Raw genomic sequence first — 251,083 nt, 5'->3', positions numbered from 1 at the left:
AACAAAACAGATTTAATATTCCTTTCTTTGCTGACCTAAAAAAGTAAAAATCAGTAAAACCTCCCAGAGGAACAATTCTGAGTAGGGAGCATAACCTACTTGTCTTACTAAAATCCCGGCTTCTTGTTAATATTAGAGAAAATGTATGTCTAGGAGGGTCAAATGTTTACTCTTGTTCTGTAGCAACGGAAAGAACTCACCAAGGATCACCAAACTTCTCTGAGAGCCAGAAAATACAACTTAAAAATGTACATTCTCTAGGGTTTGCGGGATTGAAGGTGTGAGAACTGAGAAGACACGCATCTGTTCCCTGTGTTCCGAAGGCCTTCCCACCTCACTTGTTTGCCTGGCAAACTCCTATTCATCCAGGAAGGCCCAGTGAAACGCCACCACCTCCCTGAACCCTTGCCCCACACGCCAGGTAGTAGAGGTCATTTTCCCTCCTTTGAACCGCCTCTTCACCCTAGACTCCCCAGCTCCAATGCTCAGCAAGAGATGAAGGAATGCATTCCAGACACAAGTGAGAAATCACGGACCAATGCCTGCAGGTGGCAGCGACACCAGGAAGAGATATTGCTTGTCCATCCAGTAAGGAAGTAATCAAAACCCGATTAGCACATCGATTATTCCTAGGAAAACGAAGTGGTTGTGTACTTAATTGGTCAGTTCTTTTGTAGCTAAGCTACACTTTATTTAAACTTTCCCCCCTCTTTTTATGTTATTACCTTAGCCTGCCCCACAGAACCCTCCGTTTTTAAACTGACACCCGTGACTTTTCCAGCCTTATTTCCCTGAATGCCCCTTCACTAACCCCTACAAACTCCACTACTTGCTTCTCTCCCTCAGGCCTTCATTTCCTGCCTCTCTGTTTCAGCTCCTGATGGTTTCTCTCCTGGGACTGCCCTTACCATGTCTGCCTCTTCAAGGCCCCCTTGCCCAGCTTTTGGTGCCCTGTCCAAATATCCCCTTCCTTCAGCAGCCACCCTGAAATCAGGCTCTCCCTCAAGCCACCACTCCTGTAATCTCACCTTCTGAACTCCTATGTGGCACCTAAGTGGAGTTCTGTGTGTGCATGTGTGTCTTAGAACAGGATACCCTGATATCCCCCAGATGCCATTCATACTCAGTTCTGTCCACTTTCCCACCATCTCTCCTGTGGCCAACCTCTCAGATGGACATATAGACTCCTAACATCTCCTTGCTTTGCCATCCATTCATTCTCCACAACATGACCAAACTGATCTCTTAGAGATCACGTCAGATCACGTCATCCCCTGGTTTTAAAGCCTTCCGTGCCTTGCATTGCTCTTCGAATGCAATCCTTCCCATGTATGAGGAGGAGCCTGTGTGCTGCTCCTTCCATGCTATTTCAGCCCCTCCCAGGGCTCCGGGTGCCCTGATCTCCGTTCATGCTCTCAAAAGAGCTGGCCTGTTCCCTCTGCCTGTATGGCTCACCTTTCACTGCCTCTGATGGCCTTTCCTGTTCTATGACCTCACTGAGCTCACCCTGCTCTCTCTCCCAGCACGAGGTTCTCTCTGGGCACGGTGCTAGTGACATTTTGTAACTGTATACTCTCCGCAGATTGTTTCTGTCCCCCAGTGCAGACACAGTCATTACGACGGGCTTTGATTGCAACACTCCTGGAGAGGGTGGTAGCTGACCTTTTCAGCTGCCCTTTGCTCCCCTTCCTCCTTTCGGCAGAACCCACGTTCTGTTCAAGTCTCTACTTTCCTGAGGCCAACACCGCCTCAGGGAGTGGAGTTCTGATTGGCTTAGGCACAAACATGAGATGTAATTCGGTTAAAAAAAAAATGGGCAAAGGACCTAAATAGACACTTCTCCAAAGCAGACATACAGATGGCCAAGAGACATATGAAAAAATGCTCAAAGTCACTGATCACCAGAGAGATGCAAATTAAAATGACAATGAGGTACCACCTCACACCTGCCAGGATGGCTACCATCAACAAGTCAACAAATGACAAGTGCTGGCGAGGATGTGGGAAAAAGGGAACCCTAGTGCACTGCTGGTGGGAATGCAGACTGGTGCAGCCATTATGGAAAACAATATGGAGGTTCCTCAAAAAATTAACTATGGAACTGCCATTTGACCCAGTGATCCCACTTCTAGGAATATATCCCAAGAAAACTGAAACACCAATGTATGCATGCCTATGTTCATAGCAGTACAATTTACAATTCTACGATCTGGAAACAGCCCAAGTGCCCATCAGTTGCTAAGTGAATAAAAAAGCTGTGGTACATTTATACCATGGAATACTATGCAGCAGTAAAAAAGAAGAATCTCTTACCCTTTGAGACAGCATGGAGGGACCTGGAGAGTGTCATGCTAAGTGAAATAAGTCAGAGAAAGACAAGTATCACATGATCTCACTCATATGTGGAATCTAATTAACAAAATAAACTGATGAATGGAGTGGATCCAGAGACATGGAAGCATGGAACAGAGTGCGGAATCTTGGAGGGAAGGCAGGAGAGGGTGAGTAGATGGAAGGTGATCAACCAAAGGATGTGTATGCATATATGCATAACCCGTGGACACAGACAATAGGGTGATGAAGACCTGGGGTGGGGGGGCGGGGGCAGGCTGGAGGGGGTCAATGGGGAAAAAAGGGGACATACGTAATACTTTCAACAATAAAGATTTTAAGAAAGAAAGAAAGCAGAACACCTCAGCTCCTGCTTTGTTCCTGAGTTACACAGGGAATGAAGATGTAGACAGAGGGTGGTGAGAAAGCTGAGAGCTTCTTTAAAGAAATTCCAGTTATCATATCCATATATTAAACCCCAGGAACGAGCGATTTTGGAAGTCTGATCTCTAAAACCTTATCAATCTCTGAAGTTCCGTGAAGACTGGGAATAGATACTAGAAAGCCAGGATGCATGCGTAAGTGTGATTCTAGTTTCCTAAAGGCATGGATTCCAAAAAGGACATCAAGGATTTACCAACTCACCCTTGGGCAGGATTCTAAAATGTAGAATATTAAACAAAGGCACTTAAAAACAAAATGGAAACTGGGACCTTTGGAACGAGCATGCGTTTACTAAAATCAAGTCAGGTCAAAGCAACCACTCTTTTCCCTTTTTGAGAAGACTTTCCTGATAGGTGGACCAGGAAGGTGCCATATGCAAATACTGGAGAGCTATGTGGTCCAGGCATTCCTCAGGCAAGACGATTTAGATGATTTGGTTGGTCGAATATTTTTGATCAACCAACTTGCACTTTTAACCTTTTTCTAAATAACTTGGGTCAGATTTACACATTATTTAAAGCTTGGAGGGGGAGCGTCAAGATGTACAAAACAGAATCAGATTTAAAATATTGCCTGGTTCCTACCGATTTACCAAAACCCCAAGTGGAAATTTGATAGGGATAAATGTAAAGGTTTATTCCTCGGTGAAAAACTCAACTGCCAAAACTCAGGAAGAAGACAACTCTTAAGAACGGTGTTCTGGGAGGCGTCTACCCATTTGGGTTGACTGCAAGCTCAACAGGAGTCAACAGAATCAGGTGGTTGCCCGCATAGCTAATGCAATCAGAGGCAACCTGAACACAAATGCAACCAGCTCTGATGTCAGACGGTTCTTGACACAAGCACTCACCCAGTGACCCGGGTGATCTCTTTATTGGTCAGCGCAGGTGTCTGCCACCAACTCCCCAGCTCAGAACATGCTGGCACAAACCCTCTTCTATGCACAGGGCCGGCCGTCTGTCACCCCGGGCTCCCATCCTGACCTGGCTGGTGTTCACACCTCTTTCCCCATAACTCTTAGCTGAGACGAGAAAACACTGTCTGGAAGGCCCCACGTTCAGTCCCTGTTCTTGCCTGGTCACGATTCAACTGCCAAAGCAGACGGAGCTCAGGCATTCCTCACAAATGCTGTCTAATGGCAGATAAACACTGCCCTCGCGGGAAGCCGTCCGCATCCCTTCCAGAGGACCCTAACCTCTCCGTTTCTCGCAGGGTTCAAAGTTCGAGGCCATACACAGAGTGGGGGAGATCTGGAGTCCTGGGTTCGAATCCTGCCTCTTCTCCAGCTGGCTGTGGGTCTTACAGCCTCCTGCAGCCTCACTTTTCTTCTGTGGGAAGGTGTGTTGTGGGGAAGGAGTCATAATACTGTCAAGCACCTGCCTACTTGATCACTGGGACTGTTACAATTCAGCTATTTTGAGTGAATTTGGGGAAGAAGGAGAAGTTAGAATCTTCCGTCTGCCTAGTGCCTCTCCCTTTCGGCACTTCTCCTCCAGAAAAATATGTGTAATGGCAGCCGGAAGGGAAGCCAGATACAGTACACAATAGGGTGTGACCTGTGCGGTGACATAGGGCCGCAGGCTTGGAAGGCCTCCATGCCTGATTTACTTCCCCGCTGCCACCATCTCGAGGTTCGTAATAATTCTGAGCAAGAGGCCACCTTCTCATTTTGCACAGGGCCCTGCAGATCCTGTACCCACAAGGCCTGTATGAAGTGTCACACACACACAAGGTCTGGTCCTTCCTGCTGCCATCTCCCACAGACTGGGTCCTGCTGCTCCCGCAAGTTGCTGGGTGGAGCCCAGCCCACCGGGACCATCTTTGGAGCCTAGAACCTGGCCCCCCGTGCTGACACCTCTGTCTTGGTCCTGCCCCAGACGTCCTCCGGGGACATCATTCCCGGTGTCAAACCAGAGGAGAGCACCTGAGAGCCTTGCTCCAAGTGCCCCTAGGGCTTCTGGGAGCCTCAGCTGCTCAGAGCCAGGGTTTGGAGGTGCCTCAGTGACTTCTCCCATCCCTGCTTTTGAGTTCCGTGGATACACTTAACCATCTGTGGTCCCCTCATATCCTGTGTTTTAACCAAGAAAGCATTGTGGGGTCAGGAATCCTGGATTCAAACCCTGCCTCCGTCATGTACCCCTGAGCGAGCTTTCATAAACCACTCAGTTCTCAAGAGCCTCAGTTTCCTCATCTGCAAAATGGCTACAAGAACGGTGCCTAACTCGCTGGTGTATCCCGAGACTGAAACGAAATGTTATATAAAAGTGCTGAGCAGCTGCTGACTGCAGTGGGTGCTTTCGGATTCCAAATATGCGGGCAAATGGACAGGCAGTCTTTGTTCTCTTCGTGGGGCTCTGGCCCTCGGTTCTGGCCCTCGGTTCTGACATCCCCCCCCCCCCCCGGCTTACAGGCTGAGTTGAGCAAAAGTCTCAGTGTGGGGGGCACCCCCTCCCCAGCCAGACCCTCGGGCGCTCGATTCCACCTCTGTCCAAGCGCCAGGCGGCTTTCTCTGGGCTCCTGGTTGGTCTGCTCTCAGCTTGTAGCCACGTCCTCCTTAGAGTTCCTAGCACATGAACGTCTGCAGGATGGTTTGTTAGACTAGGGTACCATTAAAGCCACAAAATGCAGGACACCCAGTCCGGGGTTATTAAATGGTGGAAGTCCCCTTTTACACAAACACTTCCTGCTTTAGAATCTAGGGTAATGTTCCACTAACCAGAGTTTCCTACTTCCCTCTCTCCCTCTTTGGGGTTGTCTGCTTCTGGGAGCTGTAGCTAAGACGTCCCTTTCTCCCAGCCTGGGTCTCCCAGACCTGCTCCTGCTCTCCCCTTCCATCCCTGTCCACTGGGACAATGCCTTCGGGAAGGCACATGGGAAAGCAAGGTGGAGATGTGGGTCTTAGCAGAACAAGGAAACATATTAAGAAGCTATTGTGCCCGGCCGGTGTGGCTCAGTGGTTGAGCATTGACCTATACAATTTTGATTCCTGGTCACAGTTTGATTCCTGGTCAGGGCACCTGCCCAGGTTGTGGTTTGACCACCAGTGTGGGACGTACAGGAAGCAGCCAATCAATGATTCTCTCTCATCTTGATGTTTCTATCTCTCTCTCTCCCGCTCCCTATCTCTAAAAATCAGTAAAAAAAAAATTATATATATACATATATTTTTAAAAAGCTATTGCAATATTTCAGGCAAGAAATAATAATGCTAAGGCAGCCATGGGAAGAGAGAGTATGAGTAAATGCGAGATGAGGAGGTCTTACCCATGGACATAAAGGAGAGGAGAAATCAAAATGAAAGAGTCTGGTGCTCCCAGCTGGAGTGGCTCCTTGGCCTGGCCTTGAACCCCCAGCTGGAGTGGCTCCTTGGCCTGGCCTTGAACCCCCAGCTGGAGTGGCTCCTTGCACTGGCCTTGAACCCAGCAGGTTCTTTCAGAATCTTGGTCTGTTTGTAGTAACACCTGCCACTGATGAAACGTGTTCTTTCTTCTCCTTTCTGCAGTGAGCTCTAACTGCCTTCCTCCTGAACAGAACTGAGCAGCCAAATTAGACTACGTCCCCAAGTTCGGCAAACAAGCCAAGAAATGCCTGGGGTCCCAGAGCTGAGGTCAGTGTCAAGTAGCGGGGACCCCGAGTTCTTCAGAACCCGCTGCAAGCGCTTGAGGTCTGAGGCACATGATTTCCAGAGCTTTCCACATACACTTCCTCTCCTCTGGACATGAAGTTTGGATGACGGATGTGTCTCGGGCAGGGCAGCCGTGGAAGGGAATGGATGACTGCAATAAACCAGAAGAAGTCCCCCTCCAGGCCGTGTGCGAAAGTGGGAAGGGCACGGGTCCACCCACGTGCTCACTTTCTCATGGAGAAGGTTAGGGAACAGAGGAATGAAACCCATGACCAGCTGGGAGTATGGAGTTCTCAGACCTTCATCAAAGATTCGCTGAACCTGCCCAGCCCCTTCACTTACAACCTCTCCTTCTCGGTGTTACTACCTATTGGCCGTTGTGGTTCCCTAAAGATGAGCCCGTATTTTCAAGCTTCACCCTGAGGACGATTATGTATCTAATTGCTGTAGCCACAGAGATGGACATCCTTCAGGGGTCGGGGGGGTGGGGAGGCACTGGCAACTAACTCTAATTCTAACAGTTATTCTCTATGGCAGGGGTCCTCAAACTGCGGCCTGCGGGCCACATGCGGCCCACCGAAAACATTTATCCGGCCCGCCGGGTGTTTTTGCCGCCGCTGCCTGTTGCTTAGCAGCCGACTAGTTTTTTTTTTTTTTTAACTATAGTCCGGCCCTCCAACGGTCTGAGGGACAGTGAACTGGCCCCCTGTTTAAAAAGTTTGAGGACCCCTGCTCTATGGAGTTCCTACTGTGTGCTGAGGAAGCTTTAAATACCTACTGTGTACCATTTCCTCCTACAGACATCATAAATGACCAGGAGTAAACCCGTGTCTTTCTGACTCTAAAACAGCCGCCGTGGGCAAACTACGGCCCACGGGCCGGATCCGGCCTGTTTGAAATGAATAAAATTAAAAAAAAAAAAAGACCGTACCCTTTTATGTAATGATGTTTACTTTGAATTTATATTAGTTCACACAAACACTCCATCCATGCTTTTGTTCCGGCCCTCCGGTCCAGTTTAAGAACCCATTGTGGCCCTCGAGTCAAAAAGTTTTCCCACCCCTGCTAAAACATGCTCAGTAAAGAGGGAAAGCGAACTCGCCACCTCAGAAGCATTTCAACTATTCTGAATACACTTTGGCGATTTTTCCCTTTCCCTGAATCCAAAGATGTCAAAGATATTTCAGCTGTAAAACTGGTGTTTTATTTTTCTTTTTTCCTGGGAGGAGGGGAAGGGAGGGAGAAGGGAAGGCATGGGGATTTTAGGGGAGGTCCCAGGTTGGGGGGTGATCTCTATAGAACAGTGGTTCTCAACCTTGGCTGCACATTACAATCACATGGGAATCTTTTTAAAATCCCGATTTCTGGGCCTCATCCTCCGGAAATTCTGTTTCTTTGTTACTAATGATGTGGCCTCGCCCCATAACAAAAAAACAGAATTTCCAGAGGATGAGGCCCAGAAATCAGGATTTTAAAAAGATTCCCAGGTGATTCTAATGTGCAGCCACGGTTGAGAACCACTGGCCTAGAATATTCAGCCGTTTTCCAGGTGTGTCCTTTCAGGGTCGAGTCTCCTCTGTTGGATTGGTGGGCTCCCGGGCACGGGGTCATTAGTCAGTGCAGCTGGTCCTGAGGTCAGCGGTGGAGTGGCTTGTCTGGTTTCGCTGCTTTTCTGGGCCTGGAGCTGAAATACAACTGAGGCCTAGAGGTTATCTCTAGGGAGGAAAGGTAAGAGGGTCCAAACCGCATGACCAGCGATAGGCTAGGGGAGGAAGGTCACCCTGGGAGCGAGGTCCCACCCTACAATTGTCCTCTGCTAGACACCCAGGCCTTTCAGTCCTGGTGACCTTCTGCACCTGGCCCACCGTCCTTGCTCTGCTCATGTCTGTCTAACTGCCTACCACAGAAGGGGAGGCTTTTTGAAAAAATTAAAAAGCTGGCTTGTGGAATTTCCATGGCAGGGTACGAGCAAGGGGTTAGAAGGGAGACAGGACGTGTTTCGTCGGGAGCGGAGGGTGGTTGCATTCTCGTGGTGGGCTTAGCGGGCGTTTGGTTCTGGCCATCAGGCCTCCTTGGGATCGGGCTGGGGCAGTGGGGCAGCGCCAGCTCCACGGTTCTTATCTGTGTCCCTGGGACCCTGGGTCCCATCTAGGACCCTCCAGTCTATCAGAAATTGAGTCTCTCCTGGTATGAAACTCATTATGGGAGAAGCAAGCCCCCAAGAAGCAGCTGGGCTGCGGGGGCTGAGGGCAGAGGGGAGTAAGGCCGACCTCAGGAGCTGGGGAAGAGGCGGCTGGGGGTCGAGAAGGTGGGGGCTTCCCACTCAAGGGCTGCCCAGGGCACTCTGCTTGGCAACCTTGACCTCTGAACTCTTTAAAAGCTTTAATCAACTGGACATGTTTCCTCACCCCCTGACCCCAAACAAGTTCCTGTAAAGGCAAATAAATATCAACATAAATACAAAACAGCCAGCTTTTAAAGAGACATTTGGAATCTGGGACCCCCCCCCCCCCATAGTCTTTGTCAGCTGTGGTGCTTTTGCCTGCAAGGACCTGGCCCCCTGGGCTCAGCCTCCAGCACATTCACTGCAGCTGAAGGGGGCAGAGCCTACCTCCACCCATCCCCTCAGCCATCGCTCTGGGCCCAGCGCCTTCTCAGGTCCCATGGGGCCACATGACCGGCCTCAGAACTCCCCTCCGGCTCAGGCCCCAGGTGTCCTTGGGATCCTGGGCCCTGCTGGTGGGACTGGGGGTTGTGGGTGACTCCTCGCTTTCCTGAGATGCTTCGTGAAACGACAAAGTATTGCTGAGGTCATTTGTCAAAGTCAAATGGAGACAAGCTCCTAATTAGATTTTCTCTGCCTGGGGAAGAAGTAGGCGAATCCTTGCTCCCTGGGGCTTTCATTTTAATTCTGTGTCTGGAAAATCTGCTCCCACTGAGCTGTTTTCAGGCTCCAAGCGGAGACCTCAGACAAGTGCTCGCTCTGGAATCAACTCCCCGGGTCGCTATAGCAACCTGGGCACCAGCTGGAAGACCCAGAAACTCAGCGGAGTCCTGCTTGTCAGGCCTGAACGGCCACAAACAGGAAGCGTCGTTTTTTTGGGGTAAAGATTGAATTCAGAGGAATAAAAAAAAATGTGTTTAGTTGACCATAAAGTAGCTTTAAAAATCAGATGCTTGCCCAGGCAGTGTGGGTCAGTGGTTAAGCGTTAACCTATGAACCAGGAGGTCGAGATTCAATTCCCAGTCAGGGCACATGCCCTGGTTGTGGGCTCAATACCCAATGAGGGGTGTGCAGGAGGCAGCTGATCAATGATCCTCTCCCATCATTGATGTTTCTATCTCTCTCTCCCTCTCTTAAATCAATAAAAAAATGTATTTTTAGAAATCAGATGCTTTCTGACCCAGTTGGGCCTTTGTTATGTTTTGATGTCAAATGTTTATGATCTAAATTTAGCAATTCAGGGTCCAGCAATTCACTCATTTTGTTCAGGCAAAAAGTCACAAGGATGAATCTCTGAATTAACTGTCTGGTAAACCTCAGGATAATCATCTTATCAATCTGAATCTGTGTTGTTTTAACTGAGAAAAGGGAAAGGAGAACTGAAACCCAGGGTTGGTGTCAAGCTTAGTGAAGGCTTCAGATAATGACAAAGCCCCAGTCTGCATACTCCAGTGGTTTCTTACGCACAGGGGAGGTCAAGATCTTTGCCCCCAGACACTTACATGTGGTTGGAGGTGCTAAGAAGAGTTAGTGTGAACCGATCCGAACAAGACCCGGCCGTGTGAAAATCAGCTCTGCCTGTGTGGGCTGCACACCATTCCCAGCAGACGAAAAAGTCTTCTGCTTCAGCTCTGAGGACTCTGAACAAATAGATTCCAATAAAGTCTGCCTCCTTTCAGAATTAAAGTGTTCCATCAGGTCGCCTGCTCCAATGTGTCATCTTAGGTGAATTAAATGGAGACTTTTTTCGTTTTTGGCTGTCGATCAGCCAGCTGGCTTTAAATAAGATTTTCTGTGCCTCACCCTACCTGGTTTGGCTCAGTGGATAGAGCATTGGCCTGCAGACTGAAGGGTCCCAGGTTCGATTCTGGTCAAGGACATGTACCTCAGCTGCAGGCTCAGGACCCTGGCAGGGGGCATGTGGGAGACAACCAATCGATGTGTCTCTCTCCCTCTCCCTTCCACTCTCTCTCAAAAAATCAATGGAAAAAATATTCTCGAATGAGGATTAAAAAGGAATAATTAAAAAAAGATTTTCGGTGCCTCTTCTAATGCCTGAAAAAACTGCAACAACAGCTGCCTAGCTCTCAAATGACTCCTCTCCGTTAGGTTTGCTAAATCGCGAGCCAGCATTTGATTGGTTATCATTATTGCTCTTGATGTAGAAACTATTTCCCAACCACGGCAGCATCGAAGATAGGGTTTCTGCACTTCAGATTACTTCATCCTTCCGTTCACCAAGCACTCATTTGAGGAGGGAAACTGTAGAATCTTAAGCTCATTTGTTCCCCATGAACTTGGGGGAAAAAACACACCAAAACCTACCTGTTACCTTTGGCCAATTGATCCCCCAGTTCAGCTCTCAGAACGGAACCATCCATGCTCGGGGTGAACAAGAGGGACATTTCCACATATGGGGGAGCCCCAGGTTAGGCTGGGGTGTGGGGAGGGGAGACAGAAAAGGGGCCCAGGTGTCCAAGGGGTAGATCCTGGCCCGGGGAGGCCCTTATTCCTAGTTTCTCCTTTTGGCTGATCTGTAACAGGCCCCAGGCAACCTGAACCCTCGTTCACCCATCTGGTTCCTGGGTGTCCCTGCGTCACATTCGGGGATGAGGAAGTAAAATACGAAACGAGCGTCATTGCCCTGAGGTTCTCTTTCCCTAATGTGGTGCGGCCGGCCAGGGCGCAGGGGCCTGAGAAACATGTCTTTCTTGACAAAGGGGAGAGGGGGAACCTTCAATTTTCCCATTCAGTGTCTGAGCTGACACTCTGGACGAAAATCTCCAGGGGACTGGAGCTAAGCCATAACTGACCCAGTTAGAACACACATGTGATTTTAGGCTTGCAAGATGTATTTTCATGGTAAGGGTGATGCAGAGTGCAATAAAAAAATAAAAAAAAAAAACCCATCCACTCCAGAGAATTGTACTGTTGTGGCAAATATGCATTTTCCACTAATATAGATATGTGAAAATAAGTCTGTAGAGAGTTCCTCCAAACTCTCTCTTTTTAGTTCTCTGAGTTCGAGGCACATGTAAATACTTGAAGTTGAAAACTTCAAACTTTTCTGAAATCCCCAAACTTTTCCAGGGGTGTCTTTCATTTTCTTCCTCAGAGACGTGGCCCGCAGCACCTCTCCGATGAGTCCCCATCCAGCTGGTCTCTCTCCTTTATCTTCTTCTCAGGTTGAGGGGGGGTGGAGGCGGGGGGGGGGGGGCAAGCAAGGTGGTGGAGAGTGGGGAAGACTGGCTCAGCCAGCACTCCCCATCCCTGCATCCCATCCCTCAGTGTTCCCGAAGGGCCACTGCTTTTGAATTTAAAAGCTAACAATTTACTGTCTTTCTTCTCTGGCTCCACCAAGCCAAGTCACCTACATGACAAAGGGCAGCCTCCTGTTCCCCCACAGGCTTGTGGGGGGAGGTCACAAAATAACAGGGAGGGTGAGGGGGGGATCATCCATCAGTAATTCACAACATCACAGCAGCAGATGTTATTGTGGAGATGCTTGTCCCCTGTGACTCCATCCCTTGTACTGTTGACTGTCAACAATGGATGCACCATTGTTGGGCAAAGGGCTCCCGGCCAACACAGCAGCTCACTGGTACAGGCTGGAACTCGGGGCAGAAGGTCCACCGTCCCTTGTTCTCGGAGGAGAGGTGTGCGTGGGTGGGGCTGGTAGGATTTCCTATGGGACCTGCCCCCTATTGCCTCCCCCTCCCCCTCTCTCTGGAAGCGTGATTTACATGTAGTGAAGTGCACAGCTCAGTGAACGATGACCTGTGTGTACACCCATGTCATCACCACCAGAGTGCTCCCTTTTTATGGGAGATCGTGAGTACAGTTTTGTAACTGGGACCAATACAGCCTGAATCTGTGCACAAAATGGTCTGACCTTGGGTGTCAGCTGTTGATTGGGGTTTTTTGGCTCTGAGTTCTTCAGTTCCTCCTGCCCTGATTCAGGTTGCTGGGTCGGAGGGCTGCCTGCACCAAGGACCCTTCCAGCCCACAAGCCCAAGGAACCTTCTTCCCCTCCGCCTGCTTGGGAAGGAACTCTGTAAAGTCCCTGAGGGAGTGTCGGTGGGTCTGTGCCATGCTCAGCAGTCACATGAATGTCCTGCGGGCATGAGGAGTCTTGTGGGCATCTCAGCGTCTCCCTGCTGGTGGTGTGGGCTGAGCTAGTGGGCGAGGTTTCATTTCCTGTCAAGGACTGGCACAGAGACAAGAAGCAGAACCGGAACCGGAATCAGTTGAGAATTGATGGGAGGTATTTTGACTGCGGCCATGGCCTTTGACGGAGTTTTTCTTCTGCTTTGAGATGCTCCCACAATTTATAGGCTCTTGGGTCCCCTCAAAAGGCAACAAGACCAGTTTATCCAGGGACTTCACTCTGTAAAGGGCTGACTGTCAGCTTTGGAAAAGTTGAGATCGGTACAACAGTTCTGGAGAATAATAAGCTTTGATTCAGCATTCCACTTCCAGAAACCTGTTCTGCTGAAATACTCAAATTTGCAAATACCATCCTAAACACACACACACACACACTGCAGCACTCTTTATAAGAAGTTTTCTAAAAATCAAATGATTAAATAGATTATGATCTGTGTATAGGAAGAGAATGAGGTCGATCTGCATGCATGGATGTTAAAAAACGGCTAGCCTACTGTGTTAAGTAACACAACACAAAACCAAAACCTAAAGAAGAGTTTGATATCTTTTTGGTAAATGAGTAAGAATATGATAATAGCACATGTGTTGGAAGTATTGACATTGCTTATCTCTGGGAGATGGGAGGAATGCTAGGGGACTTTTATTTATGGCCTGTATGTGATGGTATTGTTGGCATTGCACAAGGAGCTTGTATTACGTTTGAACTTAGAAAACTATAGTTTTTGTTCTCCTCCCTAGTTCCAACCGATCCAGCCCACATACCTGTTCATGGAGGAGCACTGACAACTCTGATGTTCTATTTCTGACCTTGCTGGACGACAGCAGGGGGAGGGCTTGCAGGGCAGTATTTATAAAGTTCACAGTAGCGCACAGTAATATACATTTGACACTCACCAATCACTTACACACTAACTCACCCTAAGCAGCTTGCAGTCTTGCAAGTTCCATTGATAGTAAGTGCCCTATACAGGTGTCCCATTTTTAAATCTTTTATATTGTAATTTTACTGTACCTTTTCTATATTTAGATACACAAGTTTTTACCACTGTGTTACAGTTGTCTACAGTGTTCAGTACAGTAACCTGCTGTACAGGTTTGTAGCCTAGGAGTGATAGGCTAGGCCAGTGGTCGGCAAACTCATTAGTCAACAGAGCCAAATATCAACAGTACAACGATGGAAATTTCTTTGGAGGGCCAAATTTTTTAAACTTAAACTATATAGGTAGGTACATTGTTATTAACTTAATTAGGGTACTCCTAAGCTGGCCTTCGCTAAAAACGTCCTCAATCTGAGAGTCGACCTCAGCGAACGTACCCCCACTTCTTCAAAATAGACTTGCCCAGGCCGAAAACTGACTTCTGTACATGGGCCACGAAGTTTCAATCGCACTGTACGTGCGCCCGCACGTGGTATTTTGTGGAAGAGCCACACTCAAGGGGCCAAAGAGCCGCACGTGGCCTGCGAGACGCAGTTTGCCGACCACTGGCCTATGCCATCTAACTGAGATGTGTAGTAGGTATGTCACCTAGGTTTGTGTAAGTGCGCTCTCGGATGTTCATGCAATGATCAAATCACCTAATGAATCACTTTTCAGCATGTATCCCTGTCCTTAAGCAACTATTGACTGCATATGAAATACACACTTATTGTTTTGTGTCAAAAAGAATCCCCTATTTCTAAAAGCTTCTTTCCTTATGTTCCATCCACAGGGTTACACGGAAAGTTTCCATATTATTAAGTGTGGTCCACAGATGCTTGATGCAGAGGTTGGGTCTAAACTCAAGCTGAGCCAATCAGAATCGTTCCTTGGGATTCTGGACATGAAACTGAGAAAGAGTAGTCCGTCTGGTTCTGGTGCCTGAACTTCAAGACTGAAGGGGCTTCTGGTGGACATGGGACTGATGGAGGAGGAGAAGTTGGCTCATAATAAACACAAGAATGGAGCAGGCCTGCAGAGAAATGTAGGTATAAGTTTTTGGGGGGTTGGCATGTAAAGTTAAGCAGAGCTTTAGTCAATATTATGTTGTTCGGTATCAGGGAACAACATTTACTTACACTTCACTTTGAGTGGCACCCCTTAGAACATGACAGGGTGGCATGGGGTCCCCTGGAGTTGTGCTATGAGACAGTCTTATTTTCAGTTGGGAATGGGGCTGTAGATAAAGGCCAGATCCAAATAACTCAGGTATTGGATATAATTGAATGGTATGTATGCCATAACTTTACCCTTCTAAAACCCGGCCTTCTTGCTGCGCCTCACCGTGTCCTACTCAACACAGCACCCCAGAATCTCACAATCAAGCAGCATGTGTCTTGCCTAGATACTTCCTGGCCCAACATCTGTAGCATGTCACTCCTAAGTGGCTGTGTCTCAGCAGCAGATGCTGTTCCTCTGGCTAAAATAAACACTGGGTATTATAGCCGAGTTTAGGAAGCTTTTTTTTTTTTCCCGAGGACCAAGAAAAATTGAAAGCAGTGCTCGATCACTTAATGGTACCATGGTATCACTTAATTAACTTGATTTCATACCAATAAGGAACAGGATTCTGGAATGCTGACTAATTGTGTGACTTCTGATATCATGTTATTCCTTTTATCTGGCAAACTCCTATGTAGCCTTCAAAACCCAGGGAAATGGGTTTTGCAGCTTTCCCCTCACATTCAGTCTTGGAGAGGTAATTACTCCACATCTGAGAGTCTACCTGACTATTCCCTCCTCTACAACAGCTTGTTCCCTACAGAATAGCAGTTGCTGCTTGTGGGTCTGTCCCCTAGAATCTAGGTCCTGAAAGATTAGAATTGTATGTTACACACTCTTTCTAGCCCCTGGCATGTGGATATTTGATTGAATGACATTAGACTTGTACCTTAACATAGAAAACATTTTGGGTAGTTGTAGCCAAACATCTTAAGAAAAATACCCTCAAGTTCTGAGAAAAGCAGCCAAACTGGTCAATTAGGAGCTGTGTGGGACTTTTGCATGCGGGCAAACTAATCATGACTTGAACCCTAAAAGCTATAAAAAGATAAAAGTAATTATGTAAAAATAAAATAACGTTTTCTTCATAACAAAAGCCATTATAAAGTCTTAAGACCAACTTAGAGAAAATATTTGACATTTCTATTGCAAACAAAAGGCATATCCCTGTGATAAAAGGAGCTCTTACAAGTCAGAAATGAAAGGGCCATCAAATGGCCAAAGAAAATACAGAAATAAAAATATAAAAATACAGAGGAATACATATACAAAGGAAATACAGAAATACAACCAGCTCTAAACATATGAAAACATGTTATATACCTTGTTTAACCTATCAGATTTCCACAGGCAAAAATGTTTGATCACAAACGCATAGGGAAAGCAAAGAGATGGGAAAACAAGCATTCTCCTACATTGACGGAGGAAGGATAGGATAGTTGATATGACTTCTAAGGATGGCAATCTAGCAATATCTGTCAAAATGATAGATGCACGTCCTTTGACCTAAATACTTTTAGGAATTAATCTATAACTAGGCTTACAGCATTTGTGAAAAGGCTTGTGCAACGTTGTACAATGCTATTCATTTGTAGCATTGCTTGTAATTGCAAAAGATTAGAAATCACCTAAATCAACAGGGAAACGGTGAGGAAAGTTCCAGTACATTTACTTTTTACAATAGGACATTATGCATTCATAAAAAGGAATAAGGATGTTCTTTATGTACTGATAGGAAATTATTGCCAAAGCATACTGTTAATGAAATAGCAAGGCAGAAAACACTATGTATAGTATTCTGGTATTTATAGAAACAAAGGGGACAAGAATTATATAGGTATTTGTGTATAAACGCATACACAATAGCTGGGAAAAATGCCCAAGGATTTACTAATATTTGTTGATTGTTAAAAGGGAAACGGGTGGGAGGAAAAATAAAAATAAAATATTGAAGCATATGAACAAATTACTTATTTTAAAATAATGAATAAATAAATACAATTATAAAATTATATGCCCGTGAATACACTGACCTTTAACTTGGTCATCAAATTGAAGAGAACCTTAATGTAGAGGTATTTCTGAAGTCTTGGTTCAATTTTTGGATAAACAGAAAAAAAACATGATGTTATTCAGTGGCCTTGTCCATTCCTGGCATTCATTATCCTAGAATTGACATGATTAAAAACTTTTAAGTATGAATGGAGTAAAGAAAGGTGATATAAGTTCATGGATACTATTTCATGATTTTTACACTTAAGGGAAACAAAAGGTATTGGGACACATTTCTGATCTTAGAAGGTGACGCTGAATCATGAAACAATGAAAGCTGTTTGTTCCATGTAAATACCCATGATGCCACTGTCAGCCAGAGGTAAGCTGGAATTCTGTTCCTCAACTACACTCTCTGCTGACTTGCTTATAGCTACACAGTATAAAGGCTGCACATGCTACCCACGGTGGCTCTAATTTCCGCCTAAATCTGATGAATGCTCTACCTAAATGTCCACATTGAAGTGAATTGGTTTGTGACTAAACTTAATTGGATGTCAGCTTTTTGAACCCAAGTGAAATTATTTTATTCTTTGTTTAGTTTTCAATTTGTGTTTCTGATATATTGTCCTATTCAGGCATCCCAGGACCTGTGCATATAATTATTATTATGCAACCAATAGATATTTGTTGAGCATCAGCTATGTCAGGGACTGTAGAGAATGAGTAAGACACAGCTACTGTGACTTCAGGAAGGCTGTATAGTCTAGCACAGTGGTCGGCAAACCACAGCTGGCGAGCCACATGCGGCTCTTTGGCCCCTTGAGTGTGGCTCTTTCACAAAATACCACCTGCGGGCGCGCACGTACAGTGCAAAGTTGACTTAAAAGTTTAAGTAAAGTTTATTAAGTTAATTTTAGGGAACGTTGTGGAGTGAAAGAAGATGTAGTGTCGAGGATTGAGAAAGGTATGTTGAGATGGTTTGGACATATAGAGGGGATGAACGAAAGGAGATAGACGAAACAAGTATACAAGACGAGTGTGGATGGGAGAGTTGGAAGGGGTCGACCTCAGCGAATGTACCTCAATCAGATTGAGGACGTTTTTAGCAAAGGCCAGCTTAGGAGTACCCTAATTAAGTTAATAACCGTGTACCTACCTATATAGTTTAAGTTTAAAAAATTTGGCTCTCAAAAGAAATTTCAATCGTTGTACTGTTGATATTTGGCTCTGTTGACTAATGAGTTTGCCGACCACTGGTCTAGCAGAAGGGTCGAGAGGGTATGTCCTAGAGCAGGGGTCCTCAAACTTTTTAAACAGGGGGCCAGTTCACTGTCCCTCAGACCGTTGGAGGGCCGGACTATAGTTTAAAAAAAACTATGAACAAATTCCTATGCACACTGCACATATCTTATTTTGAAGTAAAAAAACAAAACGGGAACAAATACAATATTTGTATTTGCAAGTGGCCCGCGGGCCGTAGTTTCAGGACCCCTGTCCTAGAGCAAACATGTCAAACTCAAAGGCTAACACGGGCCAAATAAACAAGGCATGCGGCCCTCGGGCCACGAGTTTGACATGCTTGTCCTAGAGAGTATTAGCTCAATGCTGGGCTGAAACTTATGGGAGTCTTAGCATGCTGGACTCAGATTCAGGGGAGTCACGTACTATTCAATCTTTGTTTGATGTATATGGTCCTTACGAAACTGTTACATAGAGAAATAAGAGATGTAATCATAGACAATTTATGTTTATGATTTCTAAACATCCAAGTAACATAAATGAGGAAGGAAAACAGAACTGTAAGCCTGAACTCTGCGTCCCATGTGGTGTGGTTGGCTCGTCCATGTGGGGAAGTGGCGCCACCTTGAGGCGGATGACATGCTGTGTCTTGATGAGCACAAGAGGCACCTGCATTTCCACACACAGACCATTTCGACCCTGGGGTCCTCACATAGTCTAGCAGTGGGGTTGGGCCAAGGTGGAGAGGGGAGTGGGGGAAGGTCTATGGCAGAGCACCCCTTCCTAAACCGTTTTCGAGTCCAGTCGATTTGCTTTTTATTGGACTTGTCTTCCCAGTCCCAATCGCTTTGCCACTCTCTAGCTCTTTCTGTCTGCAAGGTGAAGTTACTGGCCAATCTAAAGGGAAGATAATGTATTTAAAAATTAGTCTGAGATTTTTGACTTATTCACTCAACCGCTAGCCAAAGCAACCCATGGAAATAAAAAACAGCATTTCTTAGTTTAGAAAGAAGCAATTTAAACATTTCGAGTCCATTGGAGAATTGTGGGAGGGCTTACCTTAAAGCAGTGGTTCTCAACCTTCCTAATGCCGCGACCCTTTAATACAGTTCCTCATGTTGTGGTGACCCCCAATTTCATTGTTACAAATTGAACATAATTAAAGCATAGTGATTAATCACAAAAACAATATGTAATTATATATGTGTTTTCCGATGGTCTTAGGTGACCCCTGTGAAAGGGTTGTTCGACCCCCAAAGGGGTCGCGACCCACAGGTTGAGAACCGCTGCCTTAAAAGAACCTGCCTGAGCAGTACATAGTTAATTAGCAGGAATGACGCTGAGTGCCTGGGCATGAGCATAAGATGAACGAAGGGGAAAACGAGGCAGGAGGAGTCGAGACAAAAAGAGGGAATGAAGGCAGCAGATGAAGGGACTGAAGAGGGAAAAAGAAAGATGAGAAGAATTAGGGAAAGGAAAGGATGCATAAGAAGTGGAAAGGGCAGAGGGGGACAACAGCAGATGAGAACCGATCCAAACCCATACAAGCCGACCACAGGCTGGCGGCACATGACGGGGCCACACACAGAGAGCACAGGTATGTGTTGTTGCATTGGTGTTTGGTGCCTTGGGTCCTTACCCACACAGGTCTATGATTTTGAACCCAATTTCTTCAAGCCCAGAGTTATCTCAGGGGTCCTGCCTTTTCTCAGGATTTCCCCTGCAAAAACTCTAATCAACTGGTTTTGAAACCAGAATGTGAGGGCACTCCAGGAGGATGGACAGAGGTAAGCTTCAGTGTGCGGTGCCTCTAAAACGAAGCCCCAGACCATTGCAGTGAAGGTGGCCAGAGTGATTCTGAGGAATTAATTATGCAAGCAATTTTCAGTTATGGCCAATAATCTGTTCAGCTTGGCTAATGAAATGAGAGATGGCAGCTCTGGTTCTTGCGAAATGGAATTATGGCGAAACTAATTAAAATAGAAGCTTGAGTTAAAATACATCATCCATGGAAACATGGGAAAACAGAGACCCTATGAAAAATATTGGGTAAAGAGCAAGACACAAGAGAAACTACATGCTTTGAGAAGCCAAACCCTCAGTCAGTTTTCCCTTTTCCAGTGGAGTTATGAATGGTATGGGTATTGACCTCTAACCTCACCACTTTAAAAATCATCAAAAGGCAAGGGAAACTCGGTGAACAAATTGCTATGCTGAGTGTGCCTCTAGTTGTTGTAGCACCTCTCCAAAGCTTTCCTCTGACTTCTACACCTTGCCTCTCGGAAGGTCTCTCAACAGCACCCTGCAAGCAGTAAGGTTTCTAGAGAAAGCCCCAACCTTCATTTGTCCCCAAGCACTGAACTTGAGAAAGAAGCGTGGTATAACCTTGGAGTCAGGCAGATGGGAGTGGAGTCAGCTCTGGGACCCATATACTGTGTGATCTTACATATATTCTCTGAGCTTCGGTTCTAAAGATAAAATATACAATGGGACTGGCATGGTGCTCAATAAAGGGTGGCCTTTGTGTTTAATTCACCTGCTCGCACTCAGAATCTTGCTTTGGAAATGAAAAGGCATATTACTACCTCATGCCGGTAACTGGCTCTGGTTGCCTGCTAATTGTGTTATATTTCATGAATCTGTGTAACTTTGGGCCACAAGGCAGGACTGTTGATGTTTCAATGTTAAAGAACGACTTTTAAGCAAACATTCTCAACACAATGGACATTTTAATAAATGATAAAAAATAGTCAAAGGATAGAATGATTCGGACCCGTTTGTTATAAGTGAGGCTCTTTATTGCTAATGTATGATGCCTTCCTTCTTATAAAATTAAATTTCCCATTCTTTTACTACTGTAAAAGGGATGAGACTAGTGACCATCAATGTGTTTCAGCTAAAAAAAGGATTTTCTATAATCCCATGACTTTCTTGAATCTCCCATAGACATACACTTTATTAAAACATGGTCTTAATAACTTTCACTGTCTAGAACTTCATGTTAAAAACATTAAAACCATAGGAAGAACAACAATTTGCTTCAACGTTGCTCTTTTTTCCCCCTGTCCACGTCAGTTGCATCCCTTCTGCCCCTCCAGGCCTAGTTCAGACTGACCCATCTCACTTTACTCCAGTCCACCCCGACTGCGCTGTTCCCCCAACACTAAAGTCAAATACTAAATTGCATGACATTAATTTAAAAACATCTTTATTGCCCTAACCGGTTTGGCTCAGTGGATAGAGCGTTGGCCTGCGGACTCAAGGGTCCCAGGTTCAATTCCGGTCAAGGGCATGTACCTTGGTTGTGGGCACATACCCAGTAGGGAGTGTGCAGGAGGCAGCTGATCGATGTTTCTCTCTCATCGATGTTTCTAACTCTCTATCCCTCTCCCTTCCTCTCTGTAAAAAATCAATAAAATATATTTTAAAATAAAAACATCTTTATTGTTGAAAGTATTACATATGTCTCCCTTTTCCCCCCATCAACCCCCTCCAGCCCACTCCCACCCCCCACCCCAGGCCCTCACCACCCCACTGCTTCCATAGGTTATGTATATATGCATACAAGGGCATGGCATTAATTTTAAAATGCTTAAATCTTCTCAATTAGGCTGAGAGCAAAGCACAGACATTATTCTTCTATCATGTCCAACATGATCCTGGGAAACACAGTAAATGCTGAGAAAGGAAGCATTTTGCTAATTTGCACAATCTACAGATTTCACTTGTGTGTTAGTGGATTTTCTTAAGACATACTTCCTATCAAGTGTGACTGTTACCTAAGTGGTGCTGTTACCTAATGATCAAAAAAGGGTGTATGTGCCATTTCTCCCTTTATTTATTTTTTGAAATATATTTTTATTGGTATCAGAGAGGAAGGGAAAGAGAGAGATACAAACATCAATGATGAAAGAGAATCATTGATCAGCTGCCCCCTGCACACTCCCCACTAGGGACTGAGCCCACAACCCGGGCATGTTCCCTTGGCTGGAGTTGAACCTGGGACTCTTCAGTCCACAGGCCGACACTCTATCCACTGAGCCAAGCCAGCCAGGGCCATTTCCTCCTTTAAAAAGCGGCAAAGACAAAACAAATAACATGGCTAACATGAAACAACAAAACCACTGAGACTCAAGTAGAAGAGAATGGGAGGTAAAGGGCCAATTTTGGGCAGAAAGTGCTCCCTAGCGTTTCTTTTTTCCACCATTCATCCTATCCCCACTCTTTCCCAGGAGTTACTGTGCCATGGTCAGTGTAACCCGGGCCATCAGATGCAGTGTGGAGCCAGTTGGTTCCAGCTTTTACTATCTTCCCCGAGTAAAGCTGATTGGTAGATTTGAATGCCCGCATTCTTGTGACCATAAAACTCTGGAATTTTCCCCAAAGTGCAGTCTGGAAAATATGGAAGAACTTTTGAAAAAGTGTTGCAAAATCACCCTTCATTTTAAAGTTTGTAAGTGGTTTGGCTATACCCACTTGACTACCTCTAATACCTATTGCTTAGCTTCTCCTAACTCACAGCCCTCTGAATTGCCTGTAAGTTTCTGAAGCTTTAAAGCAGAAATCCGGTGCATTGGGAAAGCAAACAGGTTGCTGTGAGTAGGTAAGAGTAAGAAATAGGTTTGAAGCATCAGGAACAGTTTAGAAGCTGGAAATAAATGACTGCAGCGGCTAGGCTAATTTGCACGTTATAGTCTCTCTCTTTTTTTTTTTTCCAATTGCTGACACTATTGCAGATGTCCCCCTTCCCTCCTGCCCCCCGGCCTTCACCACACTGTCGTGTCCGTGGTCTGACCTCGGTCTCTGAGCAGTAGTGATATGGTGTTCAACTGCATCGAGAGCTTTGGAATCACTCCAAAGGCTGTACTCTGAAGTCATTAATGACTCTCTTCTCTACTACCTTGTATTTGAACAAAGTAGCTTTGTTTTTATATCTTTATTGAGTTCAGAGAGGAAGAGGGAGAGAGAACATCAGTGATGAGAAAGAACCGCTGATCAGCTGCCTTCCGCACATCCCCCACTGGGGATCGAGCCTGCAACCCGAGCATGTGCCCTTGGCCAAAACTGAACCCGGAATACTTCAGTCCCCAGGCCAGTGCTCTACCCACTGAGCCAAACTGGCCAGGGCTGAACAAAGTAGTTTGAGAAACCTTCTGTACCAAACTAGTTCTTGTCAAGAGTACAATAACCTGGTGGTAAAATAGGAAATCTTTCCCTTTAAAAAACTATACATTCTTAAGTACTAAAGTAAGAGTTAGAAAAATAAATTAATCAACACTGACATTTTATTTGTTTCAACTTTATAATTTTTACAAAACAAAAGGCAGTATCAAAAACAGCAAAGAGTTTACAGGATTTCTGCACCAGTTTTCACAGAAGTCAGTGATTACGGTGTCCAATGTAAATACGAAGCGCAGGCTGATTTCCCTCTTGGTCATATGCGTTCAGGTGGCTGGATTTGGAGCTACTGAATAACAACTTTTTATAAGCACCGGTCATTTTTTTGAGAACTGATTTGGTTTGTCCAACAAGTAAACACTTTTTGCTGTGTGGCATTTTTGTCTTTTAAAAAACACTGAGCTAAAATACACAATGTATATGTGTTTGGATCTGAACCAAATCTCTTGAGATCCTAATTACCCTGAAGAACACTGAAGACATTCATAGGGCATATTAAATACTGGTTCTACAACGCATCAGGTTAAGGCAGCTACTATGATTCTAAGGAAAATAGCATTTCATTCAGAGGCTGCCCAGAGTTTGAACTACATCATAGTCTCCACGTCCTGTCTGATGTGGAGTAGTTTTCCCGAGTAGGGCCACATAACTGGAACACAAGCTTTGTGCTCTGGTATTTTATGGAACATTAGTGTCGAGCAAGACTCCTTGCTCTGGACCCTGGTGACCATAAAGAAATCGAGAGGCCATGATCGCTGGGTGCTGAGGAGGAACATACTTAAACTCACATAATCTGGAGGCAGACACCAAGCTGGAACTTGGGAGTGGTGTTCACCTACCTGTTCCAGAAACACATTTTGCTTAAATAAGGGAAGTATGGTCCAGTTTTGTAATGTTAACAGCTGCCAGTCTCTCAAACATATTTTTATGAGGATATTTCCTGGCTAGCAATGAGTTAGGAAATCAGCATCAAATTCTCATCAAATTTATCACTATTAGTCAAAAACAAAAACAAATCCCCAAAAAACAGAAAAACAAAAACCACCAGCCAACAGAGGTGGTTAAACCTGGATGTAAATTATACTATGTACAGACTGGTATACATATCACTGAAACGGTTCTGACAGCATGACACCTGTTGAAAAATTGCCTATATATTACCCCAATTTTCATGAAAGGAAAATGGATATGTAATTTTCTTCTTTACAGATATGAAAGAGGAAGCAAGAAGGCAAAGCTGAGAGAAACAGATGCTACCCAAAGGGCAGTGGTGGCATTTGGTTGTTTTGGTCTTTGTACCAGCAACTCCCACACCCACAGGAGAAGCCCAGTTCCTGCTGGACTACACGGTTCTCCGGGCAGTCAACACCCGAACAATGGACCCCACTCCTCCAGCAGCAAGTGCCTGAAAACAAACCAAATGTAAGTGTAAAGAATCAATTCTCATACTGAGTAAAACATTTTTCTTGAAGAAGGCTGAGTGCAGCTATTAATTTTGAACTCACTGATTTTCATAAATATTTCTTGAGCACCTATCATGCACCAGGCACCATTCTTGGCACTGGGGAAGAGTAATAAAACCTTTAGAGGCCCTGACCTCATGCACTTACATTCCAAAGAGATACTAATTCACATTCTAGTGCAGTGATGATGAACCTATGACACGTGTGTCAGAGGTGACACGCAAACTCATGTTTTTGGTTGATTTTTCTTTGTTCAATGCCATTTAACTATATAAAATAAATATCAAAAATATAAGTCTTTGTTTTACTATGGTTGCAAATATCAAAAAATTTCTATATGTGACACGGCACCAGAGTTAAGTTAGGGTTTTTCAAAATGCTGACATGCCGAGCTCAAAAGGTTCACCATCACTGTTCTAGCGTGTTGTTTTCAAATAACATTTGGCTCTTAAAGATCTACAGCATAATGTTCTTGCCTAAACGGGTGCTCAAATACAGATCTGCTCTTATTCTCGGCAGAATAAATGCAAACTGGAATAAACCAACTTCAGTTCTATTTAGTCAGGATTTGTCAGCTTTTTCTTCTCCCAAGCTAAGAGTTACTATTTAAGAGCTAAGAACTTCAGAACTTTGACTTCACCTTGAAGAATTGGAAGTCATGATTAAGCATTAGGAATTTGAAGCTCTAGTTTACTTGTGTTCAGAAAACACTGAGAACCTTTGTGGTTTGGGTACTGTGCTGGGGATACAAAAGTGAATAAATACAGCATCTTCTGGTCTACTTGGGAGAGACAGATATATAAGCAGATTAATATAATATAATTAGTATAATATAATATAATTAATATAATATAATAAATATAATATAATATAATATATAATTAATGTAATGTATGAGGTGACAGAGCTATGCTTTGGGTGCTACAAAAGCAGAGGAAGGCACATACCTAGCCTGAGGGTACAGAGAAATGTGGAATGGTCCGGGAAGGCTTCACGGAGAAAATGATACATGAAATGGGTAAGTAGGTGGCAGACTGACATAAAGGGTAAGGAGGCCCTCAGGCAGAGAGAAGATCATGAGCAAGGCATAGAGGTGTGAATCATTCTGGTGTGTTCAAGGAAACGGTAGGTCCTGCTGGAGCATAAGGGGAAGAATGACATGTAAGATGAGGCTGGACTGGGAACCTGGACTTTATTTTTCAGGTGACTGGCAAGGGTAGATGTGGGTTCTAGAGACTGCATTCTGGTGACTGAGTGGAGAATGGCTATGAGGGAGGCAAAACTGGTAGCTGGGAGGCCAGTCTGGGAAGCAATAGCAACAGATTGGGAGAGATGCTGTGAACAGCTGCATTGAAGATGTATCTGGGTAGATGATCTGAGAAGTATTTAGGAGATAAGCCTGGCAAAATACTGATGACTCATGTTAAGAAAAAAATGAAGCCTTACTATGTGCCTCAATGCCCTGGCCGGTTTTGCTCAATAGGTAGCGCGTCGGCCTGCGGACTGAAAGGCTCAGGGTTTGATTCTGGTCAAGGGCACATGCCCGGGTAGTGGGCTTGATCCCCAGTAGGGGGTGTGCAGGAGGCAGCTGATCAATGATTCTCTCTCATCACTGATGTTTTTCTCTCTCCCTCCCTTCCTCTTTGAAATCAATAAAAATATATTTAAAAAAATATGTGCCTCAATTTCCCCACTACTAACAGGGAATAATAATATCAAGCTTTCTCTCTGAGTATTTTTATGAGGATTAAATGAGTTATTATCTATAAAGCACTTGGCAGAGTGCTTGGATATAATAAGTGCTCAAGTAGTGTTTCTATGATCCTGAGGTGAGACTGGAATTAGGTTACTTAGGTTTTTTAAAGCTGGCTCATTTTCTCTAAACTGAGGATGATAGGATGATAAAGAGGTTTACAGACCTCGTAGAGTTGTTGTAAGGATGAAATGAAACGTAATAGTACAGTGCCTGGCAAACAGGAAGTGTTCCATGGACAGGATGACCATACAAATTATTCTCCAAATTGGTACCCAGAGTAAAGGGGAACTATTCATATTTATGCTGAAACAATAGGTATAAACTGGGGCTGTCCTGAGAAAACTGGGAGTTATGGTTACCCCATCCATACATGTTAGCACTTTTATTTGAGAGAGTATGAGAGATAAAGTGACTAGAGAGAGGCTAAGCAGCAATTTTTACTACCTATTCTTACCTTATATGTGTGTATTTTCACTCAGAAAAAAGCTTCTGAAAAACTGAGTTTTGGGAATTGTAAGATATTAGAGAATATACACCCCTATTTTTTAAAAATTGTGGTAAAATATATAACCCAAAATGTGCCACTTTTAAACATTCTTAGATTTAAAATTCAGTGGTATTAATTACATTCATAATAGTGTGCAGACATCACCACTATTTCCAATACTTTATCAGCCCAAACAGAAACTCTGTCCCCGTTAATCACTAACTCTTTATTTTGCCTTCTCCCCAACCCCTGGTAACCTCTAACCTACCTTCTGTCTCTGTGAATTTGCCTATTCTAGGTATTTCATATAAGTGGAATCACACAGTATTTGTCTTTTTGTGTTTGGATTATTTCACTTTGCATAATGTTTTCAAGGTTCATTCATGCTGTAGCATATATCAGGACTTCCCTTTTTTTGGATGAAAGCATTTCTATTTTATTCCACTGTATGCACGCACCACATTTTGTTTATCTGTTCCTCTTATTGGCTTGTTTTCACCTTCGGCCATTGTTAAATAATTCTTGATTTTTATTACTTATTTTCTTTTCAAAGATTTAATTCTGAGTTCCAAGATTATGTTTACTAAACAATAATCATTAAATAAAAGTGCTGCAAATCAGACTCTCTTAAGACCAACGCTAGTAAGCATAAATCTAAATTTTCATTTTCAGGCATTTATTTGTAATAACAGAGATATATAACCAAGAAGTCAGAATTATTTTTAGGCAAGAGGGGTTGTCATTGAAGGAATCAGTCATATGGATTTATAATTCATAACTTACCTTTTCGTGCCACTGCAATAACACAGCGCTGCTATTGTCAGAGGGGCTCTCAAAGCCTTTATAGATATACTTCATTAGGAGATCCACACCGTTCTTGTCCAGGGACTGAACTGCCTTTTCAATATCATTAGCTTTGAACGAGATGAGCACCTTCAAGACAATGCTGCCTGCCCGATCCTGAGGGTAAATAAGTAACAGAACAGTTAGACCTGTGTGTGTGGGGTTACAGTTTTGCAAAGGCCGCCCTGAGGTGACATGAAATAGGAAACCGTGGGATGTCTGAGGAAAGTATTTCAGACAAGGAAAGAACAAGTGCTGTTAGTGTGTGTTCAAGGAATAGCATGAAGACCTAAGGTGGCTGGGGCTGAGCCGTGAGAGAACAGCAGGGCAAAAAGTGAGAGAGGATGTGGGGAGACAGATGATACAAGCCCTGCAGGCTACCGTGGGGGAACTTTGTCTTCCAGTGAGGGAAATGATGTTGGGTGGTTTTGAGAAGAACACTGGTATAATCTGTCTCACATTTGAACAGGATCACTTGGCTGCCATGTTGAGAATAAGCTGGGTGGTGGTGGGGGGCTGGTTTCAGGGACAAGGCAGAAGCAGGAAGACCAGTCAGGAAGTTATTGCAGTAACATAGGCTGGTTCTGGCTAGCATGGTGGCAATGGAGGTGGTCAAAAGTGGTCAGATTCCTGACATAGTTGGAGGGAGAGCTGAAAGGATTTGCTTATAGATGTGATAATCTACCAATTTATTCTATCCAGATTTTTAAAAAAACTTTGAGCCATCCTTCTGAAATAGGTTATTAATAAAACGTATTTTAAGTTTTGTGTTTATAGGTGAGAGACTCTTGATGTAAGATATCAGCAGAGATCACTTGTCTGTGACTCACCTTCACCGCCTGACTCTTGGTGTTGATAGGGGGGTTTTTCAGGGCTGCCTGCAGGGCAGCTGTCATGTTTCCTGTGATGGAGGTTAAGGGGATAGCAGCAAAGGGTGACCCTCAGGGAAGCATTGCAACTACCAGGAACCATTTGGGTCTTAAGACTGGACTTTACGTACAGAAAGAAAAATCACTATGGTCACTATGTTCAATACTGGAAAATTCACCATTTTGTTTTCAAGTATGTCAATCAAAGATCTGATACTGAAAACAAAAAAGGACATTAGATTTGTTTTTTAATAAAGCAAAGACTTTCCTCCTTGGTTCTAATGATCAAATGAATACCTTACTAATCTCCCACCTTCTAGTAAGACACATATGGAAATATTACTCAGTGATATTTATAAAAAACTCTAAACTATGCATCAGAATTATTAGGCCCCAAAGGGAAACAGCCTAACCTCAATAAAAACATGTCCATTTTATGTGATTCTAACTGGAAAAACAAAGATCAAATTTTTTTCTAGAATTATGTTCTATATTAATTGATATGCTGGTAGAAAATGCTGGTAGATTAGCAATCTGAGTGACTTACATTAGTAATCTCTCAATAAGGATGAAAAGAGGCATTATAGAACATAGCCAATGGCCCTTGGGTGACAACTTAACTCTGGGATATTTTCTCTCATATTTCATAAAGGCTATTGAAACTGTCTCAGGCCATACCTACTAAATGTAGTCTCTCTTTGAAAGCACCCGTGAGTGAGCATGTATGAGACACGGAAGGCCAATCAGACTGTCAGAATGTACAGTCATTCCCCTAAAAGGAAAACCACACAGAGCTCACTTGTTCCTCCATCTGTGAGTGCCTGGCCAGCATTTGTGTCTTCTCTTTGTAACAAGAGCAGAAAAGACGGTGTCTTTATAAGCAGATGCACTATCTGGATAAAGCAGAACCACTTAGGGGTCATCTCCTATCATCTAAAATTAATTTCGCAAACATCATTCATTCATCACAAAGAATGTTTTTAAACAGAATGATGTTCACCACTTATTTTCCGAAGAAAGAAAACCTATGGTTGGTGGCAGTAAGCTGTTATTTTCAAGGTTTAAGCGACTTCTACATTTTTCTGAAGAAACGCTGATGCAAATGTTCAAGGTTTTGCATGTAGACTGGCTCATTTTTAAGACCCCAAACACTTAAATATTTAAATAACTCAACGTAGCAACAGCTGATTGTAAAAGTTGTGGAAATGAAAGGAACATCTGTATGTTGATACATGTTTAAGGCTGTATTTTAGGTGCCTTTAAGACCAAATGTAGTTCCTACCAAATATTGTCTCTCATCTATTTCCCCCTTGGAATTAAATAGGACATTGATGAGGAAAGAGTCTACAAAGCCTTCCTTATGAATACACCCAAGAATAACTAGAAATGAGTGGATTTAGTAATTGAGAATCTCTAAAACTACAGCTTGAGCTATTGCAACATTTACATTTTTCTGAAGAAACGCTGATGCAAATGTTCAAGGTTATGAATATTCAAATATGCAAAAATTCAAACCCAGGAACTGACAGCCAAATTTGAACTAAAATGGTAACGATTTCATGATTATAAAAATGAGCTCTGCTTTGTACAAATGGCCCATCTTCTTCTATCCCATTCACTGGGGTTTACTTGAAATATTTTTGGGGATTCTCATTCCATCTTCTTTCTATCGTCTTTGTGCAGCGGGCAAAGCCTCCAAGCTTCCTTCTCGGAGTTTTGGTTGTTGTGTATTCCTATCCCTTCCCCAGTTAACAAATTCTGTGCCAAATACCTTAAATGAAAATAAAAATATAAAAGCCCCCAGGCTGGAAGGACAGAGAGCCTCATGCAGCAACCGCCTAATCTCTGCTGGCAAGGAATAAACTCTCCTAACGCGACCAAAACAAAACCATCACAACAGACACAAAATCACGAAAGAAAGATGCCCATTGTAAATTTCTGGAGCTAACGTGACCCCAGGAAACAGCGTTCCCGGAGGGAAACGTCGCCCCGATCAGTCCCAATCAGCCCAGGTGCCCTCCCGGCGCCGCGAGGGCGCGGCCGGCAGACCCGGTGTCCGGGGGGCCGGACCCGGGCGCAACCTGAGGAATCGGGGCGCGGGGAGTGCGCGGCCAGGCAGGTGTCCGCGGGCTGGCTCCCGGGGTCTCGGGGAGCCCCGGTGAGAAACGGAGAGCCCTGCCCTCGCGGGAGGGGGACCCAGACACAGGTTCCAGCCGCAGGGGCAGCCCCGCGCCCGTGCCCCCAGGAGGGCCCGCCCCTCCACCCCGTAGCGCGGGGTCCCGGGAGAAGGGCGGGGTGGGGAGGTCGGGGAAGGCAAGGATATTGCCGCAGGCAGGAGTCCACCTCGCCCTCGTCGGGCCCGACCTGCCCGTCGCCCCCGTCTTCCTCGTCCACGAACTTGTTCTCGTCGTACTCATCCACGTCCACCTTCCGGAACCGGGCGGACGACACCGTGTTCTTCGACATCCCCGATCCCGAGCGGCGGCCAAGGCCTCCTCTAGCTGCGGTCTCTACCTCGGCGAGCCCAGCCGGCCAGGAACCCGAAGCCTGGTGCCTTCACTTCCCTCTTCCGCTCTGGGGCGTCGCCGGCAGCCCCGGCTCGGGCGGTTCTGGGCCTGCGCGCTGACCACGCGCCTTCCGCCCGGGGTTCTCGCCCAGATCGAACCTCCTACGCCTCCCGGCTCTCCCCCGGGGAGCGCGCGCGAGGGAGGGAGCGGGACTCAGTGCGCAGGCGCGGACTCTCTGCAGAGAAGGGGCGGGGCGGGGCGGGGCGGGGCGGGGCGAAGGAGGCGGGGGCGGAGGGGGCGGGGCAGGGGGAGGGCACTAGGCGGCGCCGCGGCCAGAGCTAAGAAGCAATTGGGCGTGCAACCGAGTCACGTGACCCCTCGGGGTTTCCATAGAAACGCTTCTCTGCGGTCCAGTCTCGGAGGTCTCAGGTTGGCGGCGATGGACACTGGGCGCGGGTGGCCTTGTTTTTTGCTGTCGCCGCCGCTGCCGCCAACGAGCTTCATCCGGGTCCTGCGTCAGGTCCGGCTGGGCCGGACTTGCCTGTGAGGTGGGATGGGCTGGCTGTCAGACCAAGTGCCCTGCAGTTGGCAGGAGTATGGGGCGCAGTGATGCACGCCCGGGCGCCCAGCATCCTTCTGCTTGTCGGAGACATTGCTTCGGACCTTGCGCTGCCCGCGGCTGCGTGCCTGGGCCGGGAGCCGCTTTCCCCGGGGTTGGGACTGCGCTGCGTGCCCAGCGGGAGGTACCAAGGACGGAGTCCAAAGGTCGCGTTTTATCCGTTGGTGCTGATGACAGCACCGCGGCGGCACCTGCAGAACCTGAATTAGGTATCGTATCCATTGGGAGGGAGGGGAGGTGTCTGCGCAGGGGCTGGGGTCAGGTGGCAAAACTGGGGTGAACCTGTGGTTTGTGCGGTAGGGTCGGTCACTGACATTTTAAGTAAGTAGTTATTTGGAGCGAGAATGCTAGAAAAGCAATGATATGGGCGAGTTGCGTTCTCCGGTTCTGAGGGCGAACTCAATGTGTAAGAATGAGTGGAAACCAGATCTTTAAGGTTTACATTTGTGATTTCAGATTTGTATGATCCCTTTAGGCCAGCCTTTTATTTTATTTGACATCCCCATTTCTGAGCGCAAAGCCCTTACTGAGGAGGGAAAGGCGCTAAAACTGAGGAAATGGTAAGTTGTGCTGCATGGATAACAAGGAAGTATAAATATTTTCACAACAAAATTAACTTGGACATTTGGCTGGACACTCAGGTGGCTTTATGCTTTCCTGACATCCTATCGGGTGTGGTTTCATTCCACCTCTAGCAGAAGGCCAGCTGTTGCCCTGTTCAGGATCCCCACCCTTGGTTTCCTGTACTGAGTATAATGAAAAGCACTGGGCTTAGAATTAGTAAATCTTGGCTTGAATCTTGACTCTCTCACTTGGTCGATTTGATTGAGGGACGGCGATTAAACTTCTCTCAGATTCTTCACTGGGAAAGTGGGGTTAACAATGTGTACGTAACAAGGGTTAAGCACAGGGAAGTGTTTTTGCAGCTCTGAAATTCTACATAAATATGAAATGCATGGTACCTGTGCACTGATTTTGGCACTATTCATGTAAATTGCTTTATGATACTGTGTGTTCACCTCGCCGCCTGGAAGAGATGGGAGGATACTGGAGGGCAGAGGCTGTCATATTTCTTTTGTATCTTCCTTTGGGTCTGGAAGGTACTCAATACATTCAGGTACTCAATTATTCCTTGATGAAGTGAATAAAATGTGAAAGGCATGGTAGTTTGAGAATCACACGGAGAATAATGAACCAGTAAAAAGAAAAGATGTCAATGTCAAATATTTGTTGCACATATATCCGTATATATATATATGTATGTACATATGTGTGTGTGTGTGTGTGTGTATATATATATATATATGTGTATATATATATATATATATATATATATATAGAGAGAGAGAGAGAGAGAGAGAGAGAGAGAGAGAAAGAGAGAAATAAATAGAGACAGAGACCCTTCAGGAATGCATTTTCTTTTCTAGGGAGGAATAAGTAATGTGGCCTTTTTCTTTTCCCAATTAAATTTTCTAAAAAATATTGAGGTGACAAAGCAACATTTCTTTAAATTAACGTTCAAGTTAATGAACAAACATGCTGGTAAGAACTCCCCCAATGATTGTCTTAAGACAGCAAAGGGAAATTTTCTACCTGTTGGTGATCTTTCTTTTAAAAAGTCTTGTTCCAAAGAATCAGATCATTACTATGGTGAATGACATTATATAACTTAGAATAAGTATTTTTAATATTCTTTTTTTCAGTTTCAATTTTTTGCTAACTTTAGTAAGGGCTAAGCAATATACTGGTTTGATGCTTCTAAATCAATATATTTTTGAAGAGAAAATTGAACATTAGAAGCACTATTGAGAGCAAATGGAAACAAGGGTTCAAGAGCTAATACATCCCTTCTCTTACATTTCTATTCTTTTGTGTTAGGTGTTACTTAGGAAATTTCCTTCTTATCTCATTTTAGAACTGGGGGAGAGTTGTGGAGTAGAAATCAACTTAAGGGAATAGTGAGGGTAATTTAAAAAATCGAGTTGCTCAAGGGTATAATTGTTTTTGATTGCTCAGAATTTTGCTCTGTATGTGTTAAATACAATTAATTCTCAGCCACATGATGTGTATTACATTTGAGATGTAATAATGCCAAAAAAAATGCGCTTTTCCAATGCAGTGTTTCTTATTGTCTCACACTAAATACCTTGTACATAGTAGGTACCCAACATTTCTATTTAATGAATTAATAACCTGACAAAATAATTTTGGAATCATATATAGAGATTGAGGGTTGGGTTTTTTTTTAAACCTCACCTGAGGATCCAAGGATATTTTTTCATTGATTTTTTAGAGTGTGGAAGAAAGGGAGGAGGAGGAGAGAGGGCAGGGGCGGGGAAAGAAGGGGAGGGGAAAGATTGACATCCACTGGAGAGACACACCTCAATTGGTTACCTCCCACTCGTGCTTAGGGATCGAACCTGCAACCCAGGCAAGTGCCCTTGACCTGGAATTGAACAGAACCCATCTGTTCTCAGGCCAATGCTCCAACCACAGAGCCAAACTGGCCAGGGTGAGATTGAATATTCTTTAATGAACATCTTAATTATCTCCCTAAAGCATTAAGGAAATTTCTGTGTATGTGAAGAAACCCATCTTTAATTATCTTTTCATTAGAAAACATACATTATTCCACTTCCTTGCAAATTACAAATTTCTTATGTTAATCATGGCACTTCATTCCTTGTACATAATAGTATTCTCCCTATTTTAATTTTCCAAAGAAATGCTTATCCTTGACATAAAGGATCCATGGGGCTTTAAGACATTTTTTTTATTGTGCGAATAACTTGGTTTGGTTCATTACTAAAGTAAGACTGAATCAGAATTTTGAGGTTAATGCTGCATGAGAGTATATAAGCTTTTTATTTCTGTGATGATGCAAACAGCAAAAGATCATTTTAGTTAGAGAGTATTTTGATAAAATTATCCTATAATAGGTTTTTCCTTTCATATATTTTAATCCAAGTACACTTACCTACATTGTGCTTCTTTTCCCCAGACTTGCCACTAAATACTTAAGAAACCAAGGCCTCAAATCCTGCAGCGTGGCAGGATGATTATTTGAAATGGCAGTGAACTCAATGTTAATCAAATATGTCAAACATGTGTTATAAATAGAAAATAAATAAATTTCAGTTCTGGTGATTTAATGATGATTTAACTTCATGATTCTCTAGCAACATCATTACTACAATAGATAAATACTTTTTTTTTTTTTAGCATATTACCTATAGACTATATTATGGTTTAATGACTACTTAATATCAAATGAACTGGTTCTGTGTTGAAACCACCAACCTTCAAAACATCAAGTTTTTTCTCTGTGATTAATTTTAGCTTTACATAATTTTATGACTACACATTGAGGTAGAGTAATAAGATGGACTATTTTACAGTGAGACCTTTATTTCTTTATATATCAGTACTTCAAAGACTAAAAAACAAATCTGTACTCCTGTATCAGGAAAAAATTTTAGTGCTAAATGAAAGAATAAATCGTGTGTGTTAAACATTTTTGTGAATGGGACTATATCTCTACTTTTTTTACCTGCTTATGATAATGTAAAAGGAAGCTATGGATTTAAAAATTTACTTATTCCATATTCCTTTCCGCTACTGGGCTCTGTTATTAATGCTAACAGTTGTTTTAAGCTTACATTTCTTGTCACAATATACAAGCATAATATTTGAGATAATAAGAATTTATATTTTCTTTTCCAATATTTACATCACTTTTATTTTTCTTATCTTATTGCATTAGCTAGACTCTCAAAACAGTATTAAAAAATTGGGGAACAGTGGCCTTCTCTTCTTTGTTTCTGTTGTAATGGAAATGTCTTTGGTATTTTACCCATTTATATTTTCTGTTGCTTCATGATCTTTAGGCATGATGATGGAAATTATCAAATGCTTTTTGGGAGGCTCTAATGATAAAAATCATGTCGTTTTTGATCTTTTAATTTATGAATGTAATGAATTATATTTCTATATTTTTCTGTAATGAACCATCCCCACATTTCTAGAATAAACTCTATTTGGTTACTATTTTAATTGCTTGGTAAATTCAAGTAGTATTTATTTTGTTATATGATTTCAGAATCTATATGTATAAGTCATATTGGTTCATAATTTTATTTCTTTGTGCTGTCTTTGTGCGGTTTTGATGTTAGGGTTAGTCTAGCTTTATAAGATGAATTGAGAAGATTTCCACCTTTTTTTTTTTCGGTACTCTAGAATAGTTTGAATAATAGAAAGTTTCTATGCTATTATTTCTTTGAAAGTTATAGAATGTGCTCACAAAATTATCTGGGCTTGCTAATATTTTTAGAGGTAGATCTTTGATTATATTTATCTTCTGTGATTATCAATTTTTTTGGCTTTCTTCTTCTTTTTGTCAAATTTAGAAGTTATATTTTCCTAGTAAACCATGCATTTCATCTAGATTGACAATTTATTGACAAGAAGTTGCAAAAAATATTTTCTCATAATTATTTTAGTTTCTTCCATGACCATGGGTCAATGGCCTTTCTCATTGCTACTATTAAATATTTAAGCAAAATATTAAAATCAACATTTTTTCTCCTAACCTGATTGTCACAAATTCTAGAAACATACTTTTACTTCTTATAGAAAATAGTCATCTCAGACTATATAGTTTTGATAGAATTTGAAAGATCTTACAATTCCTATCCTTTTCTATCATCCTAATAATATTTTATTAATAATAGCAACCACTTGATGAGTGTTTATTGTTTCTTAGACACTTGGTTAGCAAGCTCTTTACTGTACTTACATAATTTAATCATTTGTACCCCATAAGCAGCAGACCTTTTTAAATGAAATTCAAGATACCTTGGCGGTTAACTGGTTAATCCTCAGATTAGCTGTAGGGCCTAGGAATTAAGTGTTCCCATTTTATGAATGAGAAAATTAAGGCTCAGAGAGATTAGGTAACTCAGCCAATGATAACTAGCCAGTAGCAGACTGGTATGGGAAACAGGACAGTCAGATTTTGAAGCTTGTGTTTTTAATCACTTCATGGAACTATTGCTCTGATAAATGTCATCTTAGAGCAGGTAGAGCTGAAAGGAACCTAAAGATCTTGCTCACGTCTCTTGTTTTACAGACAAGGAAATAGAAGCTACTTGCCTAGGGCCATGTGTCTTTATGCTCTCTCGTAATAGTCTCTTGTTTAAGGCTTGACCATATTGGCTTGGACTCATGACTTGTCTAACATTCTTCTTCCTAGCCCTAGTCATATCTAATCAGTACAAGAATTTAACTGCCTGAACACTTTTCTATAGTTCTGGCAGCATTTCTCTCTTTGTTATATACCAGGTTCATATTTGAAAGACCTACCTAATAGGATGGTTGGATTAAATGAGTTATACATGTAAATACTTAGAAAAATGACATGTAGCTCTCAGTAAATGTTAGATAGTAATAATATTATTTTAAAAATTTTAATTAGTAGAGGTTACCATGCAGCTTTCCTTAAACTCTTGGAAATAAGATGAATTACATTTCATTTTGTGAGTTAAACATTTTGGTTTGCATGTACTAAGAATCAAAAAAAGAGATGTAACAACAGTTTAAAGAGAGAGGATTTGCTCCCAGGCCAGCAGGATTAAATTGTAGCTTGATGAACATTCTGGGCCCATCTACTAGTAAATACTGTCCATGGACAGGTGCCCTTGTGTATATCACACCATTTCATTTCAAGTGGCAGATGCTTAACCCTGGGAAGCAGAGACTGAAAGCACTAAACATTTGAATCACTTAATGAGCTCTTCTAACCCTCAAAGTAAACTTCTAATTATAGTAGCTCCTCATGTAGTTTATCTGCATGGTAAAGCGGCATAGGCTGGACAACATGAATATGTGGTTGCATGTCCAGTAGTAAGTCTCACTGGAAATTAGTACATTAGCTTTCTGCTTTTACGTGTCATTCTTGGGAGCTCTGTTAATCCAGGTCTGCTCCTGATTAATAAAGCCATTCTCTCTGTATTGACTAAGTGGGAGCTGAACTTACAAAACTGAGAGCCAAACCCTGGACCATGTTAGATGTACCAAGGTAATGATTCCGTCCCCCACCCTAATCAGTGTCTTAGATCTCTCAGTAACATTGTCTTCCTGATCTAACTAGTACAAGGTTTAACTGCCCCCAAGCACTTTTCTTTTCTATAGTTCTTGCAACATCTCTCCTTTTGTTATATACTTGGTATCCAGGTTCACATTTGAAATACAAATTCATCATAAATTTCAGACTGCGTTTCTAACTGAATCCTTTGTAGCTTGATTGATATTGTGGTTTTCTTCACCACTTTAGAGCTAGATTTCTGGGCAACGAATTGGATCTACTTTTTTTTTTTTGAGGAGTCCACAGATGAATAGCATTCCATTTTGTGAGTTAAACATTTTGGGCAGATCTCTCCCACGGCAACTAGCTTCAGAGCTGCTCCCGGGCCTTCCAGACTTGCTGACGCCATTAGCGGAGTCGCCCATTTGGATCTACTCTGATAGTGATCAGAGATGCTGCATTTGTCATGTTGGGGTCTTTTTTTTTTAAAACTCTACACCCCAAATTGTCGACATGGTTTTGTGATCTACTAAACTTTAAAAGTATCTCTTTAAATAACAATTAGTATATATTCAAAAAATAATTATATTCCAATAAGTCTATAAAAAATTTCAGGTTAACAATAGAAATTACTTTAAAAATTTTTTATTTATTTTAATCATAACAGACATTCCTATTTTAAACATTTTTCTTTTCTTTTAAGAGGGAAGTGAGGCAGCAAATGTGGTTTAATGCACATGCTCAGAGGGTTAGTCAAAGAGCCCTCCTAGAAGTGTGTTTTGAACAAGAGTTTGAGACAAGGTATAGATATGCACTGGTGAAAAAGAAGTGGCCAGAAAAAAAGGGAACTAGGACCAATTATGCACTGGGGCTATGTCAGAAGGAGGAGGAATGGATGCTAACAACAACAAAAAAGATGTCCATTGCAGGAGAGTTAAGTGGCCACTTGGCTGGAATGGAGAAGACATGTTGGGGAGCAGGGATTGGTAAAGTTCTGAGATGTAGATTCACAGCCTTGCTATCTCTATTTTGCCTGGGATATTGTGCTAGATCCTAAAGGGAAACTAAATAAGTGAAAGAGACAGCGCTGGACCTATAGGAATTTACAATCTTGCTGATGAGACAGGGCAACAGGAAGGTAGAGGAGTAGCTTTGGAAGCCAGTGAGAGGGGCTTGGCTGTTACATGGTGTGTGAGGGGAGGAACCTTGGAGAGTCTCATGTGTCACCTGCCTCTCTCATCCACTCAGGAGGCAGAGGTCTGGGCTGGGAAAGATCAAACCCAGCGCGTGGCTACATTTCAAAAATCAGTTTTTGTAGCGATAGCTAATCAATTAGCAAAAGAGCTTTTTCCCCACACACAGAACTATTTTGAACCACTTTAGAAAAAGAAAAGAAAAGGCTGCCTAAAATCTTCTGTCCACAATGAACAATTAATGGAAAATCACTGGTTTGCTTTTGCAAACAGTACTGAGTATCAGTAACTTCAGGCTGTTTTCCAACTTTATAGTAAATCTTTATACTAAAACCAATTTAGGAAGCTATTTGGTCCACCGGCATTTTCAGTGGAAAGATGATATGGGTAGACCGGAATAACATTTTCTTTTTTACACCAAAATATTAGCAAGGTACTCATGGCTCCACTTGGATACTGTCATTTTCAAAAATAAAGGAAAGATAATAAGTTGCTTATAGAAACATTTTGAGTTATATTTAAAATAGTGTAGCTTTATAATAGTTAAGCTGGTAAATAATTCAGGTTTTGCCTATAGTGTATCAGTTTAGCTCCATCTTGGATCATACCTAAGAGAGAAAGTTTCCAGATTCTTGCTGGCTATCTTCTAAGTCTTCTGTTAGCTGTTTGGTCTTACGTTGCAGGAATGTCCATTTTATTTCTTCCCTTTCTTTTTCTTCTTCTTGTCATCTGCCTTGCTGCTACTTCCAGACTGTTCTGTGAATTCCATCGTCTCCACGGGCATTGCCATGGGAGGCCTTCGGAGGTCCTTGGTTTCCTGGGGTGACATCTGCGGCATATTTAAATGCCTCACCACATTCCAGGGCTTATATGGGCTTTGACCCACCTGGATTGGTGGTAGGTCTCGGAAAGGCACCAGCACAAACACGACAGGAACCCTGAGGCCCGGTGTCAGACTGGGTGGTGATTGTCCACTTGCCACTGGCGGAGACTGTCCAGGAAAGGCACTGACGAAAGGGTAGCTTTCTAAAGCTGCCTGAGCTGTTACATTCGGCTCCTGCTTTGCCTGGGGCAGAACATCAGTGAAGTAAGGTTTCACTCCTGTGATGGCATGGATCTCATATGCATTGTGCCTGTCCGCCAGTGCTCTCCCAGTTAAAATGGGTTGGAAAACAGTTGATCCCAAGACACCGCTCACAAAGTTGTTGAGGAGAAAATGCCAGAGGCCACCACTTATTGGGCTCAAAGTGACCTTGGGCCAGAGACTCGCTAGGCTCCGGAGAGCTTCGCGGTTCCAGGCCGAGGCAGGAAAGTCAGGGTCAGTGTGATAGAGCTGAGAGAAGTAGATGCTAAGAGTGACGTCTGGGTACGTCGTCAGGAAATTGTACATCTTGCTGATGCAGCAGTGGTCAGCTTCATTACAGGGGGAGCGGTTGGAGTACAGAATGATGTGCCGGATGCCGTCGTTGTTGTATACGGCCCAGTCGAAATAACCGTTCGTCTCAAACAGCATCGATTCTGGATGGGTATTGTTCGTCGTGCAACTGCTCGCGTGGCCCTTTTGCACCAGGCCTCCGGTAGAAGTTTTCAGTTCATAAAACGTGAGGTGCTTTGTTTGAGGATAGGTGGGTCCGTAAGGGAATCCAAAAATCTGATAAAATTCTGTGTGGGAAACTCTTGCTTCTTCGCCTGTCCGAATATGGTAAGGACAGTTAGCGCACTCTAGAGAGAAACTTAGCCAGTAATAAGGTTTTACTATTGTCCCACGATTTGCTAGGTATTCCTCATATAATGGCTCCATTGCTAGTTTTGTCGTCTCCTAGCTGGAATCCTAAACAAGGAAGAGAGAATATATGTAAAACCAGTGCAGGAAGAACTAAAGACAGTGCATTAATTTACTGAGTCATATTTTTCTTTAAAGCAGCTGGTGTGATAACCATGGTAGCATTTTGAGTCTAAAGGATAATGATATATATCCATAGATTAGAAAGCTCAGGATTCAGCTTTATTGAGACTCCTAAGGAGGGGAGGAGGCAAAAGAGAAAGGCTTTATACATTACCTGTTTCGTAGATTCTGAGGCAGTAGAGCAAATGGGTTAACGGTACAAGTTCTAGAAACAGACTTGTTGCAAATCAGGGCCCTGCCACTTACCAGCTTAGAGATTTTTGGCAAGTTATTTAACATCCGGGAGCTTCCTTGTCTGTTAAATGAGGCTCAGAATAGTTCCTACCCCATAAGGTTATTTTGAGGATTGAATGATAGATAAAGATGCAATGCGTTATTATGGGCCCAACACATAGTAAGGTCTCGATAAACACTTAGCTCTCAATAGTAATAGTACAAGTCCTAGGGTTATCTAGATGATTCTTGTTTAGGAAAGTCCAAAGAAATAAACAGGGGTTTTGCATTTGTTTGTAATGTTCTTTGTCTCTTTTCTGAATATGATAGTGTCTAGCATATCATGCAGAGGTGCTGCATATGCTTGCGTCTCAAATCACCTATTTCTTCTAATCATCCTATATAATAAAAGGCTAATATGCAAATTGACCAGAGGGTGAAACTACCAGTCGCTATGACATGCACTGACCACCAGGGGACAGATGCTCAATGCAGGAGCTGCCCCCTGGTGGTCAGTGTGCTCCCACAGGGGGAGTGCCGCTCAGCCAGAAGCCCTGACCTGGGTTCACGTCTGGCGAGTGCAGTAGTGATGGTGGGAGCCTGTCCCGCCTCTGCGGCTCCCTAAGGATATCTGACTGCCGGCTTAGACATCCCTCGAGGGCTCCCAGACTGTGAGAGGGTGTAGGCTGGGCTGAGGGCCACCCCCCACCCCCGCAGTGTACAAATTTTGTGCACTGGGCCTCTAGTTGACAATAAGTTGGAAGTGGTTATCCTTTTGGGAATATGATCATGGAATCTATTTACTTGCTAGAGACATGTGGACCATCATGATTACACCCTTGGAAGTGCCAGGTGAGTATTTTTGGGTCATGGATATGCATTCTCAACATTTGAGAGTTTTATTTCCAGTGGGTGGGTCTTGTTAGAGCAATTTGGAAACTTTACTATTCTAAAAGCAATAGGGTTCTTAGGATATTTCAGATAGTTTCTGGGATGTTAAAACTGAACTGTTAAGATCTTTAAGTAATTATTTTGCCTTTAAAAATATTTCTTCAGTTATCATTATTCCAAAGCAACAACATAGGCATTATAATATAGTTTAAAAATATTGTAAAATAACTTTTTATTATATGAGTATTACATGTTTCTTGTAGAGTTTTTATAATACGGATGCATAAAGGAAAAATAAAAACTCATGCCAGTTTGTATCAGTTTCCATTGCCATTGACAGGTCTATTCCCCCAGTCTTTTTGGTATGTATGCTTGTTATGCCAACATAAATAAAATCATGTTTTTTGTTTTTTTTATATTTTATTGATTTTTTTACAGAGAGGAAGGGAGAGGGACAGAGAGTTAGAAACATCGATGAAAGAGAAACATCGATCAGCTGCCTCCTGCACACTCCCAACTGGGGATGTGCCCGCAACCAAGGTACATGCCCTTGACCGGAATCGGATCCAGGACCCTTGAGTCCGTAGGCCAATGCCCTACCCACTGAGCCAAACTGGTTAGGGCAAAAACCATGTTTTATATTTTGCTTTTTCACTTAGTATTGTGTCATGAACATTTTCCTATGTTATTAAAATTCTTCAAAAAGCACAGTATCCACGCCTAATTAGTGTCTTATTACATAACTATAGCATTCAGGTTCTTGTCTCTTGTTATTATAAGTAACACTTTGATGAATATTTCTTTAAATAAATCGTTCATATATCTGAATCTTTTCTTTAATGTAGATCACTAGAAGTCATATGACTAGATCAAACTCTCTCACATCACTTCCTAGGAGGAGAATTACATTCCCAGATCCCCTCAGTCAGCGCTGTATTTGATCTCCAGGCTGAAACCTGCAGAGTTCCTTGTATAATCCCATCTTGGGCAGAAAATATTTTAGGGCCTCAATCCAGCTCTAGATGGAATGTGACTTTACTCATGCCACCATCATCCTAATGGCTAGTCTCTCGGCAGTAACCCTGGGCACCACACCCGTCATACTCCGGACTCCTCCTAACGACCTAACCTCTGTCATGTCATCTTAGTCCGCAGGATTGGGGGGTTGCCTCAGTTTCCTCCTGAGCATTGCATTTCCTGCTGAAACTGAATCCCTGCCCTGAGGCTTCCTTGACTTTGCACAGCTTTCCCTCGGGGCCCTGGACTCTTTCTGCTTAACCCTTGGCAACAGGCGGACCACCTGGGACCTGACACCATGTCACCCTGATCCTGAGCGCTGTTTTCTCCCAGCATCCCTGCTCTCTCGGTCTTACCCATGGGACTGGGTCTCTCTGAATATCCAAACGTGCTGAAACCAAGCCCAAAGTCTCTCTTTCTTTTGACTCTTGTGCCCTGGATCTGGCCTGCCATTGGGTGGCACACCTGATATCCGGGTTACTACTCAAATGATAATTTCAAGTCACCCATAGAAAATTTACAGATTGATTTGGCTAAAATATTATGGACCTTTTCTGCTTTTTTTTGGGGGGGGGGGCGGTGAGTGGAGTTAACTCTATATAATGGTCCCAGAATTGCCCTTTTGGGACGCAGAGTTCTTTGTGTCTTTCGAGATGAAGGCGGCCTGGAAACCCCAGCACTCCCTCCTTTGCACTCTTCCTCTCCTGTGGCTATGCTAGCAGCGGATGGCGCATCATTACTCTCTGTGAGGAGGCCTGAGGGCTGGCGGCCTTCGGGGTAATGGAGGGAGCTCTGGAGTCTCCTTCTTGCTGATAGCCAACTCTTCGGTGTCACCTGACCCTGACTCCCTACTGGCGAGGTCTTCACTTTTTCAGTCTTCGTTTGGGATTGTTCTTTGACCTCTCTCATCTGAAGGGGAGCAGGAGAGAACTCCTGGCCCCTTTGAACTCTGGCACAATTGGTGGTTCATATCAATTAGCCATTGAGCACAGACTGTCTTGTATTGTTAACTTTTGGTGTCTGTCCTTTCATTCTGCCCTCATCAGGCAGAGACAGGCTCCGCTTAGCCCAGGTCCTACCTCAGGAACCTGGATTGGTCACAGGTGGGTTGGCTGACTTGTTTCCCAGCATCCTGTGTCCCTATCACCTAGTCCAGTGATGGCGAACCTATGACACACGTGTCAGAGGTGACACGTGAACTCATTTTTTTGGTTGATTTTCTTTGTTAAATGGCATTTAAATATATAAAATAAATATCAAAAATATAAATCTTTGTTTTACTATGGTTGCAAATATCAAAAAATTTCTATATGTGACACGGCACCAGAGTTAAGTTGGGGTTTTTCAAAATGTTGACACGCCGAGCTCAAAAGGTTCGCCATCACTGACCTAGTCCTTTTCTTTCTTTTTTTAAAAAGTAAATCTTTAGCCAGAACCGGCTTGGCTCAGTGGATAGAGCGTCGGCCTGCGGACTCAAGGGTCCCGGGTTCGATTCCGGTCAAGGGCATGTACCTTGGTTGCGGGCACATCCCCTGTGGGGGGCGTGCAGGAGGCAGCTGATCAATATTTCTCTCTCATTGATGTTTCTGGCTCTCTATCCCTCTCCCTTCCTTTCTGTAAAAAATCAATAAAATATATTTTAAAAAAAAAGTAAATCTGTATATGGAGTTGGGGGGATGAGAAGAGATAAACCAAAGGATTTATGTACTTAATATGCATAAGCCCATGAACACGGGTAATAGGGTAGTGAAGACCTGGGGTGGGTAGGGGCAGGGAGAATGGGGGTAAAGGGAGAGGGGAATGGGAGATCTCTGTAATACTATCAACAATAAAAATATATTAAAAATAAATTAAATCTTTATTGTTGAAAGTATTACATATGTTCCCCTTCCCCCCCTCCCCCTTCACCCCTTCTAGCCCGCCCCTGCCTCCTGCCCCAGGCCTTCACCACCCTATTGTCTGTGTCCATACCTGGTCCTTTTCCTTCTGGTCTGTGCTTCCAAATGCAGATCTGTGGGCAGTGAGGAGCAGAGAGCTGCATAATCAGCTCTGTCATCCGGTTGTGAGTGGCCCCTGGACTGTGGCCGTGGGAGGACGGCTTGCCTTACTTGAACATAAATGAGACAATCTGCTGTCTTGTCACCAGCTAGGATTAGCGAGTGCTGCTGAAGCACAGTTTGCACTGGAGTAATGGGAGAAGGGCGTTTGCCTTTCCCAATCTGTGCGCAATCTGTTAGCAGCTAAAAACAAACGTTAGCAATTATAATTACCGTCATTTTGCCTCCAGGCTTGGATCGCACTCCAGGTGTTCTGGGAGATGGTTCATTTTCTTCTTTTTTCCCCTCTTTAAATTCGAGGCCCCGTTTCAAATAGCTTCAGACGACGGCTGTACTGTAAAGATTCACCTTCTGTATCTCGGTTCAGGACTCTCTCACGCTGCGGGGTGTCTGTTAGTTCACTTGAACTTTGCTGTCCCAAGTTAGAAAGAGCTCGCTGAGGTGTGGCTGCTTCTAAGAACCCTGTTGAACTGGTGCCATGGCAACGTTTGCAAAGTAGCTACTGCTAGGATACAGCTCTGACACTTAGTACTTTATGTGCATTTCAAACCACCTGTTCCAAAGATGAAAATACACATGAACACACATTCCAGCCTGGATGAAAGTGTAACATTTGACTGCTTAAATGAACTGTTGGGCTCCCCCCCCCACGCCCCCAAAGCTGTTAGAGTCAAGTTCTGAGGTCATGCTGCTCAGCACCTTTGTCCTGATCTAGTATAGGTTCCAGGCTTGGTGTCTGGACAAGATTTGCTGGTTCTGTGTCCCGTGGAGGCTCCAGGGCCTCCGTAAAAGGCTTCCCCACTTCAGAGAGAGGGAGGCACCTGTGAGAGGAAGCAGAGACTTGACTTCCCCAAAGGGAGGCACTTTCTGCTAACAGTCCCCGAAGGGGGAGCTCTGTATTTTGTCCAAACCTGGGTTAGTATGCACTAGCCCAGTGATGGTGAACCTTTTGAGCTTGGCGTGTCAGCATTTTGAAAAACCCTAACTTAACTCTGGTGCCGTGTCACATATAGAAATTTTTTGATATTTGCAACCATAGTAAAACAAAGACATATTTTTGATATTTAATTTATATATTTAAATGCCATTTAACAAAGAAAAATCAACCAAAAAAATGAGTTCGCGTGTCACCTCTGACACACGTGTCATAGGTTCGCCATCACTGGCCTAGCCGTTTCCTCCCCCTTCCATGTTCCCTGGGCGGCTCTTGCTATTGATATGTGCGTGGTTCCCTCCAGTTGAAGACACAGTTGTGGCCCTTTTTCTGCGGCTGATGGGAGAGCCACTCGTCCCTGTCTGTTCTCTCCCCTGCCCCCTTCACCTCCACACCGTCTCCTAGGACACTCGACACGTGGATCGTCATGATTACACCCTTGGATATTCCCTCTTTTCTCTCCCTCAGGCCACGTGAGCGAGTGAGCGATGGTCACTACTATGTATGTATCCTGCTCTGAAAATTCCCACCCGGGTGGCGGCAGCGCCTCGAAGGCTTCCTGCAGCAGCCTCACCAAGTCTTCCTTCTCTCAGACTCCAGTCTCCACAAAAGCAACAGGCCTTCCTCCTCCAGAGGGCGCCTTCTAGCCTGGCTGTTTTATGCTGATCTCCGTGCCTTTATTTTTTTCTTTCTTTCTTGATTAAGGTATTACATATGTGGCCTTATCCCCCCACTGCCCGCCCCCCCCCCGCCCCCGATCTCCGTGCTTTTTAAGGGTCTCTAGTGTATTTGTTAACCCCTCAGCTAGTTACTTTTCGTTACGTTTTCCTTCAGGCTTTCTTTCGTACACGTTCACTCTATTGCATCCCACTCCTTCCCAACCATTTGCAGTGATCACGCCTTTACTGTTCCCACATCTTCCAATCTCATGTATCTCTTAACTCAGTTAACTTGTAAATATTAAACCAAAAGCTGATCCTCAAAGCTCACCTTTTATTTAACCTTAATAAATGATATTCCATTTAAAACTATTCACTTAAAAATAAGCCTGTATCCACTAGTATCTTTACCAATTACATTTTAGGTATAGGCAACTCCAAGTAGCCACCATTAAAAAAATAGCGCTATTAAGGTATAATTGCCAAATAAAAATTGTATATTGTTAAGGTGTACAACTACATCTTCTGATATATTTACACATAGTGAAATGATCACAACAATCATTCTAACATACCATCACCTCATAGAGTTGTCCTTTTAGGATGTGTGTGTGAACATGTAAGATCTAACCCCTTACAAATTTCAAGTATTCAATACAGTATTGTTAATGTAGTCACCATACTCTACATTAGGTCTCCAGAACGTATTCATCTTGTGTAACTGAAACTTTATACCCTTTGACCAACACCACTCCCCTCGCCCCTCCCCCAACTCCTGGCAACCACCATTCTACTCTAGGCTTCTATGAGTATGACTATTTTAAACCCCACATATAAATGAGATCATGCAGTTTTTATCTGTTACTGGTTTTTACACTTAGCATAATATTCTCCAGGTTCATCCATGTTGTTGCAAATGGCAGGATTTCCTTTTTCAGGCTGAGTAATATTCCTTGTATGTATATACCACATTTGCTTTGTCCATTCATCTGTTAGTGTCATTTTGGTTTCCATATCTTGACTGTTGTGAATAACGGTGCAATGACTATGGGAGTGCAGATATCTCTTTGAGATCCTGATTACAATTCTTTTGGGAAAATATCTGGAAGTGGGCTTGCAAAACCATATTGTAGTTCTGTTTTAAGTTTTTTGAGAAAACACCACACTGTTTTCCATAATGGCTTCACCAGTTACATCCCCACCAACAGTATACAAGGGTTTGCTTTTCCATGGCCTCAACAATACTTTTGTCTTTTTGATAATGACCACTCTTGCAGATGTGAGGTGATATCTCATGGTGGTGTTGATTTGCATCCCTCATGATTAGTGATATTGAGCACCTTTTTGTATCTCTGTAGGCCATTTGTATGTCTTCTTTTGAGCAATGTCTAATCAAGTTATTTGTTGCCCTTTTTAAAATCAGTTTTTTGTGTGTGTGCTTTCCCCCCCCCCCTATTGAGTTGTATGAGTTCCTTATATACCTTGGCTCTTACCCCTTATCAGATATGTTGTTTGCAAATATTTTCTGCCATTCTGTAGGTTGCCTTTTCACTATGGTAAGTTTCATTTGCTATGCATATATATTCCCATATATATTCTCACTTGTCTACTTTTGTTTTTGATGCCTGAGCTTTTGGTGTATATAATTCACGTAGCAGTAACAAACTAGATGAAACTGATGAAAAAGAGCAATCACAAAATAAAGACCTGCAGAGAACTCAGTAGATTTCATGAAGCTCACTAAGGACTTCGTGGGAAAGATGGGGTAAGATAAATGTTAGTGTTGAGGGGAAAGGGAGAGCTTGAAGCTTTGGGTCATAAGCCGAATGGCCACAGGGTGGCAGTACAGTCTTAACAGCAAGGACACTGGCGGATGACCCTTAGTTTGCTGAAACCACAGACTTTCCAATCTCTCCATGTTGTTTTCCCCCATTATCCTAGGGAAACGAAAACAGATGTTTAGACTCAAAGTTAACTCCTTAACTTAAGCTGAGGGAAAGTGCAGGGTGGAGGCAGCATCTTTATTCCCAAAGGTATAAATAATCTAAAAAAGGTTTCAAACGATCTGAGGGGAAGAAGCAATTTAGTTTCCAAACCACTAATTTTGTAAAATTCAATGAAGATGATTTTATAGGGTAAAAAAGCAACAAAAAATAGATAGAAAACATGAGCCCTTTAAAAAAATTAGCTCAACAGATAAATGTGTATACATTTCATAATTACATTTCAACAGTTATCTATTTTTGTGAAGCACATTGTTTAGTTCAGCTGGCTCTTTTTTTTTTTTTTATAGAAGGATTTTCTCAATGAAGGAAGCAGTGTGTTGCTTTATGTTCTGACTGAAGCTCCTTAATCTGTGAGCTATTCTAGAACCTTCTTCTATACAAGATTTAAACTCTAAGTCACATTTTCTGATATAGATCATACAGGGTCATCTCCTATTTCTATAAAAATTTTTAAATAGTTACTCTTATTTTCTGTGCTTATCTTGCTCACACTGGTAGCAAGTATGGCTGGGCCCTGGTTCACAGACTTAGCTTTGAGTGATATTGCTTTCATGTCCTTCTTCTATCCCACTTAAGTCACTATTAGAGAGTGATTTTACTTCCTAAATTAACTAAATTTTATTTATGTTAATTCCTCTAGCTAGCTTCTATACAGATGGTGAGGAACTTAAATGAGAATATCATTTGTTGAACCGCTGAACATTTACTGAATACCTACTCTGTGTCAAAAATTTTACATGCCTCACATCCCGAAGAGCCGGGTATTATTACAATTTCCATTTTACAGATAAAGAAACTGAGGTTAAGAGTTTTTAATATTCAAGATAACATAGCTAGTAACTGGTAGAGCTGGGATTTGAACCCAGAGCACGTTAAAACTCCTTTTCTTTATACTGTGATCCATCCATCACATCCTACTTTTTGAGCAAATAGAAAATAATTTCTAATTTGTGACCTAGTCTTAAGATAAATGGGAAAAATAATATTTTAAAAGTGAGACAATGATAAAATCAAGAAAGAGAAGAAAATGTAGAAAAATGATAAGATGATAAGTATGTCGGGGGAAACAGCTGAACATGTTTTTGGCAAGAGGGAAGAATTAAAACATCGACTTCAATGAGGTATAATTTACATATTATAAAATACACCCACTTTAAGCGTACAGTGTTTTCAGTTTTGACAAATGTATGTTCTCATGTTACCACCACTGCAATAAAAATGTAGAACATTTCCGTCAACCCCAGATTTCTCCTGGGTCCCTTCCTTTCCCGTTAATCACCCTCCCACATGGCCTTAGGGAAGTGCTATCTTTTTGCTGTTATTGTAGATTACATGTGTTTTTTCCAAAGTGTCACATAAGTGGAATCACAAAGTACTAGTATACTTTGGCACTTTTTGCTTATTTCTCAGGATAATGTTTTTGAGGTTCACCCATGCGACTGTATCTATCAGTTGTCTGTCCCTTTTTAATATTGAATAACACTTCATTGTATAGATGTGCTATAATTTATCTGTTCATCTGTTCATGGACTTTTGTATTGTTTCTAGTTTGGGGCCATGATGAAAAACCTGTGAACGTGTGCAAGTCTTTGTGTAGACATCTGCTTCCATTTCTCTTGGACAAATACTTCGGACTGGAATTGCTAGGTTGTATAGCAAATGCATCTCGCCTTCTAGGAACTTTTCAGGTGGTTCTGAACAGGTCTCCCTAAGCTGTGTCACTTCAGCATCTGAATTATTATTATTTTTTAAAAATATATTTTATTGATTTTTTACAGAGAGGAAGGGAGAGGGATAGAGAGTCAGAAACATCGATGAGAGAGAAACATCGATCAGCTGCCTCCTGCACACACCCCACTGGGGATGTGCCCACAACCAAGGTACATGCCCTTGACCGTAATTGAACCTGGGACCCTTGAGTCCGCAGGCCGACGCTCTATCCACTGAGCCAAACTGGTTAGGGCAGCATCTGAATTATTTTGAGCTGAAGGCGATTGAGACCCTGCGGGATCACAGGAAACTTTTTTATACCTCCCTTAAAGAACTTGAATTAGGGGCCTTTCCCATAGTAAGAATTGGGACCAGAGATAACTTCTTATGACCTTTGTAGAGGGCAGGGAACACATCTCATTCCTGAACATCTGCTCTATCGTCCTGTGAATAGCCTCCCTCCCCTCTGAAGCCCCAGGGCGCCTGACCTCATCCTTCACTCAGAATGTCATATACCCTCCTTTACCTCTGTCTCTGAACTTCTTATATATGTGGCTCTCTGACTCACTCATGTATGTCAGGTTCCCATACCTGAGTACGTAATTACATTTGGTAATTTTCTCTTGTTAATCTAATCTGTGTCATGTAGGTTTAAGTAATAGACCAGCTGAAAGAAGGGTAGAGGAACGTTTCTTCCTCCTTAACACTGCCAAATTGTTTTCAATCGTTATTTGTTATTTTATGTTTCCATTAGCAACATAAAGGTATGGAAAGATATTCCAGTTGCTCACATCCTTGCCAACACTTGGTATTGTCAGTGAAAGGTATTTATCAATTTTAGAAAAACCAGTTTCTTTCAAGCTTGTCATCTGATGGGGAAGGAGTGAACGTTGGATGGGATTCTGCAGTACTTCTGTTTCTTCATTTAGATAACTAATCCCCAATAAATGTTCAAGGTCACCACACTTATCAACAAATTTCATATTTAAGTTATCGATGCTTTCAGCTCCTTTTGTCCCAGTCTCTTTCAAATGAAGTCATTAACAGTGCTGAAATCAGTGCTGAGCTGAGTTTAGTTCAATTTTGTCCCTCAATTAAGACAGAATATGTGGAAGCTGAGAGAAAATATTATGGGCTTAGACTCAGTAGAGGATATGGTGCGCTCTGAAAATCCTCCAAGTAGAAATTGCCATTATCTCTTGAAACATTTCTCTCTTTTGAAACATCAATTAGGTATATGTTAACCCTTCTCATTTATTCTATGACTTTTTTTTTAATATAAAGTGCTAAGCACATATTTATTTATTTATTTATTTATTAAACATATTTTATTGATATTTTTACAGAGAGGAAGGGAGAGAGATAGAGAGTTAGAAACATCGATGAGAGAGAAACATCGATTAGCCGCTTCCTGCACATCTCCTACTGGGGATGTGCCCACAACCCAGGTACATGCCCCCGCCCGGAATCGAACCTGGGACCTTCCAGTCGCTCTATCCACTGAGCTAAACCGGTTTTGGCTATGACTTTTAATTTTCAAGGTCACCATGCTTACCAACAAATTTCATATTTAAGTTATCGATGCCTTCAGCTCCTGTTGTGATTCCTAGTATTCATTTAAAAAAAATACGTTTTTATTGATTTTACAGAGAGAGTAAAGGAGAGGGAGAGAGAGAAACATTGATGGTTGCCTCCTGCACGCACCCCAACAGGGGACCAAAAGCAAAACCTGGGCGTGTGCCCTGGCCGGGATTTGAACCTGCAACCTTTTGGTGCATAGGATGATGCTCAGTCAACTGACAGATGCCATTATTTAACTCTCAGTGCTGTATTCCTGGTATTTTCTCTGGGACAATCATCTTGTTCTCTACTTTCCTCTACAGATCTGTTAATCTACTCTTTAACCCACTTATTGAGTTATTGAAATCAATGAATATATTTATCCTTTATAGTTTTATTTTATGTCTGTATTCTCCTCCATTTTTATATTTTTGGTTTTTACAAAATCTTTAATTATTTCAATGTTGTCATATAGTCTGCAACAAATAATTCTATTAGCTGAAGTTCTTGGAGGCTTCACTTTCCTTTCAGTTATTCCTCCTACTCTTGCCGATGGTGGATTGCCCCTTTGGGTGCCGTAAAGTGTTGTTTTTGAAGTCATGCTTGGTGGGGATTCTGTGTGGCCTGCACAGAAGCGTGTCTCTCTAGAGTGGAGGTTCTCAGTCTTTTCTGCACATTAGAACTACCGAGTGAGCTTTTAAAAATTAGGGCGGCAGGTTGAGCCCCAGATCAATTAACTTAGATACTCCAGGTGTGAGACTGAGGCATTAGTGTTTTTAAAGCTCCAGAGTCAAGGCTGAGAATCACTGCTCTAGAGAGAATTTGCCTTTAATTTTTACAGGCACCGTGAGTGTGTTTCCTGCCCTGGATCACTTTCATAGCTATTTCTCAGGTCTGGGTTCCTGAACTACATAGGTAATATAATTTTTTTTAACAGTAAAAAAATATTTTTAATAGAGAATCGCAACAAAGCCAATTTGATTCTTTTTGTTTGTTTTTCCCGCAACATTTTTGAGGAATAATTGACAACTATAAGTGTATATAGTTAAAGTATAAAATGGGATGGTTTTATATACGTATAAATTGTGGAATGATTACTAAGAACAAGTATTTTAATGCACCCTACATATTTAACTTTTTTATTTTTATTTTTTTGTGGTGAGAATGCTTAAGATCTACTCTCAGCAACTTTCATGTATATAACAAATACACAATACCATATTAACAAATACACAATCCCATATTTTTAATAGCTGTACATTAGATCTGTAGGATTTATAAGTTTGTACCCTTTGACCACATCTTCCTATTTCTCCCTTTCCCTAACCCTCCATAACCACCACTCTATTTTGTTTCTATGAAATCAGCTTAAAAATATATATTCCACATATAAATAATACCTTGCAATATTTATCCTTCTCTGTTTGGGTTATTTCACTTGGCATAATGCCCTGCAGTTTCATCATGCTGTTTTTTATGGATGAATAGTATTCCATTATATATATGTGTATATGTAAGAGATAGATAGATAGCATTTGTTGCCTGTGCTTTGTGTATTCTTCCCCAAAAAATTATTGCTAAGACCAATGTCAAGGAGCTTTTCCTATATGTTTTCTTTTAGGAGTCTTATGGTTTCAGGTTTTATAGTGAAGTCTTTAATCTATTTGGCTTAACTTTAATGAGTTATGAAAACTAGGAGTCCAGGTTCATTGCATCTGAATATTCAGTTTTCCCAATACTATTTGTTGAAGAGACTATCCGCCCCTACTGTGAATTCCTGGTGTCCTTGTCAAAGATTAGTTGACTGTATATGCATAGGTTTATTTCTGAGCTTTCTATTCTGTCCCATTGCTCTATGTGCCAGTACCACACTCTTTTGATTACTACAGCTTTGTAATATAGCTTGAAATCAGGAAGGGTGATATCTCCAGCTTCATTTTCTTTCATGGATGGCTTTGGATATTCAGGATCTTTTTTGGTTCCATACAAATTTTAGGACAGCATTTTCTATTTCTATGAAAAATGCCATTGGAATTTTGATAGGGATTGCATTGAATTTATATATCACTTTGAGTAGTATAGACATTTTAACAATATTAATTCTTCCAATCTAACAGCATGGGATATCTTGCCACTTATTTGTGTTTTCTTCAATTTCATGCTTCAGTGTCTTACGGTTTTCCGTGCCCAGGTTTTTCAATTCCTTGGTTAAAATTTATTCCTAAATATTTCATTGTTTTTGATGGTATTGTAAATGGGATTGCTTTCTTAATTTCTTTAGAGAGTTCGTTGTTAGTGTATAGAAATGCATATGACTTGTATGTTTGTTTTTTAAATATATTTTTATTTTATTATTATTTTTTAATCCTCACCCGAGGATATTTTTCCATTGATTTTTAGAGAGAGTGGAAGAGAGGGAAAGACAGAGAAATATTGATGTGAGAGAAACACATTGATTGGTTGCCTCCTGCATGCACCCTGACCAGGACCAGGGCCTGGGAGGAGCCTGCAACCAAGATATGTGTCCTTGACAGGAATCGAACCTGGACCCTTCTGTTGGCAGGCTGATGCTCTATCTACTGAGCCAAACCAGCCAGGTCATGTATGCTGATCTTGTACTTGTAATTTTACTGAATTTATTTATTAGTTATAATAGGTTTTGGTGTAGAGTCTTTAGGTTCTTTTGTATATAGATCATAGTCATCTGCAAACAGAGGTAATTTTACTTCTTCACTTCCAATTTGGATATCTTTTACTTATTTTTCTTGCTTAATTGCTGTGTCTAGGACTTCTAGTACTATGTTGAATGGAAGTGGGGAGAGTTGGCATGCTTGTTTTGTTTCTGATCTTAGAGGAAAGGCCTTTAACTCTTCACTGTTGAGTATGATATTAGCTGAGGGCTTGTCATATATGGCCTTTATTATGTTGAGGTGCATTCTTTCTCTACCTAATTTGTTGAGAGTTTTATCATGAAAGGATGTTGAATTTTGTCAAATACTTTTTCTGCATCTATTGAAATGATCATATGATTTTTATCCTTCATTCTGTTAATATTGTGTATCACATTTATTGATCTGTGTATATTGAACCATCCTAGCATCCCAGGGATAAATCCCACTTGATCATGGTGTCAGACCTTTTTAATGTGCTCTGGAATTCCGGTTTGCTAGTATTTTGTTGAGAATTTCACATCTATGTTTATCAGGGATACTGGCCTGTAATTTTCTTTTCCTGTAGTGTCCTGGTCTGGCTTTGGTATTAAGATAATGCTGGCCTTATAAAATGAGTTTGGAAGTTCCTCTCTCTTCAATTAGGTAATGGAAATTTGAATCTTCTGCTTGGGGAGTGCTCCCCCAAACATCTATGCTGAGATAGACAGCTTCTTTGTCATCTCTTTTTACTGAGAGACTAGCCATGTGAGGGTTTATGGGGGCTGGAAGGGACTTGTTCCACGTCACATTGAGCAAACCCAAGGCTTCGTCATCTATTTCCACAGGACTATAAAATCCCGAGCTTCCTTACCAGTATCAACACAGCCTAAATGTCAGTGTCAGTGTAACATATCTGTGTTGACGTTCTTCTCCGGTTTTGGTTTTAGAATTTCCCTTACTTCCCTGTGAATCAGCTATATTTTTGAATCTTTGTTATATTTTAACCCCCCCCCCCCCCCCAATTCTAGGTTTTTCTATGTACTTAGATTACAGTATTGCTGAAAATACAAGTCTTGCCATGACTGTGAGTCTGTAGCTTCATGGCCCTGTCCTGCCCTTGAATTCATCCTCCTGTTCCCAATGTCTGCCCGAACCAAGTATGAGCTTGCTGTGTCTTTGGACATGGTGCATTGGGGTTGCAAGCATCCACCTGGCAGACAGACATCTGGAGCTAGTATGCGTTTCCCTGGACTGTGCCTGGCCTGGTCTTGGCTTCGTCTTGCTCCAGCTGGTCTGTGTTGCCAAGGTCCCAGCATACTTTGAATTCCAACCTACCTGAATTATGTCAATTTCTATTCTTTTTCTTCTGTTTCCAAGTCTCTGTCTTCTGAACTTAAGTTGCCAAACTGAAATCTGGTTTCAGTTTATTTTCTGGATTCATCTTTCCACAAAGGACTCTATCCCTGATTTGAGAATTTGTAGTGTGGTTTATAACAATGTGGGAATGGGTCCAACTCAGGATTCAGATTTCTAAGATGCCCAGATGATCTTAACAAAAATCTTCTAACTTTCCACTTCATTTAAAAGAACACTCAGTTTACTGAGTATGTGAATTTGAAAGATTTTCTATTGCATGTTGATAATATATAGTATTAATCAAGGTTAGACATTGAATTACTGATTTTGTCAAAAGGAGGAGTTTACATTGAGAATATGGTACTTTGGTTTACTTTTATTTGCTTAATTGTGAGTAGCCATCTCCCTGTATACCAAATACAACCATCTGTGTGGGTCTATTGCATGTTGATAATATATAGTATTAATCAAGGTTAGACATTGAATTACTGATTTTGTCAAAAGGAGGAGTTTACATTGAGAATATGGTACTTTGGTTTACTTTTATTTGCTTAATTGTGAGTAGCCATCTCCCTGTATACCAAATACAACCATCTGTGTGGGTCTATTGCATGTTGATAATATATAGTATTAATCAAGGTTAGACATTGAATTACTGATTTTGTCAAAAGGAGGAGTTTACAGTTGAGAATATGGTACTTTGGTTTACTTTTATTTGCTTAATTGTGAGTAGCCATCTCCCTGTATACCAAATACAACCATCTGTGTGGGATTGTGGCTGGTCTAGTCCATACACCCTTTTACTTGGAGACCTCGTAAGAAAACTGAGTTTGGTAAAAACTGTTCAGAGAACTCTTGTGAGTATCGAATGGAGCATTTATCCTAATTTTCCTGCCACCATATCATGATCGGTGAATTTAATTTTCATTGGTTTATATCAGGCTTACTTCCAAAAGGGATTTGAGGTGATATTATTGTCTGTTGACTAACAGGCAATATTAAAAAGTATTATTTCTGTATTACTGAACAGTAGGCCCTATAAAGACAGGGACCCAGCTCCTCTGTTCACCTGCTGCATTATTAGCTTCAAGGGCCATTCATGGCCTATGGCTGCAGTCACGGAATAAATGAATGAATTGCTGAATGGTAATCTCCATGCTAGCTTTACGAGATTTTTCTATATCACCTATGTTTCTTGTACTGTTGGTGAGTTGCGAAGTTATTTTGAATCTCTTTTCAAAAGAGCAAGATTCTTTAAAAAGAAGCTGTTGTAATGTTTGAAAGGGCACGATGATTTCCTAAGGCTTTTGATTTTGGAGAAGTTTTTAGCTTGGTGAGGACCCGGGCCTGACACTGGCTATTTATTGGAACAACAGCAGGAGTAGAGGAGAGCATTTGCAAGGGTGAGGCGAGAGGCCTCCTGTCACTGTCAGCCCTCCTTTACGAGCCCAAGACAGTTCCAGAAATGGCCGGGCTGGGACACTCGCCATATTGACATTTCTCGTTTTTAAGTGGAAAGACTGGGAGACTTCAGTCCCAAAGTGGACAGAAGAGCCTTTATATACAGGTCGTTAGCACATTATAGAGATGAAAGGCTAAACCCATAATTTGCCCCTGGCCCCTCCTGCCCTTAGGCTGTTAGTGGCAAGTTGCCTTAGCACAGCTGAAGACAGAGTCTTTCCTTTGGAGAACCTTGTTTCTTTCCATGTAAATTATAATTATAATCTGAAAGTATACCAATGTTTGATTTAAATATTTTTATATTTACATTTATATTTATACATAGTTTATATATTTAAAACCTCATTTCAAGAACTTGATTTAAAGCAATAACAATGGACGAAAAGTATAGAGAACACCCTAAATTGGCTGAGACTATTTAACATTTGAAATATTCAACATTTCTTCAAGAACTTTGTTAATAACAATGATTCTTTTTAAAAATTATTTATTATTTTTTATTTTTAGAGAGAAACATGGATTTGTTGTTCCACTTATTTATGCATTTATTGGTTGATTTTTTTGTGTGTTTTAATCTTTATTGTTGAGTTTATTACTCAACAAGATATCCTTCTTTTCCCCCCTCATTAACACCTCCCCCCCCATTCCTGCCCCACCCAGACCTTTGCTACCCTATTGTCTGTGTCCATAGGTAATGCATATATGCTTATAGGATCTTTGTTTAATCTCTTTCCACCACCCCCCACCCCCTTCCCTCTGAGAATCGTCAGTCTGTTCCATTTCCATGACTCTGATTCTATTTTATTCACCAGTGTATTCTGTTTATTAGATTTCTTATTCGTTTATTTGATTTTTAGATTCAATTATTGATAGGTATGTATTTGTTGCCATTTTGTTGTTCATATTTTTGATCTTTTTCTTTTTCTTCTTCCTCCTCCTCCTATTAAAGAATACCCTTCAACATTTCATATAATACTGGTTTGGTGATGATGCACTCCTTTAGCTTTTTCATATCTGTGAAACTCTTTATTTGACCTTTAATTCTAAATATTATCTCTTTGTCTTTAGCCCTTGGCATTTTAATTATCTTGTGTCTTGGTGTGGTCCTCTTTGGATTCCTCTTGTTTGGGACTCTCTGTGCTTCCTGGACTTGTAAGTCTGTTTCTTTCACCAGGTAGGGTAAGTTTTTTGTCATTATTTCTTCAAAGGGGTTTTCAATATCTTGCTTTCTCTCTTCTTTTGGCACCCTCATAATGCAAGTGTTGGTACACTTGAAGTTGTCCCAGAGGCTCCTTACACTATTTTCATATTTTTGGATTCTTTTTTCTTTTTGCTCTGCTGGTTGGGTGTTTTTTGCTTCCTTATATTTCAAGTCATTGATTTGATTCTCAGAATCCTCTACTCTACTGTTGAATTCCTCTATATTATTCTTTATTTCAGTCAGTGTATACTTAATCTCTGGTCCTTTTTTATTTTTATTTTTGGCCATTTCTAGTAGATTTTTGAGTAACCTTATAACTGTGATTTAGAACTCTATATCCATAGTAGTTTGCTTTCTTTCATTTCTTTCCTTTGTGACATGTTTCTTTGTCTCTTCATTTTTGCTGCTTTCCTGTGTTTATTTCTATGTATTGGGTAGAGTTGCTATGTCTCCTTGAGTTGGTAGAGTGGCATTGTGTAGTAGGTGTTCTATAGGGCCCAGTGGCTCAGCCTCTCCAGGCACCTGAGCTGGGAGCTCTAAGTGCACCCCTTTGTGGGCTGTGAACACAGTCTTATTGTAGTTGAGACTTGATTGCTGTTGGTGTCACTGGGAGGAATTGACTTCCAGGCCAATTGGCTGTGAGGACCAGCAGTGACTACAGTGGGAGAGCTGCTGTGTAGGAGACACCCCTATGGAGCAGGACTTGCTTCAGTGGGGCTTTGGTGCTCACTGAGTCTGCCCCTTGAGTGTGTTGTTTATGGATGTGTAGAGTTGTAATCTGGTATGGTCTGACACTGACCACTGGGTACACTGGCTCTTGGTCTCCAGGGAGTTGCAGAGTCAGCCACTGCCTGGGGCTGCCCAGTGGCAGCTATAGAGAGATCAACAGATTCCTCCTCTTTGTATCAAGTTTGGAAGTGCCCAGATGAGGCCCAGATATAAAGCAAGGCAGGCCTGTGGTGGTGCCAGATCTTGGGTCTTTTATTGATAGGTTTGGGGCTCCCTGACCCAGCTGCCACTTGCTTGAGAGATTTTAGCCTGAGCAGGGACAGGCCATTCATATGCAAAAGCCACTGCACACAGCTTGGCGGGGGTGGGGGGTTGGGGGGGTTGTAAATTGGATGAGGAAGGATCTTAGGGAATCATAAGGGCCAGAGCAAACATAAATGGCTGCCAGTCAGCCCTGTGACCAGGGAGGTTCCAGAATAATGGGACCAATAGGAACAATAATACCTGTGAACACCTCCTCTGGGAGAAAGCTGCCCTGAGTTCCTGCCCCATACCAGACAATCCAGTTCCTGCTCATGTGTGTCTGTGTTCCCCAGAGCCTCACCTTGGTGCTGGCGCTCAGAGGAAGCAGGATCTTGTAAGTTCAGTTCAGGTGCCAGCCTTTTAAGAGGAACAGCTGGGTCTCCAGCAGCCTCTGTGTCACTGAGCCCCAATCTTCACTGGTTTTTACAGCCCATAGTTCTTACTGCCCATAGGGACTTCTTTTCCTAACTCTGGAAACCTAGGCTGGGGGGTCTGGTGTGGGGCTGGGACCTCTTGCTCCTCCGGGTGGCCTCTGCAGAGATGATCTCCCTCCTGATTAAAAAAGCAGCACACATGGGTGCCAGACCAGCTCGTTTATGCCTCCACACCTCCTATCAGTCTCATTGTGCTTTCTTCTTTACTTCTATAGTTGTAGGACTTCATTCAGCCAGCTTTCCAGTGGTTCTGTATGATGGTTCTGTATTTTAGTTGTAATTTTGATGTGGTTGTGGGAGGCAGAGAGTGCAGGCGTTTACCTACACAGCCATCTTCAAAATCTCTCAGTGATTGATTCTTGTGTGTGCTCTGACCAGGGGTCGAACTCAGAACCTTGGCGTGTCGGGAGGATGCTCTAACCAACTGAGCTACCCAGCAAGGGCCAATAACATTGATTCTTAAGTTTAGTATAAAACCTGGAAAAGAAATCAACCTCTGAATATGAGTCAGCAATGCCATCTAGTGCTTACTACCTTGATTTACAATTGGAAGTGCCCACAAGGGACATGGGAGACTAAGAAATCCTACTCTATATTCAGTGACTTACATGTTAAGACTTTAGGTTTATATGATTAGAAAGGGTTTTCCTTTTAATTTAAACATGGCAAAGACTACAGTTTTCTTCAAGGCCTCCTTAGTGTTGAATTTTTAAAAACATATAGTAACATTAAAAACCACAGTTATAATTTCATAAAATTACTTGAAATCTTGTAGCAGCAGCTCTCTAATTGTTCTAATGAAACCTGGGATTATAGGTTAAATTAGGGACATCTATAACATAAATAGGGTAAGCAGATGTAAATAAGCAAAAGAATGACAAGAATATGATCAGACAATAGTTTTGTTTCCTCCATACTTATTCTATGGTAACACAGTAATTTTGTGATCCTTAATATATCTGTTACTTTAAAATGTTCTTTCCACCAGTTAACAAATACTGATGGTTTCAATCATAAAAAAGCCTATATTCTCATTAATTTTAAGCTTTTAATAGGTAAATGTATGGGATCTTTGATATTTCTAGGATATTTATATTTTAAAATCTCAGCACTTGTAAGAATATCCACTTGATTTTTATTTTACTTCACCAATACACATTAGTGTAGAGCAGCGGTTCTCAACCTGTGGGTCGTGACGACCCTTTCACAGGGTCGCCTAAGACCATCGGAAAACACATATATAATTACATATTGTTTTGTGATTAATCACTATGCTTAATTATGTTCAATTTGTAACAATGAAAATACATCCAGCATGTCAGATATTTACATTACAATTCATAACAGTAGCAAAATTACAGTTATGAAGTAGCAACAAAAATAATTTTATGGTTGGGGGTCACCACAACATGAGGAACTGAGTTAAAGGGTCACGGCATTAGGAAGGTTGAGAACCACTGGTCTAGAGGTTAGCAGTAATCATCCTCTAGGCCAGTTTGATCAGTCCTTTGGTAATTCTAAGACTCACATTGGAGCTCCTTGGAAATAGTTCACAAGTTGCTCTTTTCCCCTTATTTGTTATGTCATGCCAAATCAATATTATCTTCAGAAATTATAACTTTTTATTATATTACCCTTTTGTGTAGCTTTCTTTTTCTAATTTTTGAAAGTAATATATGCTTATGATAAAAATTTCAAATATTAATTATCCTCTATAAACCCAGCCCCTGGAAATATTCACTATTAATAGCTCAGTGGACTATTTTTAGTTGTATTTGTTCATGAAAACCTTTTTTCTTTCCAGTGGAGCAGAGGTGGGGTGCTCGATCTTAATTTTCTCCGGTGGCACTTTCTTCCAAGGAATTTGCTGGCAGTTTGTTTTCCAGCTCTGCTAAGGTAACTGGTAATTTATTACCATGGTCGGGAAATTTGCATTTTCACTTCAGTTATTTCTGTTCCTGTCTTTCTGTGATGTTTAATTTCTTAGGAGCTTGACAACAACATGTATTTGTGCAGTGCTGTGCCAATTTCCTAGCATGTCCGGATGTGTGTCAGCCTGCATAAAAAGGTTAGGAAAGGTTGAAGTTTTGCCTAAGTTAGCTAATATGTGGCACAGCTGTCCTTTGAACTCCTCTGATTACGTGTCCTAAGAAGAACTCATCTGGTCCCATGACGTCAAGTCCTACCTAAATTCTGATGATTTTCAAATTTGTATTTCCAGCCCTGACTTCTCCCTTGAGCTTCGGACTTGTATATCCTACTGTCTTTTTAAATTTATTTAAATAACATCCCTAATTCAATGGCATCCTAAACTTGACTGAGCAATAAAGAGTATGCTTGCCCAGCCTGAGAGGCTCAGTGATTGATCCCCAGTGTGGGGCGAGTAGGAGGCAGCCGATTGATGATTCTCTCTTCCTCTCCCTTCCTCTCTGAAATCAATAAAAATATATATTTTTAAAAGAGCATCCTTGATGTCCCTACCTCTATCTTGTTTCTTTCAAGCTCTTTTCCATCTTACCTAATGGCATTGGCCACTCATTTATTTACTCATGCCGAATTCTTAGAATAATTCTCAATTTCTCTCTTCCTCAAACTTGATATCAAATCCATCAGCAAGTGCTAAATCTAACTAGATTTCACCAATTTTACCTTCATCTCTTACCTGGGCTACAATAATTGCCTCCCAACTGGTTTCCCTGCTTCTACTCTGTCCCCATTTCCTTGTTTTATTTCTTTGTTATACTTAACAGTATCTGATATTATTTGTTTATGGGTTTGTTGCCTGTCTTACTTCCTTTTGAATGTAAGCTCTGTAAGGCAGAAACTTGTCCTGCTATCACCGAAACCTCAGTGTCTAGAACACTGCTGCCAACAGGGTTTCATGTTGAATGATTCATGAAGGAATGAACAAGTGAATGAATGAAAGGAAGAAATCTGGTGTTCTTCCAGAAGTCGGGGATTTGGGAAAATTACTCCTTTGCTGGTTTTCCTAGGGCTCTTTTTAGAAAGTGTCAAAAGACTTTTATGTAGTAATGTGTTCTTGAGATTGATATTAGAGTCTCATAGTCTTAAATTTATGGGATCATTCGGGCCTTGCCGCCTGCATCTTGTGCCTTCTGAGATCTTTCTGAGAAATTTTCAGTGGAAGCCTGAGGAGGAAACCAATCATCGTGTTTTCTGGCAGAGGCCGGGCCTAATAAATGAATGGGAAGGCACTTCTGCTGGTTGAGAGAGGCATTCAGTATGCACTCTCACAGTGATATAAAAGAGAAAACAGAGACGTGAATGAAAAACATCCTTATTTGCTTTGGATTGCCCTTCCGCCAATGAGGTTAACTTTGAATAGAGAGGAAATTGATATTGGGCTGATTAATACATTTTTGAAACTGGGAACTTAAAATGAAGGTCTAAGGATCCTGAAATACTGTATTTTTAAAAATCAATGACTCTATAAGAAATGCAGAATGAAATGATGGAAGGGTTGAGAGAGAGATTGATTGGTCATGCTAAATCTGGTTTAATGGAAAAAATTGTTTTTTACTAGCATGACTTGGATTTTGATTCTACTCTTGCCAATAGCTGGCCACCGGTCCTTGGGCATGTCACGCCACTCCTGGAATCTAGGTTTGTTATCTCTGTTGGAGGTGTAGGATGATCATATGAAGTGAATCCTGAGGAAGAATTCTTATAAGAATAAAGCACAACACAAATATAGTGTATTATCCTGATTATCATTATCTTACCCTTCCAGTGTGAGATCTTTATTCTCTTGCTCTTTTCAGCTTTGGGGTTCTGGGACTCCAATGGCTATGAGTATCTGAGATCTGAACTCAGAGTTTCATTGCACAACTCAAAATAGTTTTAAATGACTTTTCTGGGAAATTTTTGCTAGTTTGTTTAATTGGTTATGTATGTGTATCTGGGACCAACAACAATAAAAACACCACTTATCACCATTTATGTAGTACCATTATTGAAGCTTTATTATAAATTTTTGAGCATCTTCTTGGACCTCAGATATGAAGTTTCCTTTGGCTCTATCAGGGGAGAGAGAATGAAGGCTTTCAAGCCTTTAAAAGCAATTACAGGCTCAAGTTTCTGAGAAAATCATGCGTGCCAGGAATGGCACCTCTGCAATGATCTGTTCGTGACTTTTTTAAACTGCTTTTTTTTTTTTTAAGCCAGACTATTGATGCATTTTAATACCATTAGTATTTCTTAAGTAAAATTAGTTTAGCAGTGTTATTAATTTTTCTTCAAATGCAAGGCAGGAAAATGAGCCTGAAGCAGTATTATTGCATGTGTTTAAATAACTCTCATTTCCAGATATTAGAAGGCATGTTTTTAAGTGTTCTGGAGAAAAGTAATTTTTTCAAGTCCAAGCAGATTGATTTGTTTTAGAAATACTGAAGATGCAATATGTGAATCATATTTGGACTTTCAAGCAGGATATTAAACCTCACAGTGAAAGTGGTTCCATGGTTATTAAGGCCCAAGGAGAGGGTTGTGAAGCCAGGAGACAGAAACTGCAGCCCACTTGGAGAAGGACATGATATAGGAATGGAAACACTGAATAAATAACTTTCAAACCATTCTTTCTTGATGTTATTTTATCCCTTGAAGGCAGACAGATCATTAAAATTAAAATCGCATTTAAAATCTTCACTGTAAAAATATGTTACCTAATAAAATGAATCTTGAATCAGTCACATGTGTCTCTTTCCAAATCCAAAATACTGAATTTATTTAGAATTTGAAGTTCATCTTTTCTAGGCAATGCACTTTAGTTAATCTTTAAAAATAAATCCCTGTTACTCAGTTCAAGTAAGTAATCCTGAGATAAGCTGGCTTTGTCAAAATGAGCCTCATCCAGGGGCTGACTAGAGAAAGTGAGGAGGGAATAGAAGGGACCTGTTATTTCCATGAGTTTGTGCTTTCGCATTTGCTCTTACTCTCTGGGGATCCCTTTCCCATCCTAGCTCATCTGGTGAATCCATACTAAATCAACATCCACTTCAAGCTTCCTGTTCTCAGTGATGACTTTGCTAACATCTCTAGGTAGATAGCTGTCTACTCCAGCGATTTTCAACCTTTTTCATCTCATGGCACACATAGACTAATTCCTAAAATTCTGCAGCACACCAAAAGATATATTTTTTGCTGATCTGACAAAAAATAGGTATAGTTTTAATTCATTCACACCTACTTCTTTTCTGTTGTTGCCATATGTGAATCTCTGTTACTGCGTATAGCACAACATAAATAATTTACTTGCCTATCATTTTTCTATCTCCAGTGTCTAGCTTAGTGCCTGATATATTTGTAGGAACTTAATGTTTGCTAAATGAATGAACACAATGGCGAGTGATAACCCCTGAGATCAGCATAATCTAAATTCTGCTCAGAAAGATGTGGTTCTTGCCCTAGTTGGTTTGGCTCAGTGGACAGAGTGTCAGCCTGTGGATTGAAGGGTCCCGGGTTTGATTCCAGTCAAGGGCACATGCCCGGATTGCGTGCAGGAAGCAGCTGATCAATGATTCTCTCTCATCATTGATGTTTCTATCTCTCTCACTTTCTCCCTTCCTCTCTGAAATCAATAAAAATATATATTTTTAAAAAAAGATGTGGTTCTTGGCCCCATCCTTCCCCTTGGGCAAAGGGGCAATGGTGGGACAAATGCTAGTGGGAAGACAGTCAGATGGGAGGGTTGATCATTCAGTAAATATTCACTGGGCTTCTGGCATCCTGACAAGTGTTGTGGGGGAAACTGTGGAGATGTAAGGTATACTGTATCTGTTTTCAGGGGGTTACCAGTTAGATTTAGAGGTCTAACTTACCTGCATAAATCATTTAGAGGGAAGTTGAAAGCCAAATCATAAGACTTGGCTTTTTGTGTATCAGGAAGCCAGAAAAAGTAGAAAGCCATGTGAGTTGAAGGAGGTGGGAAGGGCTTCACAGGGGAGACACAAGTTAATTTGGGCTCCGCAGTGTTGACCAAAGGAAGGGCTGAGAAGGTGGCAAGCCTTGGGCCAGGGGAGAGTTGAATGGTTGACTGTGTGGGAATCAGCCTGTTGAGCAAGGTTTCCTCTGGGGACTACAGACGCTTTGTATTTATGGACAGTCTTAGAGGGCCTTTGAACTCCTGGAAGTCTTTGTAAAATTTTGTATGTATATGTATATGTATATGTATATGTATATGTATATGTATATGGTTTTCCATGGATATGGTTCAGCTTTTAAAGATGTAGATGTAGAATTTTAAAAGAATGCTAAATTTCATAATTTTAATCATTTCAACCATGTCTTTCTTTGAGGTCTCAAAGAGAGAGAAAGGGGAAGAATTCAAGGACCCAGAAGGTAAGGGAATGTGAGAGAGGAAGGAGATTCAGGCTAATGCTTGAAGAGGCAAAATAACAATACAGGTATTAATATATGTTAATGATATTTCCCTGAAAATATGTCATTAGCCATAAGACATCTTTAGCTGATTATCAAAAGAGGTCTTCTAAGCAATGAAGGCCAACATTCTGGGGCTAACATTACCTGTTAGAGAGAAATCAAATACTTAACTAAAAGTGAATGAAAACTTGTCCCATTGTTGCCCAAATAAAAATATAGTAGATTCAAAGGCAGACAGATTTATAGACTTGGCTGGGATTTATTTATTTGTTTATGACAGTATTTTTAATTTAATCAACTAAAGTTGGTCTTTTAAAGGATTATTATTTTTAACCTTTTGACTATAAGGATTTCTCTCTTAATGAAAAATCTGTATTTTATCATAAAAATTGAACATAATGAACTTGACTGTTTTTTTTTTTGTCAGAGATGCAGTTTCTTTTAATATTGGGTGCTCAATATACGTAGAAAACATTCAGACTCATTTTCAGCCATTGCCAACTGACTGTTTACAAAAACTAACACATCAGGGACAGGAATAATGGATTTTCACTTTCTCTTTAGTGAGCTTTTCACTGTCACAAACATACTTTGAACTGATAGCTCTATCATGTCACAGTGTGAGTTAATGAGGAAGGAAGGAGGTGCATGAAAAAAACACACCTGTTCATTTGTTCTTTGGCTTATTCCAAGAAGGATTACAATGAAGAACTGTTTTATATTATTGGCTTACTAGAGGCCCGGCGCACAAAATTCGTGTGTGGGTAAGGTCCCTAAGCCTGGCTGGTGATCAGGGCTGATCTGTGGGGTGACCGATGGGGTGACTGGGGAGCCCCCCGCTGGTACCCACCTTGGCTGGCCTGCTGCTGCCTGCTCGCTGGCCTTGCCCCTTGCCACCACCACTGGTTGGGGGCAGCTCCTGCATTGAGCGTCTGTACCCTGATGGTCAGTGCACGTCATAGCGACTGGTTTGCTGTTTGGTGGATTTGCATATTAGGGTTTTATTATATAGGATGGAATTGGTAAGAGTTCAGTAATTGAGGTGCAAAGAAGGTGAAAGTTTCTGCAAAGAAATAATGCAATGGGGATTTTTCTATAATTCTTTCTTTAGGAAATTAATTTGAGAATAAAGAAGATAGTAATGTTGAAAGGGGGACTAGATATATACACCTCAATTATAGCTCAAACACCAGTATAAGCCATATTTTTACAAGAATTCAGTTTAATTGAAAGAGCTGAGCAATTTGATGATGCTGGAAATTTGTTGAATTAGATTTAAAAACCTAAAAAAAGCATGACTGCTGTCAATTGAATAAGTGTTGAATTTTAACAGTCTTAAAGTCAAGTATTAAGAAAGATATGTTATGTAAACTCTCAGACTATATAATTTTGTAAGGAATAGATCTTTATTTAACCCGTAAAGATGCCATAGTTTTCTGGGCTGCCTGGTCCCAGGTTGATGTTGGCTGGAATTAAAGGTGCAGTTTCAGATGCATCACCTTTTCTAGTTTTATGTTTACTAACATAAATTTAATTTTAAATAAATTTTAATATGAGTTAAAATAACTGCCATAGAGGATGCTTAACTTTTAAGCTACAAACAATAGCATTTCTAGTTTTGTTGTTTGGGAACATTAATATGATCTATTTGTGAAAAGCAGATCAGTGGTTGCTGGGGTTGGAGTTACTGCAAAGGGATAGCAGAGTGCCTGGAAGTTCCTCAGTGTCATGGTACTCTTCTATATCTTGATGGTGATGGTGTTTACACACATCTATACATGTGTTTAAATTCATAGAATTGTGTGTGAAAAAAAGTCAATTTTACTGCATGATAATTTAAAAATATACAAAATAAAGAAGAAAATGCTAGCAGGGAAATAAAAAAACTCCTTTTTAAAACGTAAGAGGCAAATGATGGATCAAAGTATACAAAAACAGTCCGAGAGGGCCACGAGAGAGCAGGGGTCTTAAAAGTGTGTGGCTTATATTTCTTAGCTCTTTAGGTTGGTGGAGGACACACTTCAAAGTTGTTATATGGACTGGATTTAAGAGAGAATGGGTAGAGTGAGCCCTCTTAGGTTAGATTATATGGTGATTCATTTTTTAAGTTTCAACCCTCCCTCCCTCCCTTCCTTTTTTTTCTTAAGTTCATTCTATCTGACACAATGAAGTAGCATCCTAGAGAACATGGAAAGGCATGAAATGAAGGGGGATGAGAAGCTGGTCTAGTTCAGTTCCAATCCAAGCGTGGACAGGTGAACCAGAATAAAACAAAACTAGAGGTCCTGCTGCTCACCAGAGCACACCTATGATATCCAACCGAACCTGTAGGCCTCCCTAGGTCAGGTAGTATTAAGTACTAGAGGCCTGGTGCATGAATTCATGCACTATGGGGTTCCTCGGCCTGGCCAGCATTGGGCCAATCAGGCTGTCTCGCCCAGTCCTGATCAAGCGATCAGGGCAGCAGCGGGGAGGGACCGTGGGAGGTTGGCCAGCTGTGGGAAGTTGGCTGTGGGAGCACAGAGACCATCGGGGGGCAGCTCCTGCTTCTGCCCCCTGTTGGTCAGTGTGCATCATAATGACCGGTCATTCGGTTGTTCGGTCGCTTAGGCTTTTATATATATAGATTGTTTGGGACCTGAGCATATGGTTTGAGTTAGAATTTAGTCAGGTTCCAGAAGTTGGGTGTAGTCCAGAGGGCCCTTGGAGTAGTCCTTAAGTTGATCTTGACCTTTTAGTGTTCTTTGGGTTGGACCACCCAGGATTACTCTTGTCCAAAGTTAGCTTTTCCTCCTCTTGAAAGAATAAATTTGTATCTTGGGCCTGAACAAAATTGAAACCAGTTTTCTAGAGATTTTGAAGGTCTATTAAGGCAAGGCATGGGCAACATGGCCTCTTTCTTCACTGTTGTCTCTTTTGCTTCTCATTTCCTTGACAACCCAACTTCCGATTTTCTGAATGGGTGTTACTTTGGTCATTTGCTCAGGAAATGGCTCTGGATGAGGGAGAAGAGGAGAGTGTTTTATATCTATTGGGAAGGGAAAGGTTAATTTTTATTTCCAAGAGCACTGGCTGCATGGATTCTTGGATGCAGCAGTCCCCAGGAGAATGTGGTGTGGCTGAGCCGTGGCTAGCGCATGGAGCTCCACACAGGCAGGAGTGGGCTCAGCAGTGATGACGGTTTACAACAGCTTCCTGAGTCTGCTAATACTAGATTGAGTGAATAAAAGATTGGTTTGAAGTTTTGGACTCACATTCTTTACATTAAATATTGGTAACCATTTTTTCTTTCAGTCTTTCCTCTGAGTCTAGATTATTCTGGATTTAAAAGCTGGCTATGAGATAATGTTAACTGAATTTGTTGACATTTGCCAATCATAGCCACAACCCTTGCTTAATATTATTTCAACATAAAGCATTTGTCTTTCAGCTAGTTTGAAAATATATTGTAGTACATTGTTGGTAATAGGTTTCTTGGAGTTGAATCGTTGGCTATAGGATTTGTGATTTGAGTTCCTATGGTCATATCATAACTCAGGTTTGCAAATCTTGGTACCGTTGGGATTGTGGAGCTATTGTGTCTGACTTAATTGCCTATTTAAATGTAAGGCTAGAGCTAACGTGAAAAAAGCAGATGGATTTAGAAGAGGAGATCGTTCTGTTTTGAGGTCATGTGTAAAGCCAAGAAATTCCTGGAGCAGCTCTGACAGGGATTTCAGGAAAATAGGCTTGTAATATTTCCACTTCTCTCCGCTTGCAGTCTGGCTGAAAATGTAGAAAGATCAGCCTTTTCCCAAAGATCTTGGTGTTTCTGCAGCTGTTTTCAGAAAGCATTGAAAATGAAAAGCAAAGCAGTCCACAGAGTTGCAAGTATCCATGCCCCAGTCACCAAAGCTTTCAGATGATCTAAGTGGGAAAGAGTTGAAGCCACATAAGTGAAGGTGTGCATGACACAGTGCATGTGTGGAGGCTGCCCTTTCAGATGTGACATCATGCTGATGGCACCTGGAAGCTGCGGGGAGAGCAGTGGCTCCACAGCGAGCGTGCCAAAGGTCCTTTATAGGAGCTCTGCACGTTATGTTTCCACTTTTCTGTGATTTTAGATTCTTTTTGTTCTGTTCACTTGAGTCAGCTAGGCCATCTGTCTAGATCAGTAACATCTCACACTTTCCAGTTGGTCAGGTAGTTGAGTGTTAATATGTCACTATCACTGCTGAGGCACTGTATTTGCCAGTACTTTTAAAGCATTTTTAACGAATCCTTCTAGTATTGTCATTCTTGGTCTATATAAAAAGAAATTAGGGTTCAGAGAATTTATGTGATTTGTGCAAATCCTGTAAGTAGACCACTGGATCATAAGAACTATAGAACAGTATATTTTATATTGTTAGCTGCCAACTTTACAGTGGTTAAAGCGCCTATGTATGTAATGTGTATAAGGAAGTTTAAAACAGTAGGAATGATTAGACTGTAAGAGTGCTTTTAAAGTATTTTTGGCAAATGAAACTTATGTAAAAGCTCAATATGTTAAGCTAGAGACTCTATTTTATTATTATGAATTTATTTTACAAGTTCTATTTTCTTTTAAAAAATATTTTTATTGATTTCAGAGAGGAAGGGAGAGAGAGAGAGAAACATCAATGATGAGAGAGAATCATTGATCAGCTGCCTCCTGCAAGCCGCCAAGTGGGGATTGAGCCCACAACTCAGGCTTGTGCCCTGACAGGGAATCGAACCATGACCTCCTGGTTTATAGGTTGATGTTCCACCACTGAACCACACCAGCCAGGCGCAAGTTCCATTTTCTAATAACAGCCTACTTTCAAGTTAGCCAGTAATGCTAATACACTATTTATGATGAACACAAATATTTGAAATCTGGATTTGTGTAGTCATTTGAATCCTCAATATCTGATATATTTTTAAGTTTTGTTGATTGCCCTCATTGAAAAAAATTCTGATTAAGGTAAATTCTTGCAAATGGGTATAATTTTCTTACCATCTAAGCCTATTCAGAATGATATTCAAGCAGATTTGACCCAGAAGCTTGAAAAATAATTACTAGGAAGGTTTTGATTCAGCTTGAATCACCATGTAACTCTAACCTTAGAAGGCCCACTCTTCCCATTCTCTCTTAAATCCAGTCCAATCCCATCCAATAAAATTGCACTTGTCAAGGTCCCTAGACCTGTGTAGCCAAATGTGTTCCTAAGTCCTCCGTGTTCACCTCTGATCACTTTCTCCTTCACGTTCCTTCCAGGTCTCCACTCTCTCCTGGGGGGTGCGCTGGGGAAGGGGAAGGAGGCAGAGAAGTAGAAGACATTCATAGTTGACACCTCTGATAGCAAATAGACACTATTACAAGTCACTTTATCTACCCAGGACTACAGTTAGTCACAGGTGCAGAATGCTGCCTGGTCTTGTGTAAGTCAGTTTTCCCATCTATAAAGCCAGAATAGCAGTGCAGGTTTACTTGGCGGGGCTGTAAATTAAAGTCCCCTAATTCATGGTCATCAAATATTTTCCAAATTTGAAGAGTCATGGAAATGAGAAAAATACTTACCAAGAGACCCCCGAGGGGTTATGCTTGTTTAAGCTGTCAGCCATTCCTTGGGTAGTGGTAATTTCCTGGCAGGAACTGGCCTAGAGAGGCCTTGACAGACATTGCACAGAGCAGCTAAAGAAGGCCTGATTGACACGAAGATATTATTTTATCTTCGTAAAACAGTGTGAGGCCTGGCACAGCGGGAGGAGGCCGTGAGGTATTCACTTGACAGCCTGCCATTGTCAACTCTTAGGGGAGGGAGACGTCAGTGCCTAGAAGGACAGGTTGTGAGTGGTTCGTTTTTAGTTCAGCTGCAACAACTCCTGCTGGTGACTTAATACTGTGATTGTGGAACTCTCCATGTGTGCCCGTGTGTGTGTGTGTGTGTGTGTGTGTGTGTGTGTGTGCATCTGCATGCATTCATGTGAGCAATTCCTATTCACTCTCTGTGACTCCCCGTGGGCCACATTTTTCATGGGTTTCCGAGGCTTGCTATTAAGCAGATTGTACTAGGATGACCTGGTTTTTTGGACAAGGAAGGTAACATAGTAAGTCATATAAAAATTTAGCTTATGTCTCATTATCGTGGGTATAGGCTGGTAGCAAAGACAATAGGGGATGGTGGTCTAATTTGGACCTTAATCCCAATCCCTAAAGCAGTACGGATTTGTGGAAATCAAGTTTTCTGGTGCTACAATACAGAAATGTTTTGTGGCATTCTGATAAAAGGAACAAATTGGGAAGGACCCTGTTGAACCTTAATTTTGCCCCTCCAAATTATGAATGATCTTGGGTTCCAAGCCTGAGGATATTCATCCCCCCTCATCAAACCAACTGTGACAAGGTGGTTTTCCTCAACTGGTATTGAGCAGTCTGCAGTACAGAAGACCTATATGGCCTTTCTTTGATGATTAGATGCAATGGGATGGATGGAAGTTTTTATTTTTTTTAAGTTTTAATATTTTTATTGATTGATTTTAGAGAGAGGAAGGGAGAGAGAGACACATTGATTTGTTGTTCCACTTATTTATGCATTCATTGGTTCATTCTTTTTTGAAAAATATATTTGTATTGATTTCAGAGAGGAAGGAAGAGGAAGAGAGAGATAGAAACATCAATAATAAGAGAGAGTCATCAATCAGCTGCCTCCTACACACCCCACACTGGGGATTGAGCCCAGAAACCGGGCATGTGCCCTGACCGGAAATCGAACTGTGACCTCCTGGTTCGTAGGTCAATGCTCAACCATTGAGCCACTCCGGCCGGGCCATTGGTTGATTCTTGTATGTGCCCTGACTGGGGATTGAGCCCACAACTTGGGGTATCAGGACCATGCTCTAACCAACTGAGCTATCCAACCAGGGCTGGATTAAGATTTTTAAAAGAAGTTTTATTACTTAAAAAAAAAAAAAAGTAGTATAGTGTCCCCGTTTAAAAAAAAACACCACACCAAAACCCTTTGAATGAAACCTTATCTTATGAATTCTAGGACAAGATTGTGATTTCCATGAATGCAGGAATTTTGCATGTTTACTCATCACTGTATCCCCCAGGCCCTGGAACTTATAGAAGGTGCTCAATAAATATTTGTTTAATGACTGAATCATAATGTCATAAGTGCTAAAACCTTAAGCCACAAGAAATATGGGGTTTGTTTCTACCACAGTGATTTTCTATGAAAACACTACCCAAACTTTCTCTTCACCCCTTTCCATAAATATTTCTTGAATGAATGAATATCACGGGTGGGGAATCTTTCCTCTTTTTGGGCAGACGCCCATTTATTTTCTTGCTTCATTTATTATTTCATAAGATGTCCCCTGTGATGTTTAACTTAATTACTGGGTTTTTCATTTTATTCTTCTCTGAGTCACACTCAGCCTGTGCCAGAGAAGAATGAAACTCAGCTTCCTGATGGTCACGATCAGTGTTCGAAAGGGGCCAGTCTTCCTCTTTGTTTAAACAGAGGGCCACTTTGGTGTAAAAGATCGGATCGAGAACCTCCCACCTACTTCTGCTTTGATAGTATACAAAGAAACACTCAATGCCACAAAATCACAGAAATAAAATTAAGAAATTAAGGGAAGATGATGCTTTTGATGAGATATCAATAAACAAAGAAAATTTTAGAACCAATGATGATCTTAGCCTGATTATGCAAGTTAAGTCCCTTGGTTTATACTGAGGAAGCCAAAACCTAAAGGGGCACAGAGCAAAAAAGTATAAGAATCTGAGCTAACGCTCACTGTGCTTTCCCACAATATTGCCACAGCAAGCCACTGGGAGCTAAGGTACTTTTATTTATTTTTAAAAATAACTACTTATCAAGTGATTAAAGCCAGAAACAAGAGTACAGTTTTTATATTTGCACTATATGGCCCCCAGGCCACCCAGAGGAACTCCCTGGGCCCTCCTCAGTGCATCTTAGAAAGTGCTTGAACCACTGCTGGAAGGCTAGGGATTGGGAGACGGAAGCAGTGTGGTAGGGATGGCAGGGTGAGGAAGCTTGGGTTCTGATTTTGTTGCAGGAAAGAAATGAACATTTATTGGGCCACGGCTATGCTATATTCTTCTTATCTTGTTTAATCCTAATTACCAGGAGGATATGGTCATCTTAAGAATGAGGAAACTGAAGTTTAGAAGGGTTAGGAAACCTACAGAAATTAAGGTCATACATACTACCCAGAAGTTACTGCTCAAGTTCCGCCGAGAGGCCGCAGCTGTGAAGAGAAAGTATTTGGATGAGTCCTGAGATTCTATATTTTATCCTGTTCTCCTTACTGATGTGTAGCTTTGAAGATTTAACTTAACTCCTTTATACTCCCTCCCCCACCCACCACTGTGAACTGATACAAGGATTGTCACAGGCCCACCTCCCAGGGTAGTGTGGCGACAGATCGCTAGATACTGCAGAAGTGTTTCCTTTAGGCGTAAGCCTTGTTTCTCAGGGTGCTAGGGTCTCGCTAGCATCTTAAATAATTAGGTGGTGCGTGCTATTGACACTTTATTTTCACATTACAATATCAAAGAGCTAAGAATTGCTACTATTTTAGCAATTGGTCCATGCAACCTTTAGCCGATAGGCCAAACTATTATCTCCATATACTAGAACTATTACCTTGTCACATTTCCAGAAGGTTGAGGTGACTCAATAGACCAAAGGAAAGGAAGGGTGGCATGCTATATAAAACACTGTGTATTAGTTAGGGAAAGCTAATCGTTATAACAAATGGACTCCAATATTTATGATGGCTCAAGCGTAATAAAAGTTCATTTCTCGTTCACAAGAAGGATAGGACAAGTTAACAAGTCAGTTGAAAGAGGCCTTCCATCTTTAATGTTCAGTTTCTGAGGTCATCCTGGGGGCTGTCTCCATGCAGCCCCTTGGAAGAGAAAAGAGCGTGGAGAAGTGCGCATGGAGGGTGTTAGGAGCCGCGCTAGGAATGGCACACGTCGTTTTCATCCAATTCCTTTGCTTGGAACTCAGTCACGTGGCTGCATCTAACTGCTAGGGGCTGGGAAGTGTCATCCCTGGTAGGACAGCCCCCTTCCCAGCATGTGGCTGAGGGAACACGGTTCTCAGAGGAGAGCCAGTCTTCTGTCACACCCTGGACCAAGATCAGAAGACCTGTGTTCTGGTACTGGCCTTTTAGTACTGGCCGGTAATGTTTTCTCCTCCATAAAGTAAGAGCGTTAAGTAGTTGATATCCAAGATATCTTTTACTTTAGAATTCTGTGGCTTTTATATGACTCTTAAAGACAATCTGTTCCATGTGAAGGCAGTTAGTTCTTTGCCTGGGTGCAGTGAAAGTCCTGGGTGGGTGCAGCAAACCTTCTCCCATACTGAACTTCATCCCGGCAAAGCTAGGAGCCAAGTTCAAGGGCTCCCCTTGAGTGTGGCTCTTCCACAAAATACAGCGCGTGGGCGCGTGTGTACAGTGCGATTGAAACTTCGTGGCCCATGTGCAGAAGTCGGTACTTTGTGGAAGAGCCACACTCAAGGGGCCAAAGAGCCACATGTGGCTCGCGAGCCGCAGTTTGCCGACCACTGTTCTGTTCTGAACACTAGTGCTCCTGGCCCAGCAGTTGGTGTTCATTGATTGACAGGCCACGCAGAATGAGTGTGAACACTGGCCGAGCGGCGTGCACTGCTGCTCTTGCTCCAACTGACTGCACGTGGTCTCTTCTCTTTGTAGGTGAGGAGAGGAGCCTTGCTGAGGAGACCAGAGGGTTTTCCTTCTCTCTCTCTCTCTCTCTCTCTCTCTCTCTCTCTCTCTCTCTCTCTCTCTCTCTCTCTCTCTCTCCAGTGCACATGTCTCCCTCTCCAGAGCGTGGTGGGGTACGGGCCTGAGGAGAGAAGGCTCACCGAGGAGGAGCTGGGCTCTTTATTTCCTGATGCCCTGGAGTGGCTTTGTCTTTTCTTTCTTAAGGCCGTGTTGGCTTGTGTGACACACCCGTGGTTTAGGGGAAGAAATAAATGTCTGCAAAGGAAAGGAGAGCGCAGAGCAAGTTCACATGGTCTGGCGGAGTGAAGAGAAAGAAGCTGAATGCAGATGGCATTAGAAAAAGAGAGGATTTAGCAATACCTGAGGGAAGGCGTGAGAGGAGAAAAAGAGATGAATGCAAAGTGTGGTAGAAAACTTAGCCTTGAGAAGAAACTGAAGTGTGCCAACAGCAAAAGGAAGGCTCCAGAAGATACAGAGCAGAAGGGAAATGTGAAATGAAGTAAGGGAAAAATGCAGCTGATAAAATCACCAGGGAGACATAGCAAGGCCCTTAAAGAGCATTAATGGAAGCTTAATGCCAAAATATCAGAGTAAGAAACCGCTCGCAAGTACAGAGCTTGCCTGCGTGTGGCTTGTAAAGAACCCACAGGAGAGCCAGCTCCGTTGCCTCTGGCACCCACGCAAGCATGTGTGCCCTGAAATGAAATCTTTCATATCACTCCTGTGCTCCCACTTCACACACAAGCTTCATTGCCATTTTTAAATTTTCTTCCCACTGACCCGGAATCATATAGGGACCTGTAAGAGCTGACCCAGAGGTGCTGCCAACCTGCCGAGATCGGCATCCTCGGGCTGCCCCCTTCTGGCAAAGGATCAATTTGCCTAAGTTGTTCATTTCCCCTGTCATACTACTGACTCATCCATATTACAAGTGCTTACTTGCCAGTCTCTCTTTATTCATTTGAAGTCCCTTTCAAGTCAGGCGCTGTGGCTGTTTTGTTCATGTAATAGTCCTACTACTTAGTGTGTGGAGAATGGACTGGGTAGGGAGGGAGTAGGAGTTTATGTAGAGATAAATGGTGCTCAGAAAACTGGACAGCCATATGCAAAAGAATGAAACTGGACTATACATAAAATGAACTAAAAACTGATTAGAGTTGAATGTAAAATCTGAAACCATAAAACTCCTAGAAGAAAAACATAGGCAGTAAGCTTTTTGACATCAGTCTTGGCAATGAGTTTTTGGATCTGAAACTAACTGAAAGCAAGGCCAACAAAAGCAAAAATAAACAAGTGGAACTATATCAAACTTAAAGGCTTACTGTACAGAAAAGGAAATCATTGACAAAATGAAAAGGCAACATACTGATTGGGAGAAAATTTTTGCAAATCATATAACTGATAATTATATATAATTTTATATATAAAATATACTTATATACAATACTTATATCTATATATTATATATAATTATATAACATGTTATATTATATATAATTATATAACATGTTATATAATTATATATACTTATATGTAATTATTTCAGAATATTAAATATACTTATATAACATGTTATATATAAATTTTTATAATTATATCTCTTATATAATCATATATAATTTATATGAAATAATATATAGAAAAAATCATACAACTCAATCTACAAAAACCACTAGAGCCAGTAAGCAATTTTAGCAAACTTTCAGAATACAAAATCAATGTGCAAAAATCAATTGTATTTTTATCTGTTAGCAATAAACAAATATAAACTGGAATAAAAAAATAAGACAATATTATTTGCAATAACATCCCAAAGTATGAAATGCATAAGACCTCTATTCTGAAAACTAGGAACATTTCTATGAGAAATTAAAGACCTAAATGGATGATCTACCATGATTATAGCTTGGAAGACTCTATATTATTATAATTTCAATTCTCTTCTAATTTGATTTCTAGATTCAATGAAATCTCAATAAATTAATATTGCTATTGAATCAATATTGTTAAAATGTCACTTCTCTTCAAGTTGATATATAGATCCAATGAATCCCAATAAAAATCCCAGCAGGCTTTCTTGTAGACATTTCCAAACTTATTCTAAAATTTATATGGAAATCTAAATGCCTAGAATAGCCAAAACAATTTTGAAAAATAAGAATAGTTAGAGGACTTACAGTTACTGATTTTGAACATTATAAAGCTGCAGTAATCAGGGCAGTGTGTTATTGCATAGGGTTAGACCCATAGATCAATGAAACTCATTAGAGAGTCCAGAAATAGACTAACATGTATGGTCAATCGATTTTCAACAAAGATGCCAAGGTAATTCAATATGGAAAGGATTACTTTTTCTACAAATGCTCCAAAACAAGTTATTATCTATGTAGGAAAAAAAGGAACCTCAGTCCTTACTTTATCACACACCAAAATTAACTTGAAATGGACCATAGTACTAAATGTAAATGCTAAAATTATAAAACTTCTAGAAGAAACTTCATAATATTCAGGTAGGCAGATATCTTAGATAGGAAACAAAAAGCATGAATGTAAAATGTTTGAATTGGGTACACCAACATTTAAAACTTCTGCTCCTCGTAAGATAGCAGTAAGGAAATGAAAATGCAAAGACAAGCCTCAGACTGGGAGAAAATATTATCAATATATATCTGACAAAGACCACTTTTGAGAATATATATATAAAAAAATCTTACAATCACTAATAGAACCAATGCAAACTACAAAAATGAACAAACTTTTAACCCAAGTTATACAGAGATTGTATATCCATTAAAAGATGCTCAATATCATTTATTATTAGGGAAATGAAAGTTCAAACCACAGTGTGATATCACGACATATTCATTAGAACATTAGAGTGGCTAAATTAAAATGACCAGCAATACCAACTGTGGTGAGGGTATGATGTAACTGGAACTCTGATACACCGCTGATGGGAATATAACATTTTACAACCATTTTGGAAAAGAGTTCTGGAAGTTTCTCATAAAGTTAAATATGTACTTATCACGTGACCAAGCAATTCCACATGTAAGTATTTATCTAAGAGCAATGAAGGGATATGTCCTCACAAGAGTTGGACACAAATGTTCCTCTCACCTTTTTTAAAGTAACTCAAACTAGGAGCAACACTAATGTCCATCAGTAGGTGAATGTATAAGTTAAATATTTGGCAATGTCGATTGGCCATATGTATGTCTTCTTTGAGGAAATGTATTTTCAAGTCCTTTGCCCATTTTTGATTTGATTATTTTTTTGCTATTGAGTTGTATGAGTTTCTTATATATTTTGGAAATCATCTCCTTATTGGATATGTCATCTGTAGACATATTCTCCCATTCAGTAGGTCATTGATTTTCAACCAGTGTGCCGCAAGAATTTTGAAAACATACAATACCTGACTAGTCAGGGGCACTGACCTCTTTTCCCTTTGATTGTCAAATAAAAAAACGACAATAAGCCAGCACAATAGCCATCCAGTTTGAATAAATCAAAATTATACCTATTTTTTTGCTCTGTTTTTGAGGACAAGGTTTTGGAGACAGTGAAAGGAAACTGAATAAAGGCGTCAACAATTTCTCCATTGTATAAAGCCTTTTCCTGTATTGGGCACAGTGTCAGACAGTCCTTGTGTTTATATTGAAGCTGGGATGGGGCACAGTGGGTTAAGAAAAAAACCTGTGTAATGAGGAGGCACACTGGGTTAAGGAAAAACCTATGTAATGAGGAGGAACAGAAGATTTGACCCAGAGGAAGGTGCTTACATGGTCAGGTCCAGCTCAGAGGATCACAGAGGAGTTTAGCTCACGTCACTACCTCTTCTCCCTAAGATAATGATGGGGAAAAGGAGAGTGGGTGTTCAGTTGGCTCAGTGGCTCAAACTGGGAGGCTCATATTTAAAATGGATGTCAGTGCTGTTGTGTTGCTTTAGTGTATCCGAAGTCCTGCCTTTCTATTTCAATTTCCTTTTCGGTTATGTGACACCAGCTATGACAGCCTGTTATAAACGGAAAGCTAGCGTTGCCAGATTTTAATTTGGAGAACACAGAATTTATTTTTGACTAATTGGTCCAGTAGGAACAGGAGTAGAATCTAAACAACTTTGGAAGTCTATGGCAAGGCAACAGAGAGGGAGGAGGAATTTAATCAACCTCCACCCAGGTGGCCAGTTGGCAGATTTCTAGGCTGACTTAATCGATGTGCTTATTTCTCAGGTAGGACTCACAATTATTTGGACCTGATTTCACTGTACTTCATCCTTTTTATGATGTTATAAAATAACTAGTTTGGAATTCCTTTTCAGGCCACACCAAAGAATCCTATGTAATAAAAGGCTAAGATGCAAATCTACCTAATGGCGGAACGACCAGTTGCCATGATGCGCACTGACCATCAGGGGGCAGACGCTCAATGCAGGAGCTTCCCCTGGTGGTCATTGTGCTCCCACAGAGGGAGCACTCCTCATCCAGAAGCTGGGCTCACAGCCGGTGAGCGTAGTGGCGGGAGCCTCTCCCGTCTCCGTGGCAGTTGGACATCCCCCGAGGGCTCCCGGACTGTGAGAGGGCGCAGGCTGGGTTGAGGGATCCCCCCCCCCGCCCCGCCCCCACCCCCAGTGCACGATTTTCATGCACCAGGCCTCTGGTAAAAAAATAAAACCCCACACTTTCTTTTTGTCCAGACTGAAGTGGAGAAATGAACAGTGCCTAGAAGTTGTGATTCTGAGCTTAAGCTTCACTCGCATGTAAATCATTTTTAGACTACAATAAAGTTAGCAATTAAAACCTCTCTGGTATCCAGAATCAGTGTCAACCACAATCAAATTGGAGCAATGAACCCTAGACTACACTCACCAGAGCTGTAAATCATAAACCCATCACCCTCTGGAGCAGGGGCGAAGGGAAGAAGTCAGTGAGTACTGTAATAGGTTCCATATGCTTTTTAAAGAAAGTCTTAAAATGTACCTAGACTTACGGATCACCATACTTCTGTAGCAAAATTTTACGTATGTGAATAAGAAGTGGGAGACACTGTCAATTTTTTGCTTCTGTTTTCTCCTTTTTAAAAATAGTGGAATAATTGTTTATTTAGCTCTGGAAGGGCAGAGCTAGGGAAGTGAATATGTTCCAGGGAATGTGAAGGAGCTGGCAGAGTGGAGCCTGAGGGGAGGTGGGGAGAAGCTGACTCTGGGCTTTGGTAGCTAAGGAAGTACAGATAAGGAAGCAAAAATTTCAGATAACCCTCTTGGCCTTTCCCCTGCTACTTGACTGCAAAGAGTTAGTGTTTCTCATTAAGTATTAAAGTTACAAAGCCACAAATAAACATGGCCACGATTCTGTGGAAAATCGGGAAGGCCATGGCAGAATGGAAAAGGAAGCTTCATTCCAAACGAGACAGATCTATATTCAAAATTGGCGCCCTAACTGATTTGGCTGAGTGGATAGAGCATCAGCCTGTGGACTGAAGGGTTCCAGGTTCGATTCCAGTCAAGGGCATGTACCTTGGTTGCGGGCACATACCCAGTAGGGGTGTGCAGGAGGCAGCTGATTGATGTTTCTCTCTCATCGATGTTTCTAACTCTCTATCCCTCTCCCTTCCTCTCTGTAAAAAAAAAAAAATCAATAAAATATTTATTTTTAAAAAAATAGGCATTCTGCTGTGTGACCTTGAGCAATTAACTTCTCTGAGCTTCAGTGTTACCTGAATAACAATTTAATACCTCCCAGAGCTCTCTCCATGTAATGCCCTGTGCACATCTCTCTTCTAACACTTACCCTATCACTAAAAAATGTATCCTATAATTTTGAAATACATCTTTCTCTTCATATGTTTTCCGATGTTTCAGTGATTTGGATTAAGAGTTCCCAGTAGGTAGGCTGACTAAAGGAAGACACATACTTACACTTACTTATCTTTATTCAACTCTGCCTCACGCACACCTTGAATGATGATTACGCTATAACTAAGTGAAGTGTTAGGAACTCCCCCTGCCCTCCTGTGCATAGCATGGTGCTGGGTAAGGTTTAAACCAGTGGTTCTCAACCTTCTGGCCCTTTAAATACGGTTCCTCATGTTGTGACCCAACCACAAAATTATTTTCGTTCCTACTTCATAACTGTAATGTTGCTACTGTTATGAATCGTAAGGTAAATATCTGATATGTAGGATGGTCTTAGGCGACCCCTGTGAAAGGGTCGTTCGACCGCCAAAGTGGTCGCGACCCACAGGTTGAGAACCGCTGGTTTAAGCAATCTCATGGCCATGTCCCTGGAAGTTTGCCATCTTGCAGCAGGTCATATTGAGCCAGTGACCCCCCCCTCAGCTAAGAAGGCAGGGATGCGAAATTTGCACAATTGCTGTTGTGCTAAGAGGTCTGACTCCAAGACACAGTCTCATCAGGTTTCCACTCTGGTTTATTGCAAATAGCAAGGTCAAGCTGTGGCAATGAAAAAGAAATGGAGAAAGTGGAAAGTCCTGTAAAAGTTTCAGGAGGGAAAATTAAAAGAGAAAAGAAACTGCAACCCAGTTGGAATGAAATGGTGACACGGAATGAAATGATCCTGTTTCCCCTCAGACAGATGCTGCAATGGATTTTATACTGACTCTGAAACTCAAACCGACACCTAACCCAGTACTCAAGCCCCGCATTCCATCCACCCCTTGTGTGTTGGTATTGAAATTGAGACATTTCACAAATTTGGCTATCAAATACTGTATGTGTGTGGAAAAAGGGCAGATAAAATGGGCCAATTAGACCACAGTCACATCTGTCCAAACTCTCACCCTTAACCTTAGCGAGAACATAATCTAGGATCAAACGCAGAAACCCTGCAGATGTACACAGTCATTTCATACAGCCTTTGAAGAGGCTGCGATGGCCGGCTGGCGCTGTTCTGCAGGTCTGATGAGAAATCCAGCTTGGCCCTGCTAGGGATATTTTCAGTTTTAAAGAAAAAGGAGGTTCTAATTCAGTAACTATTTAATATATCCCAGCAAGGTTCTCCCCACAGGCTGAGTTGAAAACACTCCTGACTCTGTTGCTATGTAAAGCAGTTTTCGAATGTTTCAGAAACCTGTTTGAGATTTGAGAATATAACTTGGTTTTCAGCTGCCTTAGTTAGGCTTAAGATTTTTTGGTTCAACCCCAAAATATTGTGGGGTTCTATCTTTAATGGACCGTGGAGGGTAGATTCAATAGCTGCCTCTCATGCAACAATCCGCACGAATGCAGGACCCATTCTCTATGGTACACCCTATAGAACATGAGAGGGGGAAAAAGGAAGAAACTAGAAAAAGCAGTTGGTTTGTTCTTCTAGAGTTCGCTAATAGACTATTTGAAAACAATGGAAAATCATTAACAATAATGATTGCACCTTTTCCAATATATGTGGCACGTGACCAACATAACTGCATTCACTCAGGAAAATGTCATTATGCTATGGCAAGTTCAAGTGTTTGGGAGGGTTTCTCAGAATTCTGTAAGATATTGCTTTGATTTAAAAAATACATATATTTTTAAGAATTTAAATTAAAAAAATTTTTTTTTGTTGATTTCAGAGAGGAAGGAAGAGGGAGAGATAGATAGAGAGATGGAAAGGTCAATGATGAGAGAGAATCTTTGACCGGCTGCCTCCCACAAGCCCCTTTACTGGAAATCAAGGCCACAACCCGGGTATGTGCCCTGATGGGGAATGGAACTGTGACCTCCTGGTTCATAGGTCGATGCTCAACCACTGAGCCACACCAGCTGGGGCTACTTCTTCTTCTTCTTCTTTTTTTTAAATTTGCTGTGGGTACACAGGTCACCAGGGGATAAGCCCACGAGATTTATGTAAGAGTCAGCGTCGGGAAGCAGCATTCTAGTGGTTCCTCTTTGAATTCATTGTCTCTTAGTGTTCTTCTGTTCACATGGTGAGGGAGCTTTTGATCCCACGTGGAATGGGTTGGCCAGATTATATCACAGATGCAGATAAAAAATGCTGAGAAGCAAGTAAAAAATGTAAGGCAGTGGTAGAACTCCCCCTAACACAATGCAACACAGATCCCTCCCTCGCTCGAGCTGGATGGATATTGGACCCATTCCTGTGTCCCTAGCGCCACTTATGGGCATTTAGTCCTATTTCAGAGGTCAAGGTCAGGGAAGGGACACCATAGTTAGATGGAAACGAAGATGCTGCTCTAAATATAAAGCTTTCTGCATCTAGTTAGTCCAGCAAATTCGTGCCTGGGTATTCAGCAGTACCAACTAGATTTAATCACTACGGTGGGAAACTAATCAAGAGTCCTCCGTATGCAGCAAGATGTTACCTGACCTAATGAAAGGGATTAGAATTGAGAACACATGACATGTGTAGAAGTCATGGTTTCCTTGCTGCTTAGAGACTGAGAGAGGGGATGAGGGGTGGCCTCGTGCCAGGCCACCACACATACCTCTCCCAGAAGTGTTTTCTTGAAAGAGATTTTCCCCCAACACGACCTGCCATTATCCTAAGGCCTAGTAAAATGACTGTAATTAAATAGAATAGACTTCTGGTTTTGGTAAAGTGAAAGATTGAGAACAGACTGATCTTTAACCTGACATGTAGGAAGGTCAATCTGTTTGGAAGTTAGTTTACAATGATTTTGCGTGTTAACTGATAAACTCAACAGGTTTCCTTCCCCTGCACCATTAGGTTCTTGCATTCCTCCCATGAGAAGCCCCCTCTGAATCCTTTCAAGAGCTCAGATTCCTGGGAATTTAGATGTTGAACATGGACATGACACTATTCTCTAAGTGGAATATCGACTATGAAAGCAGAGCAGTGCGGTGTGGTGGTGAGGGCATAACTCGGGGTGATGGCTAGAGAAACACTCGAGGGCAGTGATGGCGAACCTTTTGAGCTCGGCGTGTCAGCATTTTGAAAAACCCTAACTTAACTCTGGTGCCGTGTCATATATAGAAATTTTTTGATATTTGCAACCATAGTAAAACAAAGACTTATATTTTTGATATTTATTTTATATATTTAAATGCCATTTAACAAAGAAAAATCAACCAAAAAAATGAGTTCGTGTGTCACCTCTGACACGCGTATCATAGGTTCGCCATCACTGCTCTAGGTCTTGTTCCTTAATCTCTCTTGATCTGAGCTTCTCCTGAGGCTGTTTTGAGGATGAACTGATGCTTATGAGGTGCAAGCCCAGAGCCCAGTGTGGGTGAATGCTAACTTCACTGTGGTGGGTTGGAGTGGGAAGGGAATGTTAAGGATGTTGCTGTCTTTACTGTTGGAACCTAAAGGGTGACTCTGATCTGAATCAGCTTGACTGCCTTCAACTTAAAGATAACATTTAGCCTGTGACTACTGAAGTGGATGGTGCTCCCCTAAGGGTTTTTGTATTTTGCTCTCATTCAGCCAGTTAGAGCTGGAGTCATAGAATTGTGAAACACTTGAGTTTGGGACAGTCATGTGATTTATAGTCCCATCTCACTTTAAGCTGAGCTTTTTATTGTAATAAAAATGCAGGCCATAAACTTTTTAGTTTGATGTAGTTGCATTTATTTATTTATTTTCTTTGGTTTCCCTTGCCTGAGGAGATATATCTGAAAAAATATTGCCTATGTTTTCTTCTAGGATTTTTATGGTTTCAAGTCCAACATTTAAGTCTTTAATTCATTTTAAGTTTATTCTTGTGCATGGTGTAAGGAGGAGGTCTAGTTTCATTGTTTGCATGTATCTGACCAATTTTCCCAGCACCTTTTATTGAATAGACTATCTTTACCCCATTGTATGTTCTTGTCTCCTTTGTCAAATATTGACCATAAAAGCCTGAGTTTATTTCTGGGCTCTTTATTCTGTTCCATTGATTTATATGTCTGTTGTTACGCCAGTACCATGCTGTTTTGATTACTATGGCCTTGTAGTATAGTTTGATATCAGGTAGCATGATTCATCCAATTTTGTTCTTTTTTTCTCAAGATTGCTGGGACTATTTGGGGTCTTTTGTGGTTTCATATAAATTTTTGGAATATTTGATCTAGTTCTGTGAAAGACACCATTGATAGGAATTGACAGGTACCTTGATAGGAATTGCATTGAATCTCTAGATTGCTTTGGGTACTATGGATATTTTAATGCTGCTGCTCAGATATGTGTTTATGTCTTGGCTCTCAGTTCTGTTCCGTTGGTCTGTGTGTCTGTTTTTCTGCCACTGTGATACTGTTTTGATTATTGTATCCTTTTAATACAATTTGAAATCAGGGAATGTACATCCAGAAAGCAACATATTCCTATCCATGGACACAGTATATGCTTCCATTTATTTGTATCTTCTTTAGTGTCTTACTAATTTTCCAAGTGCAGGTCTTTTACATCCTTGGTTAAGTTTATTCCTAGGTATTTTATTTTATTTTTAAAATACATTTTTATTGATTTCAGAGAGGAAGGAAAGAGGAAAGAGAGATAGAAACATCATTGATGAGAGAAAATCATTGATCAGCTGCCTCCTGCATGCCCTACACTGGAGATCAAGCCTGCAACTTGGGTATGTGCCCTGACCAGGAATCGAACCATGACCTTCTGGTTGACAGGTCGATACTCAACCACTGAGCCACACCGACCACGTGGTATTTTTTTTTGGAGGGGGGGGGATGTAATTGTAAATGGGACTGTTTTCTTATTTTCCCTTTCTGGTTGTTCATTATTGGTGTATAAAAATGCAGCTGATTTCTGGATGTTTATTTTTTATCCTGCTACTTTACTAAATTCATTTATCAGTTCTAGTAGTTTTGGGGGTTTTTTTTTGGACTCTTTAGGGCTCTCTACATACAGTATCATGTCATCTACAAATAATGACAGTGTTACTTCTTCTTTTCAAATTAGGATGCTTTTTATTTTTTCTTCTTGTCTGATTGCTGTGGTTAGGACTTTCAGTACTGTGTTGAATAAGAGTGGTGAAAGCAGATATCCCTGTCTTGTTCCCAATCTTAAGGGAAACACAGTTTTTGCCCATTGAGTAGGATGTTGGCTGTGGGTTTGTCGTATATGGCCTTTATTATGCTGAAGTTTGTAGCCTTGAGTCCCACTTTGCTGAGAATTTTTATCGTAAACGAGGGACCCAGTGCACCTTGAAAGGAACTGTGGGCCAGGAGCTGCCGTGGGCACGGGGCGGGTCTCGACACATCCTCTCTGCCCCTGCCTGGCCCCTCCCGCCGCAGCTCCCAGTCCCCTGTCCTCCCATGCACTGATGGCGCGGAACAGTTGGCGCCGGTGCAGCAGGTGCAAGTGCCAGGTGGGACTGTGGTACACGGGTGCAAAGAATTTTCAATAACCACCAGAGGCTGGCCTCGATGACAGAGACAAGTGCCCTGCCTTGGTCTGGCGCCCCCACTCACCTGCTTCACCATCCCAGCGCGGCCGATGGCCGCAATGTTCTGCGCTCTGCCACCTGCTGCCCACTCCTGACATGTTCCACGTGTGCCCCCTGGTGGTCAGTGCTCATCATAGCAACCAGTTATTTGGTTGTTCTGCTATTTAGTCTATTTGCATATTAGGATTTTATATATAGATAGGTGCTGGATTTTATCAAGTACTTTTTCTGCATATATAAATAGGATCATGTGATTTTTATCCTTCAGATTGTTTATGTGATAAAGCACATTTATTGATTTACGGGTATTGTTTCAACTTTGCATTCCCAGAATAAATTCCACTTGATCATGGTGTATGATCTTTTTAATGTATTGCTGGATCTGGTTTGCTAATATTTTGTTGAGGATTTTAGCATCCATGTTCATCAGGGATATTGGCCTACCATCAACAAAATGAAAAGACAACCCACTGAATGGGAGAACATATTCACCAATGATGCATCTGATAAGGGGCTAATATCCAAAACTTAAAAAGAACTTAATGCAATTCAACACCAAAGAAACAAACAATCAAATTAAAAAATGGGCAAAGGACCTGAATAGACACTTCTCAGAAGACGACATACAGATGGCCCATAGGTAGATAAAAAGATACTCAATGTCACTAATCATCAGAGAAATACAAATTAAACCACAATAAGATATCACCTCACACTTGTCAGAACAACTATCATCAATAAATCAACAAACAAGTGTTGGTGAGAATGTGGAAAAAAGGAAATCCTCATGCACTGTTGGTGGGAATGCAGACTGGTGCAGCCACTGTGGAAAGCAGTATAGAGTTTCCTCAAAAAATTAAAAATTAAAAATGACCCAGTAATTCCACTTCTGGGAATATATCCGAAGAAACTCAAAACACTAATTTGAAAGAGTATAGGCACCCTATGTTCAGTGCAGCATTATTTACAATAACCAAGATTTGGAAGAAGCCCAAGTGCCCATCGGTAGATGAGTGGGTAAAAAACGCTGTGGTACATTTACTCAATGGAATTCTACTTGGCCATAAAAAAGAAGGACATCTTACTTTTTGCAACAGAATGTATGGAAGTGAAGAGTATTATGCTAAGTGAAATAAGCCAGTCAGAAAAAGACAAGTACCAAATGATTTTACTTGTATGTGGAATCTAATGAACAGAATAAACTAACAAATAAAATAGAAGCAGACTCATAGATACAGAGAATAGACTGACAGCTTTAAGAGGGGAGTAGGGTTGGGGGATGGGTGAGATGAAGGGGAAGGGATTAAGTAAAAAACAAAACAAAACAAAAATTCACAGATACACACCAGATTGGTGATTAGCGGAGGAAACAAGTGGTGGTGGGAGGTAGAAGAGGGTAAAGGTGGGGGGTGGGGATAAATGGTGATGGAAGGAGATTCGATTTTGTGTGTTCAGAATAACTGAACACACAATACAATATACAGATGATGTATTATAGAATTGTATAACTGAAACCTATATAATTTTATTAATCAACTAGAAGCCCGTTGCAGGAGGATTCCTGCAAGAATAGGGCTTCCTCGAGCCGATCATGCTGCCAAGCCCCGCCACCCAGGGCCACAGACTGGGGTCCTGCCTGCCCAGGGCCGCACACGGGGTTCCCGGCTGGGCGTGGGGCTTAGGCGGCCCATTCACGCCGCCAAACCCTGCCGCCCAGGGCCACACACAGGGATCCCGGCTGGGGGCGGGGCTTAGGCAGCACACGGGGGCCCAGATGGCGGCTCGTGCTGGCCCACCCTGCCTGCATTATGCAAATTAACCTCCATATTTGTTGGTGGTTAATTTGCATATTGTGCTGATTAGCCAATGGGAGGTGTAGTGAAGGTACGGTCAATTACCATGTTTGTCTATTATTAGATAGGATGGCACCCCAATAAAAAAATGCAGGCCATAGGAAATTTAGTCCCTTAGAATTCTCTCTTTTGCTGAGGGATTCTTCCTGTTCTCAGCTTCTGATCTGTTTAGATATCCTCTCCCTCCCCCATGTCTGTTTTGCAAATTTGTTTCCAGACTGCCTGGGCTGAATGGAGACCAGGAAAGAAGCACAGCTGTTTTCCTTGTGTTGGCTCTCTGTGCTGAGCAGGAATTGCTGAGCAAAAGAGCAGCATTTCTCCAAGGAGGTTCACAAGGGTAGTACAAACCCCAGTCTGGTTTTTTTTTTTTTTTTTTTTTTTTTAGGCTTAAAAAAAATAATTTTTAAAAACTTCTGCCAAATACTATCAGTGAGGGGGGAAAAGTACACAAAGTCTGAAGTGCAGTTGGACCAGCCTTTAAAAAATATCAACTTGCATGAAGCAGGAATGTTTTACATTTCTTTAATTTTCTACATTTAACAGGAGACAGTTGCAGTCAGAGAAAGTCACTTCGGACTCTGCAGACTGTTGTGCAACCTCGCTCAGTCTTGAGTGAGACAGTACATAACTAAAACGCCTTTGAAAATGGTTGCCCAATGGTTGACATTTGTTCCAAATACATCGTAGTGGCAAATGCTTAATCTTTTATTTCAGTAAAGGTTTTATTTTTTAATGGAAATAAAATAAAATAAAAAATTTTTAAAGGCGATTGAGTTTTTTTTTTTAAATTGAAGCAATAAATGTATGTCTAGCCTTGCTCTCAAAAAGCTGGCAGTCTAGCAGGGGTGACCAGAGTAAGGTGAGGAAAGCAAATACACTAGAAGGCTGCTGAGAGTCCTAAGAGGAAGAAGCAACAAGGATCTGTTTACCTCCTAAAAGACTGACATATACAGTCACTTTAAACTCAACCAACTTCTAGTATTATGGTGAGAGGATTGGATATGCCTCCGTTCCCTGGACAAACACTGCCCAGCGCTGGGAATCTCTCTATGCCATAGCCTCCCGGAGTCCTTCCCATCCGACGTCTGTCTGTGCCCCAGTCTTTATTTCACACAGGAACCCTGGATCCCAGAGAGCTGCTTTAGCCCTGTTTTCAGGAGGAAGAGACTGGGGAGGCCGCTCTGATGCACCCCCACAAATGGGAAGGCTGTATCTTAAGACCTTCTTGGATTCCCCAGTTCGTCAACACCACAATGGCAATTATGACTATAGAAGTCAGCCACTGACCCAGGACCTGGGTGCTAAGGATTGGCAAGTGCACCAAACACCAGCTTTACAAAGCCTTAGCAAACCTACAGTTGACAAGGTGTCAGAGAATTTTGTGGTGTTCTCAAATAGTCAAAACTCAGATGATATATCCATGAATGCCAAGGGGCTATTATATTATCGTATTGTTTGTCTGACTTGAATAATGCATAATGTGGGAATAAATACACAATATGAGATAAATCACAGACTCATTTAGTAGTGTAAATCCCTCAGCTGGACCGGAAAAATAATTCAATGCATATTAGTTTTGTTTTCTACATTTGGGGGGAGGCGGATGCTTTATAAATGTAAGGGATCTCAGCAGCCTTGCAATCTATCTGTTCATAGTGAAGATGACGAAGTGAGGCTGAGAAAAATGAACTGGTTTGCCCAAGGGTAACATAGAGAATTTACTGTAGCCTCCTGATTTGAACCCAGTCTTCTGACTGGAATTTCAGTGCTTTTTGTATTATGCTATTCTGAATCTGAGTAAATGCAAAGACTGTGTTTATTTATTATTTTTAAGACAGTTTTTTTATTTTTCAATTACAGTTGACATATAATACTATGTAGATAGACTTGTAGGTGGAAGAGTCATAGGTATTAGGAGATAAGTGTAAACAAACCTGTCTTATCTGGACAGGACCTCAGGTCATTAGGAGGAAGAATGAGGATGAGAGAAGATAGGAGGAAAGAATGGACAGAAATACCGGTAATCACTGGAAGATACTGGAACGGGGCAAATGCCAGGCATTTGTAAGATTAGGATAAATCTGAGTTGATTTAAAAAATAAAAAATAAAGTTATTCAGACAGAAGCAAGAGTTTGTGTGTGTAAAAGGAATAAAGCATAAATACTGTATTATTAATTCACATGGTGGAAGGAGAAAAGCACGGTTCTAACAGATAATGCAAATACTCAGCAAAGTTCTGAGTATTAACACTTTTTCCCCCCCAAAGTATGTAAAGAAGAGAGGGAGGAGGAAAAGATAATGATTTAGGGCGATGTCTCATACATTATTTACTATCATCAGAAGGAAAGTCAAATTCAATAAAGTACATGTTGATTTAGCAAACAAAATTCAGCATGGAGATTAATACAATAAATACAGATTTCAGTGAAATTGTGCCTTAGCACTTATTATTTTAAATCCTCACCCCAGGACATGCTTATTAATTTTAGCAAGAGGGGAAGGGAGAGAAAGAGAGAGAGAGAGAGAGAGAGAGAGAGAGAGAGAGAGAGAAAGAGAAACATTGATTGGTTGCCTCCCTATGTGCCCCAACCAGGGATGGAACCTACAACCTAGGTATGTGCTCTGACTGGGAATCAAACTCACAACCATTTGGTGTATGGGACAATGCTCCATTCAACTGAGCCACACCAGCCAGGGCCCTAGCACTTATATTTAAAGCTATGGTTTAAAAATGTTCTTGTGAGTTATGGATAATTTTTATCAAATGGCAAGAACAGACACTGGTAATGTTAAAATTTTGTGCTCTTAGCTTGTCACTTAATACTTATGATTTTAAGATTAGCCCCTTAGGAGCTGCTCATTTACTTTTGGTACTTATTGATCATTTAGGATATGAAGCTGTCATGAGCCCTCTGTTATGACCATAGAAAATATGATGGCCATCATTTAATGATTATTTTCGAAGAAATGGGAGGAATGCTATTATACATGTTATATCATAAGCATAGTGTAGTAAATATTTTAAAATAAAAATACAGACCTTACAAGCACAAATTTTAAAGAAAAAAATTTATTTAAGGAAATACTTTCTCATTGATAATACTATATTTTTGCTTATTTATATAATCATAATCAAATTATTAGTTTCACTAATTTCTGTTATCAATTTCTGTAAGATAGCTATAATTTATAAATATTGATTAGAATGGTGTTTGGATTTAACCTAACTTTAAACATATTAATAAACAACCGTTCAGCTTTGGTGGACATGTTAGGGCTCTGGGGTTTGATGGCACAGTGACCTCACAAACCCTTTCATGGCTTTTCTCATCTGCAGAGTGTTTCTCAGTGTCGCGCACAAGCACCTTCCTGGTCCTTGTGTTACTTCTCATGCAGTAGAAACAGTGGATAATCACAAACCTTTTACGCTTATACAAAAACAGTTCTCTAGCAATTGTATTTTGCATTTTTGAGCAGAAGTTTGCTTCTATGTTATCTGATCAGATATGTGCCTTTATATACACACAGCTTCCTTTCTCCACTTTCCCTCCAACTGAAGGGTGATCTCACCATTCAGCCGTTTAAACAAAAGGTCTGCTATGGGCTTCAGGTGTTTTAGATTGACAGTCTTCAAAACGGATTTCCAGAAGAGCTCATAAGGCTTATGATATCTTTAGACAAATTATTGAATAGAATTGAAGATTTTGCCTTTTAGTTTTACAGTGCGTTCACCTTGCTTGTTGAATGAGCTTGGATTAGTGGTGTTTGTATGGCAGTTAGCCTGTAAGCCTTGACTGTATGTTTTAAGAAAAAAGGCAATAGGTCAGTTCTAAGTTGTGCATCATGTCAGAGGTAGAGAAGGTCTACATATTCGTCCTGCTTTATAGACTCCAGTATATAGACTTCCAGGGAAACAGATAGGAAACCTATAATGCATCTTTAACAAAGGTATGGAGTGGAACTTTCGATTTGAAGAGAGAAAAGGTAGGTAGGTGGCAGGATGGGCTATATGATATGTGGGGGCCAGTGAAAAATGAAAATGCAGGGCCATTCGTTTGAAAATTAAAAATCTCAAAACAGTGACAGTAGATCATTGAACCAAGTATGGGGCCCTTCTGAGCTCAAGGCCTGTGTGACTGCACAGGGCACGCTCACCAAGCCTGCCCTGGCCAGAAGTTGAGATGAGAGCAAAAAGAAAAAGGAGTAATCTATTTTCCCTCCCTCTTTCTATCCCACTCTTATCTGTGAACTCATCAGACTGACCATCTGTGCAGAGGGTACTGTGGGGACCATTAGCTAAGACACTGACACTTTAGTCCGTGGGGAGGGGCCGGAGAGAGGGCTTGTATTACACGGTGATGGGGATGGGGGTGGGGGCGAGGGGGTGGGGGTTGAAGGTCTCCTGAACTGACCTAGGACAGAGAGCATTATCTTGGAACCCTTACAGCTTTCTAGCAATGTATTAAAGCTACTTCTCTTCTCGGAATCTAACCTTTCATTGCTGTAAAATGGTGATAGCTACCTTGCAGAGTTATCGTAGGGATTAGAGATAATGCAGAAGGTACCCAGCATGGTGGCTGGTATGCAACGGGAGCCAATAGATATTGCATGGAGAGCCTTTGTGTGTGTGTGTGCCCGCACGCGCGAGTGAAGAGAGGTACTGAGTGAGGCTGGGTGAAGGGGCCTCAAGTCTCAGATGGGGTGGGGGATCAAAATGCTTGAAGAGCCTCATAAGAGCTGGCTGCCTCCCTGCACCCGTCCTTCATTCCCAGGTGCTTTGGGATGGTTTAAAACTCAGAGTTTCATCTTCTTCCCAAGCAGGGCGAGGAATGATCGGTGGGCGGGGTGGGGTGGGGGGAGTCAGTACACAGTGGAGTTCAGTCCAACACTGAAAATTTGCCAACGTTCACCCACGCTGCGGAGATGACACAGCAGCTGTGGGCAGACACCAGTGAGGGCGTGGGGGCGCTGGGATACATTAGGCTTAAAGATGTCCCATTGTTCACCCTGAGGTTTTGTAGTTTGTGTATTTTATCCTGTTACGTTTCCATGATATACAAAGGACACAGCCAAAACCATTTCATGTAGTTTTCCCACTTTGTTTTGATTTATTATTTGTTGTTTACGGTGTTGCCTCCAATAACAACAATGGAATTTCCTTCCCTACTTACTCATCTGGCCTGTTTCCATCTTGCCTGTTTATTTTAATTTCCTTTTTGGACTGAAATCTCCACATGACTCTGCTTTGTTTATTTCCTTGCATGTATGTGTCAGCATCATTCATTAGTATGTCCACTCAGAACAACTTTGTTCATTAATTATAAAGGTCCTGTTTCCTGGTTCCTAGTGGGAGTGTCTGAAGTGCTCCAGCCTGCTCAGGACTGTAAGGCGGCTTGGGTTAGCAGCTCCCTCATCACTGCTTTCTGCAGGCAGATGGCTTACAGATGAAACGGGAGGCAGCAAAGTAACTCCACAGCCAAAGGCCCTTTTCTCAAATCCTCTGACTTATCAACCCTGCCCGCTTATCAGTGTTGATTTCCATTTGCTTTTATGTAGGCAGTCGGCTTTGTGAGGACCTGCTTTTTGCAGCCACGCTCAATTCCTTGAGGACGGGTCCCTGAAACCTAGTCTGTTGTTAACTAATGAGCAGTTGCAGCTGGCAGTGCTAGCTGCTTTGGAGTGTACGATGAATGTTAGACTTGGCCCTTTCTTATGAAGGACTTACAGCCAATAGCAGAGTTAAAGAGGTAACTTGACTTATCCATCGGTTACCTGAATATATTACATCTGGATTCTCATGATTGACTGAATTAACCAATTCATTAAACATTTATTTAGTACTTACCCTGTTATATGACACCATATCTAGTGTCAAGATGCTTAAAAGGCTGGGAGGTAGAAATAGAATGGAAAGCAAATAAATATAATAAAGTCTTGTAGGTAACATGATGGAAATCTGTCCAGAGTATACATAAAAATTAACAAAGGAGGAGTCTTTATTCTCTTGGGGGTGGGTGGAGAGGAAGCGTCACAAACAAAGACAAAAGGTACTGGATATATTTGAGGTCCATAAGTACTTTCAAGTGTCTGAAACAGAGCGGCTGAGAAGGCAGGGGGGCATGGTGGGAGAGGCAGGTGGAGGAAGGCAGCCATAAAGGGCTTTGGATGTCACATTAAGGTGTTTGGATTTTATTCTCTGGGAAAAGTTTCGGGTAGGTGGAACATCATCATTCGATTTTCCTTTTAGAAAAATTACCCTGAGAAGGGCAGATTTGAGGGACTTGAACGGAGGTCAGAAGATGCCTTTGGACAGTATGGTGCTAAGCAGGCATGATGTGATTCTGAATAAGCCAATGGCAGATAGAAAGATATCAAAGAGTAGACTTTATAGAATAGCTATCAATTTTAAATGTTTTTTTTTTTTATAGCAACTGCCGATGAAACTGGAGCTCAAGAAAGTAACACAGCCAATAAACACAGAAGAGAATCTTCCTCTGTGCTTCCATCTGCCGTTAGGAAATACGGTTGTTGTCACACTAGCCTGTAACACTCTATACAGCGATCACTTGTATACAACCCTTTCTGCCCCGAGACACGAAGCTTCTTAAGGTTAAGATTCAAACTACTGAATTATTTGTGTATGCCCAGCGTGGAGCCTTGTATAAACAAGTGTGCAGTCGTTGTTTGACGCCATAGCCAGTGCTTCTTGCACATGCACGGCATGGCGTGCAGTATGGGGGCATCACTCAGGCTCATCTTACAGCCACCCGCTTTCATCTCTCCTCCAGGGGGGCCAGAGCAGAGGGACAAGCTGGGGATGCTCTTCACTTTGCTTTAACATTATATCACTTCATTCATCATCAAGATGTGCCTCTACCTCCAGAAGCCTGTGTTAAAATGCCAAGAACAAATATTTAAAATATAAAAAGTGGCCGTAAAAGTTGATGCTTTTGTGATACTGGGACAGCGGTCTCATTATTCACAAATCAAGCACGATAATTTGCTTCTCTGTCTCTTTTTACGTTGCTTCATGCTTTAACCTAGATCGCACTTTATTCTTCCACTCAGGTCCGTAATGCCTCCCGCCTGGCTCTTTCAAGATGGAGGGGAAACCTGTGGGAGAGCCTACTCAAGTGGTGTCTAAATTCAAACTTCCCGCCAAGGTGGAGAGCACAGGGCACTGGCTGGAGGAAGATCATGCTCGGATATGGGAAGTTTTAAAGACTGAGGAGGTAAGACAGCCCTAAATAACACGGTTGGCGCAAGGATGGATTTTCTTACCCCTGAGACCATAATGCTGAGTGTAGCCAGCACCACAGGCCAGCTGGGAAAATTATTATTTGAGGCCACAGGCACTTCATGACTGGAGAACAGTAAGTCAGGGTTATGTCCCTTGGACATTAAATGACTTCACAGGGATTCAGCCAACAGAGATAGCACTTAGGCCTTACAGTGTGTGAGTAGACATTCTTCTTGTACAATCCTACCAAATCTAATTGGGAAATAAAATCATGGGGAGAAAGTTGATAACGAAGGATCAATCATAATAAGTGGAATTATATAAATTTGTTGTTTGACAGCTACGTGATCAGTGAGGGCTCTTTGGTTGCAAGCAACAGACATGAACTCTGACTAATTTACGGGAGATGGGAAATGATTGGAGGATGGTGGAGGCTCACAGAATTGATGAGTTGTTTGGAAAACTAGGCTTGGAAATAGATCAGTAGGAACTGCTCAGGGCACTGCTGCTGGTATAAATTCCAAAGGGCTTCCCATCCTCTCCTCATTCTCACATTTCTCTGCTCAAGATGCAAAGCCATGGGAGAGAGAGGCTTACTGCCAAGCTTAGTCACATGTTTTTCTCTTCTGTAAAGAGAGAGAGATGCTGCCATGAGAAATCATTATAGCAGGTCCTCACAGCACTTGTGTTTAGAGTTCAAATCTCACTTTTTTTTACTTAACATGTTTCTAAGATTTTTAAGATTCAGCTACATTAATATATACTAGAGGCCCTGTGCACCGGTGGGGTCCCTCGGCCTGGCCTGCAGGGATCAGTGGACCTCCGCGCCACTGCAGCCCGGCCTTACCTGCCAGCTCCTCGGGCTACTGCCAGCTGTGGATCCCGCCCAGCACGAAGTAGTGTGTGAAGCGGCAGGGGGCCAGAGAGGAGCCCAAGCCTGGGCTGGGCACTGTGCCCCTTCCGCTCATCCGGCCCACTGCGCGTATTGCCTGATCATATTCCTTAAGTTCTCTTTCAAATGTATTAACTTTATTTCCTCTCTGTGTTGCATTTTGATTAAATTTAGATGCATCTTCCAATTCACTAATTATCTCTTCAGTTATATCTAACCTGCCCTTTAACTCAACCAATGAGTCCTAAATTTCAATCGTATTTTTTACTTCTAGAAGTTCTGTTTTCTTTCGAAATTTTCTACTAGTTTTTTTTTTTGTTTTTTTTTTTTTTTTGCTCCTGCTTTCTCTTCATATTTTTAATTTTTAAGACTGTCAAGAACTGTGAAGGGTCTGAGATTTTCTGATAGTTACAAGTTAGCTCGCCACAGTTGTGTATAAGTGAAGTACAATTATACTCTTGAATATAGAGGCAAAAAACTTTATTAATCACTGAAGAAGCAGTAGCTAGTGTCAACATGTTTGTTTTGGTTCCCTATATCCTAATTCCTATAGGAGTGACACAGAGAGCTACCTGCACACGAGAGGATCACTGATCTTGGGGAACTTGACAGTTTATAGTAGACAGTAAACAAGGCTATACTTTCTCCTAGTGGGAGACGTTACCCTATCCTTTAAGGTTACCTGCTGCAACACAGGCCTGAAAAATGGTCTCGGTAAAGATCAGCCAGGCCTTGATTTTTTTTTGGCACACAAAGCAAGACATGCAAGAACAAGAGAGACATATGGAGGAGTATTTCTCTACAATATTAGATACAATGGTTTTCTGATTTGTGTTGGAAATTATAATAGCTATGAGTCTTATTCTACTATATGTTCTTTGTATTGGCTCTTGCACATAGTGTTTTATTTCTTTGTGCGTTTTATGATTTTTGACTGTGGGTTCACCTTTCTTGGAATGAAGGGAGTTTTCTCCAGAGAGAATTTGCAATTACTTCTGGGAGCACTACCAGCTGGAATTCACTTTAAAGTACATTCTTAGCTTGTGGTTTTTCAGACCACTCACTGTGAATATAGGCTGGAAACCTATGGATGGGTATGCACGTTGTAATGAATTCTAAGGGGAAATGACTCCCCCCTTTCCTTCCCTGTTGCTATTCAGTACCATATTTCTAGATAAGCTACTTTCCTTCTTCCAAGTTCACCTTAATGTTGAGGGAATAACATTTTGGGGATCTAGTTTTATGCAGTGGGTATTCCCTATAGATTCTCTCTATTGAGCCAATCCTGGACTTTGTCTATTGTTCCCTGTGTCCTTTAAAGTACTAAAACCTATATTAGTTAGAGTAGCACTAATGTTGTAACAAACACATCAAAAAAGTATGTGCTTAACACAATAAATGTTTATTTCTCAATCACATAGTAGTCCAATTTAGATGAGAGTGCAGCTTTTTTCCATATAGTGATTCAGGGACTCAGACTACTGAGCAACCCAGTCAGGAACATGCCTCTTAGTTTTAATTGTACTTCACTTATAAACCCTAAAGCACGGACACAGTACTATACACAAGTTGAAATAAATACATGGTGATTGATTGATGAATCATTTTCATAGTAATTATGTAATCACATAATTATAATTTCATGGTAATATGCTGTTTCTCTAAATGATAACACCAACCAAAATATTGCCATCTCTGGGTACAAAGGTGATTCATTCGGTTCACTAGTGGATAGCACTAAGTGATGATGACTATTGCTGACTGAATTTGCATTGAGTCATCCACAATGTGCTGGACTTATCTGTGTCCAGTGTTTTCCATTTGTGAGAAGGTTGCCAAGATAAGCAATGTTCTCCATGGCCATGGAACAGAGATGTTCTCTGTGTAAAATGAAACTAGTGAATGCCTGTATGGAGATTGGACACATGACCTCTTCCTCTCTATCCAGCTCAGGAATGGGGCCTCACATTGTAACATCCCATTTTTGGAGGAGGAAATAGTAATGTGTTCATCATGCATGCTTTGGAGATTAAATCATATTCATCTGAGGCACAGGAAGAGAGCAAATTAAAAAAAACACACTGGATGACAGTTGGGACAAGCAGTGGGAGTGTATTGTATTAATCTTTGAAGAGTCAGCTCTTTGCTGAACTTAAAGGCTGTGGTTTGGTGACACTAGGGTTCTTCTTTGTGATTCTGAATGAATTTCTTTTTCTCTCTGCCACACATTTTAACATGAGGCAAAGGGATGAAAATGTCCTTCCAAGGAAGTTATTACATATAAAAACGCTTTGAAGTATTTTTACTGAGTGAGGAAAGTAGACATATCATCAGCAGTGAGAAATGGAACACTGAGACTGAATAATATCCAGTCGGGGTCTGTAAGGGAGGGAAACTATCATCTACTGAGCACGTACTCCGTGTGAAGAACTGTATGTGGCACTTTCACATTCATCAATATATTTAGTTGTCACAGCTATAGGTACATTTTTCATAAAGATTTTGAAGATTAGAGGTCAAGGCCCATGCTCAAAGATACATAGTAAGTGGCAGAGTAGGATTCAAATTCAAGTTTTTCTGTCTTCATTTTATACTCTTATCTCCTGATTAAGCTGTTACCAAAATTGTTTACATCAATTTGACTCTAAATTTGGTTTTCCCACTGAGACTTTAGCTCAGCGGTTCTCAGCCTGTGGGTGGCGACACCTTTGGGGGTTGAACAACCCTTTCACAGGGGTCGCCTAAGACCATCGGAAAACACATATATAATTACATATTGTTTTTGTGATTAATCACTATGCTTTAATTATGTTCAATTTGAAACAATAAAATTGGGGGTCACCACAATATGAGGAACTGTATTAAAGGGTCGCGGCATTAGGAAGGTTGAGAACCACTGCTTTAGCTCATTCTGTAAGGGCAGCATCCTCAGCTCATTAAATGGTACCAATCTCGCTTTCACAGAGCTTGGACCTGCAATGTCTGGTGCGTTCGAACACACTGACCAACGTGCCCGCTGAGTCATAACTTTCTTCCATTTCTCAAAGTGTTGTCCCAGTGCGTGTGACTGGCCTCCCTTCCCAATTCTCTCATATAGCATCCTAGTATCTCATGGAGACTTCACTCTGTCCTGAACTCCATTCTATTTAAAGGGAGTCTAAAACTCTGCTAGGCTCTTTGCAGCTCTCTTCTGCATAAGTGAGCTCAGTTTCATGTGCTCCAAGCTATTGATTGGGGTTCAATTGTGAACAGTCTGACTGTTTGGAACCTGGATATTTTCACCCGTTCCCTGAACTCCTGTTGCTTCCTTGGACCTTAAAGGCTGCCAGAATCACATCAGGGTATTCCTATGTCCTTGAGACACTGCTCACAGAACAGTCTGCTGTCACCATGGGACACCCACCCGTCCCCGAGAAGTCTCAAGTCTCTCTAGCTCCAGTTTACCCACTTTGTACTTCTTATTTTTTCCATTGACTCTTGGTGCCAGAGTCCCAGGTTGCCCAGTGTAAGACCATTGAGTTATGGCATGACATTTTCACTACATTTCATAGTCTAAACCAAAGGGGAATACTCTAGCTATCAAACCTTTCATTATAGTTGCATTTTAGTGTTGGCGTTAGAGGGTGCTCGCATGTGACCTCTTTAGGGAAGATATTCTTGAGCCCCTGGTCAGGGTTGGTGACCCTACAGTGTAGTTCCATAACACTTCTGCTTATCTGGCTCATAAGACTTATCATAGGAACGGTACTTGTATGCTTGTATGTCTAAATATTGCTATCTCTCAAACTAGAATGTAAGCTCCTTGAGTGAGGGCCTTTTTCATATTTATCTGTATATGTCCACAATTACAGTGTTTGGCACATAGAGGCCCTTAGTCAATTATTTATTGAATACTGAGACTTAGAATACAAACTCTAGAACAAGACTTGCTGTGTGACCTCATTACATTTCTTGATATTTCTGTATTTCAGTTTTCTCATCAACAAAAAGGGCATATTAATAGGATTGTTCTTAGAATTGAGTTATAATATGTAAAGTACTTAGAATGGTGCCTATGATATAATAAGCAATAGATGTAGACTTTTATTATTAAGTCAGTGAGTTGGGTAGAGTATTGGCCTACTAATTGTATAGTAGTTGATTTTGAACACTGCTGTCTGAATTCAAGATTTCCTCCACATTCTGGAAGTGCACCCTTACTCCCAGATCTTTTCTCTGTTTTTTGTTTTTGTTTTTAATATATTTTTATTGATTTCAGGGAGGTAGAGAGAGAGAGAGAGAGAGAGAGAGAGAGAGAGAGAGAGAGAGAGAGAGAGAGAGAGAGAAAGAGAGAGAGAGAGAAAGAGAGAAATATCAATGATGAGAATCATTGATTGGCTGCTTCCTGCATGCCTCCCACTGGAAATCGAGCCCGCAACCCAGGCATGTGCCTTGACCGGGAATCAAACCATGACCTCCTGGTTCATAGGTCGATGCTCAACCACTGAGCCACGCTAGCTAGGCTCTTTTCTCTGTTTTTAAAATGACTACAGAATTTGAACTGGTAGGCATGGCTGCCTAACTCCAAGGAGACTGCCCTTGCTAAGGTTCCTGAGGGTGATCTTTCAGGGAAGAAGACAGTCAATCCCAATCAAACAGCATGACTATGTTGAGGTACGCAAGCACTTTTGGGGGTAGGGGCGGATGCAGGTGGTTTAGAATTACTCAGCTTTACTCCCTTCCTCCTGTGTGTGCGGAGGGGTGACACTTCAGTCAGCAGCGTGTCCCTCAGGGGACAGTGTTCATGGACCAGAGGGATGGGCTGGGTTCTAAACTGCGTTATCCTGGCTGTTGATTCAGGTGGCTCAGATGACCATTGGAATAAGACAGGATTGATACGTGAAGAGTTTTCTCCTGTAAAAAATCATAGACTTTGCAAACAATTTAGCTGTGCTGTTTGAGTTCTAGAACAAACCCTGCCTTTACTTTGCATTTTGGTACAGAGAGTAAAGGAAACTCCAGGTAAATTTAGAAAAAGGAAGGAAGGAAGCAAGAAAGGAAGAACAAAAACAGATTCGTTTTATGGAGATTGCATTCACGGGGTTTTAGGTCTCTAAGAAAGACTTTGCAAAGCAGTTCTTTCAGCCCAGTGTTTTCCAAAATGTGTTCACCATAAACTCAGAGTCTCTTTATATATATATTTTAATTGATTTCAGAGAGAAAGGGAGAGGGAGAGAGAGATAGAAACATCAATGATGAGAGAGAATCATTGATCGACTACCTCCTGCACGCCTCCTACTGAGGATCAAGCCCGCAACCTGGGCATGTGCTCTTGACCGGAATCAAACCCAGGACCCTTCAGCCAACGCTCTATCCACGGAGCCAAACCAGCTAGGGCTCAGGGTCTATTTTTATTCCCTTGAAAACTTTATCATGCCAGGGCAAGATTGATGAGTCAGAAGAGGCAGGGGCTGGAGAGAGAAGAGCTTACAAACAAATCATTCCCAGGAAAGGAAAGGGAAGGGAAGTGTCTTCTGTTCTTTGGACTTAACTCTCCTTCGAGGGCAAATACAAGGAAGGGATGCCATTATTTAAAGTTTTCCTTGGAATACAAATGTAGGGTATTGGGAGAGGTTGTACTTCCTCTCATGGCAGTGGGACCTCCTTTCTCAGGGGCTGGGAAGAGGAAATAGGTGAATACCTTCACTATAAACTCTTCCCCCATGACCCGGCTTCTGCTTACTTGATGAGTGACCCTAGTCTGGGAATCTCAGGAAATTTTATAGATGAAGAAAATTTTAGAAAGGTCGAGGTTTTGGTATGTCATTGATAGGAAGAGATTAGCATTCTTTAAAAAGTTGCATTTGATAACAGTAGCCCCAGTGCTTTTGTTTTTCTCTCTGTTTAGAATGACCTTCCTTCCCCTTTTCCTAGTTAACTCCTCCTCATCCTTCAGACTCTGGGAATTTCCCCTGATCTGATCACCACAGACCATTTGTGCCCTTGTCATTTTTCTTTCTTTCTTTTTTGTTAATCCTCACTTGAGGATATTTTTCCATTGATTTTTAGAGAGAGTGGAAGGGAGGGGGAGAGACACACAGAGAGAGAGAAACATTGATGTGAGAGAGACACATGGATTGATTGCCTCCCACACAGGCCCCAACCAGGACTGGGGATCAAGCCTGCCACCAAAGTATGTGCCTTTGACTGGAATTGAACCTGGGACCCTTCAGTCGGTGGGCCAACACTCTATCCACTGAGCCAAACCAGCTAAGGCTGTCATTTTTTTCTTAACTTTGTTTTCTTTATGTATATTTATCACATTATTTGGCAATAAGTTATTTTATATTTTTTTCCAGTATACTGTGAGCTTCTACATAAGGAACTTTGCTGTCATATTCAAAGTTACATCACTACAAAGTTACATAATTACATTGTTGAGATGTTTGTCGAATGAATGAATGAATGCATGAATGAACAAACGAACAAAGGAATGGACAGATAAAGAACATCGCACATATTGGTGCTTATCCTGAGAAGAACACCCAAGTGACAGAATTTCTGGGTTCAGTAGTGTTTTCTCTGATATCATAAAAGGGCATATGTTTTATTCTGTGGATTGTACTTGCCAATAGTAGGAACCATTACAATTTTACTGGATTTCTGAGAAATCAACAACATATGTGTACAGTAAAAATACAGTGACAATAAAAGCAAATAGCCTGATGAAAAGAGTCCTCAGTAAACAATAACCTATCCATCCACTCATGTTTACCCTCAGGGTCAAAGTAACTTACTGTTGCCTCAGAACACTCTTTTTAAGTAGGATGGTTGCAATGCCAGGACAAATCTAAATTGTTTCCACAATAAAAATGTTGATCAAGGAAGAGAAAATGGCAAAGAGACTTGACACATTGTGATGGAAGAATCATGCTATGTCCGGGTGGGAGGAGAAGTTATTTGTAAGGATAATTGAGGGTGGTAGATCTGGGGAAGCAAGAACAAGCCAGGATTTCAAATGGGAGTTTAGAAGTATTATAATTTACTAAGAGAAGCCCAAACTGCTGACAGTACTGTCACAAAGAAAGTGAGTGATTCCCAAACATCCAGGACTTACCGAGAGAAATGTAGCAAGGCCCTCCATACAACGTACACGTACAAGGACACGTCATCTCTTTTGGACAGGGACCAAGGTGTCATCCATCTTCTGAAGGGAGGCCGGGACCACCAGGAAGAGGTGCAGAGGCCGACCTGTGCCAGACTCGCACTGTAGAGCCACACAGGTGCCAACCAGGCAGTCACCATAAAATTTTGAACTGAGAGCCAAGAAGACACATAGAAAAAAGAGCCAAACTATTCATCCCTAAGTTTCTTCTTTTATTTTTAAATTGTGAAAACAAAAAATATACGGCCCTGTAGAAATCATAAATGACAGCCAGTTTCTAACTATGACTCTTAAATATCTAGTCACCTTGTAAAAGCTTTTCCCACCACAGCCACAAGATTCTAGTCATGGTGGGACCAGGAGGAACTTTGGGGGCCATCTGGTATGAATGAACTCGTCGTTTGTCATCCTTGAGCCGAGAGTTTGTGTGTGGTGGGTCCATTCAGCCTATTGGTGCTATTTTCTCATTGCCTTGGTGGTTGCATGTTTCTTTTGCAGCGGAGAATGTCCGTTACATAACCACTTTAGTTCTTACTCTCCAGCTAAATTAACAAGAATGCTTGTAAATGCAGGGCCCTGGTTACCTTATTTTTCTTTGCATTCATGAGATAGCACATGGCTCATTAGTTACATTTTTAAAATGAATGAAGGAGCTCTAGCCAGTTTGGCTCAGTGGATAGAGTGTCGGCCTGCAGACTGAAGGGTGCCGAGTTCGATTCCGGTCAAGGTACCTTGGTTGCAGGCTCCCTGCTCTGGTCGGGGCATGTGGGAGGCAACCAACTGATGTGTCTCTCTCACATCGGTCTCTCTCTCTCTCTCTCTCTCTCTCCCTCTCTCTAAAAATCAATGGAAAAATATCCTCAGGTGAGGATTAAAAAAAATAAATAAAATGAATGGAGGAATTACATATATGGTTCAAAAAGTGCAAGTTCCTTCCAGACACGAGTAGGATTTGAGGATCTAGATAATAAAGAGGAAAGCCCCATGGGTTTTTTGGATTTAAATAGAATTTGGTTTAGGCATATTAGTGACATTTACCGGATGTATTTTTATCTTGGGTGGTAGTTAATCTTCTAAATGTCAGTTTCTTCATCTATAAAATGTGGAGAATAATATTCTCTTGAAGGCAATATGCGATGTATATGAGCCATTTAGGACAGTGATTGGCACAGAGCTAGTGCTCATTAATGTTTCCATTTTTCTCTCTCTAGTTAACTCAGGATCGATCACAAAACCATTTGAGTTTGGCCCTTTGAAAACAGTCTTAAATAAACTGCAAGTAATATGCACAATGTACATCTGTTAACATTTATTAATTCCAGAATGGCAGTAAAGTGAACATGATTATATATTTGTGTGTTTCTCTGTACTTTTACAATTCTATAATTAAACATGTCAAACAAGACAAAAGGTTACTAAAGTGACAGATATCATTAAATAAAGCATCTCAAATATATTAATGCCTAGTTTAGTAAATGTAGAATAGTGAATTGAGGCATTTACCCAATAAGTATTTGTGGAATAACTGCTATGAATAGGACTGATATAACCCCTGACTCATGGTTCAGTGGGAAATATAGATTCTTTTTAAAAAGGCATCATACATGTGTTCAGGGAAATTAAAAAGGAAATACAAGGTTACAAGGGAGCATGTTTGAGGCACATTTTATCTGAATCTGGGAGGTTAGGAAAAGCTAAGAGTAATTAATACATTTCAGGAATAAGTGATGATGAGGGTGGGGAAGGAAGTCCTTTGCACATGCAGAGGGAAAGGCATGTGCAAAGGTGTAGAAGCTAGAGGGAATGGGGAATGAAGTTCAATATGGATGGAAGACAGGGTTCCAAGTAGAAGGTATAGGGCAGTGATGGCGAACCTTTTGAGCTCGGTGTGTCAGCATTTTGAAAAACCCTAACTTAACTCTGGTGCCGTGTCACATATAGAAATTTTTTGATATTTGCAACCACAGTAAAACAAAGACTTATATTTTTGATATTTATTTTATATATTTAAATGCCACTTAACAAAGAAAAATCAACCAAAAAAATGAGTTCGTGTGTCACCTCTGACATGCGTGTCATAGGTTCGCCATCACTGGTATAGGGGGAGATGGGCTTGAAAGGAGGGTGGGGTTCAGATCAGGAAGGGCCATGTAAGCTTTTACCTCCTGGTAAATAGTTCATCCACCAAAGATCCTGCTGGTGGGGTCTCCATTTTTGTTCTAATGTTGTTGCTGCTCAGGAACTCAGTGCTTGAAGTTTGACAGAATAATGAGTTCTGGGAACCCTGAAGTCATGTTGCTGCTGTTTGTAGTGGACAGAAACGTACTCTTAACTCCTTCAAGTGCATAAAGTGAGTATAGAAGTTCTGTCTCTTGTACATTTTCAATCTAAGAACTTCCATAGATGGACGGAAGCTGTCCCGAGTTGAAGTGCACCCTTTCTGCTTGCCCTCAACAGGAGACTGTTAGCAGCGGCTTGTTTCATGTCCTCCTGAACTTACAGAGAAGCAGGCTTGAAGAAAGCCTTTTGGAACCTAACTCGTCAGTAGATGAGCTTTGTAATACAGGGTTAGCTTCACCATATTTTTCTTAGACCGCCGGATGTCCTCTTACATCAGATGGATCATGTTTGTGTCCCTGATTTGGAAGTTGCCAGAGTCTTTGAAACGAATAAATAATTTTACAATCTGGATGACTTTTGTTTCAACAAAACCAATGGCATTTGTCCCATGCAGCTAGGACAAATGCAGTTTGGTGTGGAGAATCTGGAACATAGTTGCACTGGGGCAGAGATGAAGGATAATTACATTCTAATGATGGTCATTCACAATATCAGGTCATGTTCAACCGCACGACCATTACACATCGTTTCATAATGGAAAATAAATGGGCCAGACCGTTCAGTATACACAAACTATCTGGTAACTTTGCCAGTGACCCCTTAGGGAGGGAGGTGATAGGAAAACTCACAATCCAAGATTCTGATTTGCCCCAAATTGCAGAATAACATCATTTGACTCGAATTCCCAACAGCTGCTCCATGCACTTGTTTTTTTTACAATTGTGTAAGATTGTCAAAGACTAAGCTTTGCAAACGCTAGTTATATGATGAAGTTCCTGGCTTCTCTCTTTTAATCTGGGAGTATACTTTATATTGTCACTTGAAGCCTTCTTGATGGCAGTCTTCCCATCCTTCACTCCCTGCCCTGCCCTGCCTCTTCCTCCCATTAGTATTGAGAAATTTAACATTAAATTTGGAAGTGGGATGTTTAAATGAACAGATCATTTTACAGTTTGCTGTACAGATCCAAGAAAATCTTTAAGCTACAACTCTGGGTAGCACTTTTCTTTTCTCCCGTTGTATTTTTTCTCTTATTTAATGTGATCAGTAGTTCAAAGCAGGGTCTATTTATCCTTGGCTCAGTTTCCTTCCCACTGGTCATGACTTTTAGATGTATATGTGGAGTCTTGTTTTCAGAGGAAGATCTAAGGAGACCCTGTTATATGTATGGGTTCACCACCACAAGCACAGCTGGTGCAAATCAGCATGATGCAGCAAGAGCTCAGGGTTATTGGCAGAGGCTGTGTTTAGAATTATACAGAAGAAGTAAAGAAGAAAAGGGGCTCTGTACTATAGGGTAGAGAAGAAGGGAAAAGCTAGGCAGGGAGAAGGGGGGATATCAAAGATAAACAGAAGAGAAAAGGCATAAAAGGAGCAGGATTTTTTTTTTTCTAGTGACTTCATAACCTAGTAGTAAGGGGGGAGGGTTATCTATACAGTTTTATTAAGTAAAATGATGGTCATATATAATCCTCCATGATTTGGAGGGATTTTTGGGCCCCTTATTTTACATACTGCCCCACTTATGGGGGCAAACAGAGGAACTGTAGGTACCTTGATAACCCATGAGGAACTGGGAGAGGTTCTTGAAAGAAGTTGGGAAGAATAGAAATACTAGGGTGGAAAGAGGGTATGGATTCCATATCCCAGTATCTCTATCCTCAGCCTGATTCAATGTGTCATCCATGGTCCAATCAACATGCTTCAGGTTTTGGGTCAAGACCTACATGATCAACATACGTCTCTCTGATTAGGGTGACACACGTTCTCAGATCATTTCCAAAATAGACTCAATATCCAGAAAATTAGCTGTATCTTTCCCTGAGGCCTGACTTCAGTGCTCTTTGAAGGCAATGAGCAGTGGTAGGTGGATCAGTTTCTGAAAGAGAAGGTCCTGTTTCAGCCCCCTGGCAGAGTTGTACACCTGACACTGTTGGATCTGGGAGCCTCCTGTAGACAGTCTTTCAAGGGACACCTGTAGGAAGGAACAGAGGAGGCAAGGTTCTCTCCTCCCCCAGAGGACAGACTCATACCAGGAAGGGAGCAGTGTAGCTGCCCATTTTCTGGGACCAGGGATTAAAAATGGTGATTCTTATTTGTAGTGTTGCAAGCTTTCATTATTTTGAGATTAGAGAGCTTTCAGTTGCACATGCGCTTAGATTTCAAGGTATGTAAGATGACCCCCCAAGGCTAATTCTAGGTCAAGAGGAGTGTGTGAGACAGTCCTCAAGGTTAATTCTAGGTTTAAAAAATATATATATATTTTTATTGATTTCAGAGAGGAAGGTAGAGGGAGAGAGATAGAAACATCAATGATGAGAAAGAATCATTGATCAGCTTGTCTCCTGAACGCACCACACTGGGGATCCAGCTTGCAACCCAGGCATATACCCTTACTGGGAATCAAACTGGGACTTCCTGGTTTATAGATCAATGCTCAACCACTGAGCCATTCAGGCTGGGCAATTTTAGGTCTTTATATGTGCGTCAGATACTGGTGCGTGTAGTATTTCAGAGATTATGTTTGTGGATTATATTTGAAACTTCAAAACCAAGAAAATAGATTGAAGTGTGAGGAAAGACAGTTTGTAAATTTGTTTCTTTGTATTAATGATGGAAAAGCATCAGTGTTGGGTTCTGCGGAATATAAAGGAGGTATTTTATGCATGGTGTGTGGGTGAAGAACATGTTTGGAGGGAAGAACTGTGAGGGGCAATTTAAAGAACTAACAGTTTATAAGAGAAAAACATCAGTATCTGATTAGCATGAAAAATACACAGATCAAGTCATGACTAAAATGCATTTAGTTTTTACATAAAATACTTAGTAATGAGCTTATGAGGGCACAGACTTTGATAGAACTCATCTTGACTGCAGTTTCCTCCCTGGGGGAACACCTGTGAACAAGTAGAACATTCTTTATGTGCTAAATGAGATAATTTTCTTTGAAGACGTATTTTATTGGAAAAATGGATTCAGAGTTAGTGTGATCGTCTCCTCCTTAAGGAGAAATGGCTGTCTGTGAATATGAGGCTATTTTTGTCTGATGACCAACCTAGCAGTGGTGCAGATTGTTGAGGTCTGCTTGATGTTATTATTCCTGATCTCTTTGGAACAAATACCAGGTGATGTAATTTTAATACTTTTGATGTGCTTTGATTCATCTTTCCTGGAGCATGTTGAGTTTGAACTAACACATCTATTTTACTTTGGACCAGTCCCTCTTGTCATCAAGGGCATCCATTTTTGAAACAGCTGTTTGGGTTGAGGGATGCAGGATGTGGTCATGAAACAAATCAAAGCTAATAGCCCTCAGGGTAAATCAGCTCATGACCTTGGCCTCCTTCTCCCTGTAACTAGCTGAAGTAACCTGCCCTGGGGGGGTGCCCACTTCCTTGAAGAAGCTCCAACATTTAGAAACTATCCAACAAGGCTTATCATGTTGTTAACCATCCTCTTCTGCCCTAGTGACGAATGATCGGATGGTGAGTGAGAAGAGGGGACAGTTCTGTGCCTGCCCTGGGAGCGCCATCAGGTAGAAAACAATGTTAAAGTCATGCTTATTCTATAGGCTTCGTATCTAGGCCTATGCCAGATAGTATTTTACTCAGATAAATTTTACTCCATTATGAAATCCATTGAGGTAGATCTTGGCCAATAGAAAGCCTCCATGTGGATCATAAACGGAAGCTGTGTGACAGGTGAGACTTGGTGGATTCTTTGGAGGCTCAGCCTTGCCTTATCTCTTCACTGGGTGGGTAAACAGTTGCCTATGCCACACCAACCTGGACCTTGAAATGGATTAATGAAACTGCAATTCAAGACTGTTTGCAAAAGCAAAAGGGTTTTTTCTTTCTTTTCTTTCCCAGGCTCAAGAAAACAAAAGAGTCCTGCTGTTCGGTAGTAACTGAGTCACCAGCAGCTCTTGAAGGTTTGTTCTCAGGGGCTGGTTCATATTCCTTATTCTTCCAGGGCCATTGCTAAGCAGCTCTGTCAACATTCCCTCTGAACACCTCTATTTTGGCCTTTCGATTGGCCAGTGGGTGAGGAAAGGATAAGAGCGCTCCTTCTGACTCTGCATAGCTAGGAAAACATTTTATTCCCTCACATTCTCCCACAAGGGCTAGTTCCTCTTATCAGAATCCCCTTTCCAAAGTAAAGTAAGTAGAAAAAATTAAATTCGATTAAAAACCCAGATGAGGCAATTATTACTCTTCTTCTTTCCACTTCCCCCTCCACCCTCAGGCGCAGTAAACACTTTTGCAGAGGCCAGCATCTTCCTCTGTGGACTGGAATACTTCCTCTTTAGCTTAGCTGCTGAGGGTATTACTGATCTCGCTGAATATCTTTTTTTTGTTCTCTCTCTGACCACATACCCAATTGAGGTTGAAGATACTAACTTAGAAAACCTTTAAAATGATAACAGAATATTATTAGTATTTTTAACAATGGGGAATGCAAATAAGAAACTTAAACTGGTCCCTGAGCTTTCTCCTAAATGCCACCCTGTTAAGTGACCCTGACGCTGTTTCTCCACCTGCTTCAAGTCCTTGACTGAAAGTCGACCACTGCCAACCATTTCTCGAGATTTTTTCGTGCATTTGCCTAAATGTCATCAAGTGACCATGCCCACAACTATGTGTGCATTTTAACATAGAAGGACTTATACTCTACACACTGTTCTGTACTGGCCTTTCCCCCTTAATGATGTGTTTTCAAAATCTTTCCATATGGGCACACACAAATCCATCTCATTCTTTTAACCAGTCCATAGTAATCCATTATATGGGTGTGCCATTTTTATTTAGCCCGACCCTGCACTGATGGACATTTTGATGTATTTTTAAAACCATGACTAATAATGCTTTGTTGGCCATTCTTGTACATATGTTTTGTTGAATATTCCATGTATATTCATAGGATAAATTCCTAGTAGTGACATTGCTTGTTCAAAGTGAATGCGTGCTTTTAATATTGATAGATACTGCCAAATTGTGCTCTAAAAAGATTATGCCCATATACACTCTCAAGATTATAAAAATCTATTTTCAGTAGAAAGAGAAATGATGTTTTCTCAGACTTATGTAGCTGGTTTCTGTTTTTATTGTTAAAGTACTCCCCATGTTTTAGCTTCTGGACATCAGATACTCTAATGAATGATACCCGAATCATCTCCTTCCACCCCCGCTGCCCTAGAGGATCCATCCAGTTCTGAAGCTAATCAATAGACTAATTCTTGTCCCAAACCTTGAAAGTTAATTTAACCCATGCTGGGCCAGAAAAGGATGTGGGTTCTAATTGAGGACTGTCCCCTGATGGCCTGCCAGGTACCTGCCACAAGGACATGGGGTCTCCAATTCAAGGCAAAGCACCTGGAAGACAGGGTTTGACCATTTCATCTCAACATGGACACATGGGATTTTGAAAGGGGCAACTCTGCTGCCCCATCAAATCTGTGGGGCCGGAGAGAATCCTCTTTGATGCTTCTAAAGGAAACACAACTCCTTCATCAGGCAAGTGGAGCTCATTGCCCAGACAGGGAAGCAGGGAGGAGCGACTGACCACTTGAAAGCACTTTGAAGCATGTTGGATCATAATTAAATGCTTCTTCCTTCAGAAAACCTGATACTTTGATGTCTGTCTAGCATCAGAGGACTTCTGACCATTGGGCCTTCAGACCTCATGGCCTTGGACTTGGCACTGTATATTGCCACTCAGATGTCTAATATTGCAGAATAATGCAGGTAGAATAGACATTATGGTGGGTGGATTATAATTATTTGATTTTTGTTGGCAATGTTTCTTGCTACTGTACAGGGATTGGTGAGATCATTGTCATATTTTTTTAAAAAGCATCTGGAGCTCCTAAGAGGAAAGCTGGAAAGGGTGTACAATCTGCTTAACTCTCCCCCATCACATCATGACATAGACTTGGCAAAATAAGAGGGCAGTGGGCCCTCCATGGCTAGATGTACTGCTGGGAACAAGAAGTTATTATACAGGATGCAAGAATGAACTTTGCCCCCCTTAATCAAAAACAGAAACACCCACTTGTCAGTCTGGTTTTCCTACCTGCGTCTTTTCAGTTACCATTGAATTGTTCAAAGATAGGCAGGGCAGGGCATCGCTGGGTTGTTCCCTGGGTCCTTGAGTTTTCTCTCAGGGAAGAAAGCTGCTGTGTCTCCTTCTATCACACTTATGGGCCCAGTAGATGCCTAAAGGAAGAAGTGGAGGGATTTCAAGGAGGTGGCAGTTCATTCCAGTTCTGTTTGGGGAGTCATAGAACTTTGGGGTGAGAGATGGGGCTCCAGACACATTCAGAAAGGGAGGGAGGAAGGAGAGATGCAAAAAAATAACTCCTAATAGAAAGGGAAGACAATAAGAAATATATATATTACCTAAGGGACTCACAGTGAATTTCCATAGTCCATCGGGACAGGGGCCCTTACCCCCCATGTTTCAGGAATGATTTGATTAAGGATGCTAAGCAGGCACTTAACAAGATGATCTTGTTCAGTTATAATCTTCGATGGACGATTACTCATGTTGTGAAATTGGGCCAAGTCTCTCTTTCCCTCTTCCCTACCTAGTTTTCTTTGCTAAGTAATCAGATATGCATTTTATTTCCAAAGTGTTTACTTACTCTAGTATATACTTAAGAGAGATAAGACATTTAAAATAAAAAGACAATAAAATCCATAATGGGAGTCCAGATAGCGAGCCACAGGACTTCAGAGGAAGGAGATGTAATTTCCAGTCAGGGTTGGGAAGAGATTTGGATTGTCATATTTTGGGGCTTATTCTTTATTAAGAATTCCTCAGTAAGTGGGGGATGGAATGGGATAAAGCCCTTTTCAGGTGAGCGGTTAACAGGAATAAATCCGAGAGGTCTGTAGGTGTGGGGCATGACTGGCAAACAACAGTGAGATTATTTTGACTGGAGTCAAGTGTTCACAAGCCTAGTGAGAAAGTGTTCCTGGTGGGTGGGGCTCTAATCTGTGGGGCATTTAATGTCAATTGTCATAGCTCAAGATACTGTTAGAAATGGCCTGGTTCCCTGCAAAAGACAGGGCAGACTGGCTAGATCTGCCCATGGGGACGGGGCAAGAGCTGCGAGGAAGTCTAGGTGGCAGACAAGGCATTAGAAATGATATGCAGAGGTCTACAGAAACAGAGGCAGGCGGTCACCAAGGCAAGTAGGATTGGTGTTTGAAGGTGGGAGACAAGTCTCCGGCTTGGAGGTGCTGGTACTGGGCAATCTAGGACAGGTGACACTGAGAAATGTAATCAGAAATAAGGGAATAAGAAAGTCAGTCAGCAGTCAGCGGGCTCCAGCCACTGAGCTCAGGTTCATGGGCAGATTTCCAAGCTCTGGAAGGAGGAAAGAAAGGAATGGAAAGCAAGAAGCAGGGCCCCCACCCCAGAGGGACCGGGCAGAGTTCCAAGCCAGGAGTTAGACCTGGAACACGGGGCCTGACTAGCAGTAGGAACGGTTGACACTACATCCCAGAGTGCTGAGCTGAGGTCTTCTCATTCCTTCTGTGTAAGGTTATGCCTGGTCTTGGACGTTGGGACGTCTCTGCAGGTGGGAGTGGAGAGAGAGGCCCAGCTGTGTGGATGGGAGGATGCAAACACTGGAGAAAAGGCTCAGCTCAATGCTGGCTGAAGAGCTTAGGCTTTATGTGGTAGGAAAAGGCAAAAGGCAAAAGACAAAAAAAAAAAAAGAAAAATTAAAGTAAGGGAGGATCTTAATCACAGGTATATTTCAGCAAGATTAGTTTGACCCTAGTTCGACCCTAGTGTGTAAAATGAACTAAAGTTCATTTATAATAAATTTCTACTATTCCCCTTCCTGAATACTTCTCCAATGTGTTCATATTTCTCTCCCTCCCTCCCTCCATTCCTCCCTCCCTCCCTCCCTCCCTCTCTCTCTCTCTCTTTCTCTCTCTCTTTCTTTCTTATGTCTGTCTGTCTCTTTTTTTTGGTTAATCTTCACCTGAAGATATTTTTCCATTGATTTTTAGAGAGAGTGGAAGGGAGGGGGAGAGACAGAGAGAGAAACATCGATGTGAGAGAGACACATCGATTGGTTGCCTCCTGCATGGATTGGGTATCGAGCCTACAACTGAAAGTGTGTGCCCTTGACTGGAATCGAACCCAGGACCCTTCATCCGCAGTCCGACGGTCAATTCACTGAGCCAAACCAGCTAGGGCTGTACCTCTTTCTAATACTGTGAGTGAAACTATATTATTAACATTGGTAATACTAGTTAACGAATAAAATGTTAATTTCATCTGTTTATTTTTACTTTTTAAATTTGGCAGCTAGAAAAGTTGACATTACATAAATGGCTCAGATTATATTCCTACGGGAGCAGTATTGCTCCCGTCCTTTCTCCATGTCACCGTCAGGTCTCTTAAAAATGCAAGTCTTCTCATGTAACTCTACATGAGACCCTTTATGGTCTCACTGCACTGGATAAAGTCCAGATTCTTTAACATGGCTCCCAACCTCTCTAATCTGACGCTTACCTCAGCTCTCCACAGCCCTTCCCACTGCACTCATCCTTCAGGCATATCAAACCATATCCAGTTCTCCCTGTGGAACTGCTTTGCTTTCTTTGACACCCATGCCTCTGCTCATGCCATTCCTTCTCCTGACCCTTTTTATTTGCTAACTTCGGCTTTCCATTAAAGTCTCAGCTGTAGACTTTCCTGACTCCTTGACTCTGGATTAGGTGCTTGTCCGCAATGCTAGGGGTCCCGCCATGTGGCTATTCCACTGAATAGTCTCACATTCTTCTAAGGGTCCTATTTACTCATGTGTCTCCTCCCTACACTGTAAGTTCTTTGACAGCTGAGGCTCTGTATTGATCCCTAGCACCTAGCACAGCACCTGAAGCATAGTGGCTGCCTACGTGATTGTATGCATGAATGAATGGAGCCATCGTGCCAGGCAATATGAACCTGTACTGGGATGATGGGAATGAAAAGGACAAGTCACTCAGGAAAGAGCCAGTATGGACTCATAATTCTTGAGTGCTGGCAACTGTGTGAATGCACCCCTGATTACAAATGGGTCTGAAGACCTCATGTACTCATAAGGTGCTTTAAGTCCTAAATAATTAAGCAACAGCAAAGATGCAAATAGATGTTCTATGGACAAAACAGCATGGTATTTGGAGTCAAAAGACTTGGGTCTAAGACCTGGCTCCTTCACATTGTCTTTGTAATCTGGAACTTTGAGCGGAGATAATAATACCTCTACTTTTGGAGCCGTTGTGAAGATTAAGGGAACTACTATATGTAGAATTACTTTGTAAAGTGACAGAAAATGTCAGTATTTACCAACACCAAAATATGCATACCTGCACATAGGTGGTAGTCAGGCTGTGGTAGCTAAATTACACATAATTCTGACCTCCCTCAAGCGGGGTGGGTAGACTTCAAACCACTCTAGTGCAGAGGAACTTGGCTAGTCTACACGGGGTGAGGTTATATATTTCCATCGATATGACTCATGGAATATCCTGGTGAAAGAGTGAGCAACAGGTACAGTGGTCTGTGTCCAGGCAGATCGTTCTCTCTGGGTGCCTGCCTTCCCTCTGCCTGGTCTGTGACGACCTCGCATTTGACCTCTATGCCTGGGCTTATGCCTTTCCCTCTGCTTGGATTGCTCTTTTCTCTTACCCAGCTTCCCTGAACCCTTCCCCATTGCCTTGAAATTCTGTTCATACTTAAGTCTCCTCCAGGTGGCTCACAGCATTTAGTATTTCTAAAATTGCTTCCCTCCCTGCCCCCTTCTCCCCCCAAAGAGATCCCACTCTCCGGTCTTCTCTCTCGTTCCCTGGTCAGGGATAGCACTAACATTGAGTATTTCCAAGGTGGGACATGAGAGAAGGCCTCCCATCCTGCCCCCAACATGTGCCAGACTCTTACCTGGGATGTGCTAGGATGGCCATTCTAAGTGGGACCAATTGTAACACTCACAATCTGGTTTGGAATTTAGAGTCTGGCTGGTTCCGTAGAAGCCCACAATAATGCTCTTCCCTCTTGCCTGCTTACTTTGTTCATTTCCTTCTTTGCCTCCCTTACTTTGGACCCAGGAACAGTATGTACCGTGCAGGTCAGTGCCTCACACATAGGATGGCTCTGTTAAAGTCATTAAAATAGTCATTTATTTATCTGAGCCTTCACAGAGGATTAGTTATGGGATAATGGGATTACATAAAACAAAACAAAAGCATACTTCATGTGTCCAAGGGACAAATATCCAGTTAGTATATTATACTATTACGACAAATTAGTACTCACAAAGTGAAGATATAGTACTAACTTCTTTTTTGGGGAAAAAACATACAGTACCAGCCTATTCCCAATTACTATGTAAGGATGTGAAAGTTGGACAATGAAGAGGCTGATAGGAAAAAAATGGATTCATATGAGATACGGTGTTGGAGGAGAGCTCTATGGATACCCTGGACCGCCAGGCAGAAGAACTAGTAGGTCCTGGAGCTAAACTGACAAAACTGAAGCTGTCCTACTTCAGACACATAAGAAGGTAGGGTTCTTTGGAAAAGACAATAATCCTGGGGAAACAGAAGGCAGTTGGAAAAGGGAAGACCAAATATGAGATGGATTGTCTCCATCGAAGAAGCGATAGGCCTGAGGCTACAGGAGCTGAGCAGGGCTGTTGAGGACAGGACATTGGGCATCTCACTCATTCACAGGGTTGCCTGGAGTCAGAGGTATGTTTGGTGAGCTAGTGGGCCATGCCCAGGAGTCTGTTCAATCTGTGATTCCTCTGAGTCCTGGGCTTTCCCCTATTCTGTTCCCTCTGCCTGGTTGCTTGCCCCTCACCCCCAACCCCTCCCTGTGCTATTTCTAATTCCATCACATCTTTCAGAACTCACTTTCAAGATTATTCTCTCTGGGAAGCATTCCTGAATCCTATGGGCTCAGCTTGTATACTCCAATAGCAACCTTTCTCTCAGCATTTATGATACTGTAATGTACATGTTTTGTCTGTTTCTCTCTCTAATCTGTTAGCACCACAACTGTCTTGTCAAAATTTATTTCCGTATTGCCTAGCACAGCGCCTGATATATATAGTGGACACTCAGCAAATATTTACTGCATATTCATTGAGTCAACAATAAGTAGGTAAAGAACTCTTTTTCAGAGCCTAGAATAATTTCAGCGTAAATTTCAGAGGTATGCTCTAGCCTTTGGCTAAAGTGACTCTCTTACCTTTACTGATTTCTGTTCCATTTAACAGATGTATTAACAGGTATATAGATTTGGCTGCATGTAACAGAGAGAGCCAATTTCACTACAATGTAAACAAGAAGGAATTCTACTTCTCTCTCTCATGAAATGGTCCAGAGACAGGCAGTCCAAGGCTGGTATATGGCAGCTTTGTTCTGTGAGATGATGGCCATGGCCAGGCTCTGTCTATCTTGCTGCTCCACCATCCAAGGACAGTATCCTTGTCCACATGGTTAACTGTCATGCCAAAATCCTAGCAGGTCTAATTTTGTTTTGAAATCTTTGGAACCTACACCCAAAGCGAATTTAATTTCTTTTTGGTACCTGGAACTGATTCTAGGGCCTTTTCGACCTCCTTAGGGCATCTTGAGTCTGCTATAAATTTATAGAACTAATCACATTGAGGGGTTTTCCACTGATTTCCCAATCCCCACTTTATCCCTAAGCCTTTTCGGGTGGGGAAGACTAAAAACTTAGCCCGAGTTGAGTACGTATGCCAAGAATACCAGCTGGTCCTCGTGCTAAGCTCGTGCAGCCTTCATTTCAACCAAGGGTGGTGTGGTTTCCTCAGGCACGGGACACATGAACGTCACAGCAGGACATCCTGGCAAGTTATAGGAGAGAAATTCCTTTGAATAATGTTAAACACATTACCTATTTGGCTATAAGAAAAAATATACTACTTATTTTGTTATAAGGTGGCCACATAACTTATGATTGCACCATCATTTCTTTACAATGCTTTTCTGTTGGGTTTATGATATTCTGGAGAGAAATCATTAGATTTTATGATTAAGGTTTGAGATGAAGACCACCCAACTCCATCAATTCTCCCCTCCCACAATGTCCTGTCCTCAACAGCCCTGCTCAGCTCCTGTAGCCTCAGGCCTATGGCTTCTTCGATGGAGTCAATCCATCTCACAATTTAAAAAAATATATCTCCCTTCCTCCCTCCTTCCCCTTGGAGGGGAAGAGCAGAAAAGCCAGGGTGGAAGTGAGATCTCTGTGTAGCTTTCCAGAGCAGCAGCTATTTGCCTAACTAGAAGAAGCTGAATAAACCAAGGTCATGACACATCCCTTCTCTAGCCCCAAACTAAACACGTTTTCATTCTACAGACCTCACTTTACATCTTAGACAAAACAGGATCAGTATGAATTCGTCTGAGTTGATTCTGCCAGTTGAACAAGAAAATCAGAAGAACCAAAGATCTGTCTAATATTGTTCCTGGCAAAGGCATTATATGAGATATTTTCTGATTTTTAAGAAGACATGATATACAACAACAATCAACTCTCTAAAGTGGTAAAGTTCACTTTTCTTTCTGTTTTGCTTGTCCCTGTGTGAATAGTTACCAATATTTGTAGCGTTTTGGTTAATTATTGTTATAGTTATATTTCCATTATATGTTTTTCTTTTCTCTCCACCTTCTCAAAACTTCTCCTTTAAGGCAGAAACTTTCCATTCATGGTTTCCTCCAAAAGACAAATATTTCTGGGAAAACACTGCATTTAAGCTATTCAGCAATTCTGGTGTTATGTAACTGACCACACTAAGGCTTTCAATTAACTTTGGTTACATTTTATTGAAGATTGTCATCGAATAGAATAACTAGCCATAATTTAAAAAAAAAACCTTTTTTATGCTTTTAAACAGGGGAAGTCCTCTTGAAGTACGTATAATTTCTTGTGATAGCAACAGAAGGTAAATCTCATCCTTTTCAGTATTCTAAAGTCCACTGACTATATCCCAAGACTGATTTTAGCGCTGGAGAACTTTTAATTGCATGAGCTTTCCTTTCCGAGCTCATTTCCACAACTCAAGCCCTCTGTGTTCTTCTCTTCCTCATGCTCTTCTCTCTCCTTAGTTTTGGTTGGTTTTCTTCATCTGTGGGTGCCTAGGGACTCCGTTTCTCTTCCCCTGAGAAGGGATCATATGATTTATGGTTTCAAACAACTTCCTTATATACATACCAACTTGCAACTAATGTTCTTCATTTCTAGTCTTTATCTTTCCTTCTGATCACTCTTCAATATTTCTGTTTTCTTTCTCCTCAGAACTGAACTTGTAATGTTTTTTTCCCCAAAACAGAAAATCCCCTCCCCCCTTTCTCTTTATTTTCATGTCTCCACTTCAATCCCAGTGTCCCAGCCTTAAAACCTTGTAGGTTTTTTTTCTTTCCCCTCCTATTTACTTGCAATATGCTGCCTATCATCAGGTTGCAACATCAATTTTTCAAAAAAAAAAATCACTGAGATTCATTTCTTTATTTCAAATATTGTCTCAACCTAGGTGTTAAATATTTGGCATGTCCACTACTCCAACAGCTTCCTGTTAGTTCACTCTACCTCTATGCTTTCTTCCCTCTAAGACAACCTATGGGACATTATTAGAATCATCTTATTCACACTCTGCTTTATCATTTCAATGTCCTCTTAAGAAAAATTCAAGAATCTCCATCAACCAACTACTTTATCCAAATCTCATTTCCTTCGAGTGTATGAGCCACTTCTCCAACCAAATATCATCCTTTGGACCTGCCATCCTCTCCCCTGGAAGACCTTCCTCTCTTCCTCCCGGTCCATATTTCTTTTTCTTTAAAGGCTGTAGCTGACACAGCCTTGTTAAAGGCTGTAATTATCTGCAAGTCCTTTAAGAGTGAGTGCCTCCTGACCAATTTTCTGTGTCCTCTCGGTGACACATTGCACAGTCTGCCGGCTTTCCTAATCTGTACTCTCTGATCTGTGGATTTGCAAAGTCCATTTTTCACTTATGCTCTTTATGCCCCTTCTCTACTTTTTAGAGTATAAGCAACTTAGAGGTGGAGACAATATTGAGTGATTCATTTATATGACTCAACAACAATCACTAAGCACTTACTGAATTTATAGCATGGCATTTATCTACATATTTAGCTGTCAATCAAATAGTTGTTGAGCATCTATTCTGTGCCAGGCACTGTGTGAGCTGCTAGAATACAGTGGTGAGAAAAAAACACACAGACATTTCCTCTGTCTTTGCAGGGTTTGGGGGAACAGACATTTACCAAATAATCATACAATTAAATGTAAAATGAAACTGTGATAGGGCTACAAAGAGAGGAACATGGTGCCATGAGAGCACATCTTAGGGTGGGAGAATGTAAAAGGGAGGGATGTCCCCAAAGGGAAGAATCACATGTGTAAAGGCTCTGTGATGGGGGGAGCCAGATATGTTCAAGGCGACGATGACGATGACTACTACTTCTAGACAACATTGAGTAGTAACCATGGTGCCAGATACTGTGCTAAGGGTTTGGTGTGGATTATCTTATTTAATTCTCACTATGAGTCAAGGTGTTTGTATCCCTATTTTTTATAGGCTTAGCGATGTTAAACACCTCATTTCAGAGAGAAGTGGTGCATCTAGGACTCAAAGCCACCATGCTTAGTCTCTAACTTATAGTGGTTCTAACTTATTTGGATTTTCAGCACCATTTTAATACCATTATTATGGAAAAAGTAGGTTCCTTAAGCCCCAAAACAACATATGATTTGGCTAATTGCCCAGTGCGTCCTTCTGTAATTTTGGTCAAAGTCTTCATGGCATCAGGTCCCTATCTTCCATTTTGCAGAATGTTTTATTATATATAACACAGACCTGGCCTCATGCCTGAGCTGACTGTTAATGTTTTCAATCAAGGGAACAGATTTCTAGCTGTCCTTTTTCTTTTACAGAAATCTATAATTAGATGAGGAATAATACTCATTAGTCCAAGTTACACATAGTATTCCAGTAACCAACTTCCTCCTCAGGGGAGCATCATCAACAATTAAAAGCAACCACCAACTATTGGTGAAATGTTTGTCATCATGACCAGGGGAGTCCCTTGCTTTCCGCCTGCCATCTGTCAGGGCTATGTTTATGTTTCCTCTGTTTCCACTTTCTACCCAGGGCAGCCTCTTCTTTAGTTGTAGTAGGTGCATCTAACATTGGCTTGTGAGTTGCTTTCTTAAATAGAACTTAATAACAGCATTGAGATTTTAATTTATACCTTATAGTATCTCTGTGATGATTAATAAAATTACTTTGGTCCCTCAGAAAATAGAAGCAACTCTCTATTGCTTAAAGAGTGTTTAAGAGGACTGTACATTTTTTTTTATCCTCACCCGAGGATATTTTTTATTGATTTGCGAGAAAAGAAGAAAAAAAGAAAGGAAGGAAGGGAGGAAGGAAGAAAGAAAGAAGGAAAGAAAGAAGGAAAGAAAGAAAGAAAAAACATTAATGTGAGAGAGAAATATTGATTGTTTGCCTCCCATACATGCCCCGACTGGGGATAGAACCCGTAACCTAGGTATGTGCCCTGATCAGAAATTGAACCTGCAGCCTCTTCGTGTATGAGACAACACTCCAGCCAACTGAGCCACCTGGCCAGGGTGAGCACTGTTCATCTTTAACCAAGCATGACTGGATCTTTGCAATGCAAGGTTGAAAACTTAAGAGTGGGTACACAGGGCAACCCCAGTCAGCATAGCTAGAAACAACTCCAGCAGGCTGCCCAGCTGATAGTGGGGAGCAGAACATGAAGTACATTGGTGAGCAACATAGCCCATAGGCCTGAAGAACAGTAGTTTGCCTTTTGACAATACTTGAATATTGTTGGATAAAGGAGTAAAAGAGCAACATTTATTTGCTTATGTCCTCCATCAAAAGTTTTTTAGGGACATACAGATAGCTGAAGGTATAGTTTCTGAATAAAATGTTGCCAAATGGCTATTATCAATTCCATTTAAAAGTGGGAAAGGTTTTCAAACTCATCACTTTAGGTAAGGCTGCAGGCATGTAGAGGAAACAGGCACTCAGCAGCCCGAAGGTGTGGAGGGGAAATCCTGACCTCTCACGTATTTAGCTTTCTTCACCTCGCTGTCGTGGCTGTTGTTATTAGTGTTATTATTATTGATCTCTTAGGACCGTTCTCCAAACTTATCATTGGGCATAGGACATTATAGTCCAGCAATGAGTTTGAGGACAGAACCTAGGCCTTCCCATTTCTTCCCATCCCATGCTGATATTGCTGTCTTCAAGACAAGTTTTTCAGCCCCAGCTGTCTTGGCTCAGTGGATAGAGTGTCAGCCCGTGGACTGAAACGTCCCGGGTTTGATTCTGGTCAAGGGCCCTGGTTGTGGGCTCTGTCCCCAGTAGGGGGCATGCAGGAGGCAGCTGATCAATCTTTCTTTTCTCATCATTGATGTCTGTCTCTCCCTTCCTCTCTGAAGTCAATAAAAAAAAAAAACCCAAAACAAGTTTTTCACCCTATATATCCAAGTACAATATCCATTATTCTTACACTGCCCATTCTTTTCTGTTATGCAGTCCAAGCTATTACCCAACATGTAAACAACCGGCAGATTGCAAACCAAGATCAGTAAATGAATACAGATTTACATTAAAAGGAAAGAATGGGAGGATGGGGGTGGGGGTGGGGGTGGGTGGGGGCAAGGAGATACGTTTCTATTCAAGGCCTCTGACGTTCCAAGTACTCTTTCAGGTGCTTTATTATTAACTATGATGTTGTACAGTAGATCTCTAGAATTTTTCCATCTTGCATAACTGAAACTTGATATGCATTGAACAGCAACTCATTTCCCCTCCCCTCCTATCCCTGGCAACTACCATTCGTTCTACTTTCTGCTTCTATGAGTTTGAATGCTATAGATACCTCATATAAATGGAATTATGCAGTTCTGTCCTGTGATTGGCTCACTTAACTTAGCATAATGTCTCAAGGTTCATCTGTGTTGTCACATATGACAGGATGCCCTTGTTTTTTGAGGCTGAATAACATTCCATTGTATGTATACTCCACATTTTTTTTAATGCAATCATCTATTGATGGAGATTTAGGCTATAAAATCAATATATAAAAAGCAATTGCATTTCTGTACACTAACAATGAAAATGAAGTTAAGAAAATCCCATTTGCAATAGCATCAAACAGAATAAAATACTTAGGAGTAACTTAACCAAGGAGAGCAAGGACTTGCACACTAAAAACTATAAGCATTATTGATCTCCTTTTAATAAGACTGGTTATCTCAGGGTCACGCTAGGTCATGGGTACACTAATCTGGTCAATAAATTCAAACTTAGTTATAAATGACTTGCTGGTTTGTCCTTCCCACATTATGACTAGGAGTATTTCACCCAAAGGTGTGTGTAAGAAGTTAACACTGACAGAGCTGCCTGCAGGTGAAATATTTAAAAATAAATATTTTAAGAATTATAAATTGCAACACTAGATTGCTCTATCTAGCATAAAACCAGCCTTTTTTTCACCCTAGCCAGTTTTGCTCAGTGGATAAAGCATCAGCCCATGGACTGAAGGGTCGCAGGTTCAATTTTGGTCAAGAGCACTGTTAGGATCTTGTCCCTGCCCCGGTGGGAGCACGTGCGGGAGGCCACCAATCGATGTGTGTCTCTCACATTGATGTTTCTCTCTCTTTGTCTCTCCCCCTCCCTTCCACTCTCTCTAAAAATCAATGGAAAAATATGCTCAGGAGAGGATTAACGATAACAAAAAACCAACAACCAGCCTTTTTCTTTTTTTATCAGCATTTGGACAAAATCACATTCTTTATCAGGTATAAATACAAGTAATTATTCTTGGGAAAACCTCTCTGAAATGATAACTTCAGCGAGAAGACATCATTTTAGATTTCCCCACATGGCATGCATACAGAACTTCAGTGAGCCTGGGAAGATACGGTTTGGGAGGAAGTACAGTAATAAGGGAATGGAACTCTTTTTGGTCACTTACCATGAGCTAGAAGGCTTGCAAACATATTTCATTTAATCCTGTTCAAACGCTATGAGGTAGATGTTGGTCCCACTTTGCAGACGAGGAAATTAAAGTTCAAGGAAGTAGAGCCAAAGTTCTGCCTTCATGTGAGTGTGGATTTGAAGCTGGGTTTGCTCTGTCCTTTCCTCTTTCCCCACCAGGTGGCCAGCCAGGGAGAAGGTGGTGAGATCTGAGTTATTGGCTTCCCTGTCCAGGAAGGCTTCCTGGAAGGGGTGAGGGCAAATGAACGACTTGATATCCTCGAAGTAGAAAATCTTCAGTCATCTTCACATTTGCAGCGATGGTGAAATTAATCCATGAGTACATCTTGTGGTCTTCAGAGTCACTGAATAGGTTCTCCAGGGGTGGCCTGGGGGCCTGAGGATGACTTCTAAAGCAGGGAGTTGGGCTTCCACATGATTTTCCTCAGGACTCTGGGGCCCTTGTCCTGGTGCTCACAGAAGGGTCTGGTCTTCCTGTCTCCACAGTTACTGAGCCCTGGAGGTTCTGGTTGGGTGAGGAGACCATGGCTGAGTGACTCCAAGATGCCCTCAAGTGTCCGAATGCCCTTTTGTTTTTCCTTGATGGACTGTGTCATTATTCTGCCTTCCTGGGAACATCAGAACACTTGATTCTCTAGCTTTTCAAACAGCTCGTGATATATTTATTATTAACCAGGGCCTACCTTATGCCTTACCATGGCAATTCATGAGAGATCTTTAAAAACAAAACAAAAGGCGATTAAACTCATTTAGGGGTGAATAGTGTAAAAGACATGAGCCCTAAAGGTTTTGTAATTGGCATGGAATTCCATAATGTGCCCAAGTCTGATTGCATTATCTTCTGGTATCGTGCTGTTGATTTATTAACATGGAGTCTAAAAATGGCCATAATCTTTTATCCTGAGAGCAGATCTTTCTGTTATGACCAAACTCCCTCTGGCACGCTCTCCATGAACGGCTTTCCCCCCTGTGGTTATTATCCTGCTGTGTCCCTACAGTACAGACAACTGGAGATGGTGACAACTCACAAAAACTCGCCCACCCACTTTCCACGCACTCAGTCCCAGCAAAACCCTTTTCTGCCTTCCCTCCCACGATGGCCAGGTACTGTGGGATGACCTATGGTTTGTAATGGGTGGTAGAGTCCAGAGTAATTGCCTGTGAGTAGAATGATGATGCAGACCAGGGTTCATACCCGGGCACAGGTTCTGGTACAGCCTCTGAGCAATTCCTTTTTCTTTTCTTTTCCTTTCTTTTCTTTCTTTCTTCCTTTCTCTCTCTCTCTTTCCCTTCCTTCCTTCTTATCCTTTCTCTCTCTCTCTCTCTCTCTCTCTCTCTCTCTCTCTCTCTCTCTCTCTCTCTCTCTCTCTCTCTCTCTCTCTCTCTCTCTCTTTCTTCCTTTTTTCTTTTTCTTTTGCCTTAATGAAAAAACTTTCTGCATTCTAGTATTGCTTCACTCACGGGGCCGCCCTGATTTAATCGGCATTCCATAGGTAACAGGCAGATAACACGTTTTTCCAGCCCTCTCCTCCCATCCTACTTGCACTCCTCCTCCTTTATTTCTTTTAGCGAAGGGAGAAGACACATTTCTGTCCCCTAGACCGCACCCGATTCTTTTTTGGCACCGGGTGACCGCCGGGGAGAAGCGGGTCACCTGCAGAGCGGGGGGGAGCATTTCCCCGCTAACTTGATCCCTGGGGCTTCAGGAGCGGAGCGTGCGCTCCCAGGCACAAACAGGAAAGCCTGACATCACGGAGTGGCGGAGTGGCGCGGGGAGGAGTCTGCGGCGCCCTCGCTGGCTGCTCGCTCGCCGCGCTCCCTTTGTGGCCGGAGTCGCGCGCACCGGCGGCGGCGGCGGGGGCAGCGCAGCGCGTGTCTGTGCTCGGAGCGCGGACCGGGGGCCGGGACCCCGCTGGCCTGGGAGCAGGGCGCACCATGCCGCGTCGCCGTACCGGAGGGAACGCTGAGAATGAAATTGCTCTGGCAAGCTAAAATGGTAACGGAACTCTGCCTCTCCCGCTTGCTCTGGGCGCTCGGGACTCCCTCGGAGTGAACCGAGCGCCCGTCCCCGCTCGGGCGCTCAGCCTTCTCGCTCCGGCCGTGTGCCTCCGGCGCCGCGGGTCTGCTCGCTTCCCGGGAGCCCCCCTTTCTCAGCTCTTGCCGGCTGTGTGGGGGGCAGATGTCTGTCCGGAGGGACAACTTTTAAGGAGAAACAGCCGGGGCGAACCGCGGAGCGCTCTGTGCCCGGAGGCTCTTTCACAAGGACTTGCAGCTCAGCCCGGGACATGGAATCCGGGGCGTCCAAGCACGCGTCTAACTAGAGGCTGCGTGATGATGTGTCGCTTCTTCTGCACTTGCCAGAGGGTTTTATGGAAATGAAAACTTTCCACCCCCCGCTGACTTGTTGGGTCCCCCGAACAATAAGAGGAGAGAAAGGCGATGGGAAGCGGTTGACTTCCAAAAGTGTCAGGACCCGTGGCATTTTAAATGCTTGTTTGTGTCTGACTTTAAAATGCAGTTCGTTCCAATAACGGAGCCACTTCTAAAAGTACAAACTTTTTTCCTACCAAGGAATTGTTTTTTCTTTCCTTTAGGGAGGAAAAGTTGATCGGGACTAAACCAGAGTTTCTTTAAGAAGAAAAAACTATCCTCCTGGGGAAGAAAGAACACAACACACCACACACCTTAAAAATTATTTAAGATATGCGAGTGAGTCTAGGAAAATAACTAAATGGAAAAGTCCGGGGATCCTGATACCACAGGAAAGGGCTGGGGGCCAAGAAAATCTCAGCGTTCCCTTTATCGCAATGTGTCTTGCATGGCTCTGATTGTAATATTTATTTTGAACAGCCTGTCTTTTGCCCTGAGTGCTGGGGTAAGCAGCAACGCAGCTGGGAGAGATTGCGGTTTGCAGAGAGGAGGGAAAAACAAAACAAAACAAAACAACCTTTTTCTTTCTCTTTCCCATCCCCTGGTAGAGCTCGATTCAGGACTGGGGTGAAGAGGTAGAGGAAGGAGCTGTCTACCATGTCACCCTGAAGCGAGTCCAGATTCAACAGGCTGCCAATAAAGGAGCAAGATGGCTCGGGGTGAGTAAAGCCGGAGAGATGTGAACTTTGGAGCTGCTGTGTCTGTTCTGTGAATCTCATTATTATTTAGCAGAGGCTGGCTTCCCCCTCTCCCCCCATTCCCTTTCCGCCTTAGAAAGAAACTGCCAATGACCAAGTATTTGCACCAGCTGTACAGGGCTGTCTGTTTTTGCACTTAATTTTTCCCAAAGCATCTTCCCCAGGTCCCTCAATAATTCAGAGCCTCTTAGAAACATCTTGAGGTATTTGGCAAATAGAGTTGGGATGGAGGAGCAGAAGGTGACACAGAAGAATAGGACCAGAAAGCAGCACTCTGATAGACAAGAACCATAAGCAGTTTTGTCCAAATGGCACCCTTTTCTCTCCTGGTCTCCCTTCTGCTGATGCTGACAGCCCCTCTCTTACTCCGAAATGGAGTACCCAGAATGCTCAGGGGACAGACCATTCCAAATCTGCTTCCTGTGGGGGGTGGCAGATGTCCCACTCTTACCGCCTTTCTACAGCCCACAAGGAGGCAGATGTATGCTCAGTGCCCGCGGCTCATGTATAGTGCACATAGACTGCTGGGCCTTTGGGGAAACACTGCCTCCATAAGCAAGATTTTTCCCACTGAGATTCTAAAATCTTGAGTGGGATCATGTGAGGTTATTCCTTATCACCTAATGGAACCTTCAACATGTCCCAAATAATTAGGGGGTGTGAGAAATGGAAAGCTTGGCGACAGGATTGCTAGTTGAGCAAGCGTCAGCATGTGGCAGAAGGAGGGAATTATTGATCTGGAACTGGAAGTAAGTCTCAGAGAGAGCAGTGAGAGGTGGCACTAAAGCCTTGAGAAAGGAAACAATGGGAGAGCCACTAGAGGGGATGAATGTGGTTTCACTGAGCCTTATTCTAGCCACACTCAGGCTTTACCGGTTATGGGCTTGAGGGCAATGAAGATTATGCACTTGCATCAATCTTTATTGACTTCAGGTCTCAGAAAATTCAGTGGTGGGCCGGCATGGCTCAATGGTTGAGCGCCGACCTATAAACCAAGAGCTCGCGGTTTAATTCCCATTCAGGGCACATGCTTAAACTGCGGGCTTGATCCCCAGGGTGGGACGTGCAGGAGGCAGCCGATCAATGATTCTCCCTCATCATTGATCTCTCCCTCTCCCTCTCCCTCTCCCTCTCCCTCTCCCCTCTCCCTCTCCCTCCCTCCCTCTCCCTCTCCCCTCCCTCTCCCTCTCCCGCTCCCTCTCCTCTCCCTCCCTCCCTCTCCCTCTCCCTCTCCCTCTCCCTCTCCCTCTCCCTCTCCCTCTCCCTCTCCCTCTCCCTCTCCCTCTCCCTCTCCCTCTCCCTCTCCCTCTCCCTCTCCCTCTCCCTCTCCCTCTCCCTCTCCCTCTCCCTCTCCCTCTCTCCTCTCCCTCTCCCTCTCCCTCTCCCTCTCCCTCTCCCTCTCCCCTCTCCCTCTCCCTCTCCCTCTCCTCTCCCTCTCCCTCTCCCTCTCCCTCTCCCTCTCCCTCTCCCTCTCCCTCTCCCTCTCCCTCTCCCTCTCCCTCTCCCTCTCCCTCTCCCTCTCCCTCTCCCTCTCCCTCTCCCTCTCCCTCTCCCTCTCCCTCTCCCTCTCCCTCTCCCTCTCCCTCTCCCTCTCTCCCTCTCCCTCTCCCTCTCCCTTCTTCTCTGAGTTCAATAAAAATATATTTAAACAAACAAACAAAAACCAAAAAAGACCAGAGGCAGCATGTGACTTGTAACTCCCAGAACTTAAGGCAGGATGGCCAGCAGCAACGATTTCCTCTGGCCCGGGCCTGCTGGTCTGCTGACCTCCTGACACAGGCCTTCATTGCTTTCAGCTTCCCCAGCTGCTTCAACTCAGGTCTTTCCTGCTCTGTACTTTGGGCTGAGGTCCCACCCACTAGGAGAGTGAACTGTTGGTGACATCTGCAGGTGTGGCCTGACTTGAGGTCTTCATTGGACAGGTCGACGGAGACTTAATCTGAATATGATTTAAAAATGAATGAGGTGCGTCACCAGTAGGCCTGCTCGGGAAAGAAGAACTGGAGTGCTGACAAGTCATCACTTTGTTTTTGGTGGTGGTGTCGATGCTTTTTGTTTAGATGTAGTGTTGATGTGGTTTGCCCTGTCTGGGTGTTGCAGAATGATTCACAGGTCCTCAACCAGCTGCCTTCAAAAGGGTCATTATATTTGCTGATGCTGGTGGTTCCTCTTCTTCTAATGAGACTGATGTTGCTTGGGTGACAGTTTTAATTTTTAGCCAAACATAGTAGGAATGAATCAGTCATGGAGAAGTGGAGGGGTTAACTGTAGCCCCAAATGCACAAAGTGTGGCCCATTGAGATGTTCACAGTGACTTAGTAGCAGTCTCACTGACTGGCCTGCACACTGGCCTCCGCTTCTCTCCCCCTCTCCCAGTGTTCCCAACTTTATACAGTGTTTAGAGTTGGTTCACCCAGACTTAGCGGTAGAGCTGAAATATTGAGAGAGAGGATGATGTAAAAAGATTGCTTCTAGTTGATGGCGGAATCTGTCCCTTCCCTCCCATTTCAACAGCGTGCTATTCGCTGTTACCACCCCAGTCCTCAAGAGCAACTTCTTAGGAACTCTCCAACTCTGATCCCACTAGCCTGTGTGTTTTGTGTGTGTGTGTGTGTGTGTGTCTGTTGGAAAGATCTGTTTTTGTCCTTGGAAATTCCAGACTTAATTAAATGTAACTCAACCAATGGAACCATAGCAATTCCAAAATCTTTCTCTTTAGGACTCAGTGGCTTCTCCATGTTTATTTTCCTATATTCTAGTAACCCTTTCAAAATTCCTTAAAGCAACTGGTTTAAAGCAAACTAGAGACTGAGGTGAGGGTATTATTGAAATAATACAACAACCTTCTGGAGAAGGTGGAATCATGATTATATCCCCCCACCCCCAATGGAAATTAATGCCCAGAGAGATTAAATTGCTTGCCAGGGTCGCACAGCTAGGAAGTGGAAGAAGAGGCTGGGTTTGAACCCAGATGGTTAGTTGCTTGCTGTCAGGAACAGCCTTAATTATAATACTGTTTCCAGAGTAGTGGAAGAGAATATTGGCTCAGAAGAGCACATATACTTCTGGTGTAATCTTAACCTAGATACTGCACACCTGGTGAAGGACTTGAGCAAGGTGGCTTCTTTTTTTATGTTTTGAATGATCACTTGAGCTACAAGTTGAGCTTTTTGTTGCGAAGATGTGTATCTTATCAATATGCTTTCCGTTTTGGATGCGTAAAGTGTGGAGCACCGAAGATACGGATGAGGCTATGTAGCACAAGAGGGTGAGCATAGCTCTCGCTTACATGCCTGTAAGACTTATTTTAAAAAGCCTAAAAGACTGAATGCAATTTTGGTATTTTCTAGTACTCAGATCTCAAAACATGATTAGATTCACTTTGGGAAGGATAGCAAAATGATTTTATTTTATTTTAATTTTATATTTTTATTGATTTCAGAGAGGAAGGTAGAGGAAGAGAGAGAGATAGAAACATCAATGATGAGAGAGAATCATTGATCAGCTGCCTCCTGCATGCTCCCCACTGGAGATCGAGCCTGCAACCCAGGCATATGCCCTGACCAGTAATCAAACCTCAACCTCCTGGTTTATAGGTCGATGCTCAACCACTGAACCATACTGGCCAGGCAATAGCAAAATAACTTTACACCCTTAGATGTGAAGTATCATACCATCCACAACATTTAGGGCATTCTTTTGTGTTAGTTAAATTTTGTGTTCAGTTAATCTTTTGAAGTAAAACCCTCTGTCTTTGGTTGTAAATCACATGACCGAGTATGGCCCAGGCTGGGTTTACTTACACATGTAGCTGCAGCTTTGCCCACTGACAGTGAGATTATGTTTGGTAACTTTGAAAAACCAAATATTATTGAAATACCAATCCAATATTTATTCTATAATAACATCATAGTCTGGGATAATTTTACTGGGCTAGAGCCCTCAAAGAAAGATGGCTCCAATTATGTCATAGAATCATAAAATCTCAGGATTGGAAGAGATTTAAAAAAGTAATTTCATCCAACTATTCAGTTAGCTTGTAGAATGTCCAGGGATTTTTGGAAAAGCAAATGGTCAAAACTGATTATTTTTCTTTGGTCCCAGCATTGTGGTTATACATTGATATGAAATGTAGAAATGATTTAAGAAAATGCTAGTATTCTTTGGAGGCAGGAAATGTACCATATTCATATGGACAGAGGAAAAGGACCCAACTGTTAGGCCCTTTGACTACTTGCTTTGACAGCAATGCCCCGTTCTGCTGTTTTTAGAATAGGACAGACACAGGGTCCAGAAAAATGTATCGAACCTCAGATCAGTTCAGAGTGGGGTGTTTGTTTCACAAGCAGGAGTGGTAGGGCTGGGTCCCCTCTGCACGGTTTGTGGGGAGTGGGATGGGCAGTGGATAGTCACCTGGCTTTTCTCAGTTCTGCGTGTCTGTGGTTGTGTGGTCCTTGTACTGGGGCCCCAGCGCTCCCCTCCCTACATCCCATGTTCATCACATTGTCTCCCACATAGGCCCTTGTTGGGTTGAGTTGAAATGCTTCATAGCTGGGATGTGGGTAAAGATAGTGAATAGGACAATTTGTGTTTAGAGAAAGCAGAAATATTTAGACATAAAGGAACTGGAAATATGTTACAGAACTTAGCATTCAGGGTGAATTGTGGCCAGTCCGTGGGTTACATGGGGGCAGTGGTAAGATAACCACATGTCACATCTGGATTCAGAAGTTGACTCTCACTTGGGTGCACTATTTAGGTTGACTCCACCTGGTGTTCTGCTGGCGTTAATATTCATATTGCCTTCAAGTGGCTTATAATGCTTCACGTTTTCAACTAATGCCACTTCCGGGAAGCTTCTCTGATCTCCCAAGTCTGGAGGAGGCATCGCTGGGGCGTGGTCCAGAGCATTCTCTGTCCCTCTGCCATGCATGTATCTCACTCTGTTGTACTTGCCTGTTTGTTCTGAGTGTCCCCACTATGCTCTCAGCTGGGTGAAGTGGGATCTGTGGCCATCCAGCTGGCAGAAACTCAGTAACAGTTTGTTGAATGAACAGATCAAGCTTCACCCCTTTTTGGGAGACGAATATTGTCTTGATAAATATGAATGGATGGTTACTCCTCATAAGGAAATCAGCACCAGGATGTTAGCTTATACAGTAGAGGAGGGGAGCATGGGAGCGAGAAAAATCAACTAGGTAATGATTATAGCTATCTTACTACATCCTTTCTGGAACAAAGCAGGGCACAGACAAAAGTAGTGACTCTTCATTTCAGCCAAAAATTCATGGCAGTGAGGTAACGAGGGAATTCTCCAGTGCCTTTTACAAGCAAGAGGTCCCAGCACTGTGATTATACATTGACATGACATGTAGACATGGTTTAAGAAAATGTCAGTATTCTTTGGAAGCAGGAAATGGACCGTATTCAAGTGGACAGAGAAGGACCCAACTCCAACTGTTAAGGTTCTTCTTTTTTTCAACCCTTGACTGGAATTGAACCTGGAGCCCTTCAGTCCGACACTCTATCCACTGAGGCACACCAGTCAGGGCCAACTGTTAAGGTTCTTAACAAGGGCCCATTCTGCTGTATTTAGAATATGACAGACACAGGGTCCAGGAAAATGTGTTTAACCTAAATTCAAATGGGGATATTTGTCTTATTGCTGAAAGTGGAAGGACGATAGGCCCTGGAAGAGTTAAAGAGTGCTGGCGAGCACTGCAGTGATGTGGTTGGACAGCTCAGGAGCAGGGTCTTAGAGCTGTAAGGGGATAAGCCCTAGAGGAGCCTTCGTTTATAGCTGGTCATCTTTGTTTTCATCTAGGAAAACTGGCCCTTGGGTTGCATTATTCTTGTCTATGGGAATGTTTAGTTTGGGCTTTAGAAAGTAAATGTCAAAAGTTAGTAACCATCTGTAAGTGAACCAGCTGGCATTATTCATTTTGACCTTGGGAACGTGTTTCTAAAATAACCCAATAACATGGTAGCCTAAACCAATAAAAAAAAAAAATACAGTAAATTTGAGTTGCCTGAGCGAGTTGGGTCATTTCACTGCTTTCCAAACCTGTTGGGATCGAGCTGTGCAAGGACTGTTTAGCCTTGTTATCAAGAATATCCATTTCAGTTCAGCCACCCAGGGGGCACCCAATTGAGTTCAAAATACATAACAGCAAATATAAAAGGCCACGGTGCATTAACTTTTTCTATTTAAACTATACATCTGTTAAATCTATAATATAAACATATTTAATTCTTATTCCCATGAAATTATAAGGAAAGAGTTTCTTGGAGTTTTCAATTTAGAAAGAGAAGGAGAGCAATTGGTATATCTCGTGCCTTTCCCGTTGTCGCTTAGCTGGCATTTGTCACTATCTTACTGTCCCCTTCCTTTAGTTTCCTTTTCCTATGACATACATATCTTTTTATGCTTCCCCTTCTAAATAATCAGAATCTTGTAATGACTGTCTTATATTCAAATGTGCAATAGTAAGCTAAAATAAATAAAACATTTGAATTTCTACTATGATACACCTTTTATAGAAAAAAGCGGTTTCTGTAAGCGAAGCCAGGAAATTGTTGGTTCAGTGAGGGAAGATACTAAATGATGTTTCACTTATTCCATTAGAGAGGCTTAGCCAGCTCGCTAGCGCCTGCTGATGGATGTGGATGTCTCCACAGAGTTGAGTTGGAGTGTGGAGTTTGGGGTAGTTTCTGGGTCGTTTGCTAGTAAGCACATCTGGTGTGACCCCCTCACTACAGTTGCATGTCTCTTTGTAGGATTCTGTCATCTGTATTTGAGTCTGCTAACCTTGCCTTTGAGAGCGCTCATTTATTCATCAAAAGCCTACTGTATACCAGACCCCATGTTAAATCTTGAGGCTCCAAAATAAAACTTAACACCCTTGTTCATAAGCAGCTGACAGGGAATGGAGAGACGGAGACCGACACTAGTTACAGTGTATTGTGGTAAGTGTGATCAGTGCCACATGAGCAAGGTCCACACTGCGTTAGGGGAACCCTGGAGGGGGGCCCTGTCAATCAGATGGGAGTGGGGGGGGTAGGCGCTTCAGGAAGGCTGTGCAGTGAAGAGTTGTCGGATGAGTAGGAGTTAAATGAGGATGAGTGTGGGGGGGACTGGGGGGCATTCTGGTCGGAGAGCACAGCATGGGGAGAGCATGGAGGCTGGGGATGAGACCGCTAAGTGGGGCCCAGCATGGGAAAGTGACAGGAAGGAGGCCAGAGAGAAAGGCGGGAGCCCTGTCCCTGAGAGCCTGGCATGCTGCGCTGTGGAATTGGCTTTGTCCTGAGTGCTCTGGCAGTCCCTCTGCTCTCAGCAGAGTGGCACGGTCATATTTGCATTTTAGAAAGATGACTGGCAGCTGAGGGGTGGATGCGCTGGAAAGGAGCCAGACTGGGGTGTGGAGAGGGGAGGAGGCTAAAGCGGTAATGAGGTGAGGAAGGGATGGGTGCTAAATGGAGGTGGCAGCAGAACAGAGAGGGCAGGAGCGGGGAGTCACAGAGCAGGGAGAGTGGTGGGTGGAGGGGGGAGTCACAGAGGAGGGAGAGTGGTGGGTGGAGCGGGGAGTCACAGAGGAGGGAGAGTGGTGGGTGGAGGGGAGAGTCACAGAGGAGGGAGAGTGGTGGGTAGAGGGGAGAGTCACAGAGGAGGGAGAGTGGTGGGTGGAGGGGAGAGTCACAGAGGAGGGAGAGTGGTGGGTGGAGGGGGGAGTCACAGAGGAGGGAGAGTGGTGGGTGGAGGGGGGAGTCACAGAGGAGGGAGAGTGGTGGGTGGAGGGGGGAGTCACAGAGGAGGGAGAGTGGTGGGTGGAGGGGAGAGTCACAGAGGAGGGAGAGTGGTGGGTGGAGGGGGGAGTCACAGAGGAGGGAGAGTGGTGGGTGGAGGGGGGAGTCACAGAGAAGGGAGAGTGGTGGGTGGAGGGGGGAGTCACAGAGGAGGGAGAGTGGTGGGTGGAGCGGGGAGTCACAGAGGAGGGAGAGTGGTGGGTGGAGGGGGGAGTCACAGAGGAGGGAGAGTGGTGGGTGGAGGGGGGAGTCACAGAGGAGGGAGAGTGGTGGGTGGAGGGGGGAGTCACAGAGGAGGGAGAGTGGTGGGTGGAGGGGAGAGTCACAGAGGAGGGAGAGTGGTGGGTGGAGCGGGGAGTCACAGAGGAGGGAGAGTGGTGGGTGGAGGGGGGAGTCACAGAGGAGGGAGAGTGGTGGGTAGAGGGGAGAGTCACAGAGGAGGGAGAGTGGTGGGTGGAGCGGGGAGTCACAGAGGAGGGAGAGTGGTGGGTGGAGGGGAGAGTCACAGAGGAGGGAGAGTGGTGGGTGGAGGGGGGAGTCACAGAGGAGGGAGAGTGGTGGAGTGGAGGGGGAAGTCACTGAGGGGGTTCAGTGGTGGGTGGAGGAGAGAATCACAGAGGAGGGAGAGTGCTGGGGTAGCGGTGCGGAGGGGGAGGAGTAGGGGGAGAGGAAGAGGAAGCCTGGCAGGCATGGATCTCAGGCTCCTGGTTTCAAGGAACAGGTCAGAGCCTTCTGGCTTTTTGGGGTCAGCGTCATCCCCTCTCATTGGGTGAAATGTCCTGGGGACCTGGAGCCAGGCCTTCCCCGTGTATACACTAGCAAAGGCCTCCCTCGCTGTCAGGGACCCTGCCAAGTGACCAGACCCGGGCCTGCCTGATGTGTCATGTCCAGAGGCGAAATCTCGGGGAGGAAATCTCGGGGAGGCTCACCGGGCACGAGGCGGCAAGCACTGCTTGGTTCTCAGGGTCCAGAGCACTTGGAGGGCTGGTGGTTTCTTTCTTTCTGTTTTTTCAGTCTTCTGTTTCTCTACAAACTAAACAAATTGAATCTGTAGGCCACGGAGAGAGAGTAAATATGGAACCCACAGGTCTATGATTACAGAGTTGTATTTTAGACAACAGTAGTTAAACTCATAATGGTGTTGTTAGGGACACAAGAAATTTTATGGTTGGGTGTCCTGGTCTTTTCCCTCGTCCTACTCAATGCCTCGGACCCTGACACTGTTTATCTTGGCTGCTGGCATCACTGTGCTTGGAGGTCACTCATTGCTAACCCCACTGGTTTCATAGAAGAAACTTTGGTAAGATCCGATGCTCCCCTAGATTACTGCAGTCCCTCCCTCCTTCCCTCCCTCCCTCCCTAAATTAAAATGTCTTTTCACATTTTATTTTTTAGGATTTGGTGCATCTTTGTAATGCCACTCCATGGCCTCTTCTATATAATTGATTAAAGCCTCCCTTCCTTCAGTTTAACAAAGAATGAAAATAGAGGATGAACAGAAGGAGGAAAGGAATGAAGGGAGGAGAGAAGGAAGGAAGGAGGGAAGGAAGGCAGGCAGGCAGGAAGGAAGGAGAGAAGGGGGAAGGAAGGAAGGAAGGAAGGAAGGGAGGCAGGAAGGAAGGAGGGAAGGAAGGAAGGTAGACAGGAAGGAAGGAAGGAGGGAAGGAAGGAAGGAGGGAAGGAAGGAAGGAGGGAAGGAAGGAAGGCAGGCAGGCAGGAAGGAAGGAAGGCAAGCAGGAAGGAAGGAGAGAAGGGGGAAGGAAGGAAGGAAGGAAGGAAGGGAGGCAGGAAGGAAGGGAGGCAGGAAGGAAGGAAGACAGGAAGGAAGGTAGACAGGAAGGAAGGAAGGAGGGAAGGAAGGAAGGAGGGAAGGAAGGAAGGCAGGCAGGCAGGCAGGCAGGAAGGAAGGCAAGCAGGAAGGAAGGAGAGAAGGGGGAAGGAAGGAAGGAAGGAAGGAAGGAAGGAAGGAAGGAAGGAAGGAAGGAGGGAAGGTCAAGCTGACAACATTAGGTAGAAGACACTGCCTTGGCGGAAGCTCAGTCAGTTTTGTGCAGACGAGTCACCAGCCATCCTGTTGGCTTATCATTGCCGAGCTCCCAGTGCCTCTTCACCGGTGTGCTGTGTGCTGCGTTCCGATGACTGGGGTTTCTGCCTGGCTTGGTTCCTCAGAGCCATCTTCTCCTCCATGTCATTCAGCACATGACCTCTAAGGGAACCACTGGTGGTGGTTGGGTGGGATGGTGTGTTGGTGGTGGTTTTATTTACTTTTTCACCCTACGTATTCTAGCATTTAAATGCTTGTGCCATCTGTGGCCCATTCATTTGAATTCATTTCCACACAGTTAATCTTCTCCCATGTACACTCCCCCACACGGTTTCTGTTTATTTGCTCTTTTCAGCAAAGAATCGAGCAATTCAACTATTTCCTTTATTTTGTTTCCTGCTGATTTAAATACCCATTTTCATCTTTTATAAAAGCGAAGCCAAGGCCGAGTCCTTCCAGTTTCATAATTCTAAAGATGATTTGAAGGCCAGAAACAAGCCTTTTCTGCTAAAAGTAGGATGTCTGTGGTCAGTCCTATCAGCCAAGGCGCTCTGCAACCCCTTCCTAGTAACTCCTTCCTACTCATGTGCCGAGTTCATGCTATAACTTCTGTCACTGCTGGTGATGGGGCTGGAATCTGGACAGATTGTAACTAAAGGACATTTAATGGTCATAGGTAAATTAAAGATAATTGAAACTGGATTAGCCCTTGGCTAAAAATAAAATGCTTTATAGTCATGACTTTTCTGATGAAAACCGGCACACTAGAAATTGTTTGCTGAGATAACTGGTATTCCTAAAGAGAAAATTCAGGAAATCAGGAGCATTTGGTTAGTTTGTGAAGTACAGGAGAAGATGTGCTGGTTTCTGTCCAAACGTGGACTCCTCCTAATTACACAACACAGCGAGCATATCTATTTAAACAATGACTTAACCAAGTGTTAGCAAGGCCCAGAGCCACCGGGCCACTGGAGACTGAGCTCATGGTTCCCGCTCTTCAGCTCGGCCTCTGCGGGAGCTGGCACCTCCCGGTCGGTCGCTCTTCCTCTGTCGGGTGTTTCCAGCAGGAGCCCTGGTTGAAGAAGGGGACCTAGTGCCGTGGCCAGGAGCCTGAGCTTTGGAACCAGACAGCCCCGGGTACAAAACTGGCCGCCACCACACCACACGTGAGCTGCGTGGGCTTGAGCTGGGGCGTTGCTTGGCCTCTCTAAGCCCGAGTCCTCACCTGTAAAGGGAGGGCAGTAGCAGTCCCTTCCAGATGAGGAGTGAAGGGGTACGAATGGAGGGTGCCGGCAGCGCCGGGGACATGGTGGCACGCACTCACGGAGTAGTGGGGCCTCATCAAGACAATCATGTGAGTTAATGTATATAAAAGTACCTTTTAACATGTAGCTTATTATACAAATATAAGGATATTCTTATTGTTATTATTTAACCTAAAGCTCCCCCCCCTCTTTCTTCACCACCTAAATGCTTGATGGGCATGTGGTTTGTTTGTTAGTCCTGCCTTTCTTCCCTCATCTCAGAAGCAATCTTTTCTATATATGATTTCTTTTCTATATGTATTGTTGCTAATTACCTAATGGTATCTTCATGCTCAGTGGGGATCAGTGTTTCTCTGCCACCACCCCTGCTGCTCCTGGTATTCCAGGCGCACTGAGTATGCGGACACGGTTTCTCTCTACAATTGGATGGGGGAAAACACCCCACACTCACAGGGTTCTAAAGACAAACACAGTGGATATCTTGCATATGAAAACTTCCTACTTTCTGTCTTTTTTCCCTTATTTTCTCCGGTCTGATGAGTTTTGAGAGAATAGCTGCTGCTTCTCTCTGAGTCTCCCTTTCTTCCTAGTACGTTTCATTTGTTGCAAAGGAGGGTGGTCTGGTTCATGCACCAGGGAATGGAAAGCGCTCCCGGCCTTCCAGAGCTGCTGGATAATCAAAGCTTGGTTTGAGGCCAAATCCTAATGTGGGACTTGAACTCATGACCTAATGCCAGAGGCAGGAATGTTACCAGCCAGCCCTCGCTGACCCTCGTAAGATGTCAGCATTTGAAATACTTCCTCTGAGTAGTGCTATTGTCGCTTCCTGGGTTTTCTTCTCGCTTTCGGCCTTTTCCTACAGCCCCCCTAGCTTCCCTGTTAGGAATACAATTTTAGTTTTAAGATCTATTTTTCTCACCGTCTTTCCATTTGCTTCTTGCAGTTGCTCCTTTTTGCTTTCCATCTCTCTCGGGTGAGTTCCGGTTTTTGTTCCTGTTCCTTCCTGTTCTTCTTCTGGAGTAAAAATAGTCTCCAGGGTCTCTGGCTGCTCGCCCATGAATCTGACCTTCCTTCTATTCATACAGGCCCCCCTCCCGCCCCCGCTACCCCAGCATCTTAAGATACTCAAACCACTTCATGCAGTCCCTGTTATTGTGCCTGTTTTCAGCTGACTCGTGGGGCTAGCTGACCCTTGCACTCAGGCTGTAACTGAAAATGAAATCTCTTGTACAGAGACGCTGAAGAAGTGATTTGCTCACCTTCAGTGTCAATGACAAACACTGTCTGCATCTGTTGACCCTGTGGGTGATGTAAAGGAGGGGGGACTTGTGCACGGACTCAGGGCACATGTTTTTTGTGTTTTTTTAAAAAAATATATTTTATTGATTATTTACAGAGAGGAAGGGAGGGGGATAGAGAGTCAGAAACATCGATGAGAGAGAAACATCGACCAGCCGCCTCCTGCACACATCCTACTGGGATGTGCCCGCAACCAAGGTACATGCCCTTGACCGGAATCGAACCCGGGACCTTTCAGTCCGCAGGCCGATGCCCTATCCACTGAGCCAGACCGGTCGGGCTCAGGGCACACATTTAACACTCATCCACGTGCAAAGCAGTGATGCTGGGATCAGCGGAGCCCCAGGAGCCAGCCTTGGTCCACCACACTGCCATGGTATCCCCAACCTTAACCCTCACCCCTCACCCTCACCCTCACCCCTTCTCCAGTGAGACCAGCTGCTGTTCTGCGCCCACAGTAGGGTTTCTGAGGGAGCTGAAGTTGATGAAAGTGTTTCTTCATGAACATTCTTTGGTTAGAGTTGGAAGAGTCTGATATTCTTTACAAAAGTGACTTTCTGCCAATGTTGCCCTCGACAGTCCACAAATGAGTGTCTGCCTGAGGGACGAAGGCTTGTAAAACTTGACATGACCTGGCGAAAAGAACTGCTGGCCGCTCTGATTTCAGCCCCAAGCCCTACCCTGAGATCTTGTTTTGCTAAGAGTTACTGCGGAAGGTGGATGGTACTTCCGTGTGGCAGAGGCTGGACAGGTTCCTCCCGTCTCTCCCTCCCACTCCCTGTGTGGTTGTGTCTCCATGGAGAGAACTAGCCTGACTCTTAGCTGGGAAGCCAGAGTTGCAGATTCAGTCACCACAGTCAGGTCCACGTTTCGCTGCCGCTCTGTCCTCGCATCACTGGTGTCCTCTGTGCCATGGTGTCGGCCTGCAGTGCTTGCTCTCCGCCGATTGATGATAAACTACTTACCTTCAAGTCCCAGCTCAAGTGTCATCTTTTCTCTTCCTGACCCTGCTTCTGGCATAATTACCCTTTTATCTGGGCCTCCTTAGCACTTTACAAAAGCTCTATTACAGCACTTACCAGGCTGTATTCTTTCTTTCTTTCTTTTTTTTTAATGTTTCTCTTTGTCCTGTTCATCTGAGTGCCTAAAGGATGGGAACTTTTCTTTATTAATCTTTGTATTCTCAACACCTGGGACCATGTCTGAGCCCTGGTTGGTACTCAGTAAGCATCTTAAGAATTGCTTGACCTCATCTCTCTCATAAAACATGTATCTTTATGACCCTTTTTGCCTTTTGGTGATGTCATAAGGCCCATTTTTTTGAAACAAAAGGGAAAACATTAAGTTAGAGTTAATTTATATTGTATATTTCAACTAATGACACACAAAAAGGGAAAATGCTGCTTTTGCCTTACTTTTGTCATCATTGCTTGATCTATACAGTTTTCATGATCTTATGAAGATTGACTTAACCGTGATGGTGACCACTACAGGTGGGGGGCATGGCATTGAGAGTTAATCCATAGGCTTCTTGGTGACATATAAGTTTGAGTCATGGGTCAAGGCTAGACCTCTGGGAACCCAAGCTCTGCTTTGAATTCCCAAGTTATTTTACATAATGGTTTTCACAAATCTTCCTATGTCTTATGTCTGAGGGCTGCAGTTCGCTTCAGGCTTGCATTAGTCCAGTACCAGGCCAATCAGCTTCGCTCCGTGTAAGAGATTTTGGTAAAGGGACCCGACACCCTCTGCGCACGATGATGAAGCTCCGTCTGAGATTTTTGCAGCAGGCTTGGTGTGTTGGCGCTTCCTGGGGGCGTGCTCTTCTTGCCAGGATTCACAGGCAAAAGGGACTTACAAATAAGCGACATAAATAATGTAATATCATCTGTATGCTTCCCTCGCTTCATATTCTAGCTTCCTTTGCTCTCAGACTTCCCTCAACTTCCCTCTGCTCTGTGGTCTTTCATTCTTTTAAAAATATATATATATATTTATTGATTTCAGAGAGGAAGGGAGAGGGAGAGACAGAAACATCAATGATGAGAGAGAACCACCGATTGGCTGCCTCCTGCACATCCCACACCGGGGACCAAGCCCACAACCCAGGCATACGATTCCCAACCAGGAATCGAACTGTGACCTCTCTGTTCATAGGTTGATGCTCAACCACTGAGCCATGCCGGCCAAGCTGGTCTTTCATTCTTAAATTTCTACTTCAGGCGAAACAAAGTGTTTGCTGGAAGTTTTCAGTTTTCTATTGTTAGGTGGTTTCTATTTTGTTAGGTGTTTTCATTCAGCCTGTGCCCATGTGATTGGCTCTGTCAGAATCAAGCTTTCTGATTGCTGCTGATCCTCCTTGCCTTTAGTCAGAGCCTGCCTTCCTTACCTCTTCCTTGGTGGATAGGGGTTCAGTGGCATCTGCGTTTGCTTTGCAAAAGAAGGAAGAACCTTTGATAAGCATGGTTATTAAAAGAGTGATGCAGCAACATTATGCATATTTTTTTAAAGAGGGGGGGAAATTACTCATAATCCTACCTCTATCACAGTTCTTTTAACTTTTGCTTTTTATCCTCCAGTCTTTGTTCACAGGCACACATTTGAACATAGTTGCCATCATGCCATTTATTCAGTTTTGTAATCAGTGAGACAGTTTTCAGAACACATTCCCTAAAAGTTACTTTCTCATTGGAATTCTTTGTGACATTTGTTATATTTCTGACATCACAGACAAAAGAATGCATTTGGACTTCATGCTTGAGGAGTTTCGTGGTTATAATGCTTCTTCTTGGTTAACAAGCCTCATTGCTGGGCTTTTTCCTTGTGAAATCTCCACCCTAGACCAGGACTCCGGAGCGTTCGTGAGCCCGATGGTATGAGATGAGGGCATATGACTGAATGTGCAAGACGACTCCACAGGAGTGGGTAGCGCCCCTTCTACTCACTGCCTGGCACCATGGGGTCCTGCTCCAATGGGGGATGTGGGACCAGAATTCTGTGGGGCTGAGCTATTCAAAACGGTAGCTACTAGCCATGTATGCCTACTGAGCACTTGAAATGTGGCTAGTCCAAATGGAAATGTTCTGTCCATATAAAATGCATACCAGATTTCGAAGACTTGGGATAGAGGGAATAATGTAAAATAGCTCAGTAATTGTCTACAGTGATCACATGACCTCCCGTGATAATATTTTGATATAATGGACTCAATGAAATATATTGTTAAAATTAATATTTTGATTTAATGGACTCAATGAAATATATTGTTAAAATTAATCTCACCTATTTCTTTTTTTACCTTTTTTAAAGTGGCTACTCGTATATTTAAAATTACATGTGTGGTGTTCTGTTTCTATTGGACAGTGTTGATCTAGGGTCTAGCATTTCAAAATGCAGAGTGTAGCTCATTAGTAGGTTATGAAATCAATTCAATAGGTCAAAAGTCAGTATTTCAAAATTGGAATGGAATGGACTAGAAAATATCAGAATGGCATTTTTGTGACTCTTTTTTGTTTTAAATATGTGCACGTGAGTACTGAGTTACATGTGAAATGTGTCTTTCCTTTTTACCTCGAATCACGGTTACAAAGTTGGACAATCACTGTTTGAGAGTAGTTTGGCTTCATCTAATGCAGGGTGGGGAACATCCGGCCCCACGAAATCATTTGGTCTGGCCCTGCCAAGGCATTAGGGGTGAGTTAATTAAATGTTTGACCAAATATAACAAGCTAATTTTTAAGTTGGTAATTTGTATGGCCCTTGAATTATGTTATAAAGGTTCAAATGGCCCTTGGCAGAAAAAAGGTTCCCCACCCCTGACCTAATGCAGTCCAGGCCCTGGTCTGCTCCGCAAGGGGGCACGTTGGTACCAGGAACACCATGTAGATGTTAGGTCTGGTTGGTGGAAGCTCTTCTGTAAAGAACTCTTCACCTAAAACAGACCCTGCATGAAAGGGAACCGGAGCATCGATGCTCATCCTAAAAGCAGTGGCTACTCAGGAGACCCCCCGAGTGAAGGTTAGCGAAGGAGGGCTGCAGTTGTGTTGACTGACGTCCGGACCTGTGTGCTCAAAACTAATGTGTCCCTTGAGCCCAGCAGAGACTTGAGTCTGATGAGCTGTATCTTGAAGACTTCTTCAGAATTATCTATTGGGTGGGGATATTTCCTAAGAAGCAAGTGTGGTTTCTTAATGACCTTGGAGTCAACCTGGGTCAGACAAGGGTTCTCTTTGATCTTTGGATCCTCTACCCACCGTGCCCTGTTGAAATCAGAAGAGGCTGCCGTCTAATCTAGGACCACATCAGTCCTCTTCCCTCCCGACAGAAGACATGTCCCTTCAGTGCTCGAGATGGAGGGGCAGTCACTGGGCTCATGCCTTTGGCTGGGTTCTAAATAAAGGACCCTTAAAGCCACACAGAGGGGGCGGAAAGGGCTTGAAAAATGAAGTTTATGGGGTTGCATGGGCCTTGTATTTATTCTGACAGTTGTAAAAATTCTTTTGAGCTGACCCATTTTTCCTTTCTTAATTAAAAAAAAAAAATCTGGCAGGCAAGAGTCAGAAATGTAAAACATGTGACCAATGCTTCAGCTTTTTCTGCTGGAGCCAGATTCTTTCAAATTATACCTTGGGCGGCTTGATGTTTAAAACAACAGTCGCCCACAAAAGCCACCAAGCATTTGTTTCTGAAACTTGCAGACTTCGATGGCATTCATTATCAGGAAAGGGCCCAAAAGCACACTACTTAGCAGTTATTGAACCGAAGTCTTCTTTGGAGATTTGGCCCCGGTGAATTAGATTACCCTAGGAACTGGCCGGGGGCCAGGCAGCCTTTCTCCTCGATTTTGCTTGAGTATTTCCAGTCCTGTTGGTAGACACCCAGAATTTTTGAGGGAGTTAGACCAAATGATCTTTAAGACCCTTGGTAGGTGAAAAGTACCAGGATTCCAACGAAGGACTGTGTTTATGTTGCCCTCTTGTTGTTCAGTACTTACAGCTAATAGTTCATTCATTCAGTCATTCATTCACTTACTCAAATTTGAGTTCCTATGTGCCAAAGGTTCTTGGCCTTTGTCAGAATTTTAGAGCATTTATCACAGTGGCTTTGAAGGCCTTCCTCCCGAGTCTAGTGTCAATCTCCCTGTCTGGTGTTATTTCCTGTGTCTTGCCTTTACACACACCCCCCTTTCACCTAACCAGGCTACTTCCCAGGCCTAGGATCTTTCTTCCCATTGTTACCTCTGTCTGAAATGTCCTCCTTTCCCCAATCTCCTCAGATTCCAGTTCACATGTCACTTCTTCCGTGAACCCACTCTGGTTTCCCAAATGGTGGCAAACTTCCCTTCCGAACTCCGAGTGCTTGGTACTTTTCTTGTGACACCACATGTAATCTGCCATTACGTTGAACTGTATGAGATGATCATATTTGTAGGTTAAAAATGATTGGCTATTGCCACGTTTATATGGTTGTTCTTAAGAGGAGGAGTGTTTATGTGTGGAACTTAAATTTGGTCTCTTTGCAAATGTATTACACTCATGATTTATGTTCAGCTAAGATTCCTTGGTCTTTTCAGTTTTTGTAATATTAATTGTTTTAAAACTAAGTCTTATTTAACCTGTACTGAGAGAGTTGATATAAAAATTAATGTAGAAAATATTTATTATTGCTAAATTTAATTTTGTTAGTCTTAGCTATTTTTTTCTAGTGTTTTTAGCATTTGAAATTCTGATTCAGCAAGTCAGTGTATTAGCTATAAATTTCAATTCCATTTAACAAGGTTCTACATAATTATCCACTTCATTTATTACAGTGATTTCATCAACATGGTCAAAGACAAAACTCTCTTACATGGCTGAAGACATCCCCACTCCTAGCAGTACCCACTGGTTAACATTGCTTCCCCTTCAGCATTCCTTGACAATTTGATTTAGATACAAATCTAGTCAACCCTACAACTATTTAACTAACTCATAGAGCTTTATTGTATCTGTAGAGATCTAAGAAGAGAGTTGGAATGGCTTTTGAATCGATGAACTTCATGTCTGTAGCATTCCACATTATTGCCAAGGATCAGAATAGGATGGAACATGCGTTTGATATGATTTCATTTTTCTCAGTGATTTCATGATAACTCCTAGTGATCATTGCATACAAACCATCCAAGATATTGGCAGCAGTGGGTGGCAGGCAGACCAGTCATCATTTTCAGTCTGTCTTAATTCCTGTCTGAAAACTGGCATGTTTTCTTGATGCGAGTCTTTCCAGTGGTTCTCAACCTTCCTAATGCCGCAACCCTTTAATACAGTTCCTCATGTTGTGGTGACCCCCGATTTCATTGTTACAAATTGAACATAATGAAAGCATAGCGATTCATCACAAAAACAGTATGTCATTATATGTGTGTTTTCCGATGGTCTTAGGCGACCCCTGTGAAAGGGTCGTTCGACCCCCAAAGGGGTCGCGACCCACAGGTTGAGAGCCGCTGCTTTAGACACATCAGTGCTTCTGTGCTTCTGTTAGGACCACATCTGCTGGGTCTTGCAATGCCCTTTCAGGTTACTTATCTGGCTCAAGAGACATGAAGTCACTTAAAGGGCTAAGTGCTTTCTTATCATCATCCCTTCACTAGCGTAGGCTCTAGTTTCCTCCTCACCATGTTGGTCCTACCCTTTCCAGTGTGAAGATCATTTTCCTTGATAGTGAAGATAGAAGCATAAGAGGGGTGAAGTGGTTCTCTTTTCTCCGTTATCAGTTACTATTGCCCCGCCTATCAGCCGCTCCCTTCCTCATTCTTGCTCTTAGTACAGCTGAAAAAAGCTTTTACTTGACTTTAACATTTTCACTATTCATGTCCCTGTTACCATGTTTTTAGATATATGCTACCCTAAGTATATAGCCTTCATTCTATTTCTAATAATTTGGAAAACCAATACAACTACCTTAATTTCTTTTATTTCATATTTGAAATATCTGTCCTACCTTTCTTGAATCCTCCCTCTCCCTCTCTTGAAGGTTTATACTAACTTCAAAAAACATTGTTTCCCTAATATTTGAGATAACATGTCTGATACTTCCAAGGAATATAATGACTTTCTTCCAAGGTTTCTCTAAATCCTAGAGCAGTCACTTTGCATTAATGATAACTCATTAGGTCTGGAGGAATAGTTGTTTTTATTTTCTCCTATCAACAGAGTAGATAAAACCTAGAAGAAAGCAAGCATGGATAGCTGTTGGTTTCTGCTCTACAGTGAGAGGGAGGAGTCACAGATGATTGCAAGACTGGATGTAGTTGAACTTAGAGAATAGTGGTTCTGGGAAGAAAGCTGCCTTGTGGTGCTGACCGGAGGGTGATGACATGATTATTTCAGTTTTAGGCATAGCATGCTGGAGTTTTCCAGTTGAGGATTTGGAATTAGATGAATACATTTGGGTAGCATTCACACACAGGTGAATGATGCAGTGAGAATGAATAATATGAAAATGGAAGAGGGTTGAGGGGCCAAGCTTGGGTAATGTCAGTGTAGGAGGCAAGAGGCAGTTAGTCTAGAAGTCGGAAAAAATGTAGGGGAGAAACAGGCTAGCTCAATGTCACAGACTATGGAGAGGCTGAAGTTTTATGATGTTTAGAGGCTTCTGTACTCTAAACAGAAACAAGTAGAGTTAATGAATCTGGACAACCAGTGGGTCTGGGCTGCCTGTCACTCACTAGAACCAATTAAGCAGACATGGTTGAATCATATATGAGTGTCTATGATGCCAACAGTATGGGAGAGCAGTAGGTCATCCCTGAAAATCTCTGCAAAGATTACATGGGAAAGTAGGCAAAAGGAACAAAAATGGGTGAAATGGTTACAGATTATAGGCAGTGTGGGCTGGGGGCTGCAAAGAGTGGGTGCTGGGACTCCATTGTTTTGGCAACAAGGTTGTTAATCTTTCCATGATGATAGGCAGTTCTCAGATAAGGAGAATGGACCGCATTCCAAGGTTAACTCCCTGGTCCCGAGGGGTACGACTCCCAGCCAGATCAGAATATGCTTTCTTTTCTGGAAGGGAGAGGGACAGAGAGTAGAAACATCAATGATGAGAGAGAATCATTGATGAGCTGCCTCTGGTTGAATGATATATGAGCGAACAAAACAATCACGGTTAACAAAGTATGATCACTATTTCTTATAACTACAGCTAGTCTGTACTACTCTAATTCTGTCCCTAACATTAACACCCTCTCACCTTTGGTTATTTCAGCTTTCCAGAGCATGTTTAAAGCTGGAAGTTAGTATATGAGTTCTCTGAGTAGCCCAGATGTCTCCTATTCCCTGGGAAAGGCCATTATTCTCAATACACACCATGTCAATTCCTAATACCTGGCAAAGTTGGTCACAATGGAGTTTTTTTGTTTATAGTTGGGAAGAAGGAGAAAATTTGGAGTGGGGGTTTAGAGGAAGACACACTCATAATAAAAACTGACAGTCCCAGTGGAAAGGCTGTGTTCAAATGTCACCTCTCTATGAGGCCTTCTCTAACCACTCACGTAAACTACAACCCACCCCAACCCAGGAGCGCCCTATCCCCTATTTCGGCTTTACTCTCTCTGCCACTAACCACTGTCTAGCACACCCTTTTGTGCGTTATTGACTGGTTTCCTGCCTCTCTCCTGCATTAGAATGCATGTTCTATGAGGACATGGGTTTTGTTGTTCTCCCCTACTGCTGTCTAGAACAGCATCTAGCAGATAGAAGACACAGTTATATTTGTTGAATAAATCGATGTAAGAAAATGATTGAAGACCAGGCATACGGCCCAGCCAGCATGGCTCAGTGGTTGAGTGTCGACCAATGAACCAGGAGATCATGGTTCGATTCCCGGTCAGGGCACTTGCCCAGGTTGCAGGCTTGACCCCTAGAAGGGGGTGTGCAGGAGGCAGCCCATCAATGATTCTCTGTCATCATTGATGTTTCCATCTCTTCTCTCCCTCTCCCTTCCTGTCTGAAATCAATAAAAATATATATTTCTAAAAAAGACCAGGCATATGAACTAGAGAAGTATAGGTATATGGGATCATTTAGTTTTGGAATAAGCACTGCTATTTATGTCAGTGTCTCTGGGGCAGATACTACAGTCTCTGGTGGCTTACTGAGCTATGAATGGAAGGTTAAATCATGCTCAGGATATTCTACTTCCAAAGACAAAAAAATAATGCATTTCAGAAACATTTCTGTTATATCAGTAAAACTTATATTGGTGTTTAAAGGGTCCCATACTGGGAAATAACTATGCTGAATGTTAAATTTCCCCGGGAAGGGTCACTGTGATGTGATTTAAATATACTGGTTTCTTAAAAGTTTGATTTTTCCTTGACCTCATTCATAGCCTGAACAACTTCCTTCCAGATCTACTGGAAGGAAATGTTAAAGGTATTGTCTCTTTCCTTCTGTCTCCAAGACCTTTGCCCGGAAGGTGTGGAACTGGTTAGATATTGGGCTGCAGAGAAATACATAGTGGCTACACTTACACATGACTGAACTAGAAACACTCCCATTGGTTTTGCTTCCATACTGACCGCTGCTTTACGTGACATCAGTGGCCTGTTTGTGCCTCTCTTGCCTTTTTGGCAAAATGAATCAATATATGCTTCTAAATGACTGCTAGCTGCCCATCAAGTCACATAAGGCAATTTGGAAAATGCTGTATTTTTTCCCCAATGAACACATAGCTACAAAGCATAGTTCTCTGGCTCCTGCCTGGCCACCTTCCACAAATTCTACCCTCTCCCACAGCTGCCTTCTAGTCCTTGAAGAAGCTTTTTTTTTTTTTTTTCTTTTCTCCCTCTTTCATGATTTACTTTGGACACAATAGCTGTGTACACAATTTCATTGGTTCGATATAATTGAAGGTTTTGAAACTTGCAAGCTATGGAAGTGACTGAGGTTAGCTTTCTGATGTGAAAGAAACGTCCTCCCACTCTAACCAGTGACAGGGCAGGATGGAGCTGTGTACTCGGTGTTCATGCGGCTCCATGTTACGTAACATAATGGTCACTCTCCACCAGATACTTACATCCGCCTCACACTCAGGACCATTGTGGCCACTTGCAGAGACAGTGCTCTCTTTGTTTGCACCAAATAAGCAGCTAATGGTTATTAGCTGAGCCATTAAGTTAAATCACATTCCTGGAAAGGGAAGTGTTGCAGTTTTTTGTTTTTCCTAATGGGAAAGAAGAATGCATTTTTGAAAATCCAAACATACAGTTACTACTGGCAACATGGCCATTATAACTCTTTGATGAGAGAAGCTTATGTTTTGTTTGATTAAGACAGTTAAAATTTCCCATAGTTCTGTGACATCTATCCTGTTAAGATAAAATCTAAATATTTGTCTTCAAATAGTTAAAAAAAATTTTTTAATTTCAGAGAGGAAGGGAGAGGGAGAGAGAGATAGAAACATCAATGATGAGAGAGAATCATTGATCGGCTGTCTCCTGCACGCCCCACACTGGGATCACCCGTAACCCAGGCATGTATCCCAACCAAGAATCGACCCATGACCTCCTGGTTCATAGGTTGATGCTCAACCACTGAACCACATCGGCCAGGCTATCTTCAAATAGTTTTGATGACATACAGCTATGTCCTAATTTGCCTACAATAGTGTCTTTTTCCTTTCAGTACCCCATAGAGGGAATTTTGACTTGCTGTTGACTCTAGAACCTGAGAGATTTTTTTTTGTTTTGTTTTGTTTTGTTTTTAATTTTTGTGAATCCTCAGCCAAGGATATTTTCCCATTGATTTTTAAACAGAGTGGATGGGGAGAGATAGAGAAAGAGAAACATCGATGTGAGAGAGACACATAGATTGGTTGCCTCCCACACAGGGATTGAGCCTGCAACTGAGTTAGGTGCCCTTGATTGAAGTTGAACTCGGGACCCTTCACTCCACGGGCCGACGCTCTAGCCACTGAGCCAAGCCAGCTAGAGCTAGAACCTGAGGGTTTTTATTCATTCACAGCACTTGACATGGAGCAGACACTCATTATTTCCCATGTGTGGAATGAAGGGTAGAGGGTAGTGCATGGGGCGCCTTCAATCAGCAAACAGGGTTCTGATCCACAGGAGCCATCTGGCACTGCTCCTTCAGTGTGGCTTTGAAACCTGAGGGGTCCTGGCTTGACTCTGGCTTCTGTCAATTACTAATAATGTGACCAGGTAAATACTTAGCTCTTTGAGGCCTTCAGTGTCCTTGTCTGTGAATTGGGATTATTGGGAGGATCAAATGAGATTGTACTAGTGTATATAAAAGAACTTTGAATATTAGAAAGGGCCACATAAACAAAAGATAACAGTATTCGCAATCTGAATGTTTCTACTCAGAATTGAATAAAACTAGTGTCACTGATGACTATGGAAGAAGAATAAAACAGGTCCCTTGCTACAGGTAAGGGAGAAGGGGGTTAGAGAGGAGAGTGGTAACACCAACATTTTAGAAGAAGGAAGTCGTGCCCAAGTACAGCAGATTATTTTACTTTAATCGTGGTTTATTTCATTTAATGATCACTGGAATTCCCTTAGCGTTGTTACTGTGCTTCTTAGTCCTTCATGTTTATTAAAATATCCTGGGACTAAATGCGGAATCCGCAGTCACAGGGATTTGGATTTAATAGGTTGGAGGTTGAGCATGAATCTGCTTTTAACAAGCACCCCAAGTGATTCCCATGCAGGAGGATCGTGGTCCACATTTTGAGAAACCCTTGCCTTTTCTCATAGTCTTCTAACTGAATCCTTTCTTATTTCCCTACAGTTCATTCTTCATGTAGACCCATGTTATCTTTGATCCTGTTTAAGATCTTTTAATGGTTTCCCACTGATATTAGTTAAAGATCAAAATTCTTCCACTGGCTAAGCTCATCACTGGCCACTCTCCTCTGCCTCACTCCCTGTGGCCATATCACCTTCTCTCTGATCTCTCTATGCTTCCTACTTCAGGGCATTTGCAGATGAAGTTCCCTCACCTGATACGTTCTCTCTCCCTTTACCTTGTTTGTTTGTGGTTTGTAAACTACACAACAACAGAGCCCTATCTGGGTTGCTCACTACTATATCTCTGAGGTTTAGAATAATGTCTCACACACAAGGAGTCTCAATAAATGTTTTTGTAAACTACACAACAACACCCCAAGTGATTCCGATGAATAAATTATGATGTCTCTGTTTTTCCTTACTGAAACCTTCCCTGATCACCAAGACAAAATCTAATGCCCTTCTCTTCTTTTTTAGCATTTTTTTAATGAAGAGCAATGATGTCTAGTGTCCTTAGATGATTAATTGTTAAATTATCTGTTTAATATTTGTCTTCTCTGCTTGCATGTTGGCTTCATGAGGCCAGGGACCATGTCTATGTTCACTTCTGTACCCGTAGTGCCTTAAAGTAGCACCTTGAACATAGTCACAGCTCAATAAATATTTCTGAATAAATAAATGAATGAAAATGGGATTTGTGGTAAAGAAACACTGTTCTAGACCCCCCCCCCCCCACCACCACCACTTGAAAGGTTTAGTGGCTGAGGTAGCAAGTTGGCCTTATCATAAGGTGGAAATCACCCTTAGAGTTCTAGAATAAGGCATTAGAGCACTTATTTATTTCCATAATAAAAACTTAATTATAAATTCAGAGACCTCAGACAATGTTCCTCGTCTTCAAGGCATGGCAGAAAGGAGAAGTTAAAAAGCTTCAAATGAAATCCTTACTTTATATGGTGACTTTCATGCAGGAAGTTCTGGAAGCTTCCTGGTAGTCCAACACCCCACAAGAAAACTTCTTGCAATGTATTTACACTTATATCATATATCTGGCTGATTAGTTGTGAGTCATGTCCTCTGATACTCCCACTTGGAGTTGTAAGAAGTCGAAACAAGTGCATATTCCCACTCTCTGTTTGCAAAGCAAGCCACTGGCTCAATGGCATTTGCATCTGATAGAACAATGAGGGCAATGTCAGCTCCAGAGAATGAGAGATCCTTGTTATGTGTAGTTTGATTCAGCATCTCAATCTTGATGGGAAAGGAATTCTGGAGGAAAAAACCCGTGATTTTTAAAATCATGATAACCAAATATGGAATTGAGATGCAAAAGCAGCTCAGAACAGTCATCTCAATAAATTCACTTCAGTTCTCGACTGCTGTGAAGTTAACTTTGTTTGCCTAAGATTTTTAGCTCAGAGGACACAGTTTTGCATTTTCAGTAGATCAGCTCAGACTTTTAAATAATGTGTAATTTAATTACAACATTTACTTGTTTTTCACTCATTACAAAAACATTGAGACTCCTTGTGTGTGAGACATTATTCTAAACCTCAGAGATATAGTAGTGAGCAACCAGGATAGGGCTCTGTTGCTGTGTAGTTTACAAACAACAAACAAACAAGTCAGTTTTCTAAAGAAGTTAACCTAGATAAGGTGATCTGGCCTGGGAGGTGGGGGTGAGTAGTGTGACACCAGAAGGATGGCCAGGGGAGGGGGGTTATCAGAGGAGACACCACCTGATCAAAAGAAGTGAATGGGAGGAAGGATCTACCCTGAGAAGATCAGGCTGAGCAGCCTTTTAGGCAGAAGGAACAGATGCAAAGACCCATGTAGTGTGAATGAGCTTGGCATGTTTTAAGAACTGACCACCCTTGCCCGGCTGGCGTGGCTCAATGGTTGAACATCAACCTGTGAACCAGGAGGTCACGGTTCAATTCCCGGTCAAGGCACAAGCCCTGATTGTGGACTCGATCCCCAGTTGGGCATGTAGGAGGCAGCGATCAATAGTTGTCTCTCATCATTGATGTTTTATCGCTCTCTCCCTCTTCTTTCCTCTCTGAAGTCAATAAAAATGTATTTTAAAAATAAATAAATAAAATAAGAACTGACCACCTTTGTGGTTGGGGCTTACAGATGGAGATGGTTTTTGGTGGCGAGGTCAAGAAGGTAAGCAGGAAGGACCTTGCAGACTCTCGTAGAAGTTTGCACATTATTCCAAGAGTTATGGGAAGCCAGTGGGATTTCTAAGAAGAGGAGTAACACTGATTTGTGTTTTTAAAAGACCACTGTGGATGCCATAAGCACAGTTTAAAAGGCACTTACTTTAGCCGTCCAGCTAAGAGTGGTGATCAAGCATTGCATGCTTTTATTGTATGTGTACACAGTTTTCTTATTGACATGTTCAGATTTTTTAATTTGACTGAATTTGGAAGAAGCAAGTAAAGGTTTTATAGGGAACATAATGCCATTAGGTAGATTTGTTAGATAAAAAACCAATTTTTATCTTAAAAACATATATTTAACCAATAGTCATGAAGTGCTTGTTAAGGTGGGTTTAGGCTAATTTTCTGGAGATGTGAACATAAATACGAATAGTGTTTGCCTTGACAGATTTCACAGGCTGGTGGAGGATGCCTGTAAGTAAACAGATGTTTACAACATACTATGGAGAGTGTGTGGCTATTCCGAGTAAAACTGCAGTAAATGTTTCTGTCTGTGTCTTTTGGCGGACCTACACATGCATATCTTTTAGGAATGGAATTGCTGAGTCATAGGATAGACATGCTTATTTTTTGTAGATACTTGGATTTTGTTCTGAAAGTAGGATTTCTGCTTTAGAAAGATCATTTTGGCGAGATTAAGTGCTTACTATACATGCCCATTAAAAAATGAGATCTAAATTAAGGCAAGACAGAGGGGTTGGGGAAGAAGAACAGAATGGAGAGGTTATTTGGGGAATCACTCAGGTTAGATTTTGGAAGTGAGGGGGAGATAACATGGGGATAAGGATGACTTGCAAATTTGTGACTTAGACCATTAACCAAATCAGAGGTTAGAGAAGGGGTGAGATTTTAGAGGAATAAAATTAGTTTCTTTTTATACATGTTGGATTAGAGTTCCATATGGATTATCCAGGTGGATGTGTGGTAATTGGGAATTCAGGTCTAGAATTTAGAAGAAAAGTTAAGAGCTGGAGACAAAGATTTGGCAGTTAATATAATATTTGTGTTGGGTAGGGATAATACTATGTTCAGAAAAGTTCCTAAAGTTTTAGTTATAGTGGTTTGAGTTTTTGAACATAAAATATTTTAAGATTGTTTTTGTGAAAATTGTCACTAAAAACAATGTACATTTTGGAATTTACTTGTGTCCTTGAATACACTAAGCAGTTTTCAATAGAATTGTCTGGGGTGCTGGGGTAAAACCACTGATTCCTAAGCCCATATTCCAGAGATTCTGATCAGTAGAGTAAAGCCGGGGATCTACATTTTTTTGTTGTTGTTAATCCTCACCTGAGGAGATTATATATATATTTTCAACCTGAGGATATTTTTTCCATTGCTCTTCGGAGGGAGGGGGGGAGGGAGGGATAGATAGATAGAGATCTGGGGGCCAGGGATCAAATCTACAACCCAGGTACGTACGTACGTGCCCCTGACCAGGAATGGAACTCGAAACCCTTCAGCACTCATGCCAACTCTCCAACCACTGAGCAATACTGGCCAGGGCAGGGATCTGTATTTTAACCAGCATCCCAGGTGATTCTAAATTCAGAAGTTCCACTGATTTCCCTTTGAGAAATACTGTACTTGACCATCTACAAACAAAGACGTGTAAGGTTTATTAAAGGGATAAAAGAGAAGATGATTAAGTAATACTATAAGCTTAGAAAAGCTGTGTGGCCTCCAGTAGTCTTAGTTTCCTCATCTGTAAACTGGGAATAGTATTACCTTTACCTTCCTTAACTCACCTTGATGTTGTGAGGATGATTTAAAAAAAATGTGCTTTGAACTGCTTGCGATAAAAGGACTTTATAATAAACTAAGGTATTATTAGCATTCGTTCCAGTGACCTGTGATGCTTTCAAGCAAACCACATGACCTTTGCTGTGTGTAGTCTATGAAATTCAGTGGCCTTCTTGCAAGAAGGGAAGCTGTTATGACTAGTGTGCAGAGTGTATTTCAGCCCTCATCACTCTTCCCCCGGATTGCCAATCTTACAGAAATGCGTCAACACTTGCCTTCTGTGGTATCCCTGCAACTCTCTGCCCCTTTTGCTACGAACATCATCTTTTCAAGAATTAAATAATGTTAAGCAGCTTTGGTGTATCCATGACAACTGTATACAGGGTGGGACAAAAGTAGGTTTACAGTTGTGAGTACACAGAGTTTATTCTTATATTATTATTTATTAATTATTTTATTATTTTCCATGCAAACAATTGTAAACCCACTTTTGCCCTACCCTGTATTTGTTGAATGAATAAATCCACTCAAATGTATTTAGCAATGAATGAGAACAACCAATTAAAAAGAGTGATTCTGGCCCACTGCTGAGATACACAGCAGGTACTAACAGGTACACAATGACTAATTGAACTACCCTTTTTTTCCCTGCCTGCCTTCCTTATCACTGAATCTCAGTGTTGCAAAAGGTCTTTATCCCCCTTGGTTCTGCATCGTTTTCTCTGTGAGGCCCCTGCGTTTATTTATTTATTTATTTATTTATTTATTTTTTCCCCCTGCGTTTATTTATTAATATGCACTTGTATTAAACTCTATCCACCTCTTTCTCCCATGCCAGTAAATGGAAAAATGCACTTTCACATTATAATCTCTACTATTAGGCTTTTAAAGAGTATAAATCCTTCATTTCCTTTATAGATTCCCTTAGCAACTCATTTGGGGTCTTGGGACAATGGAAGCTCTTTTACTGTTGTGCTTTACTGACTGACATCAAGAGTGGGTCATGAGCCATGGGAATGATGAACATATTATTAGAAGGATAAATATTTTCTTTGTAACCGACCTGCCTATGTTTTTACACATATTTTTTGACACATTAAAATCTAGTCAACAAAATGTGTTTTTTTTTCGTTTATGTGCATTTGGAGAAGTTGGATCTTTTTTTAAAAAAATTGCCAGCTATCAGTCCTTTCTATAGCCTACCTTGTCCTTTATTTATTTTTGTTACGTGTCAGCATTTACAAACCTGCCACTTTGGCGATTCCATAATCAATTATGGCTGTTTTGCTTTCATTTCCATTTCTTTCTAAACATAGAAGGCAATTATCTCTTGACTAGAGAGATTTCTAAATTTAGCGGGTAGGAAAATTAAATAATAATCAGGAAACCAGAGCAGAACATGCGTGCTCCACATGGGCCCTACACTCTATAATCCAGTAGCTTCTCCTGTGGCTCCCGACATGGTTTTCCTGGCTTACCGTGCACCCTTGGGTGAAGTCATTCATTTTTTCACTTAACTTACTCATTTTAGAAACTAATAATGAGGGGATTTTTTTTTGTTTTGTTTTCTTCCAAAGAGGGTGTTTAGCATTAAAACAACATTTGTCACCTGTAGGTGTTGAGATTTCAGTCAGTGTCAGGAGGTGGGAAGCATAGTACCGAGAGCATTTGCTGTAAGAACTTTGGGTGAAAGTAATCGGGGTAAGGGGAAGAAAGTGAAAAGAGAAGGATTTAGTGTTACCTACAATATTTGCTTTTATCTGTAGAATCCCGAATAGTTCTTGTCACCGTTTAACATGCCTTCAGATCTGTTATCTAATTTTATCTCTTTCTTACTACAATCCTGTGAAGTATGGAGATTCTGGGCTCTTGAGTTCTGTGAAGTAATGAGAGTCTTGGGTGTACAGACATGGAGATTGAATACCCAACACAGTCACTTTGTGCTTTAACACACACACTGTAATAGGAAGGCAGGGCTGGTTCTATATCCTGACCTGGTCAGTTGTGCTGATTGGCTGGGTGACTTCGGGTCAGATCCCTCACTTCTCCGAAACTCAGTTTCTTCAAGGAACGTGAAAATAATTCCTATACCAGAGGGTTGTTGTGTAGGTCGAGGTTCTGACCCTAAAGTGCTCAATAAATATGTTAACCCTCTCTTCCTTTTTCTTTAGGGCATAGGGGGTTTTCTTAGAAGTAATTCACAGCTTATTGAAGAGGAAAACCCGTGAAGAGAAAAAGTCAGTTTAAGTCATTGTATCACTCACAGAGACTGTGGAACAAATATTTTAACCACCACAGCTGAAAGTCTGTTTAAAAGAAAGGTTTATTGAGCCATTGGAGGCAAGGAAAAGGACCTGGGGCATGAAGGCAACCATAGCAGCCTTGCCCCCTGGATTGAAGTGTTTTTGTACATCAAGGAGCCGGGGGAAGGATGGAAGTTGTTCTGGAAGAATTTCCATTGGCTCTAGACAAAGGGTGGGGGAAGGTGAAGTGTGGCTGCTAGGCAGGGAGCTCCTAAGGAAGTATTTGCTGCTCCAGATTAGGGGTGGGCCATGGTCCAGAAAGTTCACGTGTACACAAGCTGTGACTCCTGGGGTTCAGCGGCCTTGGCTCTCCTTTCTTTTAGATAATCGCAGAAATAGCCACATGGAAGTTAATTCAGAGTTCCAGCATACACTCAGGAATGCGGGCAGGCTTGCTGGCTGACCCCCCAGCTATTGGCCTAACTGCTCCCTCTCTCCTTCTCCAGCCATTTTTTTTAGAACATCTCAGATTTTTCTTTTTCCTGTCAAGGTGTACTCAAACTAAGTAGTTCTTCCTACTCTGTCCTAGATTTGATTACCTGATAATATGTTTGAAAGCTACTTGCTTGCTCTGTAGGTAGTCAGTTCTACAAGCCCACGATCTAGGAATAGTACCTGTGCCAGATGTCTTGCTGAGGGATAGAGTACTCGTCAGAGGCCCCCTGTCCCGGACTCGGTGGGAAATACCAAGTTAAATTTTACATTTGAATTTACAAGTCCACATTGACTGGAAAGATTTAGTTTGGGAGGGAAAAGACACAATCTGACAGTCATTACTGGAATTCTGAAATCCTGGGAAGTAATGATTTTACTGGCATTTTGGTAATGGAGCTTTGATTTTTATGCTTAATCATTATAATAATAGGTGGTGATAATAGGGGGAAGTAAATGTTTACTTTGTTTATAACCAAGCCAATCCCAGAGGAAAATGGGAGGAGAAGAGATCCAGTAATGTGGTATGCAGAGTAATAATCAAACTGAAGATTAAGTCTGGAAACATGCGGCAGTCGCCACCCCCTGCCTTCCCTCTCTGCACCTCCCCTTGACTCCCCAGGGACTGGTGAAGGAACTCTGGAAATCTCAGCGGGAGATAAAGGCCCACGAACTGTCTGTGGGATTTATGGCCGGCTGGGAAAGCTCCTGGGCCGAGGGGGAGCCTTCCATTCATAGCAGGCTTCATTCACCAGGAATATGAGGTCACACAGAAGCGCACTCCCCCCTGCTGACCTTTTCAGACAGAGGTTGGCTGGGCTGCACCAAAACAGAACAGATTCCAGAAAGCCAGGGCACCTGCTAGCCTGGGCCCTCAGGATATGAAGATCTTGGGCATTTCAGGCAGAGAGAGAGAGAGAAAGAGAGAGAGAGAGAGAGGAGAGAGAGAGAGAGAGAGAGAGATTGGTAAATTTACGAGGTCACTCTGGATACCAAACTGCATGCGAGGATTTGTGATGTTATTTGCCAAATGCAACAGTGACTATTTTAGTTCAAACCTTTCCCCTCATGTAACTCTAAATCCTTGAACTTTTCAGAATACCACGTGATTTCTTCATTTTATAAAGTCAATGTCCAAGACATTGAAACTTGAAGTTAATGCCCTAGGTCCCATAGTCAGTCAGTCTCAGAAGTGGAAGTGGGACCCAGGTTAATTCATAACATCTTAATCATTAGCATTCTGAGTTTCAAGCAGAAAAGTAGCATATAAAAGTGAAATTGTTTTATTTGAAAAGTGTAGTCAGTAAACTCCCTGAAATCCACTTAATTTTGGAATCTGCTTCCTTAAAGACTTTGGAATCCTTAAAGGAGGAACAGAATGTCAGAAATAGGGATTTGTGTCCGAGAAGGTTGAGTCTGTTAAGGATTACATTGGGCTGAGCAGATTCACAGCCAGGAGGACTACTATTTTTTAGGAGATGGAAAACACAACTTCCTGTTTCCCTGGGGAGAGTGTCTGGATTCTGTGGGGTGATCTGGGAAACCCTGCTGAGACAGGATGGTGGGGGGCTGGGATTGCTGTGTGATAAAACACTGGCTGTGATTTGTTATTACAGCCCCTTTAGCGTTTTCCTGAGGATGAAGAAGGATATTCTTCATAGAAACCTGACCACGTTCTAACATGTGGCTTCAAGCAAAGTCAACTCTTGGGGCTCTTGTAATGGTTTTTTTTTTTTTTTAAATTTCTTTATTGGTTAATTTCTTTATTTCTTTATTGGTTAATTACAAATGTGTCCTCATTCCCCCATTAACCCCCAGCCTCTTGTAATGTTTTTAGAGCACATTCATTTGTATGCATATGCTCCTGTACCTCTCCCTCCATCACATATCTACTGTTCTCTTAGCTCAGAGACATACTTTTCTGTTTCCTATAAGATCAGTATCATAGTGACAGTGCAAATCCCTTCACTTGCAGTATACACGGAATGAGAAAAGTGTTCAACCAGAATGAAGTTCTTTCTTGCATTTACCGTTGACATAATCTGAGAGGGTCCCCTGGGCAGTGTGTGCTGAGAAATCAGCTGTCCAGAGCAGAAGTCCTGATTTATAGCCCATTTGCCGATTTCCGTGGTGTAATTCTACCATGGCTGAATTCAAGATACCAACATGATGTCACTGAACATGGAAGCGAGACAGAGTGTGTGCAGTTGGGTCTTGCAAGCAGTACCAGCTGGCTCCAGCACACCGCTGGCGAGACCTTGATATGTTTGCACAATGAGTTGGAAGGTCCATATGTTGGCATATATATGAATCTGGTGTGAAGATTTCTTCTGGGTTCTCTGCCCAGAGATGCCGCCACAAATCAGGTGATGTGTGAATTTGCCACATGCACAGGTGCTTCTTCTGGTGCTTGACATCTTTACTCTCGGAACCCCCTTGATTTTGGTCTTCCAGGTGCCACCCTGTTCTACACATGCTGCCCGGGAGAGCACAGCCATTTTCATTGATGTAACTTCTGCCTATTTCCATCTTAGATCCCTCTCCCCACCTTTTAGATTATAACTGCCTATTGGACTGTCGCTTGGAAAATCCCAAAGGTGCTCCAACACTTCCAGAGTGGAATTTAGTACCTCTGCCCCACAAAAATCTGCCGCCCCCTTTCTGGGTGATTCCATTATCTCTCCAATCATCCACAACTTGGAAATTAGGTCAAGATTGTGAATTTTTTTATTTCCCTTCATCTTCACCCTCTTAATCACTGAGTCTTGCCAATTCCTGAATATTCCCTAAATATGCCCCCCTCCCCTCCCCCCCGCTCTATCCCATTGCACAGGTTAAGGCCTATCTGGAGTTGCTCATCTGGAGTATCAACAACTTTCCTGCTGACTCTCAATTTTAAAGCCTCCCGTCCAATCTGTCCACACTGTGGTTCCTCTGACCATGTTTACACCTACAGAAAATGGAGTCTAGCTCCCTGGGATTTGCTCCGATGCCTTCATCAGGTGGTACCTTGCTGACGCTGTAACCAAGCTGACATTCCCTCTGTCACACTGCTCCTGCAGTCAGGATTCCCCCCTTCACACCTCTTTTCCTCTTAATGCCTTCGTGCTGGTCTCTCTGCCTGCTGTGCCCTCCCAACATATTAACTCCCACATGTTAACTCCCACTCTGACTTAAAATCCGATGCAATCATCACCTACTCAGGAAGCCTTTTCTGATGCAGCCTCTATCCTGGGTCCCTCCTGGTTCTTCCATGGTATCTGCCTATCTCTCTGCCATGTTACTCACATTGCATTTTAATGGTATCTTTGTGTCCTTTTCTTCCATCATACGGAACAACTTGGGTGTCAGAACTACATTCTGTTTCCTTTATATCTGTACTGCCTTGCACAGTGCCTGGCGCATAGCACTGCCAAGCTAATGTGTGGTTGAGTAAGTAGATGAATACATGAATGAGAGATCCATTGTGAACCCTTTATATGCACTTAGCATAGGGTTGCCGGACCAAATAAAAATACAGAATGCCAAGCTAAACGAAATATGAAATTCAGATAAACAACAAAAAAACTTTGTGTGAGTAGGTCCTAAATACTGCTTGGGAACATACTTATATCCCCAAATTATTTAATCATTTGTTATTTACCTGAAACTAAAATTTAGGAGCCCTGTGTCTGACATCTCTGAATGGTCCATGTGTAAATATCTCACTGTGTTCAGATGCACTGGCTTAGCCATGACATGCTGTGTGCCATTATGTACATGTACTGTTGCTTTGCCTGGCAAGCTCATTTATTCTGTACATATTTGGGTGCTATGGATAGATGACCAGAGTTTTAGAGTCACCTCATGGCATTTCCTGTACTATCTGTGGTTCCTTGGTGTTCTTAGTGGTGGTTGCAGGTATCCGAAAAGGGAGTATACACGTACCTGTGTTGCTCTGAGGTGAATGGAGAGGTGCAGCGTGTACCTTCCTAAAGCCTATGACACCTTGGGGCTGGGTGTTGGGTTTTCTTAGGGAGTCGGTCGTGACTGGAACAGTACTCACGCCTCTGCTCAGGCAGGATGCCTGGGAGCTGATGTGTTGCAGACGGCGCATGACCCGGAGAGGGACTTCACACTGCCTCCAGGCTAGCGGGCTGTTTGTTTAGCAGCTGCTGATAGAGGATCAGATAACTGATGTATTATTTTGATTGAAGGACACTTGTTTTTTTTCAAATTGGAAACACCCAACTTGTTAACAGTTTATGTTTTAGACAATGAAAGAGTATGTTTCTCCATGACTGGAAACGGAGTTGAAATATGGCACATTTCATCTCCCACATCCTCTTTCTCCTGTCTCCCTCATGCCAAAATTGATAATTATGAAAATTCCGTGGCAGAATTTTAGATATTTATCCCTTAGGAGTCAGACATATTCTCTTAGGGAGAACTGAATTCTAATGGCGGAAAGACTGGCCAAAAATACAGTCATGAAACATTTTTGTGGCCTCAGTATCATGATCTTGTCAGTAAAGCGATGGTCTCTGATTAAATCCAGATTGAGCTGTTTCCTGTTAGCGTGCTAACCAGAGGGCAGGCTCAGCCCTCCACATCTTGCCTCGAAGTCTGGGTTATTAAACACTTGTCTGCCAAGCCCCTTCCCCCTTCCCCTCTCTTTTAAACTAGAATTCAAAGGTACTGAGATATTACAAACAAAAAGATCCTAAAGTCTCTTAAAAGGATTATGTAGCTCTAAAGTCTCTTAAAAGGTTATGAATATTTTGCTCCAAAAATGAAACCAAAATTTTAGTTTCTCCAGTCTGACCATAAGGCAGAGCATATATTTTCTTTTGTGTTTCACTTTTGTATGATTTTATTTTAAAATAATTTCAATAATGAGCGGATAGATCATTTTTAAGTTTTTGTCCTCCATTTTGAAAATGTACTTTATTTGAACGTTGGTAAATTAGGACCCATCTTCAAACACCTCATCTTCCCCTTGCTGTAGCAAGTAAATATTAGGGTGCTGAGCAGATGTGCAAAAGGTGACATTGGGCAAGTGCCCTGATGCCCTAACATGCATTGTTAATTTGGGGGAGAGTAAGTTTAGCACTAGAGCAATTCCTGTACTTCGCTTCATACATTGTCATTGATGCTCACTCATCGCCCTTAGAGAAGGATTTAAAAAATATATATCTTTTTATTGATTTCAGAGAGGAAGGGAGAGAGAGAGAAAAACATCAATGATGAGAGAGAATCATTGATTGGCTGCCTCCTGCACGCTCCCTCCAGGGGATGGAGTCTGCAACCTGGGCATGTGCCCTGACCAGGAATCTGATTCATAGGTTGACACTCAACCACTGAGCACACCGGCCGGGCTAGAGAAGGGTTTTTTTTTTTTTTTTGTATCATTTTTTTTATTATTATTAGTTAAGGTATTACAAATGTGTCCTCATCCCCCCCATTAACCCCCAACCTCCCCCCCACACACACTCATGCTCCCATCCCCCTGTTGTCCATGTCCATTGGTATGGCTTATATACATGTATACAAGTCCTTCGGTTGATCTCTTCCCCTTACCCCCGCCCTCCCCTACTTTCCTTCAAAATCAAAATTTTCGAAGTATTTGATTAGCCATCCTGTTAGCCCAAACAGGGTTCTTCCTAATTTACAGATGCAAACACTGAGGAGCAAAAACCTTTAAAGGGACTTATGGGGATCCAGCATGCACATTGACATATTTTTTCAGAGGAAAAGGCGGACTGAAAGGAAGCGACTGGGTTAATGAGCGCCATGATTTCATTCCCAAGGGAGAACGTGGCTTCCTGCCAAGTCCGCTTTCTGGCAGGAAAAGGGACCCACTTCATCAGGTCCTCTGACAAGCATTTTTCTCTGTGTTTGAGTTTTTGGCCACATCAATGCTCAGTGAAAACTTTGTTCTGTTAAATAGTTATTACTTTCAATAAGGAAGGATTTAGTTTTAAATTGGAATTTGCGTTGTGAGTAAAATAAGAATCATCAAATTACAGAGCTGTTTGGTAAGGGAAGCCTGACATTGTCACAAGGTAAGGAAGTGTGATGTAGAATTAAAGCGTGAATATTCCCGCAGACTGAGAAGCTCTTCCTTTTCTTGTTGTTAACATCTGACTCTGAAGTGTATTCTTTGACTGTCACTTTTTAGTATTATCAGGCTGGTAAGTATTTTGACCAGGCCTTTCAAAATGACTAAGTAAAACATGCAAAGTATCCCTAAATTTTGGTATTAAGAGGGGTCAAAGAACTATAGATGTTTTTATAGAAGATAAAAATTAACGTTATATTTGGTCTTCATTTTTCTCATTTTTAAATGAGAAGTGACAAATGTGAATTAAGTTTTAAATGCATCCCAGTGACTTACTAAGCTAACATTTTCCCTAACTTTGTTCATTCTAACATTCTACAAGATGCTGTGAGAATAACGGGAAGTTCACTTGTAAATGTGTGTCATATACCTTATCCTTCTCTTGGAGTTTTATAACATATTAGCATATGAAAGACATTAAGAGATTCTAAAATAAAGCCATGTACTTGACTTTAACTCTACAGCTCCCAGACTTGACCTCAGCCCCATTTGACTTGGAATGAGTATTTTATAGTATACACATAGGGCACCACTGTACCAAGTAGTTAAAAATGTAATTAGGCTTTGAAACCTATATCTTTTTCATTTATTGCTTCTGGATAAAGTTAATTGATGCTCCTGGGAGACAGATAGGAAATATTAGGCCTGCTCTGAAAGTATACACAGAGTGATCAAGAACAGTTACTAGGCCATGATCTGAGTCACAGGCCTAAGGAAACATTTGGTATTTTGCTTGAATCAGACCCCCCTTTTTAGTATCTTCCAAAATTAAATACAGAAATAGTCACCAGCCCATAAGCTGGAGTGCTCCTATTAATCCCTGTTGGCAGTTAGACGTGGTGACACTTAGCTATTCTAACGCCTCGGGCGGAGATGGCCGCCACTTTGGTTTTACAGAAAGCAATGTCGCCTGCTGGCTTCGTTCCAGTGCTTTAGCTTCTGACAGGCCAGATGAAGAAAAAGCAAGCATGCTGCATAGTAAGCACATGTCACTATTTAGAGATTCAGTTTTCCGTCTTTAATTTTCACATGTCTGATTATTTCAATTGAGAAGAATTTGATATAAAACCATTCAAACTTACAATTCAGAGAAATTGGCTCGTGAGTCTTTGCATCACTTGGAATGATTACCTGCTTTAGAAACAGATTCTTGGGTAGGTCATCTTCCCCAGCACCTGTGCCCTCTCGCAATCTGGGACTCCTCGGGGGATGTTGGAGAGCCGGTTTCAGCCAGATCCTGCAGGCCACTCCCCTTGGGAAGGCACCAGATGCAGAGCTCATGGCTGGAGAGCGCTGCTGCGGCAGCAGGAGCCTCTCCCGATTGGGACTGATTGGGCAGAAGCCTGTGGCAGGCACAGTGAGGCCAGGATGAGCAGGAGTGGCAGGTGGGAGCTGCAGGCGGCGTTGGACTGTGGGTTTTGGCTTGATCCGTGCAGGCCAACCAGAGGGACCCCACCCGTGCGTGAATTCGTGCACCGGGCCTCTAGTATTGTAATAACTACGCATGGTTTCAGGTGGTCACTTGCATTGTTGGAGGGAACACTTTGTACACATGAAACGAATACAAAATAGCATTGAATGCAAACTGCAATAAAAAAAAATTTTATAGCCCAGCCAGCATGGCTCAGTGGTTGAGTGTCAACTTATGAACTAGGAGTTCATGGTTTGATTCCTGGTCAGGGCACATGCCCAGGTTGCTGGCTCTATTCTCATTGTGGGGCATGCAGGAGGCAGCCAATCAATGATTCTCCCTCATCATTGATGTTTCTATCTCCCTCTCCTTCTCCTTTCCTCTCTGAAATCAATAGAAATATATTAATTTTTCTTTTCAAAGGATGAGTTTGAAAACTTACCATGGAACAATACAAAGGAGATGATTGATACCATTTACTAAATTTGCTCCTGGGGTTATTGAGAACATCCTTGATAAAATATGTCAGTCACCTAGTTCTTGATAGGATAGTAAATAGAAGCAAATGTAACCATGATGAAGTAATACCTCTACTTCTAGAGAGGAAGGAAACACACAGCACCAACACCAACACCAACCCCCTACTCCACTGCACCCACAGGTGAGGGATGGCCTTTCATGGCTTGTAGGGAAATTAAATCAGAGCAAGGGGAAAGCATGACTGGCTCTGATTCAGCTATTTCAGTGTTTTCAGTTTTCCTTTGCAGTGTTATTTCTCCAACTCACAACCCTGCATTTATTGTACAGGTGGAAGGGGACCAGCTCCCTCCAGGACATACCGTCAGCCAGTATGAGACCTGTAAGATCAGAACGATAAAAGCCGGCACCTTGGAGAAGCTGGTGGAGAACCTGCTGACGGCTTTCGGGGACAATGACTTCACCTATATCAGCATCTTCCTGTCAACGTACAGAGGCTTTGCCTCCACCAAAGAAGTGTTGGAACTACTGCTGGACAGGTAAGAATCGGAAGGCAGGTGAGAGGGGAGGGAAATGTAGGACTGTGCAGAGCGAGGGATGGGTTCTGAATCACCTGCAGTTGGTGCCGAGTGACATGTATGAGAAAGGATTAACTGGAAGGGGTGGAGCAAATGGCATGGAGATTATTCAGGAGCCACTTTACGGTCTATTTCTGATGAGGATATCTCATAAAAAATCTGTGAGTTAGGAGTACATGCTGTGAATCTAGCCTTGATTGTTTATAGAGTTCACTTACTATTTGGCACCCTAAAATTTTGTCCATGTTTTTATAATTTCATATAATTCCAGTAAGTCACTGGAAGTTTTATTGGGTTGTGAGATTTAAATATGCTAATATGTGTGAAGTATGGAGTTCAGTGTTAAATCTATAGGAAGCAGCTCATGAATGGTGGCTGTAAAAATGATGATGATAATAACTTCCAGCAACCACTGTGCATTGGCTGCTTTATGGACATGCACATAAATGTCATCCCTGATTTATGTTAAGTCACACGTCACATATAGTAGAGCAGTGTACATTGTAACTCACACACTGATGATTGTATTTCTCCCTTTATTTCTAATTAAACTTTGTCTTTTAAAAAATAAGCCAGACAATTGGTTTAGAATCATGAGAGTTCTCATCCAGACCCTTATATTCTAGGGTTTCCTGTATCAGAAAGGAAATGAGATAGGATGTTTTTGTTGGAGTTGTTGAATACTGATTTTTAACTAGGTTTAAAAAGTTGACAATAATATGTCCTCATGTTAAACGTTCTTATACTGTAGGAAGGTATAGAAAACACACACAAATATTTCCTCGTGGCTACCTTTTCCCAAATAACTTCCATCGCTTTTGTATTCTTCCCAAATTTTGGAGCGGTGTATGTACATTTATAGATTTGTACATTTATATAGATATGTGTCATGCATGTGATATTACATATAGATAATACACTTAAATATGATGTAAATAGAATCACAATACTCAGTCTGTTTTGAAATATTTTTTTTCACTATTGTATCTTGGAGATTTCTTTGTTCATTAAGGGAATTAACATAAGTAAAGGGCTTATTGAAACAGGGCTGACATTTTGAAAGCTCAAATAAACTGTTATTTCAAAATCAGCACATGTAGGTAGATTTACCATATTCTTTTTATTGAATTGACTTTTCTATGGATAGACAGTTAAGCTCTCTCCAGTTTTTAAATTTTTTTAAAAAAATTTTTAAACAATACTGTAAAGAGTGTCTTTGTATATATCTTCCGAGTATCTGTTTGAGAATGCCATAGGGTAAGTTCATGGAAGAGTGATTGATAGGTCAGAATGTTTTAGCACTTGAAAATGTGAAAGGTATTGCTAGATTGCCCTCCGGACGGCTGCACGAGCCACACTCCTGCCCACAGCGGAGGGTGCCCCTTCCCTCACTTTCCCCACACCCTTGCCAACTCTGCCATCGAAACTGTCTCTATCATGATCTGTCCACTGACAAATAACTCATTGTTTTTAAATGTATGTTTCTTACACTTATGAGTGAGGTTTAGCATTCTTTAAAATGCTTAATGGGGCCTTTGTGTTTTCTGTGAACTGTCTTTGCATATTCTTTACTTATTTTTATTTTGGACTCTTGTCATCTAATTATTGATCGGCTAATTACAACTATTTGTATATTAACAAAATTGGTGCTTTGTTTATCATATGTTGGAAATATTTTTCCTAATTTGTCCCTTGGGTTCAAAAGTTATTTATTCATATTCTTTTTATGAAGACATTTAAATATTTTTCTGCAATTGTATCTATCAGTCTTAGGAAAGGCCTTTTAATAATCAAGTTCTATTCCAATGGAAATAAGATTATTGATAACAGTGAGCTTTTCTCAAGATATTTTCCTCATAGATGCATACAGAGTGAAATCATTAGGATCGTATGTTCTGTGTATTCAGGAGCATTCACAAGATCTCTCTCCTTATCATGCATTGATCTGGTTATGGTAACTCTGGACTTAGAAAGTCCTGTAGATTTTTGCATAGCAGTAACTTCAAATACTAAGCCTGCAGTGTAAACCTGGGGGATTAGTGAGTCATTTTTTTCATAGTTTGTTTGCTTGTATAATACCTCTCACCTATAAATAGAACCTGAAGAATTATGCGAGTTTTCTCTTTGCTATTCTATTTTTAAAAAAAGGCTGCAGTATGCTAACTGTTGGCAGGCAGTAGGAGGAAATAGGTCAGCCCCTCAGAACTCCTGAAAGAGTTTCAGGAATGGGTGACATCTTCTACTTCTGGGGTATCTTTATTGATTCGAGGCTATAGATGGCCACAGTCAGTAAGGGCGCGCGCGCGTGAATTCCAGCTGCTCACCACAAACAGTGGACAGACACACAGGAACTAGAGTGTTTAGTCTATGACTCGTGGACATCCAGCTTTTATTTGATGATTTTAAAAAATCTTCTCTTTGTTCTCCTATTGTAGACATTTTTGGATTTTTAAAATATTAACTAGATGACAATGATTAAATAATGGAATCAATATGAATTCAGATTCCATGTAATTCAAACAGTCATTTAAGGTATAACTGAATGAAGAGTTAAGGTTTATCTTGAACCATTTGGATGGGCCATGGCCTGGCCTTGAATTTAATCTCATAGTATGTTTTTCCTTGCGTCTGAGGTGAGTGGAATCATCACGTACCGAATGCCCGTGAAATGCCCAGGGCTGCAGGACACCATGGGCGAAACGTATATATAAGGCTTGGTTGGTTCTCACTTTGGTGGTGAATTTGCTGAGAAGCTGCATGTACTTACCCTCCAAAGACCCTCAGTTGCAACCCCCTCTACATAACTTATATTCATAATTTTGTATTCTTTTTTCTTTGAGAGGACCCCTCAGATTACATATGCTGACCCTGCAAAACCTGGATCCACCCTGAGAACTTAATATTTACTGCAGAAGATAAAGTTTACATTTATGAAACAAGTAGACAACCACTTAAGATGGTATAAAAATTTCCCTAGCCGGTTTGGCTCAGTGGATAGAGCGTCATCCTGGGAACTGAAAGGTCCCAGGTTCGATTCCGGTCAAGGGCACATGCCTAGGTTGTGGGCTCGATCCCCAGTGAAAACTTGCAGGAGGCAGCCAATCCATGATTCTCTCTCATCATGGATGTTTCTATCTCTCTCGCTCTCTTCCTTCCTCTCTGAAATCAATAAAATATATTTTTTAATAAAGCTTTATAAAAAAAAAGATGGTATAAAAATGAAACCAGCATGCTCTGAAGAAGTTCAGAGAAATAAACCCCATTTATTTTGCTTCCTCTGCAGAAATTTGAAGTTGTCCAGATATGTACAAACTTGAACATGAGTATTTCTTCCTCACTCCATTTCCTACTCACATGTAGATCTTGTGGCCAGATATTAATCTTTGTTTCATTTTAATCAAAATTCAGATTCTGTACAACACTGGGTTCTTAAATTTATTTTGGGGGACTTTAATGTCTATAATTGGGAGGTAAGCAATTAAGTTGCATGAGTTTACCTTTTCTGAATGTTTTTATTTATTTTAGAGAGAGAGGAAAGGAGAGGTGGGGGAGAGAGAGAAACATTGATCTGCTGCCTCACCTTCTACAGGGCATGTGCCCGGACCAGAAATGGAACCGGTGACCTTTCTGTCCATGGGACATTCAACCAACTGAGCCACTCCAGCCAGGCAATATACTATTTTCTTGTTAGGAAATTATAGTAGACTTGTTTGTGAGTCTCTGGTGTAATTTTAAAAATAATTTCTCTTGGTTTCATAATAATATATTGCTTATCTTTTGTGAAATCGACACTGAAAAGCTATTGTAGAATGTGCTAATCCTAACCAGCCAAAAATGGATTGAAGGCAGATGCTGCAGTATTTATTTACCTCCAGAGAAAAGCTTATTTGAAGTCAAGCTTTGATTTTCCTTAAGACTTCCAATCACATGGCTTTTCTTCTATGCTTTCTGTGATTTAAAAAAAACACCTTTTTATAATTTTTTTTTTTATTCTGTTAATATGAGCCTTTGTGTTTGACCAGTAGACAGTGGTTTAAAGTCCCCCATGGCTAATTCCATGTGTCTGCGTTACCCTGTGCTTGGGGTGATCAGCAATTCACAAGGAATCCTGCGTTCTGTGCTTCTCACCATGGCTCAGAGTTAATTCTAGGGCTCACTGGCTTCCTTTCAGTCTGAGAGAAAGTTTTTGAATTGTGGTTTAGTTGTTTGTATTGGGGCTTTGAGATTTTATCTTCTCTAACTTTAAACATACATTCCACTTAAAAATATATTCTTCCCACCACACCATTAAAAAACGTAAGGGAGAAAGTTTCCTCTGAAAATACCCAATGTCAAGTGCAGGGAGAAACCTAACTCAGCTAGGGATCCTCACTGAGAGCCAAGAAGAGTTTGTACAAACATCTAGGTTTTTCTTCAGACAGCTGTCACATTAGCTACTTTTGGGATATTTATTAATCATTCTCTTTTTCTGCATCTCTCATAGCAGAAGTAAGCAAGATGCTAAGAGCAGGCAGAATAGGGGTGGACGAGGTCCCCAGAAACTTCTGCTAAGTTACTTGTGGCACTCAGGCCGCAGTTTGGAAAGGACTGAGCAGGAGCCTGAGTTAGCCCTTCATTTCAAGTGCATTCTCCAACGGAGGACTTCCAGAGGGGACTAAGGTTGCAGCCACCCTTAACATGACGCTTTAAGGCCAACGTGGCTTGAATTTGCTTACTTAGGTCACAGAGAGGAGACTAACTCAGTGGGTTTTTGAACTTATTTCTTCTTCCCATGTTTGCTTGCCCTGAGTTTTCATAGACGTTATCTCATTTAATTCATCTGTCATTACATTACTCCCATGTTTACAGATGCAAATGTTGAGGCATAGAAACATTCAGTCAGTAAGTGGCGGAGCTGGAATTAAGACCTCCATCTTTCTGACCTGGAAGCTCTTTCTGATTTTATTTTATTTATTTATTTTAAATCTTTATTGTTGAAAGTATTACATATGTCCCCCCCTTTCCTTTCCCCATTGCCTCTTCTAGCCTGCCCTGCCCTCTCACCCCAGGCCTTCACCACACTATTGTCTGTGTGTGTGTGTGGGGGGGGGGGGGGCTCTTTTCAAGCGCAGCATGTCACCTCTCGAGATCTGTCACTGCTGGGTCTGTGTATCTGGAGTGTTTCTGTTTATTTGATGTGCCCAGGCCAAATCCCCTGGCCTGAATCTGCTCTTTTCAAAAGAGGACCCTTCTTGGAGGCTAGGGATAGCAAATGAGAAAGCTTGGGAGGATTTACACAAATATTTTACCCCTAAGGGGATGGTAATCTTAAATCCATACTCATGACACCTGGCGAGGGGATACCTTCATATGGAAAGATGATGCACCAGTGGCCAGCAGGAGGGGGGGGCTGCCCTTGCTGGTGAAGCCAGTTCCTCTGTGGCTTAGAGAAGAGTTGATCAAATATAAAAGGAAAACATTTTATTTTTCCCATAGTCTGTCATACGTGCCAAACATGCTTCCTTTTCCTTTCAGAGCTTTAGGATACTCCTGGGGAAAGCAGTTTTCCTGTCTTTCTTCAAGTCATGAGATTTATGGGCAACACAGGAGTGTAATGGCTACGAACATGGGCTTGGGAGTCAGAAAATGAATTTGACTCCAGTTTTGTGCCCCTCACACGCCCTGCAACATTGGGCAAGCTACTTTATTTTTCCAGCTTCCGTTTCCTTATCTATAAAATGAGAATGAAAAATAAGCCTTATCTATAGAGTTATTCTGAATTTTAAGCTTGATAATATAAAGTTTTCAGTATAGTGGTTGGCAAATATTAAGTGCATAAGAGATTACCATTAGAATTTCTTTCTTCACAACACTGACCACTCTTTGAAATTACCTTTCTTATTTATCCTGCTGTTTCCTGACCTGCCTCCTACTCAGAATCATGTCTGTCTTGGTCATTGCTGCGCCCTTGGAGAGGAATTCTGTTTGGCAGTAGGTGCTTACAAATGATTTGTCTAAAAAAATAAATAATGGTTATTATTCAAGCCTGTGTAAGCACTTGCATTGGAAGATACAGCAGTGAATGTGGCCCAGCCTCTGGCCACTTTTTGTGTAAGAGACAGATACAACTAGAGGCTTGTACCATTATTGTCAAGGCAGTGAGGGCTCAATGAATACTTTAAAATTTTTTTTATTTTTTAGAGAATTTTTAGGCTCACAGCAAAATTGAATGGAAAGTACAGAGAATTCTCATATACCTCCTGCCCCCACACATCCCCCCACTATCAGTACCCCCACCAGAGCAGTACATTTGTAACAATCATTATCACCCAAAGTCCATAGTTTACCCTAGGGTTCACTCTTGATGTACATGCTATGGGTTTGGACAAATATGTAATGATATGTATGCTTTATTATTATAGTATTATACAGGGTGTTTCCATTGCCCTAAAAATCTTTCGTGCTCTCCCTGTAATCTCTCTCTTCCCCCACCCCAGTCCTTGGCGATCACTGATCTTTTTACTGTCTCCATAGTTTTGCCTTTTTCCAGAACCTTATATAGTTGGAATCTTACAGCATGTAGTCTTTTAAGATTGGCTTCTTTTTAAAAACATGTATTTTTATTGATTTCAGAGAGGAAGGGAGAGTGAGAGTGAGAGAGAGAAACATCAGTGATGAGAGAGACTCATTGATCAGCTGCCTTCTGCATACCCCACACTGGGGATTGAGCCTGCAACCTAGGCATGTGTCCTGACTGGGAATTGAACTGTGACCTTGTGGTTCATAGGTTGACGCTCAACCACTGAGCCACACAGGCCAGGCTAAGATTGGCTTCTTTCACTTAGTAACATGCAATTAAAGCTTCTCCATGTCTTTTCATGGCTTGATAGCTCATTTCTTGTTACTGCTGAGTAAGGTTCCATTGTCTGAGTGTAGCACAGTTTGTTTGTACCTACTGGGGATATGTTGGCTGCTTTCAGGTTTTGGCAATTATGGATAAAGGTGCTGTAAACATCATGTATAGGTTTTTGTGTAGACATAAATTTTCAGCTCTGTTGGGTAAATGCCAATGAGCAAGATTGCTGGGTTAAATGAGACGAGTATGTTTAGTTTTGTAGGAAACTGCAAAAGGGCCATATCACTTTGCATTTATTGCTCCATATCCTTGCCAGTCTTTGATATTGTCTTTGTTTTGGATTTTGGCTGTTCCAATAGGTGTATAGTGGTATCTCATTGTATTTTTAGTTTGCAGTTTCCAGTAGGCACATGACAGTGTACATCTCTTCATGGGCTTCCTTGTCATCTGTGTATCTTCTTTTTTTTTAAAAAAAAATATATTTTATTGATTTTTCACAGAGAGGAAGGGAGAGGGATAGAGAGTTAGAAACATCAATGAGAGAGAAACATCGATCAGCTGCTTCCTGCACACCCCCTACTGGGGATGTGCCCGCAACCAAGGTACATGCCCTTGACCAGAATCGAACCCGGGACCCTTCAGTCCGCAGTCTAATGCTCCATCCACTGAGCCAAACCAGTCAGGGCTGTGTATTTTCTTTGGTGAAGTGTCTGTTGCAGTCTTCTGCCCATTTTTAAATCGTGGTGTTTGTTTTCTTATTGTTGTTTTAAGAGGGTTTATTTTTTTTATTATTTTTTTTTTAATATATTTTATTGATTTCTTACAGAGAAGAAGGGTGAGGAATAGAGAGTTAGAAACATCAATGAGAGAGAAACATCAATCAGCTGCCTCCTGCACACTCCCTACTGGGTATGTGCCAGCAACCAAGGTACATGCCCTTGACTGGAATCGAACCTGGGACCCTTCAGTCCACAGGCCCATGCTCTATCCACTGAGCCAAACCAGTCAGGGCAAGAGGGTTTATTTTTATGTGTTTTGGGTAACAGCCTTTTAGCAGATGCATCTTTCCCAAATATTTGCTCCGTGGGCTTGTCTTCTTACTATCCTGATACGGTCTTTTGCAGAGCAGCTTTTAATTTTAACAAAGTCCAGCTTATCAATTTTTTCCCCCCATGATGTGTGCCTTCGGGGTTATGTCTAAAAGGTCCTTGTCATGCCCGAGGTCACGTAGGTTTTTTCCTATGTTATCTTCTAGAAGTTTTATAGTTTTAGATTTTACATTAGGCCTGTGAGCCATTCTGGGTTAACTTTTGTGAAGGGTGCAAAGTCTGTGTGTAGCTTCCTCGCCCATCATGTGGAAGACCAGTTGACTCGCTGTTGCGCTGCAGTCCTATGATCAGGTGTGAGTCTTAAGACAGCCTGGGCCCCTGGACTGTGACCTTTACCGGTGCTTCCTCAGGGAAAGGATGGCTAGGGGGACCTGGAGATGGGGATTTCCTTTAGGGAGGTGAGGCTCTGATAAAACCCAGCCAGTTAGGCTCTGGGTAACTAGTTTCCCCCGAGAGCAGGTCTAGTGAAGAAGAACTTAAGGAGCACGGAGAGCTCTGGTATTTCAAAATGGCTCCCTTGCCCAGCCCTTTGCTGGAAGCAGGAGGAGATTTTTTCTCTGATATTCACTGTGAGAACCTGGTCAATCTTCTATAGACAACCTGGTGGCTTCATCTATAGTTTTTATCTTTCAGATGTGTCCACGCTGAGCTCTAGCAACTCACCAGTGACAGTTTAGGTTTTCATACATTGGCACTGGTTCCCGTGGGGATTCTCTGTCTGTGTCCCCAGCTTTGGGGACAGTGGTTTGCCCTCTGACCTCACGTCTCTGAGGGACCTAAGAAGAGCTGTTGATTTTTCAGTTTGCTCAGCTTTTTCCTTGTTACTAGGACAGAGTGGCTACTTCTAAGCTCCTTCCCTGCTAAACTGGACAATGGAAGTCCTCTTTTGCCCATTTTTCAATTGGGTTGTTTGTTTTCTTGTTGTTGAGGTTTAAGCTGTAGCTGATCTTCTCATTTTCTTGACTGAATGTGCACTTTTAAGAAAAACCTTTCTTCCACTGGGAGCCATGAGGTGGTCGTAGTAAACCTCCTTTCAGTAGCTCATAGCACACATCCATCCGGCTCTCCAATGCTTTTTTAGCATGAGAAGCTGGGTAAGCATTTTTGAGATGCGTACAATATGTTCCAAATTACTTTTTGTAAAACCTCACTTAAAACTAATTAAGTTTTTTTTTTACTTAATTCTAGAATTAGACTGGGCACTTGCCAAATATTCCAATTCATGCTGGCATGCAGTGCTCATGAGACCCCCTTCCTTCCTTCTCTTTTAGCAGGAGGCAAGGCTTCTAATATCTTCCCTCACCTCTTCCACGTCCAAAGAGAGGGGGGTTATGAGCGGAGAGCACTGTGGGGAGCAGATACTGGAATTTGACCTGCTCCAAGGGTCGCACAGCAACTTACACTGGTGACTACAGTACCTTCAGGTGCTGGTCTCTTACAACAGTAACACTTACTAGTATATTAAATGTTATAATTAAACTCATAATATTACTTTTCCTACACTTTTGTTTCCTCTAAGAGTCACTTATGTCTAATTTCTCTCACTTATATGGGAAAGTTTTTCAAAATAATGCTATACCATTTTCTTAATTTGTTTATTTTATTTCCACCCCCTTTCTCTCCCCCCAAAATGTGGAAATAGAATCTTTTGTCCCACGGTGCATGAAAACGCTGAGGTTTATTTGTCGGTTGGCTCCAGGATGCTCATCCCACTCATAGAGTGGAAAAACTTTCAGGAAATCCTAACATTGCCTTGTTTCCTTTTCTAGCTCAAAATACAGACATATTGCATATCCTGACTAGAGGGAGAATTTCTTAGAAAACGAAGGCCATTTCTTAAGATTTTTGTTATAACAGATGAGTTTAAGTAGATTTTCTCTAGGTTTGAGTGTTTATGATTCCATAGTCAAGAAACCCTCTGATGGTATATATGTTGTGGTTAAAAATAAAAGCAGATTGCTGAAAGATAAATTGGATTCAGATCACATTTCCTGTGACTATTAGGAAGATGAAAGTATTTGCTGATGGGAAAGAAAAGAGGATTATAATAAGGGCTATGAGAATCTGTGAGTATTGAAATGCTTCTAACATCAAAAAGAACATTGAAAACTTGTATAGGGCACGCAATTCATGAAAGGTCCCATGCTCTTGTTGGTTCATGCCTTATCAGGTGGAGAAAAGCAGTTTAGATAATAAAACTATAGAAAATATAGCATTTATGGTAATTTACATACCATCTGTGGTGGGCACAATAATGGCCCCCAAACACATCTAGTCTTAATCCCTGGAACCTATGATTATGTTGGATTCCATGGCAAAGCAGAATTGAAGTTGCAGATGGAACTAAGGTTACTAATCAGCTGCCTTTAAAATAAACAGATTATTTTAGATTATCTGGGTGGGCCCAGTGTTGTCACAAGGGTCCTGGAATGTGAAAGGTGGAGGTAAAGAAGGCCAGAGGGAAAAAATGTGAGGATGGAAACAGGATAAGAGAGACCAGGAATTCTTGTTCAGGGACGTAGTAGTGCTCATGGGCTCAAGGAAGCAAAAGGTCAGTTGTTGGTTGACCTTCACCGTTGTTCTGTTCAGGACATCACACCCTGTTCAGCCGTGGCCCACACACTCAGCTTGTGGAAGCGTGATTGGAAGCAGAGCGAGGGGGCTCAGCCTCAGCATGACTAAGGCTTTGTTACTCTTTGCTCCCTGTAGCTACACCACTGCGTTGGGGAACCGGAAAGCTTAATTTGGTTGTTTTAGAATTACCTCCAACTACAAGCACACAAAGGAGAATGGAAATAAGTTCTCTTCCCTGCCGGGCTGCTTGTCTTTGGTAAATCTGTCTTTATTTTTGCCAAGTGGACCCTGCTGTCACCCCGCAGCATGGTGGGTCCTCCGTGGGAGCCTGTGTGACTGCAGGGCCCCAGCCTGACAAGGTGGCAGTGAGGGTTCTGTTCAAGCAGACACTGTTGGGTGTGTCAGGCTTCCCCATGGACCAGAGCCAGGCTAGCTTTCATTTCTTCAAATGAGAGAAATATGTTTCTGTGAAGTGGTTGTGTGTGTGTGTGTGTGTGTGTGTGTGTGTGTGTGTTTCATTTGGCAAAGGGAGGCAGGACATACAGTTACCCTTTTTTTAGAAAAGAATACCAAATTTCTCAGCAGGTTTAAAAAATGTGCTGCTGTTTGGGAACTAATCCCCCTCCCCCCCCCCCAAAAAAAAAGAAACCAAAAAAACTGATGGCACACTGAGAGGCAAGGTTCATAGATCCCGAGTGGTAACCGGCCACTTTTAAACTTAGTTTTGATAATCCAAAACACTATTGTTTTTACTATTTTCTAGCAGTTGGTGGGAGGGATTGATCACCAATCCCTGTGCCAATTTGCTAAAAACTATGGACCCTCTCTATAGAAAAAAAGCTCATCACTAAATGTTGCGTGCTGTTTAGAGATTCCAAGACTTCCATGAGTTCATCCATAAGGGGCTCCGCTGTGACCCCTCTCACCCCTCTGCAAAGCCTTCTTCCGTGACAAGGGGCATGGAGATGGCTATTATGCCATTATGAGAAGGGCACTGCTCCCAGCTTATATTGTGATGGGGCAAATATCCTGAGTATAGTTCTGAAAAAGAAATTCATTAATTCCATTAAAGTCATTTCATGGTTTAAAAAAGTATATCTCTGAATCACAGTTACTTTTTTTTTTTTTTAAATCACTTTTCTCTCACCTGACATTTCATTTTTAACCTTTTGGGGTTGTGTGTGTGAACTTAACCAATGAGAATGACATCAGGCCCCTTGTCCTGGGAAATAATTCTTTTGCCTTTGGTCTCTGCTAAAGTTGCCAGTAAGCTCCAGTTTAGATAAAGTGATGCTTTGTTGAGTCTTCTTAAGCATGGAAGTAACTCGTCCTTGCAATGACGGGTACCATGATCTAACCTGAGATGCAGTGCATGTGATTTTGCATAGCTTATTTCACAGGGCTCTTGAAGAGCTGTTCATTAGCAGCTTTTTGTGGCTGGGGAAAACCGAGCCACAGGCTTGACTGATTTGATAATAATGCATTAATTCATCTTAAACCTGAGAAGAATTCTGACTTGTTAACATTCTGTGATTGTCAGCGTGTTGCCTGCCCCCTGGCCCCCAGTCCTACCTAACCTGTGTCTCCTGCTGTCTTTCCCTGTGACCCCACAAAGTGCTGCAGCGTGCTAACAAGGCGAAATGGCAGTTGACTGTTTAGTGTTGGTATGAACTGCAGTGCAGGGAGGGGTACTGATGAGCCACCATGCTCTGGGGGCAGAAGTCCAGCCAGAGAAGAGAAATGGATGACAAAGGCTTATGGAAACTAGAAGAAACCTTACAGCAAAGGTGTGGAGGCCATCATACCTAAGAAATAACCTTAAATTTGAATGAGAAATAAGTTACAGCAAGAGACACCTTTTTTTGTTTTCTTTCTCTGGATGAATGGTCATTATAAAGTCTTTATCTTGTTTTGGTCTCCTCTTTAGGCGGCTGTGGGTTGTGGCTGGGTGAAGGTCGTATTCGCAAGGAACATTTTATAGCATTTTTGTAACTGTCAAGTGAAACTGAAACAACAGGTGCTTTTTTGCTGTTAATGCTGCCTTAACTTGCAGGGACTTCTGTGGAGATAATCTGTAGAATTATCTCGAAGGGCAGGGAAGATGGAGGGCCCTTCACGACAAAGGCCCCGAGGGGAGGAGGGCAGCTCTTTCTGGGTCTTCCAACTTTCTAACCATGGGCCACCTTTGCCTAGAGAACAAGGTCTTATGAGCAGAAGGCACCCCGTGGGGTTCTCTGCTCAGTGTCGCTCGCCCCTCCTTTCTTGCAAGAGAACAAGGAGTTTTTGCCTTGCTGCCTTTGACCTTTGCCTTCTTGAATAACCAACTCCTTAGTGGTAGCAAGACCTTTCCAAGATAGGTTTGGTGGCCACACCCAGTTCTAAGGTCAGACTTGGGTGGAGAGGTGCCTGCCATGGAGGCTCTTTCTCAGAGGGATTAAAAACAGCCCCTCACGCCCTGGCTGGTTTGGCTCAATGGATAGAGCGTCGGCCTGTGGACTGAAGGGTCCTGGGTTCGATTCCAGTCAAGGGCACATGCCTGGGTTGCGGGCTCTATCCCCAGTTAGGGATGGGCAGGAGGCAGCCTATCAATGATTCTTTCTCTTCATTGTTGTTTCTATCTCTCCCTCTTCCTTCCTCTCTGAAATAAATAAAAATATATTTAAATAAATAAAAAACAGCAACAACAGCCCCTCACTGATCTGTGGGACGCAGATGCGTCTCAGTCGAGGCTTGGTTTCCAAACATCTGCAGGCTATTTCAACCGTGTCATTTTCCTGAGTCAGGGTCAGCTTCTGAACATTTTTCTCATACCTGACCTGTGTTCTTGCAGGTCAGGTAAAGAAAAATGTCTCAGATGTTCACAGGCTGGGGCTTGTTAGGAAAGCAAAGACTCCCAGAGGTCCTTGAGTCAGCAGCTTCCTGTGAGGTCTCTCTCCTGGACTTCCTCCTCTCTGTTCTCTCATCTTCCCCAGTAAGTAGCTTCTTCCCTTCTCTTCCCTCCCCAGCCTTTTTTTTATTCATGGTAAGAGAGGATATCAATTCATTAATTTAGCAAATGTTAACTGAGTGTCTTCTAGTCCAGGCTCAGGGGTTATAGCAGTAAGCAAGATAAAAGAGTAAAACCCAAGTCCTTACCGTGACCTACTAGGCCCTCATGATCTGTCCCTGTCACCTCCACGCTCACCTTATCCCCCTTCACTTACTCTGTCTCTCCTTGCCCATTGGCCTTCTTGCCACTAGGACACTCAGCCAGGCCCTTGCACTGCCTCTCCCTTCCTCGAGGATCTCTGGAGCCCACTCCTTCACCGTCTGGAGCATTTTACTTAATTTTCTCATTCACATTGGATCTTCGCTGAATACCTCCTATGAAGCAGCCACCTCTGACCCTCCAATCATGTCCAATCCTTACCAGTTTTCTTTTTCTCCACTGCACCTTTTCCTGTCTGACTGAGCATATGTCAACTAATTACATACACGAACATTTATCATTTATCTCCCTCCACTACAATGTACGCGCCATGAAAATAGGGGGCCTTGGTTTGTTCGCCGCTGTATTTCCAGTGCCCAGAATAGTACCTGGACATGGGTCTTAGGAAATATTCATTGGCTGAGGATGAAATGAGTGAAAGAATAAATAACTGAGTGAATGAATAAAAAGCTCAATGTTTCTAACCGCAAAGAATTTATAATCTGGTGGGGGGAGACATAGAATAAACAAACACAATAACCACAGCTCTCTGGTTGGGCAGTGACTCAGATGCTGGTAAGTCTGGCTATCCCGGTTCAAATCCCTGCCCCACTTACTCGCTGTATTTTCAAGGGCAAATTACTTCAGCTCTCTGGGCTTCCTTTTCTCATCTACTAAATCGGAAGAATAATAATACCACCCTAGAAGATTCCTGTGAAAATTAAATGGAAAAAAATTATAGAAAGTGCTCAGCACAGTGCCTGGCATATAATAAGCTCTTGACAATTATGAACTGCTATTATCATTAGATGACTTGCCAGAATCAAGTGGAGCCTGGAAAGTTCTTCAGGACTTTGCCCATCCTGGTGTAGTGTTACCAAGATGTTTCTGTTTGGGGGCCAAGGTTGGAAAGGTCCCCTCCCAGAAAGATTGTCCCTGGCCAGTGTTGTATCTTAGGGATTCTTTGAACCACAAATATCCCTGGTCCTCCCTCCAAACACATATTAAACATTTCATCCGCCCAGATGGGCTCTAAACAATACATCCATCCCCTCTGGAAAAAAACTGTTTCCTGTTTATATATTAGCAATCAGTTAAACATTATGTTGGCTTTTTCTTTTTCTAGTAATTTTTAGGCTGCAGTAATAATTGCTGAAGGCTGTACTTTAGGAGATACTTGTAAATCTATCTTTCACCTTGTGATACAGAGAAAACCATGTCAAAAGTCGTTCTGACCATTTGTGTTTTAATTTGTTTTATGAGTTACCATTTAAAAAAGGGCAGTTTCTCGTTGGTAAGCCTTCTTAAGAGGTTGGAGCTTTGATCTCAGATCCTAGGGAGGCTTTGCAGAAATTGGAGGCGACATTGTTGGCGGTTTGTCTGTAGCTATTCTACTGCCATTAATTAAACACACGCATTGACACGCCCTTTATTTACTCCCCTGGAGTCAATGAATTGAACTTGACTTTGGTTTTTGCTGGGAAGCTGTGAGAGGGTCCAGGAAACATCAAAGGAATGCCCTTAATCTAGTAAAACTGACTCTCAAATACCCTAAAGAGTTCTTGATCCCAAAGCTGGTCCAGCTTCTTTACTGTAAAGCATTAATTCTCCTTAATGATAAGGAAAGTTCAGGGGCAAATAATCCCCAGTCCATGAAGTCCCAGGCACTTTAATTTTATTTCACTTCTAAAGGTCTCTTTTGTAAAATTGTATGTATATATTGCTCCGTGTTTTTTTGTTTGTTTTTGCATTTTCATATTGCTTACACCTTCATGAACTCAACTTAAAGATCTTAAAACTTTATTTCTTTTGTATTTTAATTTTATATTTTTGGAAGAGTTGCAGCTATCCTAAAGCTTTTTTATGCTCCTAAACCTTTAGAAATGAAGGCACAGATAGGCTAAGACACTTGTGTAAGCAGATGGTGCCTTTGCAGAACCTAGTAGCTAGAAAGCCCATTGTCATGTCTGCTTAGGGAACCCCATGGAACCACTCATTTGCTCCCAAGAAATAGCCATCACCAGGCCTGCTGGGTGTTTTGTTTTTTTTTAATCCTCACCCAAGAATATTTTTCCATTGATTTTTAGAGAGAGAGTGGAAGGAGGGGGAGAGACAGAGAGAGAAATATGTACGCAAGAGAGACACATTGATTAGTTGCCTCCTGCACGTGCCCTGACCAGGGCCAGGGATCGAGCCTGCAACCTAGGTACGTGCCTGGGACCCTTCAGTCCCCAGGCCGACATGCTCTAGCCACTGAGCCAAACAGGCTAGGGCATGAATGCCTGCTTTAAGTTCTAAAGAGTAGTGAGCGGAAGAGACAAAAATCCTGCTCTCGTGGAGTTATGTTGTAATGGACGATGAACCCAAAGAGTAAATTATCACACATGTTAGCAGGTGTTAAAGGTGGTGGTGTTCGAGTTGGTTTGTGTTTTCAATAGGGTGGTCAGGGAAGGCCTCCCTGATGAAGTGACATTTGAGGAGAGATCTGAAGGACCTGAGGGAGTGTGCCGTTGGCAGAGGTGTGGGACGAGGCAGTGGGGAGTGCAAGGTTCTGAGGCTGGAGGATGCCTGGCGGTGGGTGGAGCAGCCAGGAGGCCAGTGAGGCTGAGGAAGAGTGAGTGCAGGAGACATGGTCAGAGACAATCAGGAGCAGGTAGTTTAGGGCCTGGTGGGACAGGTAAGACGCTGGCCTTTTCTCAGAGCGAGATGGGAGCCGAAATGATCTAGTTTACACTGACTGGGATCATGTGGCTGCTGCTCAGAAGCCAGGAGACTAGTTAGGTGGCTGTTGCCTTGCTCTAGGGCAGAGATGCTGGTAGGCTGAGCCGGCTGGAAGTGATGAGAAGGGTTTAGATTCAGAACATGTTATACAGGCGGCGTCAAAAGGATATCCTGGCGGATTGGGGAGAGAAGAGTTAATAATGTCCGCAAACTCCAAGACTGAGCACCCAGACCACGGGGAGTATTTCTCCTCTGCCACACGTGCATTATTGTTGCTGGTTCTTACTGGCCTCCAAGGTATTATGACAGTCAATCTGGTCCCGATTATGAATCTGCAGACACACTGGTGGCCGGGAGGGCTATCTGTATCATCATCTAGGTCAGTGATGGTGAACCTATGTCACCTCTGACACGCGAACTCATTTTTTTGGTTGATTTTTCTTTGTTAAATGGCATTTAAATATATAAAATAAATATCAAAAATATAAGTCTTTGTTTTACTATGGTTGCAAATATCAAAAAATTTCTGTAGGTGACACGGCACCAGAGTTAAGTTAGGGTTTTTCAAAATGCTGACACGCCGAGCTCAAAAGGTTCGCCATCACTGGTCTAGGCCCACATTCTGAGAAAATGGTCCTCACGTAATTCGTGAGAGAGCTTAGCTCACCAGGGAAGGTTGCTTAGTCCTTCTCCACACATCTGACTGCACCTGGGGCTCGTCCCTCTGGGAGCGGAGCTGTGGTAGGTGTGGGTGTCCTCCCAGCCAGCATCTCAGCTCTGAGCCCGGAAAATGCAGAGAAAGAGCGGCAGAGCTGGAGAAGCTCAAGTAAAGAAGGAGTAGGAAGATCAGGAAACTGTTAGCACAAACAGCTCTGAAGAGGAAATCACAGGAGCAGTGAAATGTGCGTCTTTTTTTTGGAAGAGTTTTTCCTTCTTCCTTCTCTCACTCATGGCTCCCCGTTGGAAGGGAAAAGATGCAATATTTCTAAAATAACCAGGGAGAGGATTAATGGAGGTTGGGCAAGAAGAGCTCTCAGAGCCTCACTGCACCCTGCACCCTGCCCCACAGCCTTCCTACTTAAGTCAACCCCAAAGCCTATTGTGAGAGAACAGGAGGACTCAGTTCACTATGGTGGTGGCCAAGGAGAGAGCCAAAAATCCCACTCTGTTTATTGACTAGGAATCTATCCCTGCATTGCTCACATGGGGTGGAGTAAATCTTAATCTGACTGAGTTGTTGTCTCTGGAAAAGCAAAGGGTAGCCCTGGAAGCCCTCTACGTAGCAGGTGCAGGGCAGCATGAGGAGGAGCAGGGAGGGCGGAGGCCAGTGGAAAATATTTCAGGGAGGCCAAGAAGTCCATAAGGCTGACGAGCTCGAAAAAGGAGCAGGTGGATGGGAGGGGGCAGTTAATGCCTAAGGGCACAGACTGGAACCTACCGGGATAGGGGATAAGGAGACCGACCAGACAGACTGGCATTCGGTCAAACCAGATGGTGGATTTTTATTTTTAAAAGGATTTTAAATCCTAGAAACCAGGAGCCATAAGGGTGGTGGGGCCTTTAATCCCATTAGTAGAAGATAAAAGTGTGCTCTTTAAAAATGTAAAGCCACCAGTTATAGAATTTCTATCATCCAAACTTTGGCACAGACTGTCAGCTTGGGAAATTCCAAGGAATCTCTGAATTCGTCATTGATGGGAAGATGAACTACAGAAATAGTCTAAGCATTATAAGTGAATGTAAAGACGCCTGAATAATTCAAAGTAAACTTACTACATGTACATTCTGAACCAAATAAAACATGATCTATTTGTATGAAATAGACTTGCTTACATACAGAGTTGGAAGAATAGCTAACCAGGGACTGATCAGTTATTTAGTAAATTTTGAGTACGTACTGAGCCAAATTTTAACATTTAAGCACCTGTTGCTTCCTAAAATATTGTGCCCCAGTGCCCCCTTCCCTAGTTGCTGTGTCTAGGTCAGCCCAGCCTCAATGTACCCACAGCTGCTCTCCTGAGATATAACAATTCTGCTCTTTGGTCCTTGTCTCTATCTCAGCCATCACTTGAGGGTCCAGAATTATTTCCATAATCCTTTTCGAACAGGACTTATCCTCGAAGAGACCACAGTCAGTGTGGGGTTGTCACTTTGTGCTCACTTGTGGCACGTGTGAAAGCTGTGTCAGCAGGGCCGTGGCTGGTGGACGCAGTAGAGGGCTAGGGGTGTTGAGTCATGTGCTCAAGAGTTCACGAAGGGCCCTAGCCAGTTTGGCTCAGTGGATAGAGTGTCAGTCTGCGGACTGAAGGGTCCAGGGTTTGATTCCAGTCAAGGGCACATACCTCAGTTACAAGCTCGATCCCTGGCCCTGGTTGGGGTGCATGCAGGAGGCAACCAATTGATGTGTCTCTCTCACATCAATGTTTCTCTCTCAATATGTGTCTCCCCCTCCATTCCATTCTCTAAAAATCAATGGAAAAATATTCTCGGGTGAGAATTAATAACAACAAAAAAAGGTTCACAAAGGGTCATGTAGCATCTGATTATTCTGCTGAGAGGAAAAGCCTAATTTCACTTTTTAAAAATTCAAAGAAATGTTAACTTCCAAGAGAAAGTTTAAGTAGGGTGATTCATTGTCACTTTTTTATTTAGAATAGGCCAATAGACCCATTAAGTAAATATCAGTAATCCAATATCATTTTTTATGCTATTTCATAAATATTTCTTTCCTGAATTATTCCTGAAAGAATGTTCTTTCATGGTTGAAATTGAGTAGAGTGGCTTCCAACACCATTGACTGGGTTTTGTTTGTTTGCACCCATAAAGGTATGGAAACCTGACAAGCCCAAACTGTGAAGAAGATGGGAGCCAGAATTCACCGGAGTCCAGGACAGTGATCCGGAAGTGAGTGTCTTTTCTCTGCATTACAGGCTCTTAGTCAAGACTTATTGTCTGAATGAATATGGTTTAGTAGGGTTTTCTAAAAATTCCTTTGGAATATTGCCATTTTTTCCCCATAATGTATAAGCACATAGCATTATTTTTTGACTTGCTAATGACATTCATTTATTCATCCTGTAAAAATGTATTGAGCACCTACTGTTTGCCAGGCCCTGTGTTAAGGAATACAGCCCTGAACAAAATAAGTAAGGCCCAGTTCTATGAAGTTTATATTTTAGCAGAGACAGACAAAGAATCCACGCTAAAAGGGAGGAAGGAGGTAAGGGGTCTAGATCTTGGTGGAATCTGACTCACACTAAACCAGGAATGCGCTTTCTGGTCTGGGGACTTTGGATTAGAGTCCTCAGTGTGGTGCAGGCTGGGCTTTGTGACTATCCAGGCAGAGAATCTGGAAAAAGCTATGAGGCAGGAACACTGTTCAAGAAACAGTGGGGAGGGGAGTGAGGCTGGAGCAGAGTGTTTGAAGGGGCAGTTGCTAGGGGATAAGATTTGTAAGGTAGGAGCAGCCCCGGGTCATGTGGGGACTCAAAGGCCTTAGGAAGGACATTGAGTTTTATTCTGAAGAAGATGTGTATTTAGAGGTTTTAAGAAGACTAGTGCTGTGTCCTGATTTGGGTTTTTAAAGGTTTACTCTGGCTCTGACATGACAGTGGGAGCAAGAATGCCAGCAAGGAGCCTTTTAAGGGTCCAGGCAAAGGATGATGGTAGGTGGACTTGAGGTGACAGCCGAGGAACTCAGCTTCTGTAGTGTTGACGGTGTTGCTGACAGGATGTGCTGGTGGAGAGGATGGGGCCTATGAGATAAGAAGAGGAGGCCAGACGCCTCCAGGGTTGTGGTGTGGGCAACTATAGCACAGAACCTCAGCTTTACCAGACAGGACGGACTGGTGGGGAGTGTGTGTCAGTAACTTCTCTTAGACATGTTCATTTTGAGGTCATCGAAGTCTAGATTTCAGGGAAAAGTCTGGACTGGAAGTATAAATTTGAGCATCCTTAGTTTCTCCATGGTATTTAAAGCTGTGGGACTGCACGTGACCTCCTGGGGACGAAGGGTAGCTAGAGAAGAGAGAAGTGCAAATGAGTTAGGTTAGGGGGCGAGATCCTGAGGAGGTGTTTGATTCAGCTAGGGCACCAGAACGCGCTTCTGACCCAGCGATGTTGAATCAGAGCCTTGGTTCCCTTCAGTGTTTAGAGTTAGGAAAGGAGAGGGTCCAGCAGAGGAGCCTGGAACAGAGCAGCTGGGGGAAGGAGAAGAAAGATGTTAGGTTCCAGAAGACAAGCAAAGAAAGGGTTTCAGGGTGAGGAGTGACCAGCTGTGTCTGACGCTGCCCATAGATCAAGTGAGAGGAGTCTGGGAAGTTGACTATTGCTTTTGCAATGCTTTGATCTTTTGTTTGATTAGCACAGATGTGGTTTAAGAGAGGATGGAAGGGGAGGGAGAGGGGATGGTGAATTTGACAACTTTTTGGAGTTTGTTATAAAGGGGTGGAGAATCATCTAGGGGCAAGGGAGGGTGTTTTCATTGTGTATATGTTTTGTTTTGTTTTTATAATGGGAGATGGTTTATGCTGATGATCTTGGAGACAACCTGGAAAAATCCACGATGCAGGGGTGGGGGCTACCACTATCGCAGTGATACTCTCGAGTAGATGGGATATATCTCAGAGGGCCTGGAACACTGGTAGTATATTCTCATTTTGGGGCCAAAAAATCCTATGGAATTTTTATCTCAGAGGATTAACCCATGGACTCCTTTCTTCTTCAGGAGCCAGGGATGTGAAGGTTAGAAACTGTCTTTTAAACCCCCAAATTAGACTCCAGGTAGTTTTATACTTTTCTTGGATGGGCTATAACTTTCCAGAAAATAGGACATACCAGTGTAGATATTTTAATGCCAAGTGCAAGATGTGGCGAGTGGAATGCCTTATTCTTAGAGGGCTTGGGGAATGCTTCTTGGAGGTGACATTTGACTTAGGTCCTAAGAGGGGAGGGTGAAGATTTTGGTGATAGAGCCATCCAGGCAGAGGGAACCGTGGGGCCATACCAGGGACATGCAGTGGGCATGACATTTTAGGTAACAACATAGAATTAATTGGTGTGGCTGCTTCAGAGTACATAGGGTTAGGGGAAGGGAGTTAGTGGAGCTGAAGGTAAATTGGGGTTATATCATGAAGAGCTTCAATTCGTCATAAGAGGATTTGTACAGGAGGGAAATACTATGAGATAGAAGATTTTGGAGAATGGATTACACTCCGTGCCTTCTTACTCAAAGTGTGGTCCTCAGACCACCAGCCATATGAGCACCGGCTGGGAGCTTGATAGCAATGCAGAATCTCTAGCCTCACTCCACCTAGATTAAAATCTGCATTTTAACAACATCCTCAGGTGAGTCCTCTGCACTTTAAAGTTTGAGAATCATAGGATTAGAGGGTTTTTTGTTGTTGTCGTTCATTTTGTTTATCCATGAAAACGAACTGCAATAGTAATTTTTTTTAGAAGAACCTTTCTCTGATGTGTCTTTTTAAGCATATACAGAAGAAGAGGTACTGTAAGAATTGAGTGGTCAGCTTGTCAAATGTTACCTTGACCAGAGTCAGAAATGAGTGTGTTGCTATCCACGCTCATTTGGAATTGAGTCCGATCTAGAGCTTCCATTCAACCAGCCACGGGAGCTCTCCAAGATCAACAATCTGTACAGTGCCCAGAGCCTTGCTGTTTCCCAGGGGGTGTTCGAGATTCAATAGGTTTCTGGGAAGTAGTAGTTAAAGAAATTGATTTGTACTTTGGTTGTGAAGAGTCACCCTCGGTGTTTTAAAGGCTTGTTATTATAAAACGAAAGCGTCATTCAGCTTCATTGTGTACCAGGAACAGTGAGGTGGGTGAAACTCCAGGGTAGGCTGTCTTAAAGGGCTTCGGTCTTAAGCATTCAGGGCCTTTACAAAGCGCTTCACATAGGACTCCCCCAGGCCCGTCATCTGGCCACAATGGTCCTTTCCTAAAGCCTCACAATGAATTGCTGGGAAGTTCTTGGCCCTTTTTCTCAGACTGAGTTGCCTTTTTAGAAAATTAGGCCTGATGAAATATGCCCCTTTCTCTTTTAACGGGTTGCTCTGTCCTGCAAGCACTCTGAAACCCCTCTGTCTGCTGACCTCTCTCTTCCTTCCACTTCACTTTCCGCTGTTTCTTACTGTTCTTCTTCCTTCCATTTCTCCTTTTATTATTTTTACCTCATTTCACCCTTACCATTTTGCTCTCTTTTTCTAAACGTACTCTGTCCTGATCATTCTGTGACTGGATGGGGTCACTGCTCTGTCTTTCTGAGAGGAAGTCAAGGGCCTGCCCTCGCCATCCATAGGTTGCATACTGAAAGCGTCTGCATCACCCAGAGCTCCGGCATCTGAAGACCAAAGGTTTCCTTGGTGGCTGATGGGTGTGCAGGAACTAGGACAATGTGGGAGTTCTCAATGGGCAATTTTGTCCTCAGAGGACATTGGCAATATCTGGAGAAATTTTGGTTTCAGGTCCATGGGGAGCCACTATTGGCATCTTGTGGGTAGAGGCCAGTAATGCTAGGGAACATTCTACACTGCACTAGTGAATTATGTGACCCTTTGTGTCCAAAGTGCCTAGGGAAGAAATCCTGCTATATGGTGATGAGGCTACCATCTTGAGTATATAAATCTATGTAAAATTAGGACCATGCTTATTTGGCAATTTGTTTGTTCATATCCCTTCTTGTAATTGGGAGAATCAAATGCTGAGGTGGCCCAGGTGCCAGCCTCAAGGAAGGTGGAAGGTTAGGGGCCCTGGCTAAGGAGCCTGGAGAACTCAGACTTGAGCTCCCTGCACCCCGCTTTCCCCCCAATCACTCTGTCAGTGACCAGCCATGTGACCTGGTCCCTTTACCTCTCTCAGTTTCAGTTCTTTACCTGAAACATGAGTGCTTGGAATATGTGAGCTCTGAGGTCCTTTCAGGTTTAATGATAGCTAGGATCAAATTTATTTAGCTTTCTCTTTATCTTTCTTAAAATTAAAATGAATATCAGAAACAGAGATGTGGTTCAAATAGTATATTGAATGTTTTTAAAATATATATTTTTTATTGATTTAAGAGAGGAAGGGAGAAGGAGAGAGAGATAGAAACATCAATGATGAGAGAGAATCATTGATTGCCTGCCTCCTGCACGCCCCCCAACTGGGAACCGAGCCCACAACCCAGGCATATGCCCTTGACCAGAATCGAACCCGCAGCCTTTCAGTCCACAGGCCGACACTCTATCCACTGAGCCAAGCCGGCTAGAGCAGTACATTGAATTTTTGAGAGGTACCCTTAACTGCTTCTCTCTGTTGAGAAGACCATGCAACCAGTTTTGATAAAATAGGAAGAAAAAATAAACAGCATCCTTGATTGGCTTGTTATTTATCGTGGCATCACAACTACTCACTGTGGTTATTAATAAAGAGCTGAGCTAAAGCGTGGCATTGTGGGTAAGACAAGGAGTGGCAAAATGCCCATTGTTTTCCTTTGCTGGGAATCTGTCTTGTGATTTCAGGTGGGAAACAGACACAGGAAGAAGTAAACATCCTGCTTTAGGGCAGTTTCCCTCAGTCTTGGAGAGTTTTAGGGATGGGGAATCACTGCTGGGTTTAACCATGAACAGAAAAGTGTTCAATCATTGTTTGGTTTTCCATTTTTTGCTGGAAAGCATGGAGCTAGGCTTTCATTTTATGCAGGCTCCTAAGTCCCAAGATAACACTCTTTCCTGTGTTTCTAAATATGGATCTAATCAACCTCCCAGAGGATAAAAGAATTAAAAGAAGGAAAATGAGGAAGTACAGATGAAACAGTCAGGATGAAAGATTGGTTTCTGGTGTCTTGGACCACAAGTGACTAGTGTTCTTCATGCACATCAGAAAGACTCAGATTGTGCCAACTCCCACCTGTAATCCCAGCCCCGAGTGTGCCCAGTTCGGCTTCGTGCAATACCGGAAGCCTTTGAAGTTATCTGGCCAAAACAAGCATCCCTTCCATTGCAAAGGAATTCATCTTCCAAGGCTTCTAGACATTGGGATCTTTGCCACCCATTGATTTCTAACGTTTGCGTTGAACTGATGATCTAATACCTACTGTGTTTATTTCTACATTCCCCGAGTTGCCACTATTTGGAAGTCAGGAAACTCACTTTCTGTGGCAGAAGGAAACCTCTGCCCACACTCATTCTACCTGTGCCCTTTCCCTCCTTCCTGCTGACAGTTTACGTGATAACGTGCTGTCTATGTAGAATACTATCATCAAGCCCATGGGAAAAGGAAACTCCCTAGTGCAGACTCCTTGCAGTTATCGAATTCAGGAGTGAAGAGACTGTAAAGAGGGGTGTTCTCCATGCAGAGCCGGACACCCCTCACCTTCACGCTCTGAAATGGAGTTGAGATTAGACTATATATAGCCATAACTTCATTCAGAGAGGTTTAAACCGCCTCGGGAAATGAGGCTATCTTCTTCCCTTTCTTTAACAACCACTGTTGAAGTCGCTTCTGTGTCCTCTTTGATGGACTCTCCTCACCTCCCTCTGGACCGCCATGTTTTGTTTTCCCAAGCTCTTCACCGTAGCAGATCCTAACACTGTTGAAATCGTGCTGCTCTCATCTCCACACGTCCAGATGATGTGATGGGAATGTCATTCCTCTTATCTTTTCCCAGCATCGGTAAACAGTGACACCAGAGTTTAGTCACTGGTAAAGAATCACATAAATAGTAGTTATCCAAGACATTGGAGACGCTTTAAAGTAAGATGAGCTAAAGAAAGTTGGCCGTGATTCTTTAACTCCTGGGAAACTTTGCAGTGGAAAGTATTTAAAAATCTTCCCAATATTCATTCCAGCAAATTCGCATACCCTGAGAAGGCAATTGAAATTAATCTGAGGAGTTGTAACAAAAATGAGGAAAAGAAAGAGGGGTGAATTACAGAGCAAAAAGAAGATGTAAAACTCAAAATTTAGAGAAATTAAAGGCTATAATGTGAAAGAAATACTTTTTAAAAATAAAAGTTAAAAAACAAAAACAAAAAAAGAAATGGAGAAGTAATATGCCACATAAAAGAGCCTGGTATTGTCTTTCAAACGTCCATACTGGAAAAAAAACACATAGAAATTAAAGTTTTAAAAGTCATTGAAATCTTGAATCAGAATTGTGCATTTAAGGGAAGAGAGTGGGCTTCTAAGTAGTATTTACTTTTTGAACAAATAAAGAATATGACAACATTGATAATGTGTGATACAAAAAGACGGCAAAACAGTCGTCTGAGAATCTCCTAGGGTTTCCTACAGGTTACAGAAAGGTCAACAGACCTCACAGCCAGTCTGTCACTTGGTTCCCCCTCCAGCCTCCTAGATGAGGGGAGCGATGGTAACCACATCCCCATGCTGGCCACTGCCGCAGGCTAGTCTGCTGTGCTCACTCCCGAGGGCATTCCGCTGGGCCCTTGTCCTCTCCACTATCAGAGGTAGGCTGTGCAATACTGTCCTCATCTCCCAGGGTGGAAACTGAGGCTTCAGAAAAGTTATGTGCTTGGACTAAGGTCAAGCAGCTGGTTCAGAGAGAGGTCTGGTGTTTGGACTCAGGTCCAGCTGACTCCAAGACCTGGGCTTCTCACCATTTAGCTCTGGGGCTTGCCATTCGAAAAAGAGCATTGGGATCTCAAGTGCTCAACACTCCCCCCGCCCACCCCTCTCTTCCCCCCCACCCCGTTTGCCTGTTTCATAGTAATAGGGCCACAGGCAGAAGTGCATGAAGAACTAGGTTACAGTATCACTATTGTGACTAATGTTTTAGCTTGGCATTCAGAGATCTTTCCATTTGGGATTATTTCCTTTCCTCTCTGTCATTTTGCTGGGCTTCATTATTGAATGGACACCCTGAGAAAGGACTCCAAACAGCTGTTAGGAATGTGGAAGTTAGGCTTGTTTCCTGGGGAGGAGATGGGTTGCAGGATGTGAGGAAAAAAGAAGGAAGCCCAGGTTGGTCAGGCCATCAGTCCGAGTGCCTGCTTCCTGTTCCTGGTGCCGGTAGCATCTGTCATTGCCAATGGAAATTCCATTCTAATGTGAAAACTATAGAAGGCCTCAGCAAGTTTTTCATTAGAGGCCTATACACAACATAAAAACCCCCTTCTCAGACTGTGCAGAATTGGAGAATAGTGAGTTATTGAGATCCCAGAAAAATAATTTTGGTGAGTTGGCAATATCCCTTTCTAATAATAATAGCTAGAGTTCATAGGCTACTTAGTAGGAATAGTCGCTCTGTTAAGTTCTGTATATCCTTTAATAGTCCCATCATAACTCTATGTATATATTAATAGTCCCATTTTACAGACGAGGAGTCTGAGATATAGAGAGTTTAAGGAGCACATACGTCGAAGGTCATACAGTGAATACGTGAAAGATCTGGGATTTAACCCAGGCCTTAACCTCTATGCTCTGTGGCCTCTACTTCTTTCCCTGTGGTGAAAATGGGAATATCTCTCGTAAGTATGTAGGTTGGACCCTCTTGTTCATCCATTTATTTAAATTAAGACGTTGTTGTTTTTTACAACAGATTTATATAAAATTTGGGCAGATAGCACTGTTCCCATATGCCTCCCTGACAGTTTCCCCTGTTGTTCTTACGTTAGTATAGTTTGTTTATTATAATAAGTGAACCAATATTGACACATGATTAGCTACAGCCCATATTTGATTCAGATTTCCTTACTTTTTACTGAATGTCCTTTTCCTGTTCCCAGATCCCACCCAGACACCACATTACATTTAGTCGTCATGTCTCCCTAAGCCAGTGATGGCGAACCCTTTGAGCTCGGCATGTCAGCATTTTGAAAAACCCTAACTTAACTCTGGTGCCGTGTCACATATAGAAATTTTTTGATATTTGCAACCATAGTAAAACAAAGACTTATATTTTTTATATTTATTTTATATATTTAAATGCCATTTAACAAAGAAAAATCAACCAAAAAAATGAGTTCGCGTGTCACCTCTGACATGAGTGTTATAGGTTCGCCATCACTGCCCTAGGTTCTTCTTGGCCCTGATAGTTTCTCAGCCTTTCTTGTTTTTGATGACCTAATGTTCCTGATAAGCACTGGTCAAGTGGATTATAGAATGCCTCTTTGTTTTCTTGTTATCACACTTAGATTGACAATTTTCTCATAACTAGACTGAGTTTATGAGGCTTTGAAAGAAATAACAGAGATAAAATGCTGTTCTCATCACAAGATATCAAGCATACAGGCTATCATCATGATTTTTTTAAGAGTTTCAAAAACAAGTTCTGTGTATTTTGACACAATACTTAAATAAAGCATGGGGAGTATCATATTGCTTTTTACAAATATTCCAGCTCTCTTCTTCCTCCAGGCATACGTCAGATTACAATTCCCCATGCCACTGGAGATCGGCGTGGCCACGGGGCTATCAGCATGATTTATGACTGCTGATGTTGGCCTTGATCACCTGGTTGAAGTAGTATTTTTCAAATTTCTCTACGGAAAACATCTTCTTTTTCCCGTCCTTTCCATACTATATGGTTTGGAAGGAAGCCACTGTGCACAACCCACATTTAAAGAGTAGGGAGTTGTACTTCCTCTTTTAGGGCAAAGTGTATAATTTATTCGGAAAACTTCTGCATGGGAGGTTTGTCTTCCCCATTTATTAATTTATTCAATCATTTATTTAAATCCGTGTGGACTCGTAGATATTTATTTTATATTTGGGTTATAATACAATGCTGCTTTATTCATTTTGTTGCTCAGATTGTTCCAGCTTTAGCTCTTAGATAAGCATTCAAACCGGCCGCAAGAGGTCTTCGGTTGAGTCCTGTGTTGCTTTGAAATGCTCCTGTCGTTGTGGGTTCCTTTACTCTGTTATTTTGCTGGGCTTCATGAAAGCTATTTCATGTGTTTTTGAGTCCTTCCTCCCTTTATGGCACTGCAATATGCTCTAGGCTCATCTTATATTTTTTCTACCCCAGGCCTGGGATTAGCCATTTCTTCAAGGAGACCTAGTTGCTTTGATTGGAGACTGGTATTAGAAGCCATGATCTGGCCCTGGCTGGTGTGGCTCAGTTGGTTGGGCATGGTCCCATCACGCAAAGGTTGCCAGTTTGAATCCATGGTCCCATGGCCGGGTTGCAGGCTCAGTTCCTGGTAGGGGGTGTGCAGGAGGCAGTCGATCAATGTCTCACTCTCACATTGATGTTTCTCTCTATCGCCTTCTCCCTTCCTCTCTCTCTGAGAATCAATAAAAAAGTCTTAAAAAAAAAGAAATAAGAAACCACAATCTGGGTGCTCTGTGCGCTCATTGCTACTAGGGTGTCACGTGTTTTAGGCCCTCGCAGCTGACAGGGCTAGGGGATATATGTGTGTACTAATTATGTAAATACACATATTATCAATATTTCTGTGTGCAGCCATCAGCATCCATATTCTGTTAAACATGAGCTCTTACTCGTGTCTCTGACTCCAGTCCATGACCACATGGCTTATTCTAGCTTCCTCCCCTTCCTTATTTGTAAATTCCCTCTCCAACAGTGAGAAAGCTGGCTTCTCCTATCTGCCATTCATTTATTTAACTGTTCAAATCCCCGTATACATACCCAGCAGTATCAGAGTTGTTAACTCATGCAGTAGGAAACAGCTTTCATCAACTATAGGTGGTGCATGTGTGTAGTTCCTTTTGCCTTTAGTCCTAGTCTTACAGACTTCACTTCTTGTTTAAAGTAATACATATAGCTAATATTTTTTGAGTACTCACTATGTCCTAGGGACTAGTCTAAACACTTCACATGTATTGTATCTTCTAGGCCTCACAACAACTCTGTGAGGAGGGATCTGTTATTATCCCATTTTACACATTAGGAAGCTGAGACACAGAGAGGTTAGTTAGGTTACAGCTAGTAAGCCTTGGAACCAGGATTCCAGCCATTCTCACTCCAGAGACTTAGCTGTGTTTAGCTGCTCATGAAAAGTGGGCATTAGGAGCCCGGTTAGCTTTCTTCCTTTTCTAATGGAATGCAGTCACTCACTGACACAGTGCATAGGGTTTGGTGATGTAGGGTTAAGTCTATGCACAGCAATTTTCTTCAGTTTCTGTAAATTTACCTCCAGATGCCAGGGCCTACACATGTAGTTTGGGAATGAACGACAGGTGGGTAAACACCCTTGACTTTGGGTAGCTGGCTTTGGGCTCACCTCCTCCTCTTCTCCGCCCTTTCCACTCTACTTACTGGTATTTCTGCATGTCCTTCCCATCACCACCCTCGTCTCCCTTCTTCTTGCCCTGGAACTTTGTCTCTTCAACTGCCCACAGCCTCTCACTGGCTTTGCACCCTGTACTTGCCTTCTGGTGCTTAGCTCTCCCTCTGGCTTTGTTTGCATTTATTTCTCTGGGACCTCTCTTAATTCCTCTTTCACTTTCCTTCCCAGTATTCTAATCCCTACTCACCACCAGTACCAAAATGAACCATGGAAAGTACAAGAAGGCGTTGCAAAACGACCTTGACAAGTTCAGATAATAATGTTTCCATCCACTCCAGGCTTTTTCAGAAAAAAGAAAAAATAAATAAAATCTCTGTCCCTTCCCTTGTTCTTTCTCATCAGAAAACTGTCTAGCTGGGGTCTCAGAGGCAGCCTCTATCTGGCAACACCCCTGAAACCCAAAGACTGTTCTGTGACTAGGAGAACAAGGCGGAAGGTCCCACTCAGAGTAGTCTCAAGGTTACTTTGCTCTTTTCCCCTGACGGGCCAAGTGCATTGGCTCCCACCCTCAGGGCTTGGCAGGGTCGCATGCCCTGTAGATCTTCTTACCTCTTCACTATCAACATTAGGAAAAGGTCTAGTTCTGGGAGAATGTCCTAAAATAGAAAAACATTGTGCTGCTTTTGAAAAATAGTTTCATGTCTTATCTTCTGCTGATGATTAAGTAACAATAAATTATTATCTTAAACAGATTTCTGGGGAGAGAAAAGAGCTCTAAATAGACAGTTATTCCTTTTGTGTGGTAATCCCATTTCTTGGCTTGGAGGTTACATACAAATCATGAGAGAGATGACTTCATTTCTAAAAAAGTTTTTATTAAACATTTTACCAATTTTAGAGTATTTTACTACTGATGGGATTTTTAATATGATTTAACACATTTACCTAAAAATAATCTCTATGCATTAAAAATCTATGGTTTGGGCATAATAGCAGCCTAAATGCTCACCTCAGCTCCATTACTCTGCAGTGAAGACCCCTGGATGTGGCTAAAATTTTGTACTATTTCCTTGCAACGCTCAGCTAAGTCATCTCTTAGCTTCCAACCATCAATTACTAAATGTGATTGATGTCTGTTTGGCTAAGAAATCAAATAAGTATAGCAAATCTCATTGTGATTCATACTTCCCCTCTATTTCTTTTTAAAAAAAATACTTTTATTGATTTCAGAGAGGAAGGGAGAGAGAGAGAAAGAAAGAGGGAGAGAGAGAGAGAGAGAGAGAGAGAGAGAGAGAAAGAAAGAAAGAAAGAAAGAAAGAAAGAAAGAAAGAAAGAAAGAGAGAGAAAGAAAGAAAGATCAATGATGAGAAAGAATCATTGATCAGCTGCCTCCTGCACACCTCCTACTGGGGATCAAGCCAGGCATGTGCCCTGACTGAGAATCGAACCATGACCTCCGGTTCATAGGTCGATGCTCAACCACTGAGCCATGCCAGCTGGGCCCTCTCCTCTGTTTCTATTCTTTTATGTCCCTTCAGAATATTTTGCTCTCTCTCACCTCAGGGCCCTTGCTTAGCTGCTGTCCCAGTCTTCACCCTTCCTTATCTTTACTATCTGACCTTTAACATTATATCCTCAGGGAAGTCCTCCTGAAGCCCTAGTTAGATTAGATCTTTCTGAAGTTAAATCCTTCGGTGGGACCCTAAGGCTCTGCTATTGTGACACACTCATCGCATAACTAGTTTTTGTGAATATGGAAAACAAGGATCACTCATAAGTATCACTTTAATTTGTGAGTTAATTCTCCCCAGAGGTCTGTTTCTTAGAAGGAAGTATCTCAGAACAGCATCAGTCAGTTGCACACATTGACGTATGAGCGTCTTCCTTCTACAGAAATTTGCAGTCAGTTACAAAATGTTCACGTACTGCCAACGTTTTGCACGTTGCCAAGAATGCTTGAGGCAGAAAAAGCAATCCTGTTGTCCCTTCAGCTCTCAAGTTTGGCCCCCTGCCCCTGGCCCATACCCAGCATGCTTACTCACATGTACGTGCCCCCTTGGGACTGGGGAGTTTTGTTCTGTGACCCACCAAAGGTGGCTTTGGAAAAGAAGCCATGTAGTGGCTTTTGTCCCTTCTGAGTTTAGATTATGTCACAGTCTTAATCTCTCCATTTGGTTTCAGAAATTCCTCCTTCAGTTTCCACCAGTCATTTAAGAGTCATGTCCTGCAATTTGTATCGCTGCCTGATGTGCCCCAGGTGATAAGTCCTGAGGAGGCTGCCCCAGGGGTGTGGGTGTGGGTGTGGGTGTGGGTAGGATGGTTTGTATGTTTGTCATTCTTTCTGGGACAGGCGGCAAATTCTTTCTGTTGATTTCCATGAGTGCTGACTTCACTGAGCCATTTTACCTTTTTCAGTACCTTCCTTTCTTGGCTTGTGGCGAGTAGTTTTAGGACTGCCTTCTCCCCGCCGCCCCCGATAGCTCCCAATGTCCTTACTGATATCATGTCATCTGGAATCCTGTGTGGCCACGGCCAGGTAGAGGAAAGCAGGTATTACCAGGTCTCTGCTCCAGATCGGGGCAACGGAGTTCCGTGACCTGCCCACCTCCCTGAGGGCACAGGCGTTCCTTCCCCAGTGTCCTCTCTTATTCTGTGTCCAGAGCCCAGTGGCTTCCCTGGTTTAACAGTCACACTTTCCTGTGAGTTTGTAGTTAGGGCTCAGGAGCTGAACCAAGGATGGGAAGACAGAAAAGCCACTGGCCACTAACCCTGGGGTAGCTCATGACTGTGATGTGGCTTTCCTATTTGAAACCTTACAAGTTGCACATTTTATCTGCTTGTCCGTCCATCAAGAACGGAAAGTTTCTTCTCAGAACGGGCAGGCACAGAGCTGCTGTGAGCTTGGGCCCTGGTCCAGCCTTTCCAGGAGGCCTCCCGTCCTGGCATGTGGATAGGCCGCTGCTGATAGGAGGCAGGGTCGCTTCGTGCTGCATCACGCTGTGTGTGTATGTCTTTCCCTCCATCTCTTCCTTCCCCCTCCTTCCTTTCGTTTCTCTTTTGTATGAAAATGCTTTCTCTAGCTGATTCACTGTCTGGGTTGGTAGTGAACTTTCAAAGCCCTCTTAGGCTGGGCTGCGGGACTGCACTGTCCCAGAGGGTACAATGAGTAGGCTACCAGAGCTGATTTAAAACAGGAGGCCGAGGGGGACACATTTTGCACTTGAAGACCCGTCCCATCTGGACTAAGTCCTTCTCCCTTTCCTTCTGGGGCTACGTCTCTCCCTGGACGTAATTTCTTTAGAGTGCGCCCTATAGAAATACACACGCACACACAGAGGGAAACAAGGATGCACGCTTTGTGGTTGTTTGTAATTGTGAGGACCTGAAAATAGCCTCAGCACTTGCATGCTAGTGGGAGAATACTGATGTTAATTATGTTGCCTCCGTGCAGGGAACACTACGCAGCCCTGAAAAACGGGACCATCTAGAGGCAGTGAGTGCAGTGGTGTCCATAACACACTAATTTGTGGGAAAAAGCCATGTTGGGTTACATATACATATTCTAGCTATTCAAACTTATCCATATCCATAGAAAAGTCTAAAAGAATGTACTCCAAACTGTTAACAGAAATTCACGGGAATGGGATTAGACTGAAGGGGGAGTAGATGTTTTGCTGTTTTAGTTTATACACATTTGCAATATTCATTTTTGTCTATAAATAATCAGTTTTATAATTTTAAGGATAACAAGTATGGGGGTAAAGGAGTAATGCCTTTTTACTGGTAATTTTGGATTTCTGCCTGGGTTTTTTTTTTTTGTTTTTTTTTTTAATCTTATGAAGCTCTGAGAGGTCACTGGGGCCATTGAGTTACTGGTCTTGTTCTTAGCTGGATGCTGTTTATCTTTTAATTTTTTTAATCCTCTCCCGAGGATATTTTTCCCATTGCTTTTTTGGAGTGAGTGGAAGGGAGGGAGGGAGGGAAACATTGTGTAGAGAGACACATCGATTGGATGGATTGGGTGCCTCCTGCAGGCGCCCCCACAGAAGCTGGAGATCAAACCCAGGACCGTTTGCTGCATGGATTGATGCTGTAACCATTGAGATCCACTGGCCAGGGCTGGATGCTGTTTTTTTATTTTTATTGTATTATGTGAATTATTAGCCCTCTACACCTATTTTTCCATCAGTGTCATTGGAAGAGTATTCTCTCACTGAAATATTAAGAAATATTAGCTGACTGTGGTACTAATTAAATTAATTCATCCATCCTTTAGAAGTGCAGAACTGTTCTGTAGGAGTCAACCTGCTAAGCCAGCGGTTCTCAACCTGTGGGTCGCGACCCCTTTGGGGGTTGAACGACCCTTTCACGGGGCTCGCCTGAGACCATCGGAAAATACATATATAATTACATATTGTTTTGTGATTAATCACTATGCTTTAATTATGTTCAGTTTGTAACAATGAAAATACATCCTGCATATCAGATATTTACATTACAGTTCATAACAGTAGCAAAATTACAGTTATGAAGTAGCAACGAAAATAATTCTATTGTTGGGGGTGACCACAACATGAGGAACTGTATTAAAGGGTCGCGGCATTGGGAAGGTTGAGAACCACTGTGCTAAGCCATCAAAGGAAATCACCTTCTCAATGGCTCTGCTTGCCAAGTTTATCTTCACTGTTCACAACCTAACTTCTCTAGTCATGCTATGTCTCCCACTCGAAACAGATTCTTCTCCTGTAATTTGAGAAGGAAAAGGATAACTTTGTAAAGACATTTTTGGTTCTTATGTTGAAACCTTGGTGATCTTTGTAAAATTAAATTTATGCACTTATCCTTTTATCAGTCGGATTTCTAGCCTACTGTCAGTTAATTCCTGAAATGCTAGGGCTGTAGCTTTTGTGATCTCTGATTTGAGTGAATCCAGGATTGGCAACACTTAGTCTCCTTGTGCACAGACTGCTTTGAAGTTGCTTCAAGACTCACTAAATCTTCTTCTGCATGTCTTTTTCTGCCCTGTATGGATTTTTCTAAGGATTACAGTCCTTTAAAAAAAAATTTATCAGTCTTTACCCTGCTCCTTAAAATAATAAAATATAGTCAGCTTGTTTTCAAGTGCTTTAATTTAATTGGCATTGCTTTGTTACCGGAGGAAGTGGAGATCTTGGGGTGCCTTGAGGAATGAATTTCTTGAGGCACCCACGGGAGAATGGGGTTTCATGGTCAGCTTTATTGATGATGTAAAACGAAGGGGGTTCCCCCTCCAAGGTCCCATCTCTGTCTGCCCACCATGGAAAACATCCAGCGTTGTCTTCAGCAGGGACAGAATTAAGGCCACTGCCCAGAATTTCTGCTCCATAATAAAGTCCAGTCCAGCCCAGCACCTGGCTAGCTTAGCTTGTATTCCCAGCTGCAGTCCATTGTGTGTGGGGTCTGCATGGCCATGGGCCATGGGGCTGCTTAAGGCCACATGGTTATGGACAGAGAATGCAAACACACAGGCAAGTCTGGGTCACGGAGCAAGAGAGCTCCTTTGTCTGGGGTTTTAACCAGGAGCTTGACCAATTAACTCTCCAAGATTTTGCACGCTTCTCATGGGTCCCACCCCCTAGCCAATCCATTGTTCTCCAGGCTAGACTGACAGGCAAGCACCTCCCCTGTGCCACCCGGGCTTCTACTGCACTTGTTCCTGTATCTCCCTGCTTCCCCCAACAACCCAGTACCTGATGGGGGGACGGAGGGGCATTAATCCCCTTGGAGGAACCATGCTGTGCGAAGCTGTAGTTCTGGGGTGAAGCTGCCCAGTGCCTTGCTCTCAATGTCTGACTTCCCTTTGCTTTCTTCCCTTTATTAATATTAACTAGCGAATTCCGACGATAACACAGGCTCTGTTGACCGCCTGCCCATGTTTTCCCGGGGTATGCCCAGGCTGGTCCTGGTGTCCAGGGCCCATTTTGAGTCCCCACAACCAGCCAGGTGCAGTGACTCCCCATTTCTCTTTTCCAGTGCAATCGCCTCTATCCTGCGGGCCTGGCTTGACCAATGTGGAGAGGACTTCCGAGAGCCCCCTCACTTCCCTTGCTTACAGAAACTGCTGGACTATCTCAAACGCATGATGCCAGGCTCTGACCCAGAGAGAAGAGCACAGAACCTTCTTGAGCAGTTTCACAAGCAGGAGGTGGAAGCGGACAGTGAGTATTGATTTGGTCCCAGGGTTCTGATTCTGTAACCGCCATGTTGAGGAAATGTGCTCCCTCCCCTTGTTGACTAGGAGACCGTGGCTTCCCTCTGAGGGACAAGCTGCTGGAGGATTGGTGGTGGGTGAAATCTCAAGGTCATCCAAGGCCTAATTCCAGAGCCCTAGAGTTTTAGAGCAAAGGGCTTCTCAAGACCACGTAGTCTGGCGCCCTCGTCTTACAGGGGAGGAACTGGACTCAGAAGCGAAGTAATTTTCTAGGGTTTCTTCTAATATCATAAAGAGGATGATCTTCTGTTACTGTGCTGAACCTGAATTGCTCTTTATTATCTGCCCAATGGCTCCTCGTCCTATCCAATGGAAACTCATCCCACACAACAGCCCCCGTTCACAGGCCAAGAACGGCATCCAGTTCTGCCCCTGCCCTCCCAAAAGCTGGAAGAGGTGTTTCTCCTTCCCCGAAAAGCATCACTGTAGTTCATCTGCCCCCTGCCAGGGCAGATTCCCGTCATTCCGAGTCTCCAAAGGCCTCACCGGCGGGAGTTTCCGTGGCTGTTTTTTCCTATTTGAAGAATTGACTGCCTGTTTTCAAGGACAAAGGAAGAGCCACCACCGCAAGTCCTGGAACTATCAGCGTTGCAGAAAGCCAGAGAGAGATTAGGACGGGCTTTCAGCGTGATGTTTTCACCCCCACCGGCCTGCCAGGCGCTGGTTGCCATGACGCCTGACCCACTTGGAACTCCTGACAGGCATGTCCCAGAAGTGACGCCCGATTTCCTCAGTGGGTAAAGGAAATAGTTCCGCCACACCGATAAGGGACGCGGCCTCAGCGCCAAAGAAAATACCCTTAAATCCCAAACGGTACCTGCACAACTTTTTCTGCTATGGAGGACCAGCGAGGGGGAAGCACAATTGCATCATTGGAAGCTGCCTGCCAAGCGCTCCTATCTCGGATGACTTCATCTGCCGGGAATGTTTGAATGCCAGCGGTGCTCCTCCAGCCTGGACCTCAGGGCCTCCCCGCCTGCCTTTGTGCGCAGTGGAAAGGCTGGGTTAGAGCCCAGCTCTCCCTGGGGCTGCCCCTGGCTCCGGGCCTAATTGGGGAACCGGTGGGACCAGTCGTTCATTGTTCCTACCAGGGGACTGAAGGCAGAGCTCACTGGCAGGCTTTGGGAAGGCTTGCAGTAGCCCAGAATGACTTCTTTCTAAGTTTGGACATTTTTTTTTTTTTTTTTATCAAGAAAGCTCAAAACTGATGTTTAAGTACAGGAGCCATTACTGAGAAGGAGTTTTAGGAGCTTGGTTCCCATGCACGTCTTTTACCCAATTTCATTCCGGCAAAAGCAACAACCTCTCCTAAGTGTGTTTCGCCTCTGCTGGAAAGTCAACAGCAAGCACTGTGGTCTGGGCCCAGAGAGAAAGGACCATGTCATCTCCGCAGCATCCAAGGCCCATGGCAGGCCCCTGGGAGTGTTGGGTGAATGAGAGGGAAGATGCGGCCTTACCGCGAACACCTCTTGGCGGAAGTGGGTCGGCCTCTGCATTGTAGTGGTGGAGACAGACTTACATAGTAGCTAGCAAGAGGGTTCGGGATTTCAAATGTCTTCTTCCTCCACAGAGTGAGAGAGCGCCAGGGCTGTGTGCAAGCCAAGCGGTAGAAGTGCGGGGGTTTCAGCTTTCTTTAGCTCGTGCCTGTGTGTGTCCCAGGCTCCGGAACAGGCAGCGACCCCCTTCTACTTTCTCCACGCATAACACATCCCCACTCGCATCAGTGCCTTCAACTCTGGGGAGAGGGGTGGCCTTAAACCGCATACCTGTCATCAGAGCTGGCACCTCGATAAGGGAAGCGATGTAGGGTTCAATCTCAGCACCCCTTTCCCCCGAGGAAACTAAGAAAAGGCCACCGCGGCTTGACCCACGGGGCCTAGAAGTCTTTTATTCTACAAAGAAAGCAAGGAGAGGCTTAAAATGTAAACCTTTGGGGGAGTAGTGACACATTACATTTCTGCTAAGAGGTAACTGAATAGGGTTCTGGGTATTTTCACCTGAGGACAGATTGAAAAGAGAGGACAGCGAGGAGTGTGAAGAGGATGAGAGGGGCAAGCAGCCGGGAACTAGGAAAAGGTTCCAGGGAAGGCGGGGGGGGGGGGGGGTGTTGGGGGGCTGGTTAGCCTTCATCCTGCTCCCTCTGCAGCATGGACCCCGAGGTCCTGCTCCATGCGTGTGCCGAGTCCTCCAGGTGGGATTTGCAGTCCTAGGTAGTGATTGCAGTGACGTTTACTCACTCAGCCTGTGCCCTCCATGATGTACTAAGTGATGATCTTACCTGTAATGAGGCTCAATGTGAATTTAGTTGTTTTTCTGTGTTTGTGTTTAAATCCTCGCTGGAGGATATGCGTTTATTGATTTTTAGAGAAAGGGGAAGGGAGAAAGAGAAACATTGATCAGTCACCCCCTGTTTGTGCCCTGATAGGGGATCGAACCTACAACCTGTTTTATGTGCCCTGTCCCGGGATCAAACCCACAGCTGTTTGGTGTACAGGACAATGCTCCAACCAACTGGACCACCCAGCCAGGGCTGAATTTAGTTTAAAAATATTTGTCATGCAAATTTAACTTGAGGTGGAAGCTGAAAGCTACTCCAAGCATTTTGAGAATTCTGAGGCCTTGTTGAGGCTTCTGAGGACTTTATCAGCATTTCTGACACCAAATTGGCCCATTTTACTCCCCAAAGCCTGACCTGCCTTCACATCCAGTCCTTCTAGGCTTCTGGTCATAAATGGCCTAATAACTAAGAATGTCATGTTGGGAATTCAGGAAGTAGTTGGGTTAGTCCTTGAGCTGACCAGAGGGTTTGAGGGAGCCCAGGATGAGGGTAAGCACCTCAGTGTAGCCCAGCTTTGCTTCTCTCTAGACCAGGGGTGGGCAAACTTTTTGACTCGAGGGCCACAATGGGTTCTTAAACTGGACCAGAGGGCCAGAACAAAAGCATGGATGGAGTGTTTGTGTGAACTAATATAAATTCAAAGTAAACATCATTACATAAAAGGGTACGGTCTTTTTTTTTTTTTAGTTTTATTCATTTCAAACGGGCCAGATCCGGCCCGCGGGCCGTAGTTTGCCCACGGCTGCTCTAGACTGCCTAACCCGGCTCAATCCGTGGCCCAGGAACCAGGCAGGGGTTAGTCAAAGGCAGAGGCCTCTAAACTTGATAAAGAATCAAAGAACAAGCAGAGATGGCGAAGACCTCCATTCATTCCACTCAGATATATTGTGCTTGCTCTTCTCTCCCTATGGGTTTACTGAAGGACTCACCCTTTCCTTCCTAAGAGAAAGATGTTCAGTTGGACTCCATAAACAAGGTCATATACAGTCGCCCCAACTAACTAACTTTTTCAACATCTGTCAACAGATGGGTTTGCCAACACCATCTCCTGCCGCCTGGAAGAGGAAGAGGAACCGGAGGCCGGAGGGTCTGCAGAATTCACGTGCTTCTCAGAGGATCTTGTGGCAGAGCAGCTGACCTATATGGATGCAGTAAGTCTTCTCTGAGCCTCAGATGTGCTTCTGCTTAACACCCAGCGGGGGGGGGGGGGGGGGCGGGGGGGCGGTGGCGGGGGGCGTGGGGGTGTGTTGGTGACAGTACTGGTGGCCGGGAGGGCAGGGGGCAAGGTGATTTAAGTCTTTTCAAATCCTTGCGAGGCTGTGCCTGTAAATGCAGGGAGAAAATGTGACTTGAGTCAATCATCTGAATAATTCAGGCCTAAGTTCTCCTTGCAGTTCTGGGTGAAGGTGCTTTTTCCTTGGCACTCAATACACAGAGGGAAACAAGAATTTTAATCCTAGTGAAACAAAATCTGCCCTGTCCCATGGGCATTTCTCTCCCTTTAAGCTCATAAATATTTCAAGTTCTGAACTGTTTATTTGGGGGATTGTAAAAGGGTCAAAGTGTAAGTTAGGATCACATAAATCCACCGAATCCACATGTGACTCTATCTGGCAGCTCATTTCCACATGTGCTTCTTGCACCTTTGAAGTTCGCATGTTTTTTTTTAGCTGCACATGTTTGATTACGTCAGCCACGTTTCGTAGCTCAATTTTAGCTGATAAATACCCATGGAAGAAAAAAGGACTCTTATGAATTCTCACGATCGTCTGGGCTCTTCTGCATTTACCGCTTTGGGAAAAGCAGCATCAAAAGTTGCCGTTTCCATCTAGAGCACGCAAATAAACACAGATAGTCTGTGTACAGTCAATCCTGGTGTTTGCACTTTTCATATAAACCCTGGACATCTCATATTGAATTGTTGTGCAAATGATAATCTGATTTGTTCAACAAATTTGTGATTGTTCCTCTTGATAGCATAAGAGAAAGATGGGAAATGTCATTGGTTATGACTTTTAGGCAAAGACCTCAAAGCCAGGCTTCAAATCCCTCATTATCCCTTTTGGTGTGTGACTGACGTTGAATAGCTTTTCCCTTTATATGCTTCTTACCTTCTTCGTTATAAATAATGTGAGATAGTGACCTCGATGAATGTCGCATGTATTGTATTTTGGTGGGTCACTTTTCAGGTGGTCTTTGAGCATTCATATGTATTATAGACAATTCATAATACATATAAATTATTGACTGTTATTGCTTTCCCCAAAGTGGTAAGTGCAGAAGAGCCCAAACGATTGTGATAATTCATAATAGTCCGTAATTCATGGTCATGAGTGCCCAGAAAGCACCATGGATATGAATTTGAGGTCAAAATAATCTTTAAAATTTTTTTAATTTTTTAATTAAAGTCAACATACAATATTATTATAGTTTCAGGTGTACAGCATAGCAATTAGACATTTATATAACTTACAAAGTGAGAGGTCAAAAATAATCTTAAGCATAGATTTTTACTTGCTTTCCTTCGAAGACAGAAAAGTTAAAATGATCTTGGGCATTTAGATTTTCTTTTGGTCATTGTGTTTCGTTTCTTCACTTGAGCAGATTTAGAAAGAACATGCGGGCTTTTCTGACCAGTTCATGGATTAATTATTCACTTTTGTCTATTGAGATGAACACCATGAGGCAAATCAAGTAGAAAAGGGTTATTTGTCCATTGAAAAAAATAGCAATTTACAGATGACCCAGATGACGTACTTTGCCACATGAAATGTCTGTGTTGTCCTTAAAGTCAATTCCTCTTTTGTTCTAGCAACTGTTCAAGAAAGTAGTGCCTCACCACTGCCTGGGCTGCATTTGGTCTCAAAGGGATAAGAAGGAAAACAAACATTTGGCTCCTACGATCCGCGCTACCATCTCTCAATTTAATGCCCTCACCAAATGCGTGGTCAGCACCATCTTGGGGGGCAAAGAACTCAAAACCCAGCAGAGAGCCAGAATCATCGAGAAGTGGATTAACATTGCTCACGTAATTGTCTCTTCTTAAATATTCTTTGTGCTTCATCGATATCGGGTTCTACTTCATCCCTGTGTTTAAATGGTTTCCATCTGGTTGAAAGGCCATCGGAAGACCTTTCCATGTGAGGGCCCATTGAGTTTGTTATTGTTATTGTTCTGCGGAACTAAGAAAGTTGTCTTTCTTAACTTGGGAGCTTATTTACTTTTCCTCCTTTTCCTGTTTTTCCTTGCTTGCTTCATTTTGCTCCTGGAGCCTCACGCTGCTGCTCCTTCAGGTTGAAACATTCCGCCTGCTTTTTCCTTCGTAGTCACAGGCTGTGGTTCTGTCCTGTGTTCAGTAAATATAAGCTGATAGTCTAAGTGTCAAACAGACTGCGCTTCAGCCAGAGTGATTACCCACGCATCCTACCTTTAGCAGATTTGAAGAGCCAGTACCTTCTCAGAATCCTGAATCTTTTTTCTAAAAGACTGAGATACACAGATTTCCCATTAATCCAGGGCTTTTCCGAGAGCCTTATCTCTGACGTTGGAGGGGCAGCATCTATTCGTAGGCCTGAATTACATTTCACTTAAGGTCAGTCTGGTCTCTTGGATCAGCCGCTTACTAGTATATGCCATGTGACCTTCACTTATCATGATCTTATCTTATCATTGAGAAAAGGCAAACAGTATTGAGTCAGTTGGTCACCAAATATTTCACGAACTTCTGTGTATAAGCTACAGTTTTATGTATTTTGAGGACATAGATGGGATAAGCACAATTAATTTGGTCTTACAGGAGTCTGTCTGTAACAGGTTAAGCAAGGAAGCTAAGATTGCTGGAGTGATCTCAGCCCAGGCAGGGGAGGAGCAGAGCACTGGGAGATAAGAGCTGCAGGAGTGGACAGAGGAGAAATCCCTCTGACTGGAACAATCAAGGAAGGCTTCCTGGATAGGGTGACATTTACATGTAGCTTGAATGATAGCTAGGACTTTTGATATTTGAAGATTGGGTAGTTTTTTGTTTTGTTTTTTTTTTTCTAGGAAGAAGTTATCTCAGTGAAAGCCATATAATTTACAATTTTGAAAAATAATTATTACGTAAATATCTCATTAGTTCGTGTTCTAGGCTATATGGATCACCCCTCAACAAAAACACATTTTGCTTTTTATCCATATCTATATCTATCTATCTCTATCTCTATATCTATATCTATATCTATATCTATATATATAGATATAGATATATATTTTTATTTTTTTTTCCATTAAGCCATGGTCTATAGGGCATAATGCCTAAATTTTCACATGCTCTCTTTTTCACAGTCTTTTTAGTTGTCTTGAATTAAAGAGCAGGGCCATCATTGCACCAGAGAATTGGCCTTATTTTGCGTTTTTAGGTGGTCTGTTAGCACAGACATTTTAGTATATGAGAAAAGTAAGAAACAAAGAATATTTCATGCAATGTCGATTTTTCCTTTTCTGAATTGAGCTTATTTCTCAACAAGTAAGAGCTACAAAAAGAATTTTTGATAGAGCATGACCAAGAGCATGGGATCGAGAGGATTTGTCTTCTTAGAATGATAAAGTATTTTTGCCATAAATGCCATATCATTTGCAGTCTTCTACATGTCTCAAAAGAAACTAGCCTGTCTACCTTTAATCCATTCAGCTGCTTAGCAAATTTATAGCAAGAATTCAGCATTTGTATATAAAACAGTGTGGCTCAAACAATGGCTTTTGGTCCAAATTAAATATAGACTGTGCATTTATGTGGTAATAAGAAATGCGAGTGGAATAATTTGAAGTATATTCCAGATTTCATGGTATTTCAAAGCCAAGGGCTCTTATTCTTGGTGAAGCAGTTTCCTCATACTGAGCGCTTGTGTCCCTTGAACTTGTGTGGGCTCACTTAGAATAACGAAGCTCACAACTGGTTTCCTGCCAAGATTTATTTTACTTTTCCTGCATTATAATCACAGTCAATTTCTACTGAGAGAGTGTTTGAAAACTGATGATTTTACACGCAGAGAAAATTTCTGACCAAATATGACTATATTTTCTTGGACAGGCCTCGCTGCTACATTTTTACTTTGGTGTCATATCTCCTGAAAGGATACCTCCTTTTCTAGAAATGGAGCCAGATGCCTTTTCTGCTCCTTTAAACCCTTGGCTTAAGCCTCTTTCAGAATAATATGTTCCATATGTTTATTAGAATTTGCATGAAATATCTGTGCCTAAGTTCCTTTATTTATTACAAGTTTCCTGATTTTTAGAACATAATTTTGGATTCTGAACCTTCGTTGAACCAACCATGTTTGGTTTCCAAACGGACTGTAATTCAGCATCCTCTCTCTCTCTCTCTCTCTCTCTCTCTCTCTCTCTCTCTCTCTCTTTCTCTTTCCCCCTCCCCTCCTTTCTCTCTCCCTCTCTCTCTTTAAATAAAGGGAAGGCATTCAGACATTTCAAAAGAGTGGGCATGACTTCTGTAAAGTATTTGGCATTTACTCTAAAGAAAATGTTTGAGGGATTGTTTGTTTGGCATGGTTTTAAGTAGCCAGATTTTGGCGTGCTAAATTAGAGAATGCTGTTTTTCCTTCATATTCAGGATTAGCATTACTTTGTGAAATGATCTTTTAAGCCGTGTGCATTTATGCCCAACCACTCTGAGGCCTCTTCCCCAGATGTTCTGCACAAAGCCAAACCCCATGCTCACGGCGGCCTGAACAGCAAACAGTGGATGGGACTTCAAGCGTAGTCCCCTCTCCTGCATGACCCCCTCCCCCTGCAGCCAGGCCTGGGACCCTCTCCCTGGCTGTCCTGCTGTCCCTGTCCCTGCCATTCATTCAGCGGAACTTGGACTTCACGGTCACTGGCTGCTGAGGCTGTGGACTCCCTGTGGCATCTTAAGTTTCGGAATCAGGGAGCCTTTCTCCTTCCCCACAAAATGACACCCAGAATGCTTCCTGTTCTCTTTCTATTTTGTTTTCAAGCGTTGCCAAAGTGAATTTGATTTTAAAAGCCCAAGCTATTTTGGAAACATTGAAGTACCAAGGTGTTTCTGAATGTTTATGATTGTGGCACAAGCCAATTTGAAACGAAATGAATGTGTATAAAAATATTCCCTCTTGGCTAAGAACATAAAAGCCAAAGTTCAACTTGTGGTGAATTTTTATTGCCAAGTTATATACACCTCGCTGGGCGAGGGTTGGTCATGAGATGTTCGATACCATCTGACCTTGAAGTGGCTGCTGGCCCGCTCGCTCTGTGGTTCTAAAGGATGCAGTGATCTTTCGTGTGTATTTTTAGGGCATCTGTGTGCTGTCAGCAGAAGTAAGTTTGCTTTCTCTAGCGTAGCTCTGCAGACTCACCTCCAGTTGTGTTTTTACTAGGAAAGCTGGAAACTATAAAACTGTAACAACAACACAAAAAATATATTAAAGGAGAGAAAAACAAGCATACAGTGCCAAAATCTATAAAGTGCTTCAGTGACTGGGGTGGGAGTAAGGAGCCACTTTTTGATGTTCAGTATTTATACAGCTGCCTATTTCGTGGTAAGAATTCAGAGCAGCTGTGATACCTCTAGAACGGGAAATGGCCGGCTCACTGTAGTATTGATATTTAAATGCCTTTTCTGTTCTGATCACTCTCCATGTAGGAATGTAGGATCTTGAAGAATTTCTCCTCCTTGAGGGCCATTGTCTCGGCACTGCAGTCCAATTCCATCTACCGGTTAAAAAAGACGTGGGCTGCTGTCCCCAAGTAAGTTCCCAAGTGTCTGCTCGACGTGCTTTGGCTGAGGGATGAGTTGCTGCCTAAATGGTGTGGGTCCTCACCTTCAATGCTCTTATTTGTAAAGAGAGAAACATATTTGAAAGCCTTGAGCCCCTGTGTGCTCAAGGCAGGGTGGGTCTTACCCATGATCACTCATGAACTGGAAGCAGGGCCGCTGCAGAAGCCACTCTTGTTCTCACAGTGTGCCAGAGCCAAGCCCATGGCTGCAGGGACCATTTTAGGGATGTGCTGCTGATGGTTGGATGTTGAGGGATAAAGATGTGGAGTGATAAAGTTACAGCCATTTGCCTTTTTTTTTGTTGTTAATATTTTTTTTTTATTGATTTCAGAGAGGAAGGGGGAGGGAGGGAGAGACAGAAACATCAATGATGAGAGAGAATCATTGATCGGCTACCTTCTGCACGCACCCCCCCCCCCCCCCCAACTGGGGATCAAGCCCACAACCTGAGCGTGTGCCCTGACCGAAAATCGAACCGTGACCTCCTGGTTCATAGGTTGACACTCAACCACTGAGCCACACCGGCTGGGCTGCCATTAGTTCTGGTTGTGTTTCAGCCTCACCCCAAAGCCCTAAGCTGACCCGAGATGTGAGGGGTAACGTGTGCAGCCAGGACCTGGTTCCTGTGGCTTCACCAAGACTCCATCCAGTTGTTTCTGCTTTGGCATGTGAAGAGCTAGCTTAGTGATGTTCAGCATCTCAAACTGTTCCTTTCTGTTGTTTTCTTCCCCTTTCCTGCTGCGGCCTTTGGAATAATTAACAACTTAATGTCCTTGTTATTTTGCCACCCCCCCCCCCCCCCCCTTTTCCAGAGCTTCCCGTGTAGACCAGAGAACTTTTTGCAGAGGAGGGAAGCCTGAGTGAGAAGGCAGTTCTGGCCCTGAGGCAGTACAGGCGGAGGCTGGGGGATGTGTCCTGGCTGCAGACTAGGCCAGCTACATACCACAGGTCCGCCTAGGTTTGAGCTAATCAAGAAGTCAGGCTGTATGGGAAGAATGTGTAAACTGTTTATAGTCTATACTGTATGCAGTATAGTCCATTTCAGGCAGGAGAGAGGCCAGCTGGCTCCCTAGCAGGCTTGCTCTTGTGGAATTGGTGGTTTGGTCCTTAGAGTAGGTCCAGCACTGACTTTCATCCATTCTCTCAGAGCTGATTAAGCCCAAAGGGACAGACACACTCCAAACTGCAAGAACCCCAGATTGGTACAACAGAGTTTCCTAGATTTACGCTAAAAAGTGAGTGCCAGGGACCTCAAGGTTATTGATGAGCTCATAGTCCTAGTCGGAGGAGAGTCTGCTTGGGAGAATTACATTATTTATTACATAATTCTTTGATGGGTAAAGGGGGAAACATTGAAATGGATGATCTTAATGCCTGGCATTGCAGAGCTGTGGAAGCTACCACCACTTGGACCCCAAAGCTCACGCTCTGTTTATGATGCCGTTATCTAGCAGGCAGGCTTTTCCAAGTCCAGAGCAACTTTCTTAATTACCACTCTGCACGTGGGTTCTTTCTCCTCTTCGTTAGTTTGAATAATCAAGGTGACTCTGTGTGAAAGGGAGATTAGTTGATTATTTTCCTCTGCACATACATGTTCTGAAAGGTATGGGTCCTATAAAATTGTTAGATAATAAGTCCTGGGGAAATAGATGGGAAAGTCAGCTGTGTCCAGAGTCCTCATCCTCAACACCCCCAACTCCAACTCCTTCTCCTTATCACTGCTCCCCCACTGTGGTGTCAAAATCAAATTCATGGGCATGTGCTAAAATGCAGCCTTGCCTGATTGCAGCCTTCTCTGATTGCAGTCAAGGGTGATCCTATCTTTCTTTGGAGGGTGATAAATTGACCACTATGAAAAGCCACTTAGGGAGCCAGAGACTTCTTCCACAGCAAATCTGAGGCTAAAACACAAGTCAGGAAATCAGTGGACTTGTATCCTAATCTCCCTGGTTCATATGAGAAAGTCCATTCTCCCAGCTGGCTTCATTAACTATTCAAAGAACAAACCACAAAATCAGCCTCAGAGATGCATTCTGCACAACATGGGGGTCTGGTTTGTTTCGTAGTTGGATGGTTGGTCCACGTTTGAGCAGGGATGCTGCAGAAGTGTCACAGTTCCTCAGAGAAGACACTTCTGTTATCAGCCTTACATATTTTCCGTTGCTAAACTCAAGTGACAGGGTTAAGATAGCTTATGGGTTATCACTTCCCTGTAACCTTTTATGCTAATAACTTTCAGTGGACAAAGAAGATGTCTACTTATTTCTCTTTATTTAGCCTGACATGTAATCAATTTCTTAATTGTTTTTCCAAAATATAAATAGCTTTCATGGTTTTCTTAATTATGAGAGCAATATTATATGCGTGAAACAAGTAAGTTCTTAATAATGGCTTTCTCGTGATAATGAAAATGCTGCATATGGAATGGAATTGCCCCTGTTAATCCTTTGCTGTCAGAATTATCCACTCGGTAACCCTGGAGGGGTGCGTGGATGAAAGCATGAGGCCCATGGAGACGTAGTGAGCAAAAAAAAACAAGGACAGAGCAGGCTCTTGGCATGTGTGATTCTGCTGGCTTTCACAGCAGTCCTGCAGGCGACTATTGATATTTCCATTGCCCAGATAAGAAAATTGAAGCTCAGAAAAGAGAAGCAACTTGTCCAAAATCACGTGACGAGAAAGTGGCGGAGTTGGGATTTGAACCCACTCCTCTGACTCCCAAGTCCGTCTTGATCCCATCCTCTACTCTGAGTCTGTGATTCAGGAGACTTGGGTTCTGTACCTGCAACGCTCAGCAGTTACTAGTGGAAACTTGGGCCCATCCCTGACCCTGGCGTCTCCATCTCTAAAATGAGGGGACCGGCCAAGACAATTTCTCAGGTCCGTGGGGCTGTGTGTGTTGCCAAGATAGATTTTTTTTTTTTGAAGAGAACATGTCCCAGTTGCACAATGTAATTTCCCAATTTAACAATATTTTTATGATTATAAAACACATGGTTAGAAAATATTCCTCTCTTCACACAAGTGATTATATCTATTTAAAAAAAAAAAAAAAAAAAAAGAGCCACCCTGCATGGAAGAAGTCATTGTTTCATCTGCTCACATCCCTCACTGACCCTGAGATCAGTGTGATCCCTCTGTAGCTATAGGTGCTGGGAACAGCTGGACTGAAGGTATAGGTTTTCCTAACTTCATTTGTTCATATTTTCTTGATCCCTCTTACAGAGAGCGAATGCTAATGTTTGAAGAACTTTCCGATATCTTCTCGGACCATAATAATCATCTGACCAGCCGGGAGCTGCTGATGAAGGTGAGGCGCTGGGTACGGGTGGCACTCTTGACTCTGGAGTCCATTCAAGGGAACGATGGCTTGCAGGGGGTGCGAGGGCTCCTTAAATTCCTGCAGTCTGAGAAAGCCTCAAGTGACTAGAAGGCAGACTTTCTGGGTTTTTTTTAAATGCCTAATCTAAGAAGCTTGGGGTTGAGAAATTCCAAAGTCCAGCTCCCTGGCTTCACTGTTACGCAACCAGATTGTGAAACTTGTGCTTGTGTGTGTCCCTCTTTAACGAGCTGCTCCGCAAATACCAAGTGCTGGCACTTAGGTGGGTAAGAGGCCCTGGAATATTTCTTCTCAGCAAAACATCTCCTAGAATGACAGAGGCCGAGCCAGCAATTCCACATCCTTTATTTGGACTACGTTGCACAATCTGTCAGTCAGCAATATTTATTGAACTCCAGATGATGCTGACTGCTGAACCCCAGGCGAGGTACAGGTAGAGCATGCTGCATTTTACTGTTCCGGACACTGGTTGCATACCTAATATTTGTAAAGCACTGGGCCAGCCTCTAGAGCAGTGGTTCTCAACTTTCTGGCCCTTTAAATACAGTTTCTCATGTTGTGACCCAACCATAAAATTATTTTCGTTGCTACTTCATAACTGTAATGTTGCTACTGTTATGAAACATAATGTAACTATCTGATATGCAGGATGGTCTTAGGCGACCCCTGTGAAAGGGTTGTTCGACCGCCAAAGGGGTCGCGACCCACAGGTTGAGAGCCACTGCTCTAAAGTTATGAAGGTGGCTAACAGATCCTGTTTTCAAGAGTTCACCTTCCAGTTGGTAGATAAAGACACTAAATGAGAATAAGTCCAAGGTGCACATGACAAGCTGTGAACATTCATCAGAGGTGAACATAGAGCAGAAACCATCTTCATAGCCTTTCTATAAAGCAGCTCTTATGATCCTCATTTTGCAGGTTGCCAAGAATCAGATAAGTAACATGCCCTAAGCCACACACGTGGGAGGCGGTGGAGCTAGATGTGGATACAACCTGCTGAGGCTCTAAAACCTGCCTTTATCACTGAGGCATAAAACTGTCTCTTCTGACCCCTTGGGAGTAGGGGACAGGGTAGATTGGGGACAGCTTGATAGAGAAGGTAAGTCAGCGGCTCAACAAATATTGATTGAGCGTTCACTCTGTAGTGGGTATTGGGTTTTCAGGAGATGGCAGTCTCATGGGGGAGGGAGAGGAGTGGACAGTTACAAAAGAGCAGGAGATGTGCCACCCTGGGGAGCCCTGAACTGGGCAACTGGAGGGTAGGATCCTTGTCCTTACTCTACTTTCCATCAATTGGAGACAATAATAGCATTTAGTCTACTGACCTCATGGAAGGGTTTTGAAGATCGACTAAGATAAAATATTTGAAAGCCCTATGCAGATGTAAGTTATTTTTAGTATTTGGCAAGCTATATACACATGGAACTAAAGTATGCATGACACATGAAAATGAATGAAGTATAAGCTGCATATGTGACCTTAGGCAGACACTTGGAATAGGAGTGAAAGTCAAGTGGAGGTGGGGTGACTAAGAGAAGGCGTCTAGTTGATAATTGTTAGATCAGTCCTTCCTCCAAGGGCATCTGTTATGGTCTTTCTGATTGTTCTCCTTCTAAGTTCTACTCATCCTTCATGTTGGAGTATACACTCTGCTGCTGGGAGCCCTACTGGACACCCTCAGGCCTGGCTAGGTTCCTTGCATGTGCTCTAGCGGAAGCCCGTCATCCTCTGACATAGCGCTTCTCATATGTCCCATTGGCATTGCCTGTGTACTTCGCCTGTCTCCCTACTGCCCTGCAAGCCTCTTTCAGTCAGGGACTGGGTTTCTCTCTTTCACTGGTACATCTCTGATGCCCAACACAGTGCCTGGCATGTAGCAAGTGTTTGACTGCATGAATTGATGGGTCTTATAATTCACCTGACTTTAACAACTTGTCCACTATCAGCCTTTCTTGGAGAAGACGGTGTGAGCAGGGCAGTTTGTGCTGATGCCTGACTCTGGATTTGGCCTACCTGCTCAAGTGCACTCTATACAATGATCGCTGAGGTCACATTACTACTCCTTGCTCCACATCCCCCTGGATTTGCAGACTTTAATGGAAACTCATCTGGCTGGAAGGAGATGGCTTAGTGGTCTCCCAGTCAGTAATAGAGAGCTAGACCAGCTGGAGCCACACATTCAAATCACAAGAGCTCGGAGTCATCCTTGCAAAGTAGATAAATTGAATAGTGTGCAGCTCATTGCCTGGTGACCGTCTTCTGGCTGAAACCTTAGAAGCAAAGCTATCTCTAGACATTAAAGGTCCCATCACCTTTCTTAGCAGTAGAAGTTTACCTCAGTGCTCTAAGTGAAATTTCTTATGTAAGGCCCCACTCCCAAAGAAATGAAAAACTTGGCTATGAACTCGTAGTCTGTGCATTATCATTAATGATAGAGGACTGTTGGGGCCAGTGCATATGTACACGTCGGTCTCTTTCCAGTCATTTTTGTTGATCATTCTTTACTATGAAATATATAATTCTGGGTGTTAATTCTCAGCACAGTTGTGAAAATGAAATCAAGGTATTAGGTTCTCAAAAGAACCACCTGGACTTAGACCGATTTGTGGTTGCGTAATCTTAGTCTTAAATGGCCTCTCTTCTCTTCTACTTGTGGTAGATGTAATGACTGAGGGAACATAATAATCAGCAAGAACCTATGGTTTTCCTTTTGTTGGGAAAAAATGTTTTTATTTTCCTCAAAAATTATCTTAAACCTGTTACCTCCTTATGGTTTCTAGAACTTAGATAATTCTAAGCAGGTAAATTACAGAATCTGCAAATTTCACAACCACAGGGAAGTAGAACATCACAAATCTCCCTGGCTCTTGGGACTCGTAGTGAGAATTCTTCCCAGTTGAATTGACACCAATAACTTCCAGGGAGGCCCAAGAATTTGGCTCTGGTACAGATGTACTGTTCAGTGAAGCATCCAAACACACATTCAGAGTTGGAGCAGGAAATTGCGAGGACTGTGAAGACCTACTCAAATAATTACCATTAGCTTTCAAGCTACAATTTAATCTACATTTATTGAGAAGGATCCCATGCCTGTGTATCTCCCGAATAGAAGAAGCCCCTCTCAGGCCAGGAACAGGATGAGTGAGGGCAGCTGAACTCTGCTAAAGACGGAGAGAGAAGGTGAGACTCAGGTGAGGAATCTGCACTAGCGAGAGGGAAAGATGAGAGTGTTGAGTAGTGGGAGGTTTATGGAGGGAGAGATTTGGAATCCCAACATAGGTGATGATTAAGGTCTTGGGCCTGGATAGTATTTTCAAAGACATGAGTATAGTGAAAAACAGGAAGATGACTTTGATAGAAAGAAGAATTTCTGAGATAGTGTGAGCAAGAGCAGAGAAGAGGCAGAAGGAAAGACCCTGAGTGATGGAATCACCAAACCTGTCAGAAGCTTCGAGAAGTGTGCGGGGATTGGTGGTGTGAAACGTTGCAGAGCAGAGGATGTAAGGCTTCAGAAGAAAGAAACTGAAACTGTGGGGATGTGGCAACTAGTGGACTTTCCGTGGACACCCCATTTGGAGGAACTGCACTAGCCGACCACCCAACAGCGATGGACTCTCCGCACGAAGTCATCAAGTCAGTGGTCTCCTGGCTCCCACCTCAGGGCTTTGCCTCTCCACCAATGAGCAGGTTGTTCTAGTGCATTGTCAAGGTCCCTCCCATCTCCGTTATTCTGTGATTCTCAGGAGCCTGTTAACTGTTCTGATGCCCTTCGTAAGAACTTTAGGTATATCTGCAATCATTTCCATACATATTCCTCTGCTGATGGTTAAGAAAGTGGAAGGGAGCCAGAAGGACTGGCACACTGGTAGAGATGGACACTCGTATTAAAGTCAGAAAGAATGGATTTCTTACTCCAAGAAAATTCTCAAGAATTTGAGAGGACTCACAACCTCCTAGCACAGGAAATGGCACATTTTAGCCCCTTTCATTCACCCCCAGGAAAAACTGTAAGTAGGAGATAATTAAATGGTAATGCTCCTGATGATCCTCTGTCATAGGGAGAATTAAAATGGACAGTAAGTCACTATAGGTTCTGTCCCCAGCAGTGTCCCTGGACCTGGGTTAAGGGTTGTGAGTGATAGAAGAAGGTAACTGACACCTCCCTGCCATGGGGAAGGCCAAGTCACCGAGGAAGACCCTTAGCAGCCGTACGGTAGTGAAAGGTCACATGCTATGAAAACGTAATGAACCCAGGGAAACTGACTAAGGGAAAACTAAAGTAGAGGTTCCAGCCGTGGGCAAACTACGGCCCGCGGGTCGGATCCGGCCCGTTTGAAATGAATAAAACTAAAAAAAAAAAGACCGTACCCTTTTATGTAATGATGTTTACTTTGAATTTATATTAGTCCACACAAACACTCCATCCATGCTTTTGTTCCGGCCCTCCGGTCCAGTTTAAGAACCCATTGTGGCCCTCGAGTCAAAAAGTTTGCCCACCCCTGGGTTATACGCTACTGAACTGTGCAATTTGCCTCCCATTCATACAGTTCCTGGAAAATGAGAACTTAACAAGACTGAAACCACAAAACGGAAAACACTTTATGTTCAGTCAGCAAACTCAAGATTAGTCATTATGTAGAAGAGTTTAAAAGAGTTTGTTGTTATAACAGACGGGAGGAGGGAAGGGACGGTCATCTGTCCTCAGGCGCCCAGAGGAAGGATTGAGGTGTAAGAGTTCTAACCTGAGAGGCAGCTTGAGAGGTTTGACTGGGGGAGGAAACGGGGGGATGTGTATGAAGTCCTGGCCTTCACACATTCGCGCTGTGCCCAGTACTGGACTTCCTCAAAGAACTTCCGGCACAAAAGTTTCACTTGGCTAAGAAATACCACAGAAATAGTCCCTTTTCTTTCACAGAATGCTGGCCGGTGCATTTCAGGCCAAGAGCGAGAAACCACACGATGTCCAGGGGAAGAGATCTTCATTTCCAGGCCGTGTGATGACTGAGTGAAATCTGGGATGTGTGAAAACTTGTCTCCACTTCCAGGAATTGCCTGTCTTATATTGACGATTGATTTTATACCAAACCAGGGCTCTTATTACCATGGAGGGGGGTACAGGATAATCCAAGGCCCCCAGGTCTTTCTACAAATAGACCACTTGCAACCAGCCAGCGTGGATTTGCCTAATTCAGCCCGAGCCCACTGCAGGCCTCTCCATTTCGCCTGCCACCCAGACAGTTGTGCGGAGGGTCCGTGTCAGCCACTAGGCGCCACCTCACTTCTTTCCAGGGTCCTTCTCCGTCACTCTCCTCTGTGTGTGCTGCTCTTTCAGGAAGGAACCTCCAAGTTTGCCAACCTGGACAGCAGTGTGAAAGAAAACCAGAAGCGGACGCAGCGGCGGCTCCAGCTGCAGAAGGACATGGTACGTGCACCCGGTTCTTCCCGAGGCCCACGGGAGGGCCGCCTGGGTAGGGAGCGGCCCCCACACGCCACCAGCACCTTCATCTGCAGGAGCACAGGCTTTCGTGAGCATCTCCCACTCCCTGCCCGTTCGCTCTCAGCCACTAACCCTGGGGATCTGCAGGAAAGGAACAGTGTTATTACTCCCATTGGACCCAGCAGGAAGTAAACACTGAGAGTCGTGGGTCATGGTGCTCTCTGGGGCACTTTTTTTCTGTAAGGAACACTGCCGCAGGTACACTTCCTTCCCTCTTCCTCCACCCACTCCTGCACTGAGAAGCTGCTGCCACCTTGGCCTTGAGACCTCCTGGGCTCCACTCCCCGATGGGAAGGCCTCCGTAGTCAGCTTTGCATGCGTGGTGGCCCAGGACCAAGTGGGACAGAGTGTCCACCCCCAGAAGGATTTGATCGTGTGCCGGGAAATCTCATTTGTTCCCACCCTCTAGTCCGTTTCCAGCTCTCCTAACCCCAAGGGCCAGCCAAACCTTTCTCGTTTTCAGTACTCAGAGGCGTGCCGGACCTCCCTCCTTAAGACTGAAGGATAGTTATTATCATCTTTAGCTTTACTTAAAAAGCTCCCCTAATGATAAGCATAGAAGAGGAAAAGCAGAGAGAGGAGACTAGAGATGGACAACTCTGATAGTCTCATCCTGTTTACAGAGGACTTCTCTTTGGAAAGCTGCACATAAGTCAGGAACGTTCTTGAATGATAGGGCTCTGCTGTAACATAAAGCCGTACAAATTTACAACATTTCCAACTCTTCAGTTGTTCAAAGACAAGTTAAAAATAGCTGTTAAAAAAAGAAGAGTATTTTGGTCCAGGATGAGACCTTGAGTGCTTAATGGGGAAGGACGAGCTGCCGCTGACGGGAGGCCCTGAAGGATGGGCCCTCCTTGGCGTGACCCTCACCAGACGTTCTGGCTGAGGAAGCAGCCACCTCGCGCGTGCAGCCTGCCTTGTCCTGGCTGAGCCTCGGGGGTTTCTTTTGGCCAGAATTTCCATAAGTGCCGCAGTGGAACTTAGAAGGTGTCCATGGAAGTATCCTTTTATTTTATTTTGCAACATCATTAGTGCTTTGGTGCCTTATGGAGATAGAGATGATTTCAAAGAAAACTTGGTGAAATTAATCTAGTATATACCTGCAGTTGAAGTATTTCTACCTGATTGCCAAGGGCCAATTTTTTTTATTTTATTTTGGAATTTACAGAGAAGTTCCAGGTAGTGCATGAGTTTCTGTGAACCCTCACCCAGTTTCCTTTCGTGGACATCTTCCATGACCATGCACACCTGTCATCCTGAGACACGGGCCCTGGCAGGCCACTGCTGCCTACAGGGCAGACCTGCCTTGCTTCTCAGCACTTTTCCGTTCGTGTCCTCTTTCTGTTCCAGGGTCCAGTCCAGCATACACCCCTCGTTCAGCTGTCATGTCTCCCAATCTCCTCCGGTCCATTCCAGTTTCTCAGTCTTGCCTTGTTTTTCATGACCTTGACAATCTTAAGGAACACTATCCTGGTGCCCTTAGAACAGTGGTTCTCAACTTTCTGGCCCTTTAAATACAGTTCCTCATGTTCTGACCCAACCATAAAATTATTTTTGTTGCTACTTAGTAGTAACCGTAATGTTACTACTGTTAATGAATCATAATGTAAATATCTGATATGCAGGTTGGTCTTAGGCGACCCCTGTGAAAGGGTCGTTCGACCATCAAAGGGGTCTTGACCCACATGTTGAGAACCGCTGCCTTAGAATGTCCCACAATCAGAGTGAGTGAGTCTGTTGTCTTCCTAGTGACTAGACTGAAGTTATGGGTTTGGGGGAAGACTGTCACAGGGTGAAGTGCCATTTTCATCACATTCTGGCAAGGAGCGAATGACATGACATCAGGGTGACATCTGGTGTCACTCGTGATATTACTCTTCATGCCTTGATTCATGTCGAGTTTGCCAGGTGTTCCCCTTTAAAGTTACTCCTTCTCCCTCTCCCTCCTATGCTTTGGAAGTGAGTCATGAAGTCTAGACCAAGGGGCCATTGTAGCAGTGGCATCTCACCCCCTTGTGGTGCACACTCTTCTGTGTGCAGCGGCCGCCCCCTCACCGATGGCGAGGCCATCCCTCTCCAGGCCATTCCAAACCACTCGAGTGTCCACTCCTTCAAAAGAGAAGAGACGTCTCTGGCCTGAGCCTGAGCAACATATAAGCCCCCTGTGGGCACTCTTATCTGGTCTCCTGGCTTTGAGGCTCAGTTTTCAAAACTTTGAAAGTCAGATATCAGATGATAGACTTCTTGTGTAGGAATTTTCAACAATTCATTCATGGAATTAGTACCAATGCCCCCAAATTAGGCCCTGAACGGCTCTGAATTAAACTTGTCAAGGCTTACCTGGCCATTCAAAGATTGCTGCTTCCTTCTGCGAATGGGCACGTTGCTAAACGTAGCCCACAGCAGGTCCATTTGCCCCAGCGTGGAGGTTATTGAAACCCGTAGGCTTGTCAGTAACAGCCAAGACAGCTTTGTTGTGCTTCCTCCTCAGGGGCTGATGCAGGGCACTGTGCCCTACCTGGGCACCTTCCTGACCGACCTGACCATGCTCGACACCGCTCTCCAGGATTACATCGAGGTGAGTTCTGTGCAGGTGGCGTCGTGGCACCTGCAGCCTTCTCACTGGGTACTCAAGAGAGAAATTCACCTTTGTTAGTATCTATTGAGGGCCCATTGTGTCCGTGGCACTGTGCTAGATGCTATGAAGAATACAAAGATGAGTAACCAGAAGTGGCTCACAATCCCATGGAAGGAAGATGTCAGAGCTGGTGGGGTTGATAGAAAATTAAGAATTCAAACAGATGCGGTTTGGTAAGAGGGGAGGTCGTGATTAGTTCCATGTGAGGAAAGAGATGGCAAGACCTTATGAAGGAACGGGTTTGAGCAAGAACTTGATGTTGAGTTGGGTTTGGGGAGGGGGTAATATGCCCTAACATTCCATCCTATCTGGTGGGGTAGGGAGTCAAGTTTGTGGATTTTTCAGTATTCCATTTTTTTCCTTATTATTGTCTGCTCTGCGGCAGCCACACTTGGGCACACATGCTCTCTCTCTCTTTCAACAGGAAAGGAGCTGGACCCAGTCAAATAAGCTACTTTTTAGTAACTATTAAAGTATTAAGTGGAGAATAAATTTGATATTGAAATGAAAGTTAAGGATATGTTTGCATCCATCCCTCGCCCATGGTTATCACATGTAATCAGCCTTTATTAGAAGGAGTGGCAGTAAGTTTGCACACACCTGCCTCCGAGTTCACGTGAATGTTGTGGACATGCTCGTTCCTGCTGCCTTGCCTATGTCTCCTTACATCCTCTGCCTCAGCTTATCTCAGGAAACACTCAGCAGTGTTGGGGAATGGGGGGAGTGACAGTGATTTAGAGGTTAAGTTCAGCCTCCTGAGAATAGGAGCTGGGGGTGAAGAACTGAAACTTAACTTTTCATGATGCTTCGTAGAAGAGACTTCCCTTTTGATAAACCATTGACAATTTAGTTCCTAGTATGAGTCAAGGACCATCTGTTTTTGTTACTTTTGGTTAAAAAAAGTGTAATGGAACATTTACTCAAGCTCTTGCCCTTCCTGGTTCTGCAAATGTATTTGGATTCTGAATTGTAATTCCTCAATATTACTGTTTTAGTTGTTTAAGAGAAGGCTGTTTGCCTATCCTGTCCTATTATAATTAAAAGAATGTTGAAGCAAACAATGCTTTCTTTCCTCCATAGTAGCCATAATTACAGTGTTATTAATATTTATGACTTTATTTTAATCTTAATTAAAACCTTCAATTGGTTTTAATAAGGCCTAGAACAACACAGGACTTGGCTGTGTTTCAAAGTTTGGTTTGTCACACTCTCTCTCTCTCTTAATTCCTTTCAGGGTGGGCTGATCAACTTTGAGAAAAGGAGACGGGTAAGTAGAGATCTTGATTTTCCATGACTTATCTGGGATGACAAAATGAAAGAAGTGGGGACTTACATTTTTTGGTAGAGGCAGAAAAAAATGAATTAGCATTTATTGATCATTTGTCATATACCACTGTGCTCAGCATGCGCCCATACATTATCCTTCAAGAGCCCCTTGAGGTAGATTTCTCATCCTCAATTCAAAGGTGAGGAAACCAGGACTGAGCGAGATGGAGTCACGTGGCCAGAGTCACGTCACCCCCCCCCCCCCCCTCCGGTGGCAGAGCCAGGGCTCACATCCTGCCCAGCCACGGCAGAGCCCGCCCTTCTTTCCTTACACCGCCTCCCCCTTCTTCACAATCGGCTTCAGTAATAATGGGTTCCTCTTCTTATGGGTTTCCTAAGAGTAAATGACAAAGAGGAATTAATAAAGATGGTTAACTCTTATGGGTCTATTTGAGAGAGGAAAGGAAAGGGTCTCACTGTTATTTGAAGAATTATTCTTTTTCTTTCCTGTCAGCAGAGGAAAGGATGTTCAACATAAATTTTAATGTTTTGTGTGGACAGTAGAATAATTCTTCATGGCACTAAAAAAAAAAAAAAAAAAAAGATGTAACAGAGCTTTGAAAATTTGGTATGGCTTTGGTGTTGACATGCTGTAGTTAAATAGGTATTTAAAGGACTCAAAGGAAAACAAGTGGGAAAAAGAAAAACTTCACCCCAGAGGACTCTTACTGTTCTTTAGTCATTCATTCCTCTTTGATTCCACGAATATTGACTGCATACCTACCATGGGTCAGACGCTGTGATAGGTTTGGGTATTGCAGCAGAAAACACATACAAAACAGAGAGCTCACTAGCCTCGGAAAGCCCGCAATCCAGGAGGAAGGTGAACACATAAGGAGGCAATTATAAGGTGACCTGCTGAAGGGCCTGTGAGCAGAAGGAGGGGCATCTATCCCCCAACTCCTGGGGTCAGAGAAATTTTCAGAAGCCAATGACCTTGAAGTTAAAAACCAGAACTTCAGGAGCTAAGCAAGCTGAGTTCACTGGTAACAAGATACACTAACCTAGACAGATGTAAGACTTCTGTCCTTGGTAGAGTATGCTTTCTTCTGTAGCCAAAGATGAATGTTGCCTGAGGGTACTGAGACCAAGGGCGGAGGTCATTGGATGGGAAACTGACACCATAGATGGCCAGCTGTTGGTTACCCCTGTCATGTCCTGTAAGGACAGAACACATTGTTACCTTGTTACCCATCTTTGTCCTTTAACTTCAGAATAACCGTAGATGGTAATCTCTTTCCCTTTAAGACTAGCATGTGGAACTCTTGGGAAGTTTGAGTATAAAACCTAAGGCTAAAGCTTATATTCATTGCTGACTTAAAAATAAAAAATCCTTACTGATGCATCTAAGGAAGTATAAATAATTTTGGACATGATTATATACTTGCTTCTCGTGAGCTTTAAAAGACTTGGTTGAATGATTTACTGGAGTAGAAAAACCCAAGGATTGAGGAACTCTAAACAGTCTAGTTCGGAGGCACCAAACCGTTTAGATAGTTGAACACACCACAGCTTATTGGTGGGGGTAAGAGTTGAAGAAGACGGGGGTGGGGAACTTGGGAGCTTCCAAATGCTTTTGTTTATCTTTTAGAAGTATTCAACTTAAAAATAACTTTTTTATCCTTATAATTAAAATAGAAACGAACAAAAGGAAGTCACTATGACTTTAGGTAGTAACTAGTTTGGGTTGCTTTGATAGTGTGTTTTATTCACACAGATTGCTTTGTTAAGGGGAACAGAGGATTGACAACTAGAGCAGACAAGACCTTCAGAGATTCTAAGTTAGAATTTCTAAGTGTTATTCAGCTATTTTATTTTGAAGGAAGGCAGTGTTTTGGAGTTCCCCTAGAATCTCCGTCATTTATCCTAATGTGGCATTTTTTTTTTTTTTCATGTTGAAAAGATGTGTATTTGGTTGGCCTTATTCCTCACTCTTTCTTTTTGATATTCTGTCTGCTTTAGGAATTTGAAGTGATTGCCCAAATAAAGCTCCTTCAGTCTGCCTGCAACAGCTACTGCATGACCCCAGACCAGAAGTTCATCCAGTGGTTCCAGAGGCAGCGGCTCCTGACAGAGGAGGAGAGGTAGGCGGACCTACTGCCCACCAAGGTGGAGCTGTGGTGCTGGCGAGGGGAATACCGCACCCAGTTCCTCACGTGGCTATTTATTTAACAGCTGTTTAGTGAGCAGCTACTAGACTCTAGACCAGTGATGGCAAACCTTTTGAGCTCGGCGTGTCAGCATTTTGAAAAACCCTAACTTAACTCTGGTGCTGTGTCACATATAGAAATTTTTTGATATTTGCAACCATAGTAAAACAAAGACGTATATTTTTGATATTTATTTCACATATTTAAATGCCATTTAACACAGAAAAATCAACCAAAAAATGAGTTGGCATGTCACCTCTGACACGTGTGTCATAGGTTCGCCATCACTGCTCTAGACGCTCGGCTTTCAAAGGATACTGGTGTAGCCGGAAAAGCTGGATCGATGACGTCGGAAGATGCGCTTTCAGATTCTTGCTCTACCATTGATTATCTCTGTAACCTTGAACGAGTCACTCATTCTTCCTGATCATCAGGATGCTCTTCTATAACAGCCGTGGGCAAACTATGGCCCGCGGGCTGGATCCGGCCCGTTTGAAATGAATAAAACTAAAAAAAAAAAGACCGTACCCTTTTATGTAATGATGTTTACTTTGAATTTATATTAGTTCACACCAACACTCCATCCATGCTTTTGTTCCGGCCCTCCGGTCCAGTTTAAGAACCCATTGTGGCCCTCGAGTCAAAAAGTTTGCCCACCCCTGTTCTATAAGATGTTTGTTTGTGAGGATTAAATGAAATCATATTTGGGGAAAACATTGCTAAAGTGCTTACATCACCACCACCACCACCGATCATCACCATGTGTGTCACTGTTGTTAATTGGTACCAGCTTTCAGTCAGGGAGCGGAGGCGGCTCATGAAGAATTGAAATAAAATGCTGCAGGATCTCCAGGCAGCGGCAGTTCATTTGGCCAGGGATGGGGGGAAACAGGGAAGATGGCCATGAAGTGTTACCATGTGTGCGGGTCTGGAAAGGAGAGCGGGTTGCACCTGGAGATCTGGAGAAGAACATTCCACACAGAGAAGAATATGAGTGAAGGCTCGGTGGCCTGCCATGCTTGGTGTTTGGAGGGACAGTGAGAATTCTGGTGTGGCTGGGACACAAGGGACAGGTTTCGGAGTAGTGGTTGGGGAGCATGGAAAGGTACATTAACTCCAGTGTCTTGAGTGTTGGCCCTTCAGTGGAGCCGTCTTTACTGTGTAGCCCAGAGGATTAGAGTCTGCAGTCCACATCGGCCCACTGCATGCTTTTACGATTTTAAATGGTTGGGGTGGAGGGAGGAGGAGAGACAAAGGAGGTGACATGGGGCAGTTATTTGAAATTCAGATTTTATCCATAAATAAAGTTTCATTGGAACACAGCCCAATCATTCACATCGTATTTATGATGGCTTTCATGCTTTAAAGGCAGAGTTGAGTAGTTGCCAGAGAGACCATGCAGCCTGCAAAGCCTGGTCCTTTATAGAAAGTGTACACACACACACACACACACACACACACACACACACACACGCACACAGAGTAATAGGAGGAAGACAGAGAGAGGAGATGGTTCTTCCCCAGGCTTAGCAGTGGGAGGAGAATGATCAGGAAACAGAATGGAGTCAGCCTTTGATGCTGCCACATATTTGAGGCACATGGAACTAACCGGCCTCAGTCTGTATGCCAGCGGGGGATGTTGGGAGGAGGCACAGGTGTAAATTTGTAAGATCTGGTCATTGAGTCAGTGCCCTCTGACACGTGTGATAGAACAACATGGTACATATCTTTATGGTGAGTAATCAGAACCTTCCTCTAACATAAAACCAGCAAATCACATGAATTTCAACCTCTTTAATTGCTAAGCCCTGACCTCGTGCTCCCTTCTCTTCCCCAGCTACGCCCTGTCCTGTGAGGTGGAAGCAGCTCCAGACGCCAGCGCCACCTCGCCCAAGCCTCGGAAGAGCATGGTGAAGAGGCTCAGCCTGTGAGTGTCACAAAGGGTCCGGGGCCTTAAGGGGCCACGTCAGAAGAGGGGAGAGGAAGGGTATTCAACACAGACGCCCTGTGAGCCAGGGCAAAAGTGAAGGACCGTTCACTGACTTGTTACATAGCTGATTTCTGTCGTGAACTCCCTGTGTGTATTTTCTAAATCCATTCATTCTTCTCTGTTCTGCCTGGTACGAACCACCCTCATCTCTTACCTGGAGCACCAGCAACACCTTTCCCAGCTTCTGCCCCACTCTGGCCCCAGCAATCCACAGAGTCTGGAGTCCCTTAACCCCTAGGGTGCTGGGAAGCACGATCGCGCTCCTCCTGCAGTGTCACTATTAGATGCTAGTAGTTCACTCTTTATGTGGGAAAAAAATTTAAAAACCTTAACTCAAAATGCCTTGGCAATTTTAGCACAGTTCCTAGGATACTGGTTGGCACTCAAAGGGTTAAAGTGTACACCAGGTTCTGTCATTTCCTTGCTTAAAACCTCCAGGGTTTTCTTTTAAGGTAGCACCCGAACTCCTTCTCCTAGTTCACTAGGCCCTGCACGGTCTTCCCCCAACCTTCTTGACCACCTTCCTCTCATCCGACGCTCCACGTAGTTCACCATCCTCCAGCCCCCTTCCGCCTCACCGGGCTTGGCAGTAGCTGTTCCTTTGGCCTGGCGTGCTCTTTCTCTGCGTTAATATTGGCAAAAGTGTTACCTCCTGAGAGAGCACCCTCTCTAACGTTGCTGTCTACCCCATCCCTGCCAGTTGCACTGGATGTTCCTTCCAGGGGAATGTAAGCACCTGAAGCAGGAGCCTGTCCATCATACTCAGGGCGGCACGCTCAGCTCAGAGCCAGGCACAGGAGAGGCCCTCCGTGGCTCACTTCCTACCCGTCTCCTTTTCAGTAAAATCCGGAGTCTGACATGGCCCTCAGGACTCTTGAGGGTCTGCAGCATCTCCCCAGCCCCGCCCAGCTGTCCCACACCTCTGTCCTCATCTTTCCCGCTTGCTCTACTCCTCTGCGCCAGACACCCAGACCTCCCTCTCTTGTGAAGACATATACCTGTGCCTGATCTTTTGAGTGACACATCTGCTTTGGCCAGGGCCAAGCCAGAACAGCATTTGTAACATTGGACAGTGTTTTCATGGCAGAGTGACCTGACACATCCCAACTCTCCCAGTGACTTAACTGTGTAAATTTCTGTTCGTGAGTTTTTGGTACTTCCTGGCAGTCTCTCCACCGGCCTCTGTGAGTCACATCGGTAGGGACGGCGCATGGACTTGTTATTGACTTCTTCCCAGTGTGACATATGCAGGCCCTTATGGGGCGTGGATGGTGTGATCTCCCGATATCAGAAGCCGCCCAGGCTTCTTTCTGCCTGATCCCAGGTGATAAGAGGCTTTGGAGGATTAGGGTGGAACATGTGATTTTATAGAAAGCATTTTTAAGGTAATCCTGTTGTCTTGCCAAACCTCTCTCCTTGTCGGGGGATGTCTACCCTGGCCCTCCTAAATGCTAGATCTTTGAGCTTTTAGATTCACCTCTTGGAATTTTCCACAGTCTCTCGTTATGTTTTCATTGCTGCAGTCATGGGGGAGAATGAGTTCTCTTCTGAGATAATGCAAAGGCCTGACCAGGCCTTGTCAGCTGGTAGGATGGACACCTGCACAAGGAATCAGGCTCCTTGACCGGTGAGGTGAGGAATGCAGGGCCTCTTGGTCCCCTCTGCTGCACAAGGAATTGGGGCTTTCAGCACAGGTAGATCATCCTAAGCGCTGCATCCTCTGCCCACTTGCTGTTCTTCCCTGTCCTTTGAGGCTGCCACTGCATACTCACTTTCTATACCTGCTTCTCTCACATTCCTTCCAGCCCAAGTGTGCGTTCTTACTGTGCCGGGTGCGTAGCGTCCCCGGGTCCTATCTCTGCAAAACACTGGCAAGAATCTCTGTGAGGACCCGTGTGAAGTCCAGGGGAGGCAGGACTGTCGGGCCAGAGCCCTGTGGTGGGAGCTCTCTATAGCCCTCCCACTGGTGGGATCTTGCCAAGATGCTCAGGTGTAATCCTTGGTAATCGTCTTTGACTTTGCACGTTTATTATGAATAAAAAGGGTCACATGCCCCCAACTTATTTCTTGTACATATTAGGGTGTTTGCATGCATTTTCAAAAGATTTTATGACCTTAGCACTTATACAAAGGTGGAAAATGTCCTTTTTTGCTCTCCCTACATTCAATGGTTCATTCATTCAAAGAGGTTGGAGAGTCTTTTGGAGCCTGGGGGGCAGGGGTGCCTTGTTTGAAGGCCGGAGATGCCAGGTTATTGAGGTAGAATGAACCTTTACAAATAGAGTGTCCTCATCGAGTTGCACAGCTGGAAGAACCTTTGGTAGGATGCTTTCTTGTATCTATTTTATAATTTTGTCTTGTGAGCTCATTTTTATCAGAGAATTCTCTGCAGCCTGGGTTGAAGGTTTATTTCTCCAGAAATATGTACATGTATGTATATATTTAAAATTCTAGTTTCTTCAGGAGTATTACTGTCCGGAGAGTTCCTAGAGTGCTTAGGTAGCAACTCTCAGATCACATATGATTTCTGGAGAGACGTTTTTCTTTTTCTTTTTCTTGATTTCAGAGAGGAAGGGAGAGGGAGAGAGAGGGAGATAGAAACATCAATGATGAGAAAGAATCATTGATGGGCTGCCTCCTGCACGCCCCACACTGGGGATCGAGCCTGCAACCCGGGCATGTGCCCTGACTAGGAATCAAACCGTGACCTCCTGGTTCATAGGTCGATGCTCCACCACGGAGCCACGCTGGCCAGGCTCCAGATACTTTTCTTTCACCCAAGCTCAGGCAGAGACAGAAGCTGCCCCGCTGTCTTCCTGCGCCAACAGGAAGATGTTGTTCTAGCCCATCTTTTCCTAAGGATGCAGCCCTTTGAGGGTCCTGTCTGTGTGGAAGGACAGTTCCCACTCCCTGCCTCGCCTCTGGGGCTGTGTATGTGCTAAACCTGTGCCCCTCGTTTGCTGAGGCTGGCGCCTCCCACTCCCCACCCAGAGCAGCTGCAAGACCAGCTCACGTGCTCTGGCTTCAATTCCCTTCCTCTCTGGCCTTGAGGGATTTTTCTCTACCATCTCGCATGCCTAACTTTAAACAGGTTTTTTAATGTTTCTTATCGAGTTGTTTTATAGTGAAGGGATTTAGATATTACAGTTCATCAACTTGTAGGAAACAGAATCTGCCTCCTTGGTTTTTTGTCTACCCAGGGCCAGTCTTTTCCACCCACAGAGAGTTTGTCTTATGATGGGATTTTGATTCTGTTAAAAAACAAACAAACAATGAAGAACCCTTGACCTAGAAAGACCTCAGATTAACATGGCCCTGGGTCCAGCTAAGCAATCTGTGTGTTCTTTGAGGTTGGAAATAATCTACTGGAACAAGATATTTAGTATGATCTGTTAGAAACCTTGTGGCAGATGTTTTCCTAAAATAATAAGGACAGAGCACACAAGATGGAGAAAACATCAAGGCTTTAACACAAAAATATTTGCTCGGCCACGGATTCCAGCTTCGTAAGAGCCAAACGCCTGGCATTGTGTTTTCTGCAGACTGTTCCTGGGGTCGGACATTATCACCAGTAGCACTCCCAGCAAAGAGCAGCCCAAGTCCACGGCCAGCGGGAGCTCTGGCGAAAGCATGGACTCCGTGAGTGTGTCCTCCTGCGAGTCCAACCACTCCGAGGCCGAGGAGGGCTCCATCACTCCCTTGGACACACCCGATGAGCCTCAGAAAAAGGTACATCCTTAATCCCGCCCCCTAATTCCTAACTCCGGCACCCGCCCGAGTGTTTGCCACATGAGGAGTGTCTGTTTTCAGGTTTACCACTCCACAGTATTTGGAAAGTCACATTTGTAATAGGTGTCAAAAGTGGAGTTCTAGCTGGGGACTCGTTCCTTACAGACACAGGTCCAAAAGCAAGGAGCTGGTTGGTATATGTCTCTAGCTTTTGAAATATTGTCCTGTACCCACACCCAGAGGCAGCCGAAGGATTGTAGCCTGTAACCCGGGCTACACTTTATTGAGGAGATGTAGGATTTTCCTAGAAGGAGCAAAAAGTCCAGAGACAGAGATCTGTCAGCTTCTTGATGTCATACCTTGTCTCAGCCAGCCTGTTACCACAATAATGTCAAATAGCAAAGCACTTCAAAACCCAGTGCTTAAAACAACAGCCATTTATTCTCTGTCATGCACAGCAGGCTGGCTGCTTGGGGTTGGGCTTGGCCCTAGGCCATGGGTTTGGTCCAGGTCTGCTCTGTCCGCCTTCCATTCTTTTTGGAGTAATGGCCTAAGACAGATGGATAAGCGGGCAATCCCAACCCCGTAAGTACACAGTAAGCCTTCACCTGGATCATATCTACCTTTTTATTGGCCAAAGCAAATCATGTGGCCAAATCCCACGTAAGTAAACGAGGCAGGGAACTATATTCCACTTCTAGTGGGAGGAACTGAGAAGTCACAGAGCAAAGGGCATGGATGCAGAGGAGGGTAAGGAATTGGTAACAATGATACCGTCTACCATGCTCCCCACAAAAGGAAAGTAATGAGAGGTGATAAAAAATTCCCAGAGAGGATTTCATTTCCATGTTGCATAAATAAATGAAAACCAACGATCCATCTTAATCTTACACAGACCTGCTTCAGTTGTTGGTCATTGAGCTAGAAAGAAAGGCATCCACTTTGATGTGACTAGAATTTGCACCATTTTGGTAGGTTTAGGGCCAGACACTCTTCCTATGTAAGTGACTTCTGGCCCTTGGGTTATGCTTAGGCCAGCGAGGTGGGGGGTCACTAACAGTCCTTCATTTTGTTACACCCACTGTGCAAGGGGGTCTGTGTGCTCTTCCACATCGTGTTCCAAGCAGCAGCAGTGACCCGAGACCCTCAGGTGCCCTTGTCACAAAGTGGCCAGTGCAGGGGGACACCATGCTCTGGGCCCGTCACCGAGATGACTCCGGTGCTGCCCCAGCTGGGTTTCTCACCTCTCTGTTTTGGAATCCAGAGAACATTGTCCAAATTGTGAGGAAAGTCTCTGCAAACACCTGCAGCTATCTCTCAGGCACTTTTCCTTAGACAGGGGCGTGATCCATCTCCATGACCTTGACCTGCAGCATTGTGTCTGTCCGTCTGGAGTGAAGTCTCATTCACCTTTGGACAGGCCTTTATGGTTTGTAGGCCCCTTTTCAGATGATGGACATTGTGCAGAAGTGACAACTGAGGTATCGCCCACATCTTTGTGGGATTTCTGCCCAGTCAGGAGGGAGACAGAACCTCATTTGCACCTGTTGCCGCAATGGACATGCGCGTAGGTCTAGGTCATCCCTTCTCAAACGCCACCAAAGCCCCGTGTGTCCTTTGCTCGCCCTTGCTTCATTCCTTTTTGTCTCCCTGATCACCCCGGTGCTTCAATTTTTTGCACGAGTCAGACATTTTTATTCTTTGGATGAACCTGGCTCCAAGTCATGAATATATGTAGGTTTAAAAATGAGTCATTGAATTGGATGCAAGTAGTTGCTAGTCTTCAGCATCCCTGAAAGCTAACGGGAAAGGCCTCGGTTGTCCTGCTCAATTCAGAGCTGCCCCGGTGACCTCCACAGCCCCTCCTGCTCCGAGATGCTGCAGCCTCCAAGCTGACACTCTGCCTTCCCCACTGGCGTTTTAGTGAAGTATAATCTCCTCCCGTCTTCACTTCCTTGATCACAATTTCCAAACATTTATTCTCACACTTGCCCCTCAGAGTAAATCCTCAGTAAGAAGAGGGGGCTCCTCAGGAGGTCTGTTTATAGCTGCTATAACCCAGCTTTGCCTCCCAGGCTTTACCTGAATTGTAAATGTCATTGAGATCATGGAAAATCTAACAAAGGACAGTAGATTTATATGAAGAAAAAAGAAGGTGATGAAACTGAACCAGTAACTGGAAAATGGGCTCTCTCGGCTCCGGTGAGGTACACCTGCAGGCAGAGTGAGCCTATTGATTACCCATCATCCACCAGCCCTCACACTGAGCCCCTGGTTCATTCACTAGGGAGCATAAGGAAAAAATGTAACTGAACCATATAATGATGGAGCCACAGTTAGATGCCTGCATTCCAGAGCTGAAACATCAGCTTTCTGGGCTCTGATTAAACTGACCTTGCAGAATTTAATGTGTGTTTATGCCATAGGAGGAAGTCCATGGGAAATACAATGGAGTAGACTCCATTTTACTTGGAAACCAGGTAATCAGAAAACTAAGTTCCTGGAGCTTTGCTTCCATGGAAAGGTAGACTGGTATGAAATAAATTAATGTCACTTATTTTTTAAAGGACTTCCAGGTTATTTGATAGGATTGATTGGCTTAACTCATTCTGAGAGATTACTTGTAATTTTGTACAACACAAGTTGATATTTAAAATGATTCAGTGTAATGACTTTTTGGAACAACACCTTGTGAATTTGGGGCATCCTATTTTTTTGGTAATTGGTACTGCACACAGGAAAACGGTGTCATTAATCAGAAAAGCTCATGAACATAGCACCTCACTCCTTAATTATTCTTGATATGCAACATGGAAATGTGTACAGTTGGTTCTAGAAGCAAATGTGGAAAGTGGTGAGCCGCTCACGGGCTGTGTGCCCTCGGGTAAGTCACATGTTCTCTGACTCATCACTACAATGCGTTTTGTTCACAAGACATGTGCAAGCTCATTCCAGCCTCACATGATAACTGTCACCAAGGTGATGGGTACTATGTTCAGTCACTGCGCCATCACCAGCTGCAGACTGGGCCCTGGCTATGCGATGGCTATGCCGTGGCTCTGTGAACCTGACCACGGGCACCAGGGAACTTGGGAGCATGTCCAGGTGGTACTGTCACCAGTTTTCTCTCTGGCCTCAGGCTCCTCAGCAGTAGAAAGGGAATGGGCCGGGTAACCTCCAGAGGCCTTTTTAGGACTAATAGTTCATGTAGGGCAGTAAAATGTACTCCTCCTCTTAGAATCTCCTAAAAATATGTTCATTTCTCTCCTGATACGCAATCTGATGGCGAAGTGGAGTCAGGATGGAAATGCATGTCGGGCATCATTCCTGCTCAGGGCAAATGGGGCTGGAAAAACCTTTCCTCTGCCCTGTCAGGTTTTCTGACTTCCTGTGGGAGCCCCTATTGCCTCCAGCTTCTGGTATCTGCTGCCACCTGCTGGTTAACGTCCTTAAGAGCAGCTGCTAAGGGGGAATGAGAGCGCCCCCTGGCCTCACACAGATGCAGAGCGATCAGGTCAAGTACTGAGTCACTGACAGGCATCTGCCCAGGAGGTGCTCACACAGAGACAAGACACACGTGTGCTGTGGGCTGTGTGGAGGAAAGAGCGGAAATGTACTAGTCTCAACAACTGGGCTCTGAGAATTGTGAAGCGCACTGTCGGCCAAGATTCTAATGCTCCATTTGCTTTGGGGTGTGTTTACTCTTCCAGCTCTCCGAGTCGTCCTCGTCGTGCTCCTCCATCCATTCCATGGACACAAATTCCTCAGGGATGTCGTCCTTAATCAACCCCCTTTCCTCCCCTCCGACCTGCAACAACAACCCCAAGATCCACAAGCGCTCCGTCTCCGTGACCTCCATTACCTCGACTGTGCTGCCTCCCGTTTACAACCAGCAGAACGAAGACACCTGCATAATCCGCATCAGCGTAGAGGACAACAACGGCAACATGTACAAGAGCATCATGGTGAGGTGCCCAGGCCCACACCCCAAAATATGTGCCAGTAGCATATACATACATGTTCACAGAAAATGAGTATGTGCCAAAGGATCAGTTCCTAGACCTCCCTGGGCATACACCAATGATGCATATCTATAATAATAAAAGGGTAATATGCTAATTAGACCAGACATCCTTCCAGATGAAGCTAGGGCTGCGAGGGAAGCCCGGGTCCCCGGTGTCTGCCAGCGGCTGGAGGGAAACCCGGGTCCCGGGTGCCAGAGGGAAGCTGGTGCCAGCAGCCGGGGCAAGGAAGGCCTACTCTTTTTCTTTTTTTTAAATATTTTATTGATTGTTTACAGAGAGGAAGGGAGAGGGATAGAGAGTTAGAAACATCGATGAGAGAGAAACATCGATCAGCTGCCTCCTGCACACCCCCTACTGGGGATGTGCCCGCAACCAAGGTATATGCCCTTGACCAGAATCGAACCTGGGACCCTTGAGTTCGCAGGCCGACACTCTGTCCACTGAGCCAAACCGGTTAGGGCAGGAAGGCCTACTCTTGCGCGACTTTTGTGCATCAGGCCTCTAATATCTAAATATCTACTTTCTCACAGTGCGTATAGGATGATTTTTACATCTTAAAATTTGCTAAGGTTTATTCCCCGGGTCAGTGCCATCCTTTCCAGAAATGTCTACTTGGATGCCAGGGAGACCGCTGCTGCACACCTTCTTGGGAGTCTTCCTGGGGGTTCCATGTCTGGGTGCTAATTGAGTGGCCATGCAGTCTTAGCAATGTCCTCCATGGCGGTGAATTTTTCTTTCAGTTATTTGGAATTAAACTTAGTAAAGTGGATGATCACTTTACTGGAAACACAGTGTGAGTCCACGAGGAACTGTTTAAGATAAATGAGACCGACCTTCTTGAGGCTCTCATATAGACTGTGTATTTTTGAGCACAGTCCCAAAAGCACTTTGAATGAAGGCAGTCTTTTTGGAACACAGAGCCTCTCCTGGTGTGTATGTGTGTCAGGTCTGGTGTGTTTATCACAAGAATAGACTCTATAGGAAATATCGCAGATGGAAAAGCAGATCTCCTTTGCTATGAAATCCCTCAATACATCCTATATCTCAGCTTCATCACTTGTCTTCTCTGAGGGCATTTTGAGTGCTCACAAGCTCAGCTCTGAATATAACAAGGGATACGGAGCCAACTATCTTTTAACATTCTAAAGAAAAGCTTTACTAAGGCATTCATTGAATCAACAGTGTTTATTGAACTTGGTTGTGTACCAGTCGTTGGACAAGGATTTGAGGATATGGAGATGAATGAGACATTTTTGTCTTTGAGGAACTTACAATCAAATGGGAGATAGTAAAACATTATTCAAAATGTCTTAACCACTCTAAGAGAGATGAGATTAGATCATAAAAGGCCCCAGGCCCACATGAAGGAGTTTGTGATAGTCCCACAGGCAATAGGGTCTTATTGAAGGCTCTTAAGTCACAATCAGATTTATTCATTAAAGAAGTAACTGGGATTGTAGAGTCTTGATGCTGGGGTACAGGGGCGGGACCGAGGTGGGGAAGCAAGTTTGGAAGCTGCCATCATATTCCATGTGGGAGACGATGAGGGCTTGGATGATGGTCATGTGATTGGAGACGATATGAATTTTAAAAATATTTTTATGAGGTAGAGTTGTAGAATCCATTCATTCATTTCTCAGCTTTTGGTTACTCTTGTGGGAATGGGGAAGAGGGAGGACTCAGGCTCTCCAGGCAGCTTGGTGACTGGTGGTCCTGTCAAGTGAGGAATGAACTACTGGAGGAGGAGGTTTGGGAGCATTGAAATTGGAAGTACTGGTAGGCTATCCAGATGGCACTGTCTAGTATAGCCGTGGGCAAACTACGGCCCGCGGGCCGGATCCGGCCCGTTTGAAATGAATAAAACTAAAAAAAAAAAAAGACTGTACCCTTTTATGTAATGATGTTTACTTTGAATTTATATTAGTTCACACAAACACTCCATCCATGCTTTTGTTCCGGCCCTCCGGTCCAGTTTAAGAGCCCATTGTGGCCCTCGAGTCAAAAAGTTTGCCCACCCCTGGTCTAGTAGTTGGTCAGAGATACGGGTTGGTACTGGAGTCGAATACTGGGAGCCATGCAGCCCTGCCGGGTGGATGTGTCGTGGGAGAGAGAGTGTAGCCTGAGACAGAACTTTCAGTAGTAAGGGAGGGCTGGTCCGGGAGCCTCGCTGGGAAGGTAGGAGAACTGCCAGGAAGGCCCGGTCGTCATGTTACTGTGTTTTCAGCAGCTTATCCACATGCCTACCAGAGAAGTGAGTTTCCCCTCAGCAAATCTAGGGTGTCTCTGAACTAAAAAGAACTAAGAAGTGATACATACAACACTGCGAATGAATCTCTAAAACATCATTTTGAGCCAAAGAAAAAGACACAGATTACATCCTCTAGGAGTCTGTTCTTTCACAAACAGGCTACACAACCTGTGGTGTTAGAAAACTAACCTCAGGGAAGGGACACAGGGAATTAAGTCCCTATTTCAGGTGCATGGAGGTGACACCCACGCATCATTGCACATGGCTTCGTTCAGTGGAGTAGCCACTAGCTATGGGTAGAAATTAAACATTTGAAATGGGAATAGTGTAAAATGGACACCAGATTAAAAATATACATATATATTTATGTATATATATATTATTGATTTTAGAGAGGAAGGGAGTGAGAGAGATAGAAACATCAATGATGAGAGAGAATCATTGACCAGATGCCTCCTGCATGCCCCCTACTGGGAATCGAGCCCACAACCTGGGTATGTGCCCTCACCAGGAATTGAACCGTGACCTCCTGGTTCATAGGTCAATGCTCAACCGCTAAGCCACACTGGTCAGGCTAGACACCAGATTTTGAAGACTTAGTACAAAAACAGAATGTAAACTATCTCCTTAACAATTTTTATATTGATTATATGCTGAAATAATACTTTGAGTGTATTGGATTAAATAATATATTATTTAAATGAATTTTTCTTTTAAGCCACTTTTTTTTAATGGGGCTCCTAGATATTTAAAATTACAAATGTGGCTCATTATGTATAACTACTGGATGGTGCTGGTTCAATACATCGGCATGCAGCTGCGTGACTGAGCTGCTAATACTAATTGTGATCCTCCGTTTCCCTCCGTAGTTTTTATGGTACAAAGTCTTAATCACTCAAGGAAAGCCCTTGCCTATCCCATCTTCTTTCGGACTCACCTGGGGAAGATTAAGGTGAAGAAGATAAGGGTAGCCTGGCTGTAGGTTTCAAGGTGACAACCGTCTTTGTCCAACATGCCATCCTCATGTGGTGTCCTCTCTCCTTGGGCTTCATGCTCCTCCTCCACTGGGACTTAGCTGTGGCAGCATTTCCTTCAGACCATCCAGCAGCATATTTTCCTCCTGTAAGCTTTTGTGTACACTTACTTCTCCTTGGAAATGGAGATGCCAGATGTTTTGGTAACGGACAAATGTGCAAGGTCTCTGTCACCTCCAAGGACCCCGTTGTAGGGCCTGTTGTTTATTGAGTCGCAGATACCAGCTGCTGCCCTCACTAGAGGGAGACATCTGGGCCCTGCCGTCCTTGGGCTCACAATGACACCGTTTTCTGGAGGACTTTAGACGTCGTTGTTTGTTTTGTTTTTGTGGTTGTCTCTCCTTTTACCTCCTGGTGAGAACAGCTTTTATTTTTAAGTAAGAATAATTTGTGTTTCCATTTGCTTTCTGTCATATTTAAAGAAATCACTCAAGGGATGGTACATGAGTCAGCCCTCTGTGTGCAGACTGGCCATTTCTGAGCACCCTGCAAACGGGCGGCTAATGGGCAGAGATAAAGGGGACAAAGTCAGAATTGGTGGTGAGGGGAACCTTTACTTACACTTAAACAAGTGCTAGATTTATTATTTTTAAACATTTAGAAACTGACTTTTATTGGAATATGATTTACAAACAATTATAATCACAGATCTTGTGTTTAGTTCTTTGAATTGTGAGAACTCTCTATTCTATTCTCTATTTCTGTCTGTGTCTATGTCCATGTCTATGACTATGTATGTGACCACCACCCCAAGTCTAGATAAAGAATCTTTTTTCATCCTTTCAAAAATTCCTTTGTGCCCTTTCCTGTCAATCCCCTCTTAACCTGGTTAAAGTTAAGGTTAATTGAAGTTAGTTTTCTAACACCACAGGCTAGTTGACTCCTGCAGCATGTAATCTGCTGTGTCTGGTTACTTTGGCTCAACGTGATGTAGAGATTCATCCCCCGTGTTACCTTAGTGTTCTATTGGGAACATAAGATCATTTCTTTATCCATTCCCTAAAGTCCTGTTGAAGGAGATTCAGGTTGATTCCAGTTTTTAGCTAGTATGAGTAAATCTGCTATGAACGTTTGTGTACATGTCCTCTTGTGGACATATGTTTTCATTTCTCTTGGTGATACCTGGGAGTAGGATTGCTGGGTCATAGGGCCACTGTGCTTTTTGAAATGGTCGGTGTGCAGAACAGGCCATTTCTGACCCACAGGTTGTAACTGGTGCCATAGCAGCAACTCAGCAGATAAGGATCATTTTGGTGGAACCTCAACTATTGTGAGGGAGATAAGCAAGACATGCGTTCTCTCTGTTAATAGGAGGGACACTGTGACTCAGGGAGGAGGTGACTGAGAGTAGAGGGCCCATCATCCCTTGTCTGCTAAGGCTGGAGCCAGGACGAGAGCCCAGGAGTTCTGGCTGTTGGTCCTGTTCTCACTCCCCTGGGCCATTTCTCCTGGAAAGGACAAGACAGCAAGAATAAGGGGGCCGGAGAACTCTTTCAGGAGACAGGAGGCTAAGTACTCTGCACACCACTTCGTTGTCTTTCAGCTGACAAGCCAGGATAAGACTCCCGCTGTGATCCAGAGGGCAATGCTGAAGCACAACCTGGACGCGGACCCGGCTGAGGAGTACGAGCTGGTGCAGGTCATCTCGGAGGACAAAGGTGGGCGCAAGCTCCTTCTCCCGCCTCCTCACGCAGGTTGCCCCAGTTTAGAAGAAAGAAAATGGGTACCGTGTCTTTAAAAAATTGAATCAGTGGGGTTTTTAATTGTGCATAGGTGGAGTTGCGTGAGGAACCTTGCCATCACCTCTCTTGTAGAATTAAGTGTCTCAGGCTACCCACCCCCTCCCCAACCCTGTTATTTGCTGAGCATTCCTGCTACCCATTCTTTGTAAACTTCTCATCTTCTGTCAGGAGGTGGGGATAGTTGGGGGTTCTGTTGGGTCTTTGCAGATGGCCACACATCTCCTTTACCCAATAATGTGTGTCTAAGTTGTGTGTGAACCTGAAATGTAGCAGTTTCTGTAATCATTTATCATTGTTTCAGTTAATCATTTATGAGAAGTTATAAGTTTGTCTTTCAGTTTACCTTTTTTTAAAAAAAGATTTTTCATTGATTTTTTAGAGAGAGAGGGAGAGAGAGAAACGTCGATGTGAGAGTGAAATATTGATCGGCTGCCTCCCGCACGCCCCTCCCCAGGGATCAAGCCTACAACAAGGGCATGTAACCTGAACAGGAATTGAACTGGCAACCCTTCGGCGCATGGGACGACTCCCAACTGAGCCATTATCTTTATTCATGTTTGACCTTCAAGTAGCAAAAGCTTCTAACACCCGCATCTAAGGGTCTTTCGCTCACATTTCTTGAAACAAAAAATTGGTGAACTATGACATACTTCAATATGCCTAGAACCCATTATTTAAAAAAATTCCTTTTATGAAAACTCTGGGCAAACAATCACCCTGAATGTGTCTGTCTGCTCATTTGAATTGGGGTTGTAAGTCCGGAGGAGCAGCAGATATGGCTGACAGACCCCACGCTGACCTGTGCGAGTGTCTTCAGCCCCTGGAAGGCAAAGGAGAATTCTACAGGCCGGGGTGTGGGAAGGGAGCAGCTGGTCATACTCCATTTGACCAACCAGTCACCCAGGGCTGTACCTTGGACCCAGAGGAGAATGGCACAAGTTAGTAGTACCTATTCTTAGAGATGAAAGACTAAAGCTCATGGAAAATTCTTTCTCAGCTACTTCTTAGAAATGTTCTCACTCATTCAGCTGTAAGATACGGTTTAATGTACTTTCAGTTAAAATTCTAAGCCTCAAAAGTGGTCTCTTGAGTTCTACCATGTTACCAACAGAACCAGCACTAAGGCGAGGCCGGTGGGTCTGAAAATCCAGGAATCCCACCGTGCAGGCTGGGCCCAGCTTTGTTCACCGCTGTGCGGTCTTGGTCCGGCTGCTTGATCTCCCGAGGCCTTGGTCCTTGGGAATACGTGGGCAGGAGATTGGAAACACTTTAAGGGAGTTTTTCTTCATGAAACATTTGTGCAACATGCACCTGAGTCGCCCAGAACCTGATTGTGCCAGTCTTGCTGTGGAGTCTCCGTGTTTGAAGTTCACACGGGTTGACTTAGCCCAGACCCACAATCAGATGCCTCCCCGTCCACTGCCATGAAGCTACACTTGCACAGTTTACCTTTTGTATTCCTGCTTGGTTTCTTTAGACACCCATTGCCTCTGAGTGCTAAATAGTATAAACCTTCTTTTAAAAAGAAAAAGCAATTAAAATAACTTTGCTGGATAATTTCATATCACACTTGGAATAATCCTTGTTCAGAAATTGCAGCTGTGTAGTTGGGAATCATTGAAATAGACAACAGCTTACATGTTACCAGATATACACTGTCCTATATGATGCTGTTTAATATTAAAATCCAAGCACTTGATGAAGCAGGACCTCACAAGGAATACAGTACTGGTTGGATTAGGGATTGCTTCAAAAAATGTTTTGATAGTCCAGCAAAAAAGAGTTCTGGAAAACACTGTAGAGTTTATACTTCCTCCCTCCCCGCTACCCCATGTCATTAGATCCTCTCAGTCTCAAGAAAAGCTGCATATTGGAGTAGTAAATAGACTACAGGAGGAGTGAGGCCTGGGTTCTGGTCCCGGTCCTCATGTTTACTGAGTTATGATCTTGGGAATGTCGTTTAACTCCACCTGGGCTCTGTCTCCTGTAGAACCTTCCTCCAGTTAAAACATTCTGCACTTGAACATTTAGCTCATGGGTTGAATTTCTAAGCCCCTATTTGCACTTAGTTTTTTAAAATTGGGATTAAGAAGTTGTGAGAACCTCTTTTCTTGGGGGGAGGAGGTCATTGTCTGGTTCAATGCACATTCCCAAGGCTGAGGGCCATAGTCCCAGCCTGTTTCTGGGCAAACTCTGCCTCGGCCACTGTCGGTCCTGGGCTGACCTGCGCAAGCTGACTGCCTCTCTCACTCCTCTGTTTTAGAACTCGTGATTCCAGACTCGGCAAACGTCTTCTACGCCATGAACAGCCAAGTGAACTTTGACTTCATTTTACGCAAAAAGAACTCCACGGAAGACCCAGTGAAACTGCGGAGCCGGACGAGCTTGACCTTGCCCAGGACAGCTAAACGGGGCTGCTGGAGCAACAGACACAGCAAAATCACCCTCTGAAGGGAGGGACCACCGGCCCCTTGCTTGCCCACGGCAGAGAGGGGCTAAGGACAGGCCGTGGTGAGTGCAGCTACCATCCAGTGTTAGAGGATCATTGGTGAAGCCAACAGCTATTTATTGAGTACCTGCGGTGTGATAGGCACCGTGGGGAGATCGGAGATGAATCTGAAATGAAAAGAATGGATGATTCACTGATCCTCTTTGACCAATTTGAGACTGAAGTGCAAAATTACCCACATTTATAAATACATATGACACATATTTGGTATGTATGTGTGTATGTGAGAATACATGAGGGACTTAGAGAGGATATTCTGGACTGTGGAGAAACAAATTTGCACAATGGCCTGGGGAGTTGAGGTCACTTTTTACAGGGAAATAGAAGGAACCGAGAACCCAGTTTCCTACCTGCCAAGTAAGTGGATCCAGTCCCAGGAATGCAGAGTAGTCCTCGTGCCAGTATTATGAGGAGCCCACACCGTTTTACAGGGAGAGGAGGGCTTTCCCAATTAAGTGCCACCGGAAGAGAACAGCTGCAGAGGCTGCGGCGCCATGGGTTCCATGAGAGGCCTCTTGGGAAAGGGTTTGGATGAGCCCGTGGCTTCCCCCGCCGGCCTCTGCCTTCATCCCGTCTCCTCGGCCCCAGGGAGGCAGGGAGGCCCAACCGACCCACTAGTCCAGCGTCAAGACACTTCTGGAATCAACGTGAGCCTGTTTTGGTGTCATGTTTACCCTTAACTCGCACATCACAGTCATCACTGCGCAAGTAGCTGTGTTCTTTGGTAACTGGCGGGCCTTTTCCCGTTGCCTTTTGCATGGAAAGCTCTGTGTCTGGAGCCTTTTGCATCTGGGTGGTGGCACCTCCACATGATGTGCAATTTGTTCCTCAGGTGTAGAATGTTCTACTGCGTTAGACTCTCATTTGATCATTTTGAGCCTGTGAAAGATTTCTAAGCAGCGACTGCGCCGTTAGCAGCCCCTGGGAAGGTGTTCCCTGCTGGCAGCTGTGTCCTGTTCTACGTTTAACTTGTAGCATTAAGTGCCTCCTCTTGGGGAGAGAAGCGGGCTGCATGTGTCACCTAAAGCATTTCTAAAGAGGTACATTCTTCCACATGGAATCAATGAGGTTTTTGTTTTTTGTTTTTTTAGGTCCCCACTCTTGCTATCACAGCGTTCCTGCTAAGTGACTTTTTTTTTTTTTTTTTTGTCTCTAGTAACACCATCAACCTCTCCCTTCCAAATCTGAGCTGTGCTGGGGTTTGAACTAAAAAGCCATATTTGAGGTGTTGACGTGTAAGAAGCACTTTCAGAATGTTGTCCTTTTCAAAAAAAAATTTCTCAAAATACCAGATTTCATTCCAAAAATAAAGAGAACGAAACCTCACATGAAGTGTAGATTGTAGTACGGAACTTCATTTTTTTTCCTAATCCTGTAAGATGGCTCCCAAAGGTTATGTAAGATTTATGCTACGTAAATGGCTATGAAATATGCAAGAAACACCAGAAAAAGTGTAGCGACGGGGGCAGTGGACCAAAGAATGAGCCGGGAAGGCGTCACCATTCCTCTAGACCAGCGGTTCTCAACCTGTGGGTCGTGACCCCTTGGGGGGGGGGTCGAACAACCCTTTCACAGGGGTCGCCTAAGACCATTGGAAAACACATGTATAATTACATATTGTTTTTGTGATTAATCACTATGATTTCCTTATGTTCAATTTGTAACAATAAAATTGGGGGTCACCACAACATGAGGAACTGTATTAAAGGGTCGCAGCATTAGGAAGGTTGAGAACCACCGCTCTAGACCTTCCTACGAGACCAGTCCATGCATCACAAGGACCGACCGGGTTCCAGCTGATCGAAAGCACTTTCTTCTGATTGCGAGGCTCGTCCCATCGTGCCCCTGTGCTGGGAGGAGATGGCCAGGGTGCTGGACAGCATGGACACGAGTCAACGCAGCCTCCGCCTGGATTTCTTGGTCTGGAGGTCAAAGAGGAAGTAGAGAACTGCCGGCCTCGTTTCGAGTGCAGCTACCGGGACACGTGTGCCCATGTGCTCGTCCTGTGTATTTATACTGTACATGTAGAGTCTAGATTTATATACTGCAACGTACAAATATATTTTCCTTTTTTAAAAGACCATGAAATTCCAAGTAGATAAAACGTAGCCTCATTTATTTAATGCCACTTGAAATGTCTTAAACTTGTTTCCTGGTGGACAGCCGGGTCATGCCTTCAGCTGCTCGCATGCTTGTCTCTCCGCATCTCCAGCGTCTGTCTGTTTACCTTTTGGTTAAACTAATAAACTGGTTGGGACTTGGTTGGCATGTGCTGCCGGCCCCAGAGGGATTGTATCTGGAGTATCACTGAGGCGGGGGCCGGGTCCCAGATGTGTCAGTAGGCTCTCTGGATGCCCACTCGGGCTCGGTGCGGGGAGCAGAGGGAAAAGCAGCGGCAGAGTCCGGAGGGACCCTCTCTCCTGGCCACATCCCAAACCCGGCACGTCCGGTTTGGGGCAAGAGTGACAAGAAAGTGCAGTCAGATGGGGTGCCTTGCTGCTAGCTTGTTCTTCCTGGGAGCCATGCTGTGGGGGACACTTTTTCTAACCTGGAACTTCAGGTTAGGCTCCAGGTCAGTACCTGGCCTGCTGCTGACAGCCGATCCCTAGTCCGCACTTGCGACCACCTGAGTAATCCTCGAAACCCGAGGGCTCCGTGGGAGGTCTTCCCGAAAGGCAACCGTGCCAGGGCCGGCTTCGCTCACCAGCTGCACATGATTGTCATCCCGTCATATTTCCAAAAAGTTCCCAGAATCATTTTCTGGTTTTTAAAAATATATTTTTATTGATTTCAGAGAGAAAGGAAGAGGGAGAGATAGAAACATCAATGATGAGAATCATTGACCAGCTGCCTCCTGCACACCCCACACTGGGGATCGAGCCCACAACCTGGGCATGTGCCCTGACCTGGAATCGAACTGAACTGTGACCTCCTGGTTCATAGGTCAACACTCAACCACCGAGTCATGCCAGCCGGGCCCCAGATTTATTTCCCAGTGAATTCTTACATGGTTCCAAGTCATCCAATTTTCTGGGCCCTTCTGTTATTTGGGGAGAGAGCCAACTAGGTGTTTTAATAATTGACAATACGAGTTGGGGCAAGAAGGAAAAGGGATTTCTATCTCTGGCACCAGGTGACCACTTTTCCAAGACCATTCTAGAAAACAGGTTCCCTTGGTTTGCCTCTGTCTGGAAACTTGACTTGGAGACTCTCTGCCTGAAAGAATAATGTCTCAAAATTTCCCTTTCTGGAGCCAGGCAGCATAGGAGCACTAGGAGCCTGCAGCCCGGGTTTCCGTGGTACCCAGAAGGCTCCTGGAGGCCATCTCTTTTTCTGCAGATGCTGCTGCAACGGCTGTGGTCACATCCGCATCACAGTTCCACTATGAGATGTTCCTTCCATCGTGTTTAGCACTGCCGGTTCCCTAGAATCTCCTCTTAAATGAAATACTCCTGGAAGGGAGGCACTAGGTGGGCTGAGGTGGGAAACCCTGATAGCTCAGTAATTTACGAGCGTTACTGTCCATGGTGCCCTGGCGCCCTGGCGTGATGCACCAGGCGGTTCTAAGGGTGGCCAAGGGTCCAGCAGCGTCCTCCTTGCAGTTCTGCCACCTCAGGTCTCTGCTGGCAGAGAGAACTCCGAACTGTCCCTCACGGCCTTAGGGCACAGCGGCACTGTCACTTCCATCCACAGTCCTAGGGTCAGTCCCTGGGGCCAGTCTAAGTGCAGGGGAGGCGGGAAATGAGAGAGAACCCTGAGAGGAGTCCGCGAACCTCGCCATCCCCGCCACCAAGGCGTTCTGTCTTCTGAGTGGGGTGCGCAAGTGCGTGTTCCCACCATCGTCAAAAAAGTGGAGGAGGTGGCAGGGAGGGCCGGAGAGGGAGGCTGCCCGGAGCCAACTAAGGGTTGAAGACAGACAGCTGCTCAAGGAGGAGAAAATGCCAGAAAGAAACGTGATCGACAGCCTTACAGGATTTCTTTTCATTGGTCAGCATGCAGTCAGCACCAATTTACTTGCTTGTAATGTTCCTGCCTTGACTAAACTAGGAGCTCTTTACGGACGTAGTTGAAAACAAGTCTGATAAATGGAAACTGTTTGCACGTGACCCAGGAGATCAAGTAGAAGCCAGGCAAGCCTAACCATTTTAGCCTCAGAATTTGAAGGCCCCTTCTTGGTGTGGTTTCTCAATGTCTCTACCCAGAAAACTGCGTGGAAGCAGCTCACTTAGCGGTTGGTGAAACCCAGCGTGTTAACATTTTGTGGAGTCAGGAGGCATCTCAGACATGAAGTGCCCGCCTCCTGTTACAGAGGCGGCTGGGCCCAGAGCAATGAAGGCGCTGCCCAAGGTTGGGGGCGGAGCTCTGGATTATCGGCCCCACTGTGTGCGTGGCCCCACTGTGTGCGTGTCCGGTGGGCGGGCGCTGGATCCAGGAGGTTTCCCTGAGGGACACGCGCCAACACTTGGACAAGCTGGACAGGATGCCTGGGGTTCTCTCCACCCCCAGCCCCCCGACCGCGTGAACGCACACCATCCGGGTTCGATGGGCAAGCGGTTGGTTCTTCCTCTCCGAGGAAGGCTGTGCTGCTGGTCAGAGCACTGCTCCCTGTTCTCCTGAGCACGGTTCCATCTCACAGGTGAGGAAACGGGGCCGTGAAAGTCGGGATTCCTGTGCGTTAGGTCCCCCGCTGGGATTTGAACCCATTTCTGATGCCTGAACTTGGCCGTCCCATGGGGTGGGGTGCGTGCTGGCGGGGGGGTCTCCTGTGAGAAGCACCAGCTGCGGGAGGATGTAATGGGGGGGGGGTGTGTGTGTGTGTGACAGGCAGGGCTGCCTTGGAGAGAGCTGGGACGTCCCTTTCAGCCCCTGGAAGCCAAAGAATTCATGTCGTTCCCACCATTGTTTCATCCCAAGGCAGCACTGTGTGCCACAGTTCCAATTTCTTCCGTAAGGGGGACCAGAAAATCAAGTGGGGAAAGGATGCAGTGAATGATTTTAAACTGTTTCTGGTTTGCTCACGGGCATAAAAAATATATCAAGGCACTCTTTTCTAAACGGGACTTAGCTTTCCCCGCACACCTATTTCTGATCCTTGTTTATGCGATGGCTGCCATCCACGCCTCCAGCGAAGGCCATCAGACAACAAGTCTCATCACTGAATAGTTAATACATGAGAGGTCACAGGTGGGGAGTGAACAGAGGGGATGGAGCTGCAGGCTGTGTGTGTGTGTGTGTGTGTGTGTGTGTGTGTGTGTGTGTGGCATTCAGAGAGAGACAGGCGGAAACATTAGATGTTAGTGAGAGAAATAAATAAGACAGACTGCACCAGCGGCTTTGCCACTGACTACCTTAGTGAAGCCTCACCTGAAGTAGGTGATGATGACAGTTCCCACCTGTGGAGGTGCACGTGGGATTAAAGGCAGTGCATGCTCGTGAAGAGAGCACATGGGCTGCTGACCGGGAGGCTCCGGTGTAAGGGGGTGTGAGGGCAGCGGTGTCTGCCCAGCAGCCCTTTAGCCGCCTCCCCTGCTGAGCAGCCACTCGCTGCTGCAGAGGCAACACTCAGATGTGTGAGCAGCACCCGGGAACCCAGCCTGCTGCTGCTTTGGGGAAAGACTGACTCTCGGAGTTGGAGGGCAGCCAGGGCTGCTCCGGCATGTTCCACAGCCGCAGGCCAAGGCTCCCAGAGGGGCCCTGCGCACAAGCCGGGCCGGCTGCAGGCTGTGCAGTGTGGACGCCCATGGCCAGGCTGTGCCGGAGGGGCCGCTGACGGGCCGGAATCTGTCTCTTCTCCCCTGTCCTGGCACTTCTGTCCCGGGCGCTGTGCTGGGCCTGGAAGCACCTCTTTCCTCCTCTCTGCATTTCCCGCCAGCCTGTGCGCTCCTCTGTCCCCTGACGCTCAGCTCTGGGGTTCCTCCCTCTGCCTCGGGATGACACAGCCCCACCCAGTCTCCGCAGTCTGTGCTGGCAGTTCTCGAAGCAGCTCCCACCCTGCAGCCCAGAACAGCAGCCCCTGGGCGGCTCCTCCTGTCCGGGGTCTCTTCTTTCAGAACAGGCCGC

The 251,083-nt window shown here is 43.2% G+C and overlaps 3 protein-coding genes and 1 long non-coding RNA gene across 9 annotated transcripts; 1 reads left to right on the top strand and 3 right to left on the bottom strand.

The window, feature by feature from the left end:
- Positions 1 to 23,270: 23,270 nt before the first annotated feature.
- Positions 23,271 to 31,278, bottom strand: ARPC5 (actin related protein 2/3 complex subunit 5). Its single transcript, XM_036343253.1, has 4 exons — positions 30,924 to 31,278; positions 28,562 to 28,634; positions 27,672 to 27,848; positions 23,271 to 24,587 (listed from the first exon to the last, which is right to left on the bottom strand). Exons 1-4 carry the CDS (start codon positions 31,064 to 31,066, stop codon positions 24,525 to 24,527), a joined length of 456 nt encoding a protein of 151 aa, XP_036199146.1. The 5' UTR covers positions 31,067 to 31,278; the 3' UTR covers positions 23,271 to 24,524.
- Positions 31,279 to 31,520: 242 nt separating this feature from the next.
- Positions 31,521 to 247,318, top strand: RGL1 (ral guanine nucleotide dissociation stimulator like 1). Of its 6 annotated transcripts, none has more exons than XM_036342704.1 (19): positions 31,521 to 31,935; positions 96,546 to 96,709; positions 128,157 to 128,267; positions 167,530 to 167,738; positions 187,030 to 187,107; positions 203,427 to 203,611; positions 207,029 to 207,153; positions 208,815 to 209,030; positions 212,658 to 212,761; positions 216,018 to 216,102; positions 221,465 to 221,554; positions 224,124 to 224,210; positions 225,505 to 225,537; positions 227,559 to 227,680; positions 229,584 to 229,673; positions 233,279 to 233,465; positions 237,176 to 237,430; positions 242,316 to 242,430; positions 244,778 to 247,309. In XM_036342704.1, exons 2-19 carry the CDS (start codon positions 96,578 to 96,580, stop codon positions 244,963 to 244,965), a joined length of 2,412 nt encoding a protein of 803 aa, XP_036198597.1. In that variant the 5' UTR covers positions 31,521 to 31,935; positions 96,546 to 96,577; the 3' UTR covers positions 244,966 to 247,309. The 6 variants fall into 6 exon arrangements, 5 of the variants coding, with proteins under 5 accessions (XP_036198597.1, XP_036198596.1, XP_036198598.1 ...); XM_036342703.1 differs by lacking the exon at positions 31,521 to 31,935 and adding an exon at positions 95,935 to 96,086; XR_004973218.1 differs by lacking the exons at positions 31,521 to 31,935; positions 96,546 to 96,709 and adding an exon at positions 127,894 to 128,053 and having other exon boundaries at positions 244,778 to 245,025; positions 246,180 to 247,318.
- On the bottom strand, positions 38,486 to 45,727 carry APOBEC4 (apolipoprotein B mRNA editing enzyme catalytic polypeptide like 4). Its single transcript, XM_036342708.1, has 2 exons — positions 45,299 to 45,727; positions 38,486 to 40,832 (listed from the first exon to the last, which is right to left on the bottom strand). Exon 2 carries the CDS (start codon positions 40,800 to 40,802, stop codon positions 39,696 to 39,698), a length of 1,107 nt encoding a protein of 368 aa, XP_036198601.1. The 5' UTR covers positions 40,803 to 40,832; positions 45,299 to 45,727; the 3' UTR covers positions 38,486 to 39,695.
- Positions 109,775 to 125,680, bottom strand: LOC118672826. The gene is made up of 4 exons (XR_004973219.1): positions 125,156 to 125,680; positions 118,868 to 118,965; positions 113,166 to 113,308; positions 109,775 to 109,990 (listed from the first exon to the last, which is right to left on the bottom strand). It is a non-coding gene; the product is annotated as an uncharacterized LOC118672826 (long non-coding RNA).
- Positions 247,319 to 251,083: the final 3,765 nt, after the last annotated feature.

The sequence above is a fragment of the Myotis myotis genome, unplaced genomic scaffold (assembly GCF_014108235.1).
Source record: "Myotis myotis isolate mMyoMyo1 unplaced genomic scaffold, mMyoMyo1.p scaffold_m19_p_18, whole genome shotgun sequence".
In the NCBI taxonomy this organism is placed as follows: Eukaryota; Metazoa; Chordata; class Mammalia; order Chiroptera; family Vespertilionidae; genus Myotis; species Myotis myotis.
This window is presented reverse-complemented; position numbering and strand designations above follow the sequence as displayed.

Bases quoted from the DNA above. Each gene is read 5' to 3' on its own strand.
- ARPC5 (XM_036343253.1), bottom strand. From the start codon at position 31,066: ATGTCGAAGAACACGGTGTCGTCCGCCCGGTTCCGGAAGGTGGACGTG. The intron at 28,635-30,923 runs ATATCCTTGCCT...AACCTCCATCAC, and splicing joins GTGGACTCCTGCCTGCGGCA to AGGAAACATGACAGCTGCCC. The intron at 27,849-28,561 runs GTGAGTCACAGA...ATTTACCCTCAG, and splicing joins CCAAGAGTCAGGCGGTGAAG to GATCGGGCAGGCAGCATTGT.
- APOBEC4 (XM_036342708.1), bottom strand. From the start codon at position 40,802: ATGGAGCCATTATATGAGGAATACCTAGCAAATCGTGGGACAATAGTA.
- RGL1 (XM_036342702.1), top strand. From the start codon at position 127,910: ATGGAAAAGTCCGGGGATCCTGATACCACAGGAAAGGGCTGGGGGCCA. The intron at 128,054-128,156 runs GTAAGCAGCAAC...ATCCCCTGGTAG, and splicing joins CTTTTGCCCTGAGTGCTGGG to AGCTCGATTCAGGACTGGGG. The intron at 225,538-227,558 runs GTAAGTAGAGAT...TGTCTGCTTTAG, and splicing joins ACTTTGAGAAAAGGAGACGG to GAATTTGAAGTGATTGCCCA.